This window comes from Miniopterus schreibersii (assembly GCF_964146895.1).
Source record: "Miniopterus schreibersii genome assembly, chromosome: 9".
In the NCBI taxonomy this organism is placed as follows: Eukaryota; Metazoa; Chordata; class Mammalia; order Chiroptera; family Miniopteridae; genus Miniopterus; species Miniopterus schreibersii.
The window spans coordinates 58,924,099-59,212,456 of NC_138118.1; the positions used below are offsets into that span (position 1 = coordinate 58,924,099).

At 39.5% G+C, this 288,358-nt stretch overlaps 1 protein-coding gene, 2 long non-coding RNA genes and 1 pseudogene across 4 annotated transcripts; 3 read left to right on the plus strand and 1 right to left on the minus strand.

Moving 5' to 3' along the window:
- Positions 1–370: 370 nt before the first annotated feature.
- On the minus strand, positions 371–202,530 carry CDK6 (cyclin dependent kinase 6). The gene is made up of 8 exons (XM_081147862.1): positions 202,417–202,530; positions 198,957–199,541; positions 142,403–142,538; positions 96,568–96,735; positions 55,394–55,503; positions 10,534–10,584; positions 5,665–5,800; positions 371–1,136 (listed from the first exon to the last, which is right to left on the minus strand). Exons 2-8 carry the CDS (start codon positions 199,187–199,189, stop codon positions 990–992), a joined length of 981 nt encoding a protein of 326 aa, XP_081003988.1. The 5' UTR covers positions 199,190–199,541; positions 202,417–202,530; the 3' UTR covers positions 371–989.
- Positions 199,949–201,149, plus strand: LOC308561652. Its single transcript, XR_013999534.1, has 3 exons — positions 199,949–200,038; positions 200,168–200,300; positions 200,805–201,149. It is a non-coding gene; the product is annotated as an uncharacterized lncRNA (long non-coding RNA).
- A 26,612-nt stretch (positions 202,531–229,142) lies between the features above and the next one.
- Positions 229,143–230,210, plus strand: LOC308561618 (annexin A11 pseudogene; annotated as a pseudogene). The gene has a single exon. The product of its transcript is annotated as an annexin A11 pseudogene (transcript).
- Positions 230,211–241,633: 11,423 nt separating this feature from the next.
- Positions 241,634–257,698, plus strand: LOC308562119. The gene is made up of 5 exons (XR_013999582.1): positions 241,634–241,692; positions 249,741–249,798; positions 250,407–250,505; positions 256,122–256,211; positions 257,602–257,698. It is a non-coding gene; the product is annotated as an uncharacterized lncRNA (long non-coding RNA).
- Positions 257,699–288,358: the final 30,660 nt, after the last annotated feature.

Genomic DNA, 288,358 nt, shown 5'->3' on the forward strand with positions numbered 1-288,358 from the left:
GCTCTCCAAACCAAACCAGGGAACAGTTTCCGACCAACTCCTAAAATCAAAAACAAAACAACGACGACGAAAAGGAAATACATTTTAAACCAGGAAATAAAGGTTTTCTCTATTCGTTTTTGGACAATTTTACCTATTTGAGGTACATTGCCTAAATCTATACCAAGTAAGAAAGAGCTTATAGGATATTTTTTCAAAAGAAACAATAAAGCATATTATACAGGTTAAAACGGACTCAGAATGAGTCAATTCAGCTTTTTGCAGAGTAAATGGAATGTGTGCTTTAAAAAATAGGTTTCTTAAAAGATACTAGAGTTTTCCCCCCCTTTTGTTATGTGTATAAAACTTCATCTAGACAATGAACCTTTTACTATTAACAAATTTACTATTTTTGACCAGAAGAGAAACTCTGAGGATATAGGCTCAACTTTCTAACTTGGGGAGCCTATTCTGGTGGGTAAAAAACCTTCAGTCAACAGATGCCTGTTATTGATGGGTCACCTTGAGTATCTAAAATTCAATGATTCTCGTCGTTTACAGAAAGTAACACTTGAAGAGATCAAGAATCACACACACATTCACTCGCACATGCTCACTCAAAAGTACCAAATCAGGCTCGGCAGCTGCTGAGATTACATCAGAATCAGCTGTGCCTGGATTGCTCACTTTACACTGGCAGCATTCAAGGTTAGAAAAATGAAATGGCAGCATGATTGGTCAGCAGCTTCTCTTCTGGAATTTTTCCAGGTTTTTGAAACAGACAGACAGACAAACACACAATGCACGAACATAAAGCTGCAATCACTCTTGCATTGATTTCAAACAGTAAACTAGGCCGTTTCCTTGGAGAAGCAGAGCCCGTCCAGAAGACGGCAGCTAGAAGGTCTCCAGCCAGTGATCTTCAACAGCTCTGCAGGGCTTACTCAGGGGGACCCATCAGCCACCAACGGTGTTCTCCAGGGGATCCGCTCAAGGCGGCGGCTGGGAGCTCAGGCTGTATTCATCTCTGAGCTGTTCTGGCTGGGAGGCAGGTGGGAATCCAGGTTCTCCTTGCGCCTTTCCAGGTCATGGAAGTATGGGTGAGACAGGGCGCCGTAGGCAGATATTCTTTTGGCTGGATTAAATGTCAAGCACTTCTGTAATAAAGACAAAATAATTGACTGACATAAAACATGTCCGTTAAAAAATGTGCCCATATAGTTATACATCTTCACTGCCATGAGCTATGTGCATCTATGATGAGACAGTACTCATCTGATATATGTGCTTAATCTACAAACTGCCCCTCAGGAAAAGGTGACACCCTTTGGGTTGCCTGTGGACTGTTACTACCCAGAATTTCTCTGCAACCCACTCCAGGTCCTTTAAAAGATATTATTATTATTATTATTATTATTGTATGAATATAACTTTATTTAGGTAGTGATTTTTCTAATGCCATCAAACTTAATGCTATAGTCCGAGACTTCACCCTAACTTTGAATGCTTCCCCAAGATTTGTTAGTGTATAGGGAATGGCAGGGTACTGTTCAGGTGGAAAGGGTAATTACTGAACTATTATCCAAACCAGAACAGTTTCTGACAAATTCCTGAAATCAAAAACAAAAAACAAAATAACAAACACATTTCAAGCCAGGAAATAAAGGCTTTCTTTCTTAAGGAGGAAGTAAGTCAGGGATAAAACCTAGATCCTAATTATCCCCATGTACTAGCAAGCCATGCCCCCCTACCCCAGGGCTGTCCCACCAGAGCAGGGATGCCTTCTTTTCTCGGGCTAGCAGCATCCCTATGAGGAATCCACTGATTCAAGTCCAGCCGCTCAACTCTATTCCAGGCTGTCAACTCTATTCCAGGCAGCAATGTCCATTCCCAAACCATCGATTCGTAATCAGTTAGCCAAAAAGTTTCCCGAACCTCAGCTCCATTTCCAACCCAACCCAACCCCAGGCAATCTTCTTTAAATCACCCTCCTCTCCCTCCACCAACACCTCCGGAGTGCCTAGCAGGTGGCAGGCACTGCCCTGGGAGTTCACAAGTAGCAGGGAAGCTATGCCAGCTTTCCCATCCTCATGATGTAGGGTCCACTGAAGTGGGCTGGGTATCGGAACATGTCTATGAATTTGAGTCTTCTATGTAATCTAAGGACTATGCAGACCACTATTATCATGGCTATGCAGACCACGTCCACTTAATCTGGGTTTCTGCTCTTAAGGAGCTCAGCTGAATGCCACTGACCTAGAAAAACATGTACGAATAGAAAATTCTACATATAATTTCAGGCGAACTTTTGGGTCCCCTGAAATCTTTTTTATCCCGAGCTCCCTACCAGTCCATGGCTGCTAGCCTCCTCATAGCGTCTTCTGAAAATCAAAGAGCGGAAGGACAAGGAGAGGAAGGAGCTTGTTCACTGAATGGTTCTACTGTCTCTAATAGCAATAAACATCTTGAGAAAAGCTTTACAAGGAAGGGCTGAATTCCAGAAGGACAGGAAAGCAGGGCAAAATTCTTGAGCCTGAGTTCTCTCTTCCCAGAGTCTAAGAAGGAGAAAGTTAGGTAGTGGCACTAGAAAAGGAAGCAGGCAGTTTAATCCCCAGAACATAGAAAAGAAATAAAAAAGTTGTGGGAATATATTCAAGATACAGAGAAATGTCCCTTGAGGATTATCTGGGAGGAAGCCCTGTCCCCACAGTTATACTGATGGCTTAGAGCTGGAAAGAGGGTAGACAGGGGAAGAAATCCTTAGCCTAATGTGGGGGTGTGTGAGAATCTCAAGTCAGAAGTCTTAATGCGTTATGTCCTATAGAAACACTGTGGCTAAGATCTCTTACTGCTCTACTCCAAAGGAGCAACTGGCTGGCTTGAGAATTAAAAAAATCTTAAGTAATAATATTGTTTCTGCAAGAAAATGTAATTTACTTCCTCAAAATACTGACTTATAAAGTGGGCTTTTGGAATTACAACTTACTCAAGAGTTGAGTACTACAATGGATCTGAACATTTTTCAGCATATATTCCTTTTCTTCCCTTCCCTCCCTCCATGATAGGAGTATTCTTTCCTCTACTAAGGCCGAGTAACTAGCTTTGGCCAGTGGAAAGTGGACAGAAGTAGCAGGGTGACCCTTCTTCCAAGCATAGGCCTTCTGGGGCATCCCATGTTTCTGCTTGTCCTTCTGGGAACATCCTCCTTCTACCATGAGAAAAATATGCTCTGGGGAGCTGAAGCCTCTCTGGCCTGGGTCCCAGAATAAGACACATGGAAAAGACCTGTACTTGACCTGAAGGCAGGAGGAGAGCTGTCTCCGCCAATTTGCAAGAAAAAAATGCTCACTGTTACATGCAAGTGAGGTTTTTTCGGTTATTTGTTATGCAGCAAAAGCAGACTAAATAAAATGACCAAAAAAAAAAAAAAAAACCTGTCTCAGACTCTGAAAACAGCAGGAACTCTAACATATTTTTCAGCAAAAGCGTCATATTTGGAATAAGTATTCAGCCTCCCAAGTTAACCATGACCAAGGGGACAAAACTCATAAAGATGTGTAGGTTTTAGTTGTTGAAAATAATTCTTCTCCTGAGTTGTCTTATATACAGGGGTGGACAAAAGTAGGTTTACAGTTGTTTGTATGGAAAAAGACATGCAGGTTATGATGATTTCAATAGCTTTATAACTCAAAAGAATGTCACAACTGTAAACCTATTTTCGCTTGCCCCGTACGTATGTAAGAGCATTTATAAATGTTGATGTATATATGTCCATACATATAGGACTGAGGCATTATATAAAGTCAACCCTTTTTTTTCCAGATAAAAATGAATAACTCTTAATGTGCTAAACTTTGCAAAATTAACTGTTTCTTAAATAACACAAACTTTCTGAAACAGTCTTCACTTTTCTTCCATAGTAAGTGATTTTCAATAGAGGCAACAGGTACTGTCGGGGGCTCAGCTGCCTATTTTGCACCAAGTGGTCCATCTTCTGCTTTCCAGTTCTAGCCTGGGTCCCTCGAGCAGCTCCTGAGGGTTCTGAGCTGTGCGGTTTCGGGCTGTCCTTTCTCTGAATGCCTGTGGATATGACGCTTTATGCTTAAGCTTCCCCTAGTCCTGATGTTACTGGCTCTGTGTCTTACTCCTCAACTCGCTTCTTCTGTCTCTCTTTGGTACGTTTCTTTGTTCCTTTCCTTTGTCTCTGCTACTTTTCCAGTGTAGCACGAGCATGTTGTCTGACTTTGAAAACCACCGCCGCTAGTGGGGCACCCTAAATGAGCAGGTGACATTGTCTGTCATTCAACTTTCCTGCTGAGAAGGAAAGCCTATGGTGGCCAAATTTTATACCACACGATCCCTACCCCTTCCCAGCACAGCTGCCTGGACCAGCAGCTTGTCAAAAAGGTAAGGTGTGCCAGTCAGGTTCTTCCTTTTAGGAATCTGATGTGGAAATACTGATGGGGCAAATGTTAGCAGTGGGGGTTAGCACTGAAAGAACCCATGACTTAGTTGAAGTTCTGACAGTCAAGGGACCAGTTAAAGTTAAGGGGAGTAGGCAGTACAACTGGAAAGCAGCAAAGAGGTGAAAAACGGCACTGTTGCTAAGAGCAGGTGATGCATAAGACAGAGACAGAGCACTTAGGCTCTGAATGGCTTTCCATTTCCAGGCCACATGAAACAGTCCATCAAACCCCCTTTTCTTAAGGTAATGCAAGTACATGTCTGTGCTATTTGAAATCAAGGAAAAATGTTCCTAAGTGGCAGGTGAGTCAGCAAATGTGTGTATGTATTGTGAGCCTTTATCTAGGTAAATATTCTGCCTTCTAATTAATTTATATCAAAGGATGTAGGCCTTCGTGAGTGTCTTAGAAATGAACAGTGGGGAGGAAATATAGATGTCCTTATTCATAACTTGGAAGTGGAGAGAACCATTACCTAAACATCAGAAAAGCAGCCACCATCAGGGGAAGGGGGAGTGGAGCTTCACTTGGAAAACCCATGGCTCTGCAAACATGCCAATCACTGGCCGTGTCCACACAGAGCTGAAGCGCAACATTTCTACTAAGACTATAGACTCTGAGGTCTATATCTGAAATTCCGAATACACTGACAGATTGGGAGCACTGGCTCCTGCCAGTCTAGGAGTACTTTCATGGTCAGAGAGCAAAGGTTGTTAATTTAGTGGTGAAAGATATACTCATTACTTATTGGGTTCCAAACACCAAGAGTAGCCAAGTAGGTACACTCCCGTACCTATTGTGTTCTGGCCACCAAGTACAGGGAATTATGTAAAAGGTCATTATTACAATTTGAGTCTCAAATAGGACACCAACATCCTTATATTCAGTGATGTATTTTATATGTGCATGACACATTCAATACTTATTACAAGCATATGTCTAGATGAGTAGAGAGGCTTCAAAAGCTACAGTGAAATGAACATTCAAAGATGAAGAATTGAATGAATGTATATCAGACTCTTTCTGTAGGAACTGAAAACATTCCAGAATCAAAAGTCACCAGCTGCTTCAGGTGTGGAAATGAGAGCTGCAGAGATTGCGGCCCATGCCTTGTGAGGTTGTAGCCTGTGATGCTGAACTGATGCTGTCCCCACCACCCAGAGAGGACAGGGAAAGTCTCTCATCAGCACAATGCTGATAACTCTGCATTGCCTGAACTTACCAGAAGTAGGTCTTTGCCTTGTTCATCAATATCTGTTACAAAATTCTCAATAGGTTGGGGAGTTTTTGAGTGAAAAGCCTGCCTGGGAAGGGCAACATCTCTAGGCCAGTCTTCTTCTCCTGGGAGTCCAATTACGCTACAAAAGAATCACACGTGAACATAAGCATTAGCTGCTATGCAAAAGATATTTTTCCACCAAATTCTATTTTAAAAAAAATATTTTTATTGATTTCAGAGAGAGGAAGGGAGAGGGAGAGAGAGATAGAAACATCTATAATGAGAGAGTCATTGATCAGCTGCCTCGTGCATGCCCTGCCCTGGGGATTGAGTCTGAAACCCAGGAATGTGCCCTGACTGGGAATCAAACCTCGATCTCCTGGATCCTAGGTCGATGCTCAATGGCTGAGCCATGCCAGCCGGGCACCCACCAAATTCTAGATGAAGGTAAAGTCTAAGGGACAGGCATGGTAGACACAGAGCCCCAGGAGCCCCTCACTTGAATAACTGGCAGGATTCTCATTTCTCTCTGGCCTCAATACGGTAATCAAAGGGTAGAGGGTAATCTCGCAGGAGTATTGTAAAATTCACTGGGAAGAGATAAGAGATTACTCTGGAAGCAGATAGTAAATGGAAGAGATAATGAAGAAATGGAAAATGTTATATTACCCATAAGCCCTGACATACTGACAGAGCAGGATCTATATATTCAAAGTAGACCCACATGGGCATAGAATATTTTCCTTTATGCCCAAGAGTGCTTTTGGTGTTCTGATCAAACACTTGGGTATTGACATGCTTTTATGATGCTCATGTAACATGATTTCTTAACACGTAAGTTTGGTTGCACTCTTGGTTAAAGAGTAATTCCCCAAACAGTAGCTATATACATTAGAATCAGACAAAAAAAAAAAAAAAAAAAAAAAAGAGGCTAAAAGGTATGTTAGTCCTGTGTTATGCAAACACCTTTTTATAATTTAATATCAAATTTAATTTATATAATTTTTTATCCCATAACTATTTTAGGGTATTTCAAAGTGAACAAGTAAATAAAAACAATACCATTTAAGTTTTCCCTGAAAATCATTCTGGGATCAGAAATGTGGACAGAGCAATCAGATAATATAAAAATAGCACAGGCTTTGGAAACAGGCAGACCTGGGTTAAAATTCTGCACCTGCCACTTATGGGTAGGTAAGGACAAATTACTTAACTTCTATGAACTTCAGTGTCATTTTCATACAATGGTAATAAGTTATGACTGTTATGAGGATCAGTGACAATTTATACAAAGTGCACATAACACAGTGTCTGATACACAGTACAGGTCAATATCAATACATTACTCATTATTATAAGAGGGAAAAATGTTATTAATCTAAAATGTGTTGGCAATGCATCCCTACCACCCTAACATATGAACTGTTTGAGTTCTATTAATGTGTAATGTGTTCTTTAGAAATATTAATAGGTCAGTGGCCTTACACACCATAATATACATTATGTAGATATTATTTATAGCTTACATAAAGGTGGAAAAAGTAGGTTTGAACAAAGAAAATCAGGGGATGTAAGAACTTATGTCTCACATAGACTGATTAATTCTGAACTAAAAAAATGATGGTTTAGTGAACAGAATCTATGGCTATTCAAATAGTGACCAAACAATTTAAATGACAGTTAGAGATGCTGCTGGCCTGCCTGCATTAGGGTCTTTCTGGCCTGCACTCGCTGGGACTAAGGCCCAGAAGGGGCGTTCTTCTGAATGGATTTCCAGGTTTGGGGAGATGTGGTGGTGAACGCCACAGGATCTTTGTAGGGCTTTGATCTCCTTCTCTTACTTCACAGAGCGCAGGTCCTAGACCTCACTGGGGGAGAGCAAATGCCATGTCTACCTGCACCTGTCACTGGGTGTCCGGGGAAAGACAATCCTACCTCTGTAAGGCATTCTGGGAGACAGACTCAGGGACATAGTTACTGGGACAAATGAAAGGAAATGGCAACTTGAGCCAATATACGAATGTGTTTAATAGCAATATCTAGAGTAAGAGTAGGAAGGACACAGACCTCTTTCTGAATTATTGAAGGAAATAAATGTGTATGTGTTTGGGCAGAATGAGACTGGCAGAGGGAGAAAAGGAAAATGCTTATTAAAGAACTTAAAAATTTTTCTTTCATTCATTTTTAGTTTTTTAGCCATTTTTATGTCAATGTATTTGCATGTCATCACCAGCTACCTAGAAATTGGTTACAGCAACTCTTGTTAATAGTTTAAAATCTTTTTATTTGCAGCTTTCAATATATTTATACTGAGTTAAATCTGGCAACATGCGCAGCTGAATGCCAAAAGTCCTCCGAAAAACTGTGTCTGTATGTATATGTTTATGTGTGGTGTATAATTATATACATGTTTATATAAATAACTTTTAGAGGTGTTTGCAAATCTATCACCTCCTCTGATCCCCATAACACCCTCCCATGATATGTAAGTCAGGTATTATTATTTCTGTTTATAGATGGGGAAACTGAGTTAGAGGGATGAAATGAACTGCTAGAGTAACACAGAGAGAGTTTAGCCACAGAGCCTGGAGTGAACCCAGTTCTCCTTATTCCAAATCCAATATTTTGTTTCTATTTAACTATGACTCTGGTCTTAAAAATGCTCTAAAATGCCACAGGCTAAAAGCATTCAGTTTCACTTTCAAAGTACTTGTTGTTCTTTGAAAGTATAAATCTTCCTAAACACAAACATTTTTTTTCCCCTTAAAGAGAATGTGAATATAACTTTCTTTAAAAAAAAAAAAAAAAAAAAAATTCAGTTTAATACAGTATGTGCTTTTATGGCCCATATGTGAGTGTGGTGAAATTCTGATAGGTCCATTAAAAAGTGCCGGCATCAAATTTCAGTATTTGGACAGCTGAATATAAGCCTTAAAAGTTGACATTTGTACTGGAAAGAATGACAGAGCACAAAACCTATAAATGGCAGTGATGGTGGGGACAGAAATAATTTTTCAAGTACTTTAGAAGTGACACTAGGGTGCAGCATTGTTCCTTTTCTCTATGCCAAAGTAATAACTGCATTCAGAGGAAACAGTACATAATTTCAGTGAAACAATGCCAGAAACCAAGAAGAAAAATCTAAAGGCCCAAAACATGTAGGGCTTTATGGGCTTCTTTCTGCTGGCAACCTAGGATCTCAGGCCTTTGCTGAAAGTGGAGCTGGCTTTCCCTCAGAAGCAAGTCAAGCATGCTCATCAAAGGTTCCTTCTGGCCCACCTCGCTGGCTTCGTATACTCAGGGGCACCAACAATGTTAACAAGATTGCAGACGCCAGTGCTGGAGGTGGACCAGACGCCCAGGTGGTGTCCGTAAGGGAAAGCAGGTGAAGGACTTCACTGCCTGGCAAGCCGCTTTCCTTTCCACGGAGGGTCACTGGTGTATGTCTGACTTTCCCAGTTCCCTCTTCAAGATCACATACACACAAAGCATATTCAACAGTGATGGAGAAGAGGAGATGGAGTTCATCACTGAATGACAAAGAACTTGACATTCAGAAGCCAGTTCTACCCTGAACCCACCCATCGTACAGAGTGGTCAGTAGCAGCAGCAGAAGCAGCAGTTGTGGCAGTTGCCTTGGACCCAGGCAGGCCTTAAGGCCACCGGGTTCTGACTTAGCAGTGGCACTGGCACGAACAGATGTCTATCGGAGCTGCTTTCAGTCACCCAAAGAACAAAGTCAGGTTCCAGCCGTGTTCCAACTGTTTTAAGCAGTCATGCTTGAGTAGATGGGATTAAAACAGAATTCTTTTCTTTAAGGGTACTTCTCCCCAGTTTTATAGATTAAAAATATAAAAAATCACCGGGATTCCTATAAAATGTCACAGACCAATGATCAGGGGTATTTTGGGTTGTACAACTCCCACTTTCTTCCTATTCCACCCCAATTCTGATGGGACTTGGTAAATGTATAAATCCCCAAAGGATGCCATACTGCATGCTTTGTGAGAAGAAAAGCTCCCTTTTTACATTCTAGAAACATGAAAGCATCCATATCTTCACATGCACACATGCAGACACAAATGGAAACCTGCAAATCAGTGAGGAGCTATGTAACAGACACCTGGAACCAAAGAACTGGAGCACAAGAAAGGAACTTAAAGAAAATTTAAGCCCCAACTTTCATTTCTCAGGTAAAGAAGTTGAGGAACAAAATGCTTAAACAATTAATAATGAATTATAACAATAGCTAACATTTAAAAATCATTGACTATGTACCAGGCCCTGTATAAAATCTTTTTAGGGTATGTTAAATGACTTACTCAAGACTGCATAGTTATTTAGCCAAAGACATAGGATTAGAGCCTAGGATTCTCATTTTGTATTTCAGTGCTTCAGAGAAAAATGGATTGTTTAGTATACCATTCTTTGTCCAGGAAAACAATACAAAACCAACCTGGATGACTAAAAGATACTCAATGGGGACAGGAAGCCCAGTGGGCAAGGATGGGTTACCAGGCCACCAAGCACCCCACCTCTGATGGTGGAGGCATCTGAAATGACCTCAGGCAGACAACACATTTGAACTAAAGAACAGAGCTCAGCCAAGCAAAACAAGAGGAGCAGAGCAAAGATCCATACGAGCAACATACAGGCCTGCAGAGCAGAGCAGTCAGGCCACCTGTCACGATGGGCTCTGCATAAAACAGCACGTTTACCATGTCCCCACTCACCACACAAACAGTAATATTGTCTGCAGCAGCAGCTTGGGTAGGAAAGACAAGAGATAAAGGCATTATATGAATGTCAGAGGAAAGTCACTGTAAATGTTTTAACACTACAGGCACTGATGTAAAATTAGTTATTACTTACTCCAAGATCTTTCCTAGTTGATCCACATCTGAACTTCCACGAAAAAGAGGCCTAAAAGAATAAAGATACATATTAAACGACCAATTTTCTCAGGTTACATTTCAATCATCCTTGTCATTATCACTGTTTAACAGAAAACAAAATATTCTCTAAGGGTGGGAAAGAAGTAAGGGATCGAGACATCTTCCCTTTGGTAAATGAAAGCTATTCTTGGATGTCATTTAGGGCAAGGACCTCTCACCGATAACTGGCGGCATCTGATGCCCATGTTTTATAATCATGACTATCCCCTATTCATGGTCATTGTAACAGTAGTGCCAACATCACATACAGGCACTGGCTTCAAAGTTCTACTTAACTTTGTGACAGATGGAACACATCACTGTCCTGGTCTCAAACCAGAGGTGTGTGGGGTTCTTTCAAACTGGTTTTAGCCAGATCCTTCTCAGAGCACCCTTTCCTCACCACTAGGCGACCCTAGTACTTCCTCTTGAGTCTCTCTCCTTCCACTTGTCCTGAATGCTGGAGTGAGCTACCTCTGGGTCTATTTCTCTGATTTTACCACTTCTCTTCCTCCCAGTATTATGGAATATAAGCATTCAAGGTCAAAGCCCTAACTCTGGACTTGGGAGGCATTTGTGAACACACCACCCCCATTGCCTACCCTGAATATTTAACTGGCATTTAGTTCAGCTCACTTGGTCACACCTCTGGCATATTTCCCCCAGTAGATCAATATCCTTTGAGAGCAGGGACTTCTCTAGGTTTGCCCTTAACCTTTGGCCTAGTGCTTTACCTAAACAGGTGCTGGGTTAAAAAATATTTTATATGCACCTATGGTACACATGTAAACGTTCCCTCTTTGCCCAATGAGTGACATAAACAGGTATTTTTCAGCAATAATGTGTTTAAAAAATATCTGTAGCCTATTAACAAAGCTCATATTTTAAAAATATTATATTTCAGTTTATAAATCTTTAAACCTGACCTCTTAAATATTTTGTATGCCCAGTAAATAAACTCACTATATAGGTCATCTATAAAGAATCCTGCAAAGTCATAGCATTTCAGGTAGAAGGCACCTTAAAATTCTTCAACCACACTTTCTATTTATTATTATTCCCCAAATGGTTATTTTCAAATGCAGTGGAAAATGGATTTGTGGAAATGTTATAGGCTGAATTGTGTTCTCCCCCAATTCATATATGGAAGCCCACACCTAGTACCTCAGAATGTGACTGTATTTGAAGATAGGGCCTTTAAAGAGTCAAAAAGAGGCTGTTGGGGTGGACCCTAATCCAATCTTTCTGGTGTCCTCATAAGAAGAGGAAATTTGGAGACACAAGGAGACAACAGGGGCATGTGTGCACACACAGAAATAACCATGTGAGGACACTTCAGGAAGGCAAGTCAAGGAGAGAGGCCTTAGAAGAAACCAAACCTGCTGACACCTTGTCATGAACTTCCAGCCTCCAAAATTGTGAGAATACATTTCTGTTGCTGAAGCACCTAGTCTGTGGTGTTTTGTTATGGCAGCCCCAGCAAACTCATACGGGCAACTTGCACGTCACTAATGCAGCCACATTCATAAAGAATTATGGGGTTGGGTTCCAAAAGACATCCAGACAGGTCTTAAAGACATTAAGGTAAGAAGTGTAAGTTTTAGAAAAGCCACACAATGGGATCTTAACAGCTATTATTCATAGAGCACTAATGTATGTGGCATAGTGCCACGTGCTCCCCAGACGTGCTCTCACTTAATTCTCACAGTACCTCCCGGAGCACACAGTATTATTATCATCGTCCCTATTTTTAGGTGAGGAAACAGACATTTCATGACTTACCCTAAGGACACATAACAAATTGCAGCCTTAAAATTCAACCCAAGTCTGCCTAGCCCCGAAGCCTGAATGCTTTCATGATTGTGCTGTGATGCTTTCATTTCGGTTACTATGTTCTCTGCGTCAGTCAGTCATGGCAGCTAAGCTTCAGGGTGGGGTGGGGTGGGGGTGAGACAGTCTAGGGACAGCGTGAAGAGCACTTTATGGAGAGAACCTGGGTCTCACAGCAGATGCCTGGGAGATTCTGTACTCAGACGGCTTTGCATGTGTCTAAGTGCCTTTACAGTCTTGCTCTGTTTTAACAAGGAACAAAGCAATTCACCAGAATGACTGAGGCTCTCTATCCTCTCCAGAAACTGACTGACTGATGACCCTTCTAGATTTTTAAAAAATTGGTTTAATGTCATTATTGATTTCAGAGAGAGGAAGGGAGAGGGAGTGAGAGAGAGAGAGAAACATCAACGATGAGAGTCATTGATCGGCAGCCTCCTGCACTCCCCTGACTGGGGATCGAGCCTGCAACCCGGGCATGTGCCCTGACCGGGAATCGAACCATGACCTCCAGGTTCATGGGTGGATGCTCAACCACTGAGCCACACCAGCCAGGCCAGAGAATATCGGTTTAATCTGATGAGCTGGTAAAGTAGCTGTGTCAATATGTCAAGCCCTCCCCTTCCCCCCGCCCCACTCTTTGGGAAGACTGGCATCCACAGAAGCATGGGTGAAATTACCTTTGAGTATCATGGTTTATTTTATTTTATTTTTTACTTCTCACCTGAGGATATTTTTCCATTGCTTTTCAGAGAGAGTGGAAGGGAGAAAGAGAGATGTCGATTGGTTGCCTCCCACATGCACCCCGACCCAGGGACAGGGATCGAGCCTGCAACCGAGGTATGTGGCCTTGGTAGGAATCGAGCCCAGGACCCTTCAGTCCATAGGTCGACGCTCTAACCACTGAGCAACTGGCTAGGGCTTATGGAGTAGTTTAAAATAAATATGTTGGCCATGGCTATCAGGAAGCAAACCAGGCAGACTAACTTGAATGGGTGTTGTTCCCGGGCAAAGGCAGAAGACCATCTCTTTCCTGGGTGGGCACTGAAACCCAAGCCTGAAGCTCAGCAGCAGCAGTGGCTCATGCCCTTACTGTTTTGGTTTTCCGCTCCCTTTTCTGTTTTTGTCTCTTGGCAATATTTCTAACTTTTTTGCCGGTTCCATTATGCATTTAAGCAAATGGTCACTACCTTCTTTTACATCTACTAGATGTTTTAGCATAGGACTTTCAAATCATGTAATCAGTCCACCATCCTGCCAGAGCCAGAGGTGCTTGTCATCCTTGAGTGAGGGCTGGCTCAGCAGTTTGGCCTCTTTTAATAAAGAGTGTGGCAACTAAAGGTGTGAATCATAATCACTCTTCTGTGACTACTCAGCAAAACCTGCAAGGGAATACAAGAAACCTGGAGGCAGCAATTCAGTGTACAGATCAGACGACTTTTGCCACCTTAGGAAGACCTGGTGTGCAACTCTGAGGTCTGTTAACTTGGCTTTGCAGCAGATGTGGGTTGGCTTCAATTACACAAAACCAGTGAACTCTGACTGTAATTAACTCCTAAAAAATGGATCTTTGGATGTAAATACATAGTCAAAGACAATGGAAATGGAGCACATAAAGGAGTGAAGAGGCCAAATCGGAACTAGGACTCTCAGCTGACCAAGTGGTTGGACACAAATGTGATCAAACTCTAAGAACCACCTATTGATTTCCTGGCTGAAAATTCTGAGTATTTTGCATGAGCCAGTTTTATTACCGAGGATCAGGAGCATGGAAGGGTACAATGGACTCAGAGGAAGGATGAAAACTTTCAACATGATGGACTCTTGGGTGTGCCATGGTGGAGTATGAAGATGTAAGAATAAGACTGCTCTAGGGACCCTGTATGATACAATCTGTTTTGAAATAGGCTCTATGAGAAAAAGTCTTGCTGTATAAGGTCTCTGAGCACCATGTAATGAAGAAACACACAGGGCTGTACTTTCATTGAGATTATTTTGAAGATTTCTTCCTTAGATTAGCTGAGTTAAATATCCTTTAATTCATATAATTTATGGCATACTGCAGGTGAACAAATATGAACATAATCTTTGATTATATTCTTTGGGTTGGTGCGGTGAGGGACAGTTTAATTCTGCTGCCCTGAATAATTTTATAATTACAAGAATGATTCAGCTAAAACACACACATGCATGAGTCGGCCTTGGCTAGCTCTTTATTAGCATGACATAGAGCTGAGCTGGAAGGAAGTAGAGGGTTGAAGGAGCAAAGTGGGGGGAATAAAAGACACTGAAAGACAGACTGAGAGAGAGATGGCCAGATAGACAAGCTGAAGAGGCCCAAAATAGCTTTGAACTGTTTCTTCCCACTGTCTAAAAACGTTCCCCTCCTGGAAATCTTTATAGAGGCCCTGCATGAAGACTGAAGACGGGAGAGGAATGTTCAATTACATACCACGAGACAGAGGCTCATAAAAGATAAAAAGCCATGCATTTTTTCCGAATCACTGCAGGGAGAGAATCCACCAAGCTATCCCATCTTGTCTGTTTTTAGACACAAACCTCCTTACAGGTGACACACTTACTAATTCTTTTAAACAAATTATTTAAAGATAAAATTAGCAATAGAGATATTCTACTGAGAGTAGTAAATCTGAAGCCTATTTTTATAGTTTTAAAAATATTTCTTCCTTAAATACACACTTTTTGGGGGGGGTTAAGGGGGTTATTAAGTAATAAAATGAAAAATTACACCTACCAAAAACATTCCCAAATAAAGACTATGCAATTGCTTTGACTGGACAAACACATTTAAAAAATCCTTTTATTATACAGGACAATATTTAAAGCCAGTAACTTTTGTGAATTTTGCTATATCAAAAACTACAATTACTTACTTTTAGATGACTCTCTAGTAGTTTAACCAAGTGCTTGGGTACACAAACGATATCTGCTAAAGACCTTAGTTGGATCTAAATTTCATGAATCCCATTTCTAACTTTATACCTACATTTCTTTTCTCTTTACTTCACTTATGATCCTCCTTTTTCTTTGGAAGATTTTCTCCGCACTCACCTCCTGAGACTGTTACATTCTATTGCATAACCCTCCTTCTGTCTTTCATGGCCCTGAGCCTCTTTCTATTTGGAATTTCCACATAAACTACAGGGGAGCCTACTGGAAGGTCTTTGCCATGCTACCCTTTGAAAGCAATTTATTTGACAAAATAAATAATATTTTGGGGGAAAATATCTGAAATTGAACATTGCTATGAGTTTTTATGAAAGCGAATTTTAGGTTATTTCCAAGTATTTTCTTCAAATATTTTCCTTCACTATTATACTTGATAATACTAGTTAATGATGGTAAGATACACTCTTTTTGAAAGAAATACATTTTTCATTTATACATGTAAGCATTTTTTCTAACTAAAAGGGGATTATTGCAAAATGTAATGGCAAAATTGCATTCGTTTCAAACCACAGCAAAGTCAATTCTCTTCTCATATCACCTTAGGCACAATCATGCCAAAACAAGTATGGCTCTTGGGGGTTTTTAGCAAGGATTTCCCCTAAGGCTTTTTTGAATTTGTGAGAGTTTAAGCCTTAATGTTTTCCCTGCCTCTAACATGTTGGCTTTTCAGGATATCTGTTGACCTGGGAAAGGGCATAAACTTTGGTGATGACGGTCCTGCGTATGAACCCCTACCAGCTAGTTCTCCCTGACTGATGTTAAGAAAGTCACATAGCCTCTTTGAGCCCATCTGCTTCAACTGTAAAATGTCCAGTTTATAGCAGATCCATAGTAAGTGGCAACTAAATACCCACATGCTTTCTCACACTCACACATGGTAGCTATTTCTCTTGTTCCTGGCCACTGTTATACACAGACGATAACATCAAGTATTCATACAGTGAACAAGAAAGGAAGGGGACATTAGTTACCATGTGGTGTGTGTCCAAGTCATATTTAAGCCTAATAGTCCTTCCTCTGAGGTCACTATATATTCTCTACACCTGTTACAACTCATACCTTTATCATCAAGAAAAGAAAGAATAAATGTCAAATTTTCCAATAAGGGTTAATTAATTTTGAATTGGCAATGTAATTTCTTCTTCTGCATGTAGTTTTAACTAGAAATTCTTTTATCAGTGAAGAGAATTTTCTTGGGTCAGATTACAAAGGAACTACATTTCAGATTATGTGCCTTTTTAAATAAACTAAAAGAACATATAAATGTCCCCCACATCTCAATGAACAGTGGAAAACAACATTTAGAAGCAGGGTATGTTTTCTAGCAGATGAGAAGTGTATGCTGGTGTGTCTGTTATAGAAAGGAAATGATTCATGCAGAATGGAAGATGAAAGGTGTCGTTTACAATAACTTCATTGTACAGAAAAGAAGTCACAGATCACCCTATAGAACACCTTGGTAACCTGCTGTTATGCTTTTACTGTTATTTTTCTTGATTAAACGAGGAAATTTCCATGTTCATAAAGTGACCTTTCGAAAAATATTACCTAGGGAATGTCTACTATTTTATATTTGTTCCCATGTTTAGTTCTAGAGCTGATATCTGTTAAGTTAAAAATGTTTATCACCTTACAATTACCACCTATTCAAACAACCAGATTAAGCAGAAAATCAATTAATTGATTTACTTCATAAACACTGAGTGATCACTCTTTAAGCACATAGGGCTGCCTTAGGTGCTGGGAGATAGCACTCTCCAAAAACATATACTAAGTGATATATGGCCTTAATATATTATATACATATGTTTAAATTATATTATATATTTAATATAAGTACATTAAAATATAAATACCTGTACATAAATATATATCTGTATGCTACATACTACCATAATAATTCTTGCCCCCATGGGAGGCAAGATATACAAACACAGGACCATGAAACAGAGACATTCATCTCATTTTGCTGGTGGGAGACAGAAGCCCAGGGCAGTAATTTAATTTTCACTAGGATGTCAGGAAGCAGTCTGATTAACTTCTTTCTTTTTAATAGGTGAGAAGTAACTTAAGCAAGGAAAGACAGCTCAGTAAGCGGCTAAGCTGGTCTGGCTCTGATGAGCAGCAAACAGCACTGTGTTTTAGAAAGATCACCATGGCAGAGGTTTACTGAGTCAACCGCAGGGGATGGAGATGGGGCCAGGGAGGCCAGAGGGAGAGGCCAGTGGACAAGTGAGAAGACAAGAACCCAAACTAGGTGGATAGGACCATGGGGAAGGACACAGAGGCATTTGAGGGGAGATGATCATAACTTGGTGGAAGACTGAGTATCATTTGGAAGAAGTAGCGTGATTTTAAGTTTGTATTACTGGTAAAGCCAGGCTGAATGAGGAAGGTGGGGAAGAGGGTGATAGGTGGAAAAGATTAAGACTGGATGATAATTAACTTAGTTTTAAACTCGTTCCTTTATAATAACAAATAATGTATAAAATGATATTTATGAAATTTAAGAATGAAAGACATGCAAAAAAGGTATAGTTCATCATATCCAAGAGTATGAAAACGTATGTCCACATAAAAGCTTGTACATGAATGTCCACAGCAGCACTATTTCTAACAGCCAAAAAAGTGGAAACAACCCAAATACCCATCAACTGATGAAGGGAAGAACAGAATGTAATGTAGCAGAGCTATACAATGTGGTAGCTGACACTCAGACATAAGAAATGAAGCACTGATGATACATGCGACAAATGGATGACCCTTAAAGACGTTATGCTAAGTAAAGGAAGCCAGTCTCAAAAGAGCACATATCTATGGTATGATTCCATTTATAAGAAGCAAATCTCTAGAGTCAGAAAGCAGATAAGTGGTTGCCTAGGATGGGGGACCCTGGGGAGAAACGAGGAGTGACTGCTAATGGGCATGGGGTTTCTTTTTGGGTTGATGAGAATGTTCTAAAATGGATTGTGGTGACGGTTGCCCAACTCTGTGGATATGCTGAACGAAAAACCAATGGATTGTACGATTTACACTGGAGAATTATGTGGTATGTGAATTATATGTTAATAAAGTTGTTTAAGAAAAGTACTTAAGAAACTATATTTCCAAGGAAACATTAGATTCAGGACAGTAAAAAAACTGCTAAGAAAATGGCTTTAGGCCTAAACATATGAAAGCACACGGGCTAAGGTATAGTGACAAACACTGATTTTACCATATAGTCAATGAAGTACCCATTTGAAGACATGTGCTCTGAAAGTTATGAATAACTTACTAACATGATCTGAATTTCCCCAAATGCCTGATTTATCAGATTAGGATGAAACAACAGACCAAAAAATGTCTATGTACAAAAAGGGCACTCTTATAAAACTACTATTTTATGCTTTCCTCTGGATGGTGAGATTATGGGGAATTTGTTTTCTGCATTTTTCTATTATTCTGTATTTAGCATTTTATGTGTACTAATTGCTTTGAAAATCAGAAGGAAAAAAATCCCAACATGGCTACTTGCCACATAGTGCATGTATGTGAGCTGTTCATCGCACCTCTTCCTGACTCCTAAGCTAACCCACTTCTATTACTCACTTACTTGTTGGTCTCTACAGCCAAACTGGAAGTTCTTTGAGGAGAGGGCCAACCCCTACTTGTTTCTACAGCCAGGGCACATAATTTACTTCTTACCCTGCCCCTAACTGGAACCCATTTAATACATAAGAATGGTTACTGGTCTTTTCACCAAGAAGGCTTTCTCTCCCTTCTTCCCATAAACTTCAATCTCTCCTGCCTCAAAATTTACTTGCTTGGCTCATTTCATGGTAATGCAAGTGCGAGCATGTGTATTTGCACAGATAAGTATATATGAATAGATACACACACACGTAGAGCCAAACTGGATTTGACTCATGTATCCATTTATGCTTTAGCTGGTCTGTGGCACTAAACAATATTTGCCTGTAAATAATGGGCATTTAAAAACCAGGGCTGGCTGACAATTAGTTCTCTAAATCTAAAATCTTGCCAAAATCATCAGAGAAGCAAGAGGCACATAGGATGGGAACTTTGGCTTTCGGTGCTGACTTCACCTAGGTATGTAGGGCAGGGATGGGCTCCTTGGAAGACAAAGACAGGCAGGTGTTGAGAAAAAGTGTAGCAAAGGCAAAACACAGAGGGATTAAAGAGGGCATGGAGGGGAAAGGGGCGCTTGAAGGAAACCAGTCCAGGAAGGAAGAGGGGCTGGTGGGAAAGAGCACTGGAGAAAAAATTTAAAAGCCCAAGTTAACACAAGGGAAGCACTGGGGCAAAAAAGAAGAGTCTGAGTTGAAGTTCTGTCACTGAGACAGAGACCATCAGAAAAGATACTTCTACCAGGGAAGGGAGGTGCCACTCATAGTTAAGACCAGATGAACATAAGTTAGAGTGTGTGCTGCCATATCTGTCCACAGCAGGCGACTCTGAGTCTGGTAATTTCCTTCAAAACAAATAGCTGAATTAACTTTTCCTTGATACCAGATGTGAATAATTTATTTCTCCACAGAGAGCTCATACTTACTGGACTATGAGTAACTTCCGAGAGAGAGAGACAGATACACATCACTGTTTTTCAGTTCAAGATTGAGAATGAAAATTAAACCAGAACTCAGCAAACCACTCGAGATTCCTGAAACATTACAAAACTTACAAATTAATATATTAACTGACTTAGTCAATTTTATCTATGACTAAAGAAGCCTAAGCAATCATTAAGATAAAAAAGACCCATTTCTTATCACTTCAACAATTACTGAGTATCTACTATTTTCCAGAAATAATAATTTCTCTTAAATACTTAAAGAATTGCCTTTTCTTCCAGTGCCATCTCTTCCTGGCTTAGTCAGCCTGAGCTGCCCTTACAAAATACCATAGATTGGGTGGCTAAAACAACAGAGATCTATTTCCCACAGCTCTGGAGGCTAGGAAATCCTACATGAAGGTGTCTGGTGAGGACTCTTTCTGGCTTGCAGACCACCACCTGCTTGCTGTGTACTCACATGGCCAAAAAAGGAAGCTCTCTGGTGTCTTTTCTTATAAGGGCTTTAATCCCATCTTGAGGGATCCATCCTCTTGACCTTATCTAACCCTAATTATGCCCCATCTCAAAATACTATCAAATTGGGGTTTAGGGCTTCAACATCTGAATTTCTGGGAGGCACACAAACATCCAGTCCATAATACTTCCTTCCTCATGTTACTAAATCTCTACCTTTCATAACCTCTAAAATTAGAAAGCTGGGCTGGCATTATTCTTGTCCAATAGGAGCAATAAATACGATTTGTCTCATTTTGCATCTGGGATCCAAACATTCATTTTATATACTTTCTGGTAAATTTTCGTGCCAAATTGTGTAATTTGGCAAGAGATAAGGGAGCCACGTTCATTACTCCCTACAGTGGCTCCCTTATCTCTTGCTCTCGAATCATACTGCTCAGGGGAGTTCTTAAGGCAGGAAAGAAATGATTATGTGTTATGCAGTTTCTAAGTCTGGGTTCCTAAATACATTATTGCATTTCCATTCTCATTCTAACCCTAAAGCCAGACCACTAGCAGTCACTAAGTAACTTTGCATTTGCAAGAAAATTCTAAAACCAGGAAAAGAAATCTGAGTCAAACCTAAGAAGCAATCTTGCAAGGGTGAAGCATTTATATTCATATCACTAATTACTGGGAAGCTGGAGGCCAGTCCAGGGTCTGTAACCCCCACGGAAGCACCTGTCTCACTGTGGGGAACTAGCTTCTTTAACAGGCACCTCAGGCTCAATGCCCTGGGGAATAGCTGCCGTCTTCTGTCTCTTCATATAACTACAGAGCTTGGATGACGGTCCTTCTTCCTTGTGGAAATTCCAGCTGTAATACTGTATTTTAAGTTGGGCTTGGTATTGAAAAGCTTTAATGGCAACACGCTGGAAGATCATTTGGGGCAAGGGGATGGTGGTGTGTGAAGACAGAATAGATTATCAGAGAATACCAGGGACACCTGGCAAAATCAGTGCCGTAGATTAATTAGTCAGGCTTTAATTATCAACTGGGCTCAGGGCTTATCAATTACCCTCACTCTACAGAAGAAATGTGAACCGAAGACATCACTTAACCAAACTAGAACCTCGCCGCACCCCATAATTGTCTCACAGCTCCTAGCCTTTCTTCATACTGTGCCTTCCAGGGATAGAAAGAAAAGCTGTAACAGGGAGGCGGTCCATGAGCGAGAATCGCAGACCTCATGCTCCTCAAGACCTGGCCATTTGGGGGCAGGGCACCCAGGAATAAGGTGACCAACCTGTCCAGTTTGCCCAGGATGGTTCCAGTGTTTTTGTTTGTTTGTTTATTGTTAATCCTTACCTGAGGATATTTTCTTCCCATTGATTTTGAGAGAGAGTGGAAGGGAGGAAGGGAGGGAAGGGAGGGGAGAGAAACAGAGAGAGAGAAAAATATCAATGTGAGAGAGACACATTGATTGGATGCCTCTCTCATATGCCCCGATCAGGACCCACCAGGATCGAACCTGCAACCCAGGTATGTGCCCTTGACCGGGAATTGAACCTGTGACCCTTTGGTGCAAGGGCCAATGCTCTAACCACTGAGCAACGCTGCCAGGCAGGATGGTTCCAGTTTTAACACTGAAAATCCTGTATCCTGGGAAGCCTCTGTCCCAGGTAAACTGGCATGCCTACTCAACCTATCCACGATACCCAGAACAAGAGGTTATAGAAAAAAATTAAAAAAAAAAATCTTTAAAAAATTATCTTTGTTATTTCAAAGGGCTGTTTTGAAAACTCAGATGAGTATCTCTCAAAATAGTAAGAACAAAAGGTGGTCTAGACAGGTTTCATTCTCTCTTTTCCTAATTACTCACTGCTATTGTGTAATAAGGGATTAGACCATTGGTAGCTCCCTCCCCACACTGTAATTCAAGATGTTATTTCTCTTTTTTAGCAAAAGGCCTTGTAAAACTATATAAATCTTGCTCAAGGAAAGAGCATTATCTATGACTTAGTCTACACGGTTAAAGTGACAGTCTGAGGGAAGTGCATGATCAAAAGAGGTGGCCACCAGGAGAGATGCGGTGGAGCTACCTACATTTCTAGAATGACAATTTTGTCCAATTTTGATTGATTGGTAGCCGAGATGAGAATGATTCTTAAGTGCTATCTAGGTAGAGCAGGAAAGTGCTGAGATTAATCAGCAATATCCACCACAGAAAACAAACTAGCTACACAAATCAAGGTGATCCAACTGACTCAAGTTTTCTCTCTCTGATAGATTGACATCAAAGCAATACACAAAGAATAAAAGTTAGAAAATGTAAAAGCCTATTTAATGGTGATGTACTCCTAAGAGCTAATGTTATATATATTATAACAAAAATGTGGCATTCAAAGCCACTTCTTACTTTTAATCTAGGAATCCACTAGTCTTGTCTTTGACACATTTTTGCCAAAGGGGGTCTTACGGGCTCTACTGTGGGTGTGTCTTTGAGTATATAATTATGGTCACCTCTATGCTCACATGCACATGCTTTCTCTTGCAAACACTCCAACATTGACAAGAGCTATCTGTCAGGGAAATGACATAATACAAGGCTGAAGGTTTTAACGTTGATTTTGGGGGAAAATAATCACTAGGAATTTTTTGAAATAGGGGTGGCTGATTTTTAAAAAAGCAGCTCTGCTCTAAAGGAAACCAAAGTTTCACTCATAGAGTATTACAAATGATCCAAAAATATCCTCAAATTGGATTCATTCATTGGTTAAAAATACTCCTAACAATAGAAGACTGATTGTCTCATTTTTTCCTTAAAAAACAACCCAATTAGTCCTGGCTGGGGTGGCTCAGTTGGTTGGGTATCATCCTGCGCACTGAAAGGTTGCCAGTTTGATTCCCAGTCAGGGCTCGTGCCCAGGTTTGGGGCTCCATCCCTGGTTTGGGGTCATGCAGCAGGCAGCTGATCCATGTTACGCTCTCATGTGGATGTTTCTCTCCCTTCCTCTCTCTCTAAAAATCAATAAACTATTCTTTCAAAAAAACAGAACACAAACAAAAAATCTATTTAGCATACAAATCTGGGTGTGGGCCCTTGAATGTCACTGACGTTATCTACATATGACTCTAATAATGAGAGATCAGTGCAGTGATCAACCAACCGAAGCTAGCATTTATTTTCTCAGGATAAAATTTTACTGACCCAAGAGCTGGCTTAATTTTTTAAGAGGCTTATTTATTGCATTAATATTGTTAATGATGGGTGGGTACTTTAAAAAGGAATTATTTTGTTGATTATAAAAAATATATGCATGTAGAATATTTGCAAAATAGAGAAAAGGAAACAGCATAAAAGAAATCACACATCAGTTCTTTTCTCTCTTTTATAAAAAGTGAAAGAGATCTCTAAAGGTCTCTTTCAAACAAAAAATTAAGGATGGCACCATACCCCAGAGCAGGATCTGAATCCTGGCTGTACGGTCCTTGGTTGAACAAGACCAAAGAATCAAGAAAGTGGTTAGCAGTCCTACCAAAGCTGAGACTGAGTACAACTTACATCTCTATAAAGAAAAGAATCAGGACATACAGGGTGGGGCCAAAGTAGGTTTACAGTTGTGAGTAATCAAAACAGTTTATTCTTGTAGTATTACTTATTACTTATTGTATTATTTTTCAACCGAACAACTGTAAACCTACTTTTGCCCCACCCTGTTTTTAAAAGAAATTATTTGCACAAACACACACATCTCCACCTACCCTCTTGGAGTTTTTATCTTATGACAAGAAGCAGTAGTAACCTTTTCCCTTTCTAAATGGTAAAGGCAAACCGGTATCCTGCATGACTATAATATTCCTATCCAGCACATTTTGGGTGAAATCCAATAATGTGTGATAACTCAACAATTTAGCACAGGAAGCAAAGCCCACAACATTCCTTAGAAATTTCACAGCCTCTGTAGACAGAACAGACCCGTTTGAATGGGATTTTTTTCAGTGATATTTGAAGAATGCAGTTTTTCATGGTGGATGCATTGGGCCTGTGACAGATACAAATTCAGATATGAAAAAACCCCCCCACAATGAAATGATTCAGACTCTTGCAGTTTGCTTCCACAGGCCTTATTTCTGCATGGGTCAAACAAAGGAAAGTTGGTGTTTGACAACTGTGGATGACTCATCAGAGGAAGTTCTTACCATATGGATGTGCTTGTTGAAATGGAGCTGGTTAACAAAGCCAGCCTTTTTTCTCCCTGTGGGCCAATGAGGGTTTCATTTTAGGAAATGGAAGTGTCAATGTGGACAAACTGTCCTGAAGTATTTATAGTATAATGTGTACTTTCCTTGAACTGCCTTTGAACAAAGAATATGTGAATGGAAAATAAGATCTGAGTGTATTCCACTCTCTCATGTCATTTGAACTGTGTTCTCTTTATAAAACTCATTCAGCACTGTGACATACGCGTAATATGACAGGAAAGTGGTAACACTATACTGGGGTGTGCCAGTGGTTTCCCAGTTAATTTTAAGAGCTCTTTATTCATTAAGGATATTATGCCTTTTTCATATTCATTGCAAACATTTTTTCTAAGATTACAATATGCTTTTAAACTTTGCAGCATTTTAATTTTTTTAATGAACAAAAGTTTTCAATTTGTACGTAGTCAAATATAGTGACTTTTTAATGGTTTGAGAGTCTATTTGCATTCTTGGGTCATCAATATTTTTCATAGTTTTTTTTTTTTCTTTTATGGTTTCATTTTTAGTATTTAACTTTTTAAGCCATTTATTTGCTCTGTGGTAAGAAACGGAATCTCCTCAGATTACCAGTTTTCCCTCCAATGAGTTGAACCAGTTACCCTATCTCATGTATGGAACAAGCCATTCTGTCCTGCAGGATTTGTGATTTATGATAAATTACATCACTTCTTAAACTGGGGCCTTTTTCTGGGCTCTCCATTCTGTTTCATTAATACTTGTCATTTCTTCTGCTGGAACCAATTTGTTTATTTATTTATTTATTTTTAAAATTTATCTTTATTGTTGAAAGTATTACAGGTGTCCCATCCCCCCCCCACTGACTCCTCCCCCTCGCTCCCACCCCCTCCTGCGGCCTTCCCCACACTATTGACTGTGTCCATGGGTTATGCTTATGTGCACATAACTTCTCTGATTAATCTCTTCCCACCCACTGCCAGCCTTCCCTCTTCACTCTGAGATACGACCATCTACTGCATGCTTCAATGTCTCCTACCCATCTTGATGTGCTTCTTCAGTTCCCTAGTTGTAGGACTTGTGTTCAGCTAGATTTCAGGAGGTTCTGAATGACGGTTGTTCTGTATTTTAGCTGTAATTTTGATGGGCTGTGGGAGGCGGCGGGGACCACTGTGACCTACGCACCATCTTGTCTCCTGTTTTTATTGCTGTAGCTGCATACTGCATTTTAGTGCTTGGTGGTGGGAGTTTCCCATATAACTTAAAAAAAACCCTAAAAAACCCAAACCAAAAAATTCTTAGCTATTTTCACTAATTTAAGTCTTCCCAAGTGCATTTTAGAAAATGCTACTGGGATTCTGATTGGAGTTGCATAACCTATAAATTAATTGGCAAAGACTTTATTTCAATATTCAATTTTCTCATTCAGAACATGTAGTATCTTTCTAGTATTCAAACATAAAAGACTTACATAGATGTATAGAATATCTCTCAATCAAGTGTTATAGTTTTCTTAATAGTATAGATTCCACACATTTGTTCATATTACTCTACATTTTTTATTTTTACTGGGAATAAGACGGAGCTGCTACCAACTGGAGAAACTGTCACTCTTGCCTGAGGTCATAACCCTGACTGTTCTCTTAAATCACGGGTTATCCTAGGTTTGAAAAGTAGAAGCAGAAGAAAAAAAGGGACAGATGGGGGATGGTTTATATTTATAGTGTGAAGACTGTGAACCATCTAGAAAAGCTCTAAAGGTTAAATAAAAAAACATGTATCCAAAATTACCGGAGGGGTTAGTAAAAAAGAGCAATAATGTGTTAATAAGCCCTTAGAGTGATGACTCACTGCATTGGATCATCCTTGGGAAACTACCTACTAAGCAGAATTTAGCTGTTAAGGGGTTATTTTTGGTACAGGATTTATTGCTACTTCCTCTTGGGAAAAAAATGATTAAACGCTAGCTTCCTAAAACACATGAAAATGGTCATCCTGGCAGACCAGCCTGTCAGGTAACAATACTATTTCTAGAACAGAGGAGGGTTGTGTCTCCTGGAAAGACTCCTTTAAAACAAGACAGGAGGACTCAGCCATGTGTAATGGAAAGAAGGTAAACCAGGAGACAGAAGATCCAGCTCCTAACGCTGGCTCTGTAACTGATTAACAAATTACTGGGTGCAGGCAGGCAGGCCACGTAACCCCTGCTCATCTGTTAAAGAACAGATACTGTACCACAGACGCGCTACAAAAATAATGAACTATGTGGATGAAGCAGAACTGCTGAGAATTAAAATTAGCTGCTCAGTAAAGGCAACGCCATCAATCAGCGGGAAAGAAAATGAACTCTCACTCATTCCAAAGTTACTCATTTTTGCTTAATACGGTATTAGTTTTTATTCCTCCCCACCTCCCTGGGTTCCTTATGGCTAAATATGAAAAAAAGGAAAAAGTTCAATGCTATTGTTTTGGCTTTATCTCTGAACCAAATCTCTGAATCTAATTTACCCATAATAGTCTGCTTTGCTATGTTTTCAAAGATCGCTGACTTTAAAAATGATGTAGTCAGTTCCTGGATGGGTAGCTCGGGTGGTCAGAGCGTCGGCCTGATACGCTGAGATTCCGGGTGCGATGTCTGGTCAGGGCACACACAAGCAGCGACCATAAATGCATAAATAAGTGGAACAAGAGGTAGATGTTTCTCTCTCTCTCTCTCTAAAAAATAAGATAAAAATTTTTAAAAAATGATGTAGTCAGGACAATGACAAATACAGAGTGGGGCAAAAGTAGGTTTCCAGTCGTGAGTGCATGCAAGTTTATTGTTGCATTCTTATGTATTAATTGTATTATTTTTCATATGAACAACTGTAAACCTACTCTTGGCCCACCCTCTATGGGGGGAAATGTGTTTGCTTATCCAGCACCCATGGTGGTAGTAAAGCTAATTAGAGCATCTCTCTCCCCTTCAGCGGAGCTTGAATATGGTCTTTTCCTTATACACGAAGTCCTGAGAGATGAAGTGACTTGCTTAAGTCTTCGTATGTATTTCCTTCCTTCCTTCCTTCCTTCCTTCCTTCCTTCCTTCCTTCCTTCCTTCCTTCCTTCCTTCCTCCCTCCCTCCCTCCCTCCCTCCCTCCCTCCCTCCCTCCCTTCCGAGAATATTTACTGTGTCAGATGCTGTTCTGGGTGCCAGGGATATTGCAGTAAACAAAATACACTTCTTTCTAAATGCATTAATAAATTGTTAGGATGCGCATTTCCCTGGTTCAGTGGCGAGTTTGAACACTTCTATCCTCATGCTTAGTTACTATTGGTAACACTTCTGTGAATTTCTACTTCTCAATTTCCAACACAGCCAGATAATTTTGCTTAATGGAATGGGTTAAGAACTTATAGGTAAGACATATTTTCCTAATCCTTACAAACAATCCTGAAACATAGGCATTGCTCTCCTTATTTTACAGTTGAGGAAGCTGGGGCTTAGGAGAGTTGTGTAACTTGGACACAGTCATGTAAGTGGTAAGTGTAGGAGCTGGAATCAATATTTTCAATCATGATTTCTTATTGATATTACCTTATCATATATATAAATGCAAGCTACCATAAATTTAAATGCAATCTCTCTATACTTAAAGTGCAAACGGCCACAGCACATTTAAAAATATGTTACAAAGTAAAAATTAAGGTGAACTCTGGCCTTATTTATGAAACAAATGAATTTATAAGAATGAGGAGGTTGAGGGCATATGATTCTATTTATGATCTGTTTGCATTACACATGCTCTAGAAGGGAACAGCTCTATCTGCCATGCATTTGGCTTTATAACTATAAGAGGAAGGCATCAAGGGCAAAAGGTTTTGTTAGTCACACTAGCAAAACATTTGGTAAAAAAAAAAAATGTACAGAAGTAATTACATTTGGTAAAAATATATATTAAAAAGACTGGAGCTCAGCTGGTGTGGCTCAGCTGGCTGAGTGTTAGCCAATGCACCAGGAGATTGCTGGTTTGATTCCGGTCAGGGCACATACCCAGGTTGTGGGCTCGATCCCCAGTAGGGGGCGTGCAGGAGGCAGCCGCCGATTGATGTTTCTCTCTCATGGATGTTTCTCTCTCTCTCTCTCTCTCTCTCTCTCTCTCTCTCTCTCTCCCCCTCTCCCTTCCTTTCTCTCAAATCAATAAAGACACTTAAAAAATGACTGGAAATATATATATACATTAAATGTATGTTTATATAATGCAAAATATTAATGTTATATAAAAATATATATCAAAAAGACTAGAAAAAAGGATATGAAGAAAATGCTAAGGTATATGTTATCTACCTACAGGTTATAGGTAATTTTCACCCTCTCTCCCTTTCTCTTTTTGCTTTTCTGAAGTTTTCTAAATAAAACTTTCTAAGATGTTGCTAATATATCAATTTTTAATATGAAAAATGCAATAAAACTTTGTTACAATGAAAATAAAAATCCAATTATATGCTGTCATCTCTATAAATTTATGGTCTTAGAAAAAAGATGAATATAGAGACATTAAAAGAAAAGCTTTCAGGGGGGTATCTATTATATTCTCAACACTATGTGGCTGCAGGGGGCTGTCAGGTTACGTGAGGTTTCACACACTCAGCTAAATTGAAGATTTAAATGACAACTAAACATTTTATTCAAAAACTGCTTCTGGATTCGGAAAATACTCTGGTTGCATTTTAGATATGAAGCAAATAAATGTTTACTTTCTAATATAAAGGGTAATTACTTCCTGACCATCTAGACCTCCTGATCATCACTGGCAGGCTCGCACTGTAACTGAGGGACACATTTTCCTTGAAAATGTAACTTAGATCCTTTCGGCCTGGCACCGAAAGTAGGAAGGCCTTGATACCAGGGAAGAGTCTGCAGGCTCAGCCTGGAGCAGCTGAGGAACACAGCCACACCAATCCCACAGCCCATCACGGAACAACGTTTTACTGTCTCGTGTTTAACTGATCCACTCATTTGAGGCTGAACTTTCCTGGTACCTTTCCCCACTTGTTTGGGAGTTCTGCCAATGCCCAGATAGAAGGACGCTTCAGAGCAAATGTGGGGTTTGCCTCACTGAGTCCTGCTTTGTAAGGCTTGGGCTCCAACAGGCGGCAGGACAACACACCCTGTGTGGACCCTCCAGGCTGGGCACAGACCCCAGTCCTGCTCCATCATCGATCAGTTGTGACCCACGAGGGCTTTGCTAACTCTGAGCCTCAGTTTCTTTAGTCTTTTCCTTGAGTGCTCCAAAGAATATCACTTACAGACTGAATTATAATAAAAATGTCCACAAATTAAATGTTTTCTCTGCCAGGACTTGAAAATATCTCATGACCCCTAGACTTAACCAGCTATTGGAAACCAATGGTGTGCAGAAAATTATTAACTTTTGATTTTTAAGCAGAACTACTGTATTTTATCCAATCTAAGATGCTACCATGATCAATTGCAATTTACATTCTGATTCTACAAATAATCAACTATAAAATAAGGTACATCTTAGAAACACTGAAATATGGTAGAATAGCTGGTAAAAATAGCTACTTTCTTGTTGGGAGGCAGTAAAACGCTTCAGGTGTAGTGTGCTCGGACTCTCCTGGATGTTACTTTGCAGCTTATGTCTTTTGTTCCTTTATAGATACATTTAATTTTTCAGTTCACCGAATACAGATTTACTTAAAGATTTTTTCTTTTGAAAGCATAAAACAAACACCTCGGTGGGGGGGGGCAAAGGAAGGGAATGGAGGACATCTGTAATATTCTCAACAACTAAAAAATCACACATACACACCTTGGGGCTTTGGTGAACACACATGGAGAGCTGCCAGTCTCAAGTTCTTGAAATAAAAACAGCAAATTGGAGACCTTGACAGCTAAGCACTTCTCAGTTACAACATGCATTTCTTGATAACTGCTGAATGGTGGCAACATTATTGAACATTTGTTCTGGAAAGGTGAGTCAAGAGGATTATGGGGTAAACTCTTTTGACATAATTTGGTGACCAGCCCCCCGGCCTCCTTTGTGCAGTAATGGTCTGAGAAGCTGACAAAAATAGCTTCAGTTAAACTCGTCATTCTCTTCCCTCCAGAAAAGCTTTCCTGCTTAGCAGTATTACTGGAGAGCTCGGGTTTGGTACTTAAAGCCTTCCTGTTCTCACTGGAAAATTGGAGTCTGCCCGAGGCACCACCACGCTAACCTCATCCCTCCTGATGGCATCAGGCTGCAGGCCTAAACCGCCTTGTACAATTTCCTTTGTCCCCCCCTCCTTTTCCGTAATTTTTTGTTGTTGTCTCTTTGTTATGGGTAGTGACAGTTTCTGGTTTCTTTCGTTTATCAACGGTTTCCTTTACCACAGCCTCTATTCCTCCTGCTGGAAGCCTGGCACGACTGGAAGCTGGAAGAGAAACCACAACCGAATAGCCTGGCACTTACTTTAACAGTCATTTCCAACCACAGATTAATACTATTACTGGATTTGACTAACGGCTCTCAATCAGCCCAACTGTCATCACTCGAGAAAATACGAGCCAGTGAAAGCCAGAGGGGAAAATATAAGCACATCCAAATCATGGTACAATTTTCTGATTTCTCATCTTTTGAATCCAAAGGTACCTCTCTGAAATATCCTCCGCTTGGTTTTCCTTAATAATCTGTGTAATGTACGGATCAGGAGACAATGTCCCCCTGCTTCAACCAGCTGGAGGCTTAACTCAGCCAGCAAGGGTTGCCCTGGGCGCCGGGCAGCCTCAGAGGGCAAACTGCTCTCAGCTGCCGGTGGAGGGTGCATGCACCCTGCCCTGTCCCCCTTCGGAAACTGCACTGGATGCTGGTGCTGCAGTGTGTTAAGATCCTGGCACCAAAGTCCAAGTGAAGGAGGCCCTCCTGGAGGTTGTGTGTTGACCGCAGGGGTGCTCAATGCTAGCCTACCTCAATGGGGAATCAGGTTTCCCTCTTCATTATTTACTCTGACATAGCGCACTAGAGGCCTAGGGCAGTGATAGGGTTTTCCAGTAGATACTAAAAGAGTATGGTATATATGATGTGATACAGGACTGTATCAAATAAAATCAGATTCTATCCCAACTTGGAGCTTTCTGCACTGACAAACACTCCATTATATAAGACTGAAGCCTTTGGAAAACTGTTCGCGATCGCCATCTCTTGGTCTTGACAGAAGCTAACCTACACACAGAGAGAAGAGGGCTTGAATGGCTATTATTTCCCTGACTGACGATCGTGGGGTCCTCCTCTGGGTGTTTTGCAGACATTAATCTCAATCTTTCACCTTAAAACTGTAGTGAAAGGCATGTGTGGGGAAATAAAGCAGAGGGCAATTCAGTTCCATCCATCACAGGCTGTGGGGGTTTGAATATTCTTTACCTCACTATTCCACTTCCAGGAATCAGTCATGGGAACACAAGAAATGTGCATCCCAATCTTGCTTTAAAGATGCCTGCAAATTCATTCATTCAGCAAACAGTTATTATGCTTGCTATGGGCTGGGGAATATTTAAATACAAATAAATAAGGTCATAATATATTTTTATATGAGAAAAGCAGGTTACAAAAAAGCATGAGCTCATTTTTATAAGGAAATCAAAACTTTATAATGTATAGGAAATATAGTAGAAAGAGTAGTTAAACTATTAATAATGGTCATTTCTTGGTCACTGGCTTATGGTTTATTTTCCTTCTTTTTTCTTACCTTTTTTAAAAAAGTATCTTATAGAGAGCTATTTTGAGACTATATAAATCTCCTGATCTGAATTAGATGTTCACTCAAGTTCTTAGCGTCCATTGATGATTTTCTAACACTATTTTTCCTTCTATATTTATTAGTTGGCATTATACTGTAGGAAAGAGCTTTCTCTTCTTTCCTATTTATCTGTTTATATCACTATGGATTCATAGATTTTTATTTTATCCAATTGGCTATAATCCATTCCTATAATTATATATTTTGATGCTCAAACTGGCTTAGATTTGACCAGTGGCCCCTTCAAGCTAAATTCTGTGCCCTTTTGATTGTTCCCATTATTATATTTTTTAACATTTTCTTACTTACTGTAGGCTTGTCTTATATTCTTTATTCATATTTTTAAAAATGTTCTACAATAACCATGGATTACTTTTGTTAAGTGAAAGAACACAATACCTACTATTTTAAAGTAAATCTTATATAAAAGTGTAAGATTTTAAAAAATCCAGGTTGTTGACACTGCATGGTTCAGAAATATTAAAACAAATGGAGCTCCTTTTTGAATTCCAACTGAGATGGGAGAGGGGAGCATCTGCCTTACAAATCCGTATGAAAGGCAGTTACGTCCAGTAAGATCATTAAATACATAAGTAAGTCATTGCTCTCTCCTTGATTGAAACCAGTGAGCCAGCCACACAACCCCAGATATGAAAGAGAACAGTTAAAGTACATTCTGTTCAATTAATGTCTCATAGCCAAATGTCTCCTGTTCCCACCTCCCCCACTCCCCGTCAGAAAACTGCATAGACAAATGGTGAGACAAAATCTTTTTCATCTGCGATTGAGTTTCTTCCTGCTGACTGTTTGGAGTTTCCCTATGAGCTGGTATGAGACACTTCTTCCTGTGGCTCAGAACAAGACTCTGTCAGAGTCAACACTGGGGACTGTACTCTCGAATCTGTAAGGCACTAAGGGAAACAAAACCGGAGGCTTTAATTCATCCCTGTCAAGGAGTTAGTAGGCCCCTCACCCCATAATGCCCTGCCTGGTTTCTCTAATCTTATTAGATGACTTGACTAAAACTCACTGTATGCTCAGCCTCTGGCCAGACTCTAGGATCAGTTCTAGCCTTTGTGGCGACTGTGGTGGGGTGGAGGGGAAGAGACATAGGAGCCCTGCGACGATTAGTCATTACTTAAGTATTGAGTCATTTGGCCATACCGCCCAGCCGACTATGACCTAAGTTCATAATTTGTGCTCTAGGCATATAATTCTGCCTAGAATCCCAGTACTCCAGGTCATAGGCTTTTTGACTCTGAATTCTCCTAATTGTCTGGTGTTACCTCTGCCGAGAAGCCACGCCTATCCTGTTCTACAAAATGATACCCAAGGTACTTGAACAATATGAACAATAACAGTGGCTAAGTTTTACTAAGCATATGCAATGCAAATACAAAGCTCAGTGATTTACATGTGCTGTTTTATTTAACCTCAGACGAACACGAGGTGGGAGATCTATATTAGTGTCCTCATTTTACAGTTCAGCAAACGGAAGTTGAGAGGTGGCTAATAATGAGTCACCATTACCCAGCTAAGAAGTGAGAGAGCCAGAGCTAGATGCCCCAAAGCCAGTTCTTGCAACCATTTCACTATATTACGTCTTTCAGATATGACTATGGAACTGTTAATGAACTTGAGACTCTGAACAAAAATTCCAGTTTTTTAAAAGAAAAGTCAATGAATGGAAACCACCCTGGTAAGCTGATGTTGAGACCAAGTAATGTTTTTTTAGCTGAATCTAAGAAAAGAAAGAGGCAATTCCAAGGAACCATGAGTCTACTAGAAGACAGAACAAGCTTGCCATACAGCACCTCAGTAGTTCATTCATTCCTTCAGCACACTTGGGGTGTGTAACGCACTCTTTGCTGTGCGGAGTGCAGGGTACACAGAAATGATAGGACAGACATGGTCCTTGACCTTGTAGGGCTTACAGTTTAGGTAGGGAGAAGGAACAGTCATTAAGTAAGTGAGTGCTCTGCAGAAAATAAGATACCCTGGTGAAGAATACTAATGGAGTGGTCAGAAAAGGCCTCTCTAAGGAGGTGACACGTAACCTAAAGGGTGACACAGGAGAGGCAGAACTGAGGAGGTCTGTTCACTTCCTTTTCATCTTTGGAATCAGCTGGAACTGGAGCACTTTTTCAAGGGTGCTTTGCAACTTGGGTTCTGTTAAGCAGGTCAACCTCTACTTTACAGTCCATGTACTTTCTCACGAATACCTTCACCCAGTTCAACATCACAAATATGACATGAACGAGATTTACTCTTCCATCTAGGAGTGTCCTAAGTTTATTTTGAAGTAAAGAAAATTACTTCAGAATCGGGGATAAGAGGAAAAACCTCTTTGTGTTTTGCAGAGGTCATCCAAGTGTACTATTTTGTTTCTTCCCTGCAGAACTGTCGTATCAGCTTTAGTAAAGATGATGAAAGAAATGGGCCCAGAGGATCCTAAGGAAACAAGGCCAAACTAGCTATTCCCATGGGCCTTTTGGGGGAGAGTGAAAGGCAAAAGCAATGACCTGGGTCCAAAGTTTTTTTCTATGAATGCAATCTGTGCAGTGGTCAGATGTGGCACTCTACACCCAAAGTCTTTCTGAACCAGCATTGCTGAGTCCTGACCCATCTTCTCTACATTTCTGAGAACTGAAATTTCAGTACCTCACAAGTAGAGATTTTGGAGTCTGCTGAAGACAGCAGCACAGAAAACCTATGGGCCTTCTTTACTGGATTCTGACTGCATTTTCTCCAGGAGAAGACAAACTCCCTAAGACTATGTGGGGTTGGGACAGGAGATCATTTATAGTTAAGGAGAGAATATTTTTGATGTGGAGAGAATTCAAATCATGATTATTTCCTTGTGTCCAAAGACTGTAATAAAATGGCTGTGTACTCTCTTCATGGAGCAATTTGATATTCTGAGACCCTCTGCTCTCTGGCTTCCAAAAGACTAATGTTTCTCCATCATAGTATTTCCTCTAACTACTGAATAATTAACCCTAATGACTAATGGAGTCTCACAGGAAAACGGCTTGTGAAATCTGCTCCTGATGCATATAAGTGCAGAAGGACACATTAAGTAATGTGCACAGTTGGAGAATGCCAAAATTCCCTTCCCGAGGCCTGGTCCACCCTGAAAATAGGGAGGAAGCCAGTGCTCTAATGGTCGGAGCAGCCATTTTATTGTTTCACAACCATCTAGGCCCAGAGGTTTCTTCTTTGCACACAGAAGCGACAGGGAGCAGGACGCGCCCCTGCTCCCCTTTGTCTGCCAGTGGAACTCCGCACCAACTGACCGAAGCTGTCACCACCCGGGGCTGCCAATGTGGGCCTCCAGATTGTGAGGCCACAGGGTCAGATATGTGGCCTGGCGCTGGGCCATCAGTGCTGCGTATCCAAAGGGGCCAGCAGCCAGGCAGAGCCCTCTCTGTAATAGCTTGGCCACCTGTCTGTGAGGGAAGACAAATCCCATTTCATGAGGTTTGGCATGGTAAGCAAACCGTCCAACCCCGAATCCAAAAGCACTTGAGTGGCAGAAGAAAGAGAGGAGAAAAGTGCAGACCCCAAGCGTGGATATAAAAGTGGATTTCTTCGGGGATGAACCTTTTGGTTAATTTTATTTGGATCCTATGGTGTCTTCATCCAGCTTCCGTCAGTCATAAGCTGTATTTCTCAGGCTTTTAAGATAATTCTCTCAATGAAGTAATGCAATGCCAAAGCAATGGCATCACAGGGCTTTGCCCTTTCCTGCTTTTTAAAGGCCATCAAAACCATCACTCCTTAACATACTCATACAGGGAAAAAGATGAGGCTTATCTTGTTTTTAAGCTATTGTGTTACCGGCATTTCAATGGCACAAGAAAGATAAATACAGGCTTGCAAAATACGGTCTGACCCAAGGCTCACCTGATAGGCAGTTTGTATCTTGCTGAGTGCACATGATAATAAAGATTTCAAACTCATTAGAAACCGGGGTTCAATCAGAAGTGTGCTTCTACAACACAGGGAGGGCTCCTGATTACTTTGCAGTGAAGCCACTGTCACAAACAGGATTTCCTAAAGAGGTTTTAGGGCTAGGAAGCTTCGTTCTAACTTTGGCTCTGCCATCTGGGCAGCCCTGCTGCTCCTCCCCTACTGTAAACAGGCAGTTGGAGGCGACTGGGGAACACTCCTTCCTATTGTTCCTCAGGCCTCTCACTTCCCTTTCATCTCTGGTAATAGCTGGAATTTATGGGAACATTGGATGAACTTCCAAGTCTTTTTTCAGAGTTTATTTACTTCGTGGATACTCCTCAGAAGGGCTCCATCTCTTGGCCTCCCTCATCCCAGCTGTATTTGCCCAAAGGTGTGGCACCATCATTCTACACTGTTAAACTGAATGGGGAAAAAGTCATAAAGACTTGTGTGCAGTTCTCACAGTCCCACAGTGATTGTGCATAAAAAACTATTTCCCAATTTATTCCTTCCACTCCAGCCAGGTATTGCTTTTCCAAGAATACACTGCTATTTCTATGGCTTGCCTAATGAAGTTCTTGTTAAAGATCCAATCAAATATCTCCAAAATCTAGCTCAGGACTAACTTCATGATTTTCTGTTATTCTAGTCTAGTTTGGAGTAACATTGAATTTTTCTAAGCTCTCGTAGTATTTAAATCTGTACCACATAGCTTAGCACTTGCTAATTATTACCTGCTAACACATCATGTCCAGTTTTTCCTCATTTGCCTTGTAGGTTATAACCTCCTGAGGTCTGGCCACAGACCATTGTGAAAAGTGAAAAATGGTCTTTCATTTCTTTGCCATCTCCCCCAGTACCCAGAATAATCTTAACCAACTGGTAGGTTTTTCAAAGAATATTGGATAAACCATAGGAGTTCCTGGTTTCAGTAAGTTTTATTTCCTATTATACGTGTTGAATATATAAGTGTACACATTATGTGATCTAAAGAACTAATGCTAGAATCAGTATGTATTTAATATGTTTCTATCATTTTGCTAATCAAAATTGATATAACATCTCTAAATTTAATAGCAAGTCTTTCTGGGATCATAAAATAAAAAACAATTAAGCTGCACTGAAGAAAAACCTCTGAGATTGTGTCAATAGGGAGAAATGTGGCAAAACTGTTTTGAGGAAGGGCCAAATAATGCATTTGGACCATTTTACGCCAAAGCTACTCAGAATGACAGGCTCTGAGCTACAGGCCGCAACGTGTTCATTCATTCATTACTTATTTACTCAGTGCCCACTTATGCTGAGCTCTGCTAGATATTAGGTATATAGTGGTGAGCAGAAGAGACGGTTCACAGCTACGTAACAGGACAAACAAGTTTTAAAACAGAAAACACTATAGCAATAAATATGCATTTGCAAACTGTGGTAAGTGCCATGATGGAAGAGAACAAGGTGCGGTGTGGCTCAGTGATTACAGCATCAGTCCGCACACCAAAGGGTTGAGGGTTCGATTCCCGGTCCAGGGCACATACCTGAGTTGCGGGATCGCTCGCCGCCCCAGGTTGGGGAGAGTGAAGGAGGCAACCGGTCGATTTCTCCCCCCCTTCCCACTCTCTCTGAAAAGTAATGGGAAAAATATCTCTGGTGACGATTAACAACAACAACAAAAGAACAAGGTGCTACTGCAGTGAATACCAGCGGCTTCTGATTTTATTTTGGGTTGGAGAAGGACTCTTTGAGGAATACATTTAAGATGGTGCTTGAAGGATGAGATGGAGTAGCCAGGAGGTGGACTGGGGGTGGGTGGGGAATGTTTCAGGCAGAGGACTCCAGAAACACCGTGGGCAGTCTCTTGAAGGCACTGATATAAATGCTGCGTCTGTACGGCAAAGCCAATACAGTATACTTATGAATCCCAATAAAAGGACATAGGAAGCTCATTTGCTCATTCAACAAATATTTATTGAATGCAGACTATGTGCCAAATACGGTTCTATGCCCTTGGGACAGCCAAGTAAACAAAGCAAATGTCCCTGCCTCTGTAGACGTTATTTTCTGTGACAGACATAAAAGCATTAAGTTATATGCATCCAACTGCAGGTCTGGCCACCTTGCTATGTACATGATGGGCCTAGAGGAAGTAATAGTGATGTAAAGGATGCAGGAGATTGCTGTTACAATTTTGCACGGGTACCTTGTGTTTTTGCACATGTTGTGAGTAGAGGCACTGACTGCTTTTGTCTTGGGCTAGATTTTCAAGTGAACAGCCTTGGATGATAGAGATAGTGTTTCTCATTATCTGCTATCACAGAGAAGGAAACTGAGGGACAGGGAGGTTAAGTAACTGGTCCAGGGCTACCTAGCTGGTAAGTGGAAAAGCTGGGATTAAAACTCAGGCAGTCTGGCTCCGGAGTGTCAATCCCTATGCTCTACTGCTGCTGGAACTACAGCATATGTTAGCAAACTTCCCCATTATCAGTGTAATTCATATCACAAAGCAATTCACTGTAGCTTCAAGCTGGGCTGACGCTTTATGTAAGTAGCCTGCAGGACTTAGGGACATAAAATAACACCCAGAACTTGTGCTAACACATCTTGAAAAGTTGTCGAAGTTTTACAGTCGTACCAAAAGAAATAAAATAGAAATGGGACAGCATGTACCCACTGTCAAAACAATCTTCTCTTCGCATAATTCCTTCTTTTAACCAGTTTGTTACTGTACACAACATTAACCTTTAAGTAAACAAACAAGAAACGACGAATATACGCACCCTCTTTTAATCACAGCACTGAACAAGACCACTTGGTTAAAACAGCTCCTCTCCAAAATATTTTTCTCACAAAAATCAGATATACATGTGCATACATATTTGTGTATTCCCCCCAAACACCCAACATTTTGTAAACTCTTAGTCGAGTGCTGAGTGCAGGATCCGACTGGATCCTTTGGCCTTTGGACCTGGTGCTCCTCACGGTACCGACATTCTCAGCTACTCTGAATTGTGTGTTCTGCAATGTTTACTGTTAATTCCACTGTGTCTTCTTGTTGTTGTTGTTTTGGTCATGTTGCCTTTATTTGATATGTCGGTGTGTTAATTTTCTATTGCCACTGTAACAGATTTAGGGGCTTAGACAACACCCATGATTCATCTCACAGTTCTGTGTATAAAAGTGCAGGTATGGCTTGGCTCAGCTGGTTCTCCGCTTAGAGTCTTACAAAGCTGAAATCAAGGTGGTGGTAGGGCTGTGATTCATTCTGAAGGTTCCGGGGATGAATCAATTCCTACCTCACTCATATTGTTAGCCAAATTCAGTTCCATGTGGTTATGCTGAGGTCTCTGTTTTCTTGTTGGCTATAAGCTGGAGGCTACCCTTAGCTCCTAGAGGACTCTCTTCAGTTCTTAAGGTGGACTCTACATCTCAGAGGCAGCAACAGAAGGCAGAATCCTTCTCACATTTGGGATCTCTCTGACCTCCCCTCCTGCCCCACCTCTTCTGCCTCTAGCCTAAGAAAGTTCCCTTTTTTAAAAAAAAAATATTTATCTTTATTGATTTCAGAGAGAGGAAGGGAGAGGGAGAGAGACAGAAACATCAATGATGAGAGAGTCATTGATTGGCTGCCTCCTGCATGCCCCCAACTGGGGATCGAGCCCGCAACCCGGCATGTGCCCTGACCAGGAATCGAACTGTGACCTCCTGGATCCTAGGTGGATGCTCAACGATTGCCTGGCTGAGCAAAAGCTCTCCTTTTTAAGTGGCTTGTGTGATTAGGTTAGGCCCACCCAGATAATCTAGAAGAATCTCCCTATTTTAAGGTTCATAACCTTAATAACATTTGTAAAATCCCTTTTGCTATTATAACAGAAGAAACTTACAGGGATTTGGGTTTAGCCATATTTAAGGTCCATTCTAGGTACAACTTTTGGTGAACATTTCTGTGCCAAGATGGCTAAGAGTGGTGAACGATAATGCTAAACCTGCCTCAAAAGTATACATATAAATAAATAAAAATAAAATAAAACAAAGAAAAAATTTTATAGCTTAATGTTAAATTCCAAATTTTACCTTGTTTCCAGAAGCATTTAGGTCCAGGAAACATTGTAAAGATCAGCAGCCAGTTAGGGACTGGTAGAAGGTCTTTGATATAAAAAGCATAATGAGCCCGGATGGTGTGGCTCAGTGGTTGAGCATCGACCTATGATCCAGGCAGGAGATCGTGGAGGTCGCAGTTTGATTCCTGGTCAGGGCACATGCCCGGGTTGCGGGCTCGATCCTTAGTCGGGGGCGTGCAGGGGGCAGCCGATCAATGACTCTCTCATCATTGATATTTCTTATTCTCTCTCTCCCTTCCTCTCTCTGAAATCAATAAAGATATATTTTTTAAAAAGCATAATGAATTGCCCTAGATCAGTAATTGTTCAAATGGTAGCTGGAAGAAACGACTGCCAGAGAAGCACAGGACGATGTCAAGGGACTTAAAGGAAGCACTACAAATATATATTCCTAGGCATGCACCTCCATAGCCTGAGATAATATTAAAATTTTTTCCCCCCCAACATGGAAGGGCAGGAGCAGAATTCTTGGTACATCACCTGGTAACCCTTTAATTGGATCCCAAGGAGGCCCTGGAGATCTTGGGAGAGATGAAGGGGCATCTAGGGAGCTGAGGTATTCTGGGCAGTGGCTTTTTTACCAATGGGTATGGAAGTATGTCTAACAATGGGTAAGGGGTGTGGTAATATGAGTGACACTAAGACATCCAATAGCATGAGTAGCAGGAGTTGGCACTCACTTCTAGGGAGGAATACTATAGCACACACACGTTCCTATTTCAACACTCCTCGCAAATGTATCAGTACACTATTATTTATTAAGCAATCTCACTAATGTTGAACAGTTTAATTTCACTTTTGGTATTAATATAATCTTTAAATAGAGAAATTCAGTGTTAAAGCAAAGTGGGAAAATGCGAGAAATAATAATATCTGAAGGAACAAATCACCACCGAAAGTTTAACCCAATTTGCTTTTCGCATCCCTTCCTCAGTCCTACGAGTCCATTCTGCCTGTGTGCCTCAGAAGGACTGTCATCTGGCTACTCCATCTTATGTCTTTATAATTGTTTCTGATCCCACTCATCTCCCTTTCCACTTCATCTTTCGTTTTTCACTTTGACCTACTCTTCCCTATTTTTTTAAAGATCATTAGAGACCATTTCTTTCTAGCCATAGGTGGGCTAAAATGAAACATAATTTTCGTCGTATCTAATTAGACTTCTAAATCTGATGGTACACACACTGCCTGAAGCTTTTTCAGGGGAATTTCTGAAGCCCAATTATAGGGCTATTCTCATAATAAGGACTATTAATTCATAATGAAATTATTTGCTTTAAGCTTCATCCAGAGGCTGTGGTAAAAAAGATACTAACCCAACTACATTCCTATAGGGTCATTAGTACAGCCAGTACAAACAGGTGAGGTCTGCTGAAGTCACACTTCTCTTCAGCATTTTGTGAAGAGTTGGGTGTTGGATCTGTGGACAGTCCCTCAGAGAATCCTACCAGTCCTTCCATACTGCGGCCTACCATTCTTGATGTGCTAATTTTGATATCCCTCTCAGTCAGCTCAGAGTATGTCCAATTAAATTGGTAGTTAACAAACAGAACAACAATAACCGAATCCTGGCATATCTGTACCTTTCTGTTGCCTTCACACATTTAGGACAACTCACCTGAGAACAAAGTTTTTGGGTTACAGTCTTTCCCTTACAAAGCTATAGATATTTCTCTATTTTCCCCTGGGTTTAGTTTAAAAAAGGGAAGTCTGAGGTCAGTCTGTATTCCTTCTTTTTTGTATCGCTTTCAAATAAATTTATTTGATCCTTGTAGGCTTTTTCTTTCTCCATGCAATTCAAACATGTAGCAGCACGTGCTTTGTGTCAGTCTTTGCAGTGGATTCCACGGGTTGCCTCCCCCAGTATCCATTATTTCCTTTCACCTTGTAACAGAACCTGGTATTCTTCAGTCTACCACCTATCTGATCACCAAATTGCATTTCTCTGGTCTCAGTCCCTGCTTCAACTGTAGGCATATGTCATAAGCAGTCCCAAGGATGAATTCAGCACTCCTCTTTGGACCCCGGGTACAGAGGAATGTGTCCTTTGTCTGAGTGTCCTTGTCTGAGAAACCTGGAACCACTATAATCACTTTGCCATGAGGAAAGACAGACTTTGAGGATGCCAAGACACAGAACATGGAATCTTAAAGAAAGGGAGCTGCAGCTTCTGGATTAAGCCAACCTGTGTCAGTCTTTGCAGTGGATTCCATGTTTCTGGAATCCCTGTTTATGTGAGCCAACAAGTTCTTCAGCTGAACCGACCTGAGTTTGCTATATGCACTGCCCTGAGCATCCCAAATACCAAACACCAGTACCATTTTCCCCCAGTGACTTCCCCCCAAATATTGTGAGGCCTTTTAATTCACATACTCGAGTTTTATCTCAGTTTAGGAACATGTTTCTTTCATTATGTTTTTCATTACTGCATTTTAAGACGATCAGTTTCTTAGGCCAGCTTTCCCTACCCTTTATATTTGTCATTTTCTCACCATTTTGTTTTTTTCCTTAGCATTCAGATTCCATTTCCTACAGTATTAATTCTAATTTTTACTCCCTCCTATCAGATTTTAATTATGCCACTGCACTTGACTTCCTTACAATCCTACATCTCATTCATCTCCCTTTCCATCCCACTTTCTGTTTTTTCCTTTCAGAATGTTCAATTCTTGTGGCCTCCTGTTTCTGTCTTAGAGAGCATGTCTTCTAGCATTCTTCTGAGTCAGTCTACTGATTTTAAAAATTTTTTCTTCTAACTTTTTAGTTAGTTAATAATTTTCAGAGTTTCGTATCTGTTTTTAGGCTTCTGGATAATGTTACTTGCCTTGTTCAGTCATTTTTTTTCAAAAGTCACAAACATTTTATTCTTTTAGTTTGTTTTCTGGTTCTTCTAAGATGGGCAGTCTACCTAGATAATTTGTAGTCGACACAGCATAGACATTACTTTGAACTCATTTTGTAGTCACTTAATGCTCTCTGAGTAGCTCTTTCAATTTTAACATTTAGCATGTTTTATCTAATATTGCTCTCATGTCTGTCTCTACCTATTCGATATCCCATTCTTCTCACTTCCCAAACTTTTGATCCGATTTTGCACGTTTTTCTGGTATTTGTACTCCAACCTGAGAAAGAGATATAACTCTGACTGTAGAGGGGAGTCAACAACACTGTGGAGATATTGATAAGGAAAGTGTTGGGAACAGCTGCCCATTTTTTGAACTGAAATCAACCTTGTGTTTCTGAAACAAGGGAATAAGGGAGGGAAAAGGTCTATTTAACTATTGCCAGGTGCACATAACAAACCTGAGTCATCAAATGAGTTTTTAAATCTAATTCTGGCAAAATGGGGATTCTTCCAAATAATTTTGCCATTTTAAATCGGGGCCACATAGCACCTAACTAAGTGCCTGTGAAATTAACTTTATAGCATGCTGATACCTGCAGAATTCAATATGACTGACCAGCAAAAAAGACATAGCAATTGGCTTGCAAATTAGTTCTGAATATATATTAGGATTTCAAATTATTGCTAATGAAATGATTGGGCAACATAGCACAATTTGGCAGGCTCCTGATGCCTGACTTCCAAAGTTCTGGATCTTCTCCCAGGTTCTGGACCGAGAATGTCCAGCAAACTCTAACTGTGCCAGTGATAAGACAAGAGCTGGTAGAATCCAATTCAGCTCATAGTAAAATCCAGCTTCCACTGGAAACCTGCCATTTTGAATATTTCAGTTTGCAAGTAAACACAGCCCATGTTTGTCAGACCTTTCTCATATTAAGACTTCGCAAAATGCTTATAGGAGAACACGAATAAGATTCAGAAATACATTTACCATATTCTTGGTTTTATGAACGTGCATGAGCGTTGTATGCACATGCACGCGTGCACCCTCCCCCCCAAGCAGCCAACAACTCTTAAGCCTATCTCTGAGGAAATTCTAATACCTGTACATTGAACATAGCCAGCAAAACTGGAACAATAAATCAGGAACCCAGTACTACCATGCATTATCAGAGAAGGCATATGCAGAAGGCCACGTGGAGGGCTCTGTGTATCCCACGGTTAAACTGACAGGAAGTGAAGGGATGGAATGAATGAGGCAAAGTGGAGAGAAAGGGCAAGAGGGGTAAAAGAGACACGAGAAGTTTGGAGGAAGGGAAGGGGAAGAAAAGAGGCAAAGGGAGGGAAAGAAAGAAAACGGCGTAATACCTTTTATTTTCATAAGAAAAATGCCCAGTTCCTCTCAGTTAAGCCAAGTACTGGGTCTTATCAGACAACAGCTCCCCCAGCTACCATGGGAGGCCAGGTGGGAGGCAGAGACTCAGTGCCAAACAGTGAAGCGTGGGTATCGGATGGACACAGGCCACCCCACAGCACTGGGCCACATGGAGTTACCGACAGCTTGTCGCTATAGCTTACTATGTGAGGGCAAGATCAAGCAGAATCTTCTGTCATATTTTACCATTTGTTATAATTTAGCGCCTTAGGACTGGTTCTGTGGAAAATTACTTAGGTATACAACAAAATCTCATAAATTTACATTTATCTGTAATACCTTGTACTGCTCACTATATTTATTGTCTTGTCTAGTAAATTTGCAGGAATGTTACAAAGCAACAAGTATAATGTAACATCATGCTTTGAAGGAGTTACCAAGGCCAGACTGTCCTCAGGTCGGAGGCCCCAGCTCCAGCTAAAATTATTTTATATGGGCCTGGTATTATTTTGTAGGGCTGGGAAGCGCCTCTTGCTCATGAGAGCCAACAGACAATGACGGGAAGTTTGCCACCAACTAAAGATTAGACTGGTGAGAAATGGCTTTCAGTGTCTAAAATACCTACTTTCTCTGCCAGTGTTTTATAATAAAAAATGGTGGCTTCTTGCCCGAAACTAAATATTTTTTTAATCCAAATCAATGGTTGACAAATGGGACCAGAAAGACCCAGGTAGAACTGAGACTGTTAGTCTGATTCTTTCCCTATTTAGAGCTAGGGGCTAATGTAAGGGCTTCCAGAGTTAGTCCAATAAGTAGACCCAGAAGGAAAAATCTGAAGTAAAGATGCATGAAGTTTGGTGACGAAGATTTAGAAGGGCCCTGGCTGGGTAGCTCAGTTGGTTAGAGCATCACTGGATACGCCAAGGCTGCAGGTTCAATCCCCGGTCAGAACACATACAAGAATCAACCAATGAATGCATAAATAAGTGGAATGACAGATGTTTCTCTCTCAAATCAATAAGCAAAAAGAAAAAAGACTTAGAAGGAAGAGAAGACACATGCTCCACATCCTGCCTGGAAGGAAGATCAGAACTCAATGTATGTTATTGGCCAAGCCGAGGAACTCTGGAACTCTGCAGAGTGATCTTCACATGGTCTGTGCACTGGAAAAAAACTGGTCTGAAAAACTGCTTGGAACTTTATCTTAAGATAATTTTTTTTAACTGACAAAATGAGGTTGATTCGGTCCCTATTGCTACACAACTGATAAAAAGGAAACCCACAATGAATTTTACAGTTGAAAGATACTTCAAATCAAGCTTAACAACAACTTTTATAAAATTACCATATTCATTTACATTTTCCTCTTGATATTATTTTTAAATAGGGGTAAAGGGCTAGCCTAGCCAAGGCTTACACAAGAGTCCTTCTCTTGTTTTACTCTTGACAACCTTTCTTAATCTTTGGGAATCTCAATCCTGTCTCCTACCTTAAGCTAAAAACAGAATTTACTTGAAGCTTTTTGGAGGGCAATTTGGTTTAGCTAAGCAGAATTTTAAACATGCGTGTTATCTGACCCTGTAATTTCGCTTCTGGAATTCACTATACAGAAATACTTGGACAAATGTTCCACAAATAAGCACAAGGATTTTACTGCAACACTGGTTGTAATGAGACCACAAACAAACAACCTCTAAATGTCCATCAAATGGGAAATTATAGAATAAATGAGTGGACAATTATTCAGCAGTTTAAAAATAAGTTAGATTTCTTGTGAACTGACATAATATATTATAATAAAGTGAATAAGGCATTGTGTAGAAGAGAATGGTGCAGAGTATAAGCCCATCTCTGTGGGAGAAACTTACAGATGTGCGTGTATGCGTATGAATACATGTACTTATAAAAACACAAACCTTTGAATTTACAATTAAGAGGATCTGGAAGTATATCCAGGGGGTAATCTTTGGGAAGTGGATTGTGGATGGGAGAATGGTAAAGACAATATTCACTTTTTATACTTCTGTACTATTTGACATTTTTCCAACCAGACTATTTCACTTTGTGGTAATTAAAAAAAAAAAAAAAAAAAAAAAAGCTAACTGGCATCTAGGTCTCCTAACTTGATCCTTCCCTCAGCAATTCCTGTTTCTGAAAGTGGCATGTGGATTGATGGGTCACAGACACTGGGAGGCTCCCAGGTGCAGGCATTTTTAAAAGAGGACAGATTGGGGAAGATCTGCCAGTGATGATAAACACACTGGTAGGCTGGCACCCAACTGCCACTAATTCAGGGGATGTCACAGCATTATTGCAGCTGCAGTGGACAAATGTGAGCCCAGGAAGAACGTGACTGAGAAAAGTGCTGGGAGACACGTACAGAAAACCAAGGAACCACTGAGGTTGGGGGGGGGGGGAGTGCAGCAGGTCTGTCCCCTCAAGATGCAGTTTCTTGGTTTAGCTCTGGAAGATGAAAGAGGGCAGGTGGGCATCCAGGGCAAGAGAAGTGCGTGGTTCTAAGGAGGAAAACACTGAAGCAAAATTTAGGGCCATAAGGTGGGTCACTTTCACTAGCATTTTGTAGAGTTATAAATGCTAAGGCCAGAATAAAGTGGGGGCTTCTTTAGAATGTCTTAAGGGCCAAAGATCCTACATTAGTTTTCACAAGTTTTTGTAAAGGGGTGACAATAGGAAGATTAATTTATCCTAAGTCCACGAATGGGTAGGAAACAGAAAAACAGGCTGCTGGGTGAGTGTTAAAGAAGGCCCAAGTCAGAGTGATGGAAGTTGTGACACAAAGGGGCAAGATCTGAGAGACCCTGTAGAGACAGAATCCACAGGACTTGATATATGAGAAGGATGAGGAGGACTCTGAGGTGACTTCAAGGACCCAGACAGGTAACTGTGGAGATGTGGGTTCCATTAACAGGAAAAGAGAGGCATCAGGAAGAGCTGATTTGAGGGGTCTGATGAAAGTAAGGCATCTGTGAGATGACTGGTAGGGAGTCAGTCCATCAGGGAACTGAAATGCGGCTCTGGAACCCATCAGAGGGTTATCTGCATCTTATCTAGACAGAAGTCTTTGGGAACATCTAGGTTTGGGAGAAGGGAGATGAAGAAGAGCTGGAAAAGGAATAGAGGCAGAGGCACCCAGCAAGGGCAGGGAAGATGCCAGGGAATGAGTGGCCACGAGACTCAAATGCTGAAGACACCAAGTGTGAGATGAGAATGACAGTAGCTTGAGTGCCAGGAGGACTGTGCAGTTAGATAAGCCTGAGTTCAGAGTCTCCATGCATCATTTATTGGCTATAGTACTCTGCCCTACTGAACCCCTCCAGGCCTCAGTTTTCTCACCTGTAAAATGGGGACAACAGTGCCCTATAAAGTTATTCTGAGATTTAAATGGAATTATATATTTTAAGGCACTGAATACATGCTTAGCTCATAGTAAATATTAGGCATTATTTGTATCACTGGAAGGATTTAAGGAATGAACAAGTGGTGAAGAAGTGGAGGCTGCATGTAGAGACACTATTCTTTTAATAAGTCTGGCTGCCTGGCTGGGTGTGGCTCAGCGGTTGAGTGTTGACCCAGGATCCAGGCGATTGGGGTTTGATTCCCGGTCAGGGCACATGCCCGGGTTGCGGGCTTGATCCCCAGTCGGGGGTGTGCAGAAGGCAGCCGATCAATGACTCTCTCATCACTGATGTTTCTATCTCTCTATCCTTCTCCTTTCCTCTCTCTGAAATCAATAAAGACATATTTTAAAAAAAAAAAGAAGTCTGGCCATGAAAGGAAGGAGAAAGACTGAGGGCACAGAAGGAGTGAGGTCCTTTCCAGGATGGAGAGATAAGAGCTACTACATGGGGAGATTCTGAAGAGGCAAATCAGGAGACGCAGGGCAGGATCAAGAGCACAGGTTGAGAGATGTGCCTGGGAAGGAGGGAGAAGGCATCCTTCTCAGAAACAGGAGAGAGGGAAGACAGAGGGTGAGGAGAAACAGAGGTATTTTAGTTGAAAGAGGGAGCACAGAGGAGCTCACTTTGGGTAGACTCACTCATCTCAATGAAATGGAGATGAGGCTAAATGCTGGCTTGGGAGTGTGGGAATAGATTGGGGCTTAAGGACTGGGGGGATGGACAGGGAGGGAATCGCAGTACAGGACCAGGTCTGAGACTAAGGGAGGGGAGCCGGAGGACAGAAGATGTGCCCACCAAAGGCCCAGATGCGATGCTGAACAAGGATGCGTGCTCTCATTGCCCTTACTTCTGCCTGTAAGCAGAGCTTTCTTTTTATCGGTGGAACATTTAGATGATAATGACCTCTGAGAGGCAGTGCCCCTGAGAAGTGAGAGAGGACATGAGTTCATCATAAGGTCGCTGAATGCTTAAGTATGGGCTCGGGGACATGGAGAATACAAGCTGAGTCAATCAGGACCCTCAAACTGCTGTCTCCTCCTATATGTAAAGCACTTTCAATAACACTGCTTCTAACCCAAACCTAATAGTTCTATACTTTAAAAAAAATCACTGTTTCTAAGACTGGGGAGAGGGAGTAGGAGAGGATGGCAAAAGAAGTTGGGAGGCTTTGGCAGAGCAATGGCCCCAAGCAGCAGATGGCTTAGGTGGATTAGGATATCCCAATTCTCTTCTCAGGGGATAGAGCATCGAGGGAAAAGGCTGGCTTTAGTCACCTTGAAGAAGGTGACTGTCAGGAAAAGTTAAGGGAAGGGGAGCAACCTGTGCCACAGAACAGGGACTCCAAGAGGCAGGGTGGAAGGGTTCAAGTTGAGAGCCAGAGAAGGGACAAGAGGGTTGCTCAGAACAGGGCTAGGACCTTGGGAAGTAGTCATGGACAGTAACTGTCAGTAAAAGGAAGCAATGACTTGGGAAGTCTGAGGGAAGGACATGATGGAAGAACGGCAGGAAGAGTACTAAAAGGATAAAATCTAGTTTAAGGAGAAGACCACGAAACAGGCAGATCCAGGGTGCCAGACTGGAGAGACACAGGGTGGGGAGCTAGAGGGTGGCAGACCTGCCTCAGTAGGGAAATGCCAGGCCTAAAGGTGGCTTCTCAGTGTAAGTCATGAGAACAAACATATTTCTCAAATCCACGTTAAAGTAAGATGCCCATGAAGAATAAATCAGTGCTGATTACATTAAAAGGCACTCATTTGTTCTTTTCCCTGTATGCATTCTTCAGCCAAGAACAGTTCTTTTCCTGGGTACCGTTCTTGGGTATATCCTTACTCAAGAAAAGGCTTCTTTGGAGTTTTTCCCATTTGGTTGGTTCTTTAGAGAGAGAGGGAAAAAAAAGGTCGAGAAAAATATCCAAGAAGAGATAAGAAATTGCAAAGTCCAGCTGACTGCCTGGTTTCCACACACATGTCTGACCTCACCTGAGGCGATGGGTTTCCTCTCACAGACTAGGCCTTGCTTTCTGGTGCACTGGTGTTTGGGTTAGCCGGTTTAGGTCCTTATTTAGTTTAGGTCATTAAGGAGGACACTCAAATATGGGGAAACAGTAGCACCGTAACCAATGAGAAATTTGGCAAGGCACTTGGTGACATTTTAAAGACATTTGCTCACAGACCACTCAGCCACAAAGGACAGCTTTACTGTTAGTTTCTCAACTACTGGGTGTTTTAATTCATAGAAACCAATGACGACAAGCCTAGACTGGCCACCATACATGGGGTAATATAACCGTGAAGTCTTGTTTCTTTCTTTCTAACAGTGACTGTATTTATTATATTCTTCCTGGTGGCATTTGGCATTTCTTAGCTAGGGATCAGTAGAGCTGGCAACTCAGAACTTCTAAGAATTACTATCTGTTTACCACAATCTCCACGTTCAAAGAATTAGCAGCATGTTTTATTTTTTAAATGTGCATTTTCTTTTTAAGACTTTGCTGTAATCTGGAAAACCCCATAGCTTTCAAACCACAGACAACAGTTCTGACCAGGATTGCAAGGTAACCAATGGATACCTGTAGAGTTAACAACTGTGAAGTTAATTTGCCATGAAGTTAAAAAAAAAAAAAATCAATCTATCTCACCCATCTGTCTATCCATCCATCCCACTCCATCCAATCCCACCATATCCCATCCTAAAGGCTGGCTAGTTGTCTACTGATCAAATTTGTAGCAACATTTTTTAGTATTAAAATATAAGTCAAATGTGGGGTAAAGCTGGATTATCCATGAACAAAGAACTAAAGGAGAAAGATAAAAAATCCAGCTCTTCTCCATTTTGTAGAATGCTACTGTGTGTCACTGTGGGCAATTATTAAATCCAGATTATAGTGACAGATGGCATTTAAACTCTTTGGTTCTTTGTCAACCATCTGTCCTAAGACTCTTTTTATTGAGTTCATATTTCCTAGGTATTCCATTTTATAACAGAAGGCATGCACCCCTTGATATCATAGAGAACTGGTCAACCTTTGCTGTGTAAGAGACTAGAAATCAAAGCTATTAATAACATACAGAACATTCCAGAAAAAAAAAAATATGGCCTGGTAGGTAAAACAACAGCAAGGGCAGAAATATGGAAAGAGTGGAAAAATCAAAGGTTAGAGTCAGGCAGGCCTGGGTTCAAATGTGGTTCAGTCATTTAGGAGCTGCGTGCCCACAGACACATTCTGTATTGTCCTGGGGGAAGGCTCTAGTTCGTCCTCAGAATGTGGGTTTAATGAGATAATGCAAGAGAAGGGCCCGACCCTGGGTCTGTCACATGACAGACTGATGTTACACCCTTAGCTTCTTTTTTTCTCCCTAGGTTATGGAGGATGATGAACCCTGCTGATGCATAAATGCTTATTCCTCAGGGACTTTATATAAACAACTAGGATGTGACCTTGAAGGAAGGTTAATCCTGGCTTCTAGGTTTCCACTGAGAAATCTCTTTTCCCCTCCAGTCTTCTCATTATACCCATTAATAGAACCCTCCAGTTCTGCAGAGCTTTTACCCCAGCTCTGGTTAATTAACTAGTTTGCATGCAATGCCTCTCTTCCCCACTAGGATTTAAGTTAATCCTCTGGAGAAGGGCCTTGCATATAGTAACCACTCACTAAGTTATTTGTAGACTAAATGAAAAACAGGATTTTCAACAAGTGATATGTACCACTGATGGTATGAAATGATTTCAGGAACTGAATGTGAACTAAACTTCTTTTTTTGGTTAATCCTCACCGGAGGATATTTTTTCCACTGATTTTTAGAGAGAGTGGAAGGGAGGGAGGGAGAAAAAGAGAGAGAGAGAGAAGGAGAAACATCAATGTGAGAGAGACACATTGATTAGTTGCTTCCCAAATGTGCCCTGACCAGGGCCGGGGATTAAAGCTGAAACCCAGGTATGTGACCTTGACAGGGAATCAAACCCGCAATCCTTTGGTGTGCAGGCTGACGCTCTAACCTCTGAGCTACACCAGCCAGGGCTGGACTAAATTTCTTAATAATGTTAATGGTTATACTATATATATTTTAGTGTCCATTAGACAAATAACTGGCTCATCAAATCTGTAATTTTGTGTATTTTTGTTTAGATGAAGCTAAATAAAAAAGTAAATTGATTTCGAGTAATAAAAAATTAAGTAAGTATAGTTGTCATAATATGGCAAAAACCATGAAAGTGTTAAAAGAGATGACAAAATTCAGGGAGTCTGCTTTCAGAATCTATGGCTTATGATTTTTCAGCTGGTCACTGCAACAGGTGGGTCAACCCCGAATCAAGAGTCAAGTCAGAACCAGGTAAAGATGAGAGAAGGACCCCAGAACACACCTGGCATAAGTGAGAAGCATGCACATTCAGATATCAGTGTTATCATAGGAAATGCCAAACGTGAACTAAGCAGGAACAAGGGTCAGGTCCCATGGCCATATTCAAGGCCACAGCCAAACTGGCAGGAACTATCTAGGAGACAAGGCATCCTCCCCAGGAAGGGTGTGTGGTAGGCCCTGATTCATTCCCCTTCAGCTTTAAAGGCACATGGGCCTGGATTCTGATGTTGTTTTCCCTTAGAGGCAATTATTTCTCAGTTTACTACCTCTCCGCAAGGCTTTCTTTTGTGCAATTTGAAGGTCCAATGTGTCTCTACCCTATATTCTCAATTTCCCAGAAAACTGAAGCAGACTGTTGCTACTCTCATCAAAGGAACCTTTCTCTGAGTCTCCAACACTGAGTTCCCCTCCCCAGGCCCAATGCTAGGGTGAAGAGACAATCCTCTCATTTTGGATTGGAATATATAATAAATTTTCCCATGGGAAAAAATGTAATAAACAGAAAATAGGTCTTGATGAATTAGTACAAATAATTTTCATATATGTTCCAGGTTATATAGGATTCTGCAAGCTAGCCTGGGAACCAGATTACCAATCAGACTACCACTTCACTGGGAAAATGTTTTAATACTGTAAAACAAAAATCTGGGTTGCAATTTTTCCATAGGGGGTGACTACCTATACTTACAAATACAGCTCACTAGTGAACATTTAACACTATATACCTTAAGTTTTATCTTTCACATTTTTCAGAAAAATATTGGTTTTGTTATCAATTATGGGTGGTGTTCAAGTCTTGTACTACTGAAAAAAAACTAATCACATTTCTGCCATAACAAAAGAACGACTCAATCTTTACATATGAGGACAATTCAGGCATATAAATATAATTCCAATAAACATTTCTCTAATCAATTCGCAGCTACACCAAGCTGTTCCTGGGGTTAACTTGAATGACAGTCCTAACTCATGCCCTGCAATATGGACAGTAAATGATTCCTTGTTTTCACCATAAGCTTTTAACCCAACAAGTGTTTTCCACACTTGTCTGATGAAAAGTATTACATGAGGCACTTTTAAAAACAAGAATGCTTGGCCTCAGCCTGGTCATGAATCAGAATTTCAAGGGAGAATCTGAGCACTGAACATTTAAAGAATGCCCATTCCTGGTGATCCACGGTGGTTCTTAGCACCAAGAGTGGAGGGCTTGTTAACACCCAGGTTGCAGGGCCCTAGCCCAAAAGCTTCTAATCCAGTCAGTCTGGGGTGGGCCTCAGAATCTGTGTTTCCAACCAGGTCCCCCAGTAATGCTGATACTGTTGGTCCAAGGACCACGCTTCCAAAACCACTTAAAGGCAAACCGCAGAGACATTGTGGGTTGAGTTCCAGACCACTGCAATAATCCGAGTATTGCCAGGAGAGCGAGTCATAATCTTTTTGCTGGTTGGAGGGTCTTGCCTTCAATTTGTATACAAAAAGCAACATCTGTGAAGGCCAATAAAATGAAGTATGCCTGTATGTAGCCTGTTTGGCAAACACTGCAGCTGAATTCAATATTACTTTTTTTCTTCCCTTCTTGGTAAAAAACAACATTGGATTAGAGTTCACGAGAGTTCCTTTGGAATCATACCCGTTAATTTGTTTTAGTTGCTTGACATTAGACAAATCAATTTACCATAACACCCCGCTTATCTCTTATTGTGAGGAATCAAAAAACTAAAACAATGTAAGAGGTTTGGTCTTGTACTTGGCACACAGTAGGCCTGCATTAAACATCTGTGTACTTTGATCTCCTTGCCATGATCCCCTCTTGTGAGCTACAGAAAAATCTGCCGAGTTCTAGAAATAAGTCCCAAAATTTATTATATGCACAAAACTTAACTTGGCTCAAACAAACAAACAAACAAACAAACAAGCAATGGCTGACCACTTCTCCTCGCAAGCAATCATGTATCTTCGTTTTGAACGTAACATGTCCAATGGGAATACACTCAGCTTGCCAACTCACATTTTCCCATGTAAGTAAAAATAGAAAACAAGGGGAGATTAGATTACAATTAGGTTCTCTGTTTAATTTTGATCAGGCTGAATTTAGTACCCAGGTATGGATTATTTTCCTGGCAGATCTTCATTATATTGTTTGGCTATATCTTATGACCTGACAATCAAACAGATCAGACTCTCCAAGTCAGAGGAACCCTGAGGTCATCTAGCCCACTCACCCACTCTGTGAATGCCGCTGAAAAAACCTCAGTGTGGTGGTCCAGTCTCTTCTTGGACACCTAATGAGAACGCATTATTTTCATGAACCCCAACCTCTTCTTCAGATAACTGTCTGATGATTAGATTTTTACCCCCCTTCTGAACAAAAATCTTTATTTCTGTAATTTTAATATCTTTGGTCCTAGTTCTGTTCACTCTACCTGAATATACCCAATCTCTCCTCCATGTGACAGCATTCTGAAATTGCACTGACATCTTCCTTGCCTGTTCCTTTTCAGTCTAAACATTGCTTTTTTCAAGTATTTCACCATCAAAATGTCCATGTTCTTAACAGCCCTTGTCCTCCTCTTGTGGACAAAGTCCACCTTGAGGCTATTTCCTCACTAAAAAATACCACAATATGCTTCATGTTCACTATGTCCTATCATCACCAACAAAGACAAAATAAATTGCAAGAATGGTGGAGTGTTCCTTTCCAAACAGAGTTCCTAAGAGCTGAAAGTTACAGTCAGACCAAAGGACACTGTAAGGACTGGCTGGCAGTTTCGGGGCTGGCCTGGACGCCGTAGCCTGAAGCAGGTGGGTCTGGATGCTGTGACCCTGCTCAAAACAGAAATACTGTGCTGCCATGTCCATGACCGAAGACCCAGAAAGCTTCTTTCCAAGGAAGACAGAGTGAAACAAAGGTATTTCTTACTTTCTACGAAACATTTCTGCAAATATGCAGCCGACACTCCAGAGGTCCACGGGGGTGGCGTAGCTGGACTGCAGCAGGACTTCGGGAGCTCGGTACCACAGTGTGACGACCTGCAACGGCAAAGGACCCGAGCGTTACTGAGGAACACGGCTGTTTGCATCCCGGGCGGTTTAATCCCAAGACTCGGTCAGAAAAGATCAGATGGGGATACTGAGATAGAAGCATCAGGTAACGAGGACTCATCGCTGACAGGCCAGGAAATGACATCACCACCACAACCTGGGTGACACTCAGACTCTGTGTCTTAGTAGGAGGGTAACATATCTGTGTTTCAGAAAGCAAAGCAAAGGCTTAAAAAAAAAAGTCTTAAAATGATTACATTTTTCTTAAGGGGCTTACAAAATCAATACATGTAAAGCACAGATTGGCAACGACTGCAGCTCAATTCCCAGGTCAGCATTATTGGGAAATGAGAAGATGATTCCAGTGGCTGCTGGATAGTGACTGAAATCTACAGAGCACCCAGGATAAGTCAAAACTACTCTTATCATGAGACTGTGGGGAATTAAAATCAAGCCTCCTTCAATGTTGATCTTTTCAGAAAACAATTGAAAAAATGAAAATCTTAAGAGACATGTGTAACCCAATTGTATATACCATGTAGAAAAAAAGTCATCCAGAGGAAGGGATTCCAAAATGGGAAGAACCACTTAACACAGAGCACTGTATAATAATAGACGAAACACAACTGTAATTATTTCTGCCAGGTTAGAGGTGAGGAAAATGTATCATTAAGGCTCCAGATGTGTAAGAGTATATAAGGGTTCAAGTGCTTCTTTTGGGGGGAGAAGATGGAGCAGATATTTTATGGATGCCTGAACTGAAGGTGTATTCCTTATTGTCAGATAAGAAATTCAATACATATATCTATTACATAAGCTTTTTACATTATTCATATTCCTTTTACCCTTCTTTACTGTTTTGTCTATCTAAATCTCCCGATATTCTGGCTTCATGTATTTTGATGGTAGAGGACTTGGCATATTAAGATGGCAGTAGTAAGTCTCTAAACTGGCTGCCCTCAATTTCCTTCTCTTCTTGTATGCACATACTGCTCCTCCCATCAAGGGATGGAGTCTAATTCACCTTCCATTGAATCTGAGTTGGCCTTAGATGGTAGAAGTGAAATCTGAGACTACCAAAGCTAGGTCACAAGAATTCTAGTGGCCTGAACCTTTTTGAATGCTTGCTCTTGAGATGCTTCCTCTTGGAACACATCTGTCACACAGTGAGAAGCCCACAAAGATGTTCCAGTCAACAGTTTCAACTGAGATCTCAACTAAAAGCCAAGAGCGAACTATCTTGACGTTCAAGCCCACTTTGTTCTCCAGATGATCGTGGCCCCCTGCCAACATCACTTGGAGTGCAAGAACTACCCAGTTGAGTCCAGTCAATGCACAGAATTGTGAGTGATAATAAAATGGTGGTTGTTCTAAGTTTTGGGGTAATAATATTACATTATCTAACAAGATTCTTGACTGGTTCCTCCTTTTCATCTCATTTAATGTTTTGCTTTGAATTCATGCAAGGGGGTCAAGTTTTGTTTAAGGGATATCTGGTATTGATATCTTATGAAGAGATGGTGGTGATGTAATAAAAATTAAAAAAGAAAACAAACCCACCATACCAAAACAATGTTACTCAGTTATTATCTGGCTCTAACATATCTTTGCAGCATGATCTTCCACAGTACATTTATCTTCCTTACAGTTGAGTCACCTACAAGACCACATCACTGGCTCTCAACCCTGACTCATATCAGAATCATCCATGGGACTTTTAGGAAAACATACCATGCCTGGGCCTTATTTTGCCTTCACTGAATTAGGTCTCCATGGGTGGGGCTCCTGGAGTTCTTTTCTTTCTTTCTTTTTTTAAAAAAAAATTCATTAGGTAACCCTAACTCTTGGCTAGGGTTGAGCACCAATCAATTACACACACATATCTTTCAGCTCATGCCTCCAGCCTTTTGTTGACACTGTTCTCCTAGGATGGAAAGCTCTTCTTTCTCCTCTTGACACGCTGACATTCTACTTAGACTGCAAAGCCCAGCTTTGATGCCATTACCTCCCTGAAACCAGTGCCACCTGAAAATCATTCCTTGTAACATAGTTCATAAAAAATATGGTTCTTTCTAGAGGCTATGCATCCAATTTTATCCACTGTTATCTCTGTAAACGTCCACCACAACACTGTGCACACTACAACTGGGGTTTAACAAATATCAAATTAATGATTTCAAGGCGAGCATTTCTACAAGATAAGTGGGCAAAATTCAATTACCAGTCATTACCAAAAAAGAAGGTACTTACTATTTTTGCTAAGTACAGTGTCCAATTCTGAGTGCTGGTTTTCAGTTGTAATTGATTTCTGCTTTACTAATATTTTTAGCTGGAGGAACGCTTACTTCCCTACTTCTCTGATATACTGTAAACAAAAGTGCAGGTGCAAACTGTCCATAAAGTTCCACTTGAGTGGCTTACAGGCATACACAGACACTGTGAGGTCACACATTTATCTTCTAACTTCAATTTGAAATAAAGTCTAGCGTCATATGAGATGAAAAGTTTAATCTGAACAGAGCATTACTTTAGGCTGTTCTAAAGAGGCTGTGATTTCTGATTATTACCCATCCCAAATTACTTTAGTAGGACCATCTTCATCTCAGAACTTTAATCAGTGATACGTATTACAGTCATCAAAAGAATGTTTAGACAGTTTAAAGTAAGAACAATATTGATATGTTTAGGAAGTTCCCCTCAATTCCTTTTATTTATTTTTTTCTTAGAGAAAGAGAGAGGGAAACATCGATCTGGTGCCTCTTGTATGTGCCCCGACTGGGGAGCAAACTCGAGACCCTTCAGTGCACAGGACAACACTCCAACCAACTGAGCCACACTGGCCAGGGCACTTCCATTCCTTTTAAAATATAGTTACTACTCAAAATGGATAATAAATCCAGTGTCTGAAAAAATGTTTATTAATAATGACCATATGACATTCTCTTTTATTCTATTAGTAATATATTCATTACATTAATAGATTTCCTAATATTGTACCATCCTTGCCTTCTTAGAGTAGATCATTCCTAATCATGGTCTATTATTCTTTTAATAGTCTCTTGTATTTTATTTGCTAATATTTATATAGAATATTAACATATTCCTAAGTGAGACTGATCCAGTTTTTGTGTGTGTGTTAGTTTTTCATGTTTTGATATTAGGGATATGCAAGCTTTCCATCTTTTCTATATTCTCAAATATTATAAACAGCATAAGAATAATCAGTCCCTTAAAGGGACTCACTGGTAAAATCATCTGGGTCTGGATCTTTCTTAGTATTGTGTCTTCAACAATCTCGCGAATGTCTTCTTGGCAATTAGTTTCAACTTCTTTTTGAATCAAACTTTGCTACTACTAACAAATTTCCCTATGAAAATATTTAATTTAGATTAAAAAATGTACTGGCTTAATTTTGTACATATTTCTTATAATTATTTTAATATCATCTATTTCCTTGGTTTTCTGAGAAAATCTGATTTTTCTCCTTCTTAATGTTGCATATATTTGTTTTTGCTTTATATCAGTCAGGTTTGTCAGTTTAGCTATGTAATTTATTTAAAAAAACTGACATGGATTTATTTCCATTTTGGGAGGATTATTATTTTATTTTTATAATTTATTGACTTCTACTTTTCTCATTTTTGTTAATCTTTAAATAAACTTTTTCATTTTTGTTAATCTTTGAATAATATGTAATTTGAAGACTTTTAAAATCTTTAAATAATATGTAATTTTCTTTTAAAACAAGAGTAAACTAATTTGAAGAATGAATTATTTAGAAAAGTGTTTTACAATTTCCATATGGTCATAAAATTTCCACAAAATTCATCATTATTTATGGTTGTCTTTTAATTGCTGGATTTCTAATTTTATTGCATCACAGAGAACATAACCTTTACAATTTCCACTTGGTAGAGTTTATTATTGTTTTCTTTGTAACTATGCACAAACTTGGTATAAGGGGAGTATTCTCTTTTAAGTATAAAGTTCTTTACTAACAAGAGCCTTACTTATATTTTCCTGTACTTTATTTGTCAAACTCGAATAGACAATTTGAGTTTTTGTTTTCCTTCCCCCAGAATCTCCTGGTGTTTCTAAGGGTTTCTGCCTTATACACATCGGCCTATGTTTTTGGTAAATAAAATTTATAACAAGAAAAATCTTATTATAAGAAGAATTTAGATGATGGTAGACATATAATATAAAACAAATACACAAATCCTAGTGAGTCAGTTACAAAATATGAGAAAAAGATCCCATCCATATAGTAACAAAAATGTAAAACACTGAGGAATTTTAAGAAAGTGCTATAGACATAAATAAAACAATATATTATTGTTAAAGAACATAAAAACGAACAAACAACTAAATAGGAAGACAGACCATGACTAAGAAGGGGAAAAGCTATATTATAAAGATAATAGTCACTCCTATATTAACACAAACAAATTTAAAACAATCCAATGACTGTGTTGAGGAATTTAGTTTTGAAAATAACGTACCTCTGGCTGAATAATACTTAATAGTTTGAGAAACGAGGATGAGGGGCATTTGCTCTCTGTTGCCAAAATATACTCTAAGGTACAGCAAATAAAATGGTGGTGCTAACAGATTAAAAAAAGTGAAGTCCAGAAAGAGACTGATATATTAATGGGGTTTAAAGTTTTTATAGGTGGCTGTATTTCCTCTTAGTGAGAGAGAAAATGTACTTGAACAGATCAAAGTAAGACCACTTGGAAGAAAGTAAGTTTGATCTCTACCTTACACCATCTATGAGAATCTATAACGGGTGGGGAACCTTTTTTCTGCCAAGGGCCATTTGGGTATTTATAACATCATTCGAGGGCCATACAAAATTATCAACTTAAAAACTAGTTATAAAAAAAGCTCCTAGGTTTATTGAATTTTGAGTCCTACCAGTGGTTGCCTTGGCGGGGCCAAACCAAAGGATTTCTCGGGCCTTGTATGGCTGGGCTGAAAGTTTCTCACCCCTGATCTACAAAAAGAAACTGTATACAGATGAAAGACCTAAGCAGAGCTAGAAAAATGTACTGGGAGGAAACAGAAGAGGAGCTTGGGATGTGGATGCCTATTTTAGCATGATGGGAAACCTAGAGGCCTGAGGTAAAAAGATTTATAGATCCAGCTATTTAAAACAAACCCTCTTCAGGAAACACTATGAAGAAAGGATAAATGACAAACTGGAAAAAAACATCTAAAACAAATTATATCCATAAAATACTACAGAAAAGTAGATAAAAATGTGAAAGATAATTTACAAGAAGAAAAAACTATCAAAGATATTCAATCTCGCCCTGGCCAGTTGGACTCGATGGTTAGAGTGTCGGCCTGCAGACTGAAGGGAGTCAGGCTTGATTCCGGCCAAGGGCATGTAGCTCAGCTGCAGGCTCCATCCCTGGCTCTGGTCAGGGAGCGTGCAGGGGACAACCAACTGATGTGTCTCTGTCACACTGATGTTCTTCTCTCTCTCTTCCTTCTACTCTCTCTTAAAAGCAATGGGAAAAATATCCTCCAGTGAGGATTAAAAAAATTTTTTTTAAAAAGATACTCAATCTCATTAAAAAGAAGGAAGACAGGCCCTGGCAGGTGTGGCTCAGTGGTCAGAGTGTTGGCCTGCACACTGAAGAGCTGTGGGTTTGATTTTTGGTCAAGGACACATATCTAGGTTGCAGGTTCGATCCCCGGCCCTCCAGTGGGGGTGCGTGCGGGAGGCATCCAATGGATGTGTCTCACATCAATATTTCTCTCTTTCTCACTCTCTCTCCCCCCCTCCCTCTCATCCCTCCCTTTCACTCTCTCTAAAATTAAAAAAAAAAAATTAATGGAAAAAATATCCTCGGGTGATGATTAACAAAACAAAAAAACAAAAAAAGAAGGAAGACAGGACAAGCCATCACAATGAAGGGCCTGATTGGCAGAAATGAAGAGAACGACACCACTCAGGATTGTCTACGGTATGGGAAGACTTTTAAATTGCAAATGGGCACAACCTTTTCAGAGGACAATCTGGCATTACGAATAAAATTAACAGTGTCCATGTCCCTGACCCAGAGTTCCACTTGTGGAAATTTATCCTACAGAAATATTCATACTAGTCCACAAAGAGGTATTCACAAGGATGCTTACTTCACAACAATTTCCAACAGGGGAATATTATTCAGCCATCAAAAAGATGAGCAAGTTATATATTCTGCTCATTCCTGCTCTTGTACAAAGATGTCTAGGATATACTGTTAAGTGAATAAATAAGTTTTGCAACTGTGTGAAATACATCCTAATTTTATTAATGGGTCATGTGTGGGTGTAAATATAATAATCATATGTGCATACAAAACTGTCTTCCAGGGCACACAGACATCAAGCTTTAAAAGGACAGTGGACCCAAAAACGTGGCAGTGCAGGAGGTAGAAAGCTGGAAGGAAAAGAGGGTCTGCACGACAATTTCAGAGGTGCAAGACCAGTCCTGTGCCATCAGCAAGCACATTTTATAGCCGAGAAAATGAAGTTTCAGAGAGGCTGAGTAATTTGGCCAGAGTCACTGAGCCGAGATGTGAAAGGGCAGGGTTCTCATCAGGACTGTCTGACTTCCACCCTGTGCTCCTCCCTCAACAGCCTGCACAGCACCTTGAGTTCAGCGTCCCAAACATCCACATGTCAACCGGCAAACATACAGGTTGCAATGATATAACCAACAGGAAAAGATGTTAAATTTACTTTGAAATATTTAATGTGAACTTTTAAAAGAGTTTGTAAATCTCAAAAACTTCAGCTAGCCTTTGGAGTTAACGAGAGTTTCTTAAAAAAAGGATTTAAGAAAAAAGTTTCTATTACTCGGTTCTGATTCACAACAGTGCTCTGTATGGTATGACATTTATTCACTAAATTCCCGTTTAATAACTTCAATGAAAGCTAAGATTTTAAAATCTCTTTGGTATTCCCAAGATTTCTGCTTGGTCTGTGTGTACGTAAGTCACTGTAACAAAGTGAGAGGAATTAGATTCATTAATTAGGTTTATGTTCACACTCTATTTGAACTGTCAGTATTTGTCTAACAAGACATCTTCTAGGTTTAATCTTTGTGGAATTCAACATGCTTAAATTCAAAAACTAAGAATGAATCCTACAAGACTTACATTTCTGGTTAATTCTCTAAGAAGATAACTCCAACAACACCCAAGGCCTACATTTAAAAATAAGAAATTACTACCTTTTGCAATAGCTAAAAATCTAATAGTTGTTCCCCAGTTTACGTAATATTATGTCATAAATTAAGAGAGCTTCCCCAGTTTTAATTTCCTAGTTTATGTGGCTACTCAACATTCTGTAACCCAGTGTTCTTTAATCCTCTCTTTAAGCCACTGCAATTTAAAATATATCAAATGATGACAATTTCTGTAATTTCTTGGGATTTAAAACGTATAAATTCCAAGTTTTTGAGGACAAATTGTAACAATTTTCCCTAACAGTAAAATATAAATTCTGTTTGCTTAGGAATTATTATATTTCTGTGCCTCTAAAATGGAAGACTGCTTAACTTAAAACCAGTTTAGGTCACACATCTGCAAATTTATTAATTTTTGTTTGAGAGCTTTATAAAGAACGGCCAAAACCGATAGAAATATTTGAAGATTTCAATGCACGAAATAAGGAAGTTCTCAACAATGTAATTAACTTCCACCTAAAAGTTCTCTACGTTTTATAATTCTAAGTATCCTTAAAAACAAAATATAAGGGTACATGTAAAAACATGTTGAGGGGAACAATGATTGCAACGTATAAAGATCAACATTTAGAAATCTATGACAAAGGTGGCTTCTAAAGATAACAATGCAGTTATCTAATAAGCAAAGATAACAATAGGAACTATGGACAGAGTTTGGTGGTTGGAGCCAGCTGGAACCAAAGCAAATACGATGTTTATTACAATCATTACATGTATTAACAGCCTCTAGAGGCGCTGAATGGATTTGGCAACCGGAGGGGGAGCGGAAGCCTGGTGGGGGGGCATTCAAGGATATTTACACAAGTGGATGTATCTGTTTAAAGTGCTTTGATCTCTATTCACAATTTTTTGAACCAAATCAATAACAGTATAAGATAAAGTAGAGCCAAGGCCAACTGTGACTCAAAATACATGTCAGAGGAAACCACTCCTACTAAATACTCAATTTAACAGGATTTTTTTTTATTCATGTACCCTTTCAACCAAGAACCTGAAACAACTTTGCAGATGCTTTCTGAATCATCCTTATTATATGGCGACATGCTCATAGAGCAGAAAAGCATGTCACGAACATTGCCCTGGGTATCTTCCTTTTGCCTCTCTGAATGGTCTCTGCCCTGGGGGGTGGATCTGTATGTATCACATGCTTTCAGCTTCTTACTGGTTTGGCCAATGGGAAGACTAGGCAGGAGTTCAGAGAGAGGCAGAAGGGTGAGGCAGAGTCTTTAACTCCCTGATTTCCTCCCATCAAGGTCGTCTGGCGTTGGCTGTGCTGCCACTGAAAAGTCAAATGTCTATTCTGGCAGCAAACTCTGATTCTCTTCAAGCTGCAACCAGAACTAAAGTCACAGCACCATGCCCTGCACTTCTCCTAAACCTACTTCTTCGTAAATCTTGTCTCTGTAAACAAGCCTTCCTTGAATTATCTTATTTTGAGTGTGCCATCTATTTCCTGTACATTCAGTTTGTAGAAGAAAGTAGCAAGAGTGGCAAGTTCTCTAAGCCTCAGTCTTTTCATCTGTCAAACAGGATGTTTAGACTGATGGTCTGTAAGGTGACCTCTGTTAGCATTCTAAGGGTCCCTAAATGATGGGGCAGTGGTAATAAAGGTTTAAAAATGGCATATACTGTAGAGACCCAGACCCAGGAACTCTATCTTTGGACATCCTCGCCTGTCCTTTGGTTTAGTAATTATTCATGGAGTGCACCAGTGTGGGGATGTTCTTCTGTTGGGGCCCCTTCAACAAGTCTTAGATAATGATGTCTGAGGAATATAGATGCAATGCTTGGAATAACTCACAATCTTTATATTGACAAAGTGAAGGCTTTCTAAGGTGTCCTGGAACCAATCCTCCGTGGATACCACGGGACGACTATAATTATGTACCTTTGAAAAAGGAACTGGACCTGTGGAGGGAGATGGGGCTAAACTGATTCGATTCAGATGTGTCAGAAGACCCGAAGGGCAACGACACAGGAAAAATGAGCTGAAATGGGTGTCCCCTCCAAGTACAGGGGAAGGGAATCTTTGGGGAAGAGTCCCTCAGTAGGCAGGGCTAGTGTACGTGCCTGAGGGGGGATGAGAATGACCCACTGGTGGATGAATGGAAGCGGAGTTCAGGAATCCAGGCCTCTGACCTTTCACGGTACCAGCGGCACTAACCATCTCTTTCTGAGCCCATACCTCTCTGTCATTTGGTTAGTGTTTACGCAGATTTACCTAAAAAAGGTCTTACTCCAGACATCAATCAAGCCTTAAATGAGCTTCAATTCAATTCGTCATGTGAGTGCCCGCACTATGAGAGGTATCATTCTGTTAGTCCTGGAAAGGGTGGTCCCAAATTAGGAAAGCAGCAAGGCCAATGAGTTGGCTGAAGGACTAATGGGGGTGGGGGTAGGGGGTCTGTGTAGTGATTTAAGTGCAGAATGCTAGGGTCCTGTGCTAGTGTTCCTCCTACTTTCCCAGGAACTCCCTGGAGGTCTCTTCTCCCTTAAATAATTGTTTTCTCTACGGCTAGATCCTCAGACAGTTCCTTTTCTTATGCGATGCACAATCCCTGGGGAGCATCACATGTGGATGCCCCCCAGGTCCATACTCTGCAGAGTATCGGACCACATTTCCAACTGTCTCCGCACATCGCCACTTAGTACTCCCACAGGTACTTGAATTTCAAAATGGGTGAGCTGTCTTTCCTCTGACACTTACTTTTCTTAGATTCTCTCTCTGCAAGCAAAACCATCACCTATCCAGGCTTCCCATCCATCTCCACTGTCAGAGAAGATCCTGACAACTCCACTGTGAACCCTGTCCTCTCCTGATGGGGCTTTTTCCTACTGGTCCATCTCCTTCCTCTCTGTCCTCTCTACTGCATACGAAGCTGTGCTCATCACACTCCTGCTTAAAATCCGCCATCCACTCTCCAGAGCTTTTAAGGTCAAGTTCAAGCCCGATTTACTCACAACGCACTCATGATCTGGCTTCCACCTCTCTCTGGTTTCATCACCTGTTCCTCCTTCATACGAAAGCGCTCAGAGGCTTTGTGGTTGTTCAAATAGGCATGCTGGGTCACGTCTCACATGCTGAGACCTTCCCACACGCTGAGGCTTTCCTCTGGAATGTCCTCTCACAACACCATTCTTAATTCTTGTGACCCTTGCCCTGCCTAGTCATCTCCAATTACACGTATCACAGCACTTACCACACTGTATCCCGTTCGTGTACTTACGGCCTACTAGACCCAAAGCTGGTCCTTTGAGGATAGAGACCATTCCTAAATGGACTTTTCCTCCCCAGCACCTCACAGACCACTGTGTACAGCAGGCATAAAATAAATGTATGTTCTAGTAAATGTATGGGTAGCCAGAAGACAACTGAATGGAGGGTTAGAGAATTAGGATGGATAACCTAGGGCAGGCACAGGGGTTTCTATTACAGTATAAATTTACAGACCATAGTATGTCCTCATGCCCACACCAGGCATTCTGAGAGTCCACCTACATTATCTTTAGTGAGCGGATGACTTTTTAATATAGTGTGATGACTATTTTATTTTTGTAACATGAAGTTTTAAAATGCCTGAAAGGCCCATGTTTTCCTTCAGGCTGTATTGTTTAAATTTCATCTTGAACTTGTGGAACTTAAAATAGTTACCACTTGCTAAATGACTATTATGTTTCAAGTAACAAACTCATTCTCTTTTTAGAAGTACAGTATAGTTTTGATTTTGACACTAAACAATCACACACTTGATCTCTCTCTGCCTTCACCATAGAAACCAAGCAAATATTTGTAGACATTCCTTCAACCTTCACAGATAAGTAGAAATGAAAATTATTCTCCATACAGGATATGGCAGGCTATAAGAGCTCATTTCCTTTTAAAAGTTGTTTTAACTCTTAAGAAAATCTATATGCTTTGGGAGGCTAAACAAGCAGTCAGATTTGTAAGAGAATTTAAAAACTGACGCTTCATAATGAAAATAGTCAAATGTTTCTAAAGCCCATGACTTCCTTCTCCCTGGTTACTATGTTCATTTTTATGTAGGCTGCATGTAAACCTACTAAATGAGCACTTGCAGGATATATGGTTAGTGCAAATGATGAGCGAAACGGAAGCACGGTTTTAAGATCAAAGTCCAGGCTCAAACATTCAACATCTAAAAATTGTGTGGGCACTGCCTTCCTTAAATGGGAAGGATTTGGAGATCCTCTGCTGGAAGGTGCCACCAAGGTGAGGTTCATTCTGCAATACCTACTCTCCTCCATCGTTTCTGCAACACATTTCCATCTAGAAAGGTTCACAGAGATACATGCAAGAAAGGAAAACCAACTGTGCAATTTCAAACTAATCTGGGCAACCAGAAATGAATTTAATGTCTAAAGAGGGGCCTGGAACTCCCACCATATATTGTGCTTTCAGCTTTAAAGGCAAGAACTGAGAAAATATGCTTCTGAAGATTAGGACGTTTCGTGCTGTTCATTTAACAAGATTAAAACTGCAAACAAAAAAGGACACGACGGAGAAAAGACCTTCGATCGAGGGTAGCATTAGGGATTTGGGTCAGGTAGATGGAAGTACTTTCTGACAAGAAGAACTGTTAAACGTCAGATGGATTATTGTGGGAGTTTTGTGAAAAATCTTTTCTTGAAAAACTTTGCATTTTTATTCTCTCTGGGGCAAAGAGATGGGCGAGGGAAGGAGGGACAGAAAGCATTTGTGCTCCAGCACAGAACATGTAAAGTACTTTGCTGGGCTGACTTCTTTATAACCTTCAGTTTAATGGTCTGAGGTATGAATGATGCTATTTTTACAGATAAGGAAGCTGACATTCACAGAAGTTAAAAACTTGTGCAGGACCAATCATCCAGTAAATGGCGAGAACCAGGAATTGAAGCAGAGCTTATCTGAACCAGGTTCACTCTCCTCACTGTGGAGGCTGAAACCTAATCACAATAAAAAAAGGTCTGTATTTCCAAAACAATCATTTCCATAGCAATGTAGGTTTTACAGAAAAGCTGACAGGAACAAAAGAAATTATTTTTCCAGGATAACGGTATCCCAAAGGATTTCACCAAGATGGTCACCAGTTGGGGGATCAGGGCAGTGGAGGTGCCAAGGGCTGGGTGGCAGGTGGGGCCAGGGGAAGCCTCCCGACCTGCAATGCCCTGCCCGGGACCTGGAGTCTGGTGATATGTGCACAGCATGCTGCTGCTGACAAAAGTTTCACGCTGTCCTCCCAGAACACTCCTTCCTTCCCAAATGTATTCCCCTTTTGTATTCCCTACCTCTGCGAACGAAGTCACCGTCTAACCAGTTCTCGAAGTCAGACTTCCTCACACTCACCCCCCCATCCAGTTATGCAGACAGTGTAAGGAGGGTGCCCACTTATCTTTACAAAAGAGCAAAATGCACAGAGGACTAAAGTTGTGGAACTAGGAGAATGGAAAATACACAGTTTGGAGACCCTGACTACTCTCACCCACCATTTTATAACACCATTCCAGAGTAGGAGAAAAATTCACACCACTGGATGGAAGGCATGCTCAGGTTTGAAGGCCCCAGTGCGTCTGTATAGATGTGATGACATCACTCTGGATTTTACTATCTGATTTCAAAGTTACTAAAAAAAGAAGTCTGATATGAAACATGTGTCCTAGCCCTTTATTTCTTTTATAAACTTTATTCTTTTAATTCTTCCCTTTCTTTTCTTCTTTTAATTTCCCCCATTTTTCCTTTCTAAAATATGCTTCTATACTTACAGATTTTTAAAATATCTTTATATCTTCTTTGAGTGAAGGGGAAGGAAAGGCTCACTAAAGGGAATATAGTTCCATTAATTAAATAGATAATTATAAAATATATAAATTCATTTGTTCTTCATGAGCCGCAATGCTTCTCTTAAAATTGTCTCAGTTTCTAAGAAGAACCACACTACTACTGAGGACTCTGCAGAGTATTTCTAGGTACATCCGCTATCAGGAGAGATACATGTGTGAGCATAAAACCAGCGGAAGGCTTCTCACCTAGGCTCAGGCCCTCACTAGCACATGAGCTCGGGCCAGTGTGGTTGCCACTGCAAACACGACTTGAAAGGAAAAGTAACCCTCCAGTTTGGGTAAAACTTGGCTTTTACCTCAGAACTAATTCAAAGAAATACTACTTTTCCATTTATAAACATTTCAAAGAATGTTGCTGCTTTCTAGAAACCTGTGGCAGATAGATTTTTTTCATCCTTGAAATTGCTAGGGCTTTGAAAAATGGTCTAAGAAGTGACTACGATGATATCTGAAAAAAACACTTAGATCACACAAAATATTTAAAATATTCTTTAGTAACTGAGGGGTAGTCTTAAATAACCACTGTAGATGTTTAATATAAAGAGGACCTTGATATATGGCAAAAATAGAAGCAGGACCTAATGATGCCATCTATGAAAACCTTCCAGAACATTCTGAGAGGGGGAGTGGCTCCTTGCATTACACAGCACACGTCTCTTATAGCCCCTGCTGATGTGTGGTGTTACCACAAGAATCTGTTCCCATCTCTGTCACCCCTACAAGACCAAACAGCAGAGACTGGGTTTTAATGATCTTTGGATCTACAAGGCCTGGCACACATCAGACATTCAATAACTATTGTTAAATGTAGGACCAAGGAGTTCTCACAAATGTGCTTCCAAACTACAAAAACAAAACAAAACCAGGGAGGAAAGAAGTCCATCTGCCTTTGGATTACTCTGAATGTATGAGAGCTGTTACAGATTCATAAATATGGCAACAGAACCAAATTTATATCTTAGAGGAAATTCCCTATAAACAAACAGCAAGTAAACTTTTCTACCTATTGGCACCTACTGATAGACCGGTAGGTAGTTTAAGGCATTCATTTATTTGTTTTTATTAAAGTATACACAGGTCTTCAAATGCACTGCATTTTTCCATATGTATGCACCTACATGGCCACCACTCAGACCAAGACATAGAATATTTGCATCACCACAGAAGGCCCAGTTGTGCCTTTCCTAGCCAATATTGTTCCGGCACCACCATTCTGACTTTTATCACCACAGATTAATGTTGCTGGTTCTTGAACTTTTTATAAAAGGAAATATGCAGTTTCTGTGTGTGGCTTCTTTTGCTCAACCTGATTGTCCATGTTGTTGTGCATATCAGTCATTTGTTGACTGTCATTGTTGTTTAGTATTTCACTGTGTCAATATGCCAGAATTTATTTAGGGCCCCTTCCCCCGTTGATGGGTGTTTCAGGTTCTTGGCTATGGTGAATGAACATTCTTATATGAACGTTTCTGTGTATGTCTCTTGTTGGACATGGTATATATATATACTTGTATATGTGTGTGTATATATAGATAGAGAAGACATCTATTTAGCAGATTCTACAAAACAGTTTTTCCAAGTAGTTGAACAATTTTATATTCCTACTAGGAATGTACGAGAGTTTCTAATTTCTCCATATCTTTGCTACCACTTGATAATCTCAACTATTCAAGATAGTGTATGGTGGTACTGCTATACTTTTGACTGACTATAAGAATATATGATTCTAAAAATGGTATTATAGTTTGGATTTATTAAAACACTAAACTCTCTCGGTAAAGATATAATAAATAATATTTATCATTTGTGCACAGATGTGTGACTCAATAGTTTAAGACAATTCTTAAAATGTTAGGTTTCTCTTCTCACCTTTGGCCCTCCTACATCTGACTAGAAAATTGCCAACTCTTTTAAACATCTGTTTGTCCTCTGAAAGTGTATAAACTATACATTGATACAGAGTTCTTAGGCAATTTAGGCATTAAATAGGAAAACTAAACTGAAAAATATTTTGAAATGTTTGTGCCAAGATCCTAAGTTAAAATATTAATAATGTAAAAGTCTTAAAAGTTGTTGGATGATGGATTTTTTACTAGCTTTCCTCTATGAAAATAATTCTGAAACATCATTATAAACTACAGAAAGATTCCTGTCAGTTTAGTTCTTGAACTCATTTAAGAGGCAAACCCAATGTTGCCACATTTCCTTCTGGAGAGGTCCTGTTGTCAGGTTCCCAGGCATGAGATTTAAACATGGCAACTATTTTGGGGGTGGGCTACAGAACAACCATCAGTGTACATGTGGTAGCGTTTTTCCTTGTTTAGAAACTCTGAAAAACTGTAGAAATTATTTCTTCATTTAGTGGACAAGCATTTGCAGAGTGCTGCTTGGTGGCTGGTGCTCAGAGCTGGTGAATGAAGCACAGTTTCTACCCTTATGGGGCTTGCAGTCTGACCAACTGAAAAAGGGTCTTGGAGAAGATATGCAAGGAATCTATTTGGCTATACTGTTAAATCTTGGACACATTTTTACTCTATTTACTATATTAAAGGCTCTGAGAAGCTCTACAGTTTAAAAAGAGACCTATTCGATGCAACACTAACCAAGTATTGTCCACGGAATGATTTCCCCCCCTCATATAACACCTACTATCATTTCATGGAATTAGGGATCCTTGGAAAATGATTTGAAGAGCAATAGTATGTAACAACACACAAGGTTAGGAGCACAAGTAATCCAAAAAAAAATCTGAAATGTATGTATGCTTGCAGCTTAACATTTTAACAAGTGTCATTCTGAAAAATGAGAGTTGATATAACTTGCTTTAAGCAACATATATAAAAAATGGGGTTTTGCATTGCAAATGAAAGTACAAAATGAAAACTAAAGTTGCAAAAGTACCCTTCAGGGGTTTGGTATAACCATTATGACATCGATTACCACTCTAAAGAGTTAGATGGTGAGGAAGTCTTGATATGACTTTATTAAGTATTCTATTTCTGTTAGTACAGATATGCTCACATTTAGGAAGTGACTGTTCTGAATAAATACTTTACTTTCAATGACCTTTTTATGGCAAAAGGAGAATGCTGAAAAATTTTGGCTATTTAAACTTTCTGGCTGTTTGTACACCATTTGGGTTATTGTAGTGTAATGTTGAAGTTCACCAACATTTACTGGGCAACTGAACATGAAGATTGAGACTCTAAAGACAGATATTGGACAATGTCTGTTCTAGAGGAGTTTGTAGTCTAGTGAGGCAACTGTGAAAAGAAACAATGGCTATACAGTGTGGTTGGAATTATAGTAAGGCATGGAGAAAGTGCTATGGAAACACAGATGATTTTGTTCAAGAGAATAGGTGATTTATTGCTCCTACAATAAAGTACATGCAATCTGTATACAATGAAAATCTGACTGCAATCAAGAAATTCAGAAGTATTTATTGAGCACCTATTTTACACTATAAATATACATGCCAGACTTTCTTAAATGCCAAATTACTACTGGTCTCATAGAATTTCATCTTGTTCTCAAAAGGAATGTAAAATATCTCAGATTCTTGGGTGATTTTGTATCCTGAATTAGATGGAGCCAAACTAAAGTTTAATTTTACACTTTGGAAAAAAGTCTAAGGCAACAATCATGTGCACGCAATCCCCCGGGAAAATTAACCAGAAATACAACAAGTCCTTGAACAATGTCATTTCCTTACAATGCTGATGAGGATTCCTGGCTGGGGCCACTGTATGGAGTTTGCTGTTCTCCTCATGTTGTGCGGGTTTTCTCCAGGTGCTCTGGTTTCCTGCACAGATGTGCATGTGAGGGGAACTGGAGTGTTTACACCCTCCCAGTTTGAGTGAGTGTGGGTGTGATTGGCCCTTAAGTGGAAGGGTGTCCTGTCCAGGGTGGGTTCCTGCCTGGTTCCCTGAGTTGCTGGGACAGGCTCTGGCCACCCATGACCTTGAACTGGAGTAAGTGGGTTGGGAAATAATTATCTTATTTGTTTTAATTAATCTTTCTTAGATGTATGTATAGCTCAAATTTATTTCAATATTTAGTATTAGAAGTGTTTTGGGTCTTGATTTGGAAGTTTGGTGATGTTTATGTGACCAGAATATGCCATAGGAACTTAATTCTTGTTCATATCAATTAGCCTATGGTAAAATTGGTTTTGTTATACACAGTTTCACTTAAAGTCACAGCTTTTAGCCCTGGCTGGTATGGCTCAGTGATTAGAGTGTCAGCCCACACACGGAAGAGTCACGGGCTTGATTTCCAGTCAAGGGCACACACCTGGGTTGCAGGTTTGATCCCCAGGCCCAGTTGGGGAGCCCATGGGAGGCAACCAATGGATGTGTCTCTTTCACATTGATGTTTCTCTCTCTCTCTCCCCCTCCCTCCTTTGCACTCTCTAAAAATAAAACAATGGAAAAAATATCCTAGTGTGAGGATTAACAAACAACAACAAAAAGCCATAGCTTTCAACTCCCTATCAATGACATTAAGTGAGGACTTAACGTATACTTACTACATGCTTTCATTTCATAGAGCCAGCAGAGGGAGTAAACCTCTTTTAAAAAGCCTCAGTATATATGGAGAAATGTAAGACTTCAGATGTAGAGAAAGTCTTTGATGTAAAAGAAAACCTGGGTGCAGAGACACATATTTCAAATACAGGGAAGTAATTTAACTATATTTTTTAAATTCCTGAAATACATGATATAAGAGAGTAATAAGGAATCATTGAATACACAGAACCACGTCATCTTACTACCCAATGAGCCAGGACCAAAAAGTATGAACTCTCCCATCTGAAAGCCACGGTTATTAGAAATTTCTGTAAAATACATCCCACAGCAAAATCTAACTAACTGACAATAGGAAGAAACTTCAACAGTGCATTTACTGATTAGCAACAGCTACTGTCTGCCCAGGGCCAGTTTCACTCCAAAGATAAGTCCATATACAACAATCACAGTACATTTCTGCCTTAATTTCCAAGATTAAGAAGCTGTTACTATGAAGAGAATGGAAACTTCTTCCTTGGAATTCTCAAATCCTTTGTGACTATTATAATGAATTCATTTTTTAACAGAGCTACACAGGACTAAGCCTTTCCACGATTTTCCTCATAGGAAATACTATGAGAAATAAGTTTTATTCCTGAAACCAGGCATTTTATTTGTTTTTATTTCGGGTACATCCATACATTTACTCCTATCTCCTGATTTATATAGGCATTTTCTGATTAAGTTATCATCATGTGCAATTTTTCATAATGATTATATATAACATTTGTGTTTAAAAAACAAGAAATTCAATAGGTACTTGTAGAAAAGAATTCATTTTCTTTTACGGTCCTTGCATTGAAGACTTTTACCTTTATATTCAATCTTTCCTATCTATCATAAAAGCATTTAGTGCTCCTCAATTAGTCTCTGCGCATAGTGTAATGGCTTTGGTTGTACCGGTCAGCTTTTATGTAGAGTTCACTGTTGCAGTGTGAAGTCATTTTCATTGGATGAGGCGAGAGAAAAAAGAGGATTCTAGAGAAATTGTGAGAAACTCATCACACTGAAATTGAGGCATGACACACTGATGAGGTGGATGGTTGACATGCCAGGCCCCAGGTACCTTGGGGACACATGAAGACCAAGACTTCATGTTACCTCCTACTCAGTGTACAAAACATCTGCTCATAATCACGTATGCGGCCTTCTACATGGGAAGGTGCGCCCATGATGCAAATACCAGCTACCTCTTCATCTCATCTTTGGTCATCAGTAAACCGATCATACAGTACACGGGGTACAAAACTGGATGGAGTAAGGGAAGGAATCCTGGATTGAGATTTGGACGCCTGGGTTTTTAGTCTCAGATAAATCACTAAATAACATTGCAAAAATAAAAAAAGGGAATTTTATTATCCAACTATAAAATCAAGGTCACATTAGATAATTTCTGAAGTCCTTTCAGCCTTAGAATCCCATCAACAAGAATAAAAAAATTCTATATGCAGGTCTACATCCAGGTCTGGGATGCTGTTCACAGAAACTTCACATTTAAAAAAAATAGAACTTTGATCAGAAGGAAAGTTTGAAGAATATTAATTAGTATCCAATAGAATTTGTGATTCTATAAAGCAAAACCAGAATTCCAGAAGAGACTGTGAAGAACCTTAAACAGTCATTTAGATGGCGAGGCAAACGGCAAAGCCACATATCTCTTATCAAGTGTGGTGACAGGCCAGAGAGCAGCCCTGTCTGCATGCCTGTGCAAAGGGGTTGGGACTGTTGTTGGTCTCGTAGTCTTTTCATAATCATAATAAGTATCGTTATTCAAACAGGAATGTACAGTGACTGATTGTACTTTCTGTAGGCAAGCATCCAACTTTATTACAAAATATGCTCATAATAGCCATTTCAGAAGAAAGGGGTAAGATTTTATATGTCTGCCCAAGAAATACAGTCCCTTCTAAAAAGACCATAACAAAGAGAAATGGTCCGGGTTATAATCTTTCTGCCCCTACCTACTGTAACATATGGAGCTATCAAAATGAATTCCCTGTTAACGTCTTTAGAAATCACTGAAGAGAAAAATTATTGTATCATATGACTGAAATTACACGAAATTACTGAGAGATGGAATGATATTAACCCCTGTACAATATATTGAAAAGTTCAGGAGGGAGATATCAAGGCTATACGTAATACCTCTGGGAAGTCCATTCTGTTTTCCTGCAGCTGAATCAATGAAGGTTATTATGATAAGTTATATGGGTAAGTCACAGACTGTTGAAGAATCAGGTAGGAATGGCAACATAAATACATGTATCACCTTGGTTTCTTTCAAACATTATCAAACAACTATGATCCTAGGACTGAAACAACTTTATTTAAATGGAAGTAAACCCCACAACTTCTTTGTTGGTGATAAAAGAACTGAGTTTTTTTTTTAAAAAAAGGAAACCCAGAAGCAAGGCTCAAGGTAATAAGTGCTTTCATGTTACCAGTTCTCCTATCCGAGGGCACTGGATGGAGCTAAAGGACAGAGAGATAAGGGCAATATTGCTAGTTACTAACAAATGGCAGATAAAAGAGCTCTTCTGGGTTCTGATTAAGTGACAGCATTCTACACATTCTTTTGACTTGAGAAAGTCAGACCAAGAGCAGCAGCTAAGTTACATGGGAAGCACCGCTAAATAAGCGTGTCTGCATGCTTTCACATTCCAGCAGGACAGGATTCCTCCCCTTTCATTGAACAGAAACATGTTCTCTGTGCTCACAGCAATAATGCGCCTTTGCTTCAGCTTCCATAAAAAAGCATAAATGTATATGCTGAAAGCACAGAGAAGTTTTGTGCAGTGGGACGCGGTGGCCGGGAGCCAATGTTTACAATCCCCTGGGTGGGAAAGGCAGGGTGAAAGGCTCAGGACGGCAGGCTTTAAAAGTCTTTGCTGTTGCCGCCAGTGACCTTCGCCTCTGTTTTCAAAGCAGCTCTCAGGTTAACCCCTTGGATTCTGTGTGCACTGGTGCTGCACAAAGGAAATACCTTTCTTTGAAGGACACCTCTCTCATGCACATCGGTTTCTGATTTCAGTCAGAGCAGCTCAGAAACCCTGGATTAAGAAGCATGTATTCAATCTGCTGTCGGATGCACGGCCACGTCAGGGGTATTGAATCTGGATTTCGATGTGTGCTGTGTTCTACAAAGTGAAAGTTTCCAGCTTCAGGCAATGGACTCAAGCTTACAAACCAGGGGATTGTGAAACATGAGCATATTTGGTCTCCAGGGGAGAAGGAAGCATCCAATTTATGCAGAAATGCTCTTTTCCCAGCTAGCCAATGAGAGGCGAGGCTACAAGAGTGGGGCTTCCTATAGGGATCTCCGGACTGGAAGAATGGTGCTTAAAATTAAAGACAGGCTAAATTGCTAACAGCCCAAACTTAAAAAGCAGCTGAAGAGAAAAAGCCAATTGTAGAAACGAAAAGGGAGTTTTCCAGTTTTAAGTTAAAGCTGACCACATTCGGCTTATTATTATAGTTGTTATTGTGTCGGTGGGAGGCGATTTAAAAATCTCTTGTTCTTAATGCAAAGAAGTAAAGATCCCATAAAAAAACTTGCCATCCATGTGTATGTTTTATTAGTCTTTACCCAATGATTTAAAAGATGTTATTCAACAGTAACATTATTTAAGGCCTCAAAATGTTTTCAGGACATAAGATTTACTTTGAGAAAAACTGGTTTGACGTCAAGGACTCGTGTTTATTTTAAGAAATGCTTTGGCCTATGAGAAACTTTGTGGATTTAAAAAAAATGTTTGAGACCTATATATACATGGATCATCATTAATACTGTTTTCCCTTTATTGAATAAAGATTCCATTGAATCGTTGGGGTGTTTAAATGAATTGTGTAAATCCAATATTCAGTGTGTGTGAACCTTTTATGCATGATTAAGGTTAAGGAGTCAGACTTCTGACCCCTTGAGACATAAATGAAGAACAACAAACACCAGAAAAGGTAATTAATATGTACAAAAGTCATTAAAATAAGTCTTATGAATATCATTCAATGAAATATGAGACAGTGATGGCCTTTGTGTTACCAGGCAGTTGTCTATAACATCATAAAGTATGCATATCCTGTAGCCAGAAGTCCATCTCTAGAAGAATGACGCTATTTGAGAACACTGTTTTTCAGTTTTTCTCAACTAATAACCGGGTTTTAATAAACGCTTCTGAAAACAGTTATTAAAACTTCAGCTTCTCAAAGAATGTTTCAGAGTAATCAGAGCCACTGTCCCAGCTCCCATGCAGACCAAACAACCTGCTCCTTGCTATCTACTGCAGAAGTCAATGGTGATTAAGTAAATACCTTCAACTCTAGTGCAGACACTGACCAGAAATAATGTTTTGAGAAGCTAAAAGAAACCCCAGACCTTCACAGCAGAGAAGATGTAATAACAGCAGCCAAAGTCTATTGTGGGTTTCCCATATGGCTGGTACTTCATTAAGGACTTTTCCAATTTTATGTCATTTAATCCTGTAATAGCTTGTGAGGTAGGTACTTTTTTTTACCCATCTTTCTAAGAAAGAGACTGATTTTCAGAATATGTTAATAACTATAGTAAATAAAGTCCCACAGCTAGCCATGTGTTAGAGCTAGATTTCAAACCCAGTGTAACCCAGACTGCAGGTGTAACCACTGGGTCTGAGAGCCATACATGCAGACAGATCCCTAGCCTGCAAAAGAAGGCCCTGGGAAACATATTTCACAGCTCTAACAGTTTGGTATACATTATAATTATTATTACTAGGGACTCCAAAGCTTATCAATCTTTCAAGAACGGAGCGGCATTCTGTTGGAGATTTCTCATTTTATTGCTGAATTAAAACAGTAACATATGACTTCTAACTGAGGTCATGAAACTGCAAGACTTTGTTTCTGCAATAGATTTACTAATATTTATATATTACTCTTGCATTTTAAATGGAATCTAAAAGTAGCAAAGGGGATTATCCCTATCACATATTTTCATGTTTTACAAACCAGTTGGGGAATATTTTATTTGCAGGCTACAAGATCTAGTCACTCCCAGTCTGTACATCCCACTCTTATCCCAGGTTTTAAAGACACTGTTTATGGTTTGTCTCCATAAATGAATATTGTCCTTAAAAAAAAAAAAAAACAACTGTTGTGAAATCAATGAAAATAATTGTTGCCATCTTTTATACAGTAATGACATGCCACTTAAAAGAAGTTTTCAGCTTAGATTTGCTGTTTGAGACAGCTTCTAAATAACTAAGAACATAACAGCTATCCATGCACTTTAATGATTGCAATATAATTATTAGGAACAACCAGTCACAACTGAGCTTCTCCACACACAGTATAAAGTTAAAACTGTACAAATGAAGCCAAAATATGCACAGCTAAAAGGAATGTTACAGGGGGGCCTCTCTTAGTGAACAAAGCAAGCTCAGTTTGGCTCTTTTTCCCTCGCGCTACCACATCCGCACATCGTTAGTTGGAAAATTCCTGATATATGCTGTAATTTTTTGTGCTTTTCTTCCCCCCAGTACACTTGGGGCTTTAATGTCCAGATGCCATTTTTCCCCTTATCTGTCCCTGTTTGGTGCTCTGCCAGCTACGGTCAACAATTAATACAGCTGAAGAGAAAATACAGTACACTCCCTGGCAACTGGTACAGCCGCGCAGGAAATACCAAATAAAAACTTGATTATGTATTGTTTAACCATTTTGTTTGCCTGTAGGCCACCCTGTCGTCGGTGTAATTCAGACGAGCCGGCTTCATCTGGACGGTCTGTGCGCTGCACCATTGTTCCCAGAGTCTGTCACGCACAATCACCGGCTTCAGCCTGTGGCCCTCTAAATGAAAGGAGCAGATTTGTGGCAGCTTTCCAACCCGCATTCCTTTTAATTAGTCAACTTGTGGCCCAATGTTATAATAGATAAGTAACCTCTTAATATTCATGCAATTAATTAATTTTTCTCTCATTCAGTTATAAGCCTTTGCATCGGGAAAAAAGAAAGCTTTTCTTCCTATAGGGGCCTGGTTTATGAAATAAGCATGTTACTATTACAAAAGACGATCGGAGACCATGTTTCAATGATTCTCCATAAGGACAGTTCCAGAAACCACAGGCTACCATATCTATATTTGAAGCATATATATATATATGTTTTGCATGTAAAACAGTAACTGAAATAGATGCAAGATGAATAATCTTGCCAGCTCGACTGGGCTGGGAAGCCTCCCTTCCATTTTAACTGATAAACTACTTTGCCATCAGAAGATGGAACGCTCACCCTTCTTTAGGATCCCTTGCAAAGCAAGGCTGATGTGAAAAGTGGCCAGCAGTTCTCAAAGTGCTAGGAAGTCTGTCTGCTCTAGATCTTGATGAAGTCAATAATTAAACGGCTGTTGCTCTTAGCTATGAGCACATAACGAACCCTTAAAAAGATAAAGTTACTTCCTATAAATATTAATAATGTCCATTAGGAACAGGAATAAGAATACCTTTTAAAGCTCAATATTTAAGTTCTTTCAGTGGTTTAAGTTTCTCATTTAAACCAAATTCTTCTCAAAGGCAGTAACAACATTTATTTGTGTTAGGTCCTCAAGGACAAAATACACGGTGGGTGAAATACAGATATATCTGCACTGCTCCCACGCACTCCCTGTACCACGTCTCACGCGGTCATGAGACATTTACAACATCACTTCAGTGATTCACTCATCCACATGTATACTAATGGCCTACTATGTGACAAGCGCTGGATCCTGGTTATTAAGATGATATGAAGATGACCGAAGGCATGGCACTAAAAAGGTCACATTTGAGCAGGGGAGGCAGACTAACTGCCAATTGTATAAGCTTTTGTGCCAGGTAGAGACATAACCGAAGAGCCTGGGTTCAAATCCTGAGTCTTGGATTATGGGCTGTATCACCTTGGCAGAATATATTAGCTTCTCCATGCCTTTGTTTCCTCATCTGCAAAATGGGGAATCATACCACCTATTTCATAGGATAATTGAGAATTATGTGATGTAAGGTCCATACAGTACTCTGCAGGTTCCTGGCTCTATAGAAATTTTGGCTATCAGCGAATGTTACATACACATCAACTCCGCAAGGGTAGGGCAGGGTGCAGAACAGGGGTGTGCAGTGTTGGAGGCTTCAGAGAGGAGGCATAAAGGCATGACCGGCGGAGGGAAGAGCCTGAGTAGGAAAGCTGAAGAGCATGGAGCTGCATGAAGCAGATGACAGAGGACCTCGGGTGCCAAGCGATGGAGCCTAGGCCTTATCCTGAGGGGCAGGGGAGGCACTGAAGGGCTTTCTGCAGAGGCTGCAGGTCAGATTTGCATTTCAGAATGAACACTCTCCTAACAGTGCAGGACGAAACTGGAGATGGTCTTTGAGGCAGGGAGCGCAATCCAGGCGCACTGGCGGGACAACCTACAGTCCTAAGCAGTGAGGAGGGGAGGTGTAGGAAGAATCATTTTATACGAGGCAGAAGGAGAGAGAAATCTAGGACAAGTCCCAGGTTTCTGGCCTGGGTTGACAGGGTGGATGGTGGGGACATCGACCAGAGCGGGGACTCAGAAGGGGAATGACAGGTAGACCTGCTGCTTGTGATGATGCCCATTGGATATGTGGATCTGGAGCTCAAGGAAGTGGACTGAGTTGGACAGAAGATGAGTCCTCTTCCTTGTGGTGATCCCCAGGAAGGACAGGAGGCTGCTGAGGGAGAGAGCACACAGAGGGCAGATCTAGGGGGGACACGGAGGGGGGCAGTCAGCACCAGGAGGGGACAGGCAGGGGGAGGAGCAGGAAACTATGGTGTCACAGAAGCCAAGGCCTTTAGAAAATCTAGGATAGTAGCATGGAGGGAGCAGAAGGCTGCCTGCATAAACGGAGGGGTTAACAGCACCCAGAGTGAAGGCCACTCCAGTGCCACCTGCGACGAGGGAGAGGTGCTGAGCCTTAACTAACTGCGTTGAAAACAGTGTAGCTCTGCAATGACAAAGAAAAGACCACATGAACACGTAGCTGGGTCTTTCCCCTGGCCGTGGTGTGTGTGTGGCAAGGGCTGCAAGTCAGGGGTTCTGATGCTTAGAATCCATTAGGCACAGTGAACCCACTTTTGCTCATAAATAGTCCCAGCTGAACTTAATTTTGTAATGAGTCATGACAGACTTTTTTTTTAAAATTCTCTTTTTATACTGCATAATAATTAATGATACTACTACTCCTATCACACACATATTGCAAATCTTGGGATGGGCAAAAACACATTTCAATGATCTCATTAATCATTACAATATCACTTACAGTTAAGGGACTAAAGCACAAAGTAAGTATTCTCAAGACTCTGATTAGAAATGGCACATTTTTATGGCTTGAGTGCGTCATGAAAAGAACATGTGGTATGTGTGTGTCTGTGTTGTGTGTGTATAAGCAAGTAACTGATATTTTCATACCTCATTTATCTGGGAAGATGAATGAAGACTTAGATATAACAAAGTTTCCTAGATTAAGATTCTCTCTTCAAGCTCTGAAAGAGTATTGCTTTAATCATTTAAATTTTTCCTGCTTGTATACTATTCTCAATTGTCTTTCCCCACTGGCTGCAATACTGCTTGTTTAGCAGCCTAACTCCTTTCCTAGTTTCTGCTTCTGACATGGGCTAGGTCGCTTATTTAAAGCCCTGAGATGGCTTCCTATTACACTTAAAAATGAATTTAACACTTTCACTAGGCACCCCCAGAGTAGGACCTCAGACTCTCTCCCTGATCCCAGCCCTGATCACCTTCTCTCCCTAAAATATTCACGGCCTGTCACACTTTATCCCCTCACAGTGCTTCCTAGGAGTTATCCACTACTTGAAATTACACAACACATTAATTTGTTTACCTACTTATCATGCATCTTCCTCACAAGAGTAAGGGGAGATTTATTTTCTGTTTCATCAATGCTTACACTCCCAATTCAGTGCCTGACCAGCAGAAACGACATAGCAAAACTTGAAGAGATCAAGTTAAATGAGAGCATGTGTCTAAATAGAGCCCAAGGAAGAAAGCACAAGACTTTAATGATGTTCTAGCTATTTGGTGTTCAGAGCACTCCTCCCTCCTTTTTAATTTCATTCCCTTGCTTCCTTACCTTTCTTTGCCCCTGCTATTCTAAGTCTCCTGTTTTCCATTTCCTTACTTTAAAAAATGTTAGTTTTAGCACATAAATATACCTAAATAATATAATCTTTAGTATTGCTTGATTCTGAAGTCTATAAATATTTCATATACTTGATAACTTTCTTCAATTTGTTTTTTTTTGCTCAATACTATTTCTAAGATTCATCCATGGTATTGCCTATAACTACAGTTCATTCATTTTCATTTTCACTGCTGTATAATTAATTCTATTGTATGAATATACCAGGGTTGATTTAATCATTCTTTTGTCTGTGAACATTTGAGTTGTTTCAGTTTTTTGCTATTACAAACAGTGTTGCTGTGAATAATCCTGAATATAACTCTTGGTGCACACGTGCAAGTTTCTGTAAGGTATGTAACTAGGCACAGAAGTGCAGGGTTTCCTGGTATGAGGACGGTAAACTATGTAGTTCATGTCAAGTTATTTTCTAAAGTAGTGCACCATTTTATGTTCCTACCAGCAGAGGATCAAAGTTTTATGTGTTTCTTGGAAAAAAAGCACAGAGTTGGTGTTTGGTAAATATTTTAAAAATGCAACCTAACATTCTCTATCTTTTAACTGGTGAGTTTTGCACATTTATATTTACTGTGGTTAATGACTTATTTGGACATATTCACCAATTTATGTACTCTCCATTCTTTCTTGCATCACAGACATTCCTTTTAGGTTTATTTTCCTTCTCTTAGACGTATGCCCTTTAGAAGTTTCTTTAGTGAAAAGCTGGTGGGAGTTCACTGTCTCGGTTTTTGTTTATCTGAAAATGTCTTTGTCTCGTGAGTATGCTCTATACTAAGAATTCTACATGTACACATTGATAGTAATAACATATCTGTAATAGTAGTGGTATTTCTACTACAATGTCCTATAGGCACCAAGAGAAGAGCATAAGGACTAGTAATTCACCCGTCTCCGAGGCCTCTGGTCCACATTAAGGATGCTAGGTGTGCTTAACAAACACAAGTGACTGTCCCTAATATCAAGGAGCTATGAGCAGCATTAAAAAAAAAAAAAAAAGTCACAATAAACTTTAGAGAATGAAAGTCTTCATGTAAAGGCAGAATTGGACAGCTTAAGGAGTACTGTGGGAGTTCAGAGCAGGAAGTGTCTAAAGAGAGCTGGATCCTAGTCAGGTCATGTTGCAGAAGCTCCCGACTTACATTTCCACACAGCACTGCTTATGTGGCCAAACCACACCTTTCCCTTGAATCTAACAGAAGCCAGAGTATGTTTTCTTCAGAGACAGCATCATGGTTTAATCTGAATCCTGAATCAGGCAGGAGGTCGATAAGAGCAATACTAAGGCAATTGTTCTTAAAAACTAAATGAGAGAGCAAGCAAGTGCATAAAATGCCACACACCAATTCCCTGAATGGCAGATTGAACATGCCATTGAGGTATTAGTTTAGGTACCGACTCCTTTTCTGAATGGGGGGCATTCCAGCATGGCTCTGTGAAACAAAACAAGACAGTGCAGGTTATACAAGGGCTGGGCTGAAAGCCTCAGGAATTTCTTTCAACTAATTTCTTTGAAAGGTTAATAGCTGGGAGGATTATGTGACACATCTTGAAGAGACTATGGGAAAGAAGTGTATGCTATTTGTGACATTAATTCCTAATCCATGGTACAATGAGTCACTTATTGACCAGGGAAGAATCTAACCTATTTGGGAAATGAAACTTTCTGAATATTAACTACTGAGCACCTACCCCAAGAGAAAGTGATAACTGTAATACAAAATGGTTTAGTCTAGAAATGAGATTAAAAGACCCATTTTGACTACAGTGAGGAAAGGAATTTACTCTCATAGTTTAGAAATTGTTATTCTTCAGTCATCTACCCTCCTCTCTGCAGAGATTAAATGGAGAACATACACATTATGAAAAAATGTTTTTTCTTTCTAGAGTTTGTCCTGTAGGTGGTAAAGACAAAAAGTACAATCATGAAGGTTTGTGTTGCGGGGCCAAAACTCAGTTTCTCTTTCCCACCCTTAACTACTTGCCTGGCAAGTGAAAGTAAGCAGGGAGCAAGGACTGACTAAAACAGCACTGGATTTCTTGGACTCTGAGACCTTACACTGAGAGATGGTGCCTGGAAACTAGACAGTTCGTATGGTCGGTCTATAGCTTCATTCACAGTAACATGCTCACCCATTCTCAGTTTCTTAGTGAAAATTCTGCAACTTTTTGGATTTGCATATTCAATTTCCTGAATTCAAAGATCAGGAACGTGTAGACTTGGAAAGAATTTTCCAAACTTGGACACTTTAAAAAATAGTGACAGTGGAAAGAAGATTTCCTCAACATATTCATTTCAGGAATACTAGACAGTTCTCCCTTTTGAGAAACACTTAAATAATAATGAAAAAGGAGAGAATGGTCTCCCTGAGATATCAGTAACCTAAACTCTAATATGAGTGGTCTGGTAAGTGGTCAGTAGTAGGAAAATGGTTTAGCTGGTTATACTCATTTCTGTATCTGTCTTCATGTTCAGGTGCAAAGATGAATATTACTACTATGTAATCCAGTTATGAGAATTTATTGAGTACTTACTCTTTTTACTTATTAAGTTAATTCCCACAATAGTTCTATAATGGAGGTATGGTTATTTTCTCCACTTTAACAAGTAAGAAACCCACATTGTAGGCTAAAGAATTTATTTAAGTTCACACAGATAGCAAGACAAACTTCAAACAAAGGGTCTGGGTCCAGCATATGTCCTTTTAACAAATGTGCTATGCTGTAGCGCCTCTTGAATGAAGATTATTGGGGAAAAAAGTCTCCTTGCCTTCAGTTGAAAATGATAGGAGAGAAAAAGAAATATTCCAGGAACACTTGAATCAATTTAAGACTTCAAAAACAATGTTGCCAAGAAGGAAGAGAGAACCAAGGGAAGAAATTTTAAAACAGAATCAATGGAGTCACTGTTTAAGGAAAATAAAGGACGTATTCTCTTGGGAGGGTGTGAACTATTTATTCACCTGATGAGATATAGAAAACACACACACACTCTCTCACACACACACGATAAACAAATACAATATCAGAAAGAGCACCGGCCATGTGCTGTTTAAAATTCTTATTATCTTCCCAAACGCTTCCAACTTAACAACATCTGGCCTCAAGAAAGTGGCAGTGCTCTTTTAAGAGAAATAGCCATTATCTAGTGTATGATATTTGGGGCTGGGGGAGCACATGGTGGTGCTGGTGAATTTTTTATTTTGTTTTTTTTAAAAAAATTCTCCAACTCAAGAGACTTATTGCAATTACATCCAATACCTAATTTCTATATTCATTATTCCTAGGAGCAGTGAGGGAAGAAAGGTGAAGGTAAGCAGCCCCAGGAGGAGAACAATCCAATACAGGGTGGAAAAAATATTCCACAACTTTATTTATTTACACCTTCCTTTCAAATCCCACTTTGACTTTCTGACTTTGAAAATTGAAAAGCCAACCCATGATGCCATTTTAAAAAAATGAATGGAGCCCAGCTGGCGTAGCTCATTGGTTGGACATTGACCTAGGATCCAGGAAATGGAAGTTCGATTCCTGGTCAGGGCACATGCCAGGGTTTCGAGCTCGGTCCCCAGCAGGGGGCGTGCAGGAGGCAGCCGATCAATGACTCTCATCATTGATGTTTCTATCTCCCTCTTCCTTCCTCTCTCTGAAATCAATAATAATATTGATAATAATATTCATTTTTAAAAAAATGAATGGACAAGCTGAAACAAGAGAATGGAGAAGGGAGATAAACTGAGACCACACAAATTTGCCTATAATGAGTATATATTACTTTTATAATGGACATAAACATCTTAAAAGTACAACATCATTACCAATTACTATTTTTAGTGAGCATAATATATGTGATGCCCAGTTTCTTTCCTGAAGGTGCTTGTTGTCTAATGAAGAGAGTAAATTATGGTATTTTGTGGCTGTTGACATTATATAACCCTCATTAGGGGTTAGTCATATAATGACCACATGTAAGGTATATAATTTGCCAACTTTAGCAAAAGCTGGATTATGGGGATGAAAAAGGAGAAACAGAAAGGCAGGTGGCTAATTAGATAGAACACAGCCATGTTGCTGGGTTTTTAGGCCCAATAAGCTAAAGCATGTGTCATGTGAGTCCTGATGAAAAGATCTATTTATAGAAAAAGACTCTGTAAATGAAAAAAAGTCATTTTATGATAGGTGCATCTTAATTACAATCAGGTAAACATTAAGCCATTCGAAAATTTTTGATCCACACAATTACTAGTGAGATGTCTAATGCAGACTCTATATTATAGGACCTATTCCATTTTGAATGGAAATGTTCATCATATTAGAAAAAATTATTCTATATATTTATGCAACTGGCAATAGAAATAGCAATAATTATATCAATAGTGACTACTATGTCCTGAGCATGGATCTACATGAACAACAGCAGTGCTAAGATCACAGACACTTATTTGACTAAAGGAATATTATTTTTTGTTTTGCTTCTTTCATAAGGTAAATTGCATATCAGACTGTGGCATGGATATGTTTTCCCTACTTTTCTCTGGATCTATCTCCAGTTTCTATACCTTCTCTTTCCTGCCTTCATTCAGCCCTCCCTTGTGTATGATATGATAGCTACTATATTGGAGGCAAATCAAAAGTACACAGAAGAGAAAGTGCCAGAACTTTATCCTAGAGTCAGGTGCACTTCAGGGAGGAGGTGGCATTTGCACTGAGTCTTGAAGAATGAACAGGAGTTTGTTAGGCTGACAAGGGGAAAGGTAATCTAAATGGAGAGAAGACTGTCTAATGGCATGCAGGCACAAAATCTAATGGTGTGTTGTTTCAAACAGGAGAAAACAGGTCTAGAGTGGCAAGATCACAGGAGTGTGTAGATGGATTTGGGGTGGGTGGGAAGGAAAAAGGGGAGAGAAAAGTTAAGAACAGACTGTTGCATTCCAGAGCTCAGAATATACCGACCTGTGGGCAATAGGCAATTTTTACTCCTACGTCTCCCAAAGCCTGCTGGTTTCCCACGGTTGGTCCACGCTAAGTAGCCCCTCCCACAGCTCCTTTCTATAAGCCAGTTTTGTCTTTCCAGGAAAAAGAAAATCTGCTTTTCTGACTAACTGTCCTCCTGATCTTTCATCCACTCTCGAAGAGGGGGATTTTATAGGTAAGCAAAGAAATGTTCATGAATATATGTGAAGACCATCATTTTCGGAATTCATTTCATATTCTTAAGAGCAACTTGCCCCATTCTTTAGAAAGCTTTAGTTGTAATTTTTCGAATCTGCTTTTTTTAAACTAGTAAAAGCTAGTTTTCTGGAACTAGGTTACAGACAGACTTTGGCCCATTTAACAAGGTCAGACTGTTTATTCTTGACAGAATTCTTTCCCACTGTAAAAAGGTACTTTTAAATGCCACATTCCAAGAGCAGTGCCAGTAAAGCCACTGAAGCATATTTTCCCACAAGACCTGATACCATGTGCAGTCCCCACCTCACTGAAATCAGCCAGAGTTACATAAGGTGCAGATAGCATTCGACGTCACTGTGAAATCTATTAACTGAAGTATGCCAGCCAGTATTCAGAAACCTTCCATACCCTTCAAGACATCATAAACTTTAAAATCTAATCTAAAGTAGGAAAAAAGAAAGGCAAGGATGGCTTCAGAAAAATAAAAAAGAATTTAAGACAGTAGAATAGAAATCTTGTAAACTTTATATTAGTACCCAAACCTAGAAGTAGTAGAGATTTCTCTCTCTTATTTTGGGGTTTTTATGGTTGACTTGTTAAATTTACAGCCCGACTTTTAGATTCTGCCAGCCTTCAAAATAAATATATGAGCAGTGCTAAAGTAAATTCTCCTACGCTTTCCCCTTCTTTCTTTTGGATGTTTCCCTGAGACTTGAAGGTAGATTATTCCTCCACAGCCAACTGTAAAGTTTAACATTCAAATTTATGAGGATTTAAAAAATCATCAGTATCCTTACAGATGCTGGGTGCACTGGTGTCACTCACCCTGTGTTTCGATCCCTAGAGTAAAGGAAAGCAGAACACAGGAGCAACAAGAGGGAAAGCTCAGCAGCCCAAAGAGTATTATTTAGAAACAAACTTGGAATATTAGCAATAACACAGAAAGAAAATCCAGTCTTACAAAGCAATCAAAAAGTCTGAGCTTAGATGAACAAAGACATGTACCTAATCTTCTCAAGGATCCAAATGGAGTAAATAAAATGACTAAAAGAAATTACAATGCAGACATTTTCAATCTTTTCCTGTGACAGCCTCCAAAGATCTTAATTTTTTTTTTTTTAAAAACACACCATCCAGAAAATGTTAAGTGCACAATTCGGGGAGGTGTAGGAAGGTTTGTGACCTTGGATAAGGAGGGATGAAGCACAGTAACTATCTGAAGGTTAGGAATGGCTGTCCAGGCAGATATTCGAAGTGTAAATGTTACTCCCTCAAAGCTCAAGTTACTATCAGGGAGTGACGCAGGTAATTCGGAAGATTAGCTAAAAGTTGCGTCTAAAACAAATAAAAAAAAAAACTTTAGATGCTTATAATTGATGATGCAATGGCCCCAGCAGCAACATGGAAAATGCAGAGTTGGAAATTCATTCATTGATTCATTTATGAAAGCAGGGAGTTGGGAAAGCACTTAAATAAGTTCAAAGAGTAGTGAGAAATTTGATGGGTGTTAGATGATAAGGAATATGCATTTTTGTGTATGGCGAGTGGTCTCTGGGTAGGAGTGGGAATGGGAGCACAGAGGGGTAGGTTGGGGCTACGCTGCAAAAAAATTCTGCATGCCTAGCTAAAGGGTTTGGAACTCATTCTTTAGGCACCGGAGAATCATGAGGATTCATTTCATTCATTCAACCATGTATTTATCAAGTGCCTTACCATGTGTCAGGAAGGCACCATGGGAACCAGTAAAATAGTATAAGATTTGGATTGAGTGATTAAAAATGGATATGTCCGGTGTAACATGTCTAATGTAGCAGAATTTCAATAACATACCTTGGCGTAAGACCTTACACTAAGAGACTATCAAAGCCTGAGCAAAATGAAGATACTGCCACCTTTTCCTTCCTTACAAGGAAGTAAGGAGTGATATCTGCAAAACCGAGAAGCTCACATATCCAAAGAATTTAAGAGGACATCAAAATCCAAGTTATAGAAACATTGTTTTATATTCAATTCCAAGGACCTCCTACTCCTTTGAATGAACGTAACACTTGAGTTAAGCAAACTGAGAGGCTATGGAATTATTTCATTAAATACAGTTTGTGAGACTAGCCCCTGACCAAGCATAGAAGACATATTACCATAAGAATGTTAAATGTAAGTGGAAACAATTTTTTCCCCCATCTTCTGAATCCCCGAGAAACCCTCTGCTTGCAAATCTTCTCTAAAGCATTTGGCGTTGTCAACCTCAGGACAAGACTTGGTCTTTACACTCAAACTTGGCCTCAAGCGTCTGAGATCTGAATGGCATCATCCAAGGTGTGTCTATAATGGGATATGAAAAACAGGCTACCACCAGACCCTGTCTATATCACACCCTGATGGGACAGGCTGGCCAAACAGACACATGGTTAGCAAAGAACATGCCGTCCTTTCTCTGGATAGAATATCCTCCAGGCGGTAGCATTACAGTGACACTCTTTTCGTCCAGAACTAATTCGCAACACTGACCACTTATGAAGAAGCGAGAATTAGGCGGGTCAAACGAATAACTATCTTTTATAAACAAGGAAAGCAGTCATTTGGTTAACTTCACAAGTATACTTGGTGCAATTAAATACCCACATGCATGCCCCCCCCCCACCCAAGCAGCTTTCTGTACAGTATCTTCCCACACGGGACACATTCATTCTCGCAGTGGTCATCAATGTTTGCTTTCACTGCGGAGGCAGAGCTAACCTATCAGATGGTAACTGAAAATGTGTTTTATTACCACTGAGAATGCGTAACGGAGGATCTGGATGGGTTTCCATGTTTGTTTTGGCCCTGGCATTTTCCACGTACCCAGCCTTGGGAATCCTGAAGAAAACGTGTCCTGTTCCCAGCTCTGTGCACTGCCCCATTGTGTTCCACTTCCCTCACTGGCGAAAGTGAAAACGAAACCGGCACAAACACCCCATTGTTAACTCTGAAATATGTACTGGCAACTGGAAGTTTTCACAAAACAGCCCTGGTTGTGTCATGGCAAGGAGATGGTGAGCAGGGAGGGAGTTACAGGAGCCTTTCCGGCTTCAGAGGTGTGTCCTGCCCTTCCCCTGAGGTGCTGGGGCGACGGGGCTTTGGGGTTTTTCCATTATATTCATGTAATGCGCTTGGTTTGATTTACTCAGTGTGCGCTGGCAGCGTCTGCGGGCTTCTGTGGGAGCAGCTCGGCTGCCCGAGCCGGGGCGCAAACCCTGCCAGGTCTCCATAGTAAATACAACACGCACGGAGAGGAAACAAGCATAAACAATTTATTTTCTCATGTAAAAGATGACATTGTTCCCCGGTCTCTGGTCCTGTTTCACTTTGTCAACTTGGTGGTGCCAACTGGGTGCTGTACAATTGAGTGATTCCAAACACAGACACAGAAGAGAAGCGGGGATTGTATGGGGCACCCATCCGTGGGGCCTGTGTCCAGGTGGGTTGCGAGGGGAGCACGCTGGAGACCTCTTGGAGCATCCGCGCCCTGGCATGGGTCACATGGCCCCACGGAACTGTGTCCCTTTTGAGTTATCTCTGTTTCTAACCATCAGTTTCTTTGTGTGACTATCTGATTAAGATCTGTCTCCCCATTTTGATTATAAGTTCTGTGAGAGCAGAGACCTTATCCATTTCTGTTCACCATCGCCTCTCAGGTTCCCTGACACATGGAAAGTGATCAATCATGGTTTGTTGACTGAATGCCACAGCTCCATTTCATTAATTCTCTCCCCTAGGCTTATCAAAAAGGGTCTGAATCCTAAAGGTTCCTTTAGTATTTACTAAATACTATCCACCCTGGGGTTAGATTAGGGTAAGGAAACCATCTATTGCTACAGGCATATAAAAGGGAATGTAAGCAATTCAATTTTTGTAATACTGGTGGCATTAAATAAAAGAATGATCTTAAATAAGGCAAATTTGGGAATCTTTTCAGTTCCATACAAGAAAAATGTCCCAGTGAATGTTTGTATTTTGTAGAGCTAATAAAAGTCTCCCTATGTTTACTATTTATTTATTGTCTTTTGATGATTTCTAGAGTTGAAGACATTTTTGGAACATACATGTCTTTTAATAGGGAAGATAATATGCAGAAGAAGGCCTTTGGAGAAGGGGCATGTAATTCACTGAGAATTTTAATAAGTCATTAAGAAGACAGAAGGACATTCTCACTCTTCTGTTATTGAACAAAGTGGATTTTTTCTCCAAACTATGTGTGTTAGGCACAGGCATCTGGAGGAAAAATGCTAATTCCACACCTTTTGTCTAATGATTATATAAAAGCCCTCCAAATATACTGGAAAGTCGCTGTAATACTGTTTACTGGAGAGCAGAAATTAGTAATTAGTTTAAGGCAGGCCAATCCTGGGCTCCACCCCAGGATGTTAAGTTACCAAGTCACCTCATTTTCAGGTGTAGACTGAATCCACAGGCAGCTTTATGGTGACTGTCCTGGGGAGTGAGTGGCTCTAAATGCCTGGGTATCGGCAATCACATACTCATACAGAAATGTCCACACTGGTCTCATGTACAGTGACTGCAGCATCGTGAGTGTGCTGTTGCAATTAGGCCCTTAGGGGATTTTAAGGGGGCCCACAGAGGAATGAAGAGAATGCTTCATTTTTCCTAAGCAATGATACATTTATAGGACATTCTGCTGTGCACAAGGATGGCAAAAGAAGTTTCCTTCTGATGTCTACAGTTAGTTCAACCAGGAGGCACAAATTCATGCCTTGGTGTTCGCCACTGTGTCAAAATGTGGCATGAGCTAGTTGTTTTTTTCACATTATAATTTCAGGAAGACTTACAATATATTTTTAAAAATGGACTGTTGAACATTTGTGGAACCTCTGGATACCCTCTGTAGAACCAGAGAGTTCCAAGGAACATAGTTTGATGTGCTGTGAAGTACTGGAACCTATGGTGGGGAGAAGGGGAAAGGAGTGGGGCTGGGGGATTTACAATCTGTCTGGTGAATTCAGACTTAACCTGGTCACAAACTGCCTGTTGGAGTGTCACTTTCCTCACCTGCACAATGAGGTGGTTCATAAGGAGTTCCTAAAACACCAATTCCAATGGCAATAGTATTGCCCTGCATGCTATGATTCAGTGCAGAAAAAAAGTAATAAAGATCTTGCATCATTATTAGAGTTATCACGGGGTGGCTAGTGATGCCCCAGGCTCTGCTTGAGGCTCTCTCTGTCAGGTATGACTAAGACTTCTGGCTGAGTAGTTGGTCTCTATTTCCCTTTTGTCTTGACAGACAAAAGGAAGTTGCCCCCTACAGAGCATTTGACATGGGAAGTACTTAGAAATGTTGACATTAGAATGACTCTAAATAGAATTTTAGCTAGTTGTATAGTCATTCTATTGAATAAGCATATATTCTTGAAACATTTCTGCTACCAGGATTATATAATTGCGCCAGTCATGATTTTTATGTATCACTTATGTGCAATGGAAAGGACCTTTCTGTAACCTGTTCTCCTTGGTTTTCCACAAAGGTAATATTTCAATGCAGATCACAAAGGTTGATTTTCATGGTTTCAGACAAACTTTTCTGATAAAAATAACTCATGCGAAGTGTAACAGTCCCCATTTCTCTTCACATTCTCAGCTCCTTGTATCCTAAAGGTCCTCCGAATCTTATAGACACTCCAGTCCACAGGTCCACTCTGCCCCTATGCCTGCAAACTGCTGGGGTGGGCACACAGGGGGCACAATCTGCTGTCAGGAGGAAGAACCCAAGAACTGCTCATGCAGTTCCCATTTAGTCAGGGAATTCCAATGTCCTGAGTGTGGTGGGGGGGTGGGGGTGTCTCAGGCTCTAGGTGGCACATCTTCTTTGCATGCTGGGTTTCATGCCCCATGAAGGGAGGCATGGCTGAAGCAGGGCCAGCGTAGTCTCCTCTAAAACACAAGACCCAGGCCGGGGGCCCTCTTGTCAGGTCTGAGGTACACATTGTAGTCATCCATATCTTAATTCTACAACCTTTAAAGAAACAGGTATAAACACCAGTCTGTCCGGGTACATGTGCATGCCTGACTCCTAACGACACCCGAGTGTCAGTCAAGTTAGGCATCTAAAGGGTACTTAACCTCCCTTACCAGATGGAGGCAAGTTACTTCACGTGGACGTATGTTACTACATACCTACAGAGAAAACTGCAGTCCAGACTTAGTGATTGTCCTCAATTAATATCTACCCAAAAGGCCAACTCCTTCAAGGAGCTTACAGTCTAATAAATAAAACCCCCCAAATAATTACCCACAAGACAGAAAGCAGTTTATGAAATCAGTGAGGGAGAAAGGAGGGATTAAGTTCTGAAGGAGGTACCAGAAGGGAACATCTGAAACAGGCTTTGGAAGATCATTAATACATGGCATTCCTCATGCTGTAAGATGTCAGTTTTGAATCACTTAACTTGCAATTCCTTTAACATTCCACAGATTAAGTCGATTCCCAGTTCCTGTATGACATAACCCACGAAAAATGTGTATTTTCAGGAAGTGGAAAAATAAATACCAGTTTGGCCTGGAAAATTGCAATTCCAAGTCTTTATATGTCACCATGTGTATGTGAACCAATGTATCACTATACTAAATGGACTTTTTTCTTTACATAACAAAATATAAAACAAAGGAAAAAATTTAAAAGCAGTACTGTATAGGAATCATACCCTTTATTAGTACCATTAAATTCCAACCATCAGTTTCAAGTAAAGTCTGCATTTGTTCCAGTGTCTTTTCCAGTTGCTATTTTTTACTTTATGTCTTAATACAGAGTAAGCAGTACAAACTAGATACTGAAAAATCAGGTATTTATGACTGCCTTTCCCCTTTTCTCTATGAAGTAATTTGCCTGCATTTTCCTGTCTGAACCTACCAACTTTCAGCAAGAATGGAATGTTAATTGATGTTACGCACAAGCTGGGCTATCATTCTTCAAATTTAATAAGCAAAAAAAAAAAAAAAAAAAATCAAAACCAACTGGGTTTCCTGTTTTTATTTATGGCTTTTAGTGCCCATTTGGGGGGAATCAAAAAAAGTGTCTGTGCCAGTGATGGCTCATTCTTCCCTCAATTAATGTACCCAAGGAGACCAGTTCCTTCCATCTGCTCCTCTGATGACTGTCCGGGTCATAAAGCCCATTCAAACCTCTCCCCAGGGCCCTGAAACAACATGCGCAACTACTTCCTAGGGAAGCCTGCAGCCTACCTCACCCTTCCCACTAGGGAAACACACAGACGCAGCCCTTTCTGGTGTGATTATATAAGAATACAAGGGCTTGCCTGGCCCAGCCCAAAGCTGAGGCGTATTCTTTAAACACCATCCTGTCCCTTGTCTTCTCAAAAACGATGGTGCATGCTGGACAAACAGGAAACAAGTACAATGTATCTTTCAACAATGGAGACACCCAAGGAATCCCCTGTAAAAATTCTGATGCCCTAGGTAAAGTATATAATGTTGGGAAAGTATGTAATCTCATATGCCCAGGTTGTAGTATTTTAGGGGTGGGGAAGCAGAACTCTTTTGGAAATTGAATGTTTTTCTATAGCAAGTTGTCTCAGAGAATTTCCAACTCCCCTCCCAATAGAAATTTTCTACGTCTCAGCTGAGGCATTACCGGAATGTGGGGAAACAATTTTTGTTGTGCAGAATATTAGCCTCCTTGTAGCCGCTTCCACCCCCCAAGTCACTGCGATCACCAGACATGGTCATAGGTCATAAATTTCTCAACAACGCTTCACTCCCAGGGTGGTGCTGCCCCTGACTGAGAACCACTTCAAGGCTAAAGATGCACTGTATATGCCCTATGCTGTACTTTACATCTTCGTGACTGTTTTTATAACTAGCAACTTTTACTTATTAATACTTTCCCCTTTTTTGCCCATCTCCCCAATCTCCCTCCCATATGTATGGTGTCAGGTGGGTACTAGACTTCTTGGGGTGATCACTCTGTAAATTACATAAATCACTATGTTGTACACCTGAAACTAATAAAAGATTGTTAACTGTAACTGCATAATTTCAAGGCAGAAATTAATGAAAAGAAAGAAAACATAAAAAAGATGGATTATATGCGAAAAATGACTGATTTTCCCAAGAAGATTCTTTTACATAAGCCTTAATCTAATGCTTTGAGGGCTATTTCTATAGTCAACATAGAATCAAAGGGATTCTCCACATCAACCTTATGTCCCTGATCAGTAGCACAGCAAAGGGACATTCCTCGGCTTTTTTTTTTTTTTTTAATCTATACATGAATTCACTGTATATAAAACAGGTTTTTCAAAGAGAAGGGTTATCAGTACCTACTTCTAGGCTCCTCTTCTTATCTTTTGGGTGCAGAATTTCATAAAAATTCATTTCAGAAACAATGAACGAGAAGAAGAAATAGAAGCTAACCAAAGTCAACAGCTATTATGTTTTTTGGGGTCGGAATGAGACACAGAATAGGATATCGTAACTGTCATTCTTTGCCGAAACAGAAACCTTTCTCTTTTGGCCTGGATGAGCCTTTGCCCAGAAGGGTGGTGCTACTTGTTTATGGGTCATCCAAGCTCACTGTACATTTAATTTTTTTCTGCACAGTTGGCACCAGAGCTTCAGAGGAGTGCTTCCATACACCTGTGCAGACACCCTGGCTGCTCCTCCAACCAGGATGCTGCAGACAGGTCAAGGTTCCTGGTGCTCCGCTTTCCCAGATGTTATATATGCAGCTCTGAAAATAGTGTTATGGCAAAAAAATTTTGGAAATTTGTAACTGATTCCCTTCTAGTGGCTAAGATGCAACAGGCTATTTCTGCAATGGGTGCTCTCCACGACAAGCCCAGCCCGGATGTGTCTGCAGTGTAAGCAGAATGCTTTCCTCTTACCCACTGTTATATAAAAAAGTACAGACGTTTTGCCCACCAGCTAACCATAGGCAGTAATAACATTAGGGGCATGGAATGGGGGCAGTTTGTCATTCAAAAGAGGAAAAATGAGTTTAATGAAAGAACAGCACTTTCTCACTCACCACTGAGGTAAGAGCCATCTGAAAACTGTAGATGCGGGCAAGGCCGAAGTCAGCCAGTTTTATTTGTCCACTGCTGGTCACCAGAATGTTCTGTGGTTTTAGATCACGATGCACCACTCGGTGAGAATGAAGAAAGTCCAGACCTCGGAGAAGCTGAAACATCATGTCCTAAATAAGGCCAAAAAAGAAAATCAATAAACAGTCAAAACAGAAACTCAAATGCCAAACCCTCAGCGCTTAGGAGAGTGCTTGGCACAAAGAAAGCATTTGGTAAATATTTGCTGAATGAATGAATTTGTCTTCCTTCCTACCTCTCCATGCTCCCATTCTCAAATCACTACAAAAAATTTTACTCTAGACCTGTATTTTATTAATGAAAGGACAATTTAAAAATAGTTTTAGATGGTATAGGAAATGTTCTGGAAGAATATAAACCAAACTGGTGTCAGCGGTTAATGCTGGGGAGAGGAAGTGGGAGGTAGTGAGGGGGGGATATTTTTTACTTCATATATTTCTATATGGTTTAATATTTGATCTCAATAATTAAAATCCAATGAATCATAACAATATTAATGCTAATTACTAATTTCATAGCACCAAATATTAAGCAGACACTGTATCAAGCACTGTTCTAAGTATCTTCTGTTTAGTAACTCACTTAATCCACACCACAACATTAAGGTAAATAATATCATCACACCATTTTACAGGTCAAAAAAGTGATATACAGTAGGTATATGTAATTAGTCCAAAGTAACACCACTAGCAAGAGACAGTGGTGTTAAACTTATCTTTTATTGTTGAAAGTATTACAGATGCTCCCCTTTTTCCCCCATTGACCCCCTTTCTACCCTGCTCCCGCCCCTGCCCCAGGCCTTCACTGCACTACGGTCTATGTCCATGGGTTATGCATACATGCATGTAAGTTTTTTGGTTAATCAGCAAGAGATAATCTTGATTCAAATAGAGTCCAGAAAAACTGAATTCAAATCCCCAATGCACTCCTTTATTAGATCAATGATCAAATGAATATGTAAACCCAGGTAAGCCATCTAACCTCGCTGAGCCCCAGTTTTCCCATCTGTAAAATGGTAAAGTACCAAAACCTATTTTGTAGGATCATTGTTTGTAAAGCACTAAGCACAGTAGCAAGCATTCAATAAATGGTAGCTGTAACTGCCATACTTATTAACCAGCATAAAGCAGGGCACATTCAGAAAATAAACCAGTATCATCACTTCTCTTTCTAATTTTAGAACTGATAAAATTAGATACAAGATTTAAAACTCAGAAACAGTGTCTGAAAGTAGGAATTTAAAATTTGACCATGATATGATCCTCTGAAATCTGGGGTTAATAAGATTGATTGACCTCTCAAAATACTGTGAGAATGGTGTGTACAAGAGAAGAGAGAATTATGTTGTTCATATAAAGGTTAGAAAAATGATTAGTCAGCATCATGGGCTTTACAGCTGGGGGAGGGGGTCGTGAAGACACACTAGTTCAGCTGCTGGACCACTAACCCTCTCACGGAGAATAGCATATTCGGTTATTGGTTTAAGGTACTAGTTCTTCCTTCAGTGATGGGGATTCTGTCTTCACATCCCACCTCTTTAAAACCAAAGTCTTAGCTTTTTTCCATTTATACAATCGAGAAAATAGCGCTTCCTTTTCATAATGAGATTTATTTATTTATTTTTGTTAATTCTCACTGGAGGATATTTTTTCCATTGATTTTTAGAGAGGGAGAGAGGGAGGGAGGGAGGGAGGGAGGAATATTGATGTGAGAGAGACACAATTGGGAGCCTCCTGAACATGCCCCGACTGGGGATGGGAATCAAACCCACAACCCAGGTAGGTGCCCTTGACCAACACTCTAACCACTGACCCACACCAGGGCTATATTATGAGATTTAAATGAAGTAATGTATGCAAAGGGGTTGTGCAGTTCTGGCATATGGTATCATTAAACACATGACAGTTATTAAAGTGTCTTGTTTCCTAGGGGAGGCAGAGTCTCAAACAACTACAGGAAAATGTGGCCAGTGCCACAAGGTAGGAAAAAGGGCGAAGGGTGGGTGGGTATGCAATGCAGAGGTGAACTGGAATCCTTCCTGAGAGCCACCTAAATGGGTGCAATAGTCCCCCCTTATCCGCAGTTTCATTCTCCATGGTTTCAGCCACCCACATCAACTACAGTCCAAAAATATTAAACGGAAAATTCCAGAAATAATTCATAAGTTTTAACTGCTGTCCCACTCTGTCCCACCTGGAACTCGGATCATCTCTTTGTCCAGCTTACCCACATTGTATATGCTACCCGGTTGTCAGTCACTTAGTAGCCCTCTCAGTCATTAGACGGGTTATCAGATGTTTTGAGAGAGAGACAGAGAGAGAGAGAGAGAGAGAGAGAGAGAGAGAGAGAGAGAGGGACATGGGGGTGGGGTGGGGGAGCAATCGAGGACATTCACATAACTTTTTTTTAAAATTGGGTTTATTATTGCTACTAGGGAGCTTTAATGGGGATGCTAAAACCTAAAATACTTGACATACATGTAAAATGACTGAAATTTAGTAAGCATTTGTTTACTGCTAAGCCAAGCCATCTCAGATGTGCCTTCTCTTTTCCTGAGAGCTTCACATGGCCCAGGAAGGGAAACCAGCTTATTTCTCAGCACAATTCAGAAACTGTCTCAAGGCTTTATTGAGTGTGGGTGTTTAGATTTCTTTTTAGTTATTTGTTTAAATTATGAAACATCATAGACCTATATAATATGCAGATGACAATATAATGAATCCTCAATATACAGGTTACCTGGTGTAATAAGATTACTAACACAACTGAAGTCCTCATGAAACCCTGTCATGATCCTCTCTCCCCCGTCCTTCCGTTTTTATACTCTTATATATACATATGTAGCCTTTAAAATTATGGTATATTTGGCATATCTTTAATGTGTATAAAGATTGTATCATAATGCATGAATCTTTCTTCAATAACTTTTTTGTTTGTTTAACAATATATTTTTGACATTTAACCATGGTGACAGAAGTAGTTCTATTTTGTTCACTTTCACTGATGTTTGGTATTTTACTAGGTGAATAGACCAAAACGTTTTTCAGCTGTTCTATTGATTGATTGTTTCCAATTTTTTCAGTTTCAAAAAAATATTCTTTAATGTTCTTTAAACATTCTTTAACATTTAAACATTCTTTAACATTTCTCCATATCTCTTATGCAAGAATCTCTTTAGGGATATATATGTAGGCATGAAATTGCTGGGTCAAAGGTATGTACAACTTTACCAAGACTAGTTATGGCTAAATTGTCCACTAAAATGGTTGTTCCAGAAGGTGCCTTTTACAGCCTTCCCTAAGAGAGAGAGACGGGAGTGGGGTGGGGGAGCAATCGAGCACATTCACATAACTTTTATTACAGTATACTGTTAAAAATTGTTCTACTTTATTATTAGTTATTGTTGTTAATCTCTTACAGTGCCTAATTTGTAGATTAAACTTTATCATAGGTATGTAAGAATAGGAAAAAACAGAGTATATATAGGATTTGGTACTATCATGGTTTCAGGCTCCACTGGGGCTCCTGGAACATATGCCCTTCCTTCCCTGTGGAACTGGAAGAGGTAACCTTCTAAATTTCCAAAGGTAAAAACTCTAGAGAAGACTGTACTGTCAGTACTTCAAGTCTTAAACCACTACAGGCCAAACAACAATGAATAAACATGAGTGTGAAAATGAAGCACAAAATATTAAGGAAAGTCCTCTTCTGCTGTGGCAAATAAGTCTTTATTGGAAACATATGCACACACTTGTAAGCACTAAATTTTAAATAGCATGACTAACCTAAAGTAATGTCATGCTGGCTCATCATTTTTAGCTTCTTGTACACTAAGTATCAACCAATTAAAACGGCACAAAGAATAAGTCTGCTTGGTTCATATTTCAGTGTACAAACGATAAGCAGCAAATTAGCAGAATAAAAATTTGAACTAATTAATCATAAGGCTCATCTAATGTTATAAAAAGCCTGAACTACAGAGTAAAAAAAATGTGCATCATTTTTATTTGTGCATTTATTTATATAGAACATACTATATATTTTTTTAAATTATAAAACTGGTGCATGCTTTAGGAAATTATAAAATTTAAAAAATTCCTACCCCTCAGAGAACAGAGAAATCTTCACTGTAATTTTTGTGTCTTTGTCTGTGTTTCAAATATTACATGTACTGCTATATTTGTAGGTATAAATATAATGTATATTATTATAAGTTACATAAGTACTACAGTCATAAAATAATTTATATAAATATTATATATTTGTGTCATAGTATATTAAATATATTTATAAATAAAAATGGTTATTCTGTAGATATTATTTTACAGTTCTTTTAAAAACATTTAATAATTCATTGTAAATATTTTGCCACTACAACAAAACTACAAAAACTTTTTTTATATGATTTTTAAGGGCTGCATGGTTTTCCTCCCTGTGATATGCCATAATCACATTTGGTTTTAGTTGTTATTTTGGAACTTATACTAAGAGTCTAGTTATCCTTTATTTAAAGGCAAGAGTAGATGAAAATGACTTAGCATCATATCTAAGCACAGGCTATGTGAATCCACATAACTGCACTAACATTGCTTCATGTAAGTGAATGTAGGAAAAGTTAGTTCTAAATAAGAATTACCATTCTTCAGATTTTGTTAGGCTACTTAAAATTTTTTTTTCATTAGCAAACTGGGTTTTCTTTAAAAATTACAATGTGTACCCACAAGTAGAGTTTTGAACCACTGAGCCCTGAATTAATGATTTAAAAAAAAAATCTTGCCAAAAATCTCATTACTTTCAGTAAAATTCAATTATAAGGTAGGTTGATGAACACAATGGACCTGTAATAAGTATGATTTGGGGACCCCCTCAATTTTTTAAAAATTTATCTTTATTGTTGGAAGTATTACAGATGTCCCCTTCTCCCCCAGTGAACTCCTTCACTCCACATCCACCCTACACCCTACCCCAGGCCTTCCCCATACCAATGTCTGTGTCCATAGATCATGGATATAAGCATATAAGTTCTTTGATTAATCTCTCCCCACCCATTCCCTTACTCCCACCTTCCCTCTGAGATCCCTCAGTCTGTTCCATGCTTCTATGTCTCTGTATCTATTTTGTTCATCAGTTTATTTTGTTTATTATATTCCACATATGAGTGAGACCATGTGGTACTTGTCTTTCTCTGACTGGCTTATTTCACTTAGCATAATACACTCCAGTTCCCTCCATGCTTTCCCAAAAGGTAAGAGATCCTTCTTTTTTACAGTGCATAGTATTCCACGGTGTAAATACCACAGCTTTTTTATTTACTCACCTACTGATGGGCACTTGGGCCGTTTCCAGATCTTAGCTATTGCAAATTGCACTGCTATGAACATAGGGGTGTGTAAGTTCTTTCTGATTGGTGTTTCAGGATTCTTAGGATATATTCCTAGAAGCGGGATCACTGGATCAAATGGCAGTTCCATTTTTAATTTTTTGAGGAAACCTCCAGACTGTTTTCCATAGTGGCTGCACCAGCCTGCATTCCCAGCAGCTGGGTACCAGGGTTCCCCTTTCTCCACATCTTTGCCAGCACCTGTCATTTGATTTGTTGATGGCAGCCATTCTGGCAGGTGTGAAGTGACACCTCATTGTGGTTTTAAGTTCCATCTCTCTGATGATTAGTGACTTTGGGCATTTTTTATATGCATCTTGGCCATCTGTATGTCCTCTTTGGAGAAGTGTCTATTTAAGTCCTTTGCCCATTTTTAAATTGGATTGTCTTCCTTTTGTTAAGTTGTATAAATTCCTTATATATTTTGGATATTAACCCTTTATCAGATGTGTCATTGACAATTATGTTCTCCTATACAGTGGGCTCTCTTTTTGTTTTGTTGATGGTTTCTTTTGCTGTGCAGAAGCTTTTAAAAAATATATATCTTATTGACTGGCTGCCTCCTGCATGCCCCTGACTGGGGATCGAGCCTGCAACCCAGGCTTGTGCCCTGATTGGGAATCAAACCATGATCTCCTAGATCCTAGGTCGATGCTCAACCATTGAGCCATGCCTGGCCAGGCCAGAAGCTTTTTATTTTGATGTAGTTCCATTTATTTATTTTCTCGTTTGTTTCTCTTGCTCTAGGAGATGTATTGGCAAACATATTGCTACGAGAGATGTCTGAGATTTGCTGCCTACGTTTTCTTCTAGGATTTTTATGGTTTCATGTCTTACATTTAAGTCTTTTTTCCCCCAAAGAACCAGCAGCTCTTGGTTTCATTGATCTTTTGTAGTGTTTTTTAGTCTCTCTGTCATTTATTTCTGCTCTGATCTTTATTATTTCCTTCCTTCTACTTATTCTGGGCTTTTCCTGTTCTCTTTCTAAGTCTTTAAGTTGTAGGGTTAGAGAGTCTATTAGAAGTTTTTCTTGTTTTTTGAAGTAGGCCTGTAGTGCTATGAACTTCCCTCTCAGGACTGCTTTCATTGTGTCCCATAGATTTGGGGTTGTTGTAAGTTCATTTTCATTTATTTACAGGAAGCTTTTGATTTCTTTCTTGATCTCTTTGGTAACCCATTCATTGTTTAATAACATGCTATTTAGCCTCCATGTGTTTGAATGTTTTTTAGTGTTTTTATTGTAGCTGACTTCTAATTTTATGTCATTGTGGGGGGAATCCCCTCAAGTTTAACCATTGTTCATCAGAACACCTAATCGTAAAGGAAAAACACACTCAACTATCTCAGGAACTCTGGTCACAATTAACACATGGTCCCAATTTTTGAGAAAGATATGAGAAGTCTTAACACTAAACAAGGTGTGTATGAAAAAACACCCTTTCCTTCAGAATCACAAGAAGTCCTCTGATCAAAGATATTTCAAAGGATCCTCTACTTACATTTATTATCTGTTCTATCTTAGTTTATAGTATCATGAGACAGACTTTTAAATGAGCTCCTCAAGATTTTAATCTAAATGAATCTGTCTTATACAAGACTCAAATATTTCACAGTAGTCTTAGTGACACAATGCAATGAAACTCCAGATACTGCCAATTAAGGCTCTTTAAGTTAAACACAGGTTAAACCTTTTTATGTTACAGTGCACAGTCCTGAAGTAAAGGTTTGAACGCCTCGCCATAAACTGTTTACAGTTTATAAACACTGTATCTTTCTGAAACACATGAGGTAAAGCATGTTTCAACAGGACACCACCATGGAATGAAGTCTGACTTCCAGTGACGTTAGGTGGGGTTTTTGTCCTTGGCAACTCCCCTAAAAAGTCTACGGACTTCAGTCTGAAAACCAGAATTCTTTAAAGCCTTGTAATTGTTTCTTTTAGGTGTTCTATTAACTCTAATCCTCTTCTGTAAAAACAAGCAAACTGAAAACTTTTTCTAATGGGAAAAAGTTTTATCGCTGGGTCTTTTTCCAACTACAAAATAGTATAAATAGGTCCAAAAGATACTAAAAACACACAATTTATTCCACAGAGCAAATCACAGAAATGACAGCTTTCAATAGAGAATTCTGGATTTTTGGATACCTCTACCTAATCCAAGTGATATATTCACATCCTTAAAGGTTTAGCAACAAAAATGTATACATCAATAGTTTATCTATTGAAAAATTTAAAATAAGACATACAATTTTTAGACAAAGATAGTCATTTTCCCCCCTCCTTATAACGTGTAAACCAGTCTTCTCAAATTTGTCTCCAAGTTTCAACAGAATTATTTTCAAAATGATTTGTTTCCTATGAAGGTTTCCAATCTAGTTTGTTTCCTATGAAGGGTATCAGAGGAGTCTATAGTTTAAAATAGGTCACGGATAACAAAAGTTTTTTACACTGAACTAATAACATGTTGAATTCTAATTGGGGTTATGATTATAGGAATAGAAGTAAAAAATCACATGAGCCTTTACATAAACGGTGATGATAAAGCCATGTAGAAAGTAGAGGATTATTGACAATAACAAGGGCTAGTTCCAGGACCTTTTAAGATTTTTGTATTTTTGCTGATAACTAATATATTTTATTTTTAGTTGCAATCAAATACACATAATCAAATTTACCATCTTAACCACTTTAAGTGCATAGTTTAGTCTTAAGTATATTCACACTGCTGTACAACCAATCTCTAGAACTATTCCTTCTCGTGGAACTGAAATTCTATACCAATTAAACATCTATCTCCCCATTTCTCCCTCCCTGCCCAGATCCTGACAACCACCTTCTGCTTTCAGTCGTTATGAATTTGAATACTCTAGATACCTCATATAAGTGCAATCATACTGTATTTGTGTTTTTGTGACTGGCTTATTACACTTAACATGATGTCCTCGAGGTTCATCCATGTGGTAGCATATGTCAGAACTTCCTTCCTTTTTAAGGCTGAATAATATTCAACTGTATGTATATACCACATTGTGCTTATCCACTCATCTGTTGATGGACACCTGGGTTGCTCCCACTTTTTGGCTATTATAAATAATGCTGCTATGAACATGGGCGTACGAGTATGTCTTTGTGATCCTTTTGGATATTTATACCCACAGGTGGAACTGCTGGATCTAGTCCCAGGATCTTTGAAAATCACAGGTCCCCAGTAAAATGTGGTGCAGTATTACTACATAAGCAGTGAAGCAGTGCATAGCAAAGTCATGACTAGGTCCAGAACAGTCAGTGAGGTGGGTTCTTCCACTCGCTCCTTCCACTCGTGGGCTCAGGGAGAATCTGCCATAAAAGTCACAGGAGCAAGCTGACCGTACGATGCACACCTTTTACTCTTGGTCAAAACTCGACAGGGACTCCTTATGCTTTCACTGAGCCATTGACCAAAGACAGTTAACAGGATGCAAAAACTGCTATGTAAGCAGATGTCCCCCCTTCCCTCCCACCTTGGTCCTCAGGAGTACCCAAATGCTTCACCAAAATCCCAAAGGGCAAAACACACCCTGACAAAGCAAAAGGAAGGTTAAAGCAGGTTCTTTAAAACTTCAAGTCACTTGGAAAGCTGCAACTTTTGGTGAATTCAAAGCAAGCAATAAACGAAAGGACCTGGTGACAAGCTACAAGAGACACTTGTGAGTGCTGTTCCAAAGAAGAGCTGTCAAGCTGTGCCATGCAACCAGTTACTTCAGCACACTGCATGGTGGGGATGTGCTAGGAGGAGGGGAGGAGGCTGGGGAAGGAAATAACATCGCCTTGGGGCTCTTCAGCAGAAACAAATGCAAGGCCTCTAATCGCAAGTGCTGGATTTCTATTTTTACTGCTCCTAGGCGACTAGATAAAAGCATAATAAAAGTGGCTTTGTATATAGATTTTATTAATAAAATATATATTCTGAAGAGAGAATGAAAATAATTCATTCCTGGAAGCAAAGATAATGCTGAGTAAGTGAAGAATCTGTCTCAACTAACTAGAAATAAGAATAATTGATTTTCACCAGTCCTGGAAGTGTTGCTGGTGTTTGAGGAACAATGCAATGACTAAATGGACAATCTGAAAGAAGAAATCATTACTTCATCATGATGGCTATTACTAACCCACAGTGGAAAGTCATCAGGAACTGAAACTACAAATATGCAATGTTAATTATAACTTCAGAGCAGGATATAACAATCAGCATTACATAAATAAGAAAATACAAAGTATAAGTTGCCTAGGTTGTTGGCTTATGACCCAAATAGTTTCTGTTCTATGAACATTGTTTTATAATCCTTTAAAAAGCGTTTAATAATATGCTGTGGGTATTTCCCCATTTCAACACATATTCTTTTTTTTTTTTTAAATATATTTTTAAATATCTCTCTTTATTGATTTCAGAGAGAGGAAAGGAGAGGGAGAGAGAGAAACATCAAAGATGAGAGAGTCACTGATCGAGCCCACAACCTGGGCATGTGCCCTTACCAGGAATCGAACCCCAATCGCCTGGATCCTAGGTCGAAGCTCAACCGCTGAGCCACACCTGGCAGGGCTCAACCCATATTCTTTATAAATTTTTGAAAATATTACGCTTTATAATGGTTGCATTTGCACAAAATATCTTCTTTCCCCATTCTCCCTCTCAATTCCCTCTTTTGAGAATGTTCCCCTATGCACTTCCCTCCTCTCCAAATGAGGTAATGTATTAGAGAAGCTGGTTTTCCATAGAGTGGAACACAGTATCATTTTCCTTCTACAGTAGACATTGTTGGTGTCAGCCAGGAAGGATCAGTCCCAGGCAATCACATTCCCACTTGCTAGGAATTGATGTAGGGATGGCCATGAGACCCAGGCCTGGCCAATGAGGTGTATGGGCAAGTCTCCTATAGAGTTCTGGTAAGAAATTGTTTCTTTCACAAGACGAGCGCGGTACAAAACTCTCTGGTGTACTTCCTCCCCATGTCCAAGAATCTTAGACTAAACGCTACTGCTTGAGGGCATGAACTTGCAGCTGTAGCAACCATCTTGAAACAGAAAGAGAGACAGCTCTGCGCACAGAAAATGCCAGAGTGTAATTAGAAAAAGAGTCTGGATCTTTGATGACACTGAACAACTAATCAACTTTGGGGCTGCCCACCTCTGGCCTTGTAGTCATATCAACAACAACACCCTTATTTAAAGCCTTGTTGTTGACTGTTCTGTAACTTGGTGAAACTTATTCTAACAAACCTAACTTAACTAAAATTATATTAAGTAAAATCTTTTTGGGCCCCTACCTTTCATTTACAGCCCTCATACCCCTCCCCACACAGGGCACGTACCAACATCCTTTCTTATTTCCAATTATCCCTTCCACGTGGTTATGCTTTTCTCTTGGGGACTTATACCTCCTTCCATTAATGTTTACAATATCCCCTTCCTCATCGCTATCATTTGCCGTCAGTCCTCCAAATCCCTCAGGGACTATGGCTCATCCTCTCTAGCCCACCCTCACCATCTTCCCACACAACTTCAACATCCCTAGGATGCCCCGGCTATACCTTAGCTTCAGAGAACTCTTACTTCTTTAACCCCATTCCATTTTTTTCCCAACTATTCCCATGGCTAAAACCTGGAATGTATTATTACTCACCTCTGATCTATTTTTTAATTAAAAAATTTAAAGTTACTTTAATTACATTTGTTTGAATATCAAAATACCACTTAAATTTACATAAGCCTATTAGATAGCATAATTAACTAAATTTGGACAGCAACTTAACTCATGCATCACTTGCTAGCTCTTCCAATTCCCTCCCCTCTCTTGTCCCACGGTCATTCTACCTTATCCTTTATGCAAAGCTTCATCCTTAGTTAGCCCCACTGTTTTTCTCAACTGTTAAACTTGTGTTGCGGAGAGCTGTTATGGGGAAAAAACAATCACATACTTGTTAATTATCAATATGAAGTGAGTCTCCAACCCTGACTACCTTAGTGACACCAGGTAATCCTGCAGGTCCCCAGTCAACTCTCTTGTTGTCCTTGTAGGGCAGTCTAAATTTTTACTGCTGTTCCCTACCTTGTCATCTCCCTTCCTCCTCTCAGCTCACTAGTGTCCACTCCACTTGAGAGAAACACAGACCCCAAGGGAAAGCTATCAACTCCCTGTGCTCCACCTACGTGTTTAGAAGCACTGGCATTGACCCCCTCCCTCCTCTCCCGGTGGGAAAGGAGGCAGTATTCTCCCTCCTGCGCTCTAGGTCGCACGCACTCCACTTTCTCAACCAGGCTGGCTCTCCTAACTATTCCCCTTCTCTACTGTTCCTTGACCAATAAGCAACCCGAGCAGCCCCCTTCCTTTCTCAGCCAACAGTCTTCACACAGCAGTGCCCATGTTCTCATTCCTCTCACATCACTGCAGTGGAAGGAGGTGCAGCAGCTCTTGCAAGGTGACCAATAAGCACTTGCTTGACTCAATCAATGGGACACGGCACTTCTAACTTAACCTTGCCATGGCCTTTCACACTGGATCCCTTCCTCCTCTCTGCTGTTCTCCAATGAAAAGGTCTACAGTTCTGATTAGAAGTATAACGCATATATACTGTTAAATTAAAATCAAAATACAGGAAAAGGAAGGAAACAAATACCACCCACAATCCTTCCATTCAGAGGTAACCACAATTAACATACTGGTATATCCTTCCATAATTTTTCTATACATATACACTTATACGGATATTCTGTTTTACAAATGAAATGCCAGTGTATATGATTTTATAACTGCCCTTTTCACATCATAATGTATACTGAATCATTTGCATGTCAATACAGATCTATTGCTCAGTTTTCAGTGGATGTGTGCTATTACTACTATATACTATTTTTAGCCAAAGGTTTTACACAGTTATAAAATTTTCCACTTTTTTAAAGAGGACATTTTTATAAACAATGATAATTATCTAAAGCTTCACGTGAGAATTCAAGTATAAATAAGGCATAGAAATTAATACATGCAATTTAGATACTTTTGTTAGTCTTAAGTAATCCTAATACTCTGAGACTCTAGGCTGAGAATAGAATACTAAGTGTGACAACAGAGAAAACACAATTCAATGTATGTTTAAGCAAGACATTTTCAAAAGAAATGTTAGTAAGTCACCCACTTTTTATTTATTTATTTTTTATTTTTTTAAAAAAATATCTTAATTGATTCCAGAGAGAGGAAGTGAGAGGGAGAGACAGAGGTAGAAACATCAATGATGAGAGAGTCATTGATCGAGCCCCCAACCCGGGCATGTGCCCTGACCAGGAATCGAACCCCGATCGCCTGGATCCTAGGTCGACGCTCAATCGCTGAGCCACGACTGGCCGGGCTCACCCACTTTTTAAATGCCACTTTTATCACATTCTAAATTACTTGAATTTGCTTCTGGATTTTGACTCGTTTGGTTCTGTTTAGAGTATCTTTCTCTTTTAATAATCAAATATTTAGAATATGCTTTAATATATGACAGGGCAAGTTTCCTCTTTCCATTCTTTAGAAAACAGTCCTGGATATTCTTACATGTTGTTATTCTAGACTGATTTTAAGTTCATTCTATTGAGTTCCCATATCCTCCCTGAATCCCTTTAGTATTTTCACCGATTTTTAAGAAATTAAAGATTAATTTGGGGAGAACTGGTACTTTCACAATACCAACTCTTTCCTTTTCTCAACATGCTGTGGTTCTTTACTTATTCAAGTCTTCTTCTGGGTCCCTCAGTGAAACTGTGTCATTTTCTTCATAAATCTGAAGCCCCCACTATAGTGGATCTGATCCTAAACTTTCCTTACATGTGTTCCTTACCCTTTCCCACTGATCTCATTCCTCAAATCCACCCTTTACACTCTGGCTAGTCTGATCTTTTTAACATGCAGACCTGATCCTATCAGATCATTCTCACGCCTGATCGACCTCAGACAAAGCCCACCTAACTCTGGGCTTCGCCTCCTGAAGCTCCTGTGGACTCCTGCAGCCTTTACTCACTCGCTGCTCCTTGGCCCCATCTTCTGGGAGTGGGATCTGCTCTCATCACTCTTCCTCCAGATAGGCTAGACTCTTAGCACACTGTATCTACAGGTGTCGATAAATGTTCCCTGGCTTTTCATAGTGAAGTGAGTACCAAACTAAATTGGAACATGACCATGAAATCTACAAAGGCTGTGAGCTTAAAAAGAACTCACTGATCCTACTAAGGAGGGAAACTTCAGTGGATGATAAAACTCCAGGGGAATCAGAAAAAGTAGGTTTAGAATAGGGAGTAAGGACCTAAGAGGCATAGCATATAAGTCAGTACTCCCACCTATTAGCAGTTAAAACATCTTCATTTCTGTTAAAACTTTCGTTCATTATTTTAGAAATATAATATCCTATGCCTATAATGAACATGGAAGTATGGAATAAAAATAGCGAAGGAGGTTTCCTTTCTACTTTCCCACCCCTATTCAGAATTCTTTTAGCAACCTGCCCATCAAAAGACATGGTTTTTTTGCACACCGTTCCAAAGCTAGGGTTATGACTATGAGCAAGTCACTTCATTAGCCTCTCTCATCCCTAAGATGGGCATTCTATGGATCAAATCACTTTGCCCGAGTCACTACTTGGATACAGAATTGTACTACTGGCTAAATCTCCTAATAATACTTTTAATTTCATATTGCCACACCAGTATTTCTCAAATACTTCTGCTCAAAGTATTTCTCTTAATCCAGTGCTGCTAAATTCCATTTCTCCTAACCACTAGCCAACTGACTAACCAAATCCCAACTTTTCTGAACCTCAGTTTTTCATTTATAAAAATCAGGATAAATCCTGCCTTGCCTCCATCGTAAGACTACAGAGAACTGAGATATCTGATTGTCTTGTGTTATATATTGGATTTGTTTTTTTAAACTGTCAAGTTCTGTTGAGCTAGACTGTGAATTCCCTGAGGAACAGGAATGTGGTGTATTTTTATATTCTCCACAGAATCCAACAAGGCACCTTAACAGGCATATCTGTCGATTTTACTTGATTTGACGAAACCTCAATAGTTTGTAGAAAGGCATTATGATGTATAATGGCTTCTGCTCTTGGCTTTGTGCACAGGAGTTATATGGAACATCCTTGCTAATTAAACCGATTCCTGAGTTGTTAGTGAAAAAGGCCACACATCTTCATTGTGGTTTATTGGTTACTCATAAGAATTTACTGAATGCTTGCCAAGTGGAGGCAAAAATGAGTACAAAATAAATTCCTCTTGGACATGTATATAACCAAAGTGAGCCACCTGCATTTTAGATGTAAATTTCCATTTTTGAGGGCCGTATGATTTACAAGAGCGAGCACTGAATTCAAGCTAAAAGCACTGGATCTGAATTTCTACTCATTAGTTATATAACTTAAGGCAGGTCCCTTGCAACCTTCATGAGCCTTTATTTTCACAGGTATAAAGACGAAAATAACCTCAAAAAGGAGATATTTAATAATTACTATATTTAAATAATATATAACATATTAAGTAGGACATTAAACATTGAAGTACTTTATAAAGTGTAAAGTACATGCACATAATGAATTGCTACCATTTATACAAAAGAAATATGAAGCCCTTACTATGTGTAAGGCGCTGTGCTGGGGGTTGTTACACACAAACACCTGAAGACGGGGGCCCAGGGAGCTCCTGTTTTTATGGGGGAGAGAAGACATAAGTATGCACCTACACACTTCAAATCGGTATGTGGCGAGGACCACAAATGACAGAGTAATGGCACAGGGCACTGAGTAAGCATGGAGGAGGAAGCGGCACCCAAGCTGATCTTGGGGCTGGGCTGCTATTAGGTTTGGCTGGGGAAGCGTCTGCCTGGAAGGCCACACTAGCAGAGGCTTAGAGGAGAGCAAGTGCTTAGGTATTCGGAGACCAAACAGCCCCTGGACAGGGTGCACTGCTAAAAGGGCCCACACTGCAGAGAGCTTTATCACTGGGCCAGTGTAGGGAGCTTATTGCGCCTTACCTGGTAGTCAACGGGAAACCAGTGAAAATGTGTGAAAGAATGGCATGCTATTATCGATACTTTAGTATATAGAATGGATGGGAGGTGCTGTCAGGAGTCTATTATTCTACTCTGGACATAAGAGTAGGGTTCTGAACTAGAAATGCTAGAAAGGGGAAAGGCAATTTAAGAGACAAATGTAGTATAATGTTTATTTTCTCAGGTCAACTTTAATGGCACATCTTGAGGGGTCTACTACATCCCCAGGTTACACGCTGGGTGACTTTGGACCTGTTATTTTAATTTTTATTATTAAATATATCTTTATTGATTTCAGAGAGAGGAAAGGAGAGGGAGAGAGAGAGATAGAAACATCAATGATGAGACAGTCACTGATAGGCTGCCCCCTGCACGCCCCCGACTGGGGACAGAGCCCGCAACCTGGGCATGTGCCCTGACCGGGAACCGAACCCCAATAGCCTGGATCCTAGGTCGACGCTCAACCGCTGAGTCACGCCCGGCCGGGCTGGACCTGTTATTTAACCTCCCCTCCCCTAGCATCTAGCCTTAGTTTCCTCATCTGTAAAATGGGTCAGATAACATTCTTTTGCAAAGAGGTTATGAGGACTAAAAACAATGTGTAAACCTCCCAGTTTGGGTAACAGCTTTGAAACTGGAGCCACTAAATCAAGAAGAGGACCCACCATTAGCAATGGCATCTGGCAACCCTCTAGTAAGTTCATCTATCTAGTTTTCTCCAGTTAGTGCATGGACAGCCTCCCATCTTTTGGGACAATCATTATTAAGATCAACAAATGTAATTGTATGCATATCAGAGGATACAATCTTTAAATATTTATTACTTTAATTAAATCAATGTTATGTTACCTGTTCTTAATTTTGAGAGTCTACAGATTACTAGGTATAGGAGGGAAAGGTTTTAAGTATAGAAGGCCCTTAGAAATTACCTGTTATTATTCGCTGAATGTATTTATGTCTCTTTTAGTAAATAACCCAACTTTCTAGGGTGGCTTTAAGTTACTTTTTACCTGTTCTTGAACTGATTTCTCTGTGGGGCCTCCAACTGTTGAGATTCCCTCCAACTGTTCTATGTGTGCTTTCATGGTATAATAACAATGTACTATAAAAAATGCAATATAAATTTTTACTTAATCAACATACATATTCAGAAGCTACTACTGAGTAGGAAAAAGCATTTCTAATGAACTTTCTTACATAATTAAGTTTGGTTGCTTTCCCAGCTTAACAAATAGGAACTAGAATTTGCGATATTATTTCCTCATGTTATCCATTAATGCTGAACTGTGTGCATTCCAATGCAGAGAGGGGGAGAGGAACAGGCGAGGACTCTGAAAAGAACACTTAGCTTCATTTGGTCAAAAAATGGTCTTTACAAGGGTTTTTATTACAGGTCATAAAACACTGCTTACCACAACGTACCTCTTCCTTGAAGGAGAAAAGAAATCCTTGCAGTGGTGAGAAGCTGAAAACAACACAGAGCGTATTCGTGCCTCCTTCCCATAAACACATCTGTGCGTATTATCTGTTTTGGGTACAGCTGCATGCACAGCTGTTTATGGGGGCCTTAGAAGAGGCGGCACAACATTTTTTCTTTCGTGTTGTTGCAAGGACTGAAAATTTAAGCTGAAGCCTGTTAGGAGAGAGGCAGCAAATGTATCTCCAGGGGGAGGAGGACCATATGCTCCTCACTAATAACTTCTTCAATCCACAGGAAGAAGAGGCTCTGGGTGGTCATATCTAGTCAGGAAAAGCACTGAGGCCAAGAGAAAAGGGGATCTCTAGGCTAAGTGGAACTGAAGAGCTATTCACCAGGGCAAAAATGCTAACGAGGTTAAGAACCCAGTGACTACCTTACAAAGAACCATTCAAGGTAACATTAAAATAGGCATTACAGTAGGAATTGTCCAGGAAGAATGGGCAAAGCCATGGCTAGGAAACTCTTAGTCTTAAGAGTATCCAGTCACTCCTTGGACTGGCTGTTGTCTCAAACATGTCCCTCTTGCCTTCGAATCTTTTCCTGGCCCACCTAAAACTCCCAGTCAGCTTTTCAGATCATTGTCTTTCCAGATGCCCCAAAATCATCCTCCATTTCGCCTAACACGGATCTTCCAAGGCCTCACCTTAGTAGCTCCCTGCCCATCCCCACTCCTATAATTAAAACTGCTGAGGGAAAATCACCACACAGAATAGTGGCTACATATCACAGTGGCTGATTTCATCTGGGCTTTCAGTATTACTTTCTGTGGGTCCCTGCTAATTAAGCTCCCTTTGCTGTTGTCCATAGTGGTTACCGCAAACGTTCACCATTTGCCTGTGTTCCCAATCATGCGTCTCATAAATATCTTAAATTCTAAATTCTGCCTTCACCTCCTCCAACCGTGATTTAGTCATAATCTGAGGCATCCCAAGTCACAATGGCAGCTGGGACTGTCCTCTTGAGTTTCAAACACACAGGCTTCAATGCTTCCTGCTCATGTTTTCTAGAATACTCTACAGCAACTGTGATCTTACTATGTCCCCAAATAACAGCACAGTTTCTTCACCCTGAACAAAATCTCTTCCTAAACCTGTATTTCTTACCTTATATAACGGTACCACCAGGCACAAAAATGACTGCTCCAGAAATCTGACATTTTAGATTCCTTCTCAACTCTCAACCACACTGCTAATCAGTTTCTAAATTACCATTCAAATCAGCCCTTCTCGCTCATCTCCACAGTCCTTGTCAAGTCACCAGTAAGCCTTCCCTGGATGACTGCAACAGTGTTCCAATACAGGTATCTCCTGTCTTTAGATCAAAGCATCTGTAATGTTTGCTCCACAGTGTTGGCTAAATGATATCCCTCAGATGTAAATCTGAATCATACAGAGGTCCCCTTCTGTTCACTATAAGACAAAGGCATTGCTCTAGCCTCCACTGCTCTATCCCCAACATACACTTCCTGTCCATCTGGCTCTTTCCAATTTGTCTTTCAAGATTTACTTTAAATAGACCTTGGTCAAGTCCCGGGCAATTCCCCTCACTCACAGGCTGGTAAGTAAGCTCGGTGCTCCTCTGCTGTATCTCACAGCCCTCTTAGTCCAGTGCTGTTGCAGAACTCACCTACCTTACTGTAACCCTGGCGTCCCCCTCACCAGGTCAGTAAGCCCCTGTACCCTGAAGAAGAACCCGGGATGCGGATGGTGTGAGAAAAGATAAAGGAACATCCCAGGCATTTTACAGACATTATACTTTCCCCAGGCGCTCTGTATACATTATTTCATGTCTCTGGGACGATTCTGCGAGGTCAAGCAAGGTTCCTGCCACGCAAATCAGCTTCACCTGGCCGCTGCTTCAGCGGCTCAGCTCTCATGCCTCGGGCCCCAGTGACTAAGTATAAAGGAAATGGACAATGTTTCAAAAATATGCTATGACCTAGCAATTGGACTTCTAGAAATTCATCCTACAGAGCCAACAGCACAAGTTTATAGGTCAGTGCAAAGAGGATCCACGCTGTTTTGTTTGAAACAGTAAAAAACCAAACCAAAACAAAAACCACACACCTAAAATCTCTACCAATAGAGGAATAAATTATGATAAGGATTATTTAAAAAATATTCCATAAAACAGAATTTCCAGAATTTTCGAAGAAAAGATACGTCATTTTCTAAATTATATTAACTGTTGTTTATGTCCTCAGTGCATTACTGCTGCTTAAAAATTTAAGTACAACTTATTCAGGTTTTCTTTTTAACCAACACTTCCTAACACGGATCCTACAGAAGGAATGGTGGCTCAATAAATTTTATACTTTTAACATTTAAAGTAAAAGCTAGAGAGGTGGTTCTGAAAGACAATGGAATGATCTATTTTAAGGAAGGGGTAACAATATAAATAACTTTGGTTTGTGTTTAGACTCTTACTTAGCTTAACCGTTGAAATATTTTAGAATGAAAGCTAAAACAACAATGCCCTCTCAGGATAATCCCAAACTTTCTTTAGGCTGAGAGTTAAAAGCATGAGAGTTTGCAGGCAAACTAACCCACGTAAAAACCCAAGTTGCACCCATCACAGCAAGACATTATCTTGCCCTATTTCCAATCCCTGCTTCTCTCCTCGTTTGTTAGCATCAACATATGGAATCTTTCAAAATGTTTTTTAAAATGTTTCATCTGGCTGTGAGCAGGCAACTGTTTAACACAGATTTTAGGGTCATCTCAGACTGTCAGACAAGACACTTGTTGGTTTGCCAAGAGATACCAGGTCTGCCAGTGTTGGTGTTTCCTTAACAGCTTATACTTGAATGTAGTTTGCTTTTTAAAATATACTTTTGTAAGACATCTAAGAGGAATATGGCATTTATACCCACACCACCTTCACATTAGACTCTACGTATTTATGAAGCTAAAAGGCAGCTAAAAGTTTTTCTTCCTTATAGTTTATAAAACTCCTTTTTTTCTCCTGTCATTGTACTTTATATCTTTTTTGGTAAACAAAATGCACAAAGGAAATGGAAATTCTTAGCATTTAAAAGCCTAGCTATGAGGTTTCACTATCTGTCACATATATTTAGTTTGTAGTTAAAAATATTTTACTGCAGACTCGAAACGTATCATATAGAATGTTAGAATTCCACACATCGAGTTGTCAAAATAGGCCAGAAAGGCATTAGGGAAACGTTGGTTGGTGCATCATCCCGTACAACAAAAGGCTACAGGTTCGATTCCCAGTCAGGGCAAATGCCTAGGTTTCGGGTTTGATCCCAAATCGGGGCATGCACGAGAGGCAGCTGATCGATGTCTCTCTCTCTCTCTCTCCCTTCCTTTCTCTCTAAAAATCAATAAAAACATATATTTAGGGGAGGATTAAAAAATAAAAAAATAAAATGCATTCCAAAATGGGCATCTTAGAACTGATGAAATATAGTACTTACCCTCTTTGAACCCCCGTTTCTTCTTTAATAAAACAATATTTATCCTGACAGGATTGTTATAAAGATTAAATCTGATAATGTTCCGAGGCAGCATATTATAGTTTGAAAATAATTTTCCATGAGAAATGATAAAATGTGGCTTCATTATTTCTAGGAACCCGTGTTGCTGATAAGTCTGTTGCTTTCTCACTGTGGGTTGCAAATATGCTTCATACTACAATTTCTCCATTCAGCTACCCCACAGACATTCACGGAACAGTACATAGCAAAAGAATACGGTGGGCACTCAGCTAAATGCTGGGGATCCTAAATTAGAGTCTTTGTCAATAAAAATCTTGCATAGCTATAATATTCTTTAGTCTACCAGTTTAGCAATCCTATCTGACATAAATGAGACTAGGTGGCAGGACAATTTCTTAGCGATTATTTTTTCTTTATATACAGTTCAATCTTTTTTTCCCCCACAGGAAGAACATATGAATACATTTGTGTTATGAAAAGATGCAAAACAAACACAGAGTTGAAGTTTTACTTGACCACCTACTAGGATTGCCAGATAAAATAGAGGGTGTTCAGTTAAATTTGAATTTCAGATAAACAATGAATAATTTTTTAGAGTTAGCATGCCCCAAATATTGTATTAAACATACTTATACTAAACTTACTTGTTGTTTATTTGAAATGGAAATTTAACTAAACATCCTATATTTTTATTTGCTAAATCTGGCAAACTTGCCACCTGTTCCAACCTTAGGGTGTCTTCCAAAGAGGTAGCCATTTAAATTACTTTGTTGTATAATTCTTTCAGGCTTGTTCTGTGAATTATATGAAATATCCATGTACTTCAGATAAATGGAACCATGCTGTCCTCATAGTTCTAAAATTGCCTTTTTACCTGTTCCTCACTCAACACTTTGCTTTACAGGTAATTTCTTATAGATCTACATAATTCTTTTTAAGTGGCATATAGAATCCCATACAGTATCACAGTCTATTTGGCCTTCCCTCCACTGACGAACCCTTAGGCTATTTCCTTTCTCCCCCATTATAATTAATGTTACATCAAACTTTCTTATTCATATCTCCTTTTGCACTAGTACCAGGGTCTCTCTGAGAAGTAAAAATGCTTGGTTACTGAATATATGCAGTTTTAGTTTTAATAGATACTATCAGGTCTATTAAAATGCTGTACCAATTTATATTCCCATCAGACTATCCATTTCTTAATAGTCTCACTAATACATTATCAAACTTTTTTTTGTTTGCCCCAATTTGATGGAAGAAGTATTTTACTTTTGTTTTAATTTTAATTCTTCTAATTACACTCAAGTTTGGGTAGCTTTTTATATTTATTAACCAGTTATTTTTCTATATGCTTACAACTCATTCGGTATCAATCTTGCTGGATTATATTTTGTAGAGTCCATCTTTTTTTCTATCTAAAAAAAAAAAGAACTACTTTTTTCCTATCTGAAAAAAAAGAACCACTTTCCATTTCCAGTATTTTGGCGTTTCTAGATTCCATGCAACCTCAAAGGTTACCGGGCCTCAGCTGTTGCAGCCATAAGTTCTTGCAGTGCTCTCAGATATAATCTCCCATTTCAGGACAAATTCAACAAGGCTAAAGTAAAGTAAATAATCGCCTTCTTCTCCAAACTAACAACTGGTCTCTATTTACCTACCCCTGCTTCTTCCTTACTCGGGATGAACAAGTAACCAAGTCTCATCAAGTCTTCCTTCACAGTTCCTCATTTCTTCCTGTTTAATCACCACTGCTCCCCTTCTAGCAGACACCCAGATTAGCTCATTCCCAAACCACTGGAGCAACCTCTGACCGATCTGTTGCAAGCTCTCCTACCAGATTAGTCGCCTTAAAACACTACAATGATTGTGTCAGCCACCCACCCCAAACGTACCATATTATTTCCCAGTACTTACATGATCAAGTCCATTTCTCTCCTGTTTAACTAATCATCCCTCTGGTGTGTTCAGCTAAATGCTGTCTTTCCTCAAGTAGACATGACAGCTCTTGAGTAAGACTTCCAAATCCTGGCCTCTTGTGGTTTGTGTCACTCATGTCTCAGAGTAACATCTTCAAGGCACTGCACCACTGCCACTTTCTCCATGGAGCCAGTCCTTATCTTTCCCTCCTCTGAATTTCTGTAACACTCTAATTTTACCACTTACATGGCATTTGTCATATACTGCCTATTTCTCTATATTTTAGTGTCCCTTCTAGATTTTAAAACACAGGCTTTCCTGTTCCCATTTCAAGCATGCCAATACAAGTCCATGCATTGGAAGTACATCTAATATTAGAATATTTTAAAACAGCATTTCAATTTGATCAGCTGCCACAGGAAAATATGACTAAAAAATCGAGGGAAAATGCACAGGTGTTAAATATATTATTCTTAGGGCTTTCACTTTTTAGGTGTTCCAGTACACAATGGAAACTTCTTAAAATCAATTACCTATACTTAAGATGGCATGTTATGTGTTCTATATTTAGAAATTTCAGAGATAAAAGTTTATAGGATTTAACTTCCCTGAGAATCTCAAGTATTTTTTTTTTTACAGTAAGTCAGGAGGTAACTGTTATATCATTACAAAAATGGGATGGAAGGAAATGCAAAAAAGGCATTTTATAGTCAACAAAGGCCCAAACAGAAGGAAGAAAGGCCTTTAAGAATCCAACTAGTCACGTGACGTTGGCGGGTCATTAAGGCCTCCATGCCTTATGTCACTGTAGACAATTTTGGTAAGCCAATGTCATCACCAGTCAGACCCTGGCATAGTGCTGTGACCAGCTTAGGTCTCTACATTTGAAAAGTACACGAGAGTAACTAGAAAGTACACAGGAGGACAATCATCGCCCTTTATATCATTAGGATGCTGACTATTTATAAACACTATACATTTTAACTCATTTGACTTGCACATTTTAATCCTTGTTTTACAGTCAGGGAAACTGAGGCTCAGGTAAGTTAGGTTGACTTGCTCAGGTCACACGGCTAGTAACCAGGTGTCTGGCTGCTATGAATTTTCTTTCTCTACATCAAATAAATAAAAAGAAATAGGCACACCTGAAGACCTTTAAGTAGTGCTAGTGCTTCCCCTAATCCAGTTGAGGCGCTGCTTCCTGAGGCTGCACAGAGGCAAATGCATAACTAGCATAACTACTCATATTCCTCTCCCCCACTTCCCCATCCCCACCTGTGGAGTTCATGAATGTTAATGCAAAGTGGGCAAAGTGATTCTGTAACTTAATGTCAACTGAGAAAATAAAATACATGCCAGTGTCCAAACCAAACCTCAAATTCTTCAGGGTGGGTGCGCTAAGATTTTTATTCCTTTAGTCACATGGGCCTCTTTATCCTGAGCCTCTTCTGCGCCTCCTTCCCGCATCTCACAGGGAAAGCCTGACAGTTTTGTTGCACCTGCCCTGTGCAGCCCATACGTGTTTGAAGGCATTCAAAACTAAAAAATACAATTTACTTACGTCACCCATCCCTAGTCCTGCGATAGCACCATGCTTCGCATATATAAGACACAAAATAATGTTTATCGAGTTGAACAAAAGCCGTGTATTTATTTGGCATATATCCCTATTTGATAAATATGCAAGTAACTGTGCCAGAAGCTACTGGGGAAATAGAGCAGGAATAAGAACTCTGGTGCTCCATGGGCATTACTGAAAGGAGAAAGGAAGGCAGAAATCATTATAACTCAATTCTTCATGGGGAAAAAGAAACGCACTTGGAATCAGGCTCTAACTGAAGGGAATAAAATGTTAAGAGTGAAAGTTATAGCAAAGAAAGCAACATAGATCCTGGGCATAGGTCAGTAAAAATGAGGGCGAAGTCCATACTGACATTATTTTTAGAGGAATGTGCGAGTAACTCATTAAAACCAGTAACGAAATACTTTAAGTATAATTCTGTAGTATAGGAAATCATTCTATATAAATGAGAACAAAATCACATTTATGTAACTTTTTGAAAGTCTACTGGACTGGAATAATAGGACCTCGGTTATAGTTCTAGCACTAGTCCTAACTGCATGGTTTTGGGCTACTCACCTGACTTCTTTGGGATTCACTTTCTTAAATGTAACGGGCAAAGGCTGGGATATATAGATTCCAAGGTATTTTCCAATTTAAAAAAATTATAATTTCACTGATTTATGTATAAGTGTGATACTTTCAAGCCTTTAAAAAATGCCCTCCTGAACAGGTTAAAAATGATCCCTCCAGTTCTGTTGACACTTTTAATTTGTAGATACTACTATACAACCATGTTAACTTCTCAAGATTTCAAGTTGAGTCGGCACCATACCAACATATTTAGGAAATTACAAGACAGAGTAAAATGGAAATGGGATAGATGTACATAATGGAGGAAGACTAATACTGAGTCACAATGACAACTTGCCATTGTGACTGCAACACGCCATTTCTGAAGTAAAACAAAGAAGAGGACCTTATGTCACATTGTGGAAGGTGAGCCTTTTTCAATGTTCCAGTCATCTTTTGGGACCTGGTGGAACAATTAGAACACCAGCTTTGAAAATGTGTCCTGTTACATTTGCAATGTGAATTTCAAGAGCATTGCAATATGTTTTTACAAGCCCTGACTGCTTTGCTTTAATGCAGCTCTCACAATATAAAAATGTACCTGGCATAAATGAGGTTTTAAAAAAGAGATTTAATGATATTTAATGATAGAGTTTATAATGGCTTATTAAAACTATCCCTAGGTTTTGAGGCAGAGTGTGGATTACCAGCTAAACAACTATAAGGTATATTTTCTACAGGGATGTCATATTTACCATTACAAAAGTCGACAATTACAGCCTTGGAAGCCTTCCTATTTTTTACAAAGGAAGCAGACACAGATTCTAATATCTATAAAGCACTAAAGAAAGAAATTCCAGGAGTGGTTTCTGAACTGCTTGGAGGAACAATGTAATACAATAATTCCTTCAAAATACTAAAATTCTATTTTCAGTGATCTCTCACAATCTTCATTTGGTCTCAAATACAAACATAAAATACCAAGTCACACAAGAAAAACTAAGAAGTTTTAAGGTGATGATAAATCTATTTCAGCTGCCAGATTAGTACCGATATTTTAAGGAGAAAGGGATGTTTGTCTTGAACTAAGTTGGGCTCCAATTCGTAACTGCGTTGAAGTTCCTGTGTCATTCTCCCAAAATTAAAAAAAATCCTAAAAGGCAGGTTCTTTTTATTAAAGAGAAGGTAATTTAACTAGAGATTATCCTAACGTGGGCCCTTTTTTCAATGACAACAAGATGGCAATAGCAGTTATAAACAGGTGACAATTCACAGATCTGGGAGGAAATATAAAACTAGTGATCACAGAGGCCTTTCTGTTAACTTTTTATAGGACTGTTATGCTAAAGAAACAGGATGCATCTTTGAAAACACACTGTGTAATAGTTTAAAAGTAAGTCTGCAGACATAAGGGTATATTCTCCTAAACTCTGAATTTAATTTTAGAGGTGTTTAAACAATGTATGTAACAAATAGCCAATATCTAATGAAAAGCTTTTATTTCTGAATCCTATCACTGACACCAAAGGGTTTAATCATAATAAAATTAAATGGATCTGTCTTCATTTTGTTTCTGAATTTATTTTATACACTCAGAGGCTTATAATAATTAAAATTATAAAAATAAATTGCCTTACTGGCCCAGAGGGCACGGAAATGCTAAAGCATTTATGTAAATAGGCCTTACTCATTAAATAGCACTGACAAAGATATATAAATTATATTTAATCCCACTATGATGATTTAGATGAAAACAGTCTAATGGATTGTGCAAGAGTCACAAATCTAGCTCCTGGCTTTTTACTTGTGTGAACTTGGGCAAGTCATTAATTAAGCTGGGTATGCTAGCTGCCTCCATCTGTAAAATGAGGCCAGGGCTACTTCCCAACAGCATGAGAATGTCCCAGGTCACCTTTGAAAAGTCTCCCCCAAAATTTAATCTCTAAAGATTCAACCCAAATCCAATCAAGATATAAATGTATAGGAAATGTTAATTTTACTTTAACCTGCAGACGAGGCAATGTTTTCCAAGCACGTTACGGATGTTGAACTATTCAACTGTTCATGAAAGTAGTCATGCCTATTGATTCACTAGGCTTGTGTCTACTTGAGAGAGAACTCTGAGGGTAAACAGGGGATAAGTTCTGGGGAAAAGAATGCAGTGAGTCATTAGACCTAGAAGTGAAATGAAATGCTATACCAAATCCTATTGAAACTTCAGGACTTAAAATGAGAAGCTACTTTTTCCCACGAGAACTCAGCAATTATAATTTTAATGAATGCTAGGACAGATTTTCAAGTTCTTAGTTGACATGTTTAAACGCAAGTGTTTCCAATGAAATATGCCATTTTATAAAATATAGTCACTATTAATGCCAAAACCAAGAGAATTTTTATGGAATTACATATTATGGACACATGACTACTAAAGCAGTTCATCATGATTGATGTTATGATTCTGAATACCACAGGAGTTAGTAATGATTTGCTGCCGTCCATGAAGTTCAAGCCAGTGTTTTTTGTCTAATTGGCTCCATCACTGCTCACTGAATTGGTATTTTCTCTCTATCCTGTTTCCCATCATCTGGTATTCCTCTGGAGCCCACACAATCTTCAGGTATATGCTTCAATTGAAACCTGATGCCAAATGACAGGTCCTGAAATCAGGCCTAAGAAACAATTCTGAATAAACAATGGTACTTAAACATGAAAAAGGATAATTTAGTTTCTGTATGTTTTCATTTTTAATGAAATAAGAATCTACTTTATGATTCTGATATTTAACCTATTAAATTATATGCTCTCATATTTGCCTAAGCTCAAAGAGAAGTCAATGACTAAAAGCAGAGCTCAGTAACACGAGTAATAGGAAAACTCATGTACAGTCTACCCATCTATAAGACAAGATGAGATCCCACAGTAAGGGATTGAGCACATATTTACGGGGACTCACATTAATGTATACTTTACTGATTCTTCTTTGTGATCTAATAGTTAAAAGATTATAAATACCTAAAGGGGTAAATTTCTCCAAACTATATATTATTTTGACATTAAAATTACAAAATACTTTTATGAATTACTAGATATTCTTAAAATTGGACAAGAAGACAACTTTTAAAACTGGCATTTCTTGCTCTAATAGGGCCAACTAAAACTGGTGTATCCAATTTACAGCCTGACATCAGGTGGAAGTTGACTATGTCCCTTACTGAAGAAAGTCACACCCCAGATTTGTGGTTCCTTCGTAGTCCCTTGTGTCAACAGGGCAGGGAACCCCTTTGTTGCTGCTGTACTAAGTCATCCCATGGTATGATATAAACAGTTCACCTGGGAATGAAAGACTTGAGTTCTGCACCTGCTTCACAGTGAAATCTTAGCTTGAACCTCCCTGAGCTTCTGATTCCTTAAATCTATAAAATGACGGCCTCGGACTAGATGAAGCCTTTAGAGGGTTGCAATAGCTCTAACATTCATCATTGACAATCTCTCCAAGTTCTCCTTGGTGATCATGCCACCTCTTCTTCCACAAAGAGATGAAATCTAGATACTATGACCCAGTATTACGTCTACTCAATTATCCTAACGGTTGGTCCCAGCTCTCACTTCAAGTTATTTTCAATGGTGTCAGAATTTTCCTTAGTAACATTAAGTAAGAACTCAGTGAAATCCAAGTAAATTCCTTCCAATGTTTTGTTCTTGGTGCAATCATACAGATGAACATTAGCTCATCATTTCTGATCATTTTTAGAACACCTGTCTGATAAAGAAATACTTATGCCCCAAGCAAAATGGCATCTTTTCAGAAGAGAAAGTTCACAAATATGAACCCAATAGCCATTGGGGTTAAAACACTGTGATACACCATATTCTGTTTTTCTCTAAACACTTTTAATGATTAGACAAATAAGTTTCGATAAATGTAATTTCACACGGGACTGTCTCCTTCATCCGTCCCACCCGTGCTGACAATCAGATTTTCACTAGGCAAGTCTACCCCAAAATAAAGTATTTGCTTACAAAAGGTTAGTGAGGACTCTTTGGATAACAACAGCTTCAATCTTTAAAAAATAAAACAGTTTTGGGAAGCTGCTAATTTATTTTGAGTTTTTTTTTTCATCTTGGATGGCCCTCCTCTAAAACTGGTTCTCATTTCCCAAAGCTCTTGTTTGTGCTCTAAAAACCACCCCATCTCTTGGAGAAGCCCGAGTCCGTCAGCAAGATCGATCTCTTTGGAAATGGAAGCCGTCTGGAGCCCACCAATTTTAACAACTTCAGTTTGACCTGAAGAGGAGTTTATTGCCTCTCTAGTCCCCTTCCCTGTGGCAGTAAATTACCGACGATTAAAGAGGCCGGTTGCCCTCACCCTCGTTGCCCCCACCACTCCTCTCTGCTCCCAGCAAAGACAGAACCCCCCCCCCCAAAACCACACCCAACAACGCTGCTCCCCAAAGGACAAAAACCCGCCACCAAGGCAGCAGCCCTGTGGTAATTTCCCAGGCATTCTGATTGATAACAATCAGCAGAGCGTGGGATAATAGCTCCCCCTAATTTACCGGGCCCTTTGAAGGGTTAAAATATGGCAGATGTTGATAGCTGACACTCCTTGCTAACAGGAAAGACACATTGCTGTGGGGCCCACTTCTAGGCTTTCCCGTCCCCGCAGCTGTCTGTGTAGAGCTAATTGTATCCACTTGTTTAACCTCGGGGAACGTCTGGAGGGGACCCACTGCCACAAGGGTACCTTTTTTTTTTTAACGGTCATTTCCTCTCTGGTGTAACTTGCATGACAGTATGTGACAAGCAGAAATTAATGGGGACACTGCTGTGCCAAGTCCTCCTGAATTGCTGACACTGGCTACAGGCTGCCTGCTTGCCACCCAGCCAAGACCTCACATGAAACATGGCGAGGGGCCCACGGCTCTATTCACCAGCAAGCCAGCTGGTCAGTGATGAGAGGATCCGAAACAATGTGGGGCGCACAAACCAGGAAGAAAGGGCTTTACAAACCGCGTCAAACCAAGGAGGTAGCATTTGCTGGGAGTTAATATGCTGGTTTATTTTCCTGAGTGGTGAACTGCAGGACTCCAATCCCCAAAGTCCTTCAGATGGGAGGCGTATTCCTCTCCCGAGGCCTTCTAAGGTGTAAGTCAGGATGGCACAGCCCTCAGGCAAAAGGAAGCCACTGGGATTCATCTCCAAGGAGTGTTTCCGAGCCAGCAGCTTCCAGGAAGGCCCAGGAGCCAGCAGCGTATCTCTGGCCTCTAGCTAACTACCACAGTGCTGCCCAGTTTCAAAATTCTATGCATGGGCTATCTCTTTCACTCTTTCTCCCACATACAAGCACACACACAAAAGAACCTCGAATTCAAGCCCATTAATTGCCTGCAACGTTTTGCAAGATTGGGGAAATCTGCCCCAACCTTGGCAAGATCCGCTTTCTTCTCTTGATATAATCAGGGATCAAACTCTGCCGGTGGTCACTAAACATGGTGGCTCTGTTATAGATTAGGTCCTGCTGATTTCAGCTCAGATGAACAAATGAACAGACTTAATTTAAAAAAAACAAAAAACGTACAGCACAGGATCACCTAACCACAATCTTGTGTACCACTCAAAAGTCAAATTTAGGGAGAAAAAATGGAAAGTTGTAATGGGAAAATCACACTGGTGAGCGTTTTTATAAAAATCTGTGAAGTTCTAAGAGCATTTCAAAAATACACATCAGAGAGACTCCTCAATTTTGTGTCTGGGCATGGTGCGGAGTAAAAATTTGGTGGCTCTGAAGTAGCAGATAGTCTCATAAAACCAAGAATCTATTCAATTCACTTTTTCTTCTCTCCAAAATTTTAAAGTGTGCTAGTTGATGTGAAAATGTACCCAGTTTCTGAGAAAATAAAAAATACTCGCAGCAACTAGGGAATTCAGCAAATGAACAGTGCTAAGGTTTTGGTCTGAGTTAGAAAGTTCTCTTGCTTCTGGGGGGAATATTAGGGGAAGAAAGCAATAACCTGCAGCGCTACCAGTTGACCCTGGAGAGAAAGAGGACATGTGTTTCTGCTTCCAAAGCCATCTTAGAGTGGTGGCTTCAGAATGGGCATTCTTTGGCCACAAAGAGTTAGTTGCAGGGACAGGCAATCTATCTTTCCACCAGAAAATGGAATTAACAAAATTCTCCAATTCACTCTGGTAAGAAGCACAAGATCAGAGAGAGAATAAAATGGTATGCATGACCGCTTCCACCAGATAAAGGCTCTGGAAATACCTTCAGTGGATGGGCTGTTATTTCTGTAAATATAATCTGTGAGAGACCTACTGAATTTAAGAAAGGCCTAACATGTCCCCAACTCAGAACTATTCATGGAGGCCTGGAAAAGACACCAAAGAAGAACTCATGGAAGTGGAAATGCTCATTTTTAAAGCACATTTCCCAAATAAACTAGTATATAATGCAACCTGAGCCTTTTTTCAATGTTTGGTGCCAACAGAGTCTTTAAGGATCCCTGCTTCCTGATCATAAAGTAATATTTTAATGAAAATTTAAATACTCCAAATCCATATGGTGCTAAGAATATACTGTGTAAGTAATAGGTCCTTTTTGCCAAGACCAACGTGGAAACATTAATAAATAGGAATCCGGTTCAACTTCAGACATTCCCGCTTATGTGACAGCTAGATGGTATGAACCGGAATCTCTCAAAATTGATTCCTCAAATATTACCAAAGACACGTGCATGGGCAAACCTGAGCGTGAAGAGTGATGCCTATGGCTCCCCCAGCAGCTCTGCAGCTACCATCAAGGGCTCCGGGCAAGAGGTGTGCTGGGGGGGTGCTTCTTATGTCATTTCTCATTAATTAAAATATTATTTGCATTTGTGAATTTAGTTCCAGCTCACATTTCTGAGCTCCCAAGTTTTTCCAGACAATAAGTACCAAATTTAACAATGCCAGAAGGAGTAAAAGATTTCTACACATGGAATTTCATTTCATAGGTACATTTTAGAAATGCATATTTTTAGGTTAAATAGGGGATACCTGTCCTTATTAAAATAGCCTCTCTCAGCTCACATGCCACACTGTTGTGATCAAAAGCTTCAAGGCTTATCAAAGGCTATCCCCAATGGCCCACATGTTTGATCTGAGAGTTAGGGAACTATGAGATGTATTTTAAAAGGCAATCCAGCCAGCAGCTGGATATAACACATTTACAGGCTTCACAGGCCTCCCTGATGCTTCCTTAGGCCTCTTATCAGAACAAGAAGAATGGAGATCTCTGTTATGGCTTTCCTGTGGCAAGTAAAAGACAAGGCGATGATTTTCCAGTCCATTTCCCCTGGCAGCATGCTCATCAATCACCAGAGGCTGGGACTTTGTTATTCTGACTGGAGGAAAGAAAGCTCAGTGGTTTCTGTCTGAGTGAAATGGGGTTCTCTTCCAACCAGTGGTGCTTCCACCTTTGACAGCTGAGGGCTCACAGGGCTAAGCTGGAACACAGCAATTCTACCTAGTGTACAGATGGTTCAGTCCGGGATAAAAGATATTTTAATGTGTCTGGTGATGCCAATTTTCTAAGTCCAACAAGGGGGCTACCAAAGCTGTGGGTACTTAACTTTGTGTAAACAGTGTGTCTGCCGCAGTTTTAATTTACTATCATCCACACTGTTTTCACCTTCGTATGTTCAAAGGGCCTCAATGGGAAAGGACAACAGACTTTAAAGGAAGACAGGAAAAAAAGCTTAAAGAATAATAAACATACATTCAAATGCCCTTTGTTTGGCATTACCCCCCCACCCCCCCACCCTCCTTGCATTTAGAAGAAAAATGTCTTTGGTGGATGGTGGAGTTATGTGTGTTACTATAAGGGCAAATGCATGTTATGAAGATCACTGCTAGCATTTCAAGTCTCAAATATTTTATTACTTCAGGAAAAACTGGTAAGACATATGACACTCCATTAAACTAATTCTGTATCCACAATATCTTATCTATTTGTGGGCAATCTCCCTGTATAGGCCAATACAGGTTTGAAAAGAAAGGTTCCTTTTTAGCAGACACAGAATAATGCACATGCCCTAAAAAGCCTCTGCTTAACTATATTATGTAATTGTTATGAGCTCATTTTTAACAAGAGGGCTGAAAGTTGATTTCAAGTAAAAAATATTGAAAAGCTAAAGATTATTAAAGTAACCCACACCAGTGCCTACCACTGTAGTAAAAATAGGCCCATTACTCAACTTTACTCTATATGCAGACATCAATTTAAAAGTTTACTACTCACCAGCAATTGCTTCCATTATAATCTAATGAAATTTCTCCACAGCCCAGTTACACTAAATGTTCAAATGCCAATAAGATTACAGATAAAAACAATGGTATCAGTCAGTCTTATTAGAAAACCTGCCACATTTTTTTCTAGTCTCTCAATGTTTGCCATTTTATCAATAACTGCATCAATAAAAATGTACTATATGTTTTAAATATATATACATTATTTTACAAAACATGTTCTATTGTGTTGCCTAACAGCAAAGAAAATGATACTATGTTGCTAATTCTTATTTGGGCTATACAGAAAATATCTATGTAAATATAAGAACTTCTCTGCAATAGAATGCATTCTCCATAAAAAAATGTTAAAACAACCTTGTCAGATTATAAAAATATTAGGTTAAATATTATGAAAATGCCATTTTTGTAGGGCAAAAGCAGTCTACTAGCAATTCATATGGCTTAATATAGTCACAGTACATGCTCATTTTAGACCAAAAATATAAACAGAGATAGACACTATTAGTATTTTAATATATTTTCTTTTAGTTTTCTATACATGTATGTGAAATGTATTTCAAAATGGGGATCATATCATATATAGTTTGTATCTCATTCTTTTGTCAATTATTCTTCAAAAATACGTTTAAAAAAATCATCCTATTAAATGAATTTTCATAATTTATTTAATCATTTGCTATCCTGGTATACTCTGATTTTTAATGTACAATTCTCTGGTTATTTGTGAGGTTGAATATTTTCCCCATCTATCTACCAGCCATTGGTTATACATGTTATTTCTTTGTGAATCTATTTCATATTCTTATTCATATCTAAACTAGGTAATTTTCTTTTCCTTATTGGTTTGTAAGAGCTTTTTATATGTTAAGGATAGTAAACCTCTGGCATAATTTTTGCAAATATTTTATTTGCCTTTTATTTTTATTTAAATATTTTAAGTATAAAATTTTTGTAGGATAATCTATGAATTACTTCTTTTATAATATCTACATTTTAGCCTAGAAAATTCATGTCTACTCCCAAGTCTAATATTTGCTTATATATTATTCTAGTTATTAAAAAATTAGTAGCAGCCCTACTCACACAAATACTTTTTGAAACTATAAAGGGTTTAGACCATACATGAGAGTACTTGCTTGGTATCCGAAGCTGAAAGTGCTGTCTTCAGCCTCCTAACCAGCACTAAATGTTACTAAATCAGGCCTGTTTCTAGCAAAATTTACAAGCAAACTCAGCTGTCTCTTTTCTAAGGAAAATTTCCTGCTGTACAAAGGGTTACCTCTGAACAGTATCTCCATTATTTCACCCATGACTCCATTCCTAATTTTCTGTTTTCTGGCAGCTGCTCTCTAACTTACAAATAATGCATGTCTTTGTTTAGAGTTCCTTTAAAAAAGTGTATATTCTAAATGTGGAAGAAAGCTCAATTTATTTTACTTTGAAACCTGAGAAATCAATAACATGAACCATATGTTAATTATGGAACTTGGTGATAAATAAAGTAAGAAGTCCTGTGAAACTGTGGTGGTGAAAGTGATGGTGAAGTTGAAACAGAAAAGGAGAGAAGTCCTTTCTCTTGGAGTGTGATGCTTTCATAAATCTCTCCACTTGGGAGAATACCAAAATGCAGTTCTTTGCTTAATTCATTCTAATGTAATTTATATTTTACTTTCTTTCCAGTTCCTAAGTGTTTTTATCAAGATCTTACAGCAATGATGAGATGCATATCAAGGGCTGTTAGTTTAGTAGCAACATTTAGAACAGATGAAGTCAAAGACAAAACTTGACCAATATTTTTGTCTTTGTATGTCATTTATTTGCATTCATATAGTTTTGCACTGGAGACATAAATCAACCCATCTTTAATATCTGGTTTAAATATTAAAGAACTTCAGGATTATACTAAATTGCTATGATTAAAAATCATAATGAGGGAACAAGAATTAGTAATGTAATGTTTTTGATATTTACACTCAACATAATTGCATGCTTTTAAAAAAGCTACTTTTGGGGGTTTATTGCACGTATATAAAACTCTTCTTTTTTCCTGGGACCCATTCACTCAATTCTCTTGTTACCACCAACCTATCTCTTCCCTTTTCTTGTATCCCATCCCTCTGACCCAGAATATATTTTCATAAAAGGAGGGAGCAATGGGAAACAGAGTTCTCACCTACAGCTTTTACACTATCTTAGTCTCAATGAACACTTTAGGTTGTCAGCCATGGGTGATGATGAATTTCTCAATTCTGGATGTGAACATTAAAATGTGATATATTAGTGAAATAAAAATGTCAACAAGGAGCAATTCAAGTGTTCATTCCATGCTAACCATATCCTCAATACATCTTCAATTGAGGATAACTGTTTCCAGATCAATCAATATCTGATTGCTGAATGTAGACTTAATTAACCTTTAATGTTGAAGTTCCTAAACTTAATTCATGGTGAAACTCCTATGCCCTGTGGTCCCCAATTCCCTGCTATGTTCTATTTTAGCTTTCCAATCTAAAAGTGGTGTGACTATACTAGAATAGAATGATAACTATTTCTTTGGTTTTGTCCAAAAAAGGGAAAATGAACAAGTATGGTCAGGGACAACAGAGAGCAATGGTAAATATAAAAATCAACAAAGCTAATAGTTTGTATTTGTTAAAGGCTTAGAACCACAACTGGAAGAAATCTGAGCAATAAAAACTTCTAATACATGAGCCTCAAAGGAGTACCTAAATACTATGGCCACATTGGAGTCAATGCTAAAAGTCTCTGACTATCACCCACTTAAGCTTCACATGGTTTTGGTTCCTCATCTATAACACAGGGTTAGGAATTCTGACCAGTTACACTTGCAAGTCTGGTAATGCTAGCTAATTTAAAATCACAGAGAACTATGAAAACATAAGTGAAATAAAACAAAAAGCCTCTTTCAAAGGTCAAATCATGAACACTTTTTTTTTAAAGAGTAGATTTCTGGGTGGCCTAAAAATTTCTAGTTAGAATTCTCATATTCCTAAGCGTCTTCTCTTCATTCATATTAATGAGTTAGCATTTTCCAACAGAATATCTTAAGGATTAAAAACTTCACTGCTTTTAAACCGGTATCCTATGTCTGGGCGACTTTAGTTAAAATGCCACACCTGACTTCACCTGGTCTCAGGTTAGAGCCTTCTGAATGGCTGAGGTTATCCTTGCAGAGGCAAGCAAATAATTCACAGGTCTGAGTCATTTTAGAATGTAAGGGAGATGTTTTCCATTTCCCAGCTATGTCATATGAGCTTATTAGAAACTCCCTCCTGAGATTATGTTTGGGGGATCCCTGGGGGATGGGCTGGGGTAGGGCTATGTTAAATAAGCCCCTGGGTTGTAGTTATGTAGGTGATTCACTGACCATACTTGGAGAATACAGCATCATGCTTACCTCGCTTCATTAACCTTTCATTAGATAGTAAACTCATTTTTGCAGAATTTGTTGGGTTTAGTCTATTTCTCAGACATCCAAATTAAGCTTACTGTTGTATGGTAGAAGACAGAGTTTTTAGAGATTAGATTTATACTTGAATATTCCTAATATCTGAGGAATTCTCTTTTACTTCCTAAGACTTCGTCACAGTGTCCAGATTCCTGGCATCAAGGCTGTGATTTACATACACGAGTCCAAATTCAGGTCAAACACTCTTCGGATTTCCCACTGGAGTAGATCTTTTAGGAGAATTCTGCTCTTTGAGAGTTATGATAAGGAAGAGGAAGAGCAGGGTGATAGTAATCTCAACAATATTTCATATGCTGGAGATACCGGACTCTCATGATTTCCATTACGAGGTTACCAGCTGTTTGTGAAAGCCCTTGTTCATTCAACAAATATTTACTAGAACCAGTAGCCATGTTCTTAACTGCAGTGAAAGGGCTGATTAATCCTCCCACCTTTCTGAGGAATGAGGGGTAAGGCCCCACCTTCAGTGGCCGATGGATGCCTTCTCTACAAGCCCTTCGCCAGCTCCAATTCAGTGACTGCAAGCTGTTAGCAAGTGCGCTGGTACAGTGGCGCTTTCCTAACTTCCAAACTTCACAATACATTTGGGTCCCTGACATTTCTGGATAAGAATGATAAAAACCCAAGTGAATAAATATAGGAGAGTATTTTCAATTGGATTATGAAAGAGTAACTTAACTCTCTGAAGTTGCTTATTTCTTAGGGTGGGGACTGGGAAGACCTTTGCACACAATGGTGAATTACTGGAATCCTATGTTTAAATTTTTAAAAATGTGTAAGTAACCAAATTATCCTTTAGATATATAGCCCTGAGAGGTGAGAATGGGGTCTAAGATTCATAGCATCAATCAAGTTCTTCACTAGACCTGGTTTCCCATCCTTAGAATAAAAGATATTTAACAAGGTCCGACAATGAAAGATCAATTTCTGGAACTGTGTTAAGTCAGTGCTGTATTAAAGGAGAAAATGCTTTTTGTTCAGTGAAGATCAGTTGCTGGTTTTAGACTATATCTAAACCAAACCAACAAAGCAAACCCTTAATTACAGTATGGATAATCCCACAGAGTCCCTGTCCACCATAAACATTAATGTGAAAGAACCAATGGGTGTGCCGAGATCGGACATGCCCTCAGCTTATTTTTCCATTGTGTGTGCGTGTACATAAAATCTAACCTTGAAACAGTAGTTTACTCCCTTGTATAAGGGGAACACTGATGCCTAAATTTCAGAGTTAGAGGGTTAAAGGTAAGACCTAGGCTAGTTACCAATACTTGTTTATAGGGTCCCTTATATTCCAGACAGTATGCTAGTCCTGGGGATACTGTAATAACTACAGGTCTGACTTCAAAGCTCTTACCTTCTAGTTGGGAAAGATAAACAACACACATGAAAAGTAATGAGCTACTGTCAGCTCAGTCTTAGGAACAGGACAAGGTGGTGTAATATGGTAAACCATCACCCAATGTGGAGCTTTAGCTGAGGTGGTAAGGGAAGGAATCATGAAAATATGACATGAGTTGGGACTAGAATGATAAGAACTAGACATCCTCTTGTGGGGCTTGGGGGAGAGAGGAGTGGAACATTCCACACAATGAACAGGAAGCACACACTGAGCTGGAAGCAGCTGGAAGAAGAGAAAGAAGGCAGGTGTGGCAGAAGAACGGTGAACCAGAAGGATGGAGGCAGGTGAGAGCTTGGAGGGTGTAGGAGAAAGAACAGCAGATCATGCAGAACTTTTGACTTGATTCTACGGGTCAGGTCACAGGCAACCCTGGAGAAAAGTTTTCAGTAGGGAAGTAACACTTTTATTTATTATTTTAATAAGGTTGTTATACAAAGGGTGATCCAGAAAGGGGCGGAAGTGGAAGCCACATGTTGAGTTAGGAAGCTGGTTTGCAGCGTTAGCCATGAAGATATTGAGAAGTAGTCAGTAGTCAGGGATCTCTCTGGGGGCTAAAACCAAACGTACTTGCTAATGAACTGGATAAAGATAGTGAAGGAAAGCAAGAAGCCAAACACGATGCCTAGGTTTTGGGCTCGAACAGCTGGGCAGATGGGGAAGGCTTGAGGTAGGGAGATAATTCTTGGACGATGTGTTGTGTTTTTTTAAAATTTATCTTTATCGTTGAAAGTATTAGATGTCCCTCTCCCCCCCCATTGATACCCTCCACCCACATCTGCCCCCCCACTTCCCCCACACTATTGTCTGTGTCCCTGGGTGATGCCTATATGCAAATAAGTTCTTTGGTTAACCTCTCCCCACCCACTTCTCCACCCCTGCCTTCCCTCTGAGATTCAACAGTCTGTTCCATGCTGCTATGTCTCTCAACCTATTTTGTTCATCAGGTTTTTTTGCTCATTAGATTCCACATGTGAGTGAGATCATGTGATACTTGTCTTTCTCTGACTGGCTTATTTTGCTGAACATAACACTCTCCAGGTCCCTCCATGCTTTGGACGATGTTTTGATCAAGAGGTTTCAAATGCTTGGGAGAGGTCAGGCTGGAGAATAAATGATATATGAAAATTTGGGGCTAAATGATATCACTTGCCGGAAAGTGTAGACAGGGAAAAGAAGAGGGCTGGGGGGTGAGCCAGAAAGGAGACTGTCACGAAGTTTAGGCACATGCTCAACTTGGATGAGAAATATGCCTCTTCCAGGCAGAGTGTCTCTGCTATCTGTCACCATGGTGATATAGGCTGGTATATACTGCGGGTAACTTTTTAATGGGCTCTATAAACAGATTCAATGCCTAAGGTGAGGAAGTATTTTCTAAAGAGATTCCAACTTAGCTTGATCAAACTCTCATTTGCTTATTTTAGTCATTATTTATTTTAGTGAGTCAGCCTAGCAGTACCTTTAGAATGACACTAGCTTTTATTTTTTAACCCCTATTTCCTTTTAGAAAAGAAGCCAAACCACTAAGTAACTGTTAGAGTTTATTACATACTTTTAGATAAATGCATTTGCATAATCTGTTCTCTTTCTCTGGATATGAATTCAGCTACTATAAGGGCCTGGGAAACTGCTTAAGGATTTGTTTCTGGGAGAAACCTCAGAACCTAGATGATCTAAAAATGCTTCCCTGAAGAAGCTTCTTGAATTATTGAGAGTTACCACAGTTGTAGTTCACTCGCCCTACATTTACCCCTAAAGCCAATGGCCAGTTGCTGGTGCTACTTTGATCTACCCCTCTAGCTACTCAGACAGGCTGCTTAACTTTTGCTTAGCAATACGTAGGATGTTCCTCTTTTTAAAATCCCCCAGATTCTGTGTGTGTGGTGCAGAAGGACATACATAAGTAAGGGTATGTATGAGGGTCTGGTTTGTGTGGAGAAAACATTTTCTTTGAGTCAAAAGACTGTATTTGAAGCTAACTTTCCACAGAGAAAAACTATGTTACATGCCTAATGAAAGCTCAGATGCCTATTTTTTTTTATTAAAAAAAACAGAGTGCCTCTAAGCACAATAGGTAATACACTACGAATAATGTGCTTTTTATAAGGCATAATACAGGTCTAGAATGTGCATACATCGATTGGATAAAACATTACAAATACTCAGTCTTATAAAATGCTACACTTATGTGGAAGGGGAGTGAAACTAAAATGAAAGACTCTTAGGACTCAGGCTGGAGAGAGCCTAAAGCCAGAGACTGAAGAGGAAGCTGTGGCCCAGCTATGCAGAGGCTAGGAAAGCTGTGTGTGTGTGTGTGTGTGTGTGTGAGAGAGAGAGAGAGAGAGAGAGAGAGAGAGAGAGAGAGAGAGAGAAAGAGGGAGAGAATGTATGGGGGTAACAAAGGATCTTGAGGATCAATAAAAATAGACTGTCTGGGCAACCATGCTGGCCAGCTATGAGCCCTAAGAGATCCAACTATGCTATAGGCATGAACTATTGGAAGTCAAATTGCTCTAAGTTGAGACTCATCTTAGAGTAAAAGACTGACCTATGAGGTCTTTTGCACCAGAACTACAGTTATAACATCCCACTTTGCTTATTAAAATGAAATTTATTAAACAGTCCTCTCAGGCATCTTTCAAATATGTACTTTCTTTTCAAATTATTTCATGTTACTATGAAAAGCAGTCCGTATTAAATATCAGGAGAGATGTGTGTAGATGGGTTTTAAAAAACATGGTCTCTTCAATTACTCCAATCATGATATTAGACTGAAAAGAATTTCCTTCCAGGATCCTTATCATTATTGTGGAGTATTTGTTCTTTGAATTTCTTGCCTTGTTTTTAAGATCACCTTATTATGCAACATCTGCTCTGAATTTCAAATGTGATAAACAGAGTATGAGTGTCGGTGGCAGATGGCTAATGACCAGGAGCGACAGGGCATTCAAGCCTGCCTTGTTTTCTGAGAAGCGATATTTTCATGTTAATTTGCTCTGTGTCCTGCAAAGATGAGACAAATCACCTGCTCATAATTCAGGCAAAGTGGAGACCACCAGGAGCAGAGAGGGGCCATGGCTTGATCCCTTTGGGGTGAGAGGAGAGGAGGCTCTGGGAGACTTTCCTCATCTGCAGTACAGGGGACTGGTCAGTCACTTTGCATTATGTCAGCTCAAGAAAGATGAATCAGCCCTGGGCATCCCATACTGACACCACAGACACTGTTTACTGCAAGCAGATATTATTCATTAAAACAGATATTTCCCAGAGGCAGAAAACAGGTGCTATTAAGAGTGTGTGTCAGTCTCTGAAGTCTGGGTTTTGTAAAAACAAACCTAATAGTACATTTTATCTCCTACTGAAACTATTACTACCAACAGAAATCTCTAAGAAACATTCAACGGAAGATAAAATGAAATGTAATTCACAGAGAAAATGACCCACGCAGACACACAAACCTGTTTTTCTTTCTCAAGCCCTATAGAATTTATCTGTCCAAGATGCATAAATAAAATATAATTTCTATTCTAGGATTGAGTCATCCAAAGAGGCCATATGGTTTTGAACTAAAAGAACCCTGTCCCTATTTTGGAGAGGTGGCTGACCTTTTGTGTGCCCTGTCAGGGTCTTCGAAGTCCTACTTGTGAAATTATATTGCTATTTTCATCAAACATGTTACATTCACAGAATGCCCAAAGAATATTAGGTTCTCAAAGAGTTTATTAGATAGTTGACAAGCCAGGTCACTTACTAGGAAAGATAATGTACATAAAGGGAGGCCTAAGTGCCAAGTGATAGTTGAGGAAAAGAGGACATTACCTTCTGAAAGCATTATGATTTTACACAGGAATCTCTCCCTATATGTATCCTGCCATTCAGTAGTTCTTTTTCTGGGTAGCAGTTACAAATGACTATGGAACAAGGTGAAGGAATTTATTTATAGTTCTCTCTGATCCTTTCTCATAGTGTAGCAGATAAAGGCATGAAAGAGAAAAAAACAACAACAATCTGAAAGCCCTTTTTTTTTTTTTTGCTCATAAAGTCCCCACGAAAGAAAGGTGCGATATAAGCAAAGATACTTAAAATTTATCATGAATCCTAAAAGAAAAAAATGTATCAATTTCTGCCGCATAAATTTAAACATGAAAGTCCAAGAAGACAATATCAAATCTCAAGTGATCAAATAAAAGTTAAACAAAGACAGCAATGAATTCCTCCAAGATCAAAAAATAACTTCTGGATTAGAAAGAGGAAAGCAAGATATGGCAATGATAAGCCTAGAGGCAAAATTTGGTATTTGTTGACTTCCGAGCACAGCAGGCATGAAGCTTTATGCAAAGGTCGCCATCAACATGAATGGATATACCTTGGGACATTAAGAAAAGAGATTAAAGAAAGATGAAAACCTTGAGATGAAGTATGAGTAAGACGTATCTGTGTGTCTATTTTTTTAGAATAAGGTGTTTTTTCAAATGTTGGAAAGAGTCACCTATGATTTCATTTTATTCTCAGGAGCCTCTCAATGACAATGATCAGCTTAGGGCTGTACCCATAAATTACTTCATCAAAGTCTAACGTGAGCCCTATATACAATAATTATAAGATTTCCGCAATGGGTTCACCCAACTATCAACCTTCACAAATAGGGCGATTTTCTGCCTTAAAAAACACACCAAAAGGTATTTAAAAGAACTTGAAAAATTGTTATATGATAAATGTAAATGGGGAAAATAAACCCATTAGAGGCTTTCTGACAAACAGGTTGATGAAAGTGGTACTGAGCACAAAGATTTTATCCCTAAATATCTAGTCAGAGACCATGGAGCATCCCAGTTTCATTCTGCTCTCCTAATGCAATTTATGTCCTCAACATGCACTACAATATCCTGAATTTAAGTGGGCTAACACATAAACAGGTGGTTGCGGAAAATTCCTTTAGCCTAAATGATCTGATATGAGGTCTTTTCTAGATTTTGTTTTATATTTACTTCATGTTAAAATATTTTACATTTTTATAATTATTTTGCAACATGAAGGGTTCTGACCTATGCCAGATAATGCCAATAACAGTACCTATGACTTTGAAGAACATTTTAGAAAATATTTTGGTAGCATAATACAGAGAATCAGCTATAGATTGTGCTTATGGATAAATACGTTTTTTAAACTTGAAAATAGACCCTGAAGTATTTAGGTAACCATAGAGAATGTGTACCACATGCTTCTGTGCGCACTTCATCTCTTCCCTTATACTCTAAGGTGCTTGAGTGTAGTTTGATGACTAATTCAGTTTTGTGTCCCCAATGTGTCTAGCACAGAACTCTCCCTGTAAATATTCAATTAATATTTGTACAAGTATACTCAGAAAAGTACTCGTATTACAACAAAGCATTCTATATAAAGAATATAATCTGTGTTCCCAATAGGTTGTTCATAATAACAATATTCTCTTGATATAGTTATTGAGATGTCTCACAAGTGAACCTATACAATGACATACTTCTGTTCTCTGGTTATGTGCTTGAAAAATTCAATTAACCAGAATCTCAACTAGCCAGAACCTCCTAATTAGCAGATGCTTATCCTACATTCCAACTGATAAAAAATAGCCAGTTACAGAAACAAAAGGTACAAGTGTTTATTAAAAATAAATTTGTATCAATTATATATTCAGCTTAAAACTATTCATTTGATGGTATTCTAGTGTGTTTAAATGATTATTCATGTTTGCAATAATGACCTTAAGGAATCACAAATGCTCCAATTACAAAAAACCCTATATTTAATAAGGAAGAAAAATATATTAGCACAGCTTAGAAAATTTTCTAAAATTTAGGATGAAGACAAAACAGATATTGTGATTAGCCTTTAAGTAAGCAAAAAATGTTCAATTAGTCATTAAGATACAAATTAATTGCCTAAAATATTTCAGTTGACCATAGCTTTACTTTACTATGAAAACCTCAATACACTATTAACCACAAACTTCAAATGACCACAGCCCCTCTGCCCACCTCCACTCCTCCCAGCTAAAATGGTCCCTGTAGATCAATGGTGCTGCCCTGATGGCTGAAGAAATTTTAACAGCCTCTGGGGAAATCTCCTGTTCAACACAAAACGAAATGACATTCCCTTTCCCTGGAGAGAGATGAAAAACTCAGAAATACTTTTAAAAAGTCACCTTGTCAAAAGCTTCTGGTGAGAAGCACCATCCCCTGCCCCCCAATCAACCCTTGCCAGGTCACTTCGCCACTCCTCTCCTCTCCTCTATCTCACTTTGGTCAGCGCCCTTCTGTCTGTTCATTTTATCCTGCTTACCTCTCCCTCCCTCGAGAATTCCCCCCCACCTCACTGCATTTCTATTCCTGCCAGATGAAGCCTTAGTTTAACTCCACTCTGGCTTATCAATCATTTTAACTACAGAGGCTTTTCCAAACAATTCTGAAACTTAGCAGCCTCTAACATCCTAGGAGAATTCAATGTGAAGCTCAAAAGATCTCTGCAGGTGGCAATACATGGTATAAATCTATGGTTACCTTCTCCTGCTGCTTGAAAAAATATGACCTCCCTGAAACAAAAAATTTGGACTCAGAAATATATCAGAAGAAGCCAATGATTATTTTGTCAGACTATGCTTACGCTGTTGGTTGGCAATCTACCTTATTTATTGAGTACCTAGGAGTATAAATCATTGTGTAGGGACCATCAGTATACAAAAATGAGTAGGTAAAAAAGATATGGACATAAATAATCACAATTAAAGGTAAAAAACATGATAAAGAGGGAGAGATATGTAGAACAAGGGCTGTAAGACAAACAAGGTTGCATCCAGCTATAAAAGTTATCAAATGATATCTGAGGTGGACCTTGACAATTTTAAGCAGTGATTATTGGATGGGGGAGCAAAGAAGCGGCAATAAGAAGGGCCACAGAAACAGGAAATTATGAGCCACCCTAAGGGAAATGGGATTAGTCCAATGTGAACCCAAAAAACAGAGTATGTGAAAAGGGGCCCTGCTCTGCCCCTGGCGTGCTGAACTGGGGTTTTGGACAAACTCAAAAAGGAGAGAACTAAAACCACTGGAATAGAATGTGAGAGGAAAGACAGGTGCAGAGATAGAAGAAAACCAAGAACAGGCGGTCAGGATACCTACATTTAAAGGGATTTAATGTCCTTGAAACCGCTCAGAAAGAAATGAGACCATTACTGAGATCCATATTCTTTATGAAAGGCAGATGGGAGAAAACAAATTCTGTATTAGACTAAAATCAAAGGAGTAAATAAAGTTCGACATGTCAGTATCTGGGAATACCACCAGCTATCACTAAAAGACATTTCTTACTCTGTTTAGGAGAGAAACTATTTTCATCTATTTATTCCTATAAAAATGATACAACTCATTTCTAAATAGTGAATGATAAGAGAAGGAGTCTATTTAATTACGTCACATAATTCACAAAAACAAAAGGGTCTTCCTGAAGACCTGCACGTAAAAGATCTGCTGGGAAGTTCAATTAAGCAGAATGAAGACAGTCCAACAAAACTTTCTAAGTAGCTCTTTCCGTCAGACTTAAAGGAAGAAAAAATTTCTAATCAGTCCACTGCATTTAGTTTGCTGACTCCAAAAAAATCTGAAGTCATCTTTGAATCCCTAGGGTTTGGGACGGTATCTGGCACTTGGCTTCCTGTAATTATTTTATTAATGAGAAATAATGGATAACGAAGGGTCTGACACCAGTATTTCAGATTTACATAGCGTGGGTATGTCCTGGAGCCAGTGTACAAGTATAATATTCAATGTGCTCATAAATGAGGCTTCAAACTGTATCTCTCAGAGTCCATGAACATCAGCAAAAGACTGAGATGTATTTACTACACTATACTTTCCAAGGTAAGAGCCAGGTAATGTATGAATAGATATTTTCCAATAAATGTATTAGAACTAAAGGATTTTCCACTGAGCCCTAAAATTAATGAACTAGAATATATCCTATTTTGTACACATCCCACTTAGCTATATTAAATATATTTACCTATACACTGAGTTACAAAAGCTCTAATTCTGGCAATTTTCATAAGGAAAGAATATCATTGCTTAACAGACTATAAGAGTGTGACTGTTTGACCAGGCAGAAAGATCATTCTTGGTACCTTTATGGTTTCAGTGGGCACTCCAGGTTCTGGAACTTTATTCAAATAAGTGGTCAAGTCTTGATCAACATGTTCAAACACTAATGTTAGCTTAGTTTCTCTGTCTGTTCGTGACACCGTGCACACATCAAATAACCTAAAAGAAAAAAGAAAGATATTAAGTAGGTGGCAATAAGCAAAGAAGTAACCTGTGTGTCTTACACATGTCCTTCAATTTGATCAAATAGTAATAAAAAAAAGGCCAGTGTTGACCATTCCTTGTGATAATACGTAAGGATACCTAAAAGGACCTAACACTTGAATATCAATATGAAAGTTCAGGAGAGGAGCACTTGGCTAAGGGGTGACGAAATGCATAGCAGCAAAGAGAAAGGAACAGGACCAGAGCATGAAAATATCTGCGTAGAGTGTTTCCTTATTTAGGACCTTAGGTAGAACATGCTGATGAAGAGAGTTTCAAAACCTGCAGCCTAGGAAAAAGATGGTTCTTCTTAGCTCACAGTTCGAGTATTATTAAAAAGACCGACGGAGCATTCTTTGGATGCTGGACTTGGCAATGAAGTTTTTCCCGGAATTTAAGGTGTTAACAATCATGCCCGTGAAAATAAGTAGGACGGAATATGGAGAAATCTGGTTTATTTCTAGGAGAGCCTTCTCATCCTGGTGATCCCTAGAAAGGGTATAAATTCTTAGTTTTAAAATTCCAACTATCATGCTAATCAAAACTGTGAAATTCAAACTTTATTTTTCGGGGGCTGGGGAGGAAACTGCATTGGTAAACTACGTCACCCTTAAATGATGAAGGGAGACTAACCAACTTGACTACCAAGTTCAGATGGGCGAATTCAATTTCTTTCATAAAATCCTAGAGCCAATTCAAAATTCAAGTTTCAAAAACAAAGTTTTCAGTAGCAAAACAATCTTCAAGTCAAAGGACAAATTTTCCTTTAATTTCAACCATACACAGCACACTATCTGGTACATGAGATGTTTGCCAAATGTTTGAAGAATTAAACAAAGCACTCATCAACAAGCTGTAAGTAAATTTCTTGACAAGACTGCAACAGAAACACTAAGAAAAGGCTAATAAAATGCTATTCATATTATTTTCTTTCATTTAAAAAATTTAATAACACTCTTCAAAGAGACTATAAATGTGCACATAACCCAATTACTAAAATGCAGGGTTGATTCTCAATTATCCACTTTGTGTATTATCTCTGTGAAATTTTTAATGCCTGGATGGTTCACCATACCACCCCGACCGCATTTCTAGGCTATATGGGCCCCACAACATTGGTGCTTCTCTGTGAAGCTAAACTGAACGTTAAGAGAAACTAAAGAACACTATAATTAAGTTAAATCTAGTGGGGTGAACAATACCGCCACCAACCACACACATTTCACAGCCAGATTCAAACTGCTTTTTCATTACGGGCAGTTTGGGGTGAGTTCTACAACTCCATTAAAATAAGTTAAGATCGTCTGAATTTCTTCCTCACCTTTATCTACTTCCAAATATCCCAACTGCTCAAGTTTTAATCATCTACTTCCAAAGTTATTTTTTTCTAAATTCTAAAGTCTTCCAATGTGACTAATGTGACTTATTCTGGAATATTGTTCTAATAAAGTAAAAACTCCTGGTTAGTAAATTTATTAGAGCTAGTACCAAGTCACCTGAGTGCCATACTATGAAAAATATGATCGCTATTATGCATGGACCTGACACCGGGGCTGTTTATCAAAACAACTCTTTATATTTGGTAACTGAAGCAACTACCATTTATTCATGGGCTCCTGAACCCCTTTTCCTCTTCTCCCACATACTTTAACAGCTTCACTTTTTGCTTCCTTTTGAAGAAAAAGGAGTTCCACAGTCACCGAACTTCTTCCTATCCGTTGCCGCTACTTTTGTAATAAAATAAAGCAGCAAGGAACCGAAGATCGTATGTCTAAAATCAAGCACAAACATGGGGACTGCACCACTGCAGCTGTGCTTCTTAAATGTTACTTTAAATATGTTTTCCATTATAATTAATACACAGTGCTTATCACTGCCTCGGGTCGGCAATGATTTTAGTAACTCTAGTTCTTACTACACTTAGAGTTAATACCCAAGACATTTTAGTCACTTCCAAAAGGAAAAGAAAAGTTTGACTGGGATGTAACTGGGGAACGAAGTGATCCTAAAACACTGCTGAGCCAGTCACCTGCTCTCAAGCCGTTAGGTTACCTAACAGCAGCGGCAGTGTGCTGTTGCTTCATCTCGAGAAACCGTTTCAAACACTCTTTGTATGACACAATTCAAGAATAACATCCAACCCACCCAAGTTCTTTTCTTCTAAGTTATATCACTTTCTTCAAAATATTAAGACTCACCGTTTTGAGACAAGGCCTTAATTTTGTTTTATTAATTTTTTAAGTTTTATTGTTCCATTACAATTGACAATATTAATCTGTATTAGTTTCAGGTGTACAGCATAGTGACTAGACATTCATATACTTCACAAAATGTTTCCCCTGATATTTCAAGTACCCACCTGGCACCTTTACGTAGTTATTACAATATTATCGACTGTATTCCCTGTGCTGTACTTTATGTCCCCGTGACTATTTTGTAACTACCAATTTGAAAGGCCCTAATTTTAAGGGAAATTTTTAAAAAGTGGAATTTTTAAAGAATTGTGTCACAGTGCACAGAGTAGAATCTTCTTATATGAATTGTAATGTATATAATAATATATTCTAGGCTATAAAAAGAATGGTGTGAGGTCAAAGGGGCTCATGCTGGTTCAAGGAGATAATCCCTTTTTAAAGGTGGCATTATTAAGATTATTTGGGAAATGGAGCGTATTACATTCTCTTTCAAACTTCACAAGTGACCTGAGGGAAAATTAAAGTCCTAGGAGGACCTGCAGGTAATCCCCTTTTTGGTTCTAATGCTGGATATCAACATCCCATAGGCTCAGTACTCCATTTTGGCAAATACTGCTCTACACTAAAATAAGAAACTCAGTTTGACTTAATTGTTTAGCAAACATTATCAGAGTAAAAATTAAGTTACATTAGTCATAATGGGTAGAAAAATGCCATTTGAATCAACAGTTAAAAATATTAATTGTAAGAATTTTAGAACATAATATATATATGATGCTTTTTCATCTAAAATGTCTCCCTCTAGAATATCCCAAATTCAATAATAGTCACTTTGGTGGGAAAGAAAGAAGACAGATGCAAATCTCACATAAAGTAACTGAGCTACTCAAGAACTGAAATCCCTGATATTTGGCAAGAGGTTAATGATCTGTAATATATTTATATAAATCAGTGAGGAATGTGGCCAGGCTGCCTAGAACCCCTATACTTGCAAAACAAAAGGCCAGACAGGTCTGAACATTTGAACATAAACACTGGAAAATAACTTTGTATGATTCCTTATGTTGACCGACATCTCAAGACTTTTTAAAACTTTTTTTTTTGCTCTTCAGTAAACTGACAAAAATACCATTTCAGTGACTGCATGACTGCAGTTCCATAAGAGAAATAAAATCACACTGTGTTGACTATGAACAATATCTCAGATTACTTTTGGAGGAAATGAAAACTGTCATTCAATATTTATCCATTAGAGAGCTTAGCTTAATGCGACCCAAGTGAATGTTCAAAAAGTAGAAGTGAGAAGGGGTTCTCACCACTTAATGAGCCTATGAATCCAGTTTAGCTGTGAAAACGCAATCCAAAAAGAGGCAGATAGGTTAGCATGTCACAATTAAGTCCGCCAAGCCCCTCACTATCCCACAAAGCAATTCTCTTGCTGTCTCTATTGTCCTGACCCCCAGCTGCAGGGCCGAGAGCAAGCACTGTGGTCCAGCACAGCACTCAGCTTTCCAGCTGTCCCGATGATGTAATTATCTCATAACAAAATATCTCCGTGAATTAACACTGCATCCTACCCATTGTAATCCTTAATGACTGCTTCCTGTCCATGTTCTCTATTTAACTTGCTATTCTGGATCTATCGCATAGGCAAGCTGTCTTCATCTAATGGATGGGATTACATCCAATAAATTTGGGATTTCCAAAGATCATGATTTACAGAGGTCTCCCAAACAACATGCTTTGGAAACACAAGCCCTGCCTTTCTATTGTGCTTATAATAAAAGGGAAATCTGCATTATTTGCTGTGATTAAACTTTGACCTGTCACAGGAAGGAAGTTCTATGAGGATTTTTTTCCTGTCACTTTTTCCCCCATACTCTTGAATGTTTGGACATCAAAGAAGTAAGGCGTTTGGAACAGCTGACTAAAGACATAAAACAAAATTGTATTTGAACTACAGCCTGTCTTTGGAATTAAGAAGAATATTTAAAAATTTTTTCTCTCTTCCTTTATAGTCCACAAAGCACATTCTGTGGCTATAGCTCGCATGCACCAAATTTATGTCCACACATCCCACTAGCCCTACACTGCTGGATACTGGTTGGATGCTCTCATTTTGCTCATTAAACATGGACTGGGCGTGCATTTATTCTCAACTGACACTGGATGGTGTAACTCCAGAAGTATTTGCCACCAACAATAGCGAGCATGCTGCCAGAAGGAAATCACCATTTCAGCGGTACTCATAAAACATTTATCAGTACCTACCATGTACAGGCACTGTGCTTGGTTTTAGAGATTCCAAAAGATCTAAAGATGGGTATTGTCCTTGAGAGCTTTACTATCTAGATGTGGGAGAGAAGACTGATACGCAAAACTAAAAGTAATGATGTATGGGTATGTATTAATTACAAATTCTATAAACAATATATGAAACTTTATATATTGGAGTAAATTCATTCCACATCCTATTATAGTATACATCAGTGGTGTCTGCCTTTCTACATCTATCACCTCTTCTGGAAACCATATTCTCACATTTTATTGAGGAGCTACTCTATTGCATACTCAGGTAATATGGTATTGGGGGCATGGGTGCAGAATAGCATGTAACCTACCATGGACAGAGTGACAATGACTGATTCAGGAATAAACAGGACCATGAGAATCAGTTCCAGGAATTTTACTAAACTTCTAGGACAGAAGAGCTCTCTTTATTCTGGGATTACCAAATTTGCAACATATAAGCCTGCAGCTGCTGATGGCCATCTCTGCCACTACTTTAGCGAGCCTATCATGGTGAACACTCAGCCAACACCAAACAGAACCAGAGCAGAGAAGTGACAGGCAAGAGACTCCGATGACATTGTGTAAGCACCTGGACCCACCTGTGCCCGACCCACCCCTGGATTTATTAGTGATGTGAGCCAGTCACTTTTGCGCTTACCCAGTTTGAGTTGGGTTTCTATCCCTTACAACAAAAAATAGTCCTAAGGCATGTATCATTATTTTGAAATGATCAAATGACTTTGAAACATCAATATCGATTTCAAATACATCTTATATATTAGACAAAATGAACTAAGCTCAAGCACATCAGTAGTGGTAATTTCCTCCAGGTAACTATACCAGTTCTCTGACCTGCTGGAAGACTATTCACCTTAAATGGTTCCTCCATGAGCATGTCCACTGGGCAAAAGTAACTGACAGCAGCAGAGCAGACTAATTGATCTTTCCCAAGGAGCCAGGAGGCTTCTTCCCAGGATTCCTATTTGAGTTTCCTGGTCTGAGGAATATTTTATAGCAAAAAAGTAGAGAAAGGAAGAAGACAGACAAGCTCATTGCAAACAGAAATATGGCACCTAGAATAGGAAAGGACTCAATGGTACGAGAAAGTGAGGAGGCAAGAAGTACTTTAAAATAATACAAAGGTACAGAATTTAATTAATTTAACGGTTGAGTCCAATGATGGGACATATGTTGCTCAGAAGCGGATCAGGAAGGTGTATCAACAGTAACTCGAATGCAGGGAAACCCTTTTGTTACTCACTGTTACGCTTGAGGCTACCATACCCTGACAAGGAAAATACAAAGGCAACAGCTTACTTACTAAGTCGTTTCATTCCTTAGGGCCTTAACGAGCATATTATAAGAAAGTTTCATAGTTCATTTTCTTCCAGTTCATCTTTAAAGATTCTATTAATCTAGTTTTAGCTTCTATCTACATACACTGGCAATGTAGATCTATGAGTTGTTATCTTTGTATCCTTTAACCAAAAAATGTTTTACAAATTAAATGGGAATCCCCCAATCTGGGCAAGTTTACAAAATGTGACTTGCACTACAGTAAATATTTAAAATTAAGCAAAGCTAAAACTTGTGTACATAGAAACACACTGTTACTGTTCAGCACAAAACTGGTATACTATTAGCTTGGCCCCAAATAAGCTATTTGGGATGTCTTAATGGGCACACACGCTGCTCATATTCAAGGTGAATTCCTGAAATGGACATTAAATAACAGAAATTAAACTTCTTTCACAGTCCTACAGCAAGCGTGAGAGTCACTCATAATTATCAAACACAATTCTTTGAACTGCTAATGCATTTTATCTGAATGAAAGGCAGAGAGAAGAATTAGCAGCATCACGGTTATGCTAACTGTACAGTTATGGGAAGAAGAAAACATAAGAGCAAAATCAAATGAAGAAATCATAAAAATAATTTTTTTCTTTTACAGGGAGGAGAAAGGTAGCAGGAACAAAATATCCAAGTGGATTCTGAGTCACTATGTCCCCTAAGTCAGGAGAAGGAAAACAGCTAGACAATGATGAGTTGATACTTTGGCTGCGTCTACTTCCAATACAAATGTTTTGTAAATTCAAAAAACATAAAGTCAACTCGACAAAAAGAAACGTGGTGATTGAGAAAACTAGGCATGTGTACATCTTGATTAAAAAAACACTATCCCCAGCTACAGCCAGGAATGAGAAAGTACTTTTACCTGTTGAGGTCTCTACCTCGACATGATTACCTTAGTTTCAGCCTTTTCCTTACACAACAGTTAGCTTTCATCAGCCACTTCACAAACATAAATATGTTGATCAAAATAAGAGCCTGACAGGAGTGAATGAATTAAAGAGGCAAAAAAAACCTGTGACATTTGGTGTGAGGAAGGGGTTGGGAGTCCCCATGTCCTAAAACCTACTGGCAGGTCAGAGACTACAGAGTAGTAAACAAGACAGCCATAAACTAAAAATGTGTTTCTATAACTTTGCTTATTCTTTTATTTTAATTCTCCGCAGCGCCCAACACACTGTCTGAAACACACTGGACATTCAATGTTTATTGAATGAATGAAATTTTTCAAAATTATAACTAAGGGAAAAGTCAGGAGCAAAGTAAAAGAGAAAACCTTTAGGTCATTAGAAAAGCGTGGCACTCTGACTAAGCCAAATCTTGCAACTGATGGTAAATGAAGACTCGCACCCTATTATATCGCATTTATTAACTAACTCTTGTTAGTTTGCTCCCTGTCTACTAGCAACGTCTCCATATTTTGACATTTTGAGTTCTCACAACAACTCTGTGAGATGTTGCTCGTTTTACAGATGAAGAAACAGATGTATGTAAACAAATGTTCACTGCAGCATCATTCATAATAGCCATAAAGTAGAAACCGTCTAAATGTCCATCAACTGACGAATAGATAAACAGAATGTGGCATATCCATATAATGGAACATCATTTGGTAATTAAAAGGAATGAAGTACAGAAACATGCTATGAGATGAATAAACCTTGAGAAATTATGCTAAGTAAAGGGAAACAGTCTCAAAAGGCCGCATGTCGCATGATTTCTTTTATACGAAATGTCTAGAACACGCAGTCCTCAGTGACAGTGACTGCATAGGGCTGGGGGCAGTGGGAAAGGAGAGAAGGGGGAGGCATGAAGAATGACTGCTAATGGGTAGCGGGTTTCTTTGTAGGGTGATAAAATGTCCTAAAATTAGATCATGTTAATGATTACACAACTCAGTGAAGATACGAAAAATCACTGAACTGTACATTTATACAGGTGAATCTCATGTTATGTAAAGTATATCTCAATAAAGCCCTTTAAAAACAAAAAGAGGAAAGAAATAGCCATGCAGAGGTTTAGTACTTTGCCTAAGGCACAAAGACAGTACCCTGTAAGTGGTGGAGATGTGAAGTCAGGCTATCTGGTTCTATAGACTAATTTCCTAACCCCTCTGTATGCAGCACAGTGTTTGGGGATAGAGACCTCTCTGTGGCAAATGAGACACCCTGCTGAGACTCACTGTGGGAATGCCAATTCCCAAATGTCTTTGGTAAGCTGGGATATCCCAGTGTATGCTTTACATGCTGGGCAGAAAAAAGCAGGTGTTCAAATAATTCACAGGAAAAATTAAGCTGAAGACTGTTGATCTCCTAAACCTGTTTATATCCTTCCGTTGACCAGATAGAAAAATAGCACGCTTCAATTCACCCAACAGAGCTTAAAAAGATATTCTGATCTCAAAAATACGTGAATTAAATGATGTTTTTGAAAGCAAAATGAACAGCTCTGGCTTGAGTCAAGAAGAGTACAGGTGCATTCTGAACTTTCAACATTTAATTCTGTCTCCACTTCTGCCCTGTAAGGTCCCTGTTCTCCAGCTCTGGGCCTCTCTTGAGGAAAAATGATGAATTAGTCAAAACTAGGCAACTGTCTGTGATGAAGACTGTCTTCTGGGTCATAAAATAAAACAAGTTTTACCTACACCATACGTCAAAAATTTTTTATAATCACATCCTTACTTGGTGAGTAAATTTATCTCCAACACTAATTCACTCAGGTCCTTGTGCTTAGGTTCTTATCTAATAAAACAGCCACTGAAATTGGTTCCTTTTAAGGAAACATATAGGAACATAAACATATGAGAAAATGTTAAAATATAGTAATAACTTAAAAGACACATAAACGAAAACATCAGGAATATACTATTTCAGCCCTTCAAATTGGGTAACAAAAGTTTTAAAATGATATTATAGCCCAGTACTTGTGAGGGGTTGTGAAAATGGGTCCATATCGCTGTGGGAATATCAATTGGTAAAAAAACAAACAAACCCTGGCAAAAAATTTAGATATATATAATTTACATAAATTATATATGTATCACACACACACATACACACATCATGTGGTTCTTCAAATGATGATATAGATTCATATTTACTGAACATAGAAAAATGGAAAGGCATTCATGATACATTATAAACAGAAAATGCAGAGTTGAAAAAGAGTATGTACCATATAATTCCACATATAAAATGGTAGAAAGACAAATCAAGATGCTAATACTGCTTGTTTCTAGGTAATGAGATTATGAAATTGTGTTTTCTGTTATTTGCTTATCTGAACTTTCTACAATGAGAATTTTTATTTTATTTTTACTCCTCACCTGAGAACATTTTTTTCCCCCATTGCTTTTCAGTGCTTAATTTTGTTTTAGGAGAAAAAATTAGAAGCGTGCATCATGGCCTCATTAAAGGTACGGGACTTTTGACCCTCCCCCAATATGGGGTAACTCTATAAAAAAGAATGTGGGAAAAACAAAATTATTTTCCCAATATCTGGATAATTGTCAGGTCGAAAGTAACAGAATAACTATGGAACACAAGAGAAACAATGACATCTCACAGAGTCTTCAAATTACTCTAATGGGCATCATACAAGCCAAAGAAAAGTCCTGCATGGTATAATAATTGAATTTTGTAAGTATGGAGAGAGTTTTAGAGATTATCTGGTTCTGTACTTCTCTACAGCTGTTTTAAAAATGAGGAAACATAGGTCAAGAGAATGCACAATGGCAAAGCTAAATAAAGGAGTCAGACACCTAGGTATCATGACTAAAAATTCAGTGCCCTTTCTAATATAACAAGGTAAAAGTGACCAAAATAACCAGAACGTGGTTTTTTAAAAAGTCACTATAAAAATTAATGTCTAACATCTTACATTTAAAAATGAGACTTATTCCAGCAAAATTTCCAGGAACTATTGTGTTAAAAACACCATCAGGAAACTATTAAAAGATAAGAAAACAGCCCTGGCCGGTTTTGCTCAGTGGTTAGAGCATCAGTCCTGGGCTGAAGAGTCCCGGGTTCAATTCTGTCCAAAAATGTACCTCGGTTGTAGGCTTGATCCCTGGCCCCAGTAAGGACTAGAGGGGAAGGCAACCAATCGATGTGTCTCTCTCACATCAATGTTTGTCTCTCTCTCTCTCGCCCTTCCACTCTCTAAAAAAGCAATGGAAAAAATATTCTTGGATAAGGACTACAAAAAAAAAGATAAGAAAACAGAACACAACTGGAAAAGTTAAAAGAACTAGTATCTCGATCAATTGCTAAACTTAAGGATCTGAAATTAGGTTGTTTTGTTCAGATGTAAAAATGTGTAAATACTAAGTTATGATTCTTAATGTCAACATATCAATTTTATTTTAGAATTTGATCTTTGGTCAAGGAATATTTCAGATAACAAGGTAAATATTTTATGGTTTTAAGAGTGATTAAAAATTAAAGCAGATAAGAATTTGTAAATGTAGCTGTAACCATAACTTGTCCAAGGCAGAATTATTCTTTTGCAAAAAACCATAGGAACAACTCATACTGGGAATCTGTTAGGCAACTAGGTGTTCCACAAAAGTGAGTATTTTAAGTACCTTATTCTTACCCATCTTAAGCCTTCAAACTATTACTTTTTTTTTAATCCTTACCCAAGGATATTTTTTCCCCATTGCTTTTTAGAGAGAGTAAAAGGGAGAGAGAGAGAAACATCAATGTGAGAGAGAACACTGATTGGTTGCCTCCCGCATGCACCCCAACCAGGGCTGGGGATCGAGCCTGCAACCGAGGTACATGCCCTTGATTGGAATCAAACCCGGGACCCTTCAGTCCGCAGGCTGACGCTCTAACTGCTGAGCCAAACCAGGTAGGGCTAGTCCTCAAACTATTTTTAAAAGTTAAAGTTTTTCAAACAAAAATAAACTCATAGATATAGACAACAAAATAGTAGTTATCAGAGGGAAAGGGTGGGGGGAGTGTGAAGTAGGTAAAGAGGGTCAAATATATTGTAACAGAAAGAAACTAGACTTTGGTAGGGGAGCACGCAATAAAGTACACAAATGTCAAATTATAATCTTGTACACCTGAAAATTATATAATGTTATTAGCCAATGTTATCCCGATACATTTAATTTAAAAAATAATAAAGTTTTAAATGGAATTCTTTGTAGCATGCATTAAACATTTTCTTGACTTTTTAAGCACAATATACTGATTATGTTCTACTGATGGATGATTCATGATCATTATTATTATCATTAAATTATAGTAGTTTAACTCATCACCGTTATTGTGATCCTTCACTTGAGTGCTTTCTAGACACACAAATATGAGGCAAGGAGATTCACACTGAGATAGATTATAAATCAAACTGTCAAAAAGCAAAAATCTAGACAGCAGCATGAGATAAGCAACTCATTACCTATAAAGGAAACTCAATAAGATCAGCAGCTGACTTCTCATCAGAAACCATGGAGGGCAGAAGGCAGTGGGATGACAAATTTAAAGTGCTGAATGAAAAAACTGTTAACCAAGAATTCTATATTCAGAAAAGAGATCCTTCAAAAATGAAGGTGAAATTAAGACATTATCAGGTAAACAAAAGCTGAGGGAGTTTGTTGCCAGTACACCTCGCTAAAGGGAGAAATGCTAAGGGAAGTCCTTCAGGTTGAAATAAAAGGACACTACAGAGTTACTCAAAGCTGTATGAAGGAAAAAAAAAACACACTGGCAAAGACAACTACACAGAGGTAAATATAAAAGCCAATATTACTGTATTTTGGTTTCAAACTCTTTTTTTCTTATATGATTAAAAAGACAAATGCATATGACAATAATAAATCTATGTTAATGGCCACACAATGTATAAAGATGTAATTTGTGACAAAAACAACATAAAGGGGGAGAGACAGCTGTATATGAAAAAACTTTTTAAAACATTTATTGATTGATTTTAGACAGAGAGGAAGGGGGAGAGAGAAAGAGAGAGAGAGAGAAAGATCTGTTGCTCCACCCATGTATGCATTCATCTGTTGACTCCTGCATGTGCCCGAACCTGGTATTGAACCCACAACCTTGGTGTATATGGATGACACTTGAACCCACTGAGCCACCCGGCCAATGTGGACAAAAATTTTTATATACTATAAAAACTAAGTTAGTATTATTTCAGACTAGATTGGTTATAAGTTTAAGATGTTAACTGTCATCACCAGTGCAATCACTAAGAAATTCTTTGTTTTGAAACTATCTTCATGTCCTGAGAAATATTTTCTTGAATCTCCTATCATTTATGAGCATTAGAGTGAGACTGGGACTGTACCAGGAACTTTACATATGCAAACTCACTGAATTCTTACAATATCCCTATTAAGTATGTACTGTTATTTGCATTTTAGAGATGAAGAAGCTGAGATTCAGAGGGTAATTTGTCCAGAGTGACAAAGTTCATAAGATGCAGAACCAGGATTTCAATTAGAAGCCTTCACAGGTTTCTCCGTCTCCTCCATCCGAACCTTCCACATTTAGAGCCTCATGTTCCTATTCTCTTATCACCAAATGCACCTATTCTCTTCTCACCACACCACCACCACCACCACCACCACCATAACATAACAAACAAGTGATAATTATCTCCTTTATGGCCATGGCTTCAGATATACCCAAAGGAAGTAAATTCCTCATCTGTCTCTCCAAAAACAGTTCTCTCCCCATACTCAGTTACCTCTTGGACAACTTCAACCAATATTCTGAACACCTCAATTTCAAATGTCTAGAACAGAGTTCATCTCCTTGGTGAATCACACCACCACCCAACCAATTTCCTAAGTCCAGAGATCTTCAAATGAGCCTAGATGCTTCCATTTTCCCACACCTCCAACCAATCACCAATCCATCACCAAAGTGTTTCACCATCCACTTCCATGTCCTGAATTCAAGTACTCATCATTCTTGCCCAGACTTTTACAGAGGGCCTTTATCCTGTCTCCCTGCCTCATGGAAAATCCCTGTCCTCACCTCTCACTCTGGTCAGTTGAACCTTCTACAATGTTTATCTGATTATAACACTGAACAAATGCATTTAGCCAACAAATTACTTACTAAATATTTGTTATTCCCTAGCATTGTATTGAGTGCCAGGAATAGAAAGATCAAAGGATAAAATACATTGTCTTAAGTTTTTCAGGGTCTAGTGGGAAGGTAGAAATAAAAAGATGACTATCAACTAATCTGGAAATGCTAAGGTAGAGATATATTCAGGGTATTTTAAGAATAATAAAGAGGGACTCCTTACCCAAAACTGCAGAAAAAGGTCTGTAGAGGAAGTAGCAACTAAACTGTCTTAGAACATCAGGAGTTACCCAAGCGAGTGGCAAAGAAGGGGCATGTGAAACCAAGAGAAAGTGTTAACAAGGGACAGCAAGAAATCTTACTGGAGAGAAATCTTGTATGTCACAAGGAACTTTTATTCTGTGGGAAATGGGCATGTACTTTTAATTTTTAAATAGCTCACTCTGATGGATGTGGATAAGAGGGGAATAGTGGCAAGAAGATCAGTAAGGAGACTCTTACTGCAGGAAAATAAAGAGCGCCTGTCCTAAGGAATTGGCAGCAAGGATGGAGAGGAGAGTGCAGATTCCAGAAATATTTAGGAGGTTGAATTGGCAGGATTTGCTAAGTGTCTGAATGTGGCGGGGGTGGAGGGATGAGGAAGGAGAAGCAGCCAAAGATGACTCACAGGCTTTTGACTTTGGGGACTTGGTGCCACCCCATGAGATACAGCAGTGTTCCCAGATCTTTGGTTTGCAGAGACGTGTAAAATTCCCAACAAATGTAGGGCTCTGACAGAACATTGCCAACTAAAGACATAAATACACCTTACCACCTACTATCAAGTATCATTTCATAAAGAAGGCACATTTTAACGCCCAAAAATGTAAATAGATTTAGCTCTCTGCAAAATTCACCACAGGCACTTATTTTTCTAATTTCATCATAAATGATGGAAAATTGGTACCAGGCCTCAGACCAACACTGGGAAGCTCTGAGATGGAGATATAGGAGAAGAAGTCCATTTGGTTGTAAGATGAGTTGAAGACAGAATATACAGTCCTTGCCCTCACTAACTCTCTAGCCTAATAGAGTTATCTATCCCATATACATTAAGGGTATAAAAAGAGTTCAAGACATTACGGAAGCCCTGAAGAAGAGGCACCTAAACGTGCCTAGAGTGGGAGTGGCTGGGGAGATGAGTCTCAAAGGATGATCTGGAATTTGCCAGATGAATAAAGGAAGTTTAGTATGGTCTGGGCAGAAGGAACGGCACATCCAAAGGTATGTAAGCATGCAGGAAATTCATATTTAGGGAACTGTGGGTAGTTTGGCATGACTTGGTGATTATCTTGGAAAATGGCAAGAGAAGAGCTGGAAAAGTACACAGAAGCGAAACTGAGAAGAGTTGGTAATCCAGGCTAAGAAGTCTGGAAATTATCTTATGGGCATTGGGGAATAACCAAAGGACTTTGCAGTGAGCAATACTAAGGTCAGTTTTAACAGTTGGAACTACCACTCTGACTGCAGAGTAGAAGCTGGACTGTAGGAGAATAAAGTTGGAGGTGAGGAAAATGGGTAAGAAGTGTCTGCAAAAGCCCAGGTAAGAAATAAAATAGATTAGAGAAATAGGAGCAGCAGAGAAAGACCAATACAACCAACAAATATTTACTGAGTGCCTACATTCTTCTGGGAATATTAAGGCCAATGAGCCAAGATCCCTGATCTCTTACAGCTTCTTTTCTATTTTTGTTAAACCAAAAAAGAATCATACTTTACATAATGTTTTGCAATTTAGAAAATTTAACAATGCATCAAATGCTTTCACAAGTCTTTCTGTGTGTGTGTGTGTGTGTGTGTGTGTGTGTAAAACATTTTTTTAAAAAAATCCTCACCCGAGGGTATTTTTTCCATTGTTTTTCAGAGAGGGAGAGAGAGAAACATCAATCAATGTGAGATACATCAATTGATTGTCTCCCACGGGCGCACCCCCCCCCCCCAGGGGACGGGATCAAGCCTGCAATCGAGGTACATGCCCTCGGCCAGAATTGAACCCGGGATCCTTCATTCCAGGGGCTAACACTCTAACCACTGAGCAAAAATGGCTAGGGCTATAAAACCATTTTTAAATTGCACTAAATAATGTTATATATGTAATTTATTACACCAATTCCCTATTCTTGTAATGCTGGCTCACTATTTTATAATAAATTCTTGTAAGTGCCACTGCAGAAATAAAAAGATACACACTTTTTCTATATAAAAATATATACACTTTTTAAAAGTTCTTGATCCAAATGGCCTTAAAGATGACTGTATCAATATACTCCCATGGTGAAATCTAGAAGGTGGAATCCATAGGATTTGGTGATCAAGCAGGATATACAAGTTGAAGGAAGGGAAGAAAAAATGATTTTCAAGTTCTGGTTTAAGCAGATAACGGTCCTATTCCCAAATAGTAGAATAAAAGAGGAAAAGAAGATTTGAGGAGTAATTAATGAATTCACTCCAGAAGAGATGAACTTGAGATGTTTGTAACATTCACGCAGTAATAATATCCAGTGAATAATTTTAAATATATACTTGGAGCTTTGGACACAGGTCAAATAATAGTTTGGAAAGCTATCAGAACACAAATAAGACAGAATCTTGGGGCTATAACATGTAACAAGAAGAATAGCATCCCTGAATGAATCAGAGAGGTGGGCAAGAAAACAGCTGAAGAAAATGATGGCACTAAAACAGAAGGGAATTAAGAAAACAATTCCATTTACAATAGCATCAAAACAACAAAGTAGCAGTATAAAAAGCTAACATTTATTGAGTGCTTACTATGTGCCAGGCATGGTGCTAATGTATTTCAATCTCTTAACCCTATAAGGTAGGTCTCATCATCTCTTTTACAGATGAAAAGAATTAAGGCCTTGAAGATGAGTACAATGACCAGCAGCAATGAAGGAGCCAGGATTTGACCTCAGATAGTCAAGCATGAGAACTCTCATTCTTAACTACTGTATTCTTCATTCCACAGTTTACTAGGACCCTCCTGATCTTGACACTAATCACCTCTCCATTTTTTTCGTTTAACTAGATTCTACCCATCCTGAAATATTTGCAGTTCCTGATATGTGCGTAGTTTCTGTGTTATACCTTGACACAGCTGCTACTTCTGCCTAGAAAGTTCTCCTTTTCTCTCTGGTGACCTCCTCTACTCACCCATAAAAGACTACTCAGGGGTGAACACCCTTCATGATCCTCACTTACCGCCCTCTTATCCTCCCACTTCCAGAGTCAAGACTCCTATGTGTTATCACAACATACCTGACTCATTGGAGGCACTCAGCCATGATTGTTGAGTCAATAAATAAATAAATAAAAATATTCAATTGTTCTATAAAAGAGTACACTATATTTTTAGAAATAGCCTGAGCCAAGTCTGATAAATTAAGTGGGGGATTAGGCTGAGTAATATTCTTTTGGGTCCAAAAAGAGGTGTGATAATAAAGTAAAGATGTTGATTTTGGGGTTTGGCACATAAAACAATTCTGAAGACAATTCCAAGAGTCTGAAAATGTTTTGCTCAATTAGAGCAGAGCTAGAAAAATTGGACTGCCTCCCATGGGACAAGATTTATTTGTTCATATAAGTTCTTGTATGGCGGTTTTCATTTTTTCCTTCAACTCATTATTTTCAAGTCACACGGTATAATAAGGCAACTGCACTTTCATTAAACATATTCCATTTCCTAAAGAGCAAGCAACTAAAGAAGTTATCCCCATTTCCGCCTTCATGTTGTCTTTCCTCAGTAAGTGTCTTGACATGTTAAAGAAATATTTTATTATCAGAGGGTGATTTTGCTTATTTCCAAAGAGGGAAGCAATTTGCTACTCTTTAATTTAAACCTACCCTTAAATCCAAGGAATGTCTGGCTAATGGAAGGAAAAACAAAGTCCAGAATCTATTAACTTATGATGCAAAGCTTTCAAAGCAATTTACATTCAGTATACATTTGAGTTCATTTAACTCTTAGAGGAAAGCTTAAATCTCCTGTGTATTTTGCCAGTACAAGAGCATGCTTAGCTCAAAACTAGGTCATAAAATGTTTTAACACAACATGTTTCACTCTTCCAACATTTTGAGAAATTTCCAAGGATAAAAGAAAGCTTCCTGAAAGAAACAACCTCATACCCTAAATCACATCCTAGATAAGCCTTGCCCCAATTTGGATTCAGGGCACTATCAAAATAGAAGATAATTAATCTGTGCCACAGCACACATTGGATCTCACTGTTTCTCCCAAGTCTAAATCTTGACACATCAATAAGCCCATAGTGTTGAACTGTTCTTCAAAGATTTTGTCCAATTCTCACACAACGACCCATATATTTTAATTTAACCAGTTTTTCTTAGGTCGGAATTTTACAGATCTTTACATGATGCCTTTTGAATTAGTAGTACATGACGGTTAGATCTAAGCATTAGCCTAATAAGCATATTTCTGCTAACATCAGTTACTAGTGTTTTTTAGCTAATAGGATTTCACTCTACTTAAAGTCACCCTCTTATATTCTGACATGAGTTAACTGAGTATAAGATCACTGTCTGCAGTGATCACTGGAACTGACAGAGCAATGATATCAAAACAAAACAAAGGCAACATCACCAGAAGCTGAAATTAATTGGAAAAAGGAATTCTATCCTAAAAAAATAAATAATTCAATTTTGTTAGGTAATGGTCAATAGTTTTGAAAAATATAACCCTAGGAATGAACATATTTATACAATTTTTAAGTTCTATACATGTGGATATTTAATCACTGCCCTCCTGGCTTACATTTCTGTTAGAAGTAAAACCAAAAAGCAAAATTAGTTATATATTACCCTTTAACAGAGAAATGAGCAGGCAATAAGCAGCTCTATGAGTTCTCAGATGCTAAAATGATATTAAACCCAATAGTTTAGTCTCTTTTTAATCTTTTTAATCATTCTCATAGTATAATTTGAGAGAAAATTATATTTTACAAGTTGCTAAACATATAAATATTGTTTATTGTAAACATTATACTGTTTCTGACCTCCTTCTTTGATATTTCACTTCTCTTTTCTTTGTTTTTCTATATACAGTGTATTTAGAGTTAGAATAGCAGTTTCTTAAAGGAAAAAATGAGTTGGTAAGAGTGGGACATTTCCCCCCCTTAAATATATACATATTAGTTTTTAAAATAAAAAAATCATCTACAAAAAATTTTAAACCTCAAAGTATACAATTTATAGTTTGGTACTTACCAATGACAGAGGTAAATAAGATAGTAGGGAACTCTAAAATACTAAGTACTGGTGAAATATTTTTCAAACACCACTATCAAATGATATGCCAAAAAGTTATCTCTAGGACATTAATTTTAGGGAAGTTATTTCAGTAAACAGACACAAAAGTATCCATAAGTAGGACATGAGGCAAAAAACATGTCAGCCCCTGAACTCCTGAACCATACTGAAAGGAAAAACTCTAAGACTGAAGTAGGGGAAATCGAAATTTAAGTGATGAGAATGAGCTACCAGCAGAAAGGCCCAAGAGACTATGACCACCCCAACTCTAAGACGAGGCTGAGATGGCTATTAACAGAGAGCAATATAATCAATTGAATTTACTTTTACAAGAAGCCCCTATTTTATCTACATAACAGCAAAGTCTGGACAGACATCATTTGGCAGTGTGGCCTGGACCCTGTCATAGGTGACGGAGTTTGTGTGATAAACAGAACTTCCTTCTCAGTCAAGACGGATGCATCAGGCACAGGGCTGGAGGCCATCAGACAGTGAGATCATCAGCCAACTCCCTTCATGGAGTCCACGCTCACTAATCAACTGTCCCACTACCATCTGGCTTTCCCATAGATGAGCACGCAAGGAAGGCAATGCCCTAGCTGGCAAATCCCAGCGCACTTGAAAAGTACAGTTTTACTGGAAAAGAGTAAATGAACATTTTGGTTCAAACCTCGGTTTCTTGTGAGGTTGGCACATGTCCACCATCCCTGGACTCTCAATCCCTCTAGGTATACTAATAAAAGCGGGCTTCCAGCCTTTAATGCCACGCGGATCCTGGAACATGGCAACCACACCACAGAACTGGCTCCCAGCGTGTAGGCAGCCAGCCATCATTCTGACTGCCTCCTGAGAAGGCAACAGTGGGTACCTTGACCCTGAGACATACTTTTCTTCACATGGTAACAGACTGTTTCTGCATTCTGACTTTTAATTCACGCAACTTTGAAACTATAAGAATAAAAGCAACATCTCAGGACATCTTTACCCAGGTTTGCTAGAAGAACTTCTAAAGAAACCATCTCTTTGGGCAGCACAAATGAGCACTTTTGAAAAGGCTAATTCTTAGATTTAGTTTATACAGTACTGAATTGTTTTTATTATGAATTGCCTCAAGGGGTGGGAAATGCTGGAGGGTGAGGAGCTGATAATATAAAATCCCCTCTAGGTCCTTGTCAAATACCTCTTCCTTACCCTCCACTCAGAATCAGCCAATTAATCAACAGTGGGTTCTTGGACACCTTCAATGTGCTATCACGGGAGATATGACAGCAAGACTGTCCCCTAGGGAGTTATTGGAATCACTGTCCTGGGGAGCCACGATAGCTGATGAGTCTATGTCCTATCTCGGGTGTACTGGGGTAGAAATAATACTGAAAATGACTTACCCTGAGTAAGATTAGACTTTTCAAGTGAATTTTGTCAACACTGTTATAGAGAATTTTGTTCCTGGCTTTAACTATTCAAAACACAAATTTGTCCTATTCATCTGATGTAAGACTAAACAAAAGCATTCATTAATAAAAAGCAGAGAAAACATAGTGCCAAAATCTTTGTATATTCTAGTGCACAATACATTTCTTTTCTTCCAGGCAAATGGCATGCAACTTGTTTCTAATTCAAAGAAAGACAATGAAAAAAACTGTTTATAGAACAATCATCAATAATTCATAGCCTGATGATCTAATGAAATTGCTTAAAAATGTCAAATGTCAAAGTGCTGTATCAAATCTCTTTTGCATTTCAACTCTAAGTTAACATTTTGATGGAAAATGAATTCAACAAATAGTAACTGTGTTTTATGGAAGGCTCGCCCAAGTTTTACTAAGTCTAGTTAAGCACAATAACTTTGACAGATTGGCTAAATAAGAGTTCTTACTTTTTATAAAATGTCACCCTAACAATTTTTAAGCGCCTACACATAAGTTAATTAATTGACTCTTAGTATATACCAAAAAATTGGTATGTATATCTAGAGCTTTTAAACAATGAACATAGAATGAAAAACAAGGAAATTACTTTAAGGTAAACTCACCTATATGGTAGGTTTGCTGTGAAGATAAAACCATTTATTACAGGCACACTGGAGCTTGGGGCATCTTAAGTGTTCAATTACAGATTAATTTGATTAAAGATTAGATGATGACAATGATGATGACTTAAGAATTTTAGTTTGTATTTCATTTATTAGAGCTATTTTTAAAATCATAAGGCTTCTCTTGATGTACGCCTTTATTTAGCGCATTACAAAGCCTTTATTTATTGATGAATGAGGGACGGTCTCCCTGTGGTTAAGGGACTCCAAGGGTGTTGACCACTTTAGATACTTCTACTCATTCAAATTCATCTTAGGACAGCCAACACCTCCACTTCCTGGTCTTCAACATATGGCTCTTCCTTCTCCTGCCCTCTCTGCCCAATTCTAGACACTTCCTTCAGCCCTCATTTAAGGCTCCCAATGCCTCACCTCTCTTGTAATAGAAGAAAATCAAAGCTGTTCCCCTCATCCATGGATCTTCTGCCCCTTATGTTTCATAGGAAAGTCTCCTCCTCTCCAAGGACAGGAGTGTCCCCCACCCACTGTGCCCTCTGCCCTCTGCTAAGTCCTACTTTCATTAATTTTTACTCCCTAGCACTATTCCTCAATCTCTCCTCCACCGGCTCCTTCTTACATACCTACAGACGCACTCATATTTCCTTTGTATGACAACCACCACCGAAATGTTACACCCTCTTACTTCAATCTGGCTGCCATTCTACCAACAACATTCCATCCCCCCGATTTATTTAATGATAGTCTACACTTTGTGCTTCACTTTCTCACTCCTTCGCTATCTGTCAGCTGGCTTCTCCTCTCTCTCTTCCAGCAAAATCTGTCTTCAAATGGAGACTGGTAACTTTCCACTACTAAAGGCAGTCTTCCTTCTTTCCCCCTCGTGGCACCACCTGAGATGCCTGAGTGAAACGCCTGAGTGAAACGCCTGCTTTTCCTCAAAACTCTCCCCTCCCAGGGCTTCTCTGGGTTTTCTTCTTTTTCTCCCTTACTTCACTGGTCTCTGCCTTCCCTCTGTCCTATTTTTCTCCTTCAATCCCAAATGCTGGTAATCTTAAATTTCTATTTTCAGTCTTATTTCCCCCTCAAAATATAGGAGGTTCTAGCTCATTCACTGTTGTAACATTACGGCCCTATTTGCCAGGGACCTTGGAAATCTACTTCAGATGGCAATTGTGTCTGAGGCACGATCAGAACCACCTGTGCTGTGAAGGCTAGTGTGAGCGAACAAGTCTCTTGTTCCAAGTGTGGGGCTCAAAAAGACCTATGTCTCCTTTAAGAATGTGACAGGTATTCTGTACTCCTCTCTGGAGCTCTTGATTTCCTATACTTCAACTATAACTCTGCCTTGGTTATTTCCTCAAAGCACATACAATTGAACATATTCAAAATGGAACTCATCCATGTCCCATCAAACCCACCTACTCCTTGTCCTATGAATCCTGTTTCTAACTGTGGCACCACCATCCTCTTACTCAAGCTTAAAACTGCAATTCATCTTGTGGGTTAACCCTGTTCACCCACATACCCAACCCACTACCCAGAAGGGCCCTTCTTGCACTCAACTATCTCTTGAATTTAACCTCTCTCCTCACTGCAAGGGAACTACCCCCAATTTAGGCCATCAGTTTTTTCTCTCTCCCCAGGAAAAGGCCCATCTCCTAACTTGTTGGCTTGTCTCTAGATTCTGTTTCAACCAGGCTTACCCTCTGCTATCATTCTGACCCCACCACTTGAGCATATCACTTTTACTCCCCTTCCCCTCACGCTCCGGTCAACTCAGCACCTCAGGCTTGTCCATCACGCATCATATGTCATTCATCTCCACTTTTGTGATTCTGCTCCTATCGTTCACCTCTTCTGTGAAGCCTAACTTTTCTGCTCCACAGTTAAACAATTTCTTCTTCTGAAGAATTGTATCTGCAACCCTGTGTGGTTCTCATCCTTTATTCTTTGCATTAAAGCACTTTGCATAGGTCCTCTCTCTCCTCCCACTAAGTTATAAGCTCACTTATAACCCCACTTAGATAAGACAGGGACTGAGCAATATACATTTTGATTCCTCACTGTGCATGCTGCCTGTAGTAGGTGCCTTGCACTGAGGAGGTGCTGCTCAGGTAACCTCTGATGAATGGAAAGTCATTTAAGACACTATTTTATAAATGTATCCCATGTCATATACTGCTATTCCTTGTAAGCAAAATACACTCTGGGAGTGAGGTCCAAACTACAGCTGATGCCCTTGGTATCTTGGGTCCATCCTAAAAGCATCTTCAATTCAAGCAATCCCATCGGCCAAGTTCTAGAATAGGGCTGGGGAAATCAGAATACGCCAGAACCAACCCCCTGAGTCTCTTCCGAATAGAGAGACACCAGAAGCAAGTTTCATTTCTTGGGATACTATAATATCCCCAACATATCCAAATTGCCAACTTTAGGAACAGAAAAAAGAGAAAATTATCAAAGTTCCATTTAATTTACCATCCAGTAAACAGGAAAACTTCATCATTTCATTTCAGAGCCCAATAACTTACTAAATCGTAGACTGAAAACCTTAATAAAGCTTCCAAATGTGTTTCACCTTTACAAACAGGAAATTTCTTAGATCTGGAAGCAGCTAGCTTAACATAAATTGTGTGAAATATGAGATACTGTTAGTACTATTAAAATATTTCCTTTATACTTAAGTACAAACAATATATAAAGTGAGAAAACTTTTCAAAATTAGCCAACAATGATATTTTACAATCAGTTGTAAATTTCATTTGACTTTGTATTTTGTTTGGAGGTGGGCGACAACTTCTACTTATCACAGGAATTCCTTTCTTTCTTTAAACACTGGATGTAAGCCTTTGTAGAACAGGGTATTTCTGAAGATTTGAAGAAACAAACTGGAATAATTAATGCCTTTAAAGTTTCTCTCCTAAAAGATTTTGCATAAACAATCTCAAATTTTTTATTATTTGAAACTAAAATTACAGGAACATAAAATTTTAAAGCTAACGGTCATCAAGCCATAGTCCTGCCCTTTGAAAATGAGAAAATTGAGGCAGGGAATGGTTAAGAGGACCTGCCCAGGTTCTCGCTGTGAATGTTCCTCTCCACTCTGCCATCCTGCCACTGAATACAGGAAAAATGCCTCCAAAATTAATTTCAGGAGGGAAAGCGTAGTATTCTTATACCTTAAAAATGATGAAGTATTCTTCAGGGAAGCTTTTAAAATATTTGGAAAAAGAGAAGAATGTATGTTTTGATATTTTAATATAACTATCGATCCTTCTGGAAGAATTCTAGCTTATCAAAACTGTGACCTACTATCCTAACACATCCTTCTGGGTTAGCAAATGCCTCTCATTTCCTAAAGTCGTGGTATATGCACAGTCGGCCTTAAGAGATTCACTCTCCTCCTGTGGGCACAAAGACTTACAGTGCCCGTTTATTACACAAACACTATCACATGTCTTTTTAACTGTCAGACTATTCTGGTTTATGTACACAGCTACAGTTCTCACTGCTTAGCATTTATAATGCATGATCATTTCCTCCGTACTAAAAAATGCGTTACCTCTGCAAGTGCTCATTCTTTTAGATTCTTTTAGGCACTGGAGAATGTTGACGGTGGTCTCCACCCAACGCTATAGGTTTGGGGTTTCTCAGCCTTGGCACTGTTCACATCTGAGGCCAGATAACTCTGTTGTAGGGGCTGTCTTGTGCATTTACGGTGTTTAGCAGCTTCCTTAGCCTCTACCCACTAGAAACCAGTATATATAAGTTGTCAACCGAAAAATATCTCCAGACACTGCCAAGTGTTCACTCAGAGCAAATCTCCCCTCAGCTGAGAACTACTGCTATTAAGGGAGGAGAGTTTACTCTGCATATGCTCTGACACAATCTTAAAAATATGCCCTTCCCACGTAACCCCAATGTTAGGATGATCAGTAGTGATTAATCTTTTCAACTTATATACTATAATCATTACTGTATTTGTGCATATCATTTCAATGTAATTTTTCAAGAAATAGAATATCTCACACAATCGGCTAAACAACGAGCATTTATGAAGCGCCTGCGGTATGGTTAGCAGTATGCTAACCAATGAAGAAAAAAGTCATAGGCTCTACTCACAGGATGCTTTCATTATAGTTGAGGAAAGAAGATGTGCTCATGTGAAATACTCCCGGCACCACAGAACAAGACAGAACACAGAACTGGCGAAAACAGGTGGCTCAGTGGTTAGAGCGTCATCCCACTACGTCAAGGTTGCAGGTTGGATATCAGATCAGGGCACATACAAGAATCAACCAGTGAATGCATACATAAGTGGAACAACAAATCTCTCTCTCCCCCGCCCTTCTCTCTCTAGAAAAAATCAATAAACCAGGTGAAATCAACTTCTCTAGGGAGAAATGACCAATGGTAGCACTGAAGTTTCCAGAAATGCTCTTATGAAGCTGATATATCTGAGCTTAACCTTTGAAGATGAGTGCATATCAAATAGGCAAATTACAAGAGAAGGTGAGCCATACAAGGGAGCTCCATGAGCAAGGCTTGTTGGAGAAAGCAATGAGTCTCTGTTGAGAACCAAGCAGGCAGAGTTCATTCAAAGGATGGTGGAGCAGGAACATGTAAGACAAAGACAGATCCAGATTATGGAGGGCTCTGTAAGACAGGAAAATCTGGCCTTGATGTGGCAGACATTAAAGGTCATTTTGAGCACACAGTGACATGAGACGAGAACATGATATAAACTAGAAGATGGTCAACACAAAAGAAGGGCAAAGGCCTTATAGCTCTATATTGATGGAACCCTGGAACAGTAACAATGACAATGAAGAGGAAAAATGGACACGAGGAACACTGTGAAGGGAAAACTTATAGGACTTGGTCAATATCAGACCATGTCAAGTAGATGGGAAATTAATCTTCAAGGGTTCAAGTCTGGATGACTAGAAAAACAAGGGAAGCCTCAACTTAACTATGCTATCTACCATATTCATAGATTTCAGTCTTACCCACCTTAATTAATCTTAGGAGTTCTTCTCCACTGATTATTTTGTTCAATCACCTCATATGGATTAATGACATTTTATAAATGGAGGCATGAGGATTAGAAGGACAATCATAAACCATGACATAGCAACCACTGTGATATACACAATAAAGAGCAGAGATGAGGCAATGTGTCAGTTGTCTGGAATTACCTTATACTCTCTTCACTTGAGTCTAAGTGTATCCTCTTGTATGGACAAGTCACTGAGCCATTACACTTCGTCTTTTTATTTAAAAAAAAAAAATAAAAAAATCCCCAGTTCCCTAGCAGGATCCAAATACAGCTAATTCAAAAATTCAATTTAAAAAGACAAAAAATTTCAACCACCAATTACCTCTCAACCTCCATCATGGATTCCAGTTCTGAGACACACTAAGGAAATCCCCAAATTTCCAGCTGCCTTTAGTTCCATCCATCACAGCCATCTCATCTTACTCCAAATTAAACAATTAAGGAAAAAGGTTATCCTTCCTCTGGGTTTTCCTTCTCCACCACTGATGGTTAGGGAAGCTACTAACATTGGGAATGCTGATTATATGAACGTTAGGCTTATTAATGCTTGATAGTGTTGGGCTGTGTGTTTTCTCCAATTTATGCCACAGACTTTTTTCCCTCCTACAAACTGATGCTAACTAGTGCCTTTTTCTAATGCAGGGCTTCTGAACCTTGGCACTATTGACATTTTGAATTTTCTTTGTTGTAGGAGCTATCCCATGCATTGTAGGATACTGAACAGTATCTGTGGCCTCTACCTATTAGACACTAGTAGCAACATCCCACCCCAGCTGTGACAAAGAAAATGTGTCCAGAAATTGCCAAATACCCTCTAGAAGGTAAAAGACCAGTGGTCCCCACTTCAAGACCATTGCTGTAATGTGATCCTGGGAGACAAACGCTGGTCAAGCAGAGCCTGTATAACGCAGGTTCAAAGACTGAACAAATGAGAAGGAATAGATAGGAGTAGCTCTGAAAGTCTATGATTTCTTCAACTCTAAAAAAAGTATTGCCCTTTCTCTTCATTCGAGAGAGCTTAAAGCCCCAGTGAAAGAAAACTGGACGTAAAACCTGTGCCCCCAAAGTAGGAACACACAGAGCAGCACAGATGGATCTGGGAAGAGTCAAAAGCTGAATCATGTAGCTGCCCTTCCCCTCCACCACCGCTACCACCACCACCACCACCGCTGCCACCACCACGTTGCCACTTCCCCGAGCTCAACTCATTCAGGATCAATGAGATGCTGCTTTGGGGTTTGCTGATAAAACAAAGTATCATCTAGTGAGTTAATTATCCTTAAATGTGTCTTCTAGCCACCATGAAGTCAAGTGGCATTTCTGCCCAATGGTTTAAAATAAAAATCTATTTTCTGTAATGATGGCCCAACATTTCAATCTGAAGAGCATGACTGTCCCACCAAAATGAGGGAGCTCAAGACATCACTGTGGCCAGGAACTGATTTCATTCAACCTACTCTTCATGAACTCCTTCAGTGCTCTCCAAATGTGCTCCAGTTAAAATTTCTCCAAGTTTTTATGACTAAAAACTACTGTTACTCTTGACATGCAATTTTAAACCTGTCTAGTAACACAGAAATCACGTTGAAATGCTTTGTCAAACTTTGAAATGATACAAAAATTATCCTGAAGATGCGTTTTTCATGACAAACATTATATTTTGCTTCTTGAAGACTCAGACCTTCACCAGAACAACGAATTAAATGTCAAACAATTTTCTTAATCATGTGACACAAGGATCAAAATCCAGTCTTTCCTAAACTGGAGCTTCTTCCCACACACCATGCCTCAGATGCCCTGAAATAGGGACTAAGAACCAGCAGCTGCTCGCTGGTGTTGAGCACCACCCCAAAAACCTCAAGCTGCGCCAGCCATAGGAAGACCATGATGGGCCGGTAAAAATGAAGGTTATGACGGAGGCCTGGGTATGAAGGCACACAGAAAGCCGTGAGGACAGACGCTCAGAGGCAATTCCTTGGTACAAGACAGACCACAGCACTCCCTACAGACTCCTGGAGGCCAGGACCCCTGTCCCAGTAGGCCAAATGTATCAAGATTCTCATGAGGGCCCTGTGCCCCTGCAACAAAATCCCTTTCTCCTAAGCTAGCTTTGGTGGATCCCTATTACTTCTAATCCTAACACTAAGACTATTGGTTATGGAATGAACTACCCCCCTGGTTCTCATCTTCTGGTCATAAAATGTCATTTAAAAACCTATCTGCATGTGAAGGGGGGGAATAGGTGGCTATTATTTAATGAGTACAGTTTCCATTTTTGACAATACAAAAGTTCTTGGGATGGATAGTAGTGATGGTCGCACAACAATGTGGGTGTATTTAATGCCACTGAAATGTACACTTGAAAGTGATTAAAATGGTAAACTTTATGTTTTGTATATTTTACCACTAAAAAAAGAGGTAAAAATACAGTCTACCTTCTCGAAAAAGTATGACTGAAATATCCTGTCTACAGAAGCTTCTAATCCTCAACATCAAGTAAAACTAGACAGCAGTTGAAGATTTTCCCCTCATAGAATACAATATAAAAGTATGTTCCAAACACCCCCCAAATTCAGCCATGTATTTTAAGAATGTATCCAGGACTGTTTAAAATGTCCCTTTTAAAAATAAACAACTGTAGACTCTAAAGTGCCTGTTTCTCAGTGCTTCCTCACCACCACCATTCCTTTATTTTCATCACTACTTACCACTTCATTAGCATCTTTATAAACAAATGCAATTACATGCAAAATGGATAAGCACAGGAAGCCACATGAAGAAGGAGAACCTGGAGAGGAGGGGTGGGGAATGTGAGAGGAAGAAAAGAAAAACACAATGTCCTAAATTGATTACCACTTATACATATGTTTAAAGAAGTCAGTTCATGTTTTAACATAACAGGACCAAGGTTTCTCCATAATCTTGTACACCTGAAACTAATATAATATTGTATGTCAACTATAATTGAAAAGTATAAATTTAACAAAGAGTTTCTCTGTAACCAGATAATAGGCACAGGATATACCATGTATAATAAAGTCAACAATAAAAGCCAACAGGAATTTTACAACATGTGGAACAGACCAAAAAATCGTGTTTGCTTGTCAAGTATAACAACTCTTATCCGTATTTTTCTACTATAAAACCAAAAGCTGGATGAATGCAAGATGGATTTACCTTACATTTCCCACAAGAGACAGACTATGAAGTGAACAAACAAATTCATGTTTGTTTAGGTTTTGGGCAACAGGTCAACAATTTAAGAGACAGCATCATGAAGTTGTAGCTTTTCTGTTAATTCTCACTCGAGGATATTTTTTCCATTGATTTTTCAGACAGAGTAGAAGGGAGAGGGACAGAGAAACATCAATGTGAGAGAGACACTCGATTGGTTGCCTCCTGCACATGCCCTGACATCGAACCTGCAAACCAGGTACATGCCCTTGACCTGGAACTGAACCTGAGACCCTTCAGTGCTCAGGCCAACATTCTAACCCCTGAGCCACACTGGCCAGGGAGAAGTTGTAGCGTTTACCAATTTTAGAGCCAAGCTATTTTAATTTATATTACTTCTTTGCACTTTGAGGGGTTTTTCTTCTCTTTCCCCTTTAATTTCATTTCTTCTTTCTGTCTAGTCTACAGATACTCTCTCAGAACCAGAAGTTTTTTGCTCCACTAATTTTGATCTTTTGATGGTAATTCAAACCTAAGAAATAATTTATTTCTTTAATTTGATCTCTTCTAATTTTTTTGGTCATTTTCTATTCTATTTATCTCTATGTCTTGAGAATTTTCCTCTTCCTATATATTTTTTCTTTTCCATTATTTTATTCTTCATCTAAACTTCTGCTTGCCCTTCACTATTACTGTCTAAACCTCTCAACCTTTCCCTCCATAATATGTAAGTTTAAAAGAGTGAAATTTTGATTCTAACCAAAATGAAATACAATTGATTTTGTTTCTTCAATAGACATTACATAAGGCCTTCTCTCACCTCTCACCAATAGCCAAACCATATAAGGAAGTAAACATTTTATTACCATAATTCTCTAACAGCAGGCATAGTCAGTGCTCACTCATCATAACTGGTCATAAGGGTTACAATAAAGGATGAATCTTGAATTATTTTCTCAGTCAACAAAGTATTAAATTATAAGTTTTTGTGTTAAATGTATCTTGTCATATTCTAATTCTTTGAAAATGGGGCGATGCACAGAAGAGATGCCAGCTTTCTATTAACTAGGCCTTATTAACTGAACTGCTCGATTCCTCAATTATTAACAGTTCACAAAAAGACTTCCCTATAAATGTCAAAAAATTTTAGATTAGAAATACCAAAAATACCAATCTCATTTGGCATTTTTCTTTTTTAGTGATAATTAAGTAGAATGTCCTGCTACAGTTCAATTGCAGAATGCTCACTAAGTCAGCAGATGAAAAAATGCAAAAGGAACAAAAATGCCAGTTTTTGTATTGTGGGTAGCACCAGACACTTGGGAGTCTTGAGCACATGCTACAAACTCTCAGATTTCTATAGCAGCATCTCAGAGAACACACAAGAAAAGAAGGGGTTTTGTTTGCTTTCATCTATACTGGTCATTCTTCTTCATTCTGTATTTCAAGTTGGCCAATAGTTTGGTGGAAATGCTTACAGACATGTCTGAAACAAATGATTCACACATTAAACACGTCCTAGAAAGTAAATGCTATTTAAAGTAATTTACTATTGATTGGGCAGATGTTCTGACTGGGAAAAAGTGGGCTTTTAAATTCTGTTTATCTTCTCCCTTTATTTGCTTTTTATTTTAATAATCAATGGAGTGGAATTCTGCATTCTATTTTCCAATAGTCTAAACCTTTCTAAAAACCTTGTGCTTTGGAATGAAGCTCTTTATGTAATTTCTCAAGGATTCTGAGGTTGGGTGGTTATATGAATATCTAGAACATAACCCATTTTCAGCTGGAAGGATAGTCAAATAAGCAAAATAAGTTTCTGAATGAAAGACATTCAAAGGAATACACATTACTGCATATTTCCAGTGTGATTATGTAATAAGACGCCACTTCAAAGCTAACTTTTTGTTTGGATTACACGTGCAAAAAGGTCAGGGATATGTATTCTGTAGGAATTTTCACTTACGCTTATTTGGAAGCAGTTAAAGGCTCAGAAATTCTTACTATTTAGAGACCTTTGTAAAGATGAAAACAATCAAGAAACAGTTAATAATAAATATCTGTTTTAAACACAGAAATATTCTTGCTATAATATAGGTATGTATTTCTTCACTGCTTTAAAATTGTTTTCAATAAAAAAAGTATATTTCTCAAGAAACTTGGATAATCTATAAAATGGTTTTTAAATTGTTTAATAAATTTTAAAACAAGTTGGTTATGAACATGGATAAGCTCTCCACCATGTCCTGTAATTATTAAATAGCCCAGAAAAACAGGTAAAGAGGTTTCAAGATTTTCTAAAGTTTTCAAGATTTTCTGAAATATTTTACCTCCAGATGTTTCAATATTAATAACTGTAGAGTCTAATCATTTTGGCTCCTTCTAATTATAAAACTAATTAATAAAAACACTCTGCTTTTACACACAAAGAGGCCGTATTCTGGACTATTCAGAAAGTGATGAGGGTCCACTGAACAGGTTGGTGATTTCCCTCTTTGGTCACCAGGCCTTTCCTAAAATCAAGTAGCAAATACACTGCAACTGTACTTTGAACTTTATTTCCCTCCATTCCTGCCCCAGTTATTAGATTGCACAGAAACAATACAAAGACCAAATAAATTATACCAGGACTGCTTTAAATTGAGAGGTAAGGATATACTTATTTATAGTTTAAGGCCAAAGATACTTCCTTAGATTGTGAACATCTTAAGAACAAAAATATGCTCAATGTCACTAATCATTAGGGAAATGCAAATTAAAACCACAATGAGATTATCACCTCACACCTGTCAGAATGGCTATCATCAATAAATCGACAAACAACAAGTGTTGGTGAGTATGTGGAAAAAAGGGAACCCTCCTCCACTCTTGGTGGGAAAGCAGACTAGTGCATCCACTGTGGAAAGCAGTATGGAGTTTCCCCAAGAAAGTAATAATGGAACTGCCTTAGGACGCAGCGATTCCATTTCTTGTAAATATATCTGAAGAAACCTGAAACACTGATTTGAAAGAATATATGCACCCCTGTGCTCACTTTCATGTTGTTTACAATAGCTGAGATCTGGAAACAGCCCAAGTGCCCATCAGTAGATGAGTGGATGAAAGAGCTGTGGTACATTTACACAGTGGAATATTACTTGGCTGTAAAAAAGAAGGAAATCTTACCCTTTGTGACAGCATGGATGAACTTGGAGAGCATTATGCTAAGTGAAATAAGCCAGTCAGAGAAAGACAAATACCGTATGATTTCACTCACATGTGGAACCTAATGAACAAAATAAACTAACAAAATAGAAACCAACTCATAGAGAACAGGCTGACAGTTGTCAGAGGGGAGGGGGCTTGCAGGGCTGGGTGAAAATGGTGAAGGGATTAAGAAAAAAACAAACTCATAGACGCAGAAAACAGCATGGTGATTCCCAGAGGGAAGGGTTTTGGAAGGAGGTAGAAGAGAGTAAGGGGGGATAAATGGTGATGGAAGGAGACCTGACTTGGGGTGGTGAACACACAATTCAATATACAGATGATGTATTATAGAACTGTACAGCTGAATCCTATATAATTTTATTAACCAATATCACCCCCATAAATTCAATAAAAAAGATAAAAGACTTCCCCCCCAAAAAAAGGAGGGGGGAAAAAAAAGAACAAAAAACACTTAATTCAGGGTGTAGTCTAATGGTTTATATTTAATACCATTAATTAATTAAAAACCAAAAGAAAGCAATGATTTCTGATTTCAAACTTTTGATGAGGAGGAAACCCAAGGTTTCCTGAGACCCTCGGTTTAGACCAAGGTCATTTGATATTATTAGCCGAGGCAGGGCTGCAAAGAGAAACCAGGAAGTGCTGAGTCATCGTGAGCCCAAGTGACACTGCTGTCAGCACTTCTGGAGCCAGATTCAGAGGTTAGCGTACTTCCTTTGACCCGTCAACTCTTCCTTCCTTTTCTCACTGGCCTAGGGTAGGTAATGGAAAGCTGACTGCCACCAAGGTGAGGAGCAGCATGAACTACAAATAACACCATGTAACAGCCCCCATTCCATGTGCACTTGTCTCTATTTATGGCTATTACAACAAACAAAACACACACACAAACATGGAATTTAATATCTGTCAGAATTAGGTAATTATACCTCTAGTTTCTGGTAATAGACACATTTCCTCCTCAAATAATCAGCATGCCCTTTTTAGCATTCAGTTTCTATGTATTTAATTTCCAAATAGGACTTACCAAAACAGTCATATTCAAATGGTCTGTGCATAACTAAAACACATGTAATACTAGATAGAAAACTCTAAAATAGGGGAAATAACGCCAGGAGTCCAATGACCTTTAACAGGTCATTTAAATTTTCATTCTCTGTGTCAGTTTCTTTATGTACAAAATGAGAATGACAATCTTCCCCCAGCCTCCCTTACTCCTGATGTGAGAGTAACTATGTTACATAAGAAGTGTGCTTCGGTCTTTCATTATCTATAAACAAAATAAGACAAACCTCAGTCTTAGGTTAGCTTCTATGTATTTCATTAGAAATGATCAATAATTTCATTGAATTTGAACATGTACATTGTCACCCAGGTTTGAGTCCACATAAGACAATAAACTTGAGAACACTAACAGTAGTACATGGACAGTGTTCACCAGTGCTGGGCTATATAAAAGTAAACTCTTATAAAAGGCAATTAATTATATATGAGAAATATCACAATGATACTTTATCGAGGAAAAAATTTGAAGTGACACAAAAAATCAATGTTCAGCATTTTCCTGTAGAATCCCTACAGGTCTCCAAACACCTTATTCAAATAAAGTCAAATTTTCCTCAATCACCAGCAATCAATTTTTAAAATCCTATTTAACGTTATAATTGTGGTAACCGAACAAAACAAAAACAGCAAGTATTACTTTTTGCAATATTTTATTGCATTGCAGTAAATTATTCAGTTATATTATGAAACAAATAAGCATTATGAGCTAGCCAGGGATTCAATAACATTTACCAAATTTTATCTACTAGAAAAACCTTGAGTTCCCACATCCAGAGGCCTTTGGGCAATCATCTTCGTAGTTCCTTTACCATCTTTGTACACTAAGATGACATAAATGTGACTGAAAATATTTATGTTCTTCCTACTGTGTATAAGAACAAAACAGGAAGACTGCTTCTTACCTCTCAAAAGAACAGACTAGGGTGACTTTAAGTGCATTAAGTCTTATGATTAAACGTGGAAATGATTCTAGTACCCAAAGAATGGCAGAAGATGGAAAAGAATTCAAGATGACAAGGTAAGTCTATCCGACAGCAAACACTTACTGAACAGTTCCCATGTCCACAGTGCCCACGTCTTGCAACTATGTACTACCTGATAGAATGTCTGCCTAGGGCTTGTTATATAAAGGAAAACTAGACAGACCTGATACATTCCTGTTGGACTTAATCATTTCATTCTAGAGAATAAAAATACGCAAGTAGCATTAGAATTTGAAGAGGATGTTATTGAGTTCAGCCACCCATTCCATGAAGAAAATCATTCTCCTTCAAAACATGCCAAGTAGTTGAATGGCTGTACCAAGTAGGAGAGAAATGGGCAGTGAGGTAATTAAATATTTGCCAAGTGTCAAGCACGTAACTGGAACCTAAATTCAGAATCATTATTTAATGCGTCCTAATTTTACAAAACAAGAAACTGAAGCTTAGCAGTAAGAAGCATAGTTTGGCCAAGTCATACAGTCACACTGTAGAATGAGAATGTGAATTCACACGTGATCTCCACTCTTACGTTATCAGTAATACCCAAGAGTCAGTAAATAAGAATGTGGTTCTGTTTCCAAGGCCCCATGTGTGTACTCAAACTTTTTATTTAAAATTTCATGCTCAGCCCTAGCCAGTTTTGCTCAGTGGTTAGAGCACTGGCTCACAAACTGAACGGTGCCAGGTTCAATTCCAGCCAAGGGCACGTGCCTTGGTTGCAGGCTCCGGCCCCAGTCTATGTGCATGCAGGAGGAAACCAATAGATGTGCCCCTTTCACATTGATGTTTCTTTCCCTCCCTCCCTCCCTCCCCACCCCCCTTTCACTCTCTCTGAAAAAGCAATGGAAAAAATTTTCTCAGGTGAGGATTTAAACAAACAAAATATTTCATGCCGAAATTTTTAAATTTGAGATGCCAGAATAGTACCTTTCCCAAGACATCATATATTAAATTATGGAACTATGGTTCGTGAATTTGTTCACGGTTTACCCTAGACATTAAGCTCATGCTCAAACATTTGTAATAATATATGTATGAAGTTGATGTCAACTCATAATCAGCAGAATATATTTTCAACTGTCATACTGAGCCAAGATTAGAACTCCTATCTCAGACGGGAGTACACATATGTGAGGTAAATGCCCAGTACTAGGGCTACAGGGTTCTGATGGGGAGCGATTTTCTTCTATGCAAGCTACAACTAAATTCCCAACCTTGCTCTACGTACCCATGGCCTAAAAACTGTTGAAGCCATTCCCAACAGTAGCCAAAAAGCACATGCAATTCAGTCATTTATGATTGAATTTGGGGTTCTATTTCTATATAAGATGGGATAATTTTTAAGAACCTCATCAAAGTCCTTCAATCGTGTTAGGTTAGCAATCTACCCCTGCCAAAATAGGTTTACTGGAATTATTAAGAAAATAACTGTGAAAAGTAGAGGTGAAAATCAAGGTTGTAGAAAATTTGCAAGGGAAAGAGAAAGAGAATCAATCCTATATAACACTGTTTGCCTCAAAAGAAAAAGCTTTCTTCATTCGAGCTGTTGGTTTTGTTCCCTGTCTGCTCCCCCACATATCTAAGTGCAGTGAGTACATTCCCAACTCCTACTGCCAAGTTAAAATGAAAACGTTCTCAGTTTAGAAATGATTGAGGTGGTTTTCTTTAATCAAATTAGAGCAGCCAAATGTTCCTTTCAAAGGTAACTGTCTACTCTGCAGCTGTATGCAAACTACCACATCAAATGTGAGGGAAAAATAGCGATAGAACTGTGTCCTTACAGTACAGTGCTGGCTGCAGAGATGGAGAAACAAAAGCATCAGTACAGCTAAGAATTACATTCACAGTGAGCTTCCAGAAATATGCTGACTTCACAAACTGAGAACAATGTACTGAAACTTTCAGTTTATAATTAGCTATTTTGGGGAGGGTAGGGGTAAATTTCCCCTTAAAACCAGCTGAAGCAATAGATACCTTGATGAGCCTCAATGAGAAACATTAAGTGACTGGCTGAGACTTCACACACACAAATCTCATAGACCTTGCTCTTTTACTTCCTGTCCCCATCAAAAACATACCACATTGAGTAATCTTGAATACCCAACAAGCTTCAATTAAGCTTGCAATGATTCATTTACATGCAGAGTTTATTCTTTTAAATCATAAGACATGGGAAATTCCTGCAAAGAATTAATAATGGGCTTATTTTTTCAGTTTGTCTCTCCTAAGAAAAATCAATTGGTTAACATTCCCAATATATCACATTAGTTACTGTTATGGGTATATGCTGCTGGCTCTAGGGATGGTGTATTAACAGTATGAAAACCTAGAATAACAATGAATGTAGACAGCCTGGCGCAACAAGCAGTGGAAGAGTGGGATCGTATTCTTTCTGTATTTATAGCTCCCCCAAATTAAGGAATGTAACATAAATAGGGGAGAAGTCTATCTCACATGATCCCCAAATTTCTCCAGAGCAGTTGGTTCTCAACTTTTTTGCTCCCAGTGAAATTTGCAGATTACTTCCTTGGGTCACAGTCCCTTTGATATACCCAAATTTAAAGACTGCTGCATTAAAAAACAAAACAAAAACAAAAACCTCTTGCAGGTTATAAGCAATTCTGAGACCACTACCTTTAGGTATGCCTTTCTACTTCCACTCAGGAAAGCAAACTGAACTGCAAGAAATAATGACATTTTAATTATTCAAAAATTTAAGAACTATTTCAGATGGACTTACAGTTCAAAAAGGCAGGCCCATCACAAACATTTGCCCCAGTCCTTCTCAGATAGTGCTGAAGTAAAAGAAATAAACCCATAAGCACAGAAGGCTATCACCAAAAAAATGAGTTTAGTGATTTTTCTGGATGATCAAAAATAAATAGAAGCAAGTTGATGGGGGAAATTGATGGAGCAAGTCACCAAAGTAACAGTGGTCTCAAAAGTGGAGAACATATAATCCAGGAGATACATTAAGAAAATTCCTTTTATTTACAGGCATCTTTTAATCTCTTCATTTCAGAATCATTATTTTTGTGCATTTTAATATATATCTGTATATGTATTACCTCTTTTATGTTAGTGAATATCAGTGGCATACTCAAATATTTTAATGGATGGGAAGTCAATGCCCTAGAACAAGCTATGAAGAACTGGAGGAAGCAGGAGCTGGATTGGGTCAGCAGGTGCAGTGGAGAATGGTAGAGAGGAAAGCAACCCAAGCAGGGGAGTAAGCTGAAGGTCTGCACCAGTTAACATCTCCACTGTCATCCCCATACCTAGGACCTTTCTTGTGATGGCATTTAGGGGTTCCTCTACATCCTGATAACTGGTTTTACCATTCAAGTAAAGCCTGATAAAGGACGCTCTCACCCCAAGACTCCCTACTCCAAATAAGCCTCCCAGAAATTTTACTCACTAATGAGCTCTAGCAGGGGGGAAAAAGTCATATTTAACAGCCATACCAGCTAGTCAGTTTTTATAAAAACTAATGGACATATAAGGCAGTAAGAGGGCAAGAGTTCAGACTTACCTACGTGCTATAAACAACTCGGAACTGGACAAATATATGAAACAACTGTTCTCAGACACTGGACTGTAGGTAGTATAGGACTGTGATCCCTGAGAGAAGGAAAGCAAATATGGAAATAAATTGCCAGGGGGCTTTCTGCACTTTCCAGGCCACAGGCACATGAAGAAAGGTCCCTGCGAGGTCTATAGTTGCACTGAGTTGAGCAGGTAGAGTTGAGAAGTCAAGGAAGTTGAGGTAACTAAAATCTGTGCAACACAGTACTGAAGAAAGAGCTACCCAGAAAAAGTGTTTCAGGTATCACATGGGGTCTGTTGAGTCCTTACCTGAATATCAACTTACACATGTGGAGCTGCACAAGGCCAGGCAAAGGACTACTTCTGAGGAAAGAACAATTACCAGGAAGTTGTAAACGGAATGATTCCTAGAGCTCACACAGGGCAAGAGATCTTCCTAGTTCCCAGCAGCCAAAGAAGAGAGACCATAAAAGATAAATGCCTTAGTAGTGGGCCTAATCTAGCCCTACAGTGAAACCTATACTACACTCCTTCCCATAAAAAAAATAAATTAAAAAAAAAAAGCCTTGGAATGATCAAAATTACCCACAAGTAACTTCACTGCCCATCAGAACAAAGTCCAACATCTTTAAAGAAATAGAAAAAAATCTAGCCGTCAACAATGCAACATTCACAATGTTTGGCGTCCAATAAAAGTATCAGACATGAAGATATACAGAAAAATGTAGCCCATAACCAGGAGAAAAATCAGCCAATAGAAACAGACCCAGAAATAACAAAGATTATGGAAGAGCAAAGACATTAGAACAACTATTATAAATAGTATTAATATGCTCAAAGACTTAAAGGAAAACATGAACATAATGAGGGGGGAAATGAGAAATATTAAAAATGAATCAAATGAAACATGTACCAAGACAGATTATATGGACCAAAACAGGACTTGTGAAATTTTAAAAGGACGAAAATCAAATAGAGTTATTCTCAGATAACAACAGAATTTAATTAGACAGAAAGTTATTTGAAAACTCCTGTACATGTTTTGGAAATTTAAAAACACAAATCTAAATAACTCATGGGTCAATGAAGAAATCACCAAAATAAGGTTAAAATGTTTTGAATCCAATAAAAATGGAACCACAATATATCAAAATTTATGGGAAGCAAATAAAGCAACATAAATGCTTTATATTAGAAGAGAAGAAAATTCCAGAAATGAGTTAAGCTTCTATTTTAAGCTAAAAATGTAAACACAAAGTAAGTACGAAAAGGAAATAAAAGTAAAAGTAAATATCAATGGAATAGACAGTAAAAAAATGATAGAGGAAATAAATGAAATAAAAAACTGGTTTACCATCAATAAGACTGACAAATTTGTTACCTGTATTGTCAAGAAAAACAAAGGCAGAACATACAAATTACCAAAGGAGACATTACTACAGATTCCACAGACATTAAAAAAGATAAGAGGATAAAGATAAAAAATTTATACTAATATACTAAAAACCTAGATGAAACATATAAATTCCTTGAAAAACACAAATTACAAAAAGTGATTCAATCTATATAGCTTATGTCCCTTAAGGAAATACAATTTATCAATTCATTTATGAGGTCAACATTACCCCAAAGTCAACACCTGAGTCATTATGAAAAAAGGAAATTACAGAACAATACCCTCATAAACATAAATGAAAAAATTCTTAGCAAAACTTGCAAAAACAATTTTGAAAAACAACAAAGTTGGATAACTTACACTACCTGATTTCAAGCAGTACAATAAATCTATAGCAATCGAAATATCATGGCATTGGCAAAAGAACAGATATATAAACCAATGGAACAGAAGAGAGTCCAGAAATAGGGCCAAATTTATATGGTCAATTGGTTTTTGGCAAAGGTGCCAAGGAAATGAAGAAAGCATAGTCTTTTCAACAAATGAGGCTAGAACAGCTGGATATCCATATAGGAAAAAAGTGAACTTTGACTCTTACCTCAAGCCACACGCCAAGATTTAACTTGAATGTATCAAGGACTTAATATAAAAGCAAAAACTATAAAATTCTAGAATAAAACAGAAAAAGAATCTATGTATAAGCAAAGATTTCGTAGGTAGAATACAAAAAAACGAAAGCACATACCATCAAAGAAGAAAAAGGTAAATACGATTTTAGAAAAATTAAAATCTTCTCTTTGAGAGACACTTAATAAAAAGGCAATTATTTGCAATACATATTATACCTGACAAAAGACTGTTCCAAATGTATAAATAACCCTTACAAATGCAATAGGATAACTCAGTTTTTAAATACTTAACTTCCCCAAAGAAGGAAAGAGAATGGCCAATAAGCAAATGAAAAGATGTTCCACATTAGTCATTAAATGCAAATTAAAACCACAGTGTGATATCAGGTCACGCCTAGAATACAATGGTTAAAATTTAAAAGGCTGACAATACCCGAAGTGTTGAGTAGGATGTAAATCAAATGAAACCTTTGTACACTGCTGGTGGAGATATGAAATGGTAAGACTAGTTTGGAAAAGACTGGCAGTTTCTTGAAAAATTAAACACACATCTGCCACATTAGCCAACAAACTACTTCTAGGTATTTACTCAAATGAAATGCAAGCATGTCATATCAGCACGAAGACTTGTACATGAATGAATGTTCAAAGCAGTTTTATTCATAATAACTCCAAACTGGAAGAAACACAAATAACATCAACATATGGATAAACTTATTGTAGCAAATCCACATAATGGCAAAGAATGAACTACTGAAACCGTCAACATGAATAAATCTCAAAAACATTATCTGTGAAAGCCAGATACAAAAGAACACAATACAGTTTAACCCTGTGTAGAACTCTAGAAAGGACAAATATCTATGACGACAAAAAGATTAGTGGTTGCCAAGGGTCCAGGTTAAGGGGAGGATATTGACTGCAAAGAGGCCTCAGGGAACTTTTAGGGTAAGAGAAGTGTTTTAGTTAGATCTCGATTGTGATGGTGGTTATATGGGTGTATAAATTTGTCAGAACTCATTGGAAAAAACACACTCTTAAAATGGATGTCTTTTACAGCATATAAATTATATCTCAATAAACTTGATTTTTAAAAAATGTTTGTATTGCTTAGAGAGGAAGGGAGAGGGATAGATAGATAGAAACATCGATGAGGGAGAAACATCATCAATCAGCTGCCTCCTGCACACCCCCTTCTGGGGATCGAGCCTGCCACCCAGGCATGTGCAGTTACCAGGAATCCACCTGTGACCCCTTGGTTCCTGGGTCAACGCCCTACCACTGAGACACACCAGCCAGGCTAAACTTGATTTTTTTTTAAAAAGCAAACGATACGTAAAACATCACCAGGCATTTAAGGAATCTAGCAACAAGAAAAACAAAATAGTTAAAAACTAAACACTGACTAAAACAGAGATAATGTGGAGAACTTCATAAAAAATTTAGAGCAATTCAAGGATATATTACACCCATGTAACCAGGATAGGATGCTTTAAAAAACAAACAAGGGGACAAAACAAAAAGAGGATGTTTTGAGGTTAAAATAACTGTCAAAACAATAAATTTAACAGATGTTTGGAAAGTAATATAAAAGATTTCTTTAGCATGCATATAGAGAAAAACAAAACCAAAGAAAATAGAATCGTTAGAAAACAGAGGGAAAAAAGGTAAGAAGACACACAGAGGTCCAATCTGTGAGACTGAACTTTGAGACGGAGAGGTCCCAACTGAAAGATGGAATATCTGACTAACATGAGAACCTCAGAAAGAAAGAATAGAGGAAAAAGCTATTTTTAAAAATAAAACAAATCTGCACAGAGAAAGATCCCAAGGAATGCCCAGCAAATGGAATTTTCAAAAGCATCACACCTAGACACATATTTCTGAAGAACATAACAGCTCCCAGACAAAAAAGTCACGAAAAATTAATTAGGAAATCATATCGGCAGATGATTTCTCAATGGCACACTCAATAGAGAGAACAGCTTTAGATTTTGTGGGAAATTTTTTCATCCTGAACTTCTAAAAACTGTCAAAACATAATCAAATGTGAAGGGCAATAAAGATGTTTCCAAGTAAGTGAGGATTCAGAAAGTTTCTCTCTCATACACAATTTCTTAGGATGTTGCTCACAAATGTACACTAGCACGAGGGTGTGAAGCACTGAAAAGGAAGAGCCATGATGCAGGAATGAGTGGCTCCAATCCAGAGTTAGTCAAAAAAGCCCCAGGAAGACAACTGATCATCAGGTCAGTACATCAACAGGCCAGAGTAGACCAAAACTTCAGGAAATGGGACAAGTCAATAGATTGATGGTATGATGAAGGGTTTTGGGGGGAAGGGGGGGAGAGTTTAGGCTATGATAAAGGCAAACCATGCAAGAAAACAAAATACAAAGGCAATTATAGACTCCAGAAAAAACAAAACTACAAGAAAGCCACAGTCAGAGTAAGAAGCATGCAAAATACAGTATAAATTTTTAAAAAGTGAGGCAGGATAAGAAAACAGAATACAGATGTCTGTATTTAAGAAAGAAGGCTTCCTATGGCCTCATAGAATTGTAACACCGGACCTGCAACTGTGCTTGTAGAACAGAGGCAAATGCTTAAGAACTTTAGCAAAGTAGCTGATGGAAGTTATGTTGTTAAAGGGAGTAGAGATGGAAAAAAGATTAGGGGAATAAAATATTCTCTTCTTACTAAACAGAGAATCAAGAGATCTGCCAGGAGTGAAAGAACAAAAACATGACATTTAAATATAAAATTGTATTTATATTATGTTACATTTAAAATTATTATATGAAATAAAAATACCCCTATGTAACAAAAGTTGAAGATGAATAGGAAGTAGTATTGATGAGCTAAATCCCCATCTTTCAGAGTAGGATGTCAATAGATTATCTGAGGTTTAAATATCAAGAAAGAGAGCATAGCATATTATCTGGACTTGTGGAGGGAACAACCAGAAGCACCAAAAACCAGTTAAAAGATGTTGCGTCCGAGTACTGGAAATAGGAATAGCTGGGGCAGGAGCCTTGCTTTTTTTTTTTTTTTTTTAATCATAAACCTCTCTGTACTAATCACTAAATACTGTCATGATTCCAAAAAAAAAAAAGGAACAAATTCTTTTAACACTCTTTCCAGTAAGAGATACTGTACATCCCCTCCCCTGAATCTCTGTACTTACTTGTAAGCAACCAAATGTGGGCAGAAGTAACATTACCTGCTCCTGGGGACACTGCCTGGCTTTTGGAGCCATAAGCCAGCATGTAAGTCCAACTACTTCGCAGCCTTGATGCTGAGAGGAAGCCCTGGCCACATGGAGAGGCAAGAAATAGGTACTTTGGTCCACAGCCCCAGCTCAGGTTCCAGCCTTCATCAACCAGCCCACATGAAACCAGGTCTTTATAGTGAAGACATCTCAAAATGAATCAAACCCTCAGCTGCTGGGTCATTTCCAGCTGAAGCCTCAGACATCACAGGGAGAGAGATACTATTCTCACTGTGCTTTGTCTGAATTCCCCACCCAAAGAATCCTTGAGCATAAGAAAATGATAGTCTTAAGCCCCTAAATTTTGGAACAATATACTACACAGCAACATTAACCCATTCCCTTCCCCTTTCCCCTTTGCCCATTCCCCATTCCATTCCTCCCTTTTCCCCTTCTGTCTTTTCCTTTCTTTCCTTCTTTATTATTATTGTTCTTTATAACTGGTCATGACTAAGAACCATCAGACCCCTTAGATGATCACAATCAACCAATCTAAGCAGAGAATGAAGGTGCCTGGAATGGTAGCACAGAATTGGGGCAAGGTTCATAATGGGACTGGCCACTTGGGCTACACGACTTCTAAAGACAAATGTAGCTCTTTATGCAGGCTTTACACCTTGTGTTGAATTCTTTAGGACAGCAATTTTTAACCTGTGTGCCGCAATAATTTTTAAAACACGCAATACCTGACTAGTCAGGGGGCACTGACTTCTTTCCCCTTAGACTGTCAAATAAAAAATGACAACGGCCAACACGATAGCCTTCCCGTGTGAATGAATAAAAATTATACCTATTTTTTGGTCAAATGGGCAAAAAATGTATTTTTGGTGTGCCGCAGAATTTTAGTAACTAGTTTATGTGCCATGAGATGAAAAAGGTTGAAAATCATCGCTTTAGGAAACGTATGTCAGTCAATGCTCCTCTCCTTACAGAATTTCACAACCCAGAGAATCTGAAACCATGTCTTAAAATTTCCACCAAAATATCAAAATCAGTTCTGCTACGAATGATACGACCATCTAAATACCGTTTGTTTAAAATTATACTCGAAATTTAATGAAACATCAGCGGAAGACTTAGCTTAGAAGGGATATATCTTAGTGTCCAATCTACTTGCTAAGCATTAAAGTATTAAATGATTCCTAATTTCTGTCAGAATCCAATTTACTATGATATTAGAGACAATATAATCAAATAAATGCAATAGTAAAAAGTGAATAAAAAAATAACGTATCAGCTAAATTTTGGTGTTAGTTTATATTTTTACTGTCAATAAAATTACTGTAAAAGAGTAATCTTTAGTCACAGTTTGTTCACTCAGTCACTCAACAGACATTTATTGAACTATGTGTCAGGCACTGTTCTAGATTTTAAGGATAAAGCAGTGAACAAAACAGACAAAAATTCCTGCCCTCGTGGAGTCTATGTTCTAAATGGAAGCCTACATTCTATGTTAATTCATGCATTACCTTCAACAAATATTTGAGTGGTAGGCAAAATGGACAATGTAAAGACGTGTTAAAATAAAGGCCCCAAGAACAAGAAATCAGACAACTATATTATTTTATTATTATAGAATTAAAAGAATTGCACTGGTTGAGGACTTTCTAAATATGCCAGAATTTTCATCTACTTTCATACCACCAGCGTTCAGATTTTGACATTTAAGAGACTTCAGATATACAGGGTGGGGCATAAGTAGATGTACAATTGTTCATATGGAAAATACAATAATAAGTAATAATACAAGATAGATTCTGTGTTTGTTGTACTTAAACAGCTGTAAACCTACTTTTGCCCCACCCTGTACATAAGTGATCCCTGTTCTGCCACCGTGTTTTATCTTTACCATATTGCATTTCTCACCTCTACCTCAACTTAGCTCATCTTCTGCCACTTTTTCCCCTCTTTTTAATGAGTGTGTGGTCCCTTCAGATCACAAAATACATCCCCAGACCACTCTCTATTTGACTAATGATGGACTCACCTCTTAATTTTATCAATTAAACGGGGGGGCGGAGGGGAGGGGGCTATACTCTTTTTCAAAAACAAAGTCGCTACTCCTGACTCATCTCAAAAGTCCTGTTTTTCTAAGATTAGGAATTGGTACCAATGAGTCAACCATGCTCTTACATAGTTCTCTTCGAAATCAACCCCATCACTGTGCGTCAGCCAACATTTAAGGGGTAGACAGTAATGACTCTGAAACAGCTTTTTTCTCTTCACAAAACTAACTGGTTTAGTGGAGAACCCAACTGGCATCAACAACCTGAAGTTCTAGTCTAATGAATAATAGTTAACTAAATAACTACAGATTAAATCCCACGGGCTTAAAAGAATTTGTAATGACTAGCAGGATATCACAACTTTTCTTCTGTGTCTTAATGTGTGAAACAACGATATTTCAAAAAGGGGATTCTTTATCAGTTCTTTGAGGGCACCCCCATATTTTAATCCACTTCATTCACGATTAGCTCTGAGAGTCTGTCCTAGCCCAATCTCTAAATCTGTCTCTTGGTTTCTTGTGGTACAAGAAAACATCCCATTTTTACCCAAGGCTATTTAATAACTTCTTTAAGTGATTCTACAGGGTTGGAATGCAGACGACATCATCTCAATCTCCCACTCAGATAATTTCTTGGTTTCTACTAATAAATTTTAAAATGTACTGGTCAGAGCCAGTAAACTAAAGTTTGAAAGTCTGCCCTCAAAATGCAAAGATGTTGGTTGTTTTTCCTGTTCTGTTGCAGAATAGGGGTTAAGTGTTAATGTTCCCAACTTTGTACTTTGTATCTTCTATAAATAAAGCATTTTAGGAAAAGCACATGTTTTATACTAACCATTAGGAATACCTAACACAGAAATTATGACATTACTTAGCAATAAAAGGAAGCAAAGGAAAAAGATACAGTAGCCCCCACCCTTATCCATAGGGGATAGAGTCCAAGACTCTCATTGGATGTCTGAAGCCATGGATATAGAACCCCATCTATACTGTATCTTTTGTTATATATTCATAAGTATGCTAAAGTTTAACTTATAAATTAGGCACAGCAAGAGATTAACAACAATAAAACAGAACAATTACAATACACTATAAATAAAAATTAGGTGAAGATGGTCTCTTTCTCTCTCAAAATCTCTTATTGCATTACACTCACCCTTCATCCCCCAGTGATGATGTAAGATGATAAAATGCCTGCTCGATGAGATGAAGTGACGTAAATGACGTAGCAACCTCAGCATACGAATTTTTTTCCCCTTAAGTTGTGAGTGTTCACCTTTTCACTTAAAGGAAGCATTTTATAGTTTCTCTTTAGCACGTCTGAATTGCCAGCATCACTACTCTTGTGCTCTGGGCCATTAGTAAGTAAAATAAAGGTGACTTGGACACAAGCACTGCGATACCCTGACCAGTAGATCTGAAAACCAGGATGGCTACTAAGCGACTAAAGGGTGGGGCGACACGGACAGAGGGGTGATCACATCCCTGGTGGGACAGCGGGAGATTTCATCACGCTCCTCAGAACTGCACAGGATTGAAAAGTTGTGACTTGGTTTATTCTTGGAATTTTCCATTTAATATTTTCAGACAGTCGCTGACTGTGGATAACTGAAACCACAAAAGACAAAACTTTGGATAAGGGGGGGGGACTACTGTATCTCACTACAGATCAGTGGCCCTGAAAGAAAACTGCTTCCTTTCTGTGGACAGAAGTTCTTGGGGACTTCAATACAGAATACATGGAATAAAATTTCAAAAGTCACACAGTAACCATGGCATAAGGAGAGCCTCACAAAATGAACAAGCAGGAATTCCAACATGTGACATAAAAAGGAATAAATCTGTTTGAGAGTTTGAAATTTAAAAAGAGAAAGAGAAAAAACAAGCAAAGAATTCAACTCCTCTTTGAGGTAATCTGAATAGTAAAATACAAGAAAAAATCATGAGGCTCCCACCCATTCCGACAATGTTCTCAGGAGCACTGTGTGCTCAGGCCCTCCCACAACAAATTTATTAATGAATAGCATACAGACTGGGTAAACGCGACACCAACTACCAATACCCAGATTAAAGACTGTATTTTACTATAATTAATTTAAGTCCAACACACATCTTTTCAGAAACACCTAGCTCCATCATACTTTAACACTGTGTGGGCGAGGAGCACATCCTGTCAGCAATATAGATACCTGTGTGCATTCCAGTTTTCTCCACAAAATTATAAACTACTTGAGGAGAGGAATTCCTGTTGTTACTAACACCTTATATTTGTATAATACTTGATCTTTATATACATAATTTCATTTGATCATAGCAATTCTCTGAGGTCAAAGGAGTAGTAATAATTCCTATTATAGGGAAACAGCAATTAAGACACATAAAGGAATTTACTTTAGTCATTCAGCTAATAGGTAGAGGAGTCAGGATGGAATCAAAGTATCTTGACTCCTTTACAAACATATATAAGGAACTTCACAGCTTCAACAACAATCAGCTTTTTTCATCTATACCCCATTTTGAGACAAACTCTAGACCTAATACCATTTTTTTTTGGTAAGCATTTTAAGATATAGGTACTTTCTGTGATCCTTGTCAGTCACCTTTAATAAAATTTTGAATATAGCAGATAATCAATAAATACTTTTGAATATTATAGATCTCAAATGTGATTTCAGACATTGTTACCCAACTCTGAATAAATAAATAAATTAAATAAATAAACAATTCTGAATTCCTAGACGGCACCTACTCACTCATTCATTCACAAATACTGACTGTGGGCTACAAGATGCCAGCCACCATGTTAAGTGCTTGGGGGCAAGACACAAAAAAAAAACCCAGACAAGAAAAACCTAAAGGAATTCACCACCACGCCAGTATTACAAGAAATGTTAAAGGGACTTCTTGAAGAAAAAGAAGAAAAATAAAAAATTATAATAAAATGGCAATAACTGCATACCTATAATAATTACTTTAAATGTAAATGAACTAAAGGCTCCAATCAAGACACAGGGTGGCCAAAGGATAAGAAAATAAGACCCACATATATGTGTCTACAAGAGACTCACTTCAGATCGAAAGACACACACAGACTGAAAGTAAAGGGATGGAAAAAGATGTTTCATGCAAATGGAAACAAAAATAAAAAAGCTGGGGTAGCAATACTTATATCAGACAAAATTGACTTTAAAACAAAGACTATATCACGAGACAAAGAAGGACCCAACAATTCCACTTCTGGGTATTTATCCAAAGAAACTCAAGACATTAATTCAAAAAGACATATGTATCCTTATGTTCACTGCAACGTGATTTACAATAGCCAAGACATGGAAGCAACCTAAGTGTCCATCAATAGATGAGTGGATAAAGAAGAGTGGTACGTATGCACAATGGAATATGACTCAGCCGTACAAAAGAATGAAATCTTGCCATCTGCAACCACACAGATGGACCTAGAGGGCACTAATTATGCTAAGAGAAAGAAGTCAGACAGAGAAAGACAAATACCACATGATTTCACTTATATGTGGGATCTAAAAAAGCAAACAAATGAAACAGAAACAAACTCAGAGATATACAAAGAACATTTTAATGGTGGCCAAATAGAAGGGAGATTGGGGGGTGTGTGTGAAAAAGGGGACGGGATTAAGATGTGCAAATTGCCAGTTATAAAAACAGTCACGGGGATGTAAAGTACAGCGTAGGGAATATAGTCAATAATATTGTAATTACTACATATGGTGTCAGATGGATTGTAATAACTATGTATGGTGTCAGATAGGTACTAGACTTATTGGAGTGCTCACTTCGTAAGCTATATAAGTGTCTAATCACTATGTTGTACACCTGAAACTACCATAATATTGTATGTCAACTGTAATTGAAAAATAAAAAAATTTTAAAAACACAAGAAAACAGATCCTTCTTTTGACACCTTACATTGAACTGTCTGGGTGTGCACTGTGTGCACATACACACATGTACACACACACACACATACACATCCTACTACATGTGGCTTGAGACACTAGGATTAGTTTAGGCTGGAATACTTCTGAACTAAACCTACCAGTTTTTCAAGGTGGAATCCAAATTATCTGTATACAAATTATGAAAAGAAGTAGAAGACAAAGTTTTAATGGAATTCAGTATCTTGATATTCTTTTAGAAATTATTAGGAAAAGTTTTACTTAATTCTGTTCCTCCTCCTGAGAGTTTTTCCAGTATAGAAAGCCAACAATATTAAAATTAGTGGGGGGAAAAATAAAAGAATTCAAGCAATTGATTAAAATGTATTCCTTACATTCTTACATTTTAAAGGGTTCAAATCATTTTCAACTTTTACTGAACGTGCGCCTGTTCCCTAATGTTAATGTCTTCCTTACAGTATATGGAATTAAGTGCAAGACTGTACAGTTCCTTAACTATGGGAATGACTTAAATTTAAAACTTTCTTTAATATAAACTATATTGGAGTAAAACAAAATGAAAGTTCCTCTTTTCAGTATTCTTTATTTTTCCCAGGAACCAAGCAAGTACAATCCAATATACAGATCCACTTTCCCTCTTATTTGACACTCCTTAGTATTAACATTCATGGGACGGAAACACTCCATATGGTTTCCTCCTTAATAACCGGACCTCTTTTCCATTATTCATTCGTTCTTATTTTCATTTTCTTTCCACTGGATGTAGAATGTAAATGGCTATGACCACAAGACACATCCTGTCTCCAGGGCTTACAATTGGGGTATGGAAGGGTAGAGGATCAGAAGAGGGTGGTTAGGGGGAAGATTAACATTTTATCTTATATAATAGACATAATAATGTAAAGGGGCAGACATAGACCAAGTGCCATAAAGGAGGTCCAAAGTTTTCAGGGTTCAAAGGAAGCAGAAGTTTTATCAAATGGAGGTATTAAGGAGTATACCACCAAAAAAAAGAAAAAGAAAAAGGTGGCATCAGAGCTTGGCTCTGAAGGATGGGTAGCATTTTAACATGTGGAAGCAGTGGTACAGGGAGGAGCACTGCACGCACACATTCTGAGATCAGCCCCAATTAAAGTCACGGAGGCAGATGGCAAGGAGCACATTCAGGGCAAACAGAGTAGACTGTTTGCCTGTAGGATACATGCAGCAAATGCACACAAAGAACACAAGAAAATCCTATCAGAGGAAGGCAGTACTGAAGACAAAAAACTGACAGTCACAGGAAAAGTTTAAAACATCAATAAATATTTGAAGGCTCTTACTAAACAGTCTTGGTGTGCAGATGCGTTACAGTTAACGCCCAATGATCTCCCAGTGTTTAGCCTGTGATACTTGCTAATGCAATAGGCAACTCCAGAAGAACAAAAAGTTCTCATTGGAGGGGTTTATCATTTAACTTATTTTACTTCGTGCATTCAGGAAACATATCCCGGGTAACTAGTAGTTACGAACACTGTGTTATTTATGAATATAAAAGATATAATCCTTGTCCTCACGTCAGGAAACAGAATCATTAAACTGAAAATACTTTTACATCCCAAGAGAGTGTTTTCAGATATGCAGCGACCATTGGTCATCCCGTCCTGCTGACACTGCATGTAAACCTGTGTTTGAACCTTAGCTATCCTCAATTTGTACCTACAATGTATGTAAATGTGGAATAAAATAGTTGACTAAAATAAGACAACCCTGTTATGCATTTACAAAACAATTACTATACAGACCAAAGAGGGTTGGACTAAGTTAAATCTAAGACCCCTTCCAATTCCAAAATTCTTATACTGTGATTCTAATTCTATTGAACTAAAATCCTTTAGGAAGGCCAGATAATAAGAATCAATAATTAAAATGGCTACATAAATGACAAACCCAGTAGTTGCCCAAATTTAGGTAAATTTCTAAATGTTTAATAATTATCCTATCCTAAATGGACTTCCAGGCTACTACTGCACACTCACAAAGATTACTGTCACATGCCTTAAGGTGCCTTTACTTCACCTCTCAGTGAAGAGCAGCTACATGTGCAGCTGGCAAAACAAAATCAAGTATGGCAGCCAGCTGGTGATATTCAAAACAACTGCCCAGAGAGTCTTATAAAACTCCTCCCTCTGATGCTGACCTGCCTGCCCCAGCAGACTTGGCATCTATAGATCGTCACTCAAATAGTGACCTTTATGTAGGCATGCTTGTTACCAACCACCGAAGCCCATTTTCAGTGCTGCCTCCTGGCCCTTCGAGAAAGCCCAATTCTACCTTCTCCTATCACCAATCCTCCTGCACCCAGATTTCGTCGCCGCTATGATCTACCACACCAGGAAGCTCGCAATTATTTTCCTTCCTGAGAAGACAGAAAAGCTCATCTGACCGTCACGAGAAATAGCAATAATAGTGCAATTAGTTCCAGAAGCATGGGTAACATATTTGTTTATATGTCTGGAGGTTGTTATGCTGCCTAATTTTCAAGTATTATGGTGTTTATTTCATTAAATGAGTAGGAGATGCCAGGGCCATATTATGCAATAGTTCAATCATCAGACAAGTACTAAGCATTTAGATTTTTCCTATTGTTCTTTGTCTAAAAGGAACTCAATGTTATTACTTATTTACATTATTCACTTATTATTTAACTATAGCTATTTAAATTATCATAGTCATTACCAAATTCTTTTTTAAAATATTTATTGATTTTTTTTAGAGAGAGAGAGAAAGAAAACACTGATTTGTTGCTCCACTTATTTATGCATTCATTGGTTGATTCTTGTATGTGCGGACTGGGGATTAGGCCCACAACCTTGGCATATCGGGATGACACTCTAACCAACTGAGCTACCCGGCCAGGGCCTACCCAAATTCTTTAAAAGAAGAATTTAATGGATAATCATCATACTTTTTACAGATCTACTTTAATAGGGCATACTGTAGAATTCAAGAATTTCCTGAATTGGTGTGTCATTTATTCCTGGCAAATCATCACCTTTGTCTACATATAGTTCACTTTTTCCAAACTAGAAATGTACTCATTTGATTTAACTTCTTCCATCAAACACAATTAAAAAGAATTTTTTAAAAAATTGCTACTCAGCTTTAGGGACAAGTCAACAACTTCAACATGGCATGATAGATACGTTGCTTGACCTCTGGGCTTTAGTTTCTCTATAACATAAAAGGGCTGAAAGACTTCCAGAGTGTCTTCCAACCTTAATATCCATGAGTTTTACAATGACATAGTACAAGTACTGGATGTCTCATTCTTTAAGAAAACGCACACATTCCTAGGGAATCATTAATAGAGGCACATTGTTTTTTAAAGATAATTTACTTTTAATAAGGAGTCTCTTTTCATAGATATTCATTTACCCATGTCTTAAACATAGGAAAATTTACCACCAGGCATTCAAGTTTATACAAGTTTCCCTCTTATATGCCATTTTCTTCTTGATAGAGAAATTCTAATAATTCTATGGTGATAATAGTTACGTAAAAAGAACACAAGTACAATGTCAACAATTCAGCATTACCAAGTTGTTCTGCAGGAACAAGGCATGGGCAGAATATCATTGTGAAAATGTTTATTTACTAAATAACCTTGATAAATTGGAAACTCTTCAAGGCACTCTTAGAGAATGAGGGACCGAACATACTTTTAACATACTGAAACTTAAAAAAGGGATTCAACCCCTGCTTTTCCTTTCACTGAATAAGCCCCAATAAGTGTGTTACCCACAAAATAACACTTTTATTCAGAAGGATTCCCAGAGGACTCAGCTTTTGCTGCATCAAATAATATGCCATGTTTCTTCTACCCTGTTAGGTTTTCCTAGAGAATATCACATTTTTAATGCTCTTTTTATGATACGTATTACTGAGACCTTTAAAAAGAAAAAGTTGGAAAACTCTCCTTGAATTATAACCATTAAGCTGTGTGGATTTTTCTGTTGGCTTTATTATTTATTTATTTTTAACAAGAGGAAATAATCAAATTTAAAACATACATATGTATGGAAACCCCACATACATGAGAGAGTCAGAGACCCACATGCAAGAGAGGTTCCTCTGTTGGCTCTTTTAAAAGCACTGATTACCTATGCTAATATAATAATTGAACAGAATTAGACTCTCAAGTTTATTCACTGAAATGCCATGAGTTTTACTTTCTGGAACCATTACTTGAATTTGAATTACTTTTACTGCTACTCTAACAAATTTGATCCGTAAGGACAACACTGGTAGCACTTCCCAGGATCTCTGTAATGACACAATACTATCGTGTATCAGGGTTATGGTGACCATCTTACTCCTTCAAACACAGGGAAAATTACTCGAGGAGAAGAGCCAGGTGTGATTTACCCCAGGATCTTTCCCATCACTGAGCCCCATGGTTTTTAAACAGTAGGTTCTTCCTAAGTCCTTGTTGAACAAATAGAGTTCAAATGTTCATCATATATATACATATTAGTTATGTGTCAATGTCTTCTTATATACATCTATCTGTATGTCTCTCAGGTAAAATTTAATCTTCAAAAAGCATTTGATTCTGATTAGTGTTTTGGTTATCTTACCTATTCAATCAGCAAACTCCTGGTAACCAAATTATCACAAAAAGTAGTTGCTCTATAAAACTGGTTATGTTAAATATAGCAAAGCAAGCCAATGGAAATAAAGATATGTGAATTTTTAAAAAGCAAAAAGAACTTATCCCATTACCAGGTTAAGTTCTAAAAGTGTAGACTTTTTCTGACTTGTTCACTGCTGTATCCCCAGCTTCTAGCAGTGTCTGGCACATAAGATATATTATTTTACCTGCCTGTATATATTTAGTTCAGAATGTAAAACAGAATTCATTTGCGGAGTGCAGGAGCTCCAATATAGGTTCATAATGAAGTCTGATTCTGGCTAAGGCTCTAGGATTTGGGATTACCAACTCTAAAGTAAGAATAAATTTACATCCCAGGCACTGATCAAGCCTGCGATACATCACATGCAGGTGAGCAAGAGTTTCAAGTCATTATCCCTGTGCATGCAGGCAGTACCAGTGCCAGTGCCAGCAATAACAAGTCAGCTTTTCTGGCAAATCCATCAAAATTAAACCTTCAACTTTTGAAAAAAACTAGTATGTTCATTATGGTCCTTCAAGCTTAGAGGCTTAACTATCTGTAGGAAGCGCCTATAATTATGATCAATTACTTATGACTTGAAGGCACTTATAAAGGCATCTGCCCTTTTAAAAAACCTTTAAAGAACCAGGCAACAATCCTGTGGGGCAACAATAAATCACAGGTTTGGGGGCTCAACTGTGACAACTCTACCTTGGAAGGAAAAGAACTCCTGTCACCTCTCCTTGATTTCCTGACCCTGCATGAACACATATCAGCAACCTCTAATGTCCACAACCCTAGTCTAGCCAAGCAAGTCATGGGGGCCAGTGATTGCCCCAAGGCAGAGACGGAAGAGAAGAAACCGGAAGGAAACAAACTGGAATGGAGATCTGTATCTTGTGAGGATGACATCATTGATAATTTTCTCAAGTGTCACTGAATTTCATGGCATTCGACCAATCGGCTTTTCTGAAAAACTACAGGCTCATTATATTTAAGTAGCCTCTTGGTTTCAGAGCCCATAATGTCTGGGTTTGAGTATGATTTTTTTCTATAGTATAAGCCAGGGGAACTGATGATGCCTTATTGGGGACCTTGCTCCAGGCAAGGGCCCCACTAATCTGCCTGCACACAAATAATACTTGGGCATTTGAAACACTTCTAAATTGACAAAGCTCTCTCATATATACTATCTCAGTTTCTCCTCACAACTTGTAAGAGGTAGGTGTCATCATCAAAACTTAACATGGAAGGATAATTTTAGAAAATGACCCATGTCTTCAATTTGTAAGTATAGCTTCCTGAAAGTTCTCAGTACAGAATCTAAGTCATGGGTCAGTTAGAAATCTCTGAAGACACACCAACCTCAGGGGGAAAAATCAAGAGATTAAGAAAGATTAGCCAAAATCGACTGGAACAATGGCAGAAAACAACCCTCCTCTGATACAAGAATAAACTGTGCTTTGTAAAAAATAGTGTTACAGAAGGGTGCCTAATACCTCTACATTGCAAGGACAGCATCTTATTTATATACACAATGACCATCCTTGGTTAGACACTCCATAGGTAACAGACAAAATAAACAAGAATTTTGGTCCTAAAATTCTGGTGGTGAAATTCATCCTTTGGGAAACACCTAGGTGATTCCTCTAAGAAGATAACTAAGTTACAGGGGACAAAATGTACCCTCCCCTTTCCCTTCAATATCCCAAAAGGGTTTTTGAACAAAGAAAACACACAGACAAAAGGGAACCTATTGCTTTTATGTATGATCCCATCTTCCTAAAACACTATTCTCCTAGTCTCATTATCTTCTGTCCCTCTCAGCATTACCGGTTAAAGTGGAGGTATAATAGGGTCTTTATCTTTATAGCCATTTACTACCTTATTTACGCATTTATGATTCTTTGCTGCCTTCTAGCCTGAGTCTAACTGTGTCCGGAACAAAGTGCCACACAAATCATGGGGCCTGGGATAAGAGAAGACAAGTTAAAACCTCCCAGGACGATTCTGTAGACTCCTGGGCTCCCTGAGTCTGTAGAAAGCTTGGTATTTCAAAGGTCAGTCTTGGGTCTCTCCACTTTGATGACTAATGTTAAATTGTTTGACTTGTTACAAAAATATTTAGCTGTCCTTATTTACATATTTCATCCACAGCGCACACAGTAGGCACATATTTGTTGAACAGAATCCCAAGATGGATGAAAAGACAGGAAGAACCCAAGACCTTTTTCCAACACATTATCTTAAGAGTTGAGAAAGGTAAAATACACCCTAATTAATAGAAGTTTCTGTGCATTCCTTTCTGACTTAAAACTATGCTTCTGTTTAGAAAATAAAAGGAGAACACACCACACAATGTCAACCACACAATGGGGAAATTTAGGATCACTAAGAAAACACCATTATCCCAAGTCATACACACTTGACTATTGGTTACCACACAGGAGAGGCTTCAAGAACTGCTGTCTTCCCATCACGGCACAACCCTCCAGAAAAAGCAAAGGCAGAGTTTAGATTTAGAATCTAAAGATTCCATATCTTGAACTCATATCTACCCCTTTGGAGAAGTAGTCCACAGACTACGCTGGCCCACCAACATAAAATAATACAGACAGGCAATATTTTTGGAATGGGTATTTTAAATGACACTGCTGGAAAATGGTAAAGCACTTTAGTCCTTACACCATCAGGAATCCTGCTTATCATTATCTCTTTAATATAGAGAAACTGTGGGTGTGATTGGCAAAAATATTTTCTGCATTTTTTTAACCTTATTTATACCAGTCAAGTTCTCTTCCTTCTAATTATCACTGCGTCCTGCCACCTCTCGCTTATACCCAGTCTCTCAAAAATTCCCCAATGGCCAGGGGGGCTGGCAGGGCGTGTCGCAGGTTGGCCAGTTCTGTGCCTAAGAGGCACCCAACTTCCTGGACCCCCTCTCAGGGCCGGCAGGACGAGAAACCTGCGCAGGTCCCATTTTCTGATTAGTCTTTCTTCTTACAGTCTGGCAAGGTCACCGGCTCTGGCTTGTGGCTCTGTCGACAAAACTTTCCCTCACTCTGTAAGGTCAACAGGTCGCGCCATGCCTCCCCAGCCGCCCTCCTCCCCGGCACTTCACCGCGCCAGTGGATCCCCCGGCCCCGCATTTCTCGTGCGCGCGGCCCCGACGGCGCCGGCAAGGTTCCCCGGCTCACCTGACGACGTTGGGGTGCTCGAAGGTCTCCAGGTGCCTCAGCACCGCCACCTCGCGGATGGTGGAGAGCGGCATGCCCTCTTCGCCCGTCTGCACCCGCACGCGCTTCAGCGCCACGAAACGGCCTCCGTTCTTCAGGTCGCGGGCCTTGAACACCTTCCCATAGGCCCCCTCCCCGATCTCCGCCACGCACTCGTACTGCTGGTCCGCACGGCTCAGGCCGTCCTTCTCCATGCCGCCTGGACGCCGCGCGGCGCGGTGCCGCTGGAGCGGGCTGGGAGCGCGCTCGGCTCGTCCGCACCCGCCGCTCGCCTCCTCCAGGACTCCCTGGCCCGCTCCCTCGTGCCCCGGAGCTGGGTCTAGCTCTCCCTCACCCCCGCCGACTACCGCGCTCCGGCTCTCGCGGTCGCCGCGGCTGGATGGAGCGACCTCCCCGCGGGCGGGCGCAACCCTGGTGCCGCTGTGAAACTCCGCCTGCTGAGTCGCAGAGGAGCCAGGCGATCCCTCCTCTTCCCTCCCCGAAGTGCAGTCCTCAGCCGATTACATAGTCTCTGCCGGAGCGCGTCTCAGTCCACGGGCATTCCACCTAAAAGACGAGATGGGAGGACAAGAAGAAAGTGCAATCAGACATCCCAGGAGCCTTCCTTGGGGTTCCGGCACACTCCCCTCCTCCTCCTTCTCGAAGCCCCAGCCGCTACCCTCCGCGCGCTCCTGCTTTCTCCCTGGCCGATTAATCCTTCCTGGGTCCTCTGAGAAAAGCGAAGTTAACTTTTCTTTCCCTGTGGGGCTGGAACCGTCTTCGCGCGGAAAGGTTGCAGGGGCCCCTCGGGGATGAACGCGCGGCGCGGCGCGGCGCGGGACGCAGTGGAACGGGAGGGGGCGTGCCGAGCAGCCCAGAGTGTGCCGGGAGCGCGGGGGAGGGGAGGCGCCGGGCACGTCAATGTCACGGCTTAATATTTATCCCCATATCACTGCGTTGCGTTGCTATCCTCCGGGCCTCCCCCGGCCCGGACGCGCAGGGAGAGGGGCTCCCGGGTGCCGTGGGACGTTCAGGGGTCGCGCACGAGCTGCTGCTGAGGGACTGTGAGTCCACCCGTGTGGGGCCGCAGTGTGTGGGTGGGGGCTCCCAGGACCTTGTAACCCGATGCTTGGGAGTGTGCGAGAAGGGGTGGTCAGACATCTGCTCGAAAATTGCTTCCTTTCTACTTTCAGTTTTTCTGCGAGGAGACATTTAAAAACGACTTGCATCACAAATGGTCTTTTGGGGGGTAAAGGAGCCAGGGTTAGAAACGGCATTCTTCTTCCTTCACCGACGCGGAGGACCTCCCTGGTGGAAACCCATCAGGTCTGGAGAGCCGGAGTTCCCGCTACTCGGGGGTGGGTGGGTGGGTGGGTGGACGGTGGGTGGGGTGCTGGATTGAGGGAGTCGCCCACGGGACCCTAAGTGTGGGAGAGTGGGTGTTCGCCACATTTTAGCTCCTCTCTTTAAAGAATAACTTCAGGAGTAAGGTGACAACTGTGACCACCTTGAAATTTCCAACCGATTTCAACCTGAGTGAAACTCAATTTCCCCTGAAAAAGGTTGGTGGTGGGGGGGGAGGGGGTAAATGCTGAGCCTCCGGGGGTGAGAAAGAAGAGGCTCCACTCTCGCGGCCAGGACTCGCGAACCCTTCCTCACTCCCAGGATCATCTCCGATGTAGGTAGCAGACAGGTTTCCATTCCCCTTTCGGCTTAAGGCCTGGTGCCTTCTGCAGCCAGTTGCCCCCCGGATCCCTCCGCACGGCAAAGTGCGGGATGGTGCATGGGGGGGGGGTGTCACCCTCCCTCCCCATTCATTTTGCAATCCAGTCACCAGGAAACCTCCAACCCACGGCTACCGCCGCCTCGGCAGGATGTTCGCCACGCCGGCCGCGTGTCCGGAATTCCCGTGCCACCTCGGAATTACCTGCCCCGCACCGTTGGCCTGCCTGCCTTCTTCCAGGAATTAAAGAAACAAATGGCGCGACCCCCACAGCGTACGGACTGAGGGGACCGCGGCGAAGATGGAGCCTCTCACACTCACTCCATTCAAAACTCTCCTTAAAGGGAGTAGGCGAATCCTGGGGGAGCCGAGGAACAAGCCCCCGGAGCCCGCCCGGGGATCTGAGCCAGGCCGAGGGCCACACAGGTAGCGGAGAAGCCGCCGCCGGCAGCGTAGCCCGCCCTCCCGCGTCTCCCCCCCACACCCCATCCCCGCCCCTCCAGCCGGAGGCTCCGCTGCGGAGGAAGCGTCCGGACGTCCCACCCCCGCAGGGAACTGCGCCCGCCGCCCCCGCCGGGCCCCGCACCACCCGCCCCAGCTGCCCCCACCCCCCCATCCCCGGACCGTCGGCTCCGGCGGGGAGAAGCGGGAGCAGCAGTGCCTTCCCCACCCCCCCCTCCACTTTTTTTTGTTGTTGTTGTTGCTTTCCCACGCTGGCTGAATGTGACTTGACCCCATTTCAAAAAGTTTGACATAGTGCTTCAACATTTCCGCATTCCTCCGCGACTACAAAGGCTGCAGCCGCCTCCTTCTGCTTTCTGTCTCTGCTCTCTGTCTTCACACTCAATGAAATCCTTCATGTGCCTCTCTCGAAGCCTGCCAAGCACCGCAAGGGTCGCCACCAGCGCAGCGACAAGAGGCCGCACCAGGGACCACGGCTCCCGCGTGCGCGCACACACAGATGCGCCCACGTGCACACTGACCGGCGCGCTGCGGGGCCGGCGCTGCTCACCGCGGGCTGTGCGTTTGAACTCCGATACTTTGAAATTCTAAAAGTAAACTGGGAAACTAAAGCAAACGTGAGTCCTTGCGGGGCTCCAAGCCCGGGCGCTGGCAGTCTGCATACGCTCCTCCAAGTGTGCATAACACGCCCGCAGGGGTTGCCAGCCAGAAGCCTGCGTTAACATTCACCGCGTGGTGGGAAGGTGGAGCCCACACCCACACCCACACCCACACCTCGGCGAGCTGGAGAGGGAGCTCGCACGGGGAAATCAATATGGGGACGGAAACACATTCTCCCGCACGGAGTCCCCAGAGGCAGGGCATTTTCAACCCCAAATGTGGATTATTGCATGGCTCCCAGTGGAGTCTGAATTCCGCTTGTAGAAGCTGGATAAGGAGTGTTTGTGTGTGTGTGTTTTTGCGCACGGCTATGTGGAAGCAGGCACAGGATCTCAGTGTGGGGGGTGTCCCTAGTGTGTGACGTCCTCTTCTAGCCAGACTAGGAGAGACTCCTTTAGGTCCCCCAAACTGGCCCCCTTAACTACCCCGCCTCGGTTCATAAGGGGTTAACCAAAGTGAATTTCCAGGACATACCCCCACCCCAACAGTCACCCCCACCCACACCCTCGCTTCCGACCCTAGCCAAGCCCCCAAATCTCCCCCGGGGACCCCTCCCCCCACTACGCCGCCCACCCACCCGAGCGCCCAGATCCTCACCTGCGGGACCTGGCCGCATCCGGCCTCCCGAGGGGGCTGCGCGTGTCAGCCGGCCCTCCGCACGTGTCGGCGGCGGCGCGGAGCAGGTAACCGGGCTCGGAGGAAGGAGTCACTGGCGCTCTCCGCGGCTAGGGGGTGGGCACAGAGGCGGAGGGAGGAGGGACGGCGGAGGGCGCCGCCCGCGCGGCTCGCTGGGGCGGACGGGGGCCGTGGGGCTCCGGCCGGGGCTCGGGGCCCGAGCCGGGGAGGCGGCAGGGAGGGGGACGGGGGCGGAGGCCGGGAGGCCACCTCCGCCCGAGACCCACCGGGCGGCGGCGGGGCGGGGGGCTCGCGGCTCGGTGGCAGCAAGTGTGCAAATTAAAGCCTTCCGGAGGAGAGGAGGCGGCGGGACCCGGCTGCGCCGCAGCCTCCCGGCGCCCCAGCTCGCGGCTCCGAGTGGGGGGCGAGCCGGAGGGGGGGGGGGGGTAAATGAAAATTTCCGGCTTTCACGGCAACTGGAGTGGGAGAATCTTGCGACAAAAGTGAGAAGCGTGAGAGGGAGAGAGGGATGTGTCGTCGCGAGTCGGCGGAGTTTCCAAACCCAGGGGCGCCCGGAGTTGGGGTTTTGACAGAGTGAGGCGGGGGTCACAGCAGCTCGAGATGTAGGCGGATGGGAAAAACGCGAAACAAGCGACACTCATGATGAGGGGCCGGGGGGGCTGGTAAACACGTACACTTTCCAAGAAACTGAAAAATCAGACCGAAAAATAACTCTTCTCTATTAAAAAAAAAAAAAAAAAAAAAAGTTTGGCAGGACGCCTCGCAGAAAAGAAAATACTAATCTGTCCAAGCCCTTTTCACTTTCAGCATGAGCTACATTTGTTTTGTTTTCCTTCGCTTCCTTTCGGCCTCACAAAGCCCTGTCTTTTCCTTCTGGACAGAAGGTATGATTTGGAAATTGTCAGGCACTCTTGTGGTTAACGATCTGCTTGAAGGGACTGGCCGCTTCACAATTATTAAGCGGTTAGCAAATGCTGAGGGTTCACGAAGGTATTTCTGAGGAGCTAAAAAGACTAAAATTCGACGTAAATAACAGAACCGCAAGATCACACACACACACTCACACACGCACTCACACACACACACAAAGAGACGAGAACGTGATTCGGTGGGTGCTCGGTTTAAATGCATTATTGGAATTCTGAAATTTGAAACCTTGTAAGAATGTATACTTTACCTGCTAAGAAAACCTGAATACAATTATTTCAGGTGAAAATGAGATTTTGGAGGAAAAAAAAAGTCTTCAATACTTTCCACCCTGGAGTAAAACAAAACTTAAAATAACTATGTGGTTTGGTGTTTTTTTTTTTGTTGGTTTTTTTTTTTTTTTTTGAAAGAATTTGCTGTTGTCCAAAATCTGTATCTGTAGAATACTTGAAACCTTTAAAACATCTTAAAACAAAGTTTCAAAAATTATTTATTTCAGTGCTCTGTGGAAAAATGAAAACCCAGCAAAATTCTGTGTGAATTAGAAATATTACCTCTATAAATCTTTTGACTTTTTGAATTAAACCATGTTGCTAATTTCACACTAGATCAGAATTTTACCTTTTTAAAATTAATTCTAACTACAGTGTGAAGTAACAGGGTAGGTAAATAAAAATTGTTGCATTCCCATTAGCAAATATTTTGCAATTCTTTATAATAATTTCTTCTTAAATAATAAAAGTGAATAATTGTGTTTCTTTATGCTTAAGATAATTCATAAAATACATTTTGTGTTTAGGAATATATCTCCTAAAATAAAATCCAATTTCTGAACAAAATTTGTACTTGTAAAGGTATCTATAAACTCATATACCTTCTAGACTTAAAGCAAATTATTGAATTTTGTATTTTTATAAAATATTAGATTACTACAAATCACTAATTAGACTTTAAACCAGAGACAGGAATGGGAATCCTCCATTTGATCACTGTTCCACTTATCAATGCTTTTTAAAACAAGATTTACTTGCTGGTAATCAACACATTTATATAATTCAGAAATAATTGTTAATAGGTAGTCATAGGAACCAACAAATGATTGTAAGGATTTATTTGAGTATATAATTTGTTTTAAAAATATTAAGCTGCAAATATCTTGAAAATTAACAGAAAAATGTCTTTTTTACACTGCATTGCATTTTTAATTACTGAATTTGACAACAATTTTAAGTGGATTAGAAATCCTGTAACTTAGGTTACTAGAGTACTTGGTCAATGTAAAAAAAATGAAACTATTTAATTACATGTGTTAATACTGAGTGTTAACTCTCTTTATGTCATCTGCTTTCTCTGATATTTTAACTTACCATTGTTCACTCTCCCTGGTTATGGTTCACATTACTATCTAGTTGCTTAAAGGTTCAGACCAGGAAGTTTTACAATGGATTTTATAAAATTAGCAAAATACCAGATTGTTTTTGTTTATGGATAACTTCCTCTGTGGATAACAGGTTATCATAACAAAATTTGTGCAAAGTTTATAAACTCTGAACTAAATTCCGACTCTTTTGTTTAGGAATCTTGGATGAATGAAAATGTAGCACTCAAGAATAAATAGTTATTTGCATCAATTTTTTCACACTGCATATCAGATAGTCTAAAGTTGCAAATCATTTTACAAGTTTTTAAAAATTAGAACTCATGAATCTGTCTCCAAAATGATGTTGTAGTTTACACTGAAAGTTTTCTTAGTGTCACAGAAGAGATGTATTCCATGAGTGAATATTTTATATCAAATATCTGTAGGTTTTTATTTTCACTAAAATTGAAATAAAGTTTTAAATTCTGGTCTATCATTTATAACCTTGTTTAAGAAGTAATTTATTTAAGAAGTAATTTATTTAAAATTAATAGTTATATAATATATATCTAATTTTAAATTATCTCTGAATTATATTAGCTATTTGAATTTATAACATACATTTTCCAGAAACTCAGAAATGAGGTTTTGCTATAATCTACCATAGAATAATTTTAATTGGATGTCCATGTAAATGTATACTTTTTGTCTGTAAACCTCTCCTGTTTTTTTGACTTGATAACTGTGAAATCAGTTACACTTACTTTAAATTTGATTTATATGTGTATGTAAATGTTATCTTTGTCGAGTAATTACCATGAAAAACTATCATTTAAACAGAAATAGCATAATAAAATGCAGTGCATTTTAATGCATTCTTCCCCCACCCCCAGACATTTCCAAGGTGTTTTCTTGGGTCTTCCCTTAAGATATAGTATTGAAAATTTTCTAAATACCCTAGGAAAAATCATTTGTACTACCAACTTTTTCAGCTGTAAAATTATGAACTTTATTTTTTAAGTTCAATCTTCTCAATAAATTATTTCCCATCAATTTGGAAATGACCGGGGTTTTTCTTTTTGTTTTTGCATGTGATCTAGTGTATTGCATTTGAGCAGTGAAACTTGGAAAGATTTTGGTATTTGCAGTGAGAGAAAAAATATATGGGGTAGTAGCTTATAAATTTAAGGAGAAAAAAACAGACATTACTATCTACTGGAACATTCCGTTTTCATGGATTCTACTGTTCTATAATTATCCCTGGGTAACATGTCAGTACTATGTTCATATTTGTATGATTGTCATCATCTTTCCTATTTTTTCCATTTTGATAGACACCCATATCTTCTTTTTCCTTTATGTGTGTGTGTGTCTGTGTGTGTTTACCTGTATATTCTAGGCATATCGTTGTGACATGTTTGCAATATGTTCTTAAGATCCTTTCATCTACTATATTAGGATTCTGAGTAGTCAGAAAAATAACTGTGGAAATACACTTATGAAAGTTGATGATAATCACATGGAAATACCCACATTTCCTATTTATAGTGTTCTGCAATTTTGACTGACTTCTAACATTTCTTTTTTTAAATAATAAATACTTGCATCTTAACTACACAGATGGCCTAACAATTGTGTTGCCATAGCTGCCTTTGGTTGAGCTAAAAGGTGTGTACACGCTTTAGGTAGACCATTCAGGTGAAGCAATAAGGTACAACACAGTGCGGGGGGAATATCTGGGAGGTAGGAGGAAAGACTAAGAAAGGCACCTGGGAAAAACTTCTGTGAATGGCCTGGTAGCAGGTACAGGTGAAGAAAGCACATGTTGAGGTCCTGGGGCCAAGAGATGTTCCTCAGTCCTCTAGGTATGGCATATCCAGGCAACCCGATTCTTTCAGAATGAATAGCCTTCTGTCTATCCTATTATATAATAAAATCTGTCTTACTGAATGAGATTGTATAATGTACGTGTCCATATACATGTAACTATTTTATGCTGTCTCACTATGGATTGTCCATGAAAATAATACACAATGGAATTCTTTGTAGAATTCCTTGAATGCCTAGGAAAAAAGTATATAATAACATAGCTCTCTGGATCATTTTACCATAAGTTGAAGAGAGGGTCCAATTTTTAAACTCTACTATAAATTTGTTCAAAGTTAACTCATAGCTTCTTATACCCAATACACAGCACAGTAACTGGCAAGTATTTTATATCCAATAAATGTGTGTCAATGGGAAAATTGGCTGTATATCTCTTAGTCTGTCTTCTTTGGGACTATTTCTTTCAATTTCCTTAAGGGGGATATTTTAGAATAACTTTTTTATATAATTCCAGCAAAGTTTATGGATCAGTGTGCTGATTTCAGGACCTCAGAAATGTGTCGTCTCTACCTGCAGTTCCTTTCCTTTCAGCCCTCTTCTCTCAATTCTATCATACTTTCAAGGCCCAGCTCCTTCTTAAAATCTAGAAGATTCCCTCAGTTGAGTGGTATCCCTCTTTGCTCTAACTCCTTGAGGACATCTGCTTTCTACCTTCCTAAAAGCTTGCTGCTCTGCTATGTACCATTCTGAAGTCCCCGAGAGTGTCCACCATGCCTTGTTCCCCTTGGCAATGCTCCAGCACCTGGCTGTGCCACCTAGTTATAGTTGGTGGTCAATCAACGCAACAGTGGTTCTTGTCGCTCTCCATGAGCGTGGCCGAGTCAAGCAGGCACAGAACAGACTGGACCAGTGTGACATAAGAAGAATAACATTTGAAAAGTTGAGGACAATGTTCCACTTTCCTTAAACGGGGAAAAACAACAACAGATCACTTGCTACTTTGTGTGGATTTATGTTTTCTCTGGTGTTGCATATATTAGTTATTGAAAACATTTTAGTCTAAAAGAAAATGTGTTTAGATGAATTTCTGAATTTGTCAGAAAGACAAAGTCTTAAATCTTATCTGAAAGAAAATGTATTTAGATAATTTTCTCCATTTCCTACCACTGAAAGCGTCAATTAAATGACTTTTTTTTAAAAAGAGCAAATGCTAAACTCTGAGGTAAATTAGATACTGTATAGCCCAGAACCTGGAAAGATTGATAATTTTATTTGTTAATATCCTTAATAACTATGTGAGCATATCCTAAAGGACAGAATCCTTGATTTCTAAGCCTGGAGCCTTGTGTTTTGTTCCTAGTTGTTCCTCTCTCAGTAACGCGCATGGTACACTCGGGGACCAGTCATTTGACCTTTCTGACCTTCAGGGTCTGTGTCTATTAAATGGGTTTGCTAATCATTCAGGAAGATGTTATGAAAATAGCGTAGAGGCAATAAAATGTTTTACCTTCACAAGATTGTCAGGTATAATGGAAGGTGGTGGGCTGTATGTCAGAGGACCTGAAATTTAACTTGAAGTTGGCCACAAACCACTGTGTGACCTTGGGCAACACACTTAAGCCTGGGGGGCCTTAAGGTCCTTGTCAGTAAAAGAGAGGATTCGACTGGATGATTTGTGTAGCTGCTGCAGCTTAAAAATGCTATAGTTCAGTCCAGCATTCTGTGCCTGGCACCATCATTATACAGCTGGTTTTATAAATCCCCTAAACGGGAGTAGTGCCAGAGGATGGGACTCTGATGTCAGAAACCCACAGAGGGGTCTGGATTTCAAATGTGAATTATTATTGGGGGTCTCTCTAACTTAACCCTCTGGATTTTCAAGACCGAACAGAAATGAGGACTTCTGGGAAAATACTGGGGAAATTCACTACTGTTTTCATTAGAAATGGGAGAGAGGAGACATATTTTAATTTTTTGGCTGAAACTATGATGAATTAAATTAATCAACCCTCATTAATAAAATGTGATAAACAAATTACAGTAGTACACATAGAACCAAGAAACTCAAGATTAGAAATTTTGGGTGATCACAGAAATTCTTCAGTGATATGAAGCATAACTTTGGGAGATGTGACATGCCTATAAACCACTGAAAACGTCAGTGACAGCCAGCCCTCCGTGAGGCCGTGGGAAGTGGAGGGTCAAAGGCAGTAGGCTGGGAATCTGAGGGGCTCCAGCGATATTTGAAATCCCGAGAGCTGCTGAGCCAAAGTCATTATTAAAACGTAGGTAGAGGAACAGGCTGTTGCTTCTGTATTCCTATTTTCCACCACACTGGCCCAAGTGCATGGTTTTAAGCTCCTTCCTAGATGTGCAGGGAAAGGACATTTAGGCAGTTGGAACCAGAGAGTCCTGGATGAGAAACATGGCCCCACCATGTGACCTTGGACTAGATTCTTAAACTCTCAGATCCCCAGTTTCCCTCACCCATAAAGTAGGGATACTATTATTTGCCACAATAGGTTGGTGTGAGAATTAAATAAGCCCCTACTGTGCATTTTGCACTTAATAGACACTTAATAAATATTATTACACAATCAGTATTCCTTTCAAAAAATCACATTTCCTATTCTTTCTCTTTTTAGGGATAGCTAACCCTTTGACTAACATGTCCTTTTAAACTGGATACAATATATGCACCCATTGCAGGAGGACCAACCGTAAAACAGACTATGCCTAAAATTATCTTGGGCCCTGACAAAACCACAGCTGTCTCTGGGCACGTGAGGAATGGACGAGAGGGTGGGTTGTCTCACCTGAGCCCTCTCTTTCCTGTCCAGATCTTATCCCAGAACTGCTCAGTCTCCTTAGACTGTTCTTCACTGTCTTCCTCACTTTCTCCCCTCCAGAAAAAAAAAGTGTTGTTCTTTTCTCCACTGCACCCCATCCTGCCCCTTAAATGTGTACCCATAATTTTTGACATCTGTCTTTAAAGCCCTGGGGTCGCGCTTCACAGTCGCTGGCTACCTCTCACTTCTCTTGCCTGAAGCCTCGAGTATCACCCTATTTGCCATCATGTCAATCTCTTCCTTATCCTCAGCCTGGTCTTCTTGGCTTAGCAGACGTTTCCTTTTCTTAATGACGTTGTACATCCTACCCAGTACTCTCTCGCTAGAGACCCTCTAGGAGAAACCCTGCCTCCCCTCCCTTCTTTTTCCTTTTTTTAACTTACCAGGAATATTTCCACAGTTCCTCAGCTTCTTATCCTTTGCCACTCAAATGCTCCCCTGTGAGCCATTTTCCTTACAGCTTTCTTATCCCTACCCATGGGCCACCAGATACTTGGACCACATGTTCCTGGACATGTGTCCTCCACTCTCTCCTACTGACATTCCCAAAATGACGGTGGACTCCTTCAAAGTGGAGTCTGTGGCTTTTATTTCTTCTTTAAGTCCTGACCCAGAGTCAGTGAACAAGAAGGGCTGGTTGAATGAAAGGTAGGACATAAGAAGCGTAGGTACCACCAGATGGTTTCCCATCTGAGAGATGACCTGGCACTCTCCCAGGCCACATCTGGCTCGCCTATGTCCTCCCTGTCCTGGACTCCATGCTGTCTCCTTAAGGGGTGAACCTTTCAGCAGCGTAGGTAATGGTCTCCATTTCAGTTGTTCCAGCACCCCCAGTTCTCCACCTTTGGGTTGCACCATCGTGGCCTCCCTCAACAAGAACACACAGGATGGTTTATGCAAAGCTCATGAAACTGAGTTGATCTGACCAACCTGGGTGTGTGCTTGGTTGGAAAGAGCCATAACATCCAGGCAGGGAAGTTGAAACTTGATTATTAAGCAAAACAAAACCAGTTTAAGATTTCTGAGCAGTGATAGGACAAAGTTGTGTGCAAGGAAGATGACTTTGGTAGCAGCAGGCCCAAAAGACTGGAGTGAGGAAGGCCAGTTTACTGGTTCCTGTAGTGGTAAAAAAGACCCAGGATGATGGCTAGAAATGGGAAGGAAAAGAATGGCTACAGGAAAGAATTAAATGGAAGCATTTGAAAGGATTTGGTAAATAACAAAGTAAACAGAATAATGAGAAGAGTCAATACATATGTGTACACACACACACACACACACACACACACACACACACACACCCTGCCAGGATAGCTCCGAACACTTTATATAAATTAACTTATTAACTTATTTAAACCTCTTAATTTAAAAAAAAATATCTTTACTGTTGAAACTATTACAGATGTCCCGCTTTTCCCCCCCATTGATCCCCTCCACCCTGCATCTGCTTCCCCCCATCCCAGGCCTTCCCCATACTTAATTATGTCCATTTTGCAGGCAATGAAACTGAGGCATAGGACCAAACTCGTAACCAGGTTTTGGGTCCAAGATATCAAAATAATAATAATAATAATAATATTAATAATAATAATGGTGATGTAGTTCATAATAGATAAAAAAAAAAAAAATGGCAAAAGAAGATAGCTTGGTGAAGGTTTAGGTGTTCCACTTCTGAATTTCAGAATGACAGCTAAATTTCAGACCACAGCTACTCCATGTGGTCATACGGAGTAGAGGCTTTTCTCTTTTGCCTCACACTGCCTTAAAATATACCCAGATCTGCCATCCTGGTGAAACCCACTGCTGTTTTCAAATGACATTCTGCTTTTCTTCTTTCTTACCTACATGGCGAGTTTCATGGGCTGCACAGAAGCCCCATGCTTGGTACAATGCTTTGCTGTTGCCAACCTAATAATTTTTGAACGAGGTGCCCACATTTTCGTTTGGGACTGGGTCCTGCAAATTATCTATGGGGTTTTGCCTTCCTGATTGACATTTCGGATATGGGCACACACTTCATTGTTCAGGCCACCATCACCTTCAAGAAATGGTTGCTGCTTCCACAGCTTCCATGAAACTGTTCTTTCCAACATCATCACTGATGCTGTCAACTGCAGTTTTTTCTCAGTTAAGCTCTGCACTTCTAATGCTGGTTTTCCATCTTTTGTTGAAATGATCTCCTCTCTTAGCTGTCACAACACATGATTTCTGCCACTTCTTGATTTGATGGGTTTTTTTGGTCTTGCATTGCCAGCATTTCCTCTTGGTACTGTTCCACATCTAGAGGTACCTTCCGAGTCTGAACAATCAGTGGTTGGATTGTCCTGCTCTTTCACCCCCATACAAGCTGTCAGACTTCCCTGTGGTATGCATGTAAAAATGGAGTTCCATCATCCCCATAGTGTTCACTGTCTCAACCCTAACCACAAACCTCACCTGTTTCACTCTCCTTTCCCCTACCTGTTCTTAATTTTTCCACCTGTTTACTTCATAACTCTTCAAATCTATGGATTCTTTTCAATCTGTTGGCTTTCACCTTTGACGTCTCTACTCAGCCAACAGTCAGTTGTAAGGCATTTCCTGATTCTAATTGTTTTAGACCACCCTGGGAAATACTTTGCCTAATCTAACCCTGTTCCCTGACCAGATACTAGAGGTTGATGTTCCTACCAAGTTTGCCTTAATTCTGCAGGGTCCTCTCCCCAACCTCTGCAAATCTTCTGTCTGACACTGAAGCTAAATAAGCCTGAGATTTAATTTTGCCTCTCAGAGCCACCCCACCCACCTTGCTCCTGTCCATGTGTTTGCCAGAGAAGTAGCTTTCTTGAACAGCCCACTGCCTCTGAACAGTGCTACTATATTTCCCTATCCAATTCCCTATGCTGCTTTCCAGAAGATAATTTCCTTCCTTCTCCTGTCTTCTCAAATTTCCAGCACTTTCGTTCCGTCCTCATTGTCATGATGCCCTGGCTTTTTATTTCACTAAGAAAATAGAAGAAATCAAGGGAGAAATTCCACACACTTCCATTGCTCACCCTTCTTGAATTGCGTTTTTCACTGTCTCCAGAACTCTACTCTCTTACTCTTTCCCCTCACAGCCACTCCTATTTACTCTTTTTGTTGGTTACTTTTCTTCTCCCCAACCTCTCAGTTAGTGTGTGTCAGTCATTTCTGGCTTCTATAACAAAAATACCAAAGATTGGGTGACTTAAACAACAAACATTTATTTCTCATAGTTCTGGAGTCTGGAAAGTCCGAGATCAGGATCTCCTCATGGCTGGGTTCTTGCTGAAGACCCTCTTCCTGGTTTATAGACAACATGATTGTATCCTCACATGGCAGAGAGCAGAGAGAAAAGCAAACTCTCTAGTGTCTCTTCTTATAAGGGTACTAATCTCTTCACCAGGGCTCCACCTTCATGATCTAATTACCTCCCAAGACACCATGTCCAAACACCACCACCTTGGGGGGTAGGACTTCAACACAAACATGAAGTCCATAGCTGTGTTCTGAGGAACAGTCCTTAGACCTGATTTCTCTTCACTCTCAGACTCTAAGTAACCTCATCTAGAACCAAGGCTTTAAATATCATTTACTTACTGATAATAAAAAATTTACATCTCCATTTGGATAGCCTTTCTTGATTCCAGACATATATATATCTATCTAACTGCCTACATGGTATTTCTGCATAGATGTCTGATAGGCATCTCAAATTTAACACATACAAAACTGAATTCTTCATATTCTTTCCAAACATTCTTTTCCCATACTTTCCCCTAACTTAGTAAAAAACAAACAAACAAAAACACCCCGCATTCTTCTGGTTGCTTAGTCTAAAATCTAGCAACGAAGTTTGACTACTGTCTCTTTTTCACACCCTATTTGCATTCCATCAACAAATCCTGCCAGCCTTCCAGTCACACCTTGACCACTAGTATAGCCACCTTCATCTGTTACCTGGTCCATTGCAATAGCCTCCTACTTCATCTCCCTGTTTCTATCCTTGCCTTTCTGCCTTCACACAGCAATCAAAGTGATCCTTTTAAAATTGAAGTTAGATCATATCACAACTCTCCAGAGTGAAGACTCCAATGTCATCCCATGTAAAATCAAAGTCGCTTGCATGCTTTACAAGACCTTACATTATCTTGACACTACTCTGATTTTTCTCATCATTCTCCTTGCTTCCTCTGCGGCAGCCACACTGGCCTCCTTGCTGTTCCTCAAACCAACCAAGCACGTTCACACCTCTGAGCCTTTGCACTTACTGTTCCCTCTGGTTAAAATGCTTTTCACGCACTCATCTGCATGGCTACCTTCCTCACTTCCTTCAGGTCTCACTCAAAAGTCCCAGAGGGATGTTCTCTAACCACCCTTCAGGTTGCATCCATTCCAGTCTCTATCCGCCTTACTTCACTTTACTTTTCTTCCTTAGCATCATCACCATCTGACACATTATAGGTTTATCTGTTTATTTGTTTAGTGTCAGTTTCCACCCCACTTCCCCAATGTAATTTACAGAAGATCAGCACCTTTGATTTATATTCTCTTGTATCACTGAAATAATCCCTTGGTACATTGTGGGCACTGAATACATATTTGTGGAATGAATGAATAAATGAGTTCTCCTCCTTACTTCCCAGGCTAACTACTAGCCAGTCTTCTGTTGGGTGACAGTTTATTAACTAAGAATAACTATCTATAATATGTACCTTTGTGAAATCCTTCTAATTTAGGTGTTTTATAGCCAACCAATATTCTGCTAGAGGCTTCAGCTGGGATTGTTCACAAAGGTGTTGCTTGAGGATAGCAAGACTTATACACCATAGATAAAGATGGTAAGTCAGCATATTCAATTGAAATTGTCTCTTACACTTGAATGTGTATGTAACAAATGTGAGTTTTGTTTAAAATATTTGTCTCTCCTCATATAAGAGTGGGAAGCAGTTTGGAAGCCAGAGGTGGCCAGATTCATGTTTTAATCCATCATACTTCCTTTCTACCATCTTTTTTTATATTTTATTAAATATATCCTATTGATTCCAGAGAGAAAAAGGGAGAGGGAGAGAGATACAGAAATATTAATAGTGAGAGAGTCATTGATCGGCTGGCTCCTGCATACCCCCTACTGTGGATTGAGCCCACAATCCAGGCATGTGCCCTGGCCGGGAATCCAACCACGATCTCCTGGATCCGAGGTTGATGCTCCACTGCTGAGCCACACTGGCAGGGCCCTACCATCTTTTTTTTTTTTTAATTTTTAAATTTTATTTTTGTTTAAAATATTACAGATGTCTCTTTTTCTCCCCAATGACCCGTTCCACCCCGTCCCATCCCCCTCCCCAGTCCCTCTCCCCACCATTGTCCGTGTCCTTGGGTTGTGCATATATGCATATAAATTCTTTGGTTACTCTCTCCCCCTCCACCCACCCAGCCTCCTCCATCCCTCTGACATTCATCAGTCTCATCTATGCTTCCATGTCATTGAATCTATTCTGTTCATCAGTTTATTAAGTTCTTTAGATTCCACGTATAAGCGAGATCATGTGATGTTTGTCTTTTGCTGCCTGGCTTATTTCACTTAGCATAATTTTCTCCAGGTCCATCCATACTGTCTCAAAGGGTACAAGATTCTTCTTCTTTACAGCTGCGTAGTATTCCATGGTGTAAATGTCCCACAGCTTTTTTACCCACTCATCTACTGATGGGCACTTGGGCTGTTTCCATATCTTAGCTATTGTAAACTCTGCTGGTATGAACATCAGGGTACATATATTCTTTCGGATTAGTGTTTCAGGATTCTTAGGATACATTCCTAGGAGTGGAATCACTGGGTCAAAAGGCAGCTCCATTTTTAATTTTTTGAGGAACCTTCATACTGTTTTCCATAGTGGTTGCACCAGTCTGCATTCCCACCAGCGGTGTACTAGGGTTCCCCTTTCTCCACACCCTCGCCAGCATAGGTCATTTGTTGATTTGCTGATGGCAGCCATTCTGACAGGTGTGAAGTGATACCTCATTGTGGTTTTAATTTGCATCTCTCTGATGATTAGCAATGCCGAGCATTTTCTCAAGTGTCTCTTGGCCATCTGTATGTCCTCTTTGGAGAAGTGTCTATTCAGGTCCTTTGTCCATTTCTTAATTGGGTTGTTTGTTTTCCTCTTGCTGAGTAATATGAGTTCTTTGTACACTTTGGAAATTAGCCCCTTATCAGATAACACCCCACTGTTAGCATTGGACAGATCATCAAGACAAAAAATCAACAGGGAAACACAGTCCTTAAATGACTCACTAGACCTAATGGATTTAATTGACATTTACAGAACATTTCACCCCAAAGCAGCAGAATACACATTCTTCTCAAGTGCACATGGAACATTCTCAAAAATAGACCACATGTTAGGGCACAAGGCAAGTCTCTACAAATATAAGAAGATTGAAATCATATCAAGCATCTTCTTGGATCACAATGCCATGAAACTAGAAATCAACCACTATAAAAAAACTCAAAAATATTCAAACACATGGAGGCTAAATAGCATGTTATTAAACAATGAATGGGTTACCAAGGAGATCAAGGAAGAAATCAAACACTTCATGGAAAGTAACGAAAATGAACAGACAACAACCCAAAATCTATGCGACACGGCGAAAGCAGTCCTGAGAGGAAAATTCATAGCATTACAGGCCTATCTCAAGAAACAAGAAAAAGATCTAATGAACCATCTAACACAACAACTAAAAGAACTAGAATGAGAACAGCAAGAAAAGCCCCGAGGAAGTAGAAGGAAGGAAATAAAAATCAGAGCAGAAATTAATGACATAGAGACTAAAAAAACAATACCAAAAAATCAATGAAACCAAGAGCTGGTTCTTTGAAAAGGTAAATAAGATTGATGCACCTTTAGCCAGGCTCACTAAGAAACAAAGAGAAAGGACCCAAAAAATAAAAGCAGGAATGAAAAAGGCGATATAACAACTGACCCTACCCTCTTATTACTCCAAGTTCTTGTGTGCCTGATGATAGCCAGTGAGGGGTAGCATAGTACGTAAGAGTAGGAGCTCTGGAGCCAGGTAATGTTGATTCAAATCCAGGCCCTGCCACATGTTAGCTTGTGTTCTTGGGTAAGTTACTTCTGTAAGTCTCAGTTTCTCTATTTGGGCTGAGATTCTCTGCCTCTGGGGTTGTCCTAAAGATTTAATAAGCTAATCCAAGTAAAGCACAGGACTGGCACATAGAAAGTACATGTTAGCTATAATTACAGCCCAGCTAGCGTGGCTCAGTGGTTGAGCACTGGCCTATGATCCAGGAGATTGCTCTTTGATTCCCAGTCAGGGCACACGCCTGGGTTGCGGGCTCGATCCCCAGTGGGGGGCGTGCAGGAGGCAGCTGATCAATGAAAACTCTCTCATCATTGATGTTTCTCTCTCTCTCCCTCTCTCTTCCCCTTCCTCTCTCTGAAATCAATAAAGACATATTAAAAAAAAATTCTGACTACACAAAGACTAAAAAAATAAAACCAGGAATAAGGGCAGTGCTTTATGTGATTGTCATTCAGGTAGCTTTGTAAAACACAAAATTCTAAGCACTGTATTGGCACACTGGTTAAAAAAATTACCACAAATCTCTATAGTCCTATGAATTTTTATTGCATCTCTTCTGTGGCAATTATTACTATAAGTTAAAGTGATATGGAAATATATCTTAATTCTCTCTATTGCTTGTAAAACTCCTTGGGGAACTAGTTCCTAACTGTTGTACCATACATATCACTATACATTGAATAACAGTCTGCTGAATAAATGAATGAATGACTATTAAATGGGATACATTATAGTTCCATTCACTCAGAATGTTTGAAAATATTCTACATAATCAAATGGTCTTAGTAAGTAAAAGTTACTATTTATATGACCTACATGGATTGGCATTATTTAAGTAAAAATTAAACATGTTTTATTTATGAGTTTTGGTTAAGATGGTAGAGTAGTTTTATTGAGGTATAATTGACAAATAAAAATGGCATATTTTGTGGAAACACAAAACAAAAGTCAGTTCAAGATCTTTGAGTTATAAAATTAGGAGAAACCAACTGGCCTCCTAAAAATATATAAAAATATATATTTCATCTTTTGTTTTTGTCTACCAGTACTTTAACATGCCTTTAAAGAAATATGCTTTTTCAAGTTGTCTAGTTGTATGGGTTCTGAATAAAAGGCAATTTTATATTTTGGTTGGAAAGATTTAAGAAAGCTAAAGTGCCTCAAAGAGACAATATAACACTGAACCAAAGTGATTGAAATTATTGCATTTAAATTTTTCTTTAATACATTTGCATCTTGACATATTACATTTCTAGACCAAAATGGTTTGCACATCTCTGTTGCTTGAGCAGGAGGAAATCATTATAATGAAAAGAGTTATTGAAAATGGTCCATGTTGTGTAATTCCCAGGATAAATGGGCTGAGTAGCAAATATTTCTGTTGTGAACTGTCTTATACAGAAATGTGCATTATTAAACCCATTTGTTGAACACACTGAAAGATTGAATATCTTCCTAACCCAATGCTGGAAAATGTTTATTTGCCATTCCTCTCTTTCTTCTGCTCAGATCTTGTTAGATATTGTTTCTGGGTTTTCTGGAATCCATCCCCCATTAGAGAAAAAAGATCATAGATGAAGAAAACAGAATTTACAATTTATAAACACATTTTAAACAAGATTGTAAGAAATTTAAAATAGTATACATAATAGAAACAGCATGTGGGAAAGCATATAGAATGACATGGTGGATGACTATTTTTTACACTATCATAAAGATCCTATGCATTTGAAGAACACAGAAAAGCACATTAGTCATTAGGCTACAAGAACTTGAGTGTAGCTAAAAGAATGCTCATGATAAGGATGGTTGGGGGTGATGTCATGTGCTTTTGATTTTACAAGTATGTTACTTTATGTATACTGTGTGTTTTTACACATTTAACTATTGTCCTTTAAAACACTGTGTGTGCAATTAAGTTGTTTTATTTCATTTGGAGTAATCACATGTGAGCTCGATTCCATGTTCCAAATACCACCAAAAATAGTTAAAGCCTTTGCTGAAACATCAGTGGAACACCCAGCCACTAGAGTTGAAGGTAATATCAACAGCTGGAGTGGAGCAGCAGAAAGCAGTCCCCTCTTAGAGGATCCTTTTCTTGCCTCTCCAGTAACATTATTTATTAGAGTTGAATTGGAAGTAGGACATCCAGGTGTAGATTCATTCACTTACTTATTCATTCAGTAAATATCTATTGAGTGCCTACCAGCTTGGTACTAAGCATGGGGGACATTATAGAAAGTTGATAATGTGGTATTGAGAGTTCTGGAGAGATCTCAAAATTAAAAACAGAGGGTTGGAAGTCATAAATGGTGGTAAAAGTGCCTTTGAAGCAGACGGAAATTGAGGGACGTGGAGAGACAGGTGTCATGTTGAGATGTGAAGGGGATATGAGACCAGTAATGTTCGATTGCTTCAGGAAGTCTTTGCCGTAAATGACATAGGAAAGATTCAAAAGAGGTTTAAGGTACACAGGTGAGAATTCTGTGTGTAGTGATGTTCGGGAGACTATTCCCAGTTTCTTGCATGAATAGTTACCTAATTTATAAAGCACAGTGAATGCTATTTAAATCACAATATAATAAATCCCTTCCAAGAAATAGGGGCAGTACATTGTAGCAGTAAATGTTGACATTGACAAACACCTGTCCTTTACAGTTACATGTTAAAAGGCGGGTATTCTTACATTTATTATACTTACATTTATTATCACTACTGTAATACTTGCCTGATAATTTGAAAGATTTCATAGCGACAATACTGTTGTGCTTTATCACTAAGAGCAAACAAACTCTATGCATTTATTGAGAGAATTTATTACTCTTCAATCCTTAAGTATACCAAGTTCATGGCATTCCAAAGTAAGGTACTACCACTTTCCTTCCTGCAGTGTTAATTTTCCTTTGGAAGACGGTTATCTCATCTGCTGGATCCTTCTCTAAGTCTGACTCTGTTTGATATGAGATCAAAGGGCTTTCATTTTCTATATCAATTAGACTGTCTATCTTGTCTCAATAAGATTAAGCAGCCTCTGGAGACTAGTGACACCAGAGCAGGGGTCTATGAGCTGATGGTTAGCATACAATATGGCTGTCTTAATTCTTTCTAAATGATAGTTTGTCTAGTCTGATGTCTTTCTTTTATGACTGTGTTCCTGCCTTATTTGTTCAGTGCAACCATGCAGCACACACCAGATCTGATAATCAGTTGTTTGAGTTTCTAACAAGGCTGGAGACACACATGGATTCTCTCCTAGGGTTAACATGTTTCTCATACTAAGGAAAGGCCCAGCTGTTTGTTGTTTCTTTGACTTCTTTTTGTAGAATATGAAGTACTAGACTATTTAACTCCAAATAAAGTCTAAATCCTATATTCAGAATTTACCCCAAAGTTGCTTAAAGGAAGTATTATCAAAAGCATTTGTTGAGCTCTGGCCAGTGTGGCTCAGTTGGTTGGGTGTCATCCTGTGCATTGAAAGGTTGCATGTTCAATTCCTGGTCAGGGTACATGCCTGGGTTTCAGGCTCCATACCCAGTGGGAATTGTGCAGGAAGCAGCAGATCCTGGTTCCACTCTCATATCAATGTTTCTCTCTCTCTCCCCCCTCCCTTCTTCTCTTTCTAAAGATGAATAAAATATATTAATAAAAAGAAACAAAAGCATTTGTTGAGCCCCAGGCAAAGCTATGTAAGCCTAGTATTAGTCCTGCTATACTGTAGGCTATTCTGTAGTTAGAAGTTTATAATCTGAATTTTCCACAGTCATATTTAATCATGTTTCTTGAGATAAGACTTTAATGATCTCACTAGGGAAAGTGAAGCAATGTTTTTAAAAGAGTAAACAAGACAGTGGTATTTATTCAAAACATTCTCTCTCAGTATATTGTCTCACGTCACATTGAGAGATTTTTTAGCCAGCCGCTTCTTCAAGAAAAAAGAGATTGTCAGACATAAACTCACTGGGTTTGCCTTTCTCATTTCCAGATGTCTCTAGGCTTCAACCTATTCTTTCCTTCTTCCCTTTTATCCCAGAAGAAAAATGTCTACCCCTTTCGAAGACTCAGGCTTCAACCTGTGCCCCAAAGATCTGGCTTCTTCAGTGCCTCCCCTAATACAGTACCCCTCTGTTTTTGACCCATCTTTTCTCTTCTGGGTACAGATGTGCTCAAGACTCCACCAGATGTTAAAGAACTAAAACACAGCAACAAAAAACAACAACCACTCTTTCTTTAACTCAATTTCCCTTTTTTTCTGGGCTAACACCTTACATTTCACCTTTTCTTCATCATTAAATCCTTAAGAAAGAAGACTACATGGCTTATTCTGTTCATTAGCTCCTATTTTCTTTTTAATCCACTACCACCTGATTTCTGTCCACACCCACTGCTCTCACCAAGGTGGGTAAGAACCTTCAGTTACCAATGTTCAGTTCTCCTAGTTGCCTGTCTTCTCCATTTGCCACTAACAATTAGTCTCTCCAGCGGAAAGTATATTCCCTTCTGAGTTCAGTCTCACTTGCTTCTCTTGGTCCCCTTCATATATCCTTCTAGTGTTCTGTCTCTTCCCTTATTTTCTGTCCCTCTGTCCATCCCTTTGAAGTTGGGGTTCCCTAGGGTTCCTTTTTCATCCTTCTTTCCTCCTCACTTTCCCCCCATTCCTAGGCGATCTCATGATTTGGCCTGACTTCTCCATCCACAGATCTGCATGTCCAGCTACTCAGAGGGATTCTTCTTGAGGCATCTCAAAATTCAACACACAGTAAAGGATTGACACGGTGCCCTCCCTATGGATTGTTCACGCAGATTTCTCTTCCCATTCCTTGGCTCAGTCAGGACCCCATTATCCTCTAGGTACCCAAGAGTGACTCATGACCCCCTATCTTACCTCCTCCCTTCTTCTCAGTTCTACCTCCTGACAAGCCTTCTTCTGGGCCTTCATTCTTCATTCTACCGCTTCAATCTAGATCATAGCTCATCACCTCACACCTAGAAGGTTGCATCCAGGCTTTTCTATAGTCACATTTCTACACGTCATTACCAGGAGTAAAGACTTTCACTTTCAGCTGCCTTCAGGATATACTTCAGTCCAAACTCCTTAGAGTGGCATATGATCCCCTTCAGAATATGTTTAAGTCTAGTTTCCTAATTACTTTCTGGTCTCCCACCCTCATATGCCTTTACACACACCAGACTGTTCCTCATCTGTGCCTTCAGAGTAGGAGCAAGGTGCTCCTTTCTCCTGGTATGTTCATTTTTTTCTTGTCTCCTCTTCTCTGCCTGGCAAATCTTGATTTCTCCTTTCATTTGGAGCTCCAGTGTCACCTCCTTTCTATTGCACGAGTCTTCACTGACCACAGTCCTCACCCCATTCCCACAGCTTCCACAAAATTAAGTGTCCTGCTTTTGGTGTTTCCAGAGCATTTTGAGCATACTTCCACTTAAAGTCCTTGTTTCATTGTCTCATAGCTATTTGTCTGCCGATCTGTCTCTCCCAGCGGACCATCTGCTCCTCTAAAGCCATGCTCACCTTCTCCCCTATGCCAAAGAAACTTCCCAAGCTCTGACTGTGTCTTCAGGATGAAATAGAGAGCCTTAGCTGACTGTCTCAGGCAGCATTAATAGCCCTCTGTCCTCCTACAATTTTCTACTCATGTTCTCTGGTAAAGCAATTATTATATTGAAGCTACATGTTTACTTCTTACTTTTCCATCTCTTCTCACTAGACTGAGAATATCTTAAGAGCAGGGACCTCGTCTTTTCTTTTTAGTACTTAAAACCACAAATATTTATTTTTCATTCATAATCCAGTGTGAACTGACAAGGGCTCTTGTTCATTGTAATTGCTTGGGACTTACTCTAACAGAGATATCCCTCAACACAGGCTTTCACAATTGCTGCATGAAGGAAGAGCTAGGCTGGAGAACTGATCTTCAGCTTATTAGTGACACATGGCAGGGACCTCATCTTACTCGTCATTGCGATCCAAGTGGTTAGCGTGCTGTCCAAAACATAAGAGGTACCAAATAAAGTTTGTTAAACTGTCAAACCCTAAGCCTTTATTATTTGTATTTTAGTTGTTTTTTTTATGTCAAATGGTGCTTCTGTTTGGTTTGATTTTTATTGAGCTATTGGTGCTTTTGAACAGCTATATAAGATACATTTTGTTGTTTACTAATTTACTCTGAACATTTTACATACATGACCGATACCTGCATAAATAATTGGAAAATTTTAATTGTCAGAGAAGGATCATATTAAACTGATAGAAAACAATCTTGATGTGTAGAAACTGAGCCTTGAGAGAGTAGTGAATTAAAAGGAAAGGAGTGAACACGTAAAGTGATATATAGTGCTTACTCAGGACACCGGAATGCCAATAAATGTGTAACGTCCCACACCCTGGAATTATTTTTTTAAAAATAATTATTAATCCCATCTACTAGAAAAGTGAGAATCAAAAAGAAGGTAGCTGAAGTTACTTAAATTTGTGCTAAAAACTAAGGTAAAACTGCACTAAAAATCCCGTTAGTTCCAAGAACCATAGTGTCTCTGTAGAGTGTCTTCCTACTGGTATTTCCCTCCTAATCACCAAGTTATGGGACAGAAGAAAACATAATCATATTTTTGATCAGCTGAGGTGTCCTTAAGGGTGAACTGGGGGAAAGTTATGGGGAAGCAAAGATCAGAAGAACAAGCTCTTTTCTCTTCCCCCACATTTCCCTGCCCTTACAGATATGCACAGATAATACATATTCACTCTATAGAAATCAGTCAACATGGATAAGCCCTCTGGGCTATAAATTGGAAGACTGAGCTGAGTGAGTCTAGTTTCAGAGTCCCCATCTTCTATGTGCTAACAAACTGTGAGTTATTTTGTGAACTCTCCATTACCTATTTACCGTAGGTGATTTAAAGCACTAGTGATATGAATTAGTAATCATATTAAATAACCCCACATTTTCTTTTAGCGTGGGGAGTCCTCTCAAAATAAGGCTGTTTGTGCCAGGCCAATACAGCAGATATCACTGTTTCCCCTTTACTTTTTTCTTTATTTCTCTTGAGTCATGTTGTGCTGCGTTATGGGTATTTCCCAGTATTACCAACCTATGTACATACATTTTCACTCAGCCCATATCCTGCTTCCTACACTCCTCTATCTTTATTTATGAATCGCTCAAAATTTTACCTATTCCAGAAATTACAAACTTGGGTTTCAGTACATAATAGCCACTCTTCCTCCCTTATTTGAAATAGTTTTACCATTCTTCCTAAATGAGCTCACCAGTGCTCATCCTAATCTGCATAATTATAGTTGGCTCTTATGAGTAATTATCAAGACTTTTTTTTCTTTTTCCCTTGCTCATCTCTTCTATTTTTTGTAGGGGGGGGGGGAGAGATGGGGGCAGTTCTCTCACTGAGAGAAGGCACATGGCTGTGAGGGCACTTCTATTTAACATTAATTACCTATTGGACATGGGCTCATTTAAAGAGTGTTAGGCAGCTTGGGATCTGAGACGGGAGGAACCAGGGTGGAAAGCGATTTGTCTGCATTAGAAAAGAAGAGACGGAGAGCCCCAGGCTCAGAGACACGATGCAGGCTTGTTGGAGGACTTTGGATCTGGGAGTTTTTAACTTAAAGGGTGAAGAAATCCTAATGCCCGTTATACTGGCATTAGGAAGCAGCACTTCAAGTTTAAAAAGAATAATTTCAGCTTTATACAATGAGATAAAATTTGGAAATTTCCAAATTATAAGATGCTTCCTGAGAATAAAAGCATAATCAATTATTGAGGGTAGATGGGATGTTTAGGAGTTCATAACTGTCATTTTCAATATATAATAAGTATAAACAAATATGTATGTATAATAAACATTTACTTTTTTATTGATTTTTAAAGAGAGGGAGGGGGAGAGAGAGAGGGAGAGAGAGAGAGATCTACTGTTGCACTTACTTATGCATTCATTGGTTGATAATTGTATGTGCCCTGGTCAGGAATTGAACGGAAAACCTTAGCGTATCAGGATGATGCTCTAAACAACTGAGCTACCTGGCCAGGCCAAGCAAGATGTATTTAAATAGGTCATTTGTACTATGGCTTTAAAAATTCAAACAATGAAAAGTAAGTCCTCTTGCTTCCCTCCCTTCCTTGTTCCTGGTCTGCCTTTGCATCTTCCCCTCCCCCTAGTTCCTCTCACTGCACAAAACCAGTTACCTAGTTGCTATTTATCCCATAAAAGATCTGTGAATTTACATGTTTGTGTGCATTACCCTTTTCTTCACCACACGAATGACAGCACACCGCTGAGACGGCCTGCACCTTGCTTTCTCCTCTTATCAGTGTCTTAGAGAACTTTTCTTAGGAACTCACCTAGAGCTGCCTCATGCTTACAACCACATGTAATTCCTCTTACAAAACTATACGGCATCATGACTGAGCACAAAGAACAACATGAAAGTCTCCTGATGGGAGAGTTGGAGGCAGGGTTGGACAGAATGAACTGTTACTTTCACACGAACCATATATTTTGAGGTTCCAGTTCTCTGTGTGCCTCATTGCCATGCATAAGTGTGTGTGGGGGAAACACAGGAATTCCCTGAGAGGACCACTTGCTGTTCCCCTTTTAGGTTAGGCATTTCTATTATGTGGAGTCATCATGTAGAGCATCCCAAGTCCTATATGGAGTTGGGATACATGTTAGGAATGTACTTGAGTTGGAGAGAACTACAATGTTGTGGAAAGAGCTTTGGGCTTGGGTCACAAGAACTTGGTTCAAGCCTCAGTTTTGCCTTTTACTGGTGTGATCATTGGAAACCATTTTAGCTTCTCTGAGCCTTATTTTCTTCTTCTGTGAAATGGAGATAAGAGTACCAAACTCATGTATTGAGGATTTAACAAGATAATGATTATGAAGTGATTATGTAAGCTGGTGGTTCTCAAACTTTAGAGAGTTTTTGATTCAGAAGGTCTGGAGTGGAGTTTGAGATTTTTACATTGTATTTCTAATAAACTCACATGGGAAGCTGATGCTGCTGGCCTGGGGGCCAGAATTTGAAACACTGGTATAAGCCATAAAACACTGATAGTGTTGTTATTGTTTTTGTCGTTATATTCTCCGAGAAAGAACACTACCTTTACATATGTCCTTAGAGAAATGAGAGAGGCAATGGTGATCACCTGTGAACTAAAGTAAAATTCGGCCAGCGGATTGACTGCAATGAAAACCACAAAAATGTCTAAAGAAATTGAATTTGTTTGGGGAAGGGAATTAAACACATAATTATGCACACTTTAAGTTTATTGAAATGTTCATGCACCTCTGAACTTGCTGGTTAACAGCACTTGACAGGAAGTGGAAGTACAAAAATAAACAAGAAAGGCTCATCTCGTGGCATTGCTGCCTTAACTGAACACAGGAAGTCCTGGAAATCTTGCAAGACTGTCTGTTCCTTCATGATGTCTAGCCTGATTTCAAGACCCCAGAGTATTGCATGTTTGTATTAGTCAGGGTTGTCCATAGAAACAGAACCAACTGTAATATATATCCCTATCTCTGTCTATGTATCTACATATCTACGTATCTATGGATCTATCTGTCTGTCTATCTATCATATGTATATCTCCAAAGAGATGTATTATAAGGAATTTACTCATGCAGTTATGGAAGCTGAGAAGTCTAGACCCAGGAGAGCCTATGGTGCAGTTCCATCCAGTCTGAGTCTAAGACCCAGGAAAGACAATGGTGTAAATTTCATTCCAAGTCCAAATCCAAAGGCAGTGAAAGACCCATGTTCAGTTCAAAGACAGGCAGAGAGAGAGAATTCATTCTACTCAGACTTTATTCTATTCAGATCTTCCATAGATTGAACCACACTGGGGAGGGAAATCTGTTTTACTCAGTACCTACTGATTCAAATGTTACTCTCACCCAGAAACACCTAACACCTTCACAGACATACTCAGAAATAATGTTTAACTTCATATCTGGGCACCCCGTGGTCCTGTCAAGTTGACACATGACATTAACTATCACAATGTTGTTAATGAATATCTGAAATGAGCTACTTTTACTCTGCTTATCATTGGCTTTCCAGTCTACAATGCTGCTTCAAAACACACAAAGTTTCAAGGAGCACAAACTTGAACTGTGGCAATGTGTGTAGTCACTTTCATTTTCTAGTTGTCACACATTTTACAGTAAAATATTTTAATGGACCACTTACAGATAAACCTCCAAGATCTGGAAACAGCCCAAGTGCCCATCAATAGATGAGTGGATTAAAAAGCTATGGTACATTTACACAACGGAATACTACTTGGCCATAAAAAACCCCACACACAACAGAAATCTTACCTTTTGTGACAGCATGGATGGACCTGGAGATTATTATGCTAAACTAAATAAGCCAGTCAGAGAAAGACAAATACCATATGATCTCACTTATGTGTGGAATCTAATGAACAACATAAACTGCTGACGAACAAAATAGAAACAGAGGCATGGATACATGGAACAGACTGACAGCTGTGACAGGGGAGGGGGGTTGGGGGACTGGATGAAAGAAGGTGAAGGGATTAAACAAAAAAACATATGTATAACACATAGACAAAAACAGTGATGATAGCCAGAGGGAAAATGAGGGTGGGAGGTTGGTGGAGGTGGGCAAAGTGGGGGAAATGGGGACGGAAAGAGACTCTGCTTGGTGTGATGGGCACACAAGGTGTGTGCAGAAGATGTTTTATTGAGTTGTACACTTGAAACCTATGTGGCTTTTCGAACCAATATCACCCCAGTAAATTCAATTAAAAAAATGCAGAAAATTTTGTGTAATAATAGCCAGTGGCTGTCGTCAACCGTCACTATTATTATATTTTTTACAAGAAAGGTAATGACAATAGATCTATCTGACAGTATACAGAGTGCCCTCAAAAATGTGTACACACTTTGAATGAATATAAAGTCAGTGTTTACTGACATACAGTTCATTTTCAAAATTTAAAAGAATCTACAGAAATGAATAATTTTTGTCAATGCCTGTTTTCAAACTGATGACCATTCTGTTCTGGTCCAGGCACTGCTGATAACTTGAAGCAATGGAATCACGAACATCAAGAATCATTTCATTGGGTATTTGTGAGCCCTCAATTCATCGACTGTTGCCGGTTTTATAGTGTTAACTTTATTTTTTATGTATCCCCATAAAAAATGTCTAGTGGAACTTTAGGGTATATTTTCTTTGTTCAAAGCTTAGTCTGCCTTACCCATTATTTCAAATCAGTTAATCCTGAAAAGGAGTGAAAATTTAGTGAGTTGTCAGCTGTTAAAGTATATATACATTTTTTGGGGGGACACCCTATATAAAATAATGTTCAATATTTAAATACAGGGGTGGGCAAAAGTAGGTTTACAGTTATAATACAAATAAATAATACAATAATTAATAAATAATAATACAAGAATAAACTCACATACTCACAACTGTAAACCTACTTTTGCCCACCCTGTGTATGCTGAGAATAATTCAGTCACTTATTCATTTGTTGTCACACATGTGTAGGAGTCTAGACATTCAGCTTTTAGCGCTGAAGTATTATCTTCTGAAAATTGCCATAGACATTCCCCCCACCCCCATCCCAGCTAATAAATGCAGTCTGTGGAATGGTAGACATACCATAATACATTCCTGGGATCCCAAGAGGTATTTTAGAATACAAATATTAAAACAGCCACAAAAGTTTCATGTTCAATTATAAGAGTGATGAAGCAAAATTTCCTACCATGGCACAGTAAGAAGAAAACGCTGAGTTTATATGTGAATAAAGCTCTTGTGAATACGCCATCTTCGTGTGCTGTGCTTCCCTGCTTTCCAGCTCACGGATTCCCTTCCTGACAATGTACAGCTATTTCCTTTGTAATACAGAAACTCTCCCTTACAGAATCTTTCCCACAGCTGGCTTTCATCACTCCTTGATAGGTACCTAAATATTTCAGTTTCTTCCACTTTATTTTCCCTTAACAATAACTGCTGCCCAATCAAATCATTCATCTCGTCCCCTGTATAAGTATTTGTGGTATTGAATGAGTGTTTATCAAGCACCATTTAGAATCCCCTACTTTCTCTTGTTTGGCATTTTCATAGGCTCTTGGTCTCAGTTATGCTTGGAAGTTCAAATTTATTTAACCATTTACAAATTTGACTTAAAAATGCATTGTGAACTTTTTCTTTTTGTCTTGCCCTATAGAGTTTTTCGTGTATAAACAAAAGACTAACCGTAAAATCTAAGACTATTGTGGGACAGAGCTCCAGACCTACCCACGGTGCCAGCCCAGGATGCCTGGGGAAAGCCACTGCTGCCCACATCCCCTTTCACCCCTGCAGCTCCTAACCCCGGTGGCTAGTGGCCGGATCTGACCATGAGCCACCCACTCTATCTTCTGCCCGCAGGTGGCCACCTCCCAGTTGTACCAGGTGGTGGTGCCTGGGGAGGTGCTGGCTACTCCCCACCCAGCATGCCCCCTGTTGGGCTGGATAACATGGCCAACTACATACGCAGGGCAGTTCAACCAGGGCTGCCTCTTGGAAATGATGGTCAATAGGTCCAGGATGTTCTGAGGAGTCAATGTGCCAATCCTGTAGCCTGAGGCTCCTGGGGGCAGTTACCTCCTATCCCCCTGGGGGTTTGGGGCAGCTCCCAAGGGCCTACCCTGGGCAGCCTGCAATGCCACCTCCTAGGCAGCAGCAAGAGCCAGTGCCAAGCTACCCAGGGTCTGGGACTGTCACCCCTGCTGTGCCCCCAGCCCAGTTTGGAAAGCGAGGCACCACCACCGATGCTTTGACTCCCTGCAAGAGGCCGAGGCCCTGAGACAGGCTATGAAAGGCTTTGGAACTGACAAGCAGGCCATCTCTACTGTCTGGGGAGTTGTTCCAACAAGCAGCCGCCGTAGATCAGCCTGTCCTTCAAGACAGCTTATGGGGAGGATTTGATCAACGATCTGAAACCTGAACTGGCAGAAAACTTTGAGAAGACCACCTTGGCTATGCTGAAGACCTCAGTCCTCTTTGATGTTCATGAGATAAAGGAAGCCATCAAGCGGGCTGGCACTGATGAAACTCCTCGTGTCCCATAGCAATACACATCCAGAAATTGAGCAGAGGCTACCAAAGAGAATTCGAAAGTACCCTGGAGGAGGCCATTTGAAGTGACACATCAGGACCCTTCCAGCGGCTCCTCGTTTCTCTCTCTCAGGGAAACCGGGATGAAGCATAAATGTAGACATGTCACTCACTCCAGAGAGATGCCCAGGAGTTGTACGCAGCTGGAGAGAACTGCCTGGGAACAGATGAGTCAAAGCTCAATGCAATCATGTGCTCCCGGAGCCGGGCCCACCTGGAGGCAGTTTTCAGCCAGCATCAGCGAATGACACTTCAAGACATTGAGAAGAGCATCTGCTGGGAGATGTCCGGGGACCCCGAACAGGACCTGCTGGCCATGGTGAAATGTCTCAAGTGTACTGCTGCCTTCTTTGCTGAAGGGCTCAACAAGGCCCCGAGGGAACCGGAAACCAAGGACTGGAGTCTGATTCACATCAAGGTGGCTTCCAGCAAGCTGGACCTCCTGGACACGCATGGCAGGTCTCTGTACCACAACATCCCTGGAGGCTGCTTGGGGGAAGGCAGAAGATTCTGATGAAGATCTGTGGTGGCAAAGACTGAACCATGACTGGTGACTCACGTCTCTGTCCACCTGCCAGCAACAGTGATGACAGGGAAAGGCCAAAAGAATGCTTGTCTGTTTCCATCAAACCCACAAAATAACCTGCAGGTATCCCAGTGCTGACAACCTGTAGAGCCTGGCCCTGTCCTGACCATAAGCTGTGCTCCTGCTGAAGGGCCTGGGTTGGTCTGGAACGCTCTCAGGATGGGATGCCTTTTCCTCCCCGCCCCTCACAGCCTCTTGCTGCTAAAATAGATGTTTTGTTTTCTGACTCATGCAGTCATTCCCCTTTGCTTGTAGCTGAGACACTGGGCTTCCTTTTAGTCATGTAATTTTAATATTTGGAGGCATTTTTTTTCTTATGGTCATTGCCAGACAGGTGCATACAAGTCTCTGCTGCCACACACCTTTCAGGTGAGAGAGGTCAGGTGGGCGGCACCATGTCCTCACCGAAGAGTAAAAGGGGAGATCTGTAAGGGTAATCTTTGAATCTGGTGAGAATGTGTCATGAGCTTTGTTATTGCCAAACTCGCCGCTTTTTAGAAAAGGGGGAAAAAAAGGCCAGAAAGTTATCTGTTCCTTCTTCCATGTAAAACCACGAAAACAAAACCAGCTCCCTGCTAGTGACAGGGCTTCTTGAAGTTGTTTCTAAATTTAAAAGTCAGCCAATTTTGGGAAAAAAAAAATCTAAGACTTATTTTGTAACTTGTGTAACAGATTGTGCACATTTATAAATAGTATTCAGGCATGTGGTACATAAAACAAATATTGTGTTTTAAAAGGTCCACAAATGATACAAACAACTAATGTTTATTTTCTGTTTACTAGGAAATAGGTGCCTAAGTATTTTTATGTGCATTAATTTATTTCATCTTTCTATCAACCCTGGAAGTTGGGAATTTTATTAAGTGCTTTATTGCCCTTGGTGTTCATGGGAAATCTCAGTATGATGACAATAGTTTGAGTTGAATTTCAGGTATTTGTAGACATGTTCTTATGTTTGCATGTGTCTTTGTGGGTGTGTAAAACAGAGTTTATCCTGGACGAGGGGAGATCAGGTAGAAAAGGCACGTGCTCTGTCTGTCCCATACTCGTTTACACTGACTGAATTTACAGATCTCCAGAGAAAAGTCCTGGGGGTGGGGAAAACTCTGCGGGACCAGGAAGCCCACTTGCAAGGATTTCACCTGCATGACCCCATGGGAAGAATTTGACCTTAAGAGAAGAAAATCTGAAGCTCTGAATAGGTACAACATAAATATGGTTTAAAAACTAATAATGTAAAAAGATATTCAATAAAAAAACCTCCCTACCATCCTTGCCCTCCACCTGACCAATTCTCACCTAGTACCTCCCACTGATAACCAATGTCCTTAATTTCTTTGGTAAATTTCCATAGTTTCTTCATATAGAAGCAAAAACAAATATAGATTCTTATTTACCTTCATTTGTTTACAAAGGTGGCCTACTTTACATATCATTCTGCACCTTGCTCTTCTGTTTGTTTTTTGTCCTGGGCTTCTTTCTCTGCTGGTATAAAGAAAGCTTCCTCCTTCTTCTTCACAGCTGCCTAATGTTTTCTGGTATAGATAGGTCGTCATTTATTTAACCAGTTTCTTTTGATGGCTGTTTGGGTTGTTACTAATTTTTAGCTATTACACACAATGGTACAATGAAAAAACTTCGCTTAAAAGTCATTAAAATATATATATATGTGTGTGTGTGTGTGTGTGTATATATATATATATATATATATATATATGTTTTTATTGATTTCTGAGAGAGGAAGGAAGAGGGAGAGAGAGAGATAGACGCATCAATGATGAGAGTCATCGATTGGCTGCCTCCTGCACGCCCCCTGCTGGGGATCGAGCTGGCAACTCCGGCATGTGCCCTGACTGGGAATCAAACTGTGACCTCCTGGTTCATAGGTTGACACTCAACCACTGAGCCACACTGGCAGGGCTAAAAGTCATTTCTTACCTGTACATTGAATAGCTGCATGATAAATTTCCCCATAAGTAATTCTGAGTCTTTAGTGGCTTTTATTTGAAAGTGAACACCCAGCTATCCTCTCTATGGAAATATACCCTGGTAGGAGAAAGGATGTATGTGTGTGTGTGTGTGTGTGTGTGTGTGTGTATCAACTTAGCTATAACAACTTAGCATCCAAGCCCCTGTTGTGGGAACCACCGTAGAGAGCCCAACCCAGAGAGAAGAACCATATTTCTGTCCACTTTCAGAGGAAGGATGAGCATGGGCCTTAAAAGTTGCTGAAGAGGTAACACTGGAGTGGAGAGAGTGGCCTGAGGGAAGCATGGGCCTAGGGTTCCAATGTGAAGCCATGATTGTGTGTGGGCTGCTGAGGCTTGAGCAGAACTTTGCAAAGATTAGTGACCCCATTAGTGCAGGTGGCCCTGGGATAAAGGGTGGCACAAGGGTAACTCTTTCCAACATTCTCACATTTTCTCACATGGTACTAACAAGCTAACAAAAGCCATAGTACTGTGAAGCCCAGTGCTATTTGGGTAATACATGCTTAGAAAGGGCTTGAAGAATAGAAAGGATTAACAAAGGTTTTCTCTAGAGTTCAGGGTAAGCAGTTAATGTCCCACATAGCCCATCTCTTGATGTTAATAAATGTTAATCAACTCTGTTGAGAGTTGATGTGTATCTTCTTTGATTTTTTTCATAAAGGTCCATATATGTACCAACATGAATAATTTTTTATTATTTAAATAGGATAATTCTATATATACATATTATTTTGTAATTATCTTGTTTCATTTTAAATATATATTTTGGAGATATTTCCAAGTTAACATGTAAAGACCTACTTCAATCTTTGACCATTCCCGATTGGGGACTATTAAAGACAATGCTATGGTAAATACCTTTGTACTCATTTCCGGCCTCTGAGCATATATGTGGGTGCTTCCCAAGGACACTTAGACCTAGAAATCCTGGATTGAAAGGTATGCACACCTAAAATTTTGATGGATACTCTTTATTGTCTTCTAAAAAAGGCTTTATTAGTTTACTATCTTGCCAAAAGTATAGAAAAGAGACTGCTTACATTCTTACTAATATTGGTTCTCATCAGATCTTATATATTTTGCCGATTATATTTTTAAATTATATCACTAGCCAAATGTCCACTTTTCATGGTTTACAAGTTCTACCTTCCACAAAACACTAGGACAGGAACACAATCCAGCCAAGCTCTTTGCCACTTTATAACAAGGATGTCCTTTCCTCCAGTTTCCAAAAACATGTTCCTCATTTCCATCTGAGACCTCAACAGAATATCCTTTCTCAACCATATTTCTATCAACATTCTGTAACAACCATGTAGCTATCCTCGAAGATGCCTGGGCTTTTACTACAGCTCGCCTCAGCTGAGCTCTCTCCAGAAGTGTGCTTTCCCGTTTGTTCACAGCAAGGCAGGCTTTTTCTAGCATCCACCTTAAAACCCTTCCAGCCTCTACCCATTATCCAGTTCCAAAGCCACCCCCACATTTTTGGGTATTTGTTACAGCAGCAACTCTACTCTTGGTACCAATTTCCCATCTTAGGCTGTTGGGGCTGCTATAACAAAATACCACAGACTGAGCAGCTTATAAGCAACAGAAGTCCATTTCTCACAGTTCTGGAAGCTAGAAATCTGAGATCAGGGTGCCAGCGTGGTCAGGTGAGGGCTCTTTTCCGGGTCACAAACTTCTTGTTGAATCCCATGTGAGGATACACCACGTGAATTGAAGGGGCTGGGGAGCTCTGTGGAATCTCTTTTAATGAATGAATGAGTTTATTATTAATTTTTATTAATAACCTCAGATTACACAGAGTTGAAGTAAATAATAAAGAATAAGAAGGTAGGTAGGGAGAAAAAGATTATAAAATACAATATAATTTGTGCTACAGTATAGCACCTCCAGGTAAGTGCAAAGGGGGAAGAAAGCCGTGAAAGCCACAAGAGGAGGCTGAAGGGGCTGTTTCTGGAGTGTCAGGAGAGAGGCCAACAGAAAACACCCATCTACCCCTATGGTTTTTGGCACCAACTGAGAGAAGCAAATGGAGATCAAAACAATCACTGTCATCACTAATAAAAGTTAGAAGACATGCCTTTAGGTCTGCTAACGGAGCTGTAAGGTCTGACACTGTCAGTGGGTGACAGCCTCTGCACTGCTCTGCGGCAGGCAAGGCAGCCAGGAAGAATGCGGGCTCCCCTGCAAGAAGAGGCTGAGGCAGCCCTATTCCGCCAGGTGCACCGATCCGGATTCATTTAAACCATTTCCTGTTATTGAGGAAGCAACTCTGCTCCTTCTCCCAAACTCATAGAAAAGAAAATTCACTCCTTCCCCATGCAGGGCAAAGAAAGTGTTACCCTAGTGGCCTTCGCTTCACATAAAAACATGAAACCAGAAAAAAATTGAGGTACCCTCCCGACACCAGGGAGTGTTCAAGAGGGTCAAATACCGCAGGCAGATTAATGGGGAAGGGACCGAGGTCGTTTTTGGAGAACGGTGAGGGAGAAATCAAACTTGAAGAATTCATTGGAAGCAGGGCAGTGGAGGTAATCTGTGCAGATTACCATTTTGAGAAGTGTGCCAGTTGAAAATGAGAGGGTTATAAATTGAGGGAGCGCAGAGAAGAAACAAGGTTTACCTTTTGTTTCATTTCGATGTATTTATTTTAAAAGTTTTAGAATCAGAGAAACTTAAGCCTGATTATAGCCTGAAGGGAGAGAACAGAGGGAGACTCTGAAGACGGAAGAGAGTAACTGATAGGATGGGGTTCAGAGGGGGTAGCAGACAGGATAAAGTATTTTTTCCGTCATTCATTCAGTCCAAGAGAGAAGCCATGGAGCTGATTAAAGACAGTAGAATCATATTTGGGTAAGTGCGAAGTCCCCAACAAATTTTTAATTGAACCCATTAATATAGTTATTTAATTTAATTTTTCTAGGAGTGCAGAAGCAAAGGAAATGAAGATTTTAGTAGATTTGGTTTCATGAATCAGCAAGGCAGACATGTCTTTTAAGGACTGAACAAAACAAAACAATAAAAAACCCAAACCAATAAAATTTAACAATGACAGCAGCATATTCTTTTTCTCTTTTTCTGAAAAGAAACTTGTTCTAGAGAATAAAAGTCAAAACAAATTTTTAAGAAGCATAAGGTTTAGGGGATGGTAAGCTTGAAAAAATAAAGATTTATAATATTGAGCCACCCTCTAAATTATGCTTTATGTTATTATCAAGTCCAGTTCTATTGAAAACAAGTGCGTCTAATAAAGTGAGCTAATATGTAAGATATATTAGAAAACTTGAAGTGATGTAAATATCGTAAATGACCTGTGGAACGGAGAAGGTATGCCTGTAGCAGTTCCCGATTTGGATTACATATGCAGATTTGGATGTGTTCAATGAAACAAAGCAGGCAAAGATACGTAAGCTTTGGTTTTATCTTGTTACTATGATCGTTAAATCCTTTGCTCTCATGGAACTTCAAAACTGGCAAAAGAACAAAGTTAGAACTTAACAGTGCTGCTATTTTTCATCAGTGATGTGTTCCAAATACATTAATTGCATACCAACCCTTTAAAATAAGTGTGCTTGGCTAGGAGACAGGACATTGTGTTTTAGAAAGAAAGCATTTCCTCCAATGCCTACTTTCCATACATGTAATCCATGTGAAGATTTTACTGCAGATTGATCACCAGTGTGATACTACTACAATACAAAGTGAGGAAACACAATACTTAGTATTTGACCTTCTCCACATTTGATCCTTTGGCACCGATGAGCTCTTTTCATTAGAAGACTTTTATGTTTGTGGAGGGGCTCATCCCTCTCTCCTAAATCAAGTAACGAAGGAAGTAACAGAGATTCAGGGTTCAGTTACCAGGTTTGAGTAAAAATATGAAGGGGAGAATCTAGGAAAGTTGGGGAGCAGAAGCAGGTGGCCATGTTTAAATCAGGACTTGAAAAACAAAGCCAGGCTTGCGTAAGGCAAGGTCAGGAGAATGTAGGATTTGGTAAAGTAAGAAAAGGTAAGGGAAACAGACCAACAAAGGGCAGGTAGAGAGGGTTTTAAATAGCATAGTAATTCTTCTATCTCCCATCTGACTCACCTATCAGATAAGCCCCTATTTTGGCAACCCACGTGTTTCTCTGAATATACATAATAGTATGTTCCATGAAAACAAGTCATCTACTGTAGGTAAACAGGATGTTTCTGAACCACCGTAGAAGGGTGTATTTCTTGAATAACTGCATCAGTAGTGATGATGAATCTTGGAGGGCCAAAGTGCCCCTGGGCACAGCTTTGTGATCATCTGCTGTTTTGTCTTTTTTGGACTTGCCCCAGTCTTATGCAAGTCACATTCATCTCTTGCCTGTATAACTGGAATCCCAACCTCACTCCTTCAGTGTCTTCTCCACTCTGCAGTGATCTTTCTAAAACTCAAATCTGATTACAATACCCCAGGCCTGAAACTCTTTCATGGCTTCCCCTGCCCAAACCCTTTAACAAGATGACAAGGTCCTCATGATCTGGCCCCTGCTTGCTTCTGCAGCCTGTGTTGTCTCCCCTCTACATCCAACCACTCCCAGGGTCTTAAAGAAGCCACACTCTCTTAGGACTCTAGGCCTGCACATGTAACTCCTTTTTCTGAAACACTTCTCCTCATTACACACATCATCTATCCCACATCTCTCTTTGGCTGACACTTTTCTTTTTTCCTCCTACTTTTGGTCTCAGCTCGGATATCTCTTCCTCCAGGAAGTTCTCCCAGATGCTTCAACCCAGTATTGGGCTTGCAGCCCCTCCTCTGTGCTCTCATAGCATGCTGACCTTTCCCTACCATAGCATTTCCTACAAAAACAATAATTTTGTTGGTTTACCTTCCCTGCCACACTGTAAGCTCATAAAGACACGGACCATGTTGTTTTGATTAACCATCATCTCCCTTGAGCCCTTCGATTGACTAGCTCCTAGGCGCTCAATAGAACTGTGAGTAAATGAATTAATGTGTTTGATCATTGCTTTTTATTTGAAATGCTTTTATTAGTGGATGTATCACTTAGTCCCAACAGGAAACAGCACACTTACAGTAGGAAAATTCAAGGATAGGTGATTTACCAAGGGGTCGTGAACAAGTATGGAGCACAGAAAAACCACTAGTAATGACACAGTAACTTAGGATGTTACCACCTTTAGGCCAGAGGCAGTTACCCAGCGTGAAAGAGAGAGTCATACAGAGTCAACTTGAGAGGAGCAATGGCCTTTGATTAAGAGACACAGTTAGCTCAAGGTTGCTGCATCAGTCAGGGTTCAACTAGAAAAATAAAACTAGTAGGGGATGAACACTGAGAGATTAAGTACAAGGAGTTGGTTTGTATAACTGTGGGAACTGGCGAACATCTGTACGACAGGCCATCAAGAGGGGTAGAAAGAGCTCTCAGGCACAGCTTCAAGCTCCTGCCCACAGGCAGAATTTGCTCTTCTTCTGAGAAGCCTCAGTTCTGCTGCTAAGGCCTTGCAACTGATTGAGTCAGGCCCACCCAGGTTACCTAGGATAACCTCTCTTACTTACAGTCAATTAATTATGGACTTTAATCCCATCTACAAAATTCCTTCACAGCAACCCCTGGATCAGTGTTTGAGTGAATAACTGGGAACTATAGTTTAGCCAAGTTGATACATAAACCTGACCACCTCAGCTAACATGAAGGACATGAACCAGGGAAGACACATCCTGACCTCGCTCTTCAAGGCTCTCCATTGGCAGATTGTTCCTAAGTGCGCTGTGCCATTGTGACTTTCTTTTGAGTTAGTAAAGCTATTGTAATAATCATAACCTGTATGTCTTTTTCCATACAAACAACTGTAAACCTACTTTCGTCAACCCTGTATGTTAATTATCCAGATAAGCAGGACCCCATAACCGTGGTCAATGGGGCCAATTAAAAAGAAAGAAGCAATCTTTTGCAAAATAAAACATATCTGAAACATGCAGGGTTAATTTGATAAGCTCCGTGTGCTGCTGCATATATCAGTAATTCCCAAATGACAGACCAAGAAGTTTTTTCTCATGCAAGGCAAAATGACAAAAATGCAAATGATGAGGTAAATTCAAATATATTTAATTTTTAAAATTTTTTCCATTGATTTTTAGAGAGAGTGGAAGGGAGGGAGAGGAAGAGAGAATGAGAAACATCGATGTGAGAGAGACACATTAACTGGTTGCCTCCCCCACGCACCCTGATCAGGGCCAGAGATCGAACCTGCAACCCAGGTACGTGCCCTTGACCGGGAATTGAACCCAAGACCCTTTGGGCTCAATTGATGTGCTGACCAGCGCTCTAACCACTTAGCAACACCGGCCAGTGCTAAATATATTCAATTTCAATAATTGCCCTTTAGTTTTAAGTTATATTATTCCTTCACTTTTTTGGTTGTTAAATGTTTCTCTTTTTAGAAACCATGCTAATAATAAGTGACGATTTATTTTAATGATCTTTCTTGGCAAGATAAAATAGTGACAACTTATTGATTTTACTGGTCTTTGAAATCTCCACACTTGTGAATATTTCAGTGTGATATAATTTGTTCACACCAATTAGTAATTAGGAAGGCAGGACTTAAATATTAATTGATGTAATAATTTTTCTGTCAGTTGCCAAGTAACAAGCACTAGCATCCCCTTTGGAACACAGTTTGGGGAAGCTAGCGAATGTACCAGAATTCTAAGAACAAAGGGTTCTGCACTCAATTGCACTTAGTAAATCTTGCATACCAAATCTCTCTCCTGGGTTCCATAATGCACATATCACACGAAAGACTGAGAAGTCCTGGAGTCAAGAAATCAATTAAATTTTGTTTAATGGATAAACAAACAAATTTGTTTGCTGCAGGAAAAAAAAATTCTGGGACACCTAATTAACATCTCCTGGAATAATCTTCTGTTAAGACCAGTTTGAGAAGTGTTTGAACAGTTGCTCTTGAACAATTAGCAAATATGTGCCCCAGTGCTATAATATTATAGCCAGATATCTAAGGAAATCCAATCAAGCTGATGCCTACTAAGTGCAATTTCTTTTGTTTTTAATTATATCATACTGGTTTTTAGATTCCTCAATCTGTTGGCCATGCTAAAAAATAACAATAGCAAATACTTATGTGACATTTACCAGGCACTATTCTAAGCACTTTTAGATGTACTAACTCATTCATTCCTTAAAATCAACTATAAGGTAAGTACTGTTATTGTCCCTGTTTTATAGATGAAGGTACTGAGGCACAGAGAGGTTATGTCAGTTACCCAAGATCATACCGTTGGGTCCAGACCTCTAGCCATTGGTCACTTGGCTCTTCATAGCCAGCATTTCCCTCTGCACAGTGGGGCTGGCCATCTGCAAACTTGCTGAAAAAATGGATGATGGATTGAGGGGCTCTGAAACTATTCAGGAAGGGTACACCTGATCTGGACTGTTTCTCAGGTATGGTTCCACCACAAGACTTTATGAATTTTCCACAGACTTTGGAATTAGTAGCAGGTGGAACAAACCCTCTTTGAAAGTAGTCACCAAGGTATGGACTGACCACACTTTTAAGGTGCCATGAACTCAGAAGATGAGTCTACCTCTGGTCTCTCTGGAAGGTTTTGTCCAGGGTGGACTAACTTCTTGATCTGTATTTACTCTGGGAGAGGCTCAAGTTTCAGAGGCTCCTGGGAAATGGTTACACTAGAGCTGGCTAGTGTCTGAGGCTGGCGGTGACAGAACTAGTGGGGAGGGGGGCAGAGGCTTGCTGATCCCTAGTTAGGCCTCCACCCCAATTCTCTGTTCAATTCTTAGGCTGTCATATACAATTAACCTTTCATTTGAGAAGAAATAAGATTCTGCTTTCATGCCCTCTAGGAAATTGTTCACTTAAAAATCAATGACTCAGTTGGCCTCCAATGAAAAAATTACTGTATGTCACTAGTAGAAGGCCTGTAACTTTTAGTACTAATTTAAGTCTAAGACTGTTCTGCTCCCAATTTATTGGAAAATTATATTGGGAAAAACACTTCTAAGAACCTCTGGATATCTTTAAAGCTCATCCTGTATTTCAACAATATGTAGGTTTTTGTTGTTTGTTTGTTTGTTTTTAGCATACCAAAGCCAATACTATTGGAGAGTGGGGTGGGAGAAGATGGAAACATTTCATGTCAAAGAATTAGGACATCTGTTTGGCTAATTGAGAGTGTAACCAGGCTTAGGAGGTGAGAAAGGGTGTTTGTTTGTTCCTAGGGCATTAGCAATAAAGTCCAAGGGTAGAAGGGAACAAAACTCTTCTGTGATGGGGTAGTTTCTTATTTTTTTTCTAAAATAAAAGTTTTCTTCCTTTTATCATGGTTTTGCCCCTTTTTCACTAAACTGACAAAAGAAATTTCAATTTTGTCACAACAGGAGATGGTCAGTCTGGGAATCAAATGGTAGGGTGTCTTTGTAATTGCTTGACAAATCATACTGAGATAAAAGCACTTTGCTCATTCAGAGATAGAGGAAAATATTTGGGGTCCAAAACTGGTTTACAGGCCATTTGCTGATAAGCTCCTGTTTCAGAGGAATTCAACCTTTTGAGAAATCCCATCCTTGTATTCTTTTGGGCCGCCAGTTTGTTTTTCTGAGTAATTGTACATTAAAACTACACTTTGGTTAATCGAAGACGATAGATGGCAAAAGACAGGTTATCAAGGGAAGTTGTAGAAAATCCTTCTAAACTATTTTAAGAAAAAAAAATTAAACCCATCCAGGCCTAAAGTCAAGATGCACAGAGCAAATATTGGAGTCCCTTCTATCCCTATAATTAAATCACTTTGTGGTTCAGCCCAGTCTTTCACAGACTCATAGAGATGAGTCTGCTGTTTGATAGAGCAAAATAACATACACAAAAAAATCTTAACTATTAGCAGATAAATTAGGGTCAGCGATAGATTTTCTTAATTATCTGTGTTCTTATTAAAAAATGCAGGATAAAGAATGCCTGTAAATGTTGCAAGCCACACACTCATGTCTTTTATTCTTTAAATAGCTTTATGGCATATCCAGTGTCGTTTTGGTATTTATTTAATTCTGTTTGGTTTTTAGATAAGGGCAGAATATAAACACTGGTTTAATAGCATAACAAGAACCTTATATGCGTGGCAAAAACACCGAGAGGGCATTGCTGGCATTTTCTTTTCATTCTCCAAGACCCAGCAGGAAGGCCACCTTCACAGAATCTGTCTCAGTTTTACTCAGGCCAAGTCAGTTGTTCCCTCCTCTGCTCCTACAGTTCTTAGTCTAAACGTCTGCTGTGGCATTTACCCATTACTTTCCTGTCATTATTTGCTTCCTTTCAAGCTGGGATCCTCTCAGAAGCAGAGAGCTTACCTTCCTCACTGTTACGCTCCAGCCCCTATCACGGTGAGTGGCGTGCAGTAGGCACATAACAATTACTATTGACCAACAATCTTTCCAGTGGGTAGTGAATATAGAAACTACATTTGGCTTGTAGATATGGCTGCAGTTCAGAGGCTGAAACTGTTTGAAACTTCTTTTTTTGCTCTTTAGCTTGTCTACTACCTCTGTCCGAAAGGTCAGCCCATCCCTGAGTTTAACACATCATCTTGTTCAGGCTTCTAGTCTGTCAAAACTCTCAGAGAATGGTCCAAAGCTTTGGTTAGACTGAATTGTACTATAGTGAATTCAATTTGAGATTAGGATGCTGTAGAAGAAAAATTTGGAAGTCTTTGGGTTTTATATAAAGGTTTGATATAAGAGTTAACCAGTTTTTATATGTCCAACAATGGTGTACTTTTATAGTTACCCCACTCCACTCACTGTAGGGCTAAGGCTGGGCAGTCTTTCTGTCATCCAGTCTTTAATTTAACTTAATTTTATTGTGTTTTTAAAAATAGCACCCTTATTGAGTTATAATTCATAGCCACACACTTCACCTATTCGAAATATACAAGTCAAGGGTTTTCAGTGCTATATTTATAGAGGTATGCAACCAGCACTACTAATTCCAGAACATTTTCAACACTTTCCCCCAAACTTTGTACCCATTAGTAGTTATTCCCTATTTCTCCCCAACCCCTACCCCACCCAGCCCTAGGCAATCACAAATTTACTTTTTGCTTCTATAAATTTGTCTATTTTGGACATTTCATATGAATGTAATTATACAATATTATGGCCTTCTGTGACAGACTTCTTTTATTTAGAATGTTTTCAAAGGTCATTTATGTTGTATATGAATCAGTACTTTATTCCTTTTTATTGCTGAATAATATTCTACTATATGGATAGACCACATTTTATTTATCCATTCACTAACTGATGGACATTTGGGTTATCTCCACTTGTTGGCTATTATAATGCTATGTACATTCCTGTACAAGTTTTTGTGTGGACATATGTTTTCATTTTTCTTTGGTATATACCTAGGAGTGGCATTTTGGATTGCATGGTAACTCTTATGATTAAGTTTTTGAGGAACTGCCATTCTGTTTTCCAAAACAATAACATTGTTTTACATCGCCACCAGTGGTGTATGAGACTTGCAATTTTTCCATGTCCTTATCAATTATTGTTTGTCTTTTTGATTATAGTCAATGTTGCGGGTATAAAGTGGTAGTTCGTTGTGGTTTTGACTTTTTAAAAATATTTTTAAAAATATGTCTTTATTGATTTCAGAGAGAGGAAGCAGAGGGAGAGAGAGATAGGGACATCAATGATGAGAGAGTCATTGACTGACCCCACAACCTGGGCATGTGCCTTGACCAGGAATCGAACTGCAGTCTTTTGGATCGTAGGTCAATGCTCAACTGCTGCACTATGCCGGCCCAGCTGGTTTTGATTTTTATTTATCATGGCTAATGATACTGAGCATTTGTCATGCTTACTGGCCATTTATATACCTTCTTTGGAGAAATGTCTATTCATATTTGTTACTCATTTGGGCTATCTTTTAATTATTGAGTTGTAAGGGTTCCTATATATTTTAGGTCTCTTATCAGGTGTTTCCTCCTATTTTGTTGGCTTTCTTTTTCTTTTTTTTGATAGTAACATTTATAGCACAAAAGTTTTTCATTTTGATGTAATCTAATTTATCTATCTTTTGGTGTCATATTTAAGAAATCACTCCTTATCTAAGGTCATAAAAATTTAGGCTTTTAAAAAAGAGTTTTATAGTTTCAGCTCTTACATTTAGGTCTTTGATCCATTTTGAATTAAATTTGTATATGCTGTGAGGCAAAGGTCTAACCTTATTATTTTGCATGATATCCAGTTGTCCCACCATTTGTTGAGATGATTATTCTTTCCCCACTGAATGGTCTTGACACTCTTGTTGAAAATTAATTAACTGTAAATACAGGCTTTATTTCTGGACTCTGAATTCTATTTCATTGATCTATATGTTTATCTTTACAACAATTCTATTCTATCATTGTAACTTTGGAGTAAGTTTTGAAGTTTTGAAAGTGTAAGTCCACTAACTTTGTTCTTCTATTTCAAGTGTGTGTGTGTGTGTATGTGTGTATTTTGGGTCTCTAGGATTTCCATATGAATTTTAGGATTAGTTTGTAAAATTTTTCAAAGAAGCCACTTCAGATTTTTACAGGAATTGAGTTGGATCTATAAATCAATTTGGGGAGTACTGTCCATGAACATGGGTGTAATCATAGTATCTAATACATGAAAATGAGATGTCTTTCCATTTATTTAGATTGTCTTCCATTTCTTTCAACAATGTTTCACTGTTTCCAGAATACAAGTTTTGTACTTCTTTTGTTGAATTTCTTTCTGAGTATTTTTTTTATGCTACAGTAGATGGAATTGCTTTCTTAATTTTATTTTGTATTGCTCGCTATAAGGGTATAGAAACACAATTGATTTTTGTATATTGATCTTGTATCCCACAGCTTTGCTGAACTCATTCATTAGTTTTAGTTGCTTTTTCAGTGGATTCCTTAGGATTTTCTGTGTACACGATCATGTCATCTGTAAATAGAAATAGTTTTACTTCTTTCAAATCTGGAGCCATTGTTTTCATTCTTTCCCCCAACACACATCCCATATTGGTTCACCTAGAACCTCCAGTAGTAGACGTCTTTGTCTTGTTCCTGATCTTAAGGGAAAACATTCAGTCTTTCGCCATTAGGTATTGGGTATGAGCTGTGTGTTTTTCATAGACGCACTTTATCAGATTGAGGGGGTTCATTCTATTCTTAGTTTTTTAATGTTGTTGTTTTTTAAACATGAAAGGGTGTGAAATGCTTTTCTGCATCTATTGAGATGATTATGTGAGCTTTTGTCCTTTATTCTATTGATATGATGTATTACATTAATTAATTTGTTTTTGGCTTTTAAACTCACCTTCCTTTCCTAGGCCATTTTCCATTCTTGTACCTGCTCAAGTCAGACTTATATCCTGATAAATATTAAGTCAATGCTGAATCCTGGTCATGTTGCTGCCCTTCACTTAAAATGGGCTATTAATTACAAACATTCAACGTGGATGACTCTCAAAAAATATTGTTGGGCAAAAGAAGGAAAATCCAAAGAAAACATAAAATATAACTCCATTTAAACAAAGTTCAAAATAGGCAAAACTAAACTACCTTATTTAGGGATGAATACCTAAGTGGTAAAACCATAAAGAAAGCAAGGAAATAAATGATTATTCCAAATGTTAGAGCAGTGATTGCCTTGGGTGGAAATGATTGGGGAGGTGAATTCAGGACACTCCTGGGATGCTATTGATCTTAGACTTTTTGACCTTGATGGTAATGACATATTAAACTAAACATACACATTTTATGGTTTGTCTCTGTTTTCATACTTAAAAAAAAAATGCCACTAGGAAACTTTCTGAAGTCCTGGGAGTCTTCTATTTCTCTTTTCCCTCTAGCTTTGTTGAGATATACTTGACATATAATACTGTGCAAGTTTAAAGTGTACAACATGTTGATTTGATACATTTGTTGACCTTTAACACATAGACAGTTAGATATTTCTCCAGAAAAATGGGTTTATTTGGAAATAAAGATTGCAATTTGGAACATGTGGTCTAATGGTGAACCATGTGCAAATTCAGAGAAACAAAGGAGAGGAATATTCTTTTATGGATTTGGGAAGAGCTGTTGTAAATGAAGAGGTCATTCGAGGAAACCAAAAGTTTGTAGTGACTTTTCGTTGGCAGAGTTATGGCAGTCTCCTGTTGGCTGAGCTGTTACCGGGCAAGGAAGAATCTTTTCTTCTTACGGAGAGTGCAATGTAGTATCTCTTTCTGCTGGGGTCAGTTATGTGCATTGAGTGACATGTACATGAGAGTTTTCTCTTCTAGCCTCTTGACTCCATTTTGAGATTTCTGTTTATTAATGTTCACACATTTATAAATTGCAAAATGATTACCACCATAGTATTAGCTACTACCTCCATCCTGTCACAAGTGGTGCTTGTACAAATTTTGCTTTATCATTTCGTAAATTAAATTTCCATATGATTTCTATACTTTTGTTTGTTGTATTTGACTTGAAAATCATAAGAAGTAAGTTAGATTTTTAAAATCTTTATGAATTACTACTCCCTGTCTACAGAATAATTTTCAGACTCCTTAGTCTGAGCTTTCAAATTCCTCCATATACCGACTGCCTCAGGCTTTGTAATCCTAACTCCCACTACTGTCTTCAGTGGAAACCATAAAAACCCCAAACAAAACAAAACAAAACAAAAGCCCCAACAGATACTAATTTTACTAAATTGCTTTTACCAAAAATATATAAAAAAAAAAAGACCTTTCTTCTTACTGTTTATTTGAAAGTCAATGGGGGAGGATTTTGAACCGCCTACCACACGTTTTTCTCAGATGAACCAGAGCAGGACAAAATGCCTGCCTAGCCTTTGGCTGTAATGAATATGTGTCTGTGAGACAATTCTCAGAAAGGACACATTTCTCCCAAGTTGTTATCTAGCTGATGTTGCGTGTTTAAGTCAAGAATTTTCTTTCAGCTTAAATAAGCTAAAAAAGTTTGTTAAAGGTTAAGTATATGTGATGTTAAATGTTAGTTTGTGTCCACAAAAATATAGTGAAAAATACATAACAACCCAAGTTGAGCTGAGTCTTCATGCACAGACTATCAGTTTCACACTTAGTCATAGTCAGCTTCACACATAGATGCCACTGAAAGAAGCAGGGCCAAATGTTCCTGGAAAATGAAACTTCTTGGGTTCACTGACATTTGCTGCAAAAACCTGAGCTCCATGCTTTGGGTGGAGATCTCAAAGAGAAGATTGATGGGCAGCTTCCAGGGGGAAAAATGAGGGAGGGGCAGGATGTGGTCTTGGTGATTCAGACTTGGCCCCCCTTCACCATCAATCTGAGTCAGCATGCAGCCACATGGACCCACACGGGGCAGTGATGGTTCTAGATGAGCTGTCAGACCAGGTCCTCTCTCTTGGCTTCATTAAAGCACTTGGTGATTTCAGAAGCCCAATGTATGATTAGTTTTATTCTGTTTTCTAAATTAGTCAAGCAACAAATTGTTGAAGCTTTCTGATTTACATGATATGGTGGCATGAAGTGTTGTTGGACATCTTAATACTTGCTTTCCTCACTTGGTCCTTAAAATGGTAAAGTAATATCATGTGTTTGGATTCAGTCTAGCATAGTAGTTGAGCCCCCAGGTGTTGGGGCCAAACCACCTGGGTTCAGATCCCTGCTTGTCACCCCCAGACTTGTGATTTTAGAAAATGTGCATATATTATTGCTTTTTGCCCCATGTCATGAGCTGCGTACTGTGAGAACTGAGAATCATCCTTGCAGGTGCAGCAGTGACAGAGGTTGCAGCAAGCTCCAGCAGAGCAGTGGCAGTTCTGCTGGTGGCCCTGTCTGACTTCCAGGACTGGCAGAGTGGCAGAGTGGCTCACATTGTCCAATGCTGGGCATTAACTTCCTATGACTTGATTTGGGGTATTGTTCATGACTGCAGAGTTCTCAACCCGGCCATGCTGGCAATTCTGGGAGTTATACAATGACCTTTTAATACATTCTTTTTTGCTTACACCCAACTTTTGGTTTCTTTTAAATGTAACAAAGGATATTGACTGATACAATGACCTTGGGAAAATTTGTTAAGTTTTCTCAACCTATTTTCTCATATGTAAAGTAGGTAGTAATATTTATCTTCTAGGGTTGGTGGGAGACTTAAATATGTTAATGACTACAAGCACACAATATGGTGCTGGCATATAGTGAGAGTCCCTAAAATATTAACAATTTGTCAGGCACAGGAAGAACATTGGACTGTCTGTAGTAGGAGTGACTCTTGGTATGAGGAGGTCCTCACCATTTATCTTAGAGTTAGGAATGATAGCTGGAGTCTTAGAAATTAGAGGTCATTTTGTTAGCTTTAAGATTTAAGTATAGTGACTCTATCTGAATGGTTAAGCAGGAGAAAGAATTCCCTCCTTATTACAATGATAGGATTAAAAGTAACCTAGGAATTTTCATGGCTCATGTCTTTAATTTATGGTTGGTTGATTTGTGGAACCACCTATCTTTTGTTTTACTTAATTTAAATTTAACACATAGACTGAAAAAGGCACAAGTCTGAAGATTATAGCTAGATTGTCACACAAAGAAAGATACTGAACATTAAGTGTTGCCTGCTTTTGAACTTTATATAAATAAAATTATGTAGTATATATTCTTTTTGTTGCTAAATTTTATGGTTTTGAGATGCATCCATGTTGTTACACATAGAAAAATTTTCTTCATTGTGGTACAGTATTCCACTATGCATATATACCACACTTTATTTATCCATTCCATCATTAATGGACATTTGAGTTGCTTCTAGTTTGGTGTTATTAAGAATAAGGTACTATGGCCTGACCGGAATGGCTCAGCGGTTGAGCATTGGCCTAGGATCCAGGAGATCGAGGTTCGATTCCCCGTCAGGGTGCATGCCCGGGCTGCGGGCTCCATCTCTCGTTGAGGGCGTGCAGGAGGCAGCCAATCAATGACTCTCTCATCATTGATGTTTCTATCTCTCTCTCTCCCTCTCCTTTCCTCTCTCTGAAATCAATAAAGATATATTTTTTAAAAATAGAATAACGTACTACGAATATTCTTGTAACCATCTTTGTGTGCACATATGTAAGCATTTCTTTTGGATTTACACCTAGGGGTTGAGTTGCTGAGTCAGAGGTTGGACATATGCTTGACTTTACTGGTAACAGAATTTTCAAAGTAGTTACACCAACTTAAACTCCCACAGCACTGTATGAGTTTCTGGCAGTTCTGTATCCTCACAACATTTGGCATTGTCAATCTTTCAATTTTAGCCATTCTGGGAACTAGGAAGAACCGAAGTGGAACTAGCCTCAGATACATTCCAAAGCTCGCTTGCTCTCTCTCTGTCTCTCTGTCTCTCTGTCTCTCTGTCTCTGCCCCCATTCTCTCTCATTTAGAGGATTTCAACAATAAGAAAAAACTCACCCCCCCCACACACACACACCTCCTACTCTCTTAAAGAATAGTCCTTTGTTTCCCTCAAGCGTTTGTTCAAATCTCACTTCTTCAGTGAGGTTGACCAACCCTTACTTTATTCAACACCAAACCTCTCCTCTCTACGCCAGCACTCCTGATCCTTTTTACCATGCTCCACTTTTACATTTTCCCATTTACTACTTCCTTACATACTATAGGATTTTCTTATTTATGTTTTTAGTTTATTATATCTCTTGGTTAGAATGTTAGTTCCACAAAGGCAGGGCTCTTGTATATTTTGTTCACTGAGATGTTCCAGGAACCTAGAAGAGGGCACCTAGAACATCCCCCATGGTAAGTGCTTAATAAATACTGTTGAATGAATAAAAGGGAATTTATTATCTCACATTAGAAGTAATGAGTAGGGTGGTTCCAGGATTGTTGGTTCTGTGACTCAATGTGAACTGCATTCTCTTCATTCTCCCAGTCTGCCATCCTCAGCATGCTAGCTTGTTCCCCTAGGCTAGCTGTTCATGGGTGCAGGGTGACTGCTGCAGTTCCAGGCATCACATGTATCACGTGTTGACATGACACATCCAACAGCAGCAGAAGGATGGCTGCTATCTGCTTCTCATTTATTTCCCTTTTTTTCTTTAATCAACAAGGAGTCATATATTATTTTTTTAAAAACCACACTCGCATATATAGCAATTGAAATAAAAATAAATGCATATAATTGCATTAGTTTCCAAGCTAACCCTTACAGACAAGAATACATATTTTAAATATAAATTACTCGATAACAACAATGTTAGGTTTGGAAGAAATACGTCAATGTAAATTTATGAAATGTTAAGAAGGTGTTTCTGGGTATAGTGAGTATAATAATTTCCCATTACTTTTGAAAAGTTTAATAGCAGGAAAATTATTCTTAAAAATTTATATTGTTATTTATTTTGATAAAATTTTTTAGAGAGAAAAGTGAATAAATCTGTCATGAGGATGATCAAAAGATTGACCACTATATTAAAGTAAGAAAAAGTATCTTTAAAAACTCTAAAAATATATTTAAAAATTCAAAATGTCTATAAAGCATGATGCAATCAAAACACATGAAAGACAACTTACAATTTTTTTTTTTTTTTGGTCTGATCAAGTGAATGCATATTTTATTTAACTTAGGTTATAGGTCAAATGGATTAAGAAAATTAACTTTTACTGAGAAAATGAGAAAGTGGTTAAGGACCTGTGGAGCCTGTCTAATATTAACTGTTTCTGAAAAAATAAAGAATATTTTATGTGAAAATGTTAATTTAAAATGGACTATATTGGTTACAATATTGCTTAACTTATCTGTAAGGCCCACGCTTATAACATCTGAAGAGAAAATAACTACAAATCACGCTGTTAATTCATTGGACATTTCTAGCTGAATTAAGTTTGTCCTTGTTAAAGAAATTATCTTTGTTTCCCCCACCTCAGGAATGCATGTAAAACAGTTCCTGTCTCAATGTACGCCTAAGGCAAAAAGTTCCGTGCTCAATTACCTGCTGTCTGAAGTCTCATATTTTGCAGTGAGCAAGCGAAATAGCATTTTAATCAGAAGTCTTGACCTATGCTCTTCTTTCCCCCTTCCCAGCCCTGCAAGCTTTCTGGCATATGAAGGTCCTGACCTGAGAAAACCATCTTGGATAACCACCGCAAGGAGAAAGAAAAATGCAACACCTAGGAGATTTCAGTAAACAGTAGAATCATGCCAACCTAATCTGTGTTAAAATGCTTGGAATGTGGGAGCCGCTGATGATGCCTGTTGTCTGTGTGTCTGACTGAATCCTTTCTTTTCTCAGAGCAGCAAAGCAAAGCCTGGGAACCAGGCCAAATGCCTGCCACTTACCTTAAATTGATCAGCCACTTTGAGATTAAAACCCCTGAAAGCTGCCACACCGTGAAAACAAGGCCTCCTTCACATTAAAGGCAAATTGCGACTTTGGGTTTGCTGTGATCTTTTTTCCATTTTATCCAGTTTTTCACAGTGCACACTTCTCCCCCCCCCCCCCCCCCCTTTCCATTTATGCTCCATCGTAGAAGCCAATAGTTATAGCATCTTGGCCAAGCATTCATTAAGGTTTATAAGAACAAAATTTATGGTTATTTAGGAGCTGGCACAAAGACAGACTGCTGCTAGAAAAAGAAAAAGAAATACAGGTGGGAAATAGAAGCCTCAACAAAGACCCATACTATACAGTAGTGTGCTAGGCTCCCTGTAGTGGTCTAGGAGGAAAATTATACCGTATTTAAAACCAGCGACTCCTCTATTCTGGATCCTTCCCATTTTATGGTTCTGTAGATGACTGAAACAAATATACTGGCCCTTCCAAGAGACTTTTCTGTCTTGTGTAAGTGCTAACCTAAGTGATAATCTGTCAGTTTGGCTAATGGACAAAGTGCACTGGAAATGCATATATATTATGGATCAGAATATGGGCTCTCCCGTGAAGAGAAGAGTCATGTTATCCGTCTCAGCAGACCTTACATAATGGCAGGGCTTGTGTTCCCAAAAATGTAGGGTGTGGGCAAAACACACCCTTAATCTTTGAATTCGGGTAGTAATGTGGAATTCTGGCACAGGCTGGAAGTTTATATGCTCCCTCAGGAAATATTGTTAATGATTTAAAAAAAACTTTATGTTTCTCTGCTCTAGGGGAATAAGAAAGCTCCTTGTCCTGTCATTTGCAATATTTGTGAAGCAAGCATTTTAAGAATATATTTCAGTTTCTCCTCATTATTGTCCAAGAAGTACCTAGGAGTACTTGCGTGTACTCAAAAATATACAGCTTCAGTGTTTCATGATGTAAACTCTTCTCAAAATATCACTTGTTTTAGCTGTGCCCCAAACTCACTGTAAGATGTAGGGAAAATTAATAAATGCCCGACCATCTCCTATTAACAAATGGGAACATGAATGCCAATAATAATAATAATAATAATAATAAACTATACCAGGTGCACTGTGCTAAGGCGGTGTATCCACTTCCACAATCTCGCACACGCTAGAATGTTTCCTCCCTTCTCCACGGAATTAATTTTATCTTTTTTACTGACTTTGTTTTGAAGTTTTCCACCTAATTCCTTTTGTTTCTTTTTATCAGTATCACCTCAACATGGAATTACATGGAGTGTTATATGAACTTGCAATTGTTTGCATGTTGCTCTGCAAAGGATCTGTTTACTCGTGCACAGATATGAGCACTTTCCCCTAACTACACACATGGCACGGCGTAGGACCTTCTTGACATGTCTCCACCAACAAGATCCTCGTTCATTTTGGAAAACTGAATATGCACACAATCTTTTGCATCATTTCACAAAATGCTAATACAACTTCGGCTGCATGAGCACATGATGTGATCATCATTTGCAGATAAAACATTATTTATGAGCATGGGAAAGCCTGTTTGTTAAGTAGTGATTAGAAGTCGCTTCCCTTGATTGGGAGAATACCAAAAAGCCAGAGCCGTCATAGAAGGAACAGAAAAAGCTATGGTTCATTCTGGTGCTGAGCTCTGTCTCTGTATCTTTTTAACCAGTTTACCTTAAAACTCTGTCACTTAATATTTCTGTCACGCCTAATAGACTTTCATCTTGACTACCGATTTCATCATAACTTCCAAGTCTTCATACTTTGCATTTCCTATTCTGATTCTCCCATATTTCATCAGTTATTGAGTATTTATGAAGGGCCTGGTATATGTTCAATGTTAGGCTAAGGGTAATTGGAAAATCCCTATATAACAAGAAGTAGTTGATAAAAAAAAATAACAAAGCAAGCAAACTGCTTGTTGTGATTTGCTTTGCATTTTGTTGCAAAGGGTAACAATTTGAGGACGATTTAAGAGAATGTACAAGAGAGTCATGTTTCACTATGAACAACCAATATGGTAGTTCAGAAAGTGTGCACCAGTGATTACACAATGTATTGGACTTGAACAGGACCTAGGGGGATGATGGAGGAAGGAGGGAAGTCTCTCAAAGAGCGGGGAACGGCATAAACAAAGGCATAGAGGTGGGAATAAACTTGGTGAACTCACAAATCAGCCACGACATGCTTTGGGTGGGGAGGTGAGAGTGTGGCTAAGGGTGTGTTGAGAAATAGGACTGAGAGAGACCAGAGCCAATTATTAGAATTGGCTCTAATTAAAAATCAAACATAAGAGTTATGATTGTCTTGGGGGGGAAAATGGGACCCCCTTAAGTTTTTGAGTAGGGAATAAAAGATTTAAGATAACTATCAATTTTTGTTGTTGCAAAGGGCCCTAGACTTGGAATCAGAGCACCCAGGCTTTGGTCTCCGTTTCACTATTTTCAAGACTTGCAATCTTGAGCTAGTCAGTGAATCTGCCTGAGCCTTAGTTCTTACATTCATAAAACAGGAATGATAATGCTTGCCTTGCCGGTCGGGTTTAGCACGTCACTGACAGCCGCTGCAGCCACACGGGTGTGATGGAATCAGGGTGAGGAGGGCAGCAGTGGCTACAGAAACTGCGTGGAGGAAACAAACCACAGAGATGCTATAGACACTGACACAGTATCATATAGGTGACTCTGGTCCAGATAAAATAATACTTCCAATTGACTCCTTTCCCTGAAACTCTGTCACCTCTCCCTGGCTACTCTGTGAACCCTCACATTTTGCTGCTCTCTCTCTCTACCCTTGTTCCTTTTCAGAAAGAGTTTTTCTGTTCCTACTTACACCACCCAAGAAAGCTCAGACCCTCTCTGAGAAGTCACCAACAGACTCCCAAAAGGGCTGTGCCTACTGTTCCTCTTCTACTCACTTTACACACGCCCTCTGTTAACACTGTCTTGTTACCATGCCTCCTTATTTTCTGTAAGTCTGTAGAATTTCTCCTGAGTTGGACCCTGAATGATTTTTTAATTTCCTACCTAAAAGAACTCATTTCCCCCAACTTTTCCAAATCTCCCACTGATTCCTTCTCTCCCCCTGGTCATCTGATCTTTCTGATTACTCCTTACCAGCACACCTCTGATCTCATTCTCTCATCTCAACCTTCCATCTTCTTGCATTTGACAGATTGCCAAGTCCTGGTGAGAATGTGGGGGACAGAAACTCATAGAGTGCTGGTGAGAGTATAAATTGCTACAACCGACTGGAAGTCAGTTTGGCATTACTTAGTAAAGTCAAAGATGCTCAGACCCGCTTCCTAAGTTCTCCCCCAATAACCACCGCTGTCGTAGCCGAGTGTTTGGTTTATGTAAGACTCTTTCTTCTCACTTCTGCTCTCTTGAAGGAGAGGCTGTCATTACCCTAGTTTTACTGAAGTGGAAACTGAGGCACAGGAAATTAAGTAACACACCCACGATCACACTGTTGGGACCTGGTGGTGCAGCTTGGACTTGGAGTGGGCGTTGGGCTTCAGTGCCTAAGCTGTTATCAATCAAACTCCGCCTGGACAAGTTCATGCCCCAGGAGCAGTGTTTACGAATGTTCCCTGTAGCACTGCTTAGAACAGCAAAAAGGTGTGAGTGGCCCAACCGCCTCTCCAAAAGGGAATGGAATACTGTTCAGGAGCAAAAATGAATGAACTGGATTCACAGATATCAACATGGATGAATCTCAAAAATAGACTTATATGAAAAAAGCGAGGTGCAGCAAGATATATACAATACCACCAGGGATGTAAAAATTTAAAATACACAAAACAATAATACATAGCCTATAGTTACATATGTAGTAGTCAAAAACCTGAGATGTGAATGAACTAGATCACTTGAAGCATTGGGACGATTTTCTCTGCATTTCTAACATTCAAACACAAAAGAGAGGGCTAATGAAAATATGACAAAATATTAACATTTGTTTAATCCAGGTACTGGGTTCATAAGTATCACATTATTTTTTGGTACTCTTAGAAATACTTTACATACACAATGCAGAAACACTTAAAAAAGAAATGAGAGAGCAGGCAAAATGATAGAGGGGTGGTACATATATACATAGTACTCAGCCATCAGAAAAGACGAAATGCGGCATTTGTGCCAACGTGAATGGATCTTGAAAATATCACGCTAAGCAAAATAAATCAGACAGAAAAAGTTAAGAACCATATGATATCACTCATACGTGGGATATAAAACTGAAGGCAGCCCTGGCCTGGTGGCTCAGCTGGTCGGAGCACCGTGCTACACACCAAAAGGTTGCGGGTTTGACCCCTGGTCCGGGTGCGTACAGGAGGCGACCGATGAATGTTTCTCTCTCACATCGATGTTTTTCTCTCTCTCTCTCTCTCTCCCTAAAATCAATAAGCATATCCTTGGGTGATGATTAAAAAAAGACAAACCTGACGGCAACAAATGGACAAGCAAGACAAACAAACAGAAACTCATAGACACAGACAAGAGCGTGGTGGTTATGAGAGGGAGGGGGCTGGCGGGGTAGTAAAGGGCAAAGACTTTGTAAACACTGTCCCACAACCACCACCACTACCCTTTTCTGAAAAGGTCAGAAATAGGGCATCAAAAGCTGTCAGTGCCACACATGAACAGGGTTGTGAGCTGGATTGTTCGGAAATATCGAGGAGAGCCTGGATGTGTAAGGGTTGATCGCCATAAGAGTGACTGGCAGGGGGCAGGGAAAGGTGGCTTGAGGATCAGTAGGATTAAGAAATCAAGATGAAGACATAAAGGGTCATAGGGGATTGTCATGGCAAAGTGGTTTTGTCTATTGCATGTTGGGGCAGTGGTCAGATTAAGGAACTTTGTGGTATTCATAAAAATAGAGGGTGCTTACCATAGGGAGGGTGTAGAACTGAGGACTCAATATTTTGATGTAATAAATTTGTTTTTGGTTCGACTGACCCTATTTGGCACAAAGGGCTCTCTCTGGCATTGAATTGATGGAAGAATTAAAACTTAACAATGCATTACATCATTACAACCCCCCAGAATTCCAAAGTACAGGGATGGGCTGACTCCACACTACCACAGACAACTTTTACTACAGTGACACTTAATTCTTGTTAAGATAGCTCCTGTGGACCTGTGTCCTTGTATGGGATCTTAGGTCCTCAACAAAGAATTTACAGAAATGTACCCTGAAGACCATCAAGCTAGATCTGGGAGGGCTGTAGCACCCTCCGGATATGTAGCACTGTGGAGACAGGCTCCCCTGTGCTGAAACAGGCCAGTGGCTGACTCACTGGAATGTAATCTGTGCACTCAAAGTTGAGGTGACGAGTGAGAGGGAATCTATTGCTGAGCCCCACAGATATTGCTCCCATTAGAGAAAAAAAACACCACGACCCTGCTAAACCACATATTCTTCCATTTCTTACAGGAAATTCAGCTCCACTATAATCTTATGGACCACTGTCATATACGCAGTCCATCTTCAATTGAAATGCTATGCATGCATGACTGTAATAGGGTGAGTATAGAAGAACCATTTTGTACTTTAGCAGCAGCTACAATGTATGAAGCTACCATATACCAGACCATGTGCTAGGCTCCTTGTATAAATTATTTCACCAAGTCTGGACGGCTGATTTTTCTGTCATCACTTTATATATGTGGAAGCTCTGGTTCAGAGAGGTTAGGTAAATTGCTCAAGGTAACACAGCTATATGTGGATGAGCATGAATTCTAAGTCAGATCAGACTCCAAAGTCCATTCTTTTTATTCTGTTCTTACCCCCAATGCAAAGAGAACATCAAAGAATGAGGAACAGACCGGAAGGCTAAACAAAGTCAGGCTAACTGTACACCTTCGGCAACAATAACCTTTGGCAACAATACAATGCAGCCACCTCAGCATTTAAGGGAACACATTTCCTTATCTGAGAAAAGGCAGTGACTGCTGGTAGGTTTAGTGACTGACCTGAATTGCACTTACCACTAGCACATAAAGAAAGAAAAATCTGTTGAGATTTATGCTAATGTCCTGAGAGAGCAGTCAGGGAGTAGAAATATACGGTATGACCATAGAGAAAAAGATCCACGGGGAAAGATGAGCAGAATACGCTTTAAACCTCCCCAAGAAATGGCCATTTAAGAGCTCTGGATTTGCAAGTAATTGTGCCTTTCATTCTTGTGTCTTAGATCAGGCTTTGTTTTGGCTGCCTACCTCTTTTTCCCCAATTGCATAAGAATCCACTGGCATGAAAATCTGTCTGGCTCTCTATCTATTCTACCATCTCCCATCTCTTTTCCCAGGAGGATTTAAAGTAATTTTAACAAAATATACCTACACAACAAGGTTAATAAAAGTTAAATAATTACAAATTTACCTGCAATGCTCTTTCCCAGCCCACCCCTAGTCAAACACCATCCATCAAACTCAATCTCATACTTTGAGATCCAACTCAAAACTCATCAATCTGACCCTTCTATCTTGTCCTAATATTATTCTGTGAGCATAATTTTACTGTAGCACTTGTCATACTGTCTTACAGTTAGTTGGTTCAGGTAAGTTTTCTCATTAGACTATGGGGTCCTTGAAGGTGGGAACCATGACGTGTTCATCTTTGTATCCACTGTACTCGGCAAATTGTCTGACACGTATCAGGCATACAAATAGATAACTATAGGTGAATGATAAAAATAAAATAGGAATCAAGGTAAAAAAAAAGAGAAGGCAAGTATTCTAAACATATAGATTAATATATATTTTTGGTGAGCATCAAATTTGGCTCTGGAAGCTAGGGGGAAAAAAGAAACACAGAAAAATCACATTATCATTACCAAAAGGAAAAGGCAAACATTCTCAGGGAAGCCTGTAATTTCTACCTAATTACATTACCCTCCCCCCCTTAACTGCAGGGGACACATCCCAAGACCCCCAGTGGATGCCTAAAACCACTGCGTGAGATGATGAAATGCTTACGTGAAGAGATACAGTGACAGTGACACAGGCGCCGTGACAGAGCTTTAGGCCGCAATTGCCTTTTAGACAGTATTTCAGAGGAGCATCAGCATGAGCACAAATTTCTTTTTCATCTTCACAATTTCCCGGATGGAAGATTCATTCTTACCATAGATCTTAGCAACCTCAGCACACAGTTTGTTTTCTTTCCTTATTAAGCCAAGAACTTTCACCTTTTCACTTAAGGAAACATTGTACAGCTTCTCGTATCAGAGCCCTCAGCCTCACTGCTCTTCAGCTTTGGGGCCGTTCGCGAGCAGAGTAAGAGTGACGCGAACATGAATGCTGAGATACTGCGGCAGTGGGCCCGGTAACCAAGACGGCTCCTGAGAGAGGAATGGGCCGGGAGCATGGACAGTGTGGGGACACGGGACAAAGGGGTCATTCAGGTCCTGGATGGGACAGAGGGAGATGGCGTGAGATTTCATCACGCTACTCAGGACAGCACACAATGTAAAACTTAAGAATTGTTTATTTTCCATGGAATATTTTCAGATGGTGGTTGACTGAGGGTAAAAAAACCATGAACGAAAAATTGCAGATGAGACTGTATAGCACATCCTGGAATAACATCGTTTCGTTACTACGTTGATTAGAAAAAAACATCAAGTCCCATCATGGTAACTGTCTGTGTGGATTCGTACATTCTCCCGTTACATGGGTTTTCTCCAGGGGCTCCAGTTTCCTCCCACATCCTCCCGAGGATGTGCATGGGAGGTGGACTGGCATGTCTACACTGTCCCAGGATGAGTGAGAGTGGGGGGGGGGGGGAGTGGCCCTGTGATGGAAGGGCCTCCTGCCCAGGGTGGGTCCCTCCTGGCACCCTGAGCTGCCAGGAGAAGCTCTGGCCACCTGAACCACAATAAGCAGTTTGGAAAATAATGATCTCACTTATTTTTATTCATCCTTCCTCAATGTGTGTATAGCTTACTTGTTTGTAAATGCTCACCTGAAGATATTTTTTTTCATTGCTTTTCAGACAGAGTGGAAGGGGGGAAGAGAGAGAGACTGGTTGCCTCCTCCACACACCCCAATCGTGCAGATCCTGCAACTGAGGTACGTGCCCTTGGCTGGAATTGAACCTGGGACCCTTCAGTCCGCAGGCCTACGCTCTTATCACTGAGCCAAACTGGCTAGGGCTATATAGTTCACATTTATGTCAATGTTTAATATTAGAAGCATTTGGGTCTTTATTTGAAGTTTAGTGATGTTTTTGTGACCAGAAATATGCTGTAGGAACTTAACTCTTGCTTAACTCTCAATTAGCCTTGGTAAAATTGGTTTTATTTTGGTGATAATACATCCTTTAAAGTCACATTTCCAAGAACTTATCCATGACTTTAAGTGAGGACTTCCTGCATGTCTAATTAACCTTTGTTTGAACGTATTTAAGTAATATGTTGTAAACTGATTTTTCCAAGCAGAAGTTTTATATTAAATAAAGAATATGCATCTACAAGTGATGATCTGTTTGTCAAAGAGTTATAACCAGAATTTTCTAGTACCACTGACAAAAGATCCCTAAATTTATTTTTTAAATGTGACATTACCATGAAAATACATTTTGCTGTGTTGCTGGTGAAATACCATTCTAACCAATCATCAATGTCATTCACGAGGGCATTATTTTTTAATCATATGTCAAGTGCCCTCTCAGCATACAGGTTGGCAAACGTAGGTTTACAGTTGTGAGAATGCAAAACAGTTTGTTCTTTATTATTTATTAATTTTTGTATTGTTTTCCACATGAACAACTGTAAACCTACTTTGCCCACCCCTGTATGTGTTTTGAGACACTATGAGTTTCAGTAAATAGGGGATGTACTTGGAATCAGGTATCCTTAGGTTCAGTTCCTCAGTATGCCATTTATTTGCTATGAGACCTGGAAAAATTCTAGAACCTCTCTGAGCTTTTGTTCCTCGGCTGTAAAAACTGTATCAATAGTATGAGACAGTATACTTAAGGACATAATATAGTGGCCCTCATATAGTAGCGACTCAATCAATGGTGGTTATTATTAAGGATAAAATTCAATCATCCCCTGGTTGCCCTTAATCAGGACACTTGAAAGCATTTCATGTATTTTAGGGCATATATTATATTCCATACATTTTAGGAGTGAAAGCCTTTTAGGTTGTACACCTGGGGCACATTGCCTTTGTTGCCTTGCTGATTGTTGCCAAAACAATCACTGTCTTAGGTAGGGCTCACCCTCAGGATGTTGCCAAATGTTGCAACAGGGGAGCTGGGATTTTCTGCCTATCTGAAGCCCTCTTGCTTCCAATGGTACTATTTTCCCCTGGTATCTATCATAAAATTCTGCTGGAGCAGACACTAGAATTTTCTTATATTTTTACTGTCTTTTTTTAATCTCCACGGCCTTCATCCTGGTCTTTGTCACCTGCTTTCACTTACCTTGTTCCAGTTATTTCTATACAAATGACCAGGACAATCTTCCTCAAACTCTGAGTTCAGTGTTTAATTAACCCTTTCAAAAATTTAAGAGAGAAGATGTGCTAGCCTGTCAGATCATGGGTTCATCCACATCACTATTTTGTTTCTAAACCAAGGGAAATTTTATGGGGCATCTCGAAAGGTTATGAAAATACTTTAGTCATCTTTAACAACTTCCTAATAACCTATTATCTGTATATCTTTGTTTCCTCAGGATCTGTTTCTTGATATAGATAATGACATACTGTATGGTAGAGAGAGACCCGAAGGAGAAAGAATGTGGTTCCTTCTTCAGTTTAATCTCAAGATTTCTGCAGAGGATGGGAAACCGTCACCTAAAGCATGTAAGCTAGAGGTGCTTGAACTGCGGTGATAATTGGGATCATGTGTTTATTTCAACAAAGAAGTGAAGGGGAAAATGCTCTGATCTGGTGATTTCTGCTTCTCCCAGAAAGTGGGGCTTCAGGAGGAAAAAGCAAGGGGATATCTAGGCCCACACAGAAAATCATGACAAAGCTCTGCCTGGGAGGAAGGACAGTCATAACCATGTTAAGTATCACCATTAACTTAGAACTTTCTGTTTCCAAGTTTCTTTCCCTTTCTAAATCCTGATTTGTGCTCATCCAATACTAACTCAGTATTTAGGTGATGAATTCTATAGCTTCCCACTTAATTCCTATATAGTTAAACTACTAAGCTCTTCATCAATTTCAAATATTTCTTCACTGACTACTGTGAGAAAGCATCATAGCCAGACATTGTAACACAAAATAAAGTAGACTACAAAAGTGGACTTTTGTAGGATATTTGGACTTTTTGGGCTGCTCAGTGTTCAAGCTCCCTCCTCTTTGCAGGAATGCCTCAGTGTGTGGTATTGGAGAGATGGAAAGAGAATGGGGCAGGTGTCCCTTTTCCCTATCTCTCTTGTAGCTCAGATATGGACATACAATATAGGCTGAGATCATTTCTCCCCTTGGTGCTTTTATCCTGAAAGAAGTGATACAAAGAGACAGGGGTCATTTAGAAATTAATGGCAGCAAAAACAGTCCAGCAGCAGTGGTGTCTGCAAGGCAAGCGTGGTGTGGCCAGCAGGAGCGCCTTGGCCTGACAGTTCCTGTGGCCTGAACTTGACTGGGATTCTTACTGCTGAGCCTCTGGCTCCTGTCTACATTCAGAATCTGCCTCTCCAGCCTCCCTTTGTATTTTGCCTGAGTTAGTTAGAGAAGATTGCTGTTGCTTTTCAGCTAAGTCTGACTAATGAAATATAAATACAGTTCCTTTCTACCCATGCTGTCTCAGGGATTCAGCCTACCTCCCTCTTCTGGCTCCACTATTTCATCATGACTTCCTTGCTTGCTGCAGCAGAAAAAGAATGAGTCATAGTAGGAGTCATAGTTGGGGACTTTAACACCCCACTGACTTTACTGGATAGATCTTCCCGACAAAAAATCAACAAGGAAACAGTGACTCTAAATGACACAGTAGATCAGATGGATTTAATTGACATTTGCACAACATTTCATCCCAAAGCTGCAGAATATACATTCCTCTCAAGTGCACATGGGTCATTCTCAAAGACAGACCACATGTCAGGACACAAGACAAGTCTCTACAAGTTCAAGAAGATTGAAATCATATCAAGCATCTTCTCAGACATTTACACAATGGAACACTATGCAGCTGTACAAAAGGATTCCTTACCCTTTGAGACAGCATTGTGGGACCTGGAGAATATTATGCTAAGCAAAATAAGCCAGTCAGAGAAAGACAACTATCACATGATCTCACTCATATGTGGCATCTAAGGAACAAAATAAACAGATGAACAAAATAGATCCAGAGACACAGAAGCATAGTACAGACTGATGAATCTCAGAGGGAAGGTGGGGGTGGCTGGGTGGGTGGGTGGGATGAGATTAACCTAAGAACTTGTATGCATATATGCATAACCCATGGATACAGACAATAGTGTGATGAAGGCCTGGGGAGGGGGTGCAGGGTAGAGGGGATTAATGGGGGTGGGGAAAGGGGACATTTGTAATACTTTCAACAATAGAGATAAAACATTAAGAAAATAAAAATTTTAAAAGATAAAATCTTTAAAAAAAAAGATGAGAACTTACACTTGCCCTTACATGTTGTCCCAGAAGCACACAAGGCACTTCTCATGACCATTAGTCAGAGCAAGTCATATGACCCCACCTGACCGCAAGGAGGCAGGCCGTGTCATCTTCCTGTGTGTCTAGGAGGGAGAGGAGGTTTGCATATGGTAGACACTAGGAGTCTGTGCCATAAAGAGCGTAGACTAAGTGCTAAGAGTTCACTAAAGGTGGAAAGTGATAAAGGCTTAGAGAGTCAGAGAAGGTATATCCAAAACAGCTTGAGTGCTTCCTTAGGGTTACTCTGTACTGTCTCCTGGACCCTCAGCCACTGGCTCTGCCTCTTTCTCAGCTGCAGAGTCCAAGTGGTTCTAGTGCCTGGTTCTGACCAGTCACTGGGTGGGATGGGCTGTGTAGCTTCTCCTGTCTCTTCTGGGCTTGAATGCAATGCTGCACAGCAGGGTGCAGAATCTGGCTTTCCAAAAAGATGCCAAAGGGGCTGAATGTGGAAACCTTGAAAGGCTGGGAAGCTACTCTGACTAATGGAAAACAAGAGTCAGGAGGTAAGTAGGCAGATACATTCCATGTTCTTCCGCCTTCCCTGGAGGCACAGTTTCTCCATAAGGTCAGACAGGAGACCTGCTGTGTCTTGCCCATTGTAAAGCACTGGCCAGCACAGATCTTCCAGCATGTATAACTTTCACCCTGTATGGCTTACCTTCTCTTCCAGTTTCACTTTCTTTTTCCCTTTACTCTTGCTAGCTTAGGACTGTATTCCCAATAAAATATTATAAGAAAAACTTCAATTTCCTCCTCTGTTGCTTAAGTCTCTACCACTACCAAACTCACACTTCTGGCCACCAAATATGTAAGATCTTCCCCTACACATTAAACATGGCTCTGATTCTCAGTGGACACCTACAATTCAATTTTATGGACACTATCTACCTCAAGTTATTGTCAGATACCACAAGTTAAGTGCTCAGTCCCACGTGACCATCCCCATCTGAGATCAACTGGAAGTCTTAAGGTGTCACCTGTACTTTTGACAATTAGCAATAATTCAGGGTTCCCATGACTCCCTTTTCAAGTTCAATAATTTGCTAGAATAGCTCACAGAAATTAGGGAGACACTTATATTTACTGGTTTATTATATAATAAGGGCTATGATAAAGGATACAGATAAATAGCCAGATGAAGAGATACATAGGGTGAGGTCTGGGAGGGTCTGGGAGCTGGGGGGCTTCTATCGCCATGGAGTTGGGATGTGTGACTCTTCCAGTGCGAGGATGTGTTCACCAACCAAGAAGCTCTCTGAACTCCATAGTTTTGGGGGTTTTATGGACGCTTCCTTACATAGGCATAATTGATTACTAACTCAGTCTCCAAACCCTTTCTGCTCCCGAGAAGATGGGGGATTATGCTGAAAATTCCAAGCTTCTAATCATGGCTTGGTCTTCCTGGTGACTAACACCCATCCTGAAGTTATCCAGAAGCCCACCAAGAGTCACCTCATTAAAATAAAATAGTCTCCTATCATCCAAGAAATTCCAATGGATTTAGGAGCTTTGTGTCAGGAACTGAGGTCAAAGACCAAGTATTAGAGTAAAAGATATTCCTAGCAACTTTATCGATTAGAAAATCACAAAGGTTTTGGGAGCTCTGGCCAGGAGCCAGGGGTGAAGACCAAAGCATATATTTCTTGTTACATCACAATCATCAACACATCAGGTATTCCCACATGCAGCTCTGCTTTCTAGATAACTCAGACTAAAAGAAGGCTTCATGCAAAATGAATTAATATTATACAATATATTAAAGGTTTAAAAATACTAATTATATCTGAGATTTACATTAAGAAAACTCAAAGAATAACAGTTTAGATAATTATAAATAAAGAGGTATATTCAGAAAAGATTCCTTTTTATATTTACCAATCTTTCAGGTTTTTTTCCCCCAAAGTTAAAATGGCAAGCCATTTAGCATCATATATAGTACAAGGTGGCACAGGTCAATGTAGCTAGGAAAACAAAAAATAGAATTTGCAATGCAGAATATTTAAATATAAAGCAAATAATTTAAGATACAAATAGGTACAAGAAGGCAGGTGAAACAGAGCCAAAGCAGTTAACCAAGTTCAAACCATTGAATGGGTTGAGAACCAACTCAAGTTGCTGTTAAAATTATTGCTGCTCTATACACAAATTTGATAAATATGCAAACTGTTGTGTAAGATTCTGAATGAGATGTATGTCTAGAAAAAAATAACTTCTACTGGAAACAAGTCCAGCCAATCAAAAATCTGGAAAAGCATTAAGAGAATATCATACTATAAGTATTTATCATAAAAAAGCTCGAGTCAAAGAGTTAGAAATTCAGTCTTCTATGCCTGAATCCTTCCCACAATCCCTCACCATTGGTCCTTCAGCTTCTGTTTGCAGAATTTTAATCATGGGGAATTTGCTTCCTCAATAGAAAGATGGTTTCTGATGTTACTATGTGTGAGTGTATGTGTATGTGTTCTAAAAGAAAAATCTACCTCCCTTTAACTCTAACTGATCCTAGGCCCAGACAAAAATGGTCTAATTCCTCTTCTACATGACAATTCTTAAAATGCTCGAAGGCAGTTTTCATGTTCCCCCTGGGTCTCCTGTACTCCAGGCTAAATGTGTACTACTTCATGAATCACCTCTCCCATGATTACATTTTTGTTGTAGTATGGCGCATGTGTAGTTTCTAAGTGAGGGGGGAGCATCTGAGTCACAGTCTCTGACTGAGGTATTACATCCTTCAAAAATCGATGCCCAGACTTGAACAATGTATTAAGTAAGGTATTGTCAGATTAGTGCCGAATGAACAGGATTATCAGTTCCTTCATTAAAGGTCCCATCCTCCCATTAACATAGTATAAAATTACATTGCTTTTTATAATGGCCACTGTTGACTAATTGAAACTTACAATCAGCTAAACCATTAATTTTTCCCCTCTCCTCAGCCAGATCTCTCTTGTTTTATCTTTTATACTGATTTTTTAAATCCAAATTAGATGCTTTTTAGTAATTGTTATTAAATGTCATCATATTTGACACAGACCATCATTAAGGCCTCTGGAAAATTTTTTTTTAAATAAAAATTTTCTACCTAATATATTTACTATCTGCTTAGATTTTGATCACATGCCTTCAATGATAAGCAAATGGACAAGACAGAACCAAGGATGGTGCCCTGTGGCATACTGGTAGATAGTGCAGGTTGACATCAACCTGATAATCAGTTCTCATTGGGTACCATCACCGCTCGGTTAATATGGTAGTACCAAGCCCTAAAAGATTTTATTAGAAGACCTGTTGAAATACATTTCCTCCAATGGGTTTACCGCTTTTCTCTTTTACTATGTTAGGAACTGACATTCTACCCCATGCCAGGCACAATCAGCCAGGTCTAGGTGCTGCCAACTGGCTTGGCGCTCATAGGTAGATCTTGGGGTGTGCCTATTGAACATAAACAATTTCACCAAGCATCAACATCAGACAAGGCCGCTGTCTGACCATGATGGATCAAGACTATGACTTTGTAATCACACTTGAACACATAGACAAACCATGAATATTGCCCAAGCCAAAAATTACCAAAAACCCCCTTCTGACTAATGTGATTACTACTCCTTTGGCAATTACAGCTTTATCCTTACTCTAGTCTGTCCTTCCTAAAGACAAGATTTATTGAGATACCTAATCATAGAATTATCCCTGCTTTCTGACAGCACCCAAACTAGAATAAACTCCCACTTTCCTAGAGTCTCCCCCAAATTACCCAACCAAACCCTAAATCCTATAATATGTTCTTTCTAACACTCTGTTGCTAAGAGACCCCATGATTTCCCCATAATAAGTGCTGTTCCTTACTGGAACAAGTAATAAACCAAACTTAGTCCATTACAGGTGTGTTCCTGGTGGCCTTTGGTTGGAGAGTGTTGACACACAGTCAGAAAAAAAGGAAATGGTGTACACACACACACACACACGCCAGATTTATTATTTTCACTTTTTCCCTGGGGGTCAGACACAAGCCCACAGTCACAGAGCCCTATTACTATTTTCCCTGCTAAGGATCCAGAACGGTACCCTGGGTTCCTATCAGGAGGAGACAGCCTTTTCTCCCCTCCACATGGGCACAGTTCTGTTCATGCTGGTTCATTTCAAACACTAGTGATGAAAACTGAGGCAGAATCTAAGCTATCCTGGCCCCATGTCCCTCACACAAGTCTTCTGCTTCCGAATGCGATGACTCTTGAAGTGGTATAAGGAAACTGCTTTGCTTGTGGTGAGTGTGGTGTCTGGCTCTGGGAAGACAATTCTTCTCTTGAGTCATGGGCAAGCCTAGCTCATGGGCTGAGGCCAGGGGTGGGAGAGAGATAAAAGCTTTTCTCCCCTCTGCAGTACCCAGCTAGAAGCAGACTCCCTGAACCAGACCCAGCATTACAAATTTTGTATTCATATGTAGCTTGATACATTCGTTTAGTTTCAGGGAACTTCAGTGTTTTCTTGGCACTGGATTCTATTTGCACTCGAAGCCTGTGATTTTTTTTTTCTTCCAGTTTACACACTAACTGTTGCCTCTTATATTGTGATAGCCTTTCTCTTTCCAATTAATTCAGCAAATATTTATTCAGCACCCACCGTAAAGCTGGGGCGAACACAAAGATGAATGAACTGCAGCTCTGATGTCGAGAAGTATATAATCTAGAGAAGAGTATCGGATATTTGCATAAGTAACTGGACATCACTCCTTCAGTAAATGAAGCACATACTCAATGCCAGGCACTGTAACATGTAAGCCACATGTTGATAAATGCTATGAGTCTACATGCTCAAAAACAGTGTTCGAAGGATAATAATCTTATGATTGAGTACCTTCTACTTGCAAGTACTAAACCAAGAACTTTTACCTGAATGTATCCCTTAATCTTCAGCACGGCCCTTTGAGATCAATACTGCTATCATTCTGTTTTGAGGATGAGATAGCTGTGGTCATGGTATAACTTGGTAAGATCCCAGAGCTAGTTAAGTACTAGTGGCAGGATTCAAACCCAAACAGTCTGTCTTTGGATCTATGCCCTTAACAAATAATTATAACTTGTGTTTTTAAAATTCTTTTGGTCTATAGTTGTTTGGGATGTTATTGATCTCTGAGATTCTGCTTTGGGGAAGCTTAGAAAGACTACAATGCAGCCAGACATTTTAGAAGGTGTATGAATTTCCCCCCTGCAGTTGCACTTCACATAGGAAGGCGCCCATGTGAACACACAGGCACCGAAGCAGGGCCCGGAGTCTGCAGCTATGACTGTGCTCTCGTTGTTCTATGTATTCTGTACAGTCTTGGGAGGCTATTTTTAATGCAACATGCCAGAGTGGCATGTTGAAAGATCCATAGTAACCAGCTAACAGTAACAGCAGGGCCTGCCAAGTAAAAGTTCCGTAAATCAGTCATAAATGCAGTTACAAAATCCGGCCAGCGTCGTGTGCATGAGGGAGTGTCCTTGGAGGAGGCACAATTCTCGCACAGTTTCATGGGATCTCCTCAAAATTCCATGGGAGTAAAGAGTCCTTGTAGCATTTTTTTTTTTTAAAGGGGGGGGGAGTAAGAAAGAGGCTTCCTATAACTTTATTCTAATAGGCATCTTTCTCCCATATGATCAGATAACTCACAGAAGCTAAGGAAAAGACTCAGAGAAACAAATTTTTCGGGTACCACGTGCCCTCCTTTCTCATGTTTTTCATATTTTTGGAATCATTCCTTTTCCACTACCACAGCCCACGTTCAGGCCTTAATAACTTGGTGTACTAAAAAACCTCAATGCTTTTATCTAGCCTCCCTCAAATCTACCAAATTCACAATGGTAAAAACCACCCCAGGCAGAATTTTGGACATCTTACCCTCTGAGTGAGAATTTTAAAAGGAGCTCAAGTGCTACCAAACCAAATAAAACCTCACGCTTTGAAACGGGAGGGGCCTTCTCCTGTGACAGACTTAGAGCAAACTCTGAGGGAGCAAGATCCTTTACTTGGGGTTTAGAAATTAGGAGGCTTTGGGATAAGGACTTTCGTATCAGGCAATGGGTACATCATCAACAGTACTAACAAGTAATGTGTTACCTTTGAAAAGTCAGAGAAATCACTTTGATGTATTTGGATCCCTGCTGTTACAGAAAATCTGGGCATGGGGAGCAGCCCATTCATTACAGACAGAGAATAATGCACAAGACTGAAATACACCAGGGGCAGGAAACTGGAGCATTAATAACTTAAAACGCAATAAAAGACTTAATTGGGGATTGCAGGAGTGGACTTTGGTGCCCTTCCCCGACCATGACAATTTCACATCATGCATACTTTACAAGTGGCTGCTTCTCTCCTTGCTTACTTTTTTTTTTTTTTTTTACAAATCATTGTCCTCTTAGAGAGGGAGATGTTGGGTAAGGGTAGGAGAGGACTGAAGAAACCTGAAGGGAAAGCTTTTGGAGCAATGCCACCTGAAGAGCAATTTAAAATGGGATACCCCCCCCCCCCCCCCGCCCGCCTATATAACCTGTTATTGGAAAAATATGATTTGGCTTCTAACTTTACAGAAACATTGGTACTGGGAAACAAAGCGTGGTGTGGCTCTGTAACCAGAAAGGCTAGAGATAAGTTTAAGTGGAAAGCCCTTTACTTGCTCAGGACGCCTACATTGGTTGGGAATTCCCCAGTTCAGGTTTCCACCCAGAATGAAATTCTTATTGAACAGAATGGAGTTATAAAATGGGTTTTTCTCTATTTACTATGAAAGTTTTAATTTCAAGGACTTTGGACACTTTCTTTTTAAAAATTGTGGTGTAAGATACATAACAAAATTTACCATTTAATCAAGTTTCAGGTACAAAATTCAGGGGCACTCAATATATTCACAATGTTGTACAACCATCACCACTATCCATACCCAGAACTTCTTCATCATCCCAGAAAGAAACTTGGAATCCACTAAGCGATAACTTCTCATTTCCCCCTTTCCCAGCCCCTGGTAACCTCTATTCTACTTTCTGTCTCTATGAATCTGCTTATTCTAGATATTTCATATAAGTGGAATCATATAATATTTGCCCTTTTGTGTCTGGCTTATTTCACTTAGCATAATGTACTCTAGGTTCATCCAGGTTGTGGCCTGTATCAGAATTTTGTTCCTTTTTTAATACTGAATAATATTCCATTGAATGTATATACCACATTTTGATTATCCACTCATCTCCATGATGGAGGTTTGGGTTCTTTGTACCTTTTGACTATTGAATAATTCTACCATGAATTTCAGTGTACAAGTATCTGTGTGAGTTTTTGCTTTCAATTCCTTTGGGTATACACTTAGAGGTGGAATTGCTGGGTCATATGATAATTCTGTGCCTAAGTTTTGGAGGACCTTTGGGCACTTTTAAAGGAAGTACAAACCACAGAAGCAAACTTTTTCAGAAGGTGAGCTTTTCAAACCCAAACTAGGATTGATGACTCTGATGTGAACAGTTTGGGCGGAGGGTTCGAGACAGAAGCCAGATGGGAGTGGGTTGACAACAGAATAGGAAGTAAACTGAGGGTGTCATTTGTTCACCTTTTGAGAATTTAGATGGTGAAGGTGGGAGAAAGGTAAGGCTGTAGCTGGAGGGGCAAAGCTGAGCACAGGCTTTGTTAAGATGGGAGAATCTTGAGCATGTTTAAATGCTTAACTGCGAGACAGGGAAGGGGGTGGGACAGATAATGAGCGGAGGTCTCCAAGAAGGCAGGACAGGACAGTGGTGGGAGCTGCCCTGAGGGTCTGCCTCTGTATACTGAGAGAAAGGTGCAACGAAGTTTAATCATTCAAAGGTGTGTTTTGAGTTTGGCATTTTGGGGGAATAAAAAGTGAAACACTACCTGGATTTTACTGTCAATGTTACAGTATTGGAAGGAAGGCTTGAACCCCAAACTAAAAATAGGGCAGAAAATACTAAATGTTGCAAGGGAAAGATACAGAGAAAGTATTATGACTTTCAGAGAGGGAGAAAGTAACTTCCAGCGTGGAGCGGGACCAGTAATAAGGGAAGACGTCGCCAGAGGGTAAACGATTTGAGATCCAGATAGACAGCTAGCAAAGTGGGGCAAAGGTCATGTTTCCCAAGTTGTGTTCACAGGATACTTCAGTATTCTATGAGAAATGGGTATGGTGGTCAAATTTATTTAGAAAGCACTATATATAGGAAAATCATATCATCAACATGAGGCATTTTAAAAGCTAAAAATGACTATTAATTATGCTGGGGCAACAGGTATAAATTGGGGCTGTCTCTGGTAACTAGGATGAGTGCTTACCCTCATTTTATACTATATTCCCCTTTTGGAGATTTAAATGAACATTAGGATTTTAAAAGGTGCTGAGTATTACAGTAAAAAAAACCCTGTTTTATACTGATTAATGCAGCATTTCCCAGATTTATTTGGCCAGGGAATCCCCTCCTTGGTTTTCTGTTCCCCCATGAGGAGCATATACTGGCACTAATAAGTGCTGGAAAGGCAGAGAAGGGAAAGGGAGTCAGGGAGGGTCTGGTCTGGCACAGGGAAAGCAGTAGACAATGAGATTAGGAAGGGGGGTTGAGCCACATCCTAGAGGCTGTTGAGGGCCAGACTGAAAACTTTTGATTGATGAAAGCCATTTCTCACAGCAGCAAACAGTGCGTGCCTATAGCTTGAAATGAATTTCAAAGAATCATGACTCTCAGGAGGGTAATATGGTATATTTTCCCTGTTTTCCTATTTCTGTTCCTTCCCTAATCTGAGAGATTAGGGAAGGTGAAAAACTCCAATTTAGGGACTGTCTTCCATTCATGAGGTATTAATGGCTGAGTTCTAAAACTCCTGTCTGAAGTCATGCCTTCTTTTCTTATTATGGTTTCATTCCTCCTTAGAGATGGAGGGATGCTAGGTTTTGAAGGGAAAAGTTACTTAGATTCATTTGGCTACTGTGGGTGCTTCATTTTAAAGTGTAGATTTGAATACAAAGAGTTCCCCTACCTAGAGCAGCGTGCTAATAAAGCAAACCTCAGTGACCATCATTACATGACCACAGCCACACTTTTCTTAACTAGAGGTTATCTGGCAACCTGATTATAGGACAGTAGGTCAGAAGCAGGGATAGTTCAATAATAAACTCCTCGAGAGGCTAAACCTCATGGCACAACCTCTACACACACTAAGGAGTCACAGAATTCTCAGAACGACTCCCCTTACTCATTTGCACACACTTCCAGTAAGTTCAGTAACCCAGATTCCTAGCACACAATAAATTTAACAGCAAATTAAAAGGGAAGGAAAAATTAACAGTGGGCGGCACATTTAAGTGAAAAGGAAAAGTGTAATACTGTAAAAATTCAATGAAAGGACTAACATAGTGTAAGGTTCTGAAGGTATTTTAGAGGAAAAAGTCAACCAAATCTCAGCTGTACTCTCTGAGGATACCAATTGGTTCTACAACAGAATCACACTTATATATAAGGATTATTATTATTTTAAAAAATATTTTTATTGATTTCAGAGAGAGGAAGGAAGAGAGAGAGAGATAGAAACATCAATGATGAGAAAGTCATTGCACGCCCCTGTCTGGAGATCAAGCCCACAACCCAGGCATGTGCCCTGACCGGGATCTCCTGGATCATACATAGGTCAATGCTCAACCACTGAGCCACGCCAGCTGGGTTATAAGGACTATTTTGATTCATTAAAAGATATTAAGGTGTGTCCCATTGCTCTATTTAAGATAGTAAGAAAGCCTATAAGACATTTTAGAAAGATTTCAATCCAAAATGCTTGTGATTTTAAAGGTATCTTTTATCTAGGGGAGTTATTGCATACATCTGATATTCTGTTCAGGTGCCGTTTCTTTCAGAAAGAAGTTCATTGTCAATTTTTTTCCTACCGCATTTCAACATCAGTTATTAATCCCGTAGGTTAAAAGAGGATCAACATGGCAACAAAGTGTTTTGAAAACAGCCTCTTGTGATTTGAAGATTAAACAAATCATTAAATTAAATTACTCCACAATCAAATGTTTGTGACTTAAAGTTGGCCAACCAGTTGCACCCAGTAAAGGAACACCGGCTAAATTATGTCATAAAATACAGCAGCTAAACTCTATCTTATCAACTTTAAAGCCACTTGCGGTTCTTATATGGGGATGCTGGCTGTTCAGGTTGGCGGGGGACAGTCCTGTGTGTAAAGAGCAGCTGTGGGCACTGCATCAGCTGCTTTCCAGGAAGCAGAAGGTCAGTGGTGCAGTTATGGAGAGCTCTTTTCTTTTCACATTTGACTTTGGATTGTTTTTGCCTATTTTAAGGACGCTGAGCAATTTTTACCTCACTAAAAAAGTAGATAAAAACAAATAAAGCTGCTCTTAAGGTAAATATGAGTAGAGTTTGGAAGTTCTGAAACATTAACACTATTTAATGCTCAGTTAGCCACTGTTGAAAATAATAAAACACTGTTTCGAACATATGGTCATTGTCCTTATTTCTTGGCAAACAATAGCATTTTCATTTCCCATTCCAAATTGAGCTAGACAGCTGAAGAGTGAATCATACTAGAAAAGTACATTTCCTCTCAGATAATTAGAAGATGCTAAGATTTATCAGTCCCCTGTCTCATAATTTAATGAAGTTGGCCTTTATTAATTCTTATCAGAAATATAGATGGATCGCTAAAAAACAAACCAAAAAAGACCTGTCTCTAATGTATGAGCAATCTCTGGGAATTAAAAAAAAAACAATGCACAGCTATTAAAAGGCTACATTAAAAACATGTAGGACACCCTATTGACTGATATAACTCAGTCAATAAGAAAAAAGTGAACAAATAAGATTTGTATGGTTTAGGGGCGTGATGGCTGCAACTCCATGAAAGAGGTGGTGAATTACACAAAATTTGTCCAACCCATGGAGTTTGATTTTAGAAAGTAATAGAATTTTAGGGTTTGAAAAAAAAAATCTCAATGTGTAATCCTGGACCAGAATTACTGGTATCATCTGGAAGCTTGACAGAATTACAAATTCCTCACCACCCCAGGACATCTGAATCAGAATTTATGGGAGTGGAGCATAGGAATCTTGTTATAAAGCTCTCCCAGGTGATGCTCATGCATACTGAAGTCTGAGATCCCTCTCACACCACTCCTGACCTACATTAAATGTATAGAGGGACAGGAAAGTGCACCTGGAAGGCCAGGCCTGCAGCACTAGATGGAATGCCTGTAGGTCTTGAAGAGTGGGCTGCAGCAGATCAGAGGTGGTCTCTGAGGCTATGCATTCTCTTCAGGGCAAATGATTTAAGGGTTGGGATGTTAGTAGGGGAAGATAAATGTGGGAACAAATACTATGAAGACAAGAAGTGGTTTTTTGGCTGTCGCTGATGGGCTATATATACTACTGAAATGACTGGCAAAAACATATTCTCTGGTGTGGATGGAAGCATGGTGCCCCTTGAATGGCATGGTTAGCCTCACTGTGTGACTGATGATCCTCCAACAACAAAACCATCTATTGCTCATAAACTCACCTGGACAAGCCATGAACTCAACATGAGTGGCACTCCAGAACAACATGGACCTAATTCCACCACGAGAAAGAGGACTCAAGAGTGGTCCCACCACCAACACCTTACAAGTAAAAATAATGAAAAACAATTTAAACATGTAAAATATGGAGCTTTTCATGTAATTGCACTTTTACTGCTTACTTTTAACTTGATTCAAATTATTTGATTAAATAAACAAACAAAAATAAATGTATGAGGGACATTCATTATTTTCCATGGCAACCCATTCCCTAGTTGGAGAATTTTGATTTTTCTGAGATAAATCTTCTGAGTATAGAGATATCTTCTGTGGCCCTAATTATATTCACTCGGCTCCACATAAACAAGCCCAGTCCCTTTTTCTTTGTTGGGAGGTGAGATAGAAAGAGCCCGGTTTGAATGCTGGCTCTATCATTAAAGCATGTATGACTTTGGGCAAGTGACCTGACCTTTCTGAGCTTCAGTTTCCTCATCTGTAAAGAAATAATAGTATTAGTTTCTCCTTTATAAAGTTATGGTGAAGATTAGTGAGCACTCAATAAATAGAGGTTGCTTATGATTATTATTTTAAGTGATAACCCTTTAAAAATTTAAGACAGTTATTATGTCTGTTTCTTTAAGTCTGTTCCTTTCTAAGCCTGTTTCTTTCTAAGCTAGATGTCCCCAGTTCTCTCAACCATCTTTATTATTAAATGATTTTGGATTCTCTCACCATTCTGATTGCTTTTCTCTAAACACCCTTCAAAGGTCTCTATGCCAGTGTTCCTTTCAAAGTGTGGTGTCCTAAATGGAAGGAGCTCTATATTCCCAAATGGAAGGAGCTCATCTGATCTGTGCATTGTTGAACACTACTGTGGCCTCTTCAAAAAAAACAAAACTATTCTCTGTCAATGTAGCCAAACTTAGGTATTTTGACAGTCATTTCATCCTGTGGACTCATATTGATCTTGTTTTCAACTAAAACACTGAAGTATTTTTAAATAAATATTATTTTAATTACACAAATGAGACAGCTTCAATAATCAAAAAGAGAACAGTAATGCCAAAAGTGCTAGCCACTAAAGCAAAAATAAACAAGTGGGACTACATCAAACTGAAAAGTTTCTGCACAACAAAGGAAATGATAAAAAAAAAAAAAATGAAAAGACAACCTACGGAATGGGAGAAAGTATTGGCAAACCATCTATCTGATAAGGGGCTGATAACAAAAATATATAGAGAACACTACAACTCAACAACAACAACTGCAAAGCTACTTCATTGAAAGATGGACAAAGGATGTGAACAAACATTTCTCTGAAGAAGATAAACATGTAGCCAACAGGTACATGAAAAGATGCTATCACCCACTAATCATCAAGAAAATGCAAATTAAAACCACAGTGAGATATTACCTCACATCTGTTAGGGTGTCTATTATAAAAAAGACAAAAATAAGTATTGGCAAGGATGTGCAGAAAAGGGAGCCTTTGTGCCTGTTGGTGGGAATGTAAATTGATGCAGCCTCTATGAAAAACAGTATGGAGGTTCCTCAAAATATTAAAAATAGAACTACCAGATTATCCAGCAATTTCTACTTCTGGGTATTTATCCAAAGGAAAGGAAATCAGGATCTTGAAGAGATATCGGCACTCCCATGTTCACTGCATCAGTCACAAAAATATACAAAGGGACAGTACACATGGTCCTCTGTATCCTCAGGTTTCTGCAGATTCAACCAACCATGGGTTGAAACTACTTGGGGAAAAAAATTTCATAAAGTTCCAAAGAGCAAAACTTGAATTTGCCATATGCCAAGCAGTATGTCAAATACATGTGAAGTGATAGGTAGGCATACTCTGCTGTAGCCTATATACAAATATAGGTTATAATCAAATGCCGTATCATTCTATATAAGGGACTTGAGCAGCTGTGGATATTTTGGATCTGAAGGAGTGAAAGAAGGGCTGGAGTTCTGAAACCAATCCCCAGCAGATACTGAGGGATGACTGTAGAATGCCAAGGGCCAAGGGCTTGGGGAAAGTAGGGAGATATTGGTCAAAGGGTACAAACTTCCAGCTGTAAGATGAATAAGTTCTGGGGAATCTAATGTATAGCATGGTGACTACAGTTAACAATACTGTATTATATACTTGAAAGTTCTTAAGGGAGTAGCTCTTGAATGTTATTGCCACAAAAAGAAAAAATGGTAATTATGCAAGATGACTAATGTATTAACTAACTTTGTTGTGGTAACCATTTCTCTCTCTCTCTCTCTCTCTCTCTCTCTATATATATATATATATGTATATATATATATGTATATGTGTGTGTGTGTATAAAATCAAATATCACATTATACACCTTAAACTTCCATATGTTATATGTCAATAATATTTCAGTACAGCTGGAAAAAATAAATGTGGTTAGCACTCCAGTGGCTAAATACTTATGTGCATCCTTAATTATTTAATTAAGAAAATTCCCAGATGTGTAATTATTTGAATAAAAGGGCTGTATGGTTTTTTGATTTCCAATACATATCACCAAACTGCTGCAGAATTTATCAACTCACACTTTGACATGAAGTATATGAGAATGCCCATTTCTTCATACCTTTCTCATCCAGCATGAGAATTGCCATTCTTACTATCTTTAATAGCTTGGTAGATTAAGGGATTACTGTTGCAATTTTCATTACTTGATTAAAATGAGAATAAACAGTTTTGTTTATCAATACTTTACATTTCTTCTTTGTATGGTTGTCATTTCAAGCCAGTTCAAGTTTGATTCTTTGAAACACACACACAGACACACACAGACACACACAGACTGTTCCATGCCTCTCCCATCCTGTATTTGTACGCAGCGTTTTTTAATGGGCCAGAGTGCAGGAACTTACATTTTCCCCTTTGTAGTCATCTTGTTAAACATTCAGCCAAATATTTCAGCTTTTCGGACCATGATTCTCTCATCCGGTGTTTGCTGTCTTTTCTGGTTTGTTTTTAACTGCTAATCTGATCAATTTGTAAAATATATTTTTGTTCTCATTTTTCTAAAAAGTGTTAGCAGGACAGGGCTCTGCCCAGAGCCTGTGGCACGCCCTCAGGAACTGGCCCTGTCTTGATATCAATCCATTAATTATATGGGTTTACAGGGTTACTTATTAGTAGAGAGAGAGCTGCCAGCACCACCGTGGATGCTGCTGGAATTCTGAGTGTTCAAATGTTCTCTCGTCCTTACAGTTGATCACTGCACCCGGGTTCCGAGGTCGACTGAAGAAACAGGATTACAGAGTTTTGATTTCCCCTTTGGCTATAAACTTCTAAGAAGTTGGTGACAGTATCTCATTCACCTCTTTATGTCTTTCCTCCCCCCTCCCCAGTTTCTTCTCCATAGCAGTCATTCAATAAAAGTGTCTAAAATTAATATAAGTTTTCTGGCTGCTCTGCACATAGGAACAAATGATTCACCTCCTCTCCCACCCCGATGAACCCTATCGGTCCTACATAAAGTAACTGTATATGCGCAATAAAGCTTCAATTAACCGGACTCCAACAAGAGAAGCATGTTACGCATCCCTAGATGAAAAGGCATGAAAACTGCATGAAAGATCCTTATACCCTGTCTTTTTAAAGAGTAATTTCTGTTTTGCATACGTCCTGCAATGATGGGCCTATGGTAAGACTATTTTTGAAAGGTGAAACTGAGGCACTGACAGTTTCTAAGTCATAAAATAAAGATCAAATTATCTTCTTTAATGAGGAAAGCAAACCAATACGCTGTAAAAATACTTTCAAGGCGGAAACAAGATGGCGGCGTAGGTAGCAGCTGCGCCCGCCGCCTCCGCAACCACATCAAAATCACAACTAAAACACAGAACCATCAGCACTCAGAGCCTCCTGAAATCTGGCTGAACAGAAGCCCCACAACCAGGGAGCTGAAGGAGCATCGAGACCGGCAGGAGGGGCGGAGACGCGGGTGGGTCGGGGCTGAATTGGAGACGAGCCGCGGGCCCACACCCGGTGCCGCAGTTGAAACCCAGGAGGACATCTCGGTGGTGGGGGTTTCCCAGAGGAGTGAGGGGTCCCAGTCCCACAGCAGGCCCCCAGCCCAGGGCTCCAGGGCCAGGAAGAGACGTCCCCACAGCTTTGGGCTTTGAAACCAGCGGGGACTGTCCCTGAGGGTCGCGGAGGCTGCGGGAGCCCCAGCAGCTCCTCCTAAAGGGCCCGGCACGGACTCACTCGGACGCTCCCTCTGAGCCCAGCGCCGGGCAGCAGCCTGAAAGGACCCGGGACACTCGGGGGGGAACTAACCTGCTGAGATCCGGGCGAGAGGCGGAGGGGCGGCTTCCTCCCAGGCAGAAGGGCTGGCGGAGGCCATGGCTCCTGTGGCGAGTCCTCCCCGCACACAGCCAGCAGGCAGGCGCCATGTTTGAATCCCCAGCACCTGACTCCCACCTTTGGCCCCGCCCCATGATTCCTTGACGCCCCGCCCCTCTCCACCTGCAGCTCATCCAGGCCATTTCCAGGGGCTTTTCTGTGCAAGTGGCCTCTCGAGCCTCATGCTTAGGACTTTCCTAAAATCTCTCAAACAAGCAGCAGCGGGCCCCATACGGCTTGATAAGCAGCCCCATGCCTGGCACTAGCGACAGCCTGCATTGGCTCATAGCTTGGCCTCTCCTGGGCACCTCCAAGCCCAGCACAAGTAGCAGCCAACTACGGTTTGCTGTGCAGCTCATGCTGGGTGGCCCTGGGCAAGGCACTCGCAGAGGCTGACTTTGCTCCTCCCAGGAGGCCCCAGAGAAAGTGCACCTGGTGGTCAGAGTCGACCACGCTGGATTACAACCCTACCACATCCACGAGTGACACTCAAGGGGCGCACTTGGTGAACACCAAAGCCCCACTTAAGTAAATCCTGCTCCATAGGGGTGTCTCCAGCACAGCAGCTCGATGGCTGTAGTTGCAGCTGGTCCTCACAGCTGATTGGTAAGTTCCTCCCAGTGATGCCAACAGCCACCAAGGCTCAACTACAACAGGACAATGCACACAGCCCACACAGGGGAGCATCTAGAAGGCCCAGCCCAGGTGACTGGGGAGGCTGGGCCACTGAACCCTACAGGACACCTACTACACAAAGCCACTCTACAAATTCCAGGAGACATAGCAGCTCTACCTAATACATAGAAACAAACACCTGGAAGCAGCCAAAATGTGGAGGCAAAGAAACATGTCACAAAGGAAAGAACAGAAGAAACCTCTCAAAGAGGAACTAAGTGAAATAGATCCAAGCAAGCTAACAGACACAGAGTTCAGAATTTTGTTTATAAGGATGCTCAGCCATATTAGTAAGAGTATGATGAAAATAACTGAGAAAATTGATGACATAATAAAGCACCAATTTGAAATGAAGGCTACACGAACTGAAAGGAAGAATAATTTACAGGGAACCAATAGAAGAGTAGAGGACACTGAGAATCAAATCAGCAATTTGGAACTTGAGGAAACAAAAAACACCCAACCAGAAGAGCAAAAAGAAAAAAGAATCCAAAAATATGAAGATAGCATAAGGAGCCTCTGGGACAACTTCAAGAGGCCCAACATTCATATTATTAGGGTCACAGAAGGAGAAGAAAGAGACCAAGAAATTGAAAACCTATTTGAAAAAGTAATTACAGAAAACTTCCCCTACCTGGGGAAAGAAATAGACTTACAAGTCCAGGAAGCACAGAGGGTCCCAAACAAGAGGAACCCAAGGAAGACACATCATAATTAAAATGCCAAAGGTTAAAGACAAAGAGAGACTCTTAAAAGCAGCAAGAGAAAATCAATTAGTTACCTGCAAGGAAGCACCCATACGACTGTTAGCTGATTTCTCAACAGAAACTTTGCAGGCCAGAAGGGAGTGGCAAGAAATATTCAAAGTGATGAAAAAGATGGAACTACAACCAAGATTGCTCTCCCCAGCAAAACTATCATTTAGAATTGAAGGTCAGATAAAGAGCTTCACAGATAAGAAAAAGCTAAAGGAGTTCATCACCACTAGACCAGCACTACAGGAAATGTTGAAGGGTCTTCTTTAAGGAGAAGCTAATGAACAAAAGAATCTGACGAATGAAACAGATCTAGAGACATTGACACATGCAACAGAGGATCATATCTCAGAGGAAAGAGGGAAGAGGGGTGGAGGGAGGGAAGAGATTAACCAAAAAAGTTATATGCATACATGCATAACCCATGGACACAGTCAATAATAGGGTGAAGGCCTGAGGATGGGGTGGGAGCCAGGTGGAGGGAGTCAATTGGGGGGGAAATGGGACACCTGTAATACTTTCAACAATAAAAATAAATTTAAAAATATATATTTTCAAGAACGCTTTGAAGCTTAAAAATAAATTTCTGGTTATTCAAAACACATTGGTCTCATCCCATTCTAGTTAACTGAGGTTACCTATGTTCTTTCTTCTCTGACGTCTACCTCGCTTCATTGCAATTTCAGACCATGAACATTTTGATCATTTAGTTATTTGCCCAAGTCAAACATCTTCACTTCTTGCCTAAGCACTTTACAAACTGTCTCACTGAATCCTCACAATAAAGAAATCACAGAATATTTTTAGAGATAAATAACTTACATGGACTTCTAATGCTGAGGTCAGTTATTTTTAATATCATATTTCTATGTACAGTGATAAAACTAGATTTAAACTCATAATACTTAATGCTCTTCTTAAAATAACAAAACAAATATAAAAATCTACTATAAAGAAAATTGCAAAACAGTGTAATTCAGATGAACAATTACATGCTTGAGGTATGATAATGGATGGTCTGGTTTGAGCTCTGAGTTCAGTATAGGAAAGAAATGTTTACATTAACTTGATTCAAACATGGACCATGTTTTAAATCATTATCATTATCATTATCAACATCAGTTGTTTTCCTCTTAATAATCTAGTTTTTAACATTGACCCAATCTCTTGAATATTGTACCCTAAAAACAATACTACACAGTTTTAAAAAGTTGTCTTATAACAAATCCTTCATTGTGAGTTTGCTATTACTCTTACTGCTAATACCACGAAAGAAGGAGATACAGGACTCACAGCATATCCACTCCCAGGGTGAAGGTGTTCCTGTGGGTGGATTCTTTGAGTCTGGTTTCTCTTTCCTGCTATTCATCAGGACAGCTAGGTGTCCCCGCCATTTTCTTAATGACTCTGAGTCTCTGATGACGGAATCTGAATCTGAATCTGAATGACTACGACCCTCTAATCTGTGTTACTTGCCTACCCTTTGGTTTTGCACTTGGTGAGAATGAGTTTATAAACACGAGTAGGCATGAGCACTAGTCCTACCTGCTGGGGATTATAGGAAATCTATCCAGACAGCGTCAACAAATGTTTATATTACTTTAAACATTTTTGTTGAAGGGAAAATTCCAAATTAAAAGTTTTTAAGACAGTTTTACAGGGCTTCACATAGATATGTGCAACCATCGTGGGATCAATTTTAAGGACATTTTTTAATCACCTCAAAAAGAAATCCGGTACCCTTTAGCTATCACCACACTATTCCTCCCTTTTCCCCCTGCATCCCACGCCAATTCTAATCAAACATTAATTTACTTTCTGCCTCTGTAGTTTTCTCTACTCTAGACTCTAATATGAACAAAATCATATAGCATAAGGTTCTTTAGTGACTAGCTTTTTTTTTTTACTTAGTATAAAGTTTTCAAGATTTATTCAAGATGTAGCATGTATCAGTACTTCATTTCGTTTTATGGCTGAGTCAAATTCTATCATATGGATATTCCAGTTTGTTTATCTCTTCATCAGTTGATCGACATCTGGGTTGTTTCCATCTTTTGGCGATCATGAGTAATACTGCTATAAACATTCATGTACAAGTTTCTGTATGTACATATGTTTTCATTTCTCTTAGGTATATACCTAGGAGTAGAATTACTGGGTCAAACAGTAACTCTATATTTAATTGTTTCAGGACGTGCCATACTATTTTCCAAAGTGCTGCATCATTTTACATTACCTCAACCAATGTAGGAAGGTTCTTGTCAACACTTGTTATTACCTGACTTTTTAATTTTAGCTGTCCTAGTGGGTGTAAAAAGAAATCTCATTGTGGTTCTAATTCTCTTTTAAATTATGTTCAGTATTAATTTTGTTTGCCTATTTTTGTTTCATCACTTCCTGCTCTTTTTTTTTTTTAAAAAAGGAAGTCATTCCTTGTGTTTTACTTGAACATTCTAAACTTACTTAAAGTTTTTACCAGATTATTTCATAAATTATTTTCATTTAGAGCAAATTCCTGTTCTCATTATTTAGTCTTTCTTAGTGTTATGTATTTCCTCAAATATTTTGGAATTTCAGTGTGTAGGCTCCTTTTCAGTTGGAGGTATTTGATTACAACCCTCTCCACACTGTGCTCACATCTCCCCGTCCAACAGTTTGGTGGTGGACTTACTTGACTCACCATGTACCTCTCTAACCAGAACCAGAATTTATAATAGCATTTTGAGGATTCATCTTAATACTGGGGATATTACAGATTCAGTTTGTGAGCCAGCGGTAGACTTTTTCAAAAAGCTGTATTTTATCTGTAGACTTTTTGTTGTTGTTCAAAATATTACAGATGTCCCTTTTTCTCCCCAATGACCCATTCCACCCCATCCCACCTCCCTCCCCAGTCCCTCTCCACACCATTGTTCATGTCCTTGGGTTGTGGATACATGCACAGAAGCTCTTTGGTTAATCTCTCCCCTTCCACCTTATCTGTAGACTTTCACCTTGTTAAAGGCATAGCCCTAGTTGTTCGTCAGTAATAGCTTTTTTCAGTCTTCTTTCACATGTCACTGTCACGTGGTCAGAGGGGCTGATAATATAGAGGATTGAGAACTGAGTTGGAAATGAGGAGAGTCCAACTTGCTCTTAACTTTAAATATTGAAACCATCGTATGTCTACCAGCTATAGATCTGCTCAGAGCTTTATGTTTCTTTGGTTGTTTATTTTTCTACCTATTTCTTTTAAAAATTTTCTATTTTATCTTTCTTTTTTATGTTTTTGGAGCAGAGGGGGTATATTAAAGGGTGGACTCCCTGCACTATTCTGACTAGAAGTCTCACTTTACTTAAGGAAGGAAAGCTGGGGGCTGCAGTCATCTTGCAGCAGAAGCTAGAGTTAATAGTTCTCCATGTGAGAAGGAGAGTAAATATTTTGTTTTGCCTTCTCAGCATTCTTTCTTACATTAGGTAACCCTAGCTTTCTTTTGAAGCCTTGCCTCCTCTCTGACATCCGTCAATGTGACTTGAGGTTTGGCTCATCTGACCCCCATAGCATCAGTATGTAGTACAAGTACATACTGTACAAGTACAGTATGAACCACAGAAATTGGTTCAGGGATGGGCAAATAATCAAAATTGTCCAATGAGATCCCTCCTTGTTATTTTTCTATCAGGAAAGAAACCTTTTCTTTTCATGTCTCTCATTCCCAAAGTTCTCACCTATACAATGGGGGTTAATAATAATACCTGTTTCATAGAGAATCAGAGGCTAGGAATAAATGAGATAAGTGTTGGTTATGATCATCATCATTATTATTATGATTTCATGTGAAATTAGAGGAGTAAGAAATCACCCTGGACTGGTTTGGTCTTGGAGGGATTCATTGAGAAGGTAGGAGTTTAAGTGGATTTTAGAGAATAAGTAGAGTTTGATGGAGAGGAATACAGAAAAGGCATCATTCAGAGGTAGAGCAATATGGCAGTGGGCTACAGAGGATTGTAAGGAGGAGGGTCAGGTGGAAGCTGAGGGTTTGAGTGGCATCAGAGCACATGTGGGAAGCTCCCTGGGACTGAACTAAAGAGTTGGGACTTGGTTTTGCAGGTATTGGGAAACCTGGGAGGCTTTTGGATTAGAAAATAACATGACCGACGTGGGATGACTTACAATGAAATAACTCTTCTATAGGCAGAGGAGAAGTGAGCAATAACCTACATGCTCCTTCATTATAACTTCTTGGTGACTTAAATCCCACACACTAAGCCAAAACACACATAGGAGATGACCTAGGAGCATGAGGGAAGAAAGTGAAGCAGGAAAACACCCCTTTCCCTACTGGACTCAGCTCATGGTTCAGTTTTTTGTGTATTAACTAAATCAGCTTTCCTTTATCTCTAGGCATTGTACCCCGAGTGTGTGTGTGTTTACATTACATTTTTAATACAGATTTGTGATTTGTACAAAATTACATAGCATTCTTAATGACTTATGAATGTGTAAGAGTCAGCTGTGTCCCTTTTACTGTTCTTTCTTTAAATAAACAGATCATTGTGGGGACTCCAGCAAGATATGGGCAGAGCAAACCTAGCCTCTGAAATATCTGAAGACATGGCATCAAATGGCTGGACTGGAGCAGTGATTGTTCCCTTTAGAGAAGAAATGTATTCTATACTTTGATACAGTTGTCATTACTCCCTGTTACCCCCCAAGTCTGAGCCTGTGTGTCTCTGGGGTTGATCATCACACTAGTGTTATTGTTTTGCTCCTGCTCAGTTCCATACATTGATTTTCATTCCCTACTTGGCCTCTGCGGGCATATTAGCTGTGACTCATGGATAAAACCAATTTTCATTTTTCCTGTTGAAGTTCAATTTTTATAGGTATTTCTTCTAAGTATTCTAAGACAAGCTAAAAAGCAGCATTAATTATCCTAAATACTGAACAGCTGAGGTCAGTCCAACTCTTGGTTGTAACTCATGTATGCCACCTTTCTTGGCCTGGCTAATTTTGTGCAATTATTGAGAGAGAGGATCTGCCAGCAGTTGTTTTCTAGCTGATGGCAGGCCAACAGATGCTGTGAAATCATGCCAACATGTGCCAAGTTGTCACTTTTGCATCCCTGTCTATCAGGGAGTTCATTGTATAAGTCCCCTGCCTACCATTATGTCATATTTAGTTGCTCAGATAGATAAAGATTCATACCCAGGTGAACAAATTCTTAGGAAAATGCTATTTTTACCCAATTCTCTAAACCACATATGAGTGACAAATATTTCCATAGGATTAATGAATAGGTGTTTCAGTCTCCTCCGCCCTTATTAAATACTAGCCTTTTCTTTCATACTTGGAACTCTGTTGAATTTGTGGATGAGAAACATTTTCCATATGTAATGAATCCAAGGGCTTTTTAACCTATTAGATTTTGTTGCATATGTTGGTCACTCTTTTAAATCTAACCAAGAATCAAATAACACTGGAATCTGGTACTCCTTCATTTAGAATATTTTTATATTCTTAAGCAATATACATAGAGAATATTTCTTGATAAGATCAAGAATTGACCAAGGGAATCATAGTTTTGGCCATCCTTGTTTTTATCATTTGCCAAAAAATTTTCTTAGCTTCATAAAAACCACATAGAAACCAAATGACTTGGTTTTCTTTCCACTTCTCTAGGCAACAAACCAACTTTTCAGTTTCCATGGACACCCAGTTGAGCAACAGTAGTTAGATCTGTAAAAATTGCTATCTGATTTGGGAGTCTGATGGTGATCTACCAATCAGCATTGGGATGGCAATTCCACTTGACCTCAAAGGGACTGTTACGTATGAGACTGCACACGAGCATCTGGGACAGTGTCAAGTTACTGTCCCTGGTACCTTACCAGTTTCTTAATTGGTGGATGTTCTTGTCTTGATATCTGGATAGTTAGAAAACTCCAAAATATAATAGTGAGAATGGTAATAAAACAGATCTGGTTGAAACAGATTTACTTTCCACTTGGAAAGCAAGAGGCTTCACGTACTGATGGCTATGTTAACTCATTTCCAAGAACTACATACTTGGAAATCCCTTGGAAAGCCCAAAATATACTTGAAATGAGAGAAGACTAGAAGGACAGCTTTGAATCTAGGCAGTAATGAAAGTCTGTTCATTCAAACTCAGCTGAAATATAAAAAAAGATTGAACTGAATTGTCCTGTATCATGTACTAATTTTCCAACGCCTGATTCATCCTAGCTTAAGATAAAGTGAGTAATTATTTGAAACGATTAATCTGGTTTTTAAGTTCTGAATATGTTGTTTTTGCTTTTGCTTGTATTGTGTAAAATTCTCCATTTCCCAGTTGCTCCAAAATTAACAAATTAAAAAGTGGATCTTACAAACCATTAATCAGTATTGTAAATATTGAAAAATAAAAGCATTGAAAAATATTGAAAATTATACTTTAATAGGCATTAAGGGACACAACTCTACCATAAATATGCTAGAACATTGTAGGTTATGACATTTCTTTTTTTAGTCTCTGTCTCCTCCTTCATAACAGAAGAGAGTGATTGCTAATATTCCTTCTAGCACTAGTGCTCTACTATTACATAAAAAATCAATTTCAATTCTATATACAACAGAAGCCATGTTATAATCTTGAGAGATCTAGCTCTTCACAGGAATAAAACCTGTAAGTTCATGGTCACAGGAAATTGGATGAAAAGAATTGATCTTGTATTTCCAAAAAAGCCTCTAATCACTTCTAATTTCTCTTTGTACTCTGGAAGTTTTCTATAAATACAATAGAAAATGAATTCCTGGGAGAAAAGAGTGGGTATTTCTCAGAGAGTTTTATTTTTGGATTGCTTCTAGTAATTTGAGATAGATAAATAGGAAAGAGATTTAAAAAAAGAAGAGGTAGTAATAGATGGTAGCTAGTTATCAGAAATCAGTCAAGAAGAGATAGTAATAGATGGTAGTTAGTTATCAGAAATCAGTCCAGGTTTTGTGGATATATAAAGAACTGATTATTTGAGATGATATGTTTAGTCCTTAGTAAATCAGGAACAGGGAAGAGATTTAGGAGAAATATGACAAAGTTTCTACAGTTCCTTGACAGCTCCTTTATTGTGTGCAGAGTTTTCCACTTCACTAAAGTAACCTGGGCAAGTTAGGAGGAGAGGGCTTTGCGGGTAGAAGTGGCATCATGACAAGACTGAGGAGTGTAAGACACGGTGGTGTGTGGAGGCGGCACAAGGAATTTGCTTAATCCTTTTGAACTATAAAGTGCAGAGGGAGGCTAGTTTGTTCAAAGTTCGGTGTAGATTACAGAAACCACAGTAACAATGTTAAGAGAATGGTGGAACAAAATTGTGGAGGAATGTGGACCAGAAACCAAATGAAGAGAGAGTTAGTTACTCAAGGAACTCAAATATATATATAATGTCAAGTAAGATCCAGGCCGAAGAGTGTTCAGCGGCTTTGACAATGAGGAGACTTTTGATGTCCTTAGCAAAAACAGGCTGTGAGGTGAACTGGGCCGCCCTGTGTGATTAAAATATGAATGGGAAAAATAAAAATAAAAAATAAAATAAAATATGAATGGGAGATGCAGACGGGGAGTGGGGTCATCTGTTTCCTGGGAGCTTGGCCCCGAAGGAAGAAAAGGAAGGAAAGGAAGGAAAGTTTTATCTGAAGAGTATAAAATGAGGGAGAGTTTTGATCTTAAACTGCAAGAATCTTAAATGGGTTTGGATGCAGAAGGAAAGGAGTCAATGGTAAGGTAAAAATTGAAGATAAAGGAAAAAAATGAATATTAGATACTAGATGCCTACAGATTTGGGGGAGAAAGATCCAGAGTCTAGGAGGCAGTGCTGGCCTTACATAAGAGGAGCATGTGTTTCTCTTACAGAAGGCAGAGGGAGGGAGCTTGGGGAGGAAGGCAGATAGATATGTTTATAAATTGGAGAAAAGGAGGGAGTAGAAATCATACCTAATAGATTATTTCCTTGAGGATATAAGAAGCAGATCATCTCCTGTGAGAGGGGAGAATGTGTTGGGGTGAAATAGAGTGGGGTAAGAGATTTGAGGGAGAAACGGGCTGGGCGAAATGAGCCAGAAGTGATCAAAGACCAGTGTGAGAATTGCCAAGCAGGACTGATGTAGAAGAAGTATGTAGGTTTCTGAGGAAAGGAATAAAGTAATACCATAATTGCCATGACCTTGGGATCTTTGGTGTTTTAGAGAATGGTGGTAGGTACTTAAAATGCTGATGTTTCTCTTTCAAATACATTTGTTTTAGAAACTTTTAAATCATCATCATCATCATTATCTGTTAATCATCTATTAATAAGATTAATTTTTTATTTCTACTGCAACCATGAGTGCTTTGAATAGGAATAAGAAATGGCAGGAGTGAATCATTAAAGGAAGAATTTCCTAAGAATTTACATATTGAAATATTCTTCCGTGACTGAAAGTGACTAATTTAGGTTAAACCTGGTTGAAAATCTGAGAAATCTACCCAGGAGACTGAGTAAGAACATAAAAGATGCACATTATTAGTAATCAGGGGGATGCAAAATAAAATCATAATGAGATACTGCTATAAACCTATTAGAATATCTAAAACTAAAAAGACTGTACATACCAGGTGTAGGCAAGGATGTGGAGCAACTGGAACCCTCATGAACAGTTGGTGGGAATAAAA

What these genes read in the sequence shown, in the direction of transcription:
- CDK6 (XM_081147862.1), bottom strand. Translation starts at nt 199,189, where the DNA reads ATGGAGAAGGACGGCCTGAGCCGTGCGGACCAGCAGTACGAGTGCGTG. An exon ending in TGCCCACTGAAACCATAAAG is followed by an intron (nt 96,736 to 142,402) that starts GTACCAAGAATG and finishes GGCCTTATTTAG; the next exon opens with GACATGATGTTTCAGCTTCT. An exon ending in CAACTAGGAAAGATCTTGGA is followed by an intron (nt 5,801 to 10,533) that starts GTAAGTAATAAC and finishes ATTCTTTTGTAG; the next exon opens with CGTAATTGGACTCCCAGGAG.